Source organism: Trichomycterus rosablanca, chromosome 5, assembly GCF_030014385.1.
Source record: "Trichomycterus rosablanca isolate fTriRos1 chromosome 5, fTriRos1.hap1, whole genome shotgun sequence".
Taxonomy (NCBI): Eukaryota; Metazoa; Chordata; class Actinopteri; order Siluriformes; family Trichomycteridae; genus Trichomycterus; species Trichomycterus rosablanca.
Window position 1 is genome coordinate 52,305,946 of NC_085992.1, and position 288,358 is coordinate 52,594,303.

General features: G+C 42.0%; 7 protein-coding genes across 15 annotated transcripts in view; 5 read left to right on the top strand and 2 right to left on the bottom strand.

The window, feature by feature from the left end:
• Window positions 1–2,448, top strand: part of si:dkey-103j14.5 (isoaspartyl peptidase/L-asparaginase) — a 21,712-nt gene extending 19,264 nt beyond the window's left edge. For both annotated transcript variants that reach the window (XM_062996326.1, XM_062996327.1), the window contains exon 7: window positions 2,173–2,448. In XM_062996326.1, coding sequence (XP_062852396.1) covers window positions 2,173–2,378 — 206 coding nt within the window. In that variant the 3' untranslated portion in view covers window positions 2,379–2,448. The remainder of the gene's footprint in view (window positions 1–2,172) is intronic.
• A 73,287-nt stretch (window positions 2,449–75,735) lies between these two features.
• Window positions 75,736–162,570, bottom strand: LOC134315249 (sorbin and SH3 domain-containing protein 1). Of its 6 annotated transcripts, none has more exons than XM_062996331.1 (27): window positions 162,472–162,570; window positions 144,619–144,661; window positions 143,209–143,301; window positions 135,617–135,769; window positions 134,680–134,768; window positions 134,209–134,305; window positions 132,206–132,339; window positions 131,659–131,719; window positions 131,495–131,572; window positions 128,105–128,125; window positions 127,496–127,598; window positions 126,377–126,491; window positions 121,894–121,971; window positions 107,098–107,147; window positions 102,910–103,085; window positions 94,070–95,332; window positions 91,739–91,827; window positions 90,027–90,194; window positions 88,493–88,539; window positions 88,296–88,410; window positions 87,091–87,216; window positions 86,655–86,849; window positions 85,940–86,482; window positions 83,695–83,793; window positions 81,707–81,759; window positions 80,782–80,888; window positions 75,736–80,618 (listed from the first exon to the last, which is right to left on the bottom strand). In XM_062996331.1, exons 3-27 carry the CDS (start codon window positions 143,237–143,239, stop codon window positions 80,551–80,553), a joined length of 4,059 nt encoding a protein of 1,352 aa, XP_062852401.1. In that variant the 5' UTR covers window positions 143,240–143,301; window positions 144,619–144,661; window positions 162,472–162,570; the 3' UTR covers window positions 75,736–80,550. The 6 variants fall into 6 exon arrangements, with proteins under 6 accessions (XP_062852401.1, XP_062852398.1, XP_062852400.1 ...); XM_062996328.1 differs by having other exon boundaries at window positions 81,707–81,891; XM_062996330.1 differs by lacking the exon at window positions 131,495–131,572 and having other exon boundaries at window positions 81,707–81,891.
• A 783-nt stretch (window positions 162,571–163,353) lies between these two features.
• pik3ap1 (phosphoinositide-3-kinase adaptor protein 1) lies at window positions 163,354–187,494 on the bottom strand. 2 transcript variants are annotated; one of them, XM_062995373.1, is made up of 16 exons: window positions 187,080–187,494; window positions 182,224–182,474; window positions 181,465–181,606; window positions 179,129–179,271; window positions 177,022–177,154; window positions 176,709–176,905; window positions 175,834–176,002; window positions 175,332–175,403; window positions 173,413–173,664; window positions 173,185–173,238; window positions 172,900–173,102; window positions 171,775–171,847; window positions 171,354–171,521; window positions 170,658–170,728; window positions 170,459–170,562; window positions 163,354–164,817 (listed from the first exon to the last, which is right to left on the bottom strand). In XM_062995373.1, exons 1-16 carry the CDS (start codon window positions 187,483–187,485, stop codon window positions 164,703–164,705), a joined length of 2,553 nt encoding a protein of 850 aa, XP_062851443.1. In that variant the 5' UTR covers window positions 187,486–187,494; the 3' UTR covers window positions 163,354–164,702. The 2 variants fall into 2 exon arrangements, with proteins under 2 accessions (XP_062851443.1, XP_062851442.1); XM_062995372.1 differs by having other exon boundaries at window positions 172,900–173,105.
• Window positions 187,495–194,960: 7,466 nt separating this feature from the next.
• On the top strand, window positions 194,961–205,738 carry kifbp (kinesin family binding protein). The gene is made up of 7 exons (XM_062995375.1): window positions 194,961–195,385; window positions 195,775–195,873; window positions 196,011–196,090; window positions 197,417–197,600; window positions 202,630–202,723; window positions 203,318–203,430; window positions 204,450–205,738. The coding sequence occupies exons 1-7, from the start codon at window positions 194,984–194,986 to the stop codon at window positions 205,326–205,328; spliced, it is 1,851 nt and encodes a 616-aa protein (XP_062851445.1). The 5' UTR covers window positions 194,961–194,983; the 3' UTR covers window positions 205,329–205,738.
• A 33,920-nt stretch (window positions 205,739–239,658) lies between these two features.
• On the top strand, window positions 239,659–255,774 carry vps26a (VPS26, retromer complex component A). Its single transcript, XM_062996336.1, has 9 exons — window positions 239,659–239,734; window positions 241,731–241,880; window positions 242,054–242,129; window positions 244,935–245,091; window positions 245,170–245,334; window positions 251,549–251,655; window positions 251,741–251,809; window positions 252,741–252,883; window positions 255,070–255,774. Exons 1-9 carry the CDS (start codon window positions 239,732–239,734, stop codon window positions 255,181–255,183), a joined length of 984 nt encoding a protein of 327 aa, XP_062852406.1. The 5' UTR covers window positions 239,659–239,731; the 3' UTR covers window positions 255,184–255,774.
• Window positions 255,775–257,586: 1,812 nt separating this feature from the next.
• Window positions 257,587–272,778, top strand: supv3l1 (SUV3-like helicase). The gene is made up of 15 exons (XM_062996335.1): window positions 257,587–257,896; window positions 260,718–260,795; window positions 262,676–262,783; window positions 262,864–262,978; window positions 263,051–263,219; window positions 263,867–263,978; window positions 264,100–264,177; window positions 264,493–264,584; window positions 265,449–265,629; window positions 265,759–265,852; window positions 266,623–266,842; window positions 269,944–270,024; window positions 270,112–270,288; window positions 270,910–271,058; window positions 272,165–272,778. The coding sequence occupies exons 1-15, from the start codon at window positions 257,623–257,625 to the stop codon at window positions 272,541–272,543; spliced, it is 2,307 nt and encodes a 768-aa protein (XP_062852405.1). The 5' UTR covers window positions 257,587–257,622; the 3' UTR covers window positions 272,544–272,778.
• Window positions 272,779–274,323: 1,545 nt separating this feature from the next.
• The window catches only part of hkdc1 (hexokinase domain containing 1), a 22,043-nt gene continuing 8,008 nt past the window's right edge, over window positions 274,324–288,358 (top strand). Inside the window, exons 1-17 of one of the 2 annotated variants that reach the window (XM_062996337.1) lie at window positions 274,324–274,439; window positions 275,903–276,065; window positions 276,164–276,312; window positions 277,542–277,661; window positions 278,339–278,434; window positions 278,643–278,742; window positions 278,856–279,039; window positions 280,312–280,467; window positions 281,121–281,354; window positions 281,508–281,812; window positions 282,854–283,002; window positions 283,124–283,243; window positions 284,427–284,522; window positions 284,668–284,767; window positions 284,875–285,058; window positions 286,562–286,717; window positions 286,978–287,211. In XM_062996337.1, coding sequence (XP_062852407.1) covers window positions 274,377–274,439; window positions 275,903–276,065; window positions 276,164–276,312; window positions 277,542–277,661; window positions 278,339–278,434; window positions 278,643–278,742; window positions 278,856–279,039; window positions 280,312–280,467; window positions 281,121–281,354; window positions 281,508–281,812; window positions 282,854–283,002; window positions 283,124–283,243; window positions 284,427–284,522; window positions 284,668–284,767; window positions 284,875–285,058; window positions 286,562–286,717; window positions 286,978–287,211 — 2,609 coding nt within the window. In that variant the 5' untranslated portion in view covers window positions 274,324–274,376. Of the gene's footprint in view, window positions 274,440–275,902; window positions 276,066–276,163; window positions 276,313–277,541; window positions 277,662–278,338; window positions 278,435–278,642; window positions 278,743–278,855; window positions 279,040–279,714; window positions 279,801–280,311; window positions 280,468–281,120; window positions 281,355–281,507; window positions 281,813–282,853; window positions 283,003–283,123; window positions 283,244–284,426; window positions 284,523–284,667; window positions 284,768–284,874; window positions 285,059–286,561; window positions 286,718–286,977; window positions 287,212–288,358 lie in introns of those variants that run through there. The other variant, XM_062996338.1, reaches the window with a different exon arrangement.

Sequence of the window (288,358 nt, forward strand, 5' to 3'; positions counted from 1 at the left end):
GATGTATTCTGATATAAACTATATTAAGCCCCTGTACCACCTGTTTACAGTCCTCTCCTGCGTTTCCCCTCACCCCGTATCTTACGTTCTCATTGGCTGTTTGACACAGCACTCATTGCCAGTCGGGCGACTCAGATCCAGATATCTGACATACTAGAAATCTCGCTTCGGTTGCGAGAGCCACCGAGCAAACGCCGAGTTGCTCCCGAGCCGGCAAATCTAGCGCTGACCAGTCGCCGAGCGAAAATCAGGGCAAAAATTGTGTAGTGTGAACCAGGCACAAGCGGCACCGCCACACTCCATAGGAAAAACTATTTGCCACGTATCATGTGAACGATCCTAATGCTGGTGTCTCCTCACAAAAATCCTCTTAAATGTGAGAGGTCTCAACGTTAGCTTACAGTGTTCTGCCGCTCTGCTGTGCCAGTTTCCGTTTAAACAGAACTGAAGACTCAGACCCGCTGACACTGAGCGGGATGGTTCAGGCTCAGACTAGAATCTCAGAGCAAAACAACGTCTGAGTGACTGTTTTAAAGTCTTCTTACTGAAGTCACAGAAGCAGCCGGTTCCGTCTCACAGCGCTCTGAATCAGACGGATGAGCTGCGCTGCCATGCAGAGGCCGGATACCCACGTATGCCCATCATTACTGCAAAAATCGCTGGCAAACACAATCCATGCCCGCTTCTCCTCATTATCCTCGTCCAACAGAGGCGTCCTGTACACCCACCCACCCCTCACGCACCAATTAAAATAACTCTAACTATCAGAAACGGTGCCAGATCCTCACGTCACTCACACTAATAGAGCCGGATGGTGCAGAAGCTCGTTAGGATGGAGAGTTTTAGCAGACGAACCACATTAGTGCCAAAATGTGCAAAACTAATTAAAATATGAAGACTGCAGTACCATGGTGTGCATGGCAATGCCAATGTCATAACAGTTGTGTATGTACAGTGGTGGATCATTGTGTTTAGGCTCAAATTTACTCAACACGACACCAATCTCCATCAGATCCAGGGTTACAGCTCCACATGTATCTGTGTTTATCTGGATTCTCCTCCCTGTTTCACTTTTAAACTTGTGTTACAGCTCCAGCTTCTGAGAAATGGTGAGAATCAGAATCAGCTTCTCCCAGAGTCTAAAACGCTTCTGGTTCAGAATAAAGCTTAACGTGGTTTAATGTAGTAAAAGAAGGAGACAGGAGCACTAAACTTCTCTTCATTATTACTGCTCATAAGTTCCTCCACTAATCACATTCCTCACTCGCTGTTTTACTACAGTAAGTCACGCTGAGTCCTGAAGTCCCTGAAAGCATTCAGAGATTATCATGTTTACACACAAGGACCGCCACACGTAGCTCTTTCCCACCAAAATAACTCTGAAACCTGAACTGGTTCTGTTCAGGCTACTTAGAACTGTGGTGCTATTTAGAGAACCGGCCCACATTCACACCAGTTCCTATTGGAACCAAGGATGCCAACGGATCCTCAACAGAGGCTCTTTCCTCTAGAACCCGACACGGCCACGGAGGCCATCACGCTTCGTCTTTCTAGCTGGGATCGAACTGGAACCTGTCCTCTGTTTTTGGTGAAAATTTGCCAAACGGTTCAAAATTAGATACCCGAACTGGAACGGAACCAGTTCCACATCGGCCGACGAGGGCTGTTAGAGGCTCTTCCCAAATCATCTGTACAAACAGTTGTCCCTAAGTACAGAGAACATGGAACAGTCGTCTCTTCACCACCCAAACCGTCACCTTTCATCCTTTCACTGAAACTAAACAGCAAAAAAACAAAAACAGTTCCTTATTAAATTAAAATCTGCTGGAAGAGTCACCTGAGCGTCACTATGTCAAGGGTTTAAAGGTTTAAAGTGGCAGTGATGCCCAGGGGGTGTCCGTACTTTTATGGCTTGAGATCTACTTCTTCCAGTGGATAAATCATCCTGATCCACCATTAAAAGTCGACCTTTGGCGCTTGGGACACCAGAGACATCCCTGCTTGTGAGTATGAAACTAGCCGGGCACCTATATGGGTATAATCACGACCTGATACCATCATCGCCCAGATTGATGCCATCTTACGTTAAACCCTGCAGACGCTGAGTTATTTTATAGTCCTGGTGACTGATGGTAAACTCTGACTGACCGAGGTTCTGTTTGTGTTCTGTAGGGAAGTCGGTGGATGAGGCGGCACGTTCCTCGCTGCGGTACATGGGCGAGCGGGTTCAGGGTGGCGGAGGAGCCGTCGTCGTGTCGCCCACCGGAGACTGGAGCGCCGCGTTCACCACCGAGCGCATGGCCTGGGCCGCCGTCCATGAGGAACATCTGTACTACGGTTTAAATCCTGATGAGAGATTTCAGGAGGATCTGCTGTGAGATGTTTGTCATATTCGTCACGTTTTTAATGTTGTTCTCACCTAAAAATAAAATCTAAATATTGTTTAAATTGCTCTCAGATCTTTATTCTTTTTATTTTTATTAAAGGCAATTCTCTCTCATGTTTTCTTCTATTTGATGGGATTATTTAAAAAGACGAAACCCTACAGTGTGTCTGACGGTAACAGGACTGATCTGTGACAGAAGGGTATGTACCAGAGTAAAAGGGAGAGTCTACATGACAGTAGTGAGGCCGCTATGCTGTACAGCTTGGAGGTAGAGAGGGAGCTGGAGGTGATGAGATGAAGATGCCGAGGTTCTGGTCAGGATCAGGACAGAGTTTATTAGAGGGCACTGTGAAAGTAAAAACGATTATTTAGGAACCAAACTGAACTGATGTTCAATTTATTCTTATAACTATTCTTATAAAAGCTCAGTATAAATCATAAACATTGATATATCCACGTCCCTATTCTGTCAGGTACCTCAGTAAAACTATGAGCTGAGCTCTGCTGCCATCTGGCGGTTGTACAGTGCAGTAACACTAATGTTTATATCAGAAAGTGTAACTGAACTCTCTAACGCAAACGTTTATAAGCGCTTATAACTCCTCACTCATGACTGATCCTGATACTATACAGAGCTGCATTTCAAACAGAGACTTCCTAAGTACTTCCAACAAAAACTAAAGGTGAAATGTGAGGGTAGCATCATTAAACAGTGTATAATACAGTATAATACAGATTCTACAGTGCACTACATGTGCTGCCTCCAGAGTAGAGCTTATACAAGGGGCCCAAACTCAACTCCGAGGAAGGAAACCCGTCTATTACGACAGTAGCCTGCTGTTCCCCAGACGCGCCAGGAGAAGGGACGGGATTTAGGAGGACAAGGAGAAGTGGAGCTCCGGAGACAGGCAGAAACTTCTGAACCCCACCAGCACACCAAACACACCTGCTGCAGACTCTGCTGAGTTCATTCCTTGCTTCCTTTATTCCTTCCCCTTTGTACCTGTGTAAATTTCAGAGTGGCTAATCCACCTACTGACATGTTTCTCCAGATTCAGCTTTAAACTGGAGGAGAGTTGGGGGCTAAGGTGGACCTGCTGATGGCAACCTGAGCAGCATCCAGAACAGAGAAGAACAGAAGGAGAAGAGATGAGCAGAAGAACATCGGAGGAGAAGACGCTTCTGAAGAACATCAGTCCAAACTTAATAAAGCTCTGCAGCTCACTGATGTGTTTTTATAGTCTTGTTTATATGGGCACATATAACATCATCCAAGTTACTGTCCACATATTTTTTATGTGGCAGATTTTTAGAGAAGCTACAATAGAAGAGAACTGAAACACCAAGTGTAGGAGCTTTGATATGGACAGGAGTTGCATGGGTACTCTGACTGGCACAGAAGGGTTCGGAGTGTTCTCACCTGTTCACCTCATCACCGGGATAAAAAAAAAAATTAATAATAAAATAATAATAATAAACTAATAATATTAATAATAATAATACAATAATACTACTACTACTAATAATAATATTAATAATGATAATAATAAAATAATAATATAAAATTATAATAATAATAATTTAAACAATAATAATAAAATTAAATAATAATAATAATAATAAAATAATAATAATAAAATACTACTACTACTATTACTACTACTAATAATAAAATAATAATATTAATATAATAAAATAATAATAATAATATAATAAAATAATAATAATAATACAATAATAAAATAATAATAATAATACTTATAATAATAATAATAATAATAACACCAGAGCAAAAGCCAGAAAAATAATAAGCACGGCTAAAGATAGAGCTGGAACTTTATAAATAACATTAACACAAACACACTCTGTAACAATTACTTTGACTTTTTATCAGTGTTAGTGGTTATATTTACTGTTCGAGACACTGCAGTACCCGATGATTTCTGACAAACATATATACATACACCAATAAAAAAATAGACAGTCCTTTTACCCTGTCAACCAATTACATGATGTATCTGAAAACAATATCTGATATAATTCCATACATACATTTTTACATTAATCCTCTCAAACCCGCTTGTTCCTCCCAGCTCATGGTCAGATTTCCTTGTAAAATTGGAGGCTTTTGGACATTGATCCATAGAGTAACACAACCCCAAAACACCCCAAACTTTTCAATTCCTTCTTCCCGCCATTTTGTCTCTCTAACAGGATATGCCCTTCTGCACCCTCTCTAGGAGCTCCGCCCCCAGCCTTCTTAAAGGAACACTTCTATGCTGGTTCCACAGCTTCATTTTGGTCCCCTTTTTACGGTGGCCGAGAAGTGCAAAACAAATTTACATTTCAGAAAACAAAATTACAAAAAAACAAAAACAAATTTACAACAAAAGCAAAAACAAATTTACAAGTGCTCGGGTACCCAGTGTTTGTAAATTTGTTTTGGCATATGTAATTTTGTTTTCTAAAATGTATATTTGTTTTGCACTTCTCGGCCGCACATTTCTGACGGAAAAGGTAGGGACAATAAACCGGAAGTGCGTGTTGCTGACCAGCTGTCAATCAAACTGTTTCTCAGCGATAAAGTGAACGGAGTTTGTGATGGTGACGATAAACAAGGTTTTGTCTAGTTTGTGGAAATCATTTTATCCAGTTGACCCGCTATTGTTTTTCTTGTGGAAAGTTTTGTGCGGACGTTTAGACGTGGCGTGTGCATCTCTATTTACCGTCTGCTCTTCTAACCATCTAAGGAATTCCCACAAGAACAACAAAAGCGAAATAATGAAAATAATTAACACAAAATGGACAAAACATTGTTTATTAGGGACGGAACATTTGATACCGAGGCTTTAAAGCTTGTTTCACTTTTGTAACACTGGACTCAGTGTATCGGAGCTTATATTAAAGCAGCATGTGCGGGACTGATGAAGCTTTGGTGCTGTGTTTTATCTCACTCACTATATAAGAGACAATCAAACCAGGGTTACCCACCGTCCTGTAACATACACAATCCTTCTTTATCTGGAGACTAAACACCGCGTTCAGTACTGAACTGATACAGGACGCTTTGTTCCGTATTTTTATCAATGGGAGACTGTGGGAATTATATTAAGTAATGTTCACTTTTATTCTTAGTAACGGTGTGTGTGCGCTGGTTATAGCAGCAGGGGGGGGCCTTACACAGTCATGAGAACAAAGGTTTTATTTATGGTGTTTAACATTTATTATTTTCATTCTTTATAATAATAAGTCAGAACCAGTGGCGGCTGGTCAATACGGGGCGCAGGGGCGCCGCCCCCCTTAAAATTATTAAGATGTTAAAACAAGCAAATTATTTACTGCCAAATAGTTATGAAATTAGTCTGTTTGTCTAATGGTCTAATTAACTGTTTGTCTAATGGTCATGATAGCATTTTTTTAATAAATAAATATTGGTATTTAATTGTTTACATTATGCACACGTCCCATGCGCGGGGCGCCGGTCTAATGAGTGTCTGTGTATGTACACAAACTTTTGGCAAGCACGTGGTCTGAGGCTGCTCTTTAATTGGTTGTTTTAAATTTTCCACCCACTCTTATTAGAAGTGTGTCACTATTGGCTTATTTTTTTTTAAACCTCGTGTGATTGGACAATCCCCGAGTCGACTCATTTACTGATTCATTCAGGTGCGGCTCGTCGGCTCGGTTCACGTTAAACAGTTAGTTGCAGATTGAAGCAGCATTTCTTCCAAAATGTTCAAATAGTGCTACTTTTAAAGGCTTGTTTTTTATTGTTTTGTTTGCGCCCCCCTCAAATTTTTTAGCACCAGCCGCCACTGGTCAGAACCATATTTTAGGCAAAACAACGCACTCTGCCCACTGTGCTACTCATACAGCGGTGTATTAAACAGGTTATGTCACGCACACACCGCGTTACTAAGAATAAAACTGAACACTACTTAATATAATGAATTAAGCAGCAGTTTCCTTCTGTTTTATACACCACACTGTCTCCCATTGATAAAAATACGGAACAAAGCGTCCTGTATCAGTTCAGTACTGAACGCGGTGTTTAGTCTCCAGATAAAGAAGGATTGTGTATGTTACAGGACGGTGGGTAACCCTGGTTTGATTGTCTCTTATATAGTGAGTGAGATAAAACACAGCACCAAAGCTTCATCAGTCCCGCACATGCTGCTTTAATATAAGCTCCGATACACTGAGTCCAGTGTTACAAAAGTGAAACAAGCTTTAAAGCCTCGGTATCAAATGTTCCGTCCCTAATAAACAATGTTTTGTCCATTTTGTGTTAATTATTTTCATTATTTTGCTTTTGTTGTTCTTGTGGGAATTCCTTAGATGGTTAGAAGAGCGGACGGTAAATAGAGATGCACACGCCACGTCTAAACGTCCGCACAAAACTTTCCACAAGAAAAACAATAGCGGGTCAACTGGATAAAATGATTTCCACAAACTAGACAAAACCTTGTTTATCGTCACCATCACAAACTCCGTTCACTTTATCGCTGAGAAACAGTTTGATTGACAGCTGGTCAGCAACACGCACTTCCGGTTTATTGTCCCTACCTTTTCTGTCAGAAATGTGCGGCCGAGAAGTGCAAAACAAATATACATTTTAGAAAACAAAATTACATATGCTGAAAACAAATTTACAAGTGCTGAAACACTTTTACATATGCCAAAACAAATTTACAAACACTGGGTACCCGAGCACTTGTAAATTTGTTTTTGCTTTTGTTGTAAATTTGTTTTTGTTTTTTTGTAATTTTGTTTTCTGAAATGTAAATTTGTTTTGCACTTCACGGCCACCATACCTTTTTCATCCTTGACAACCAAATGGCAAAACTCACATCATTTAAATATTAAAATGCACACAGAAAAGTTTACCATTGCAGGAAGTTATTTTTAAGTAGATTTTATGTGCTAAAATATAATTTCTAATAACAACTCTTTTTATGTGGCAATGTCACAAAGATGCAAGGTGTTAGGATTTTTGGAACATAACATATTATTAAACATCATTATTAAACATAAATTCAATATGGGAAGTTTTACGGCATTTTCCAAGTTTTACGACATTCATGCCGCATGGTCTTTTGTTCAAAATGGCGGCTGCCATGATCTCTTGGCAGAGGTCCTCTAGACCCCCACCTAGGGGGTGGGCGGAGCCCTGGGTTTTTTAGCACATTTCATTGGCTCCAACAGCAGCGGCGGAGGAGGAGCCTAGACTAGTTTAAAAGAAGGGCGCGCTCAGAGGCCGGCTCTCTTTCTTGGTGGTTGTGTTTCTAGACTGCAGGAGAAAGGAGCGCCGATTGGCTTAGCTCTGGCATATATTCACAGATCATTTTTACACTTAATAAAGTGTTTAAAAGAGTACTTTCTGGACTTCCGACTGCTTTCTTCAGGACCTCTCGACAAAAGATTCATCCTAACAAATGGTAGCAGAGGATGGTTGTAGAAACCTGAAGTAGCAGCAAAATTGATTCAGCTGATTGAGCTAAAGACCGAGATTCCGAGGATCTTTTGTACTCAGTACAAGGCGCGCCTATACAAGGTAAACAGATGTTCTCTGTATATATATTAGCTGCATTTATTATTTAGCGTATTGAGTGTGAAAGTGAATCTCGGAATCCGTAAGTGTCTGATTAAACAGGTAGATCATTAGATAGTTTAAAACTGTGAATATATGTTGGAGCTAAAATGTATGTTTCCTGATTGCTGAGTTCGAACCAAACCGGTTAAAATAAATGGTAAAGGGCGCCATGTGTTCGACAGGGCTGGGCCCGGGAACACCATTGGAATGCAAGGAGAATCCGTCTGTTTGAGCAACGGGATTCGCCTAATTAGATTGTTACACATCTTGAAAGAAAATTCTAAATTCGGTTCGAAAATAGTACATCAGGAGTTTGTTTGTCAGTGTTTCTGTGTGTATTTGTATGTAACCTTTTGTTTGTCCGCCATTTTGGTCTTGGGAACGCAGCGTGGTTTCCCGTCTATCCGCCATTTTTGTCTTGGGAACGCAGCGTGGTTTCCCGTCTATCCGCCATTTTTGTCTTGGGAACGCAGCGTGGTTTTCTGTCTATCCGCCATTTTGGCTCTGTCTGTCCACCATTTTGGCTCTGGGAGCGCTGCGCGTGTTTTCTGTCTGTCCACCATTTTGGCTCTGTCTGTCCACCATTTTGGCTCTGGGAGCGCTGCGCGTGTTTTCTGTCTGTCCGCCATTTTGGCTCTGTCTGTCCACCATTTTGGCTCTGGGAGAGCTGCGCGTGTTTTCTGTCTATCCGCCATTTTGGCTCTATGTGCGCAGCGTGTTATGTTTGTCCAACGGCCGTTTTGTCTTTGTATGCCTGGATTGGGTAAGTGCTGCAGTTAATTTTATAATTTAATTTAATTTTATAATCTTAAGATAACTGAGTTAAGATGAAGTATTTGATATGGTACCTTATTAAGTGTGTTTTAATGTGGGTGGCGTCTGAAAGAATCCAGTGAGTTTTGCGACGGGGAGTCGAGTCTTTTGTCTCGGTTCCTTTTGAAGAGCCGTGTATTTACATGGCGACTCCCGGAAGAGTCGGTTCCTTTGTTTCGGTTAGAAGAGCCGGTTCATAGATTCGAATCATTTTACGACACATCGCTAGTGGTTATACAGTTTGAAAAAGTTTTATGTCATTTGAAATGACGCATTACACATCCCTAACTGTTTTAATTGTTGCATCAACATGTTTCTTCTATTGCATTTGAGTTAAGGACGTTTCTTCTATTGCATTTGAGTTAAGGACAACGTTTCTTCTATTGCATTTGAATTAAATACTACTGTTGTGAGGTTTGTATCCACTCCTGTTTACATTACACAGAGGTTGAGTGGATTTTCAGAGTAGTAACTTTACTCGTAATTAGGTGGAGATTCATTAAGGTAATAGTGCTTTTGCTTGAATACACTTTTTGGTACTCTTTCCACCTCTGATTAAGACATGTGTTGATATATTGGATTATATACTGTCAAAGCTTGTGTTTATTTGAGAGTGATGTCGTGTTTTTCTCTGTATACAAATGCTGAATACAAGTAAAAGGTAAAAGCTAATGTTACTGTTTCTAAAATATTGTGTAGTTGTAAAGAGTGAGATTTCATAGACTGTTGCAGGGTTCAGAAGTTTACAGGATACAAAGTCAACAAAGCCAAACTGCAGATATGCCGACCTGTCGTGACATTTCTAGGATGGAGGGTTTCCAGCAAGGGTCACTCCCTGACTGCTGACACCAGAGGTTGCATCCTGAATCACCCGAAGCCAACTACCGTGAGTCACCTTCTGTCTTTTCTTGGCTTGACAGGTTATTCCAGGAACTACATCCCTAATTACTCAGGCTTGGTTGCACCTTTGAGGGCTGAAATTACCAGGTTAGGTCAAAGAAACCTAACAACCTAAGTAGAGTGGGCCAAGCCCCTTGAGGCTGCTTTTATTGAATTAAAACAGCAACTGACCTTAGCCAGTGACCTACAACAACCGAAATACTCTGACCCTTTCTATTTGGATGTTTCTGAAAAGAATGGCATTATAAATGCAGTTCTTTTTCAGAAAAGGGGGGAGTGGAGTCATGTACCCTTGTACCATAGCTCAAACAGCACATTTGGTCATGTCATCCTCTTATTGTCAATACAAGTCATGGTGTGACTGCATTTTTGATTTCCACAGCCTTTACCCTGTCAAGAGCGAGAAAAGACAGAATCAATAGTATTCTCACTCAACCATATCTCATACACTACAGGGAAGATGGTGAACATCATGACTGTATTACTCTATCTATTTTTTTTCTGGGCCTGATAGGAATCCTGAATTGGAAATGTTTGTGAAAGGATTTGCATCCAGAGATGCTGCAACAGACAGGAAACAAGTGGGCTTAGTTAAAATTTTAGCAAATGATACTTTGTGTCATTGTCCCTCCTATTCAATTTATTGGCTTAAACTGTTGAACTACATGCTTTAATAACAGCCTCTAGACTGGCTGAAAGCAAAACTGCTTACATGTTTATGAACTAAACTCTCACATATGGAATCGAACAATTGGTTGTATTTGGTGGGAGAGGGTCTTGTTTTGACTAATTTAAATTTGGAAATCGCACCACCATACCTTGTTGCACAACTTGTGGATACAATTCTGCTGCCCAAACAGAGAGCCATTTTGTAAATTGTGCATATTCTAAAGTTTTGTTCCAATTTTACAGGACAATGCCAGAGGTGACACTGCCGACAAAGCTGTTACACACCTTCCACTGCTCACTAACGACATTATTTGTTTACAGGTCCAGCTAACACCAGACTTTGATTGAACTAACTTTAAAATTCTGTGCTTTCCAACAGGATAAACACATTTAGAAGGTTCTGATTGTGTGTCTCCTGATGTTTGGAGATGTCCAGTGGGCAAACCATGTCTTACTAAAATACTATACCATACCAAATTGACCCATGAGTAGAACCATGTGTCAAACAGGGGGAACCTTCTTGCTGTGACAGTGTGCGACGGTACTACCCACTGAGCCACCGTGTCGCCCAACTAATAAGGTTAAATACAAAAGGAATAGGAAAAATGCATTGAAAAAATCAAAGCTCGGGTCTCAGGAGATTAAATATAATTGCTTACACGGACTCCGGTAAGATTCAATTTAATTGGTAATATTTTTTGGAAATTGTTAATTGGCAATTGTTAATATTTGATGCTTGTGTTGTATCCGATGAATCTTTTCTAGCTAATTGATCAGGTCAACTCACTCATTTTATATTATATAGTTTATTGAAGAAGTTAGATTGGTTTAATGTGGTGCAGTAAACCTTGTGGCAATACTATGCATGATCATAGATGAGTGCAGTTTAAAGATTGAGGGAACAGTGAAGAAAATAACTTGGTAGGTGAGAAGTATCGAATAGTCTAGTAGACAGTTAACTAAGTGGAACTATTTAAGTAGAGTTTAATGTGATTCAAGAAAGCCAAAGTGGATCAAAGCGCTGGTGATGATGAGCATGAGGGATTGGCTGACTAGGAGCAGGAGATGGTCATGTGAGAGTCTGTTGGATTGTGGGAAAATGGAGTCTGTATTGTTAGAAGCAGGAGGTGTGTTAGTACCAGTGACAAAGTTGGGGTAAAAATCTGAATGAATAAATAATATAAGTCAGGGGTTTGTAGGACTGATGGAAGTTGATATAGCAGAGCTGTTGTTGTTTTAAGTATGGCAGAGTAAATAATAAATAGTGGTTGGTGATTTTGTATTGGGAAAAATGTGATTTAGAAAATTTGAAGGCTCTCTAGCATGCGGCGATGATGAAGTAGAATAAGTGTAGAAAATGTAATGTGTATGCACCTTCTGCTCTGATCAGTTTGAACTGTTTGAAGTGGAATTTTATATAGCAGGAAGGGTTAATGCAGTATGAGAGACAAATAATGAAGTATATGTCTGTTTCCATAGGGCCATTGTCGGTCGCTGTGAAGTAATTGTTTGTTTCCAGGGGATCACTGTCGATTGCCCTGAAGTATATGTTTGTTTCCATAGGACCATTGTCGGTCGCTGTGAAGTAATTGTTTGTTTCCAGGGGATCACTGTCGATTGCCCTGAAGCATATGTTTGTTTCCATAGGACCATTGTCGGTCGCTGTGAAGTGACTGTTTGTTTCCAGGGGATCACTGTCGATTGCCCTGAAGTATATGTTTGTTTCCATAGGGCCATTGTCGGTCGCTGTGAAGTAATTGTTTGTTTCCAGTAGACACTGTTGTTGTACTGAGGTTTACGTTCTTTTGTCTGAGTTGTGTTTGGACAACCGAGTGAGTTGTGCCAGTGAATGTTAAAAGAATACTCGTATTCTTCGACTAGGCAGGAATCTTCTGTTCTAGGGTGTGTCTCGTTAAAACCTATCAGTTTGTCTTTTTCTTAATACGTGTTACAGATTTTGCTCGAAAGGTTGTTTAAAGCGGTCTAAAATGTCTAATTTAACACATAGAGAATTGAAACAAGTAGTTGTTAAGCGACTGGTGGAAACCTCCTCTGTCAAAGAGAAGGCGAAAACAGGTGCAAAAGTTGAGGAACTGAGTTGGACAGAGGTTGGTCTCTATCCACTGGAAACTAAAGCCCCACCTGGTTCTGAACAACGTATTAAAAATTTTCTAAATTTATCTAAAACATAAAGTTGACAAATGTAAAAGGTAATTGGAAGGTGCCCCTGCAGTAAAGAAATTGAGCGTGGAAAATCCCTTAGCGAAAGTCGTATGCGCAGCTGCAAAACCTAATTTGGCCACACATCCAGTAATTTCAGGAAATTGGACATGCCTACTCTCATTGTTCAATGAGATGGAGCCAGTAGGGTGTGAGAACTTATCCAGGTCCCACCCATTAACTCAGGAACCAACCCCAACCAACATCAAAGCCTATAAAGGCAATTACACCTGTTTCAGGAGCAACAAACCAGGACCGATAAACAGGGGACATTTTTCAGAAGGTTGGTGTAAGGAAACCATTATCCTGGATAGTGATGGGAATTATACAGGCAGCCAGCTGAATGCACAAAAATTCAGTAGGGCGGATTTAGTATGGTTGTGTGGAGATATGAGAATCCGGCGAAGATTGCATGGGAATTGGTCTGGGGAGTGTGCGTTGGTCTTTCTGATTATGCCTTTCAGAATTTACAAGCAGCACGGAGTGGAGGATGCCGGGGACGTCCTGACCAATCACCACAGCCATCGAAGAGACACCCGAGAGGTCAAACCTGGCGGATCCTTCGACAAGACCGTGTGGATTGATGGTATAGGGGTCCCAAGGGGGGTCCCAGATGAATTTAAGGCTAGGAACCAGATTGCTGCAGGGTTTGAAAGTGCACTCTTTTGGTGGGTAACTATCAATAAGAATGTAGACTGGATAAACTATCTCTATTACAATCAGCAGAGATTTGTTAATTTCAGTGTTCAGGCCATTGAGGGACTGAGAGACCAGCTAGACCAGACTTCACTTATGACCATACAGAATAGAATGGCATTAGACATGTTGTTAGCAGAGAAAGGTGGAGTTTGCCAGATTGTGGGTTCATCGTGTTGCACCTTCATCCCCAATAATACTGCACCTGATGGTAGTGTGACACGAGCTTTGGAAGGATTGAGGGCTTTGTCACGAGAATGGAAGGAAAATTCAGGGATAGACAATGGATGGGTCAAGTGGCTAGAAGGGATATTTGGACCATGGGAGGGAGTTATTGCGAGTTTGGTGATGTCAGCATGCGTGGGAACGGCAATTTTAGTGGTATGTGGTTGTTGTGTCCCGTGTATCAGGGTGTTAATGGGAAGATTTGTAATAGATATAGTGAGTAGAGGAAGCAGAGGGGGGCAGGATCCACCAGTTATCCAGATGATGTTGGCTGATTTGTCTAGATATCATGTAGATGATGATGAGGAGGATACCCTTGAAGGTGGGCCGGAAGACCCACTTCGAGCAGTATAAGTGCTACTAACTCTGCTTAATTAAAGGTAAAACCGACCAGACAAGACGAGGAGAGAGGACCAGCACTACTGATCACACACCGTGATGAAGGAAGGAGACTTGGAAGGACTGGCAGAGGCAGACACTGAGGGGACTGGAAGACCCACTCCAAGGGACAGAAGTGCCACTAACTGGACCTGCCTACAGGGAACTAAACACAGCAGAAAGCCCGACAAAACCGACTATGTGGAAGAAGAGTCCAGCGGAATCAACGGAACGGAACAAGAAGAGGGGGGAGAATTTAGTTAGACTAGGAGAGAAAAACATAAACATATAGTTCGCAGACACATAGACCATCTTTGAAAACACTAGTTAAGTGCAACACACATAGTTTAGCTACAAAACGCAAGGGATTAGTTCAGGATTGTTTACGATGTATGTATGTTTTGATACTCTGCTATTTTTAGGAGGGATATTCTCTGTGTTTCATCGTTTAAATGTTTGTGCTGCTGCGGAAACAGGTAAGACCGACAGGGGAGAATCCATGAGACAGTAGAAGCTATGCAGAGAAACAGGAGCTATGGGCCCCTTCTGAATATCTGCAGCTCCGTCTGGTGGAGGACAACCTGAACGGACTTCCTGTAGAAGCCACGCACCCATTGTTTTTATTTTATTTTTCTCGTTTTTGATTTCCTATTTTAAATTGCTTTATTTTGGTTTCCTGTTCTTATTTTATTTTCTATTTTTTGTTTGTTTGTTTGGTTTAAGGGTAGGAGCTGTTGCGATAGGTACGATTCCTTTAGTTTAACTGGTAGCCTTTTATTTTTTAGATACCTTTTATTGTAATAATTCAGCCCAGTGGCCATGTAGTCAGAAGGGGTTAAATTGGGGGTTGCTGACAGCTATCCTTTCTCCTGGAATCTAGAAACACCTAACCTATAGTTAAAAGTTAATGTGAAAGCATTAAGATGCTTTCAAGGAAGGATTGTTAGGCTTTTCGGAACATAAAAACGTACATTTAATATGGGAAGTGTTCCGGCATTCACCCACGTGCTCCCTTTGTTCCAAATGGCACCGGCCATGCTCCCTTCCTGACTCCTACCGAGGGGGGGGAGGCGGAGCCCTGGGCTTTTTAGCACATTTCATTGGCTCCAACAGCAGCGGCGGAGAAGGAGCCTAGACTAGTTTAAAAGAACGGCGCGCTCAGACGCCGGGGCTCTTTCTTTGGTGGTTGTGTTTCTAGACTGCAGGAGAAGGGAGCGCCGATCGGCTTAGCTCTGACATATATTCACAGATCATTTTTACACTTAATAAAGTGTTTTTGAAGAGTACTTTCTGGATTCTCTGACTGCTTTCTTCAGGACCTCTCGACAAAAGATTCGTCCTAACACCCGACTTGAATTATGCCACCAGTATGCTTCTGAATAAAAATAGGTTTTCCTTACAGTGGAAATGCAGCCTGAAAGAATGAATTGAAAAAATATTTTACAAAGTAAATATTTTAATTATATTTGAATCACATTTTTACATTGACAACATCACGATGAGAATCAGCCAAAAAAAATATGTTTTTAGTTGATTTATGTCGGTAAAATATAAAGTGTGCAGCAAATGTCCATGGCGAACGCCCCCTTTATGAATAAGGAACCAACTTCAGCCGCTAAATAAGAAGCAGCAAATAAGTAACCAAACGAATCGGAAGCCGCGAATAAGTAACTAACTTCAGCCTCGTGACAAGGTGCAGGTGTTTGCATAGAAAATATAGTACATCCACCCTGCCCCTCCTCTGCACTTACACTGAGCTCCTCCAGAAGTGCTCACTGCAAAGGATGTTGTTAAAAGAAAAGTATGGAGGTAAATATGTAGCAAAAGTTTTGCACCTGTGAAAACGAAATCTGTAAAATTTGTATATGTAAAAAATAAATTTGTAACTGTGAAAAAAATCTGTAAAATTTGTATCTGTGAAAAATAAATTTGTAACTGTAAAAAATAAATGTGTACTTTTATTTTTGCCACGAGTTTTGCAACAAATATCTCAATCAGCGTGTAAAACTGATCTGTACCTGTAGCTGCAGGGGCGGGGCTTAGGGGCGCAGGGGGCGGGACTACTGGGGAGATAGACGTAATTACCGACCAATCAAAAGAGCTGGTTGTTAGTAAGCAAGAAGCGTGTCAATCACAAAGTTTCAGTGTAGTTCATCAGAACATCATAACTCACGTTATAACTTCCTTATTAGTGTTGCTGTGGGTTTTATGGTGGATGTTGCTGCGTGTTATCTGCTAGTTAATGTGTTAATGCGTTTAACCCTGCTAGTTTTATACTGGACATACTGGACACTCGGCCTGACATTCCAGTTTCTTTCATCTCGTTCTCGACTAATAAACATTCAAAAGCGACTAAACCTGCACGAACTGACTCTGCAGTAAACAAAGCACAAACTGCAATCTAATATGTTTTTAAAAGTCTTTCTGTTTATTTTTATTTAACGCTATTTCGTGATTGTGAGCTTTATCTGCCTTGAAAAGCCAAGGGAGCCTCTCAAAAGTGCATAAAACCCGGTTATAGTTCTGTATTACCTAGTGACATGTACCATTCACCACAACTGTATTAAGTCCTACAGTACAGGTACAGTCAAATACATATCGTGTAAAAGAAATCTAAACGTACATTTTAATGTAATAAGCAATGTAGTGACATGCACCACCTACTACCCCTAAATTACAGAAAAAAAGCTCTAGTGTGGGTATAGTAATAAAGAATAAAATATAAACGTAGAAATATAACATAGAAACGTACTTTTTTATACAAAAAAGGTTGTAGTAGTTACCATGTCACTTGCACTACTCACTATTTTACATAATAGTCTTACAGCAGTGATAAATCATACAAAGTCCTACAGCATGAGTATAATAATAAAGAATGAAATATAGAAATTTTTCATTGCAATTTACATTGCTTATTACATTAAAATGTACGTTTAGATTTCTTTTACACGATATGTATTTGACTGTACCTGTACTGTAGGACTTAATACAGTTGTGGTGAATGGTACATGTCACTAGGTAATACAGAACTATAACCGGGCTTTATGCACTTTTGAGAGGCTCCCTTGGCTTTTCAAGGCAGATAAAGCTCACAATCACGAAATAGCGTTAAATAAAAATAAGCAGAAAGACTTTTAAAATCATATTAGATTGTAGTTTGTGCTTTGTTTACTGCAGAGTCAGTTCGTGCAGGTTTATTCGCTTTTGAAAGTTTATTAGCCGAGAACGAGATGAAAGAAACTGGAATGTCAGGCCGAGTGTCCAGTATGTCCAGTATAAAACTAGCAGGGTTAAACGCATTAACACATTAACTAGCAGATAACACGCAGCAACATCCACCATAAAACCCACAGCAACACTAATAAGGAAGTTATAACGTGAGTTATGATGTTCTGATGAACTACACTGAAACTTTGTGATTGACACGCTTCTTGCTTACTAACAACCAGCTCTTTTGATTGGTCGGTAATTAAAAAATCTCCCCAGTAGTCCCGCCCCCTACACCCCTAAGCCCCGCCCCTGCAGCTACAGGTACAGATCAGTTTTACACCTGACTGAGATATTTGTTGCAAAACTCGTGGCGTGCAGATTTGAAACTGTGCTGCAATGTTTTTATTCTCACATCGAAAATAAAAGTACACATTTATTTTTTACAGGTACAAATTTTACAGATTTTGTTTTCACAGGTGCAAAACTTTTGCTACATATTTACCTCCATAGAAAAACACCATGGGTGTAAGTGTTCAGAGGAAACAGCGAAAAGCCAACAGTAAAATCTTCAAACTTCCATGACAATTTGAGCTTCGGATCCTCACTGTGTTTTTCTGCTGCTGTGTTTCCTTATATATTCTCTTCATGTATTACAGCTACTGAGTCACTGAACTGGTTTAACTGGTGTTATTGTTTAAGAGGGGTGGGTGGATCTGGTTTACACAAAGCTGAAATACACCAGCATATACTGTACATGTATAAAGTTCACATGCACCTGTCAGGGAAATCCCAGTCATCAAGCTGTTTTGAATTTCAATTAATACGCAGTTGCTCTTGTACCAAATAATTACTAAAAACTCAATTTTACTTTCAAACCGAATTCTAAATAAGTTGGGACAGGAGTTCAATGCAAATAAAATATTTTATTTCACCTATTTTTAAAAAACATAAAACACAGTTTGCACAAAATAAATATAAACTCTATTTCCAGACTTTAATATAAACCCACATTTAGTCATTTACAATTCCATATACATTTCTCTTCAGGTGAGACATGTACTATTAAACCAGTTACTCCCTCTGGTTTACTCCTTTCCTGGGTGGTTTATTCAGCAGATCAGACAGCAGTTTATCTCCTGATTTCTATAGTGTGTTGGTGTGTAACACCCAATAAGAGATTGCAGAGATGATCTGACAGGGGTAAGTAAGGAAGGCACAAATGATTCACTCTTTAGGTTCCCTGAACTGAAAATCTTTGCTAATCAGGATTTCTCTCTTGCTGGCACCTCTGTTGGCAACCTGCTCTTCTCTCGAAACCATGATGTCAGACTCGGCCCAGTTACGCATAATATAAACTTCGTTCATGTTCAGATCTTCCTGTAGAATGATTTGAAATGGGCTGTTCGTGCAAGAAACCCCTCAGAAATCACACAGCTGAAAGAATTCTGCATGGAGGACTGGGAAAGTTGATGTGATCAGTTGATGTTCCGGTTCATACCAGAGCTGTTGAGTGGGGCTGAGCTCAGGGCTCTGTGCAGGACACTGGACTTTCTCTGGAGCCACCATGTACATCCAGAAGTTCAGGGACATCAATGTTGGTGTAACGTCCGTAATGTTTTTGGATTTTTTTTTGGAAAATTGTAGTTTATTCACCCCTGACTGTGTAGTGCACTACATGTGCTGCACTATTTACCAAACCTGGAGGCTTTTTGGATTGACCATAGTAGAACTTCTACCAGGGGCCCCTACTCAACACAGAGGGGCCAAAGATCTGTCCTCCATTTAAGTGTAATTCTGGTTTCAATGAGCTTTATACATATTTAACCAATCAGAGCTTGTTTGCTGTTGGTTCTACAGCCTGGTGTAATGAACATGACACTCAGACTGTTAGGATTCGCTCAGCTCTTACCTTTTTACTTTCGTTTTCCCCGTTTTGGCGTTTTGTTTTCATCCGCGTTTATTTATTCCCCGTTAGTCCGGTCGGGTTTTTGTTCTTGTTAGTGTTTGCGTTTGTTTTTCCTGTTTGGCTCCCTTCTCCCCCTAGCGGCTTGGAGCGGTACTGTTCCCGGAGTTCGCTGCGGAAGCCAGCCAATAGATCGCTGGAGGGCGGACTCTACTCACCTGTGCCTCGTTTACCACCTCATCAACCACTGCATATAAACGCCGGCTTTTCCTCTGCTCTTCGCCAGATTGTCTGCTTGCCACCGCGGTACCGTGACGTCTGACTCCTGAACTACACATTACTCTGTGAGTTTAGTACCTTGTTGCTATTCAAGCCTTTAAACCTTGTTGTTTTTTCCCCTGCTGTCTGCAGCCCAGCGATCCCCACACCACCTGGCTTCCCGGCTTACCTATCGTCTCCTGGATTTTGGCTAATACGCTCCTTGTGTCCTGGTTCCACTCCTACCTGCCTCTTCGTGTTCCTCCAGACCCTGGACTGCTTGGGACACCTTCCCGCACACCTGGATGAACACCACGGCTCCCCCTGTTCACCTCTCAGACACCCTGCGCCTTCTACCATCAGTACCGCCCCAGCCGCTTCCCCAGTGTTCTCCGTTGTTTGGTTCATTTAGTATTATCTTTTGTTTTGTTAATTCCAATAAAAGCCCCATTACCTACTTGTGGTTCTGACCTTTTTATGCATCTATTGTTTGGGTTCCCCTCTGCTACGGGTTCACTTGAAACCCCCCTCATAACAGTACAATCTGGCCACTATGGAACCCTCAGATGCACAAACAGGTGAGGACCTTACAGTGGGAATGGTCCTGAGCCGCCACAATCAGATGTTAGAGACACTCAACCAGCGGCTCGCGGACCTGACCCAACAGGTTGCCCGTCTAAACCCTCCCAATCCAGTTCCTTCCATTGACCCTCAGGCCCTCATGGGACCGTCCGCGGCTTCGACGGACCCCGCGATCCCTGAGGTCCCTTTGGAGACACCTATCCCTAATCCTGAGCCTTTTCATGGGGACCTGGATAGGTGCCGAGGCTTCCTGTTCCAGTGCCAGTCCATTTTCCGTCAGCGCCCCACCACATTCGCTACTGATGCCAGTAAGGTGGCTTTTATTATAGGTCACCTAAGGGGCAGAGCCCTCTCCTGGGCAGAGGCGGTTCAGTCGCAGGTGGACCCTCGGGCAGGGTCGTTCTCTGACTTCCTTGCCCGATTCAAAACTGTGTTTGACCACCCAGATCATTCGGGGAGCGCCTCCGCTCGTCTGTTTTCCCTGCGTCGGGGTTCCCGGTCCGTAGCTGAATACTCGATTGAGTTTTGGACCTTGGCTGCCGACTCTGGGTGGAACGAGGAGGCTCTTCGGGAGGCTTTCCAGAGGGGCCTCATCGATCCCCTGAGGGACGAGTTGGCGGTAAGGGAGGATAGTCCTGACCTTCACTCCCTGGTCGCTCTGGCGATCCGCCTGGACAACCGCCTCCGTGGCCGGCGCCGTGAAAAGACGACCAGACCCGGTCCTGTGTCTCATTTACCCCTTGTTTTGCCCAGTCCCCTGGAGCCCCCTGGTGGCTCTGTTTGTACCCCTTCATCCCTTACACCACAGCCTGAACCCATGCAGTTGGGGCGTGCCCGGCTAGCCCCCGAGGAGCGGGCTCATCGCTTCAGGACCGGGCAATGTCTTTATTGCGGTCAGGCGGGCCATATTCTGCGGACGTGCCCTGCTCGGCCAAAAGAGGTGGCCCGTCAGTAGCCGTGGGGGTACTAGCGGGCAACTTTCAGCAACCCCCACCACCCAGGCAACTCCACCTCCGCATTCAGGCCACCCTTTGTTGGCACGGTTGTTCGGTCCCTCTCCAGGCCTTAGTAGACTCGGGTGCTGAAGACAACCTGCTCGATGAGGGGCTGGCGGCCCAGACAGGGTGCACCCTACAACCCCTGGATCCCCCAGTCACCGCGTGCACCTGGATGGGCAAATCATTGCCCGGGTTACCCACCGCACTACGCCTTTAACCCTTGTCCTCTCGGGAAACCACCGGGAGACTCTCTCTTTTGCTGTTATCAAGGCCCCCCAGACCCCCCTAGTCCTGGGCTACCCTTGGTTGGCGCGCCACAATCCCCATATCGACTGGGCCCTAGGACGAGTGGTGGTTTGGAGCGATTTCTGTCATGCCAACTGTTTGGTCTCAGCCATTCCACAGCCTGGGGACAAGGCTCGCGCCATTCCTCCTGCACTGACCTATCCAACGTGCCCCTGGAGTACCATTACCTCCGTGAGGTTTTCCGGAAAGACCGTGCCCAGTCCCTACCCCCTCACCGACCCTATGATTGCGCCATTGATTTGCTGGCTGGCACCCCACTGCCTACCAGTCGGCTGTACAACCTCTCTCGTGCCGAAAGGAGTGCGATGGAGAGCTACATTTCCGAGTCCCTCGCCGCCGGGATCATCCGCCCATCGTCCTCCCCCTGGGGGCGGGGTTCTTCTTCGTGGAGAAAAAGGACAAGACCCTGCGGCCTTGTATTGATTATAGGGGTCTTAATCAAATCACCATTAAGAACCGTTACCCTCTGCCCCTGATTTCCTCTGCTTTTGAACCCCTGCAGGGGGCCACAGTGTTCACCAAGCTCGATCTACGCAACGCTTATCATCTGGTGCGGATCCGGGAGGGCGATGAGTGGAAGACAGCATTCAACACCCCTTTGGGCCACTTCGAGTACCTTGTGATGCCATTTGGGTTGTGCAATGCTCCTGGGGTATTTCAAGCGCTGGTGAACGACGTGCTCAGGGACTACCTCAACCGGTTTGTGTTTGTGTACATAGATGACATTCTAATCTTTTCCAGGTCTCAGGAAGAACACGGAGCACATGTCCGCCAAGTCCTCTCGCGGCTCTTGGAGAATAGACTATTCGTGAAGACGGAGAAGTGTGAGTTTCACGCTGACACTGTGGAATTCCTGGGGGTGATTCTCGAGAGTGGCCGGGTCAGGGCCGACCCCCACAAGATTTGTGCGGTGACCGAGTGGCCAACTCCCACCTCGCGCAAGGAGCTCCAACGTTTCCTCGGGTTCGCCAACTTCTATAGGCGGTTTATCCGCAATTACAGCCAGGTCGCGGCACCCATCACTCGCCTTACCTCCACCAAGATCCCCTTTACCTGGCCCCCAGAGGCCGAAGAAGCCTTCTCTCGGCTCAAGGCACTGTTTACATCTGCCCCCATTCTCATTCAACCGGACCCCGACGGGCAGTTTATTGTGGAGGTTGATGCGTCTGATACTGGGATAGGGGCAGTCCTATCCCAGCGGGCGGGGCCCGATAACCGTTTGCACCCCTGTGCCTTCTTCTCCCGTCGCCTATCCCCAGCCGAGACCAACTATGACGTCGGCGACCGTGAGCTGCTGGCTGTGAAACTGGCCTTGGAGGAGTGGAGGCACTGGCTGGAGGGGGCCGCTCAGCCCTTTGTTGTCTGGACGGATCATAAGAATCTGTCTTACGTCCAGGCGGCAAAGAGGCTGAACTCTCGGCAGGCTAGATGGGCTCTTTTCTTTGGCCGGTTTGACTTCACGATGACCTACCGGCCTGGGTCGCGTAATGTCAAACCGGACGCTCTCTCTCGCCAGTTCTCCACAGAAGAAGCCCCAACCTGCCCTGGAACTATCCTTCCGCCCAGCCGAGTCGTTGGGTTACTCACGTGGGACATTCGCCGGGTCGTCACCGAGGCCCAGGCACAGGAGCCAGATCCCAGGACGGGACCCCAAACCCGTCTCTTCGTCCCAGCCACAGCTCGCTCCCCCGTCCTACAATGGGCCCATGGATCTCGCATCGCCTGCCATCCTGGAAGTGGTCGCACACTGTCGCTCTTAAAAAGACATTATTGGTGGCCATCCATGGAGACGGACGTTAAGGAGTTTGTGGCTGCCTGTACCACCTGTGCACGTAATAAGGCCTCCCACCAACCTCCTGCGGGGCTTCTACACCCACTTCCGGTCCCAAGTCGCCCATGGTCACACATAGCCCTGAATTTCGTCACTGGTCTACCGGAATCTAATGGGAATACGGTAATCTTAACCATGGTGGACCGGTTCTCCAAGGCTGTGCATTTTGCGGCCCTGCCCAAGCTTCCTACAGCCTTCCAAACGGCCGAGATGCTAGTCAATCTGGTGTTCCGTGTGCATGGGATCCCTGCAGACATCGTGTCAGACCGTGGACCCCAATTTACCTCCCAGGTGTGGAGGACTTTTTGCAAAGCCTTGGGAGCGACTGTCAGTCTCTCGTCCGGCTTCCACCCACAGTCCAATGGGCAGGCGGAGAGAGCAAATCAGGGCCTGGAGGCCGCCCTACGATGCATGGCCGCCCGCAACCCCAGGGGCTGGAGCGCTCACCTTGCCTGGGTCGAGTACGCCCACAATTCCCTGATTTCTTCCGCCACAGGCATATCTCCATTTGAGGCCTCCCTAGGTTATCAACCCCCACTATTCCCCGAGCAAGAGGCTGATGTGGCAGTTCCCTCGGTCGGGCACCATCTCCGTAGGTGCCGAAGGCTCTGGAAGACCACCCGGGCAGCCCTCCTCCGTACACGGGACATCAACCGGCGTTCGGCAGACCGCCATCGGAGACCTGGCCCCACCTATGCTCCTGGTCAGGCCGTGTGGCTGTCCACCACTAATATCCCCCTGCGCTCTGAATCCAAGAAACTCTCCCCCCGCTACATTGGTCCCTACATCATCGAGAACATCATAAACCCCACATCCGTGCGCTTGAAACTCCCTCGCCACATGCGCATCCACCCCACCTTCCACATCTCCCAGCTTAAACCAGTGGCTTTGTCCACATTGAAAATATGTCGTTATAACGAGAAAGGATGTCGTTTTAATGAGAAAAGGATGTCGTTTTAACGAGAAAATATGTCGTTATAACGAGAAAAGAATGTCGTTAAAACGAAAAAAGAATGTCGTTAAAACGAGAAAAGATGTCGTTAAAACGAGAAAAGTTCATTACCTTAAATGCTGCATAGCTGATGGAAGCGTATCTGCTGATGGAGAGACAGTTTGCACACATGCATGATGCTGTAACTTGTGTAACCTGCAGCTTGTCGTGCAGATCAAGATTCTCCTTTAGGAGCAACAATGTCTAAACTTTAATATTCAAAATTTGTCTGACATTCGGCATTCCGATCTAAATAAGTGCTTCAAAAAACACATAAGACCCACTTATTTTATGTTTTCTTACACGAATGAAAATAGTCAACATACTACAAAATCAATTTTATGTTAATTTTAAGATTACGTGTATTTATCTAGAACAGGGGTCGGCAACCCGCGGCTCATTCATCCTTATACTGCGGCTCCACGTGGCTTGGGAAAATAAATTATGATTGTAACACGGCTATCCCAGAAATAAAATTAACCGACAACGCCACCCCTTAGTTTAAACCTGGAGATAAGGGGAACTCCAGTCCAAACCAATAAATACACCGTCACAAAGAGAAATCAATATGACGTTCTTTATTATAACACTAAGTAGCAAAACGTACTAAAAACAATAAGATCGCCACTTGGATTAGTATTAATAATTTAGTGTATAAAAGCAACCCCAGTAGTCCACCTCTAGCCAGAACTATTAATGTGTGCTATACTATTACTAACCATATCGAGTACCCAAAATACACTCCAATCACAAAGTATTCCATTACACTTCAACCTTTAAGTCCAACACTGCAAGACCACTACACAATTGGACATTCAATGTAATTATAGTGAACAATTCCCACACGCTTTAAAACTAGTCTGGCTGGGGTAAGACTATTACTGGAGCCGCTTACTCCTCTGGAAGTGGCTTTACACTGGTACAATTTTAAAAGAACCACATTAAAAATATGGTTACCTACGTATAAAAATTACAAAATACAAAAGAAAACACACATAAAACAAAGAAAACAGGCAGAAAAGAACAGCGGCTGACGCTCTACATTCACTCCAGCACTCTACAATAAACAAACAAAGACACAAAACAATACTTTAGAGCCTAGCTAAACACGTTAAGAATATTTTATCGTTCATGCTCTATGCTCAAATACATTTTAATGTTATAACGCTACTACAAGCACATACCTTAATCGCTGTTTAAATGCCTTTAATGTTACAGTTCATTGGTGCACTAAAACAAACGAGTCCCAGTCGTATTCACTTCACTCCGAATTAACACGAGGCAATATGAAGTATATCCACTGCTAGTTGCGTCACGCACACACACTGTGAAAATACATATAACCCGTTTAATGGCTAATAACGTTCTCAACTATAAAATCACCAGCCAAAATCCCACAAATTACCTCTGTAGAAAACGTTCACCACAACTGGCCACCACATCCAAGTACCTACGAGGTAAATAATAATAACGCTTTGTTATCGCTCCACACGAACGGTAACAACAAGCGAATCTATTAAAACCAAATCAAATTTCCCGCCTACATACCTGGTACTCTCGGCGTCTCACCCACTACCCTCAACAGAGTGTGGTATACGCCATCACTTTTTGTTAGCTTTATACTCTCACCAGGACTCAACACTGCCCCCAACGACAGGGCCACTCGCTACATTCCACCCCCTCCAAATGCATCGTCGACCCGGCGATGAACTGACAATAAAAAAATAACTGTTATTAACTGGTACACGAGAGCACAATAAGACATCAAATCAATATCCGGCCTTCAATTTTCCCTTTGCTGGGCTATAGATCGTGGAAGCCTATACGGGTTTGCATGTTGACCAGCTGTTGCTCGAGTTGTCCACCTGAGCCCTGGCTCAATCTCTTCTAACAACAGGCTTTCGCCTCCAGTAGGTACCATCTCGGTCTCCGATTCACCTCCTTGTGGTCCCTGCCCTGCCAGTCCCACAATATTCACTGGGTCACTAGGGGCTACACTTCTTCAGACTCATTGTGCGAACATGGTTCACCCTCTTGATCGCCATGATCAACCAGCTCCTCCAGTTCCACGTTACTTTGCAGAGCAGCACCGACTACAGGACGAATTTCGGATCTATGTACATGTCTAATGGGACCTTGTTGATGGGCAGGGGTGACTGAATATACTACCCCATTCCCTTGTGGTGCTTTTTCAATCCGATACACAACTGAATCCCAATAATCTTGGATTTTGTTCCGACCTTGAACATTACGCTTTCTAAGATACACCAACTGTCCCTCTCGTAGGTCTGGACCAACAGCATGGGCATTATATGCCAGATTACGTCGCTCAGCCTGTGCTTCCAATTGCTGACGTGCTTGCTGATAAGCAAGTCTCAAGCGCTGCTGGTGCTCATCCACCCACTCTTCTACTCCCCCTTCCATTACAGGATCCTGCGTCTGTCCCAACAAAAAGTCGGCTGGTAACTGTGGCTCTTTACCAAACATCAAATAATAAGGGCTCTTACCGGTAGACTGATGGACAGAGGTATTATAAGCAAAAAGGACTTGAGGCAAATACCTAGGTCAATATCGCTTCTGCTCGATAGGTAATGTCCGGAGCAAATCATGCAATGTTCTATTGAACCGTTCGCACTGCCCATTACCTTGGGGGTGGTATGGGGTAGTTCGGGTCTTTTTTATTCCATAGATCTTACAAAGCTGTTGAATAAGTAAGCTCTCAAAATTCCGGCCTTGATCAGAATGAATCCTTTGTGGCACACCAAACAAATAAAACCAGTGCTTCACCAAAACATCTGCTACAGTGGCAGCACGCTGGTCTTTAGTAGGGATGGCTTGAGTATATTTAGAAAACACATCGGTCAGAATCAAAACATTCTCTCTACCATCACTTGCTGGCTCAATTACCGTAAAGTCTATTGCCAAGATCTCATGTGGCTGTGACGCCAACAAATTTCCCCTAAAGGCATGCACCTTAGGCTGAACAGCTTTGGCTACCACACACCGCTCACACTCTTTACACCACTGCTCCACGTCTCTCGTCATACCTGGCCAATAACACCTCGCTCGCAAGAGTTGAAGGGTCCGTTCTACCCCCTGGTGGCCTTGGGCGTCATGAAGACTACAAAACATTTCTCTCTGTAACCTTAGTGGAAGAATTAACTGCAAAATCACTTTGCCCCCATCTGATGAATAGACCCGACGATAGACTGCACCCTCTTGCTCTACCAATCGATCCCACTGTCTTACCAGCTCCTGGCTTTCCCGAGACAACATACTTCTCTCTCTGTGCTCTGGCGGAACCCCACTTCTCCACAACTCCAAAACAGGGCCGATAACTAGGTCTTGAGCTTGCAATATGGCCAGATCCGCTCGGGAGCGCCCTGGAAGCCCTACAATTTCAACTTGAGTCGCCCCCTGATTTGGACATGATCCTACTGCAAAGGCCGTTTCCAATGTTGGGGCCTGTACTGGTGTCTCTGAATGCACATGATCCACCTGCTGGCGCGACAATGCGTCAGCATTTGTGTTGACTCTTCCAGGCCGGTACCGCACATCCAAATTAAAAGAGGCCAACTCAGAGGCCCAACGTTGTTCGACCGCTCCCAACTTAGCTGTCTGATAATAACTGAGTGGATTATTATCAGTATAAACCACACAAAAGTTTCCAAGCAAATATTCACGGAACTTTTCAGTAACTGCCCATTTCAATGCTACAAATTCCAACTTCATGGAGCTATAATTATTCATATTCCGTTCTGTGGGCTTAAGACTTCTGCTTGCAAAGGCAACTGGCCTACGTTGCCCCTCCTGCTCCTGTGAGAGCACTGCTCCAAGCCCACAATGACTGGCATCAATCTCAAGGATAAAGGGCTTCTGAAAATCAGCATATGCCAAAACCGGCGCTGAAATCAAAGCGGTCTTCAACCGCTCAAAGGCTTCTTCACATTCCAAGTCCCATCTATCTACGAGTGGAATATTAGGGGTTTTACCCTTTTTCCGGGTTTCAACCAACTGGCTAACAAGGCGGTGCAGGGGTGCTGCCATGTTAGCAAACCCATCCACAAATCTACGATAATAACTGGCAAACCCAAGGAATGAACGCAGTTCCGCCAAACAAGTAGGTCTTCTCCAATCTTGCACAGCTGCCACTTTGTCTGGGTCTGTTGATACACCCTGCCCAGAAACCACATGCCCCAGATATTTCACTTCTCTCTGAAAGAAACAGCACTTTTCTAACTTCACTTTAAGGCCCTGTTGTTTAAAACGAGAGAATACAGTCTCAAGCCTCTCAAGATGTTGCTGAACATTACTGGAGAAGACAATAACGTCATCTAAATAAAGTAGTACAGATTTATATCGTTCATCCCCAAACATCCGCTCCATTAACCGCTGGAATGTGCCAGGTGCATTACAAAGCCCAAAGGGCATCCGATTAAATTCGAACAACCCAAATGGGGTACAAAAGGCAGTCTTCGCCCGATCCCCCTCTGCCACAGGCACTTGGTTATACCCACTAGCTAAATCTAAAGTTGAAAACCACTTAGCCCCTGTGAGTGCATCCAAAGATTCTTCAATCCAGGGTAAGGGATAAGCATCTTTACGAGTTTTTGCATTAAGCTGGCGGTAATCAACACACATCCGAATACTTCCATCTTTCTTTTGAACTAACACAATAGGAGAGGCATAAGGACTACTGCTTTCTCTTATGACTTGACTATCAAGGAGCTGCTTAATATGGGCTTTAACAGCCTCATACTGCGAAGGCGGTATGCGTCGATAAGGTTGGCGAACTGGAATGTTATCCAGCAACGGAATCTCATGACTTATCAAACTGGTACAGCCAAGGTCACCTTCGTCTTTAGCAAAAACCATGTGGTACTTATTCAGTAATGCCTCTGCTTGTGCAGCTTCTCCTGGAGACAAGTACTCAAATGATGGAAGCTTTAGCGAGTTAGAATCTACGCATGCAGGCACCACATTATGAGCAAGCACTGAAGCTACACAGAACCTACCATCTGCTCCTAATGGGACATCTACAGGAGCGTGGTCCCTTACAAGGTCAACTAACTGCATAGTACCAAGAACACGACGAGGAACCAGCCACACATCACTACGTCCCACATTAAAAACTGGAACATAGGCTGTACCTCTCTCAAAGTGCACCAGAGATGGGGAAACTAAAATACCATCAGGTAAACTACCTTCCTGTGGATTCAAAGGCTCTAACAAAAACTGCATACTAGCAACACAGTAAAGCTGGGGGCATGTAACAGGAGTCAAAACCATCGTACCTGCTGGAATGCGAAACAGATTCTTGCTCTGCACTCGCAGTTTTCCGACACATTGGAACCAACAACATCCCTGTCAGTACGAGACTGTGGCGGTACTCTAGCAGGCCGACAATGTCTGGCTATATGACCTGGCTGGTTACACTTAAGACAGATGGGTCTTCCATCAGATGTACGGGGAAGTAACACACGCCCTGCTCTGGGTTCACTTGGAGGTCCTCCGGAGGGCCTGAGAGACTGGACTATCAGATCTAACTGAGCCTGCTGTTTCAAAACCAGGTCTCTTAACTCTGAAAGCTTGGTTTGAGTGGTATGAACACCTTCACATGTAGCAGAGGCTGAAGCTTCACACACACGTGGGGGACCACGCACAACTGGGGCTCTAAACGGTCCCTCCTCTACCCAACGAATGGCCTCTTGGCGTACTTTTAACATGGACAAAGACGGATCACCACGTATTAAGCGTTTCAACTCTCTACGCAACATAAGATCACGTACATTTTCACAAAACTGATCTCTTAAGACAACCTGATAATCCGCCACAGCCCTAGAGTTAGCTTTCTGTACCTTGTCTAGCAAAGCCATGAGAGCATGGGAAAATTCATACAAGGACTCACCCTCTTTCTGTCTTCTATCAAAAAATTGCTGTTGAAGAACCACATAAGACTGTGAACATCCATAAACTTCTAGAAGGACCTCTAAAAAATTTTCTGCATTATTTCTAACTTCTTCTGACCTATACTTCATTTCTGTACGAGCTTCACCTTCCAAATGATCATATTTTTCAGTCTGTAACTGCAACACTTGTTGCCGTAGTCGTTCCATCTCTTCCTCCATTGGGTCCCCTATTCGTCAACCTAGGGCTGGACGATATGGCTAAAATTTATATCACGATATAACTCCTAATTTCGGTCGATACGATATAATTCCGATATCGATATGAATAACACAACTGTCAGAAAAACTGCCAAACACCAAAATTGGATGGCTGTACCTGCAAACCCCTTTTATGGTTTCTGGCAAGAAATACAAGCTGAATACACGACTGAATTAGTCCTTCCTCTCTCATCAGCTATTTCATCTGCTTCTTTTTCAACTGTGGACAGTGGCGGAGCCAGACAATTTTCATAGGGGTGGCCAGACTGAGACCATTGCTCACACAGGGGCGGCACAGAAACTGTCTGATACCTTATTTTTGTATGTGGCAAGTTGCTGTTGATCTAGTAGTGTTTTGGTCACTCACTCGTTTACCTATACAGGCAGTGAGTGTCATGTAGAATTACATCAAGCCCAGCATAATAAGCTTTTTATTTTTTCTCATTTTCCCTGTGAAAAACTAAAATATAGCCTATAACCTTAACAGAATTTCAAAGATATTCCTTTGCAATACTTGATCATTTGATTGCAAACTTGTGTGCAAACTCATTTGAACCCCAGAACATGCCAGTGTGAATGCATGGAAAACAAATTTTAATTTTCTTTCAAGAATATGATACAGACTGACCAACACTATTAAGCCAAATCAGCATTGAAAATTGACTTTACTTTAAACAGCCTTCTACAATGCTGGGGCTTCTTAAAACTGAATATTCTCTTTTCAATAGAAGTGTTATTTAAATGCTATTAAATCGTTTTTGAAAAAAAAAAACCGCCCAATTAGCAGGAAAAAAGCCCAATCTGGCAACAGTGGAACGCGAATATCCCGTTGGTGCCTTTATTCATAGCACGCCACAACTAATAAGAAGTAGTATTAATAACTGGTATTAGTACTCAGTACTAGTACTTTTTCTGTATTTGTGTTGGTGGTTGACGTTTATGTTGAGTGTGTAACTGCACTGTTTACTCAGTTTGAGGTGCGCTGTTGAATTGCGTCCCTGTGGGAACACGTGCGAGCAGAAATGCTTCCGCAAAAAAGTAACACGGGCAAAGCGCACTGACGTAATGCATATCGATCGAATTTGTTTAAAAATCATATCACCGTTATTGAAACATTTTCTATCGCGATATATATCGATATCGAATTATTGTCCAGCACTATGTCAACCACTGTTCTTTTCTGCCAAACAAAATATACACAACCTTAAAAATAAAACTTAGCCACTTCCAAAAAGAAAACAACAAAATAAATAACTAACATCAAACAAGGAAGAAAAAATATTAGCGCGCACGTAATCCTGCCGACAAACGCCAGATTGTAGCACGGCTATCCCAGAAATAAAATTAACCGACAACGCCACCCCTTAGTTTAAACCTGGAGATAAGGGGAACTCCAGTCCAAACCAATAAATACACCGTCACAAAGAGAAATCAATATGACGTTCTTTATTATAACACTAAGTAGCAAAACGTACTAAAAACAATAAGATCGCCACTTGGATTAGTATTAATAATTTAGTGTATAAAAGCAACCCCAGTAGTCCACCTCTAGCCAGAACTATTAATGTGTGCTATACTATTACTAACCATATCGAGTACCCAAAATACACTCCAATCACAAAGTATTCCATTACACTTCAACCTTTAAGTCCAACACTGCAAGACCACTACACAATTGGACATTCAATGTAATTATAGTGAACAATTCCCACACGCTTTAAAACTAGTCTGGCTGGGGTAAGACTATTACTGGAGCCGCTTACTCCTCTGGAAGTGGCTTTACACTGGTACAATTTTAAAAGAACCACATTAAAAATGTGGTTACCTACGTATAAAAATTACAAAATACAAAAGAAAACACACATAAAACAAAGAAAACAGGCAGAAAAGAACAGCGGCTGACGCTCTACATTCACTCCAGCACTCTACAATAAACAAACAAAGACACAAAACAATACTTTAGAGCCTAGCTAAACACGTTAAGAATATTTTATCGTTCATGCTCTATGCTCAAATACATTTTAATGTTATAACGCTACTACAAGCACATACCTTAATCGCTGTTTAAATGCCTTTAATGTTACAGTTCATTGGTGCACTAAAACAAACGAGTCCCAGTCGTATTCACTTCACTCCGAATTAACACGAGGCAATATGAAGTATATCCACTGCTAGTTGCGTCACGCACACACACTGTGAAAATACATATAACCCGTTTAACGGCTAATAACGTTCTCAACTATAAAATCACCAGCCAAAATCCCACAAATTACCTCTGTAGAAAACGTTCACCACAACTGGCCACCACATCCAAGTACCTACGAGGTAAATAATAATAACGCTTTGTTATCGCTCCACACGAACGGTAACAACAAGCGAATCTATTAAAACCAAATCAAATTTCCCGCCTACATACCTGGTACTCTCGGCGTCTCACCCACTACCCTCAACAGAGTGTGGTATACGCCATCACTTTTTGTTAGCTTTATACTCTCACCAGGACTCAACACTGCCCCCAACGACAGGGCCACTCGCTACATTCCACCCCCTCCAAATGCATCGTCGACCCGGCGATGAACTGACAATAAAAAAATAACTGTTATTAACTGGTACACGAGAGCACAATAAGACATCAAATCAATATCCGGCCTTCAATTTTCCCTTTGCTGGGCTATAGATCGTGGAAGCCTATACGGGTTTGCATGTTGACCAGCTGTTGCTCGAGTTGTCCGCCTGAGCCCTGGCTCAATCTCTTCTAACAACAGGCTTTCGCCTCCAGTAGGTACCATCTCGGTCTCCGATTCACCTCCTTGTGGTCCCTGCCCTGCCAGTCCCACAATATTCACTGGGTCACTAGGGGCTACACTCTGTGCCCCAACAGCCTGAAGAACCCACTCCTCTTCTTCAGACTCATTGTGCGAACATGGTTCACCCTCTTAATCGCCATGATCAACCAGCTCCTCCAGTTCCACGTTACTTTGCAGAGCAGCACCGACTACAGGACGAATTTCTGATCTATGTACATGTCTAATGGGACCTTGTTGATGGGCAGGGGTGACTGAATATACTACCCCATTCCCTTGTGGTGCTTTTTCAATCCGATACACAACTGAATCCCAATAATCTTGGATTTTGTTCCGACCTTGAACATTACGCTTTCTAAGATACACCAACTGTCCCTCTCGTAGGTCTGGACCAACAGCATGGGCATTATATGCCAGATTACGTCGCTCAGCCTGTGCTTCCAATTGCTGACGTGCTTGCTGATAAGCAAGTCTCAAGCGCTGCTGGTGCTCATCCACCCACTCTTCTACTCCCCCTTCCATTACAGGATCCTGCGTCTGTCCCAACAAAAAGTCGGCTGGTAACTGTGGCTCTTTACCAAACATCAAATAATAAGGGCTCTTACCGGTAGACTAATGGACAGAGGTATTATAAGCAAAAAGGACTTGAGGCAAATACCTAGGCCAATATCGCTTCTGCTCGATAGGTAATGTCCGGAGCAAATCATGCAATGTTCTATTAAATCGTTCGCACTGCCCATTACCTTGGGGGTGGTATGGGGTAGTTCGGGTCTTTTTTATTCCATAGATCTTACAAAGCTGTTGAATAAGTAAGCTCTCAAAATTCCGGCCTTGATCAGAATGAATCCTTTGTGGCACACCAAACAAATAAAACCAGTGCTTCACCAAAACATCTGCTACAGTGGCAGCACGCTGGTCTTTAGTAGGGATGGCTTGAGTATATTTAGAAAACACATCGGTCAGAATCAAAACATTCTCTCTACCATCACTTGCTGGCTCAATCACCGTAAAGTCTATTGCCAAGATCTCATGTGGCTGTGACGCCAACAAATTTCCCCTAAAGGCATGCACCTTAGGCTGAACAGCTTTGGCTACCACACACCGCTCACACTCTTTACACCACTGCTCCACGTCTCTCGTCATACCTGGCCAATAACACCTCGCTCGCAAGAGTTGAAGGGTCCGTTCTACCCCCTGGTGGCCTTGGGCATCATGAAGACTACAAAACATTTCTCTCTGTAACCTTAGTGGAAGAATTAACTGCAAAATCACTTTGCCCCCATCTGATGAATAGACCCGACGATAGACTGCACCCTCTTGCTCTACCAATCGATCCCACTGTCTTACCAGCTCCTGGCTTTCCCGAGACAACATACTTCTCTCTCTGTGCTCTGGCGGAACCCCACTTCTCCACAACTCCAAAACAGGGCCGATAACTAGGTCTTGAGCTTGCAATATGGCCAGATCCGCCCGGGAGCGCCCTGGAAGCGCTACAATTTCAACTTGAGTCGCCCCCTGATTTGGACATGATCCTACTGCAAAGGCCGTTTCCAATGTTGGGGCCTGTACTGGTGTCTCTGAATGCACATGATCCACCTGCTGGCGCGACAATGCGTCAGCATTTGTGTTGACTCTTCCAGGCCGGTACCGCACATCCAAATTAAAAGAGGCCAACTCAGAGGCCCAACGTTGTTCGACCGCTCCCAACTTAGCTGTCTGATAATAACTGAGTGGATTATTATCGGTATAAACCACACAAAAGTTTCCAAGCAAATATTCACGGAACTTTTCAGTAACTGCCCATTTCAATGCTACAAATTCCAACTTCATGGAGCTATAATTATTCATATTCCGTTCTGTGGGCTTAAGACTTCTGCTTGCAAAGGCAACTGGCCTACGTTGCCCCTCCTGCTCCTGTGAGAGCACTGCTCCAAGCCCACAATGACTGGCATCAATCTCAAGGATAAAGGGCTTCTGAAAATCAGCATATGCCAAAACCGGCGCTGAAATCAAAGCGGTCTTCAACCGCTCAAAGGCTTCTTCACATTCCAAGTCCCATCTATCTACGAGTGGAATATTAGGGGTTTTACCCTTTTTCCGGGTTTCAACCAACTGGCTAACAAGGCGGTGCAGGGGTGCTGCCATGTTAGCAAACCCATCCACAAATCTACGATAATAACTGGCAAACCCAAGGAATGAACGCAATTCCACCAAACAAGTAGGTCTTCTCCAATCTTGCACAGCTGCCACTTTGTCTGGGTCTGTTGATACACCCTGCCCAGAAACCACATGCCCCAGATATTTCACTTCTCTCTGAAAGAAACAGCACTTTTCTAACTTCACTTTAAGGCCCTGTTGTTTAAAACGAGAGAATACAGTCTCAAGCCTCTCAAGATGTTGCTGAACATTACTGGAGAAGACAATAACGTCATCTAAATAAAGTAGTACAGATTGATATCGTTCATCCCCAAACATCCGCTCCATTAACCGCTGGAATGTGCCAGGTGCATTACAAAGCCCAAAGGGCATCCGATTAAATTCGAACAACCCAAATGGGGTACAAAAGGCAGTCTTCGCCCGATCCCCCTCTGCCACAGGCACTTGGTTATACCCACTAGCTAAATCTAAAGTTGAAAACCACTTAGCCCCTGTGAGTGCATCCAAGGGATAAGCATCTTTACGAGTTTTAGCATTAAGCTGGCGGTAATCAACACACATCCGAATACTTCCATCTTTCTTTTGAACTAACACAATAGGAGAGGCATAAGGACTACTGCTTTCTCTTATGACTTGACTATCAAGGAGCTGCTTAATATGGGCTTTAACAGCCTCATACTGCGAAGGCGGTATGCGTCGATAAGGTTGGCGAACTGGAATGTTATCCAGCAACGGAATCTCATGACTTATCAAACTGGTACAGCCAAGGTCACCTTCGTCTTTAGCAAAAACCATGTGGTACTTATTCAGTAATGCCTCTGCTTGTGCAGCTTCTCCTGGAGACCAGTACTCAAATGATGGAAGCTTTAGCGAGTTAGAATCTACGCATGCAGGCACCACATTATGAGCAAGCACTGAAGCTACACAGAACCTACCATCTGCTCCTAATGGGACATCTACAGGAGCGTGGTCCCTTACAAGGTCAACTAACTGCATAGTACAAAGAACACGACGAGGAACCAGCCACACATCACTACGTCCCACATTAAAAACCGGAACATAGGCTGTACCTCTCTCAAAGTGCACCAGAGATGGGGAAACTAAAATACCATCAGGTAAACTACCTTCCTGTGGATTCAAAGGCTCTAACAAAAACTGCATACTAGTAACACAGTAAAGCTGGGGGCATGTAACAGGAGTCAAAACCATCGTACCTGCTGGAATGCGAAACAGATTCTTGCTCTGCACTCGCACCTTATTCGGGCCATCAGCTTGTACTATAGCCTCCATTTGCTGGCAATGGCGCAGTGCACGCTGGAGTGCCGGGGCCGCCGACTGCACTGGGGGAGTCTGAAACAAAGCTGTACCATGTTCTTTAAACAATTCTCTATAACACTCCCCAATGACATTCATTCCCAAAACCCCAGGGATCATGCTCTTTTTGCACTGAACATCAGGACTGGCTGGATCATCAACAATCAATATACCCCGATTTGGAATATATTTCCCCATAACTTCTACATCAAGTTCCAAGTAACCACTATACAGAATATCGAGCCCATTAGCAGCCTTTAACCCAAGCCATTCACACTTACGAAGTTTCTCCTTCTCTGCCATAGCAAAACGTTCATGAAAAAACTTATTTGTTAATGTTGTCACCATAGAACCAGTGTCAACTAAGCAGGGAACTTTAACACCCCCCACTAGAATATCTACTGTAGGACAAGAACCTACTAGACGCTGGTAAATGTCTATGCTAGAGTCGCCACCAACCCCTCCCACCGCGTGACTCTGCACGGTGGGGGGTGTCAGTTTTCCGACACATTGGAACCAACAACATCCCTGTCAGTACGAGACTGTGGCGGTACTCTAGCAGGCCGACAATGTCTGGCTATATGACCTGGCTGGTTACACTTAAGACAGATGGGTCTTCCATCAGATGTACGGGGAAGTAACACACGCCCTGCTCTGGGTTCACTTGGAGGTCCTCCGGAGGGCCTGAGAGACTGGACTATCAGATCTAACTGAGCCTGCTGTTTCAAAACCAGGTCTCTTAACTCTGAAAGCTTGGTTTGAGTGGTATGAACACCTTCACATGTAGCAGAGGCTGAAGCTTCACACACACGTGGGGGACCACGCACAACTGGGGCCCTAAACGGTCCCTCCTCTACCCAACGAATGGCCTCTTGGCGTACTTTTAACATGGACAAAGACGGATCACCACGTATTAAGCGTTTCAACTCTCTACGCAACATAAGATCACGTACATTTTCACAAAACTGATCTCTTAAGACAACCTGATAATCCGCCACAGCCCTAGAGTTAGCTTTCTGTACCTTGTCTAGCAAAGCCATGAGAGCATGGGAAAATTCATACAAGGACTCACCCTCTTTCTGTCTTCTATCAAAAAATTGCTGTTGAAGAACCACATAAGACTGTGAACATCCATAAACTTCTAAAAGGACCTCTAAAAAATTTTCTGCATTATTTCTAACTTCTTCTGACCTATACTTCATTTCTGTACGAGCTTCACCTTCCAAATGATCATAAATAAAAATAGCACTTTCACCTGATGTATCTGGAGGTTTTATATGAAATATTTTATTCAGTAAACTCTTTTAGAACATATTGAGTTCGTGAGTACAATTTGTTTCTCCTCAACTGGTAGTTCTGTTGAGGTTATTTTGCTAAGGGGCCAATGTCCCCTTGGGGCATTCTCACATCTGGGTTGCATTATTTGTGAGGCCTTGCTGGCGCCATGGGTAATGATGAAGACTGTGTCACATCTATAGGAGATGGTTGATTAATGTATACAATCCTGGTGACCCCTGGTAAGATCAGATTTCCGTTGGAACTTGGGAGCCTCAGCACTTTTTCTTTGTGTTTGAATGCTATTGAAAACAGATGTGCTGTATGTAAATCGCTGGGGTATTTAAACCTTAGGTTGGCGTAAGGAAGGCAGAGAGGGAATCGGCTGCCTTACTCCGAGCATGATCGCGAAATGCTTGTATGACACTATCTTGATATGAATAAACTTCTTAATTGAACATAAAGTAGTGTCAGCGGAGTCGTCATTTCATCGTCAACGCACCAAGACACCTCAAAAGATGGCGTCACGAACAGGATACTGATGTAGCTGCTACACTGTCATAACGACATCAGGTGAGCGTTCTATTTTTTATGATGATAGGGCGTGAGCCTGTGTGTTGTAATCTGTGGTGTTTGGCTGCACTGAAAGATCTGGTGTGTGAGCTATGAGGTGTGGACGGTGGAATGATGCTCCGTCTAAATTTGAGGTTTATTGCATAGTAAACTTTGCAATAAAGGGGGGTAATAGAATTAATAAGGATAGAAAAGGAAAAAGTTTAAGTAGAAGTAAGAGAAGAAAAAAAGGTGTGTACAATAGCCTTAATTAGTAACGGTTACAGTGTGTTAATACGCCATGCGAGATTATGGAGTTTTGGGCCCAATAGACTTTATGAGCGGTAAGACGTGGATGTTAACCATTGCGTGAACATTGGCTAGATATACAGTAGTTGTGTTGTGAAAATAAGAGGAGAAAAATGAAGCTCTGAGCATGGGGACATAGGACTAAGAGATGAAGTTAAGGATTAAGAGTAATTGTGGTGAAAAGGGACAAGAGAAGAAATGGAGGAATAGTTCAGTAATAGGAAAAGAGGTTAAAATGTTTAAAGGCATAGACGAATAGCGCTAAAAGGGATAAACAGAGTTAAAAAGATTAAGAGAATAATAGGAAAAGCATGCTTGTGTTAAAAAAAAATAGGAAAAAGGGTTAACTCATTATTTAAAATGGAGTGAGTGAGAGAGAGAGAGACAGGGTGTGTCTTTCTGGGTTATGTGTGTGCGTAGGTCCTTCATGTATGTGTGTGTAAGAGCTTTAGGTCTATGTGTGTGCGTTTGTGTGTGTGTGAACCCCCTTGTGTGATAAGAAGAAGGAGGGGTGTTATGTGTGTGTGGTGTGTAAGAGCATGAAGTTGATTTGTGTGCATTTGTGTAATGTGTGGCGCCTGTCTTAAGTGTTAGTGTGTAATTATTTTAATAGATTACATTGGTGGATAGTAGGAGATATAGTGAGTTTAGATGTAGTATTTATTTACAGATAATGAGCCCTTGAAGAAAATTTGTTTTATTAAGTAATAAGTAATTTTAATAAGCTTCTTCAAGAAGGACAGTTAATGTTAATTAATTAATGATAATTAATGAGCTTTCTTGGGAGGTTAAATAAGTTAAATAACTCATGAGCCTCAGAGATGAGAGGACATTGTGTAGTTAAAATGCATAAACTCCCAGAGAGACATAGTGTTTTTAAGAATGGAGAGATATTATTAGAGTGGACACTAGATGTTTTATGGATGAAGTATAGTGTGAAATTATGGTTTAGTGCTTAAATGTGGACAACATTAATTGTAGATGAGGTGTTGTTCGGTAGAGGTATATAATTAAATATTATTGTAATTATTATGTGTTATAAGAGCTTATGAATTCCTGTCTTTCTTATCCTGTGTGTGGGTGAGAAGGAGTAGAATAGTGGGGGCTAAATTGCTTTCTCCCTGTGCTGCCCAGCTAGGGGGCTGCATAGGCTGACGTCAGAGGTGCAGCTTTTGTGTGTGTGTGAGAAAAGAGATGGTACCACATGGCTAAGAATAAGGAAATCAAGTGGTATGGAGAGCTGTCAATCATAGCGATTGGAGGGAGTCATCTAGTGTGAGGTTGTGTGTAATGTGAGTAATGATGGAAACCAGATGATGCGAAGTGTGGAAAGAGAGGCTTATGACTAAGAGAAAAAAAAAAAGACCCCTAAGTGTTAGGGTTCCCGCAACAACTAGTGAACCTATGTGCACTTCCCAGCGTCAGCGGTGTTACAGAACTCCAACAAAGAAACCCTTAAGTACCAAACGCCCTAATTAGTGCTGACAGTCTACAGCTGACTCTGTCCTATTTAAGCAGAGCTAGGGGAGCTGCAAGCTGTCGCACCTTTTGTTGCTTTACCGTGTTATTGGTTAATGTCTTACCTTTTTAGGGCCAGAAGGTACCCTGGTGTCGTTAGGACATTCGGGAATGTAAAGTCGCAAGACTGAGGTAGCAAGGCTTTATTTTCTGTGAGGGAAAGATTGGTGTGATTGCTACGCAGCCCTCGCGCTGCCTTTATTTTACTGGCTCTGGTTTCCTCCCGCACTGTTAGCAGGAGGCTAACCGCTAGCTGGGGCTGTAACGCTGGGCAGCTTCGTAAGCCATTAATGCCGGCGTGTTTGTTAAGTCTATATAGGACGGTGCTTATAGCGTTCGCTCTTGTACTGGGCGATCCGGGTTCGAATCCTCTCCAGCGATCGCTCTTTAACTCTTCTGTTTTGATTTTACAGATCAGCTGATTGAATTCGCGGTGAGCCTAGGTTCCGCCTTATCTGCGCTCAGTCAGCTTTTCTGTGCAGCTGCTATTTGGCGCAGCGGAAGCTTTGTGTACCTGCGAAGTCAGCGACCTCGGTTCGAGACTCGCACTTCAATTATTGTTTTTCTTTATTTTTGAGTTTATGCCACTCGGCGCCTGATCGGAACGTCTCCGATCCTTTTTGTTTCTTGTTTTCTCTTTGTTTATTTTGTTTTTGTGTCACCTTTTTATTAATAAATATAGTTGCTTGCGCAACCTAAATCTGCTCTTGGGTCCGACTCCTTTCACCTTAACAGAAAGGTGCGACCATAAAACATGGATCCAGCGGATTCCCCACCAGTAACCGATGTGTTACGCCACCAGGGGATAACTTTAGGGAGACATGAACTGGCGCTTAATGAATTGGCTCAACGCCTGGCCGATTTGTCGTATGCCATATCACCACCTAACACCAGTGGTGATAACCCAGTCCAATCTCCAGTTCTCCCCGGACCGTCCCAAGTAGGGGAGCCTCCCATTCCGTCCCCTGAACGCTTTGCAGGAGATGCCAAGCGCTGTCGAGGCTTTCTCCTGCAGTGTTCTCTGGTATTTGAGCAGCAGCCTTCTCGATTTCCTACGGAGCGCTCGAAGGTGGCTTTTATCATCTCTCTCCTTACGGGTAAAGCCCTGGAGTGGGCCACCGCTCTTTGGGAGAAAGACTCAAGCGAGTGCTCCTCAGAGCGCACCTTTGTTTCAGCTCTGAAGGAGACGTTCTTTAATCCACAGGGGGGGAGAGAGGCTGGACCCCGTCTGCTCGAATTAACCCAGGGAGGACGATCCGTGGCGGACTATGTTATTGAGTTTCAAACCTTGGCGGCCGAATGTGGGTGGGACGAGTACGCCCTTATGGCCATTTTCCATCGCGGACTTGGGGAGAGAATAAAGGACGAGCTGGCCACTCGTGATCTCCCCTCTTCGCTCGGGTCTTTCTACCAATTAGCCACTCGCCTTGACACCCGGCTCAGGCAGCGGGCTCGGGAGCGAGGAGCCCGCCCTCCTTGGAATAAAACCAACTATCCAGTGAGGACCGAGAACCAGGCTCTACTCGATCCCGACTCTGAACCCATGCAGTTGGGAGGGGCTCAGGCAGCTGCTCGACAGACACCGGGTCCTTCTAGCAAACCTAGGTGGTCGTTAAACAACTAGGCCGCTCGCGGGGCAGGGAGCCGAGAGCAGGCCAAGCAATCATCCCTGATAGGGGTCTATTTTTGCTGGCCCAGTTGTGCTGGGGAACTGGAACCACCAAGCTAAAACTCTGCATTGACTCAGGAGCAGTCGAAAGTTTTATCGACCTGGCCCTGGCTCAGCGGCTCGGCATCGTCCTCCAGCCGCTAGCGGTCCCCATTTCCGTATTCGCTGTAGATGGCCGGGCAGTAGCGGGAGGTCCCATTACCCATCAAACACAACCCCTTACTCTTCTCCTCAATAATCACACGGAAAAGATCACATTTCTGGTTACTCGTATCCCCCATCTTCAGTTGGTCCTGGGCTTCTCCTGGTTAAATAAGCACAATCCTCGGATTGATTGGGCCACTGGGTCAATCTTTGGGTGGGGGACACTGTGCCAGGACTCTTGCTTGTTACAGGCTAGCCCACGACCAGAGTCTAAGGCACCCCCCATAGCACCAGAGGATCTAGCTAAGATACCCTCCGTTTATCATGACCTCCAAGAGGTCTTTAGTAAGTCCCGGGCTCAGGACTTACCACCTCATAGGCCGTTTGATTGTGCTATTAACCTTCTGTCTGGTACTTCACCTCCCAGGGGACGTCTGTTTTCTTTGTCTGCTCCAGAAAGAACAGCCATGGAGGAATACGTTCGGGAGGCGCTCCAGCAAGGTTTTATTCGTCCCTCTTCCTCACCAGCAGGCGCCGGATTCTTCTTTGTCGGTAAGAAGGACGGTTCACTACGCCCGTGCATTGACTATCGTGGCCTTAATGCTATCACCATTAAGGACCGATATCCGCTGCCCCTAATGGCAACGGCCTTTGAAGCAATCCAGCGGGCAGTCGTCTTCACTAAGCTTGATTTGCGTAGCGCATACAATCTTATACGGGTTCGACGGGGGGACGAATGGAAGACGGCATTTATCACACCCACAGGCCATTATGAGTATCTTGTAATGCCCTTTGGCTTGATGAATGCTCCAGCCACCTTCCAGCGCTTCATTAACGAGGCCCTACGAGAGGCCCTCGACAGGTATGTCTACGTCTACTTAGACGACATCCTGATTTTCAGCCGGAACCTTGACGAGCATATAAGCCATGTTAGACGGGTGCTCCAACTTCTATTAAAACACCAGTTATTTGTCAAATTAGAAAAATCAGTTTTTCATTCCTCTACCATCTCCTTTTTGGGCTTCATTGTTTCCCAGGGGAGGCTCCGTATGGACCCAACCAGGACTAAGGCTGTGGAGGATTGGCCAACCCCCAACTCGGTACGCCAAGTTCAGAGGTTCCTGGGATTCGCCAACTTTTTTAGGCGGTTTATACGCAACTTCAGTACAGTTGCAGTTCCCCTAACAACCCTCACTGGTAAGGGGCCGTTCCGATGGTCGGAGCAGGCTCAGGAGGCCTTTGTAAAACTCAAGGCTCTCCTTACCACTGCCCCTATCCTCCAATTGCCAGACCCTAATGAGCCCTTTGTAGTTGAGGTTGACGCCTCAGAGATCGGGGTAGGGGCAGTTTTGTCCCAGAGGGTAGGGCCCGAGAAGAAGTTGCACCCTTGTGCCTTCTTCTCACACCGCCTGACCCCTGCCGAGCGCAATTACCCAGTAGGGGACCGGGAGTTGTTAGCCATCAAGCTAGCTTTGGATGAATGGCGGCACTGGCTCGAGGGTGCTAAACATCCCTTTCTTGTTTGGACCGACCATAAAAACCTGTCATTTATCCAACAAGCAAAGCGGATGAACTCTCGACAAGCTCGCTGGTCATTATTCTTTGGGCGGTTTCAGTTCACCCTTTCCTACCGACCAGGGTCCAAGAATTGCAAACCTGATGCCCTCTCCCGCCAGTGGGAGCTTAATAGACCAGAGACAGAGCCTGAACCCATTCTTCCACCGTCCCAGATCATGGCCCCAGTAACCTGGGGCATTTCGAAAGTTATCCAGGATGCTCAGGTAAGGGAACCGGACCCGGGAGGAGCTCCCCCAAACCGGATTTTTGTGCCCTCCAGCGTCCGCCGCCAGGTATGCCAGTGGGCCCACGGCTCCCAGTTTGCAGCCCATCCAGGGGTCACTAAGACCCTGGAACTCCTTCGTAGGCGATTCTGGTGGCCAGGTATGGAGAGCCTGGTAAGAGATTTTATCCGCTCCTGTGCTACGTGTGCCTCTAACAAGAGCACCCGGGAGCGTCCCTTAGGGCTACTTCACCCCCTGCCAGTGCCATCAAGACCCTGGTCACACCTCGCCCTAGACTTTGTTACGGGTCTACCTAAATCCAGGGGATTTACAGTGGTCCTAGTCATAGTGGACAGGTTCACCAAATCCTGTATATTTGTTCCCCTGCCCGGACTCCCATCTGCCATGGGTACGGCTCAGGCGGTTCTGCAGCATGTGGTTAGGGCACATGGCATACCGGCAGACATCGTATCTGACCGAGGCCCACAGTTCATCAGCCAGTGCTGGCGGGCTTTTTGACGGCTCATAGGGGCCACGGCCAGCCTGTCCTCCGGATACCACCCGGAGTCCAATGGGCAATCTGAGCGAATTATACAGGATTTGGGGAAAATGCTCAGGTGTCTTACGGCAGGCAATCCGGCCACATGGGCAGACAAACTTATATGGGCCGAATTTGCCCATAACACCCTCCACCACTCCGCCCTAGGGATGTCTCCATTCGAGGCGCAGTATGGGTACCCACCTCCACTGTTCCCTGAACAGGAACGCGAGGTGGCTGTTCCTTCCATTCAGCGACATGTTCGTCGCTGCCATGCCATTTGGCGTAAGGCCAGACGGGCCCTCCTAACTGCTAGGTGCTCCATGAAGCGCAGCGCAGATCGCAGACGACTACCGGCCCCTTCTTTCCGTCCGGGTCAACGGGTACTCCTCTCGACCCGAGATCTCCCCATTAGAGGTGCCCCCCACAAACTAGCGCCTAGGTTTATCGGCCCATTTAAAATAATTCGGCGAATAAACCCTGTGACATACAGGTTGGAGTTACCAGCTCGAATGAAGACCCATCCAACCTTTCACGTCTCACAGTTGCGCCCATATGCTTGTCAAGGTTCCTCCCTTCCCACCCAACCTCCTGCCCCACGCATTATCCAGGGTGCTCCCGCATTTACAGTCCGTCGCCTCCTTGACACTAGGAAAGTGCAGGGTAGCACCCAATATCTGGTTGACTGGGAGGGATATGGCCCAGAGGAGCGTTCTTGGGTTCCTGCTCGCTACATCTTGGATCCTGAACTTATCCGGGAGTTTCGCAGGAACCGGGCAGCTGGCCTTGGGACCTCAGGAGCGCTCCCTAGAGGGGAGGGTACTGTTAGGGTTCCCGCAACAACTAGTGAACCTATGTGCACTTCCCAGCGTCAGCGGTGTTACAGAACTCCAACAAAGAAACCCTTAAGTACCAAACGCCCTAATTAGTGCTGACAGTCTACAGCTGACTCTGTCCTATTTAAGCAGAGCTAGGGGAGCTGCAAGCTGTCGCACCTTTTGTTGCTTTACCGTGTTATTGGTTAATGTCTTACCTTTTTAGGGCCAGAAGGTACCCTGGTGTCGTTAGGACATTCGGGAATGTAAAGTCGCAAGACTGAGGTAGCAAGGCTTTATTTTCTGTGAGGGAAAGATTGGTGTGATTGCTACGCAGCCCTCGCGCTGCCTTTATTTTACTGGCTCTGGTTTCCTCCCGCACTGTTAGCAGGAGGCTAACCGCTAGCTGGGGCTGTAACGCTGGGCAGCTTCGTAAGCCATTAATGCCGGCGTGTTTGTTAAGTCTATATAGGACGGTGCTTATAGCGTTCGCTCTTGTACTGGGCGATCCGGGTTCGAATCCTCTCCAGCGATCGCCCTTTAACTCTTCTGTTTTGATTTTACAGATCAGCTGATTGAATTCGCGGTGAGCCTAGGTTCCGCCTTATCTGCGCTCAGTCAGCTTTTCTGTGCAGCTGCTATTTGGCGCAGCGGAAGCTTTGTGTACCTGCGAAGTCAGCGACCTCGGTTCGAGACTCGCACTTCAATTATTGTTTTTCTTTATTTTTGAGTTTATGCCACTCGGCGCCTGATCGGAACGTCTCCGATCCTTTTTGTTTCTTGTTTTCTCTTTGTTTATTTTGTTTTTGTGTCACCTTTTTATTAATAAATATAGTTGCTTGCGCAACCTAAATCTGCTCTTGGGTCCGACTCCTTTCACCTTAACACTAAGTCCACCTTTATGAAGAATTAGGATAAGTAAACCAATAAATTGTAAAGGTATGTGTGAGAGTGTGTAATATGCCATGAATCTATATGATTATTGCTGCCGCTGGCTGTGGTTTGGTTTTAAGATAAAGTATGTTTGAAGTTGAGTTTTTGACACCACATAAATTGGAAAGAGGTTTAAAGGATGAGGAGCAGATAGCAAAAGTTAAGATAGCAGAAGAATAGAATGCATGTAATTGAGACTTGTAGTTCAAGGAGTAAAATTAATTGTAAAAGAGTTTAAGATGACCTAATTAAGCAGGAGTTAATTTAAGAAAAAACTAAAGAAGGTGTGTAACTGCAATGCTTAGCTGTTGTGTATGTAAAGGTAACTCGAATGCAAATGCTCGAGTGTGTAAAAGTTTATTGAAGGGAAAAAAAAACCTGAGCAAAGTTGTGAATTAATAGAGTGCTGTTTAGTAAAAGACTTTATAAACTTTGCCCTGTCTTCTGATTCCTGTGTGTTCATATGAGACGACTACAAAGTGGGTTTCTGTGAGCAGAGGAGAAGGAGGGGTGATTCTCCCCTTGTGTGTGCTGACGCAAAGTGGAGGTGCTGTTGTTCAATAAGGACTGAAGTGTGCGGACATCTAAATCAGGCCAGTGTTCCTGTTTATTATCACAAACCTGCTATCCAATACCTGCATTCTAAGTGTATTTTATGATTATTATTCATCTATTTGTGTATACAAGAGTATATGTATTTGTTTATACTAAATAATTAGAGAGCAAAGGCTTGGCAACAGACTGATCGTTCATAGGAATATACTAAACTTTGATTGCTAATGTGAGTTTTACTGTCTGTGCATGATTTCTGATCTGAGCTGTGTTGGGGTTTGATGTTGAGACTATTTGTTGGTTTAAGGTGAATGAATATGCGAATTGGAATATATTTGATGATAGTTGGTCCCTTGTGGGAGTGTGTGAGTTTGTGTTTCATATGGGATAGGACTTTCTTTTATTTGGGGGATTAATTGAGTGAGCTTTTGCTTACAATTTGATAGATTCTTTAAGTGTTTGGTTATTATAATAGGAGATACTTAGTGTTGTGGATGGTTGTCACCTTTGGAGTTGGCAAATTCATTTTAGGTTTTATTGATTGTGTCAAATCAGTTGCTTATGAAATAAAGGAGTGGTAATTGAAATAGTTTTAAGTAGTTATAGTGATTAGTCTCATTTTTTGCAATAAGGGTACATAAGGAAGTCATTACAATGTCGGAGAAGGACGCTAAAATTGCAAAGGTTATTACTCCTGTTGATGTGATACAGAAGAATAACTCTTTAGTTAAAGGCATCCCAAAGATGATGGAGAAGTGGAATAAGCGTTGGCCTGAGATTAACCAACCTTGGCCATTGGAGGGAACGTTTAATCCAGATGTAATTAATACAATGCAGGTGCTTGTGTCTACATATAAAGCTGATCAAAAGAAGGGTAAAAAAGGCGAAAAACGTAAAGAAAAAAGACAAGAGGAGCTTGGCATTCTCCAGTTGTTTGAGAATGAAGGGCAGAAGCGGATGAGAGCTGCAAAAGAGAAGAGAGACAGAGGTGCAGAAGAAATAGAAAAACGAATGGCGGAAATCAATGTGCCTTTTTCACATGTGGACTCAGTAAAGAAGCCCCCTCCCTATCAGACGAATGTGAAATTTGAGGAGGTTTATCCCCAGCTCCCAGTGATCAGTCAGGAGGGCAATTATCAAATCAGAAATGAGGATGATCGAATAATAGAAATGGGACAAGCGGAAACAACCATAAAGATGTACCCAAGTTCTAAAAGTAAGAAGAAGACGACATCTTTGAAAACTAAGGGTGAGCTGAGGACCAGGAGGATGGAATTTGAAGATGATGAAGATCGAAGTGATCTGGAGGAGGTCATGGGAGGATATGACCCTGCAGTCAGGAAGATATTGGCTAAAGCGGAAAAGAGAGGAGATAAAACAAGGAGGAGAGAAGACTCAGGAGATGAAAGCTCTAAGGAGAGTGGAGATGGAGATAGCGATAGTGATTCAGACGGTCCTATGTATTCAAGAGGGTTTTTTCCTGCAACATCCAGCACCAGAATTGAGAACAAACAGAAGGCTTTAAGAAAGGTGGGAAAAAGTGTAGATCAATGTCTTTCACGCCTGGAAGAATCCACTAATCCGGAAGGCCGGAAAGAGCTGGAGGAGCAATTAAGGGAATTGCAGATACAGAAGAAAGAGTTGCAGAAAGAAGACTCCAAACAAGTGGACAGAAAGTATGTGTTGCGTTCAAGAAAAGGGAAGTCACTGGAGAAGATGTGTCCAGTGGTCATCCGAGGACAGAGTTTGGAGTACAAGCCTTGGCAGAATACAGATATGTCAGATATACTTGAGAAGCTGCCTACTCTTCAGGATGGAGCACATCCTTGGATTTCAAAGCTGGAAGAGATTATGGTGGGGACACAATCGGCTATAGGAGATATTAAGAGACTTTTAGCTAATCTCCTTGGGGTTCCAGCCATGGAGGAGCTTCTACAGAAAGCAGGGCTTAATCGATATGTGGGGACTGCTGTGAATGACCCGGAGCTGTTTTCTGCGAATAGAGGTCGAGTGTGGAGAGCGCTAAGAGATACGTTTCCGACAAATGTGCATCCAGATAATATTCTCATTGAGCCATTGGGCCAGGAAGAAAACCCGAGGGCATATGTCTCGAGAGCCCATCAAGTGTGGAGAAATGTCACAGGAAATGATCCGGACTTGAATCGAATGGAGCAGTCAATTTTGCGAGCTAAAATACAGAAGGGGCTGCCTTTGCCGGTGAGGAGTAAGCTAGCAGAGGTGGTTGGTCTTGGAAGCATGGAAAAGGGTGTCTATGCAGATCATATAGCCCACCAGGTGGAGCTATATAGGAAGAAGGAGTATGATCAAAAAGAGCAGGACCAAGAAACCCTTAAAAAACTTAACCAAATACAATTGGTGGATAATAAGAAGAAGGAGAAGAAGCAGGCTGTGGTTATACAGAGTCAGTCTCAGCAAAATCCACCATTGCCACAAGCCAGGCTCAGCCTCAACCATCTCAGTCATCATCAGTGGTTCCAGTTGTTTCTTACCCACAGCCATCGTTTGGTCAAGTGCAGACCTGGAGAGGAAGAGGTCGTGGAAACCTAGGAAGAGGAGGAAGATTTAATCCATATTTCCAACAGTCTTCGGAAGTGTGCTTTAATTGTGGACAGTTTGGTCATTTTGCCAGGGAGTGCAACAGGCCAGGAGGAAATTTCAGAGGAGGAATTTTCAGAGGAAGAAATTTCCGAAGAGGAGGATTTAGGGGCCAACCGAGGTCTTTTGAGGGACCTGTGAACCCTTACAGGGGCCCGGAGCAAGGATTTTAGAGGTGCCCAGAGGACCCAAAAGGGGGGTGTCAGCTGGTAGCATCAGGGTCGGAGAAAGATCCGACAATAGAGGTGAAAGTAAATAATAGACCTTTGGAAATGATGGCAGATAGTGGAGCGGCTTTCACCTGTATTCGACCTGAAGATGCTATACATCTCCCTATGTGTAATCAATGGATTAGGACAATTGGGTTTGAGGGAATAAAACAGCTGATACCTCTCACAAAACCGATTGAGCTTTGTTATAAAAATCTGAAGACTACAATACCTATATTGGTATCAGAACATACACCTATTGCACTTTTGGGAAGAGATGCTTTGTGTAGATTGAACTGTACGATAAAGTGTACACCTGACGGCTGTCTGGTGGAAGTGCCAAATGATGTGGTGCACCAATTGTTGATGTCAGTGGAGACTGAGGTCTCTTCAGTATTCTGGATTGGAAATCTTGGTGCAGAATTTTTGGAGCCCGCCAAGTTGTGGGAGAAGTTTATTGTAGCAAACATGCCTGATGCGAAGCTCCCGGAGTATCCATATCACTGTACGCTTAAGTATTTCAAGGATGCTGCCCAATCGAATTCAGAGGAATGGTTGAAACGTCAACCGAAGCAAGTTCAACTTCGTTCGTGCTGCATAGTTTTGGGACCACAAGGGGCAGCTATGAAGATAGATAGAGATGATTATTTGTCCAAGGAGTTTGATATTGGAAAGAGTGTCCCACATGTGACTTTGTTGGTGTTTGAAGATTATGAGCAGAAGCATATAGGAGAAATGATGGTGCAAGCAGAGGAAGCTGTTTTTCTACCGATGAAGGAGAATCTTGCAATTTGGAGAAGTGAGGACCAGCGATTTATTAAGATTATGATTTCTGCTCAAGGGCAGGGACAGCCACAAACTGTGCGAATGACGCATGAGTCCATTTGCAGTGCTAAGTTGGATGGAAACTCTATGAGAGAAGAGATGTTGCAACAAGTTCCAGGATGTTTATGGTCTCAGCATAGTACTGATATTGGACTGGTGAAGTCAGCTCAACCAGTGAAAGTTGAACTACGACCAGGAGTCAAACTTCCTTGGAAGAACCAATATCCATTAAAAGAAGAGGCAATTAGGGGGATTGGACCACAAATTGAAGGACTTTTGAAAGCAGATGTTTTGAAGATAACGCAGAATCCTCAGAGTAATACGCCTTTGTTGCCTGTAAAAAAGCCAGACGATTCTTATCGCTTGGTACATGATTTAAGAGCAGTGAATGAAGTAGTGGCAGATTTTCCAGCAGAAGTGCCGGATCCGCATACTTTGTTAGCCCAAATGCCCCCAGATGCGACACATTTTACAGTGATAGATTTATGTGGTGCGTTTTTTAGTGTTCCACTTGGTATAGAAAGTAGGGGTTTATTTGGATTCACATACAGAGGTCAGTTCTATGAGTATAAGAGGTTGCCGCAAGGATTTAAACATAGTCCTCATATATTCAATAAAGTGTTAAAGGATGATTTGGCAGGAATAGATCACATGCTAAAAAGCACGGTTATTCAGTATGTGGATGACATTATTATTTGTTCATTAGATGAGCAAACATGTCATAAGGACTCAGTTAGGTTGTTACAGATACTGGCAGAGAAGGGGCATAAGGTCTCTCTGAAAAAGCTGCAGTATTGTCAGGAGAGAGTGGTTTATTTGGGTCAAACAATAACGCAGGGACATAGAAGTATTGCTGATAGTCAGTTGGAAGCTATTCGCAAGGCTCCAAAGCCTAGAACGGTCAGAGAAATGATGACATTTCTGGGTATTGCTGGCTATTCTTCAGCATGGGTAGAGGATTATGCTAGTTTAACGGGGCCTTTGAGAGCTATGATTAAAGATACAGGGAATGCGCAATTGCATTGTAATCTTTCGTGGACACAGGATGGCCTTTTGGCTTTTGAGACGATCAAAGGGAGGTTACAGGAGGTTCCAGCGCTAGCGCTTCCAGACTATTCTAGGAATTTTCTGTTGTATGTGTCTACGTCTATTGGGGGTAAATATGCATGTGCAGTTCTTTGTCAGCCAACAGGAACAGGAACAAGCCCTCAACCTGTTTCTTATTATTCTACTGCGTATTCAGAAGTAGAATTGGGGTTACCCCTGTGCTACAGAGCAATGGTGGGAGTTTCTTTGATGTATGATAAAGCATCATCTGTTACGATGGGATATCCAGTAACAATTCTTACCCATCATAGCCTTAGAAATCTTTTGAATTATGGCAAGTATACCTTGACTATGCCTAGGCTTAGGGATTATCATAGACTCTTAGAGCAGGAAGATGTCACTTTAGTGAGGTGTGTTACAGTGAACCCAGCTGAGACTTTGCCAACTCCTGAGGATGGTGAACCACATGATTGTGTTAAGGAAGCAGAGAGGTATATGAAACTTAGGTCAGATTTGCAAGCTCTCCCACTGCATGAAGCAGATGTAGAATATTGGACTGATGGTTCTTGTTATCGTGTGGGAGATAAGTTGAGTGCTGGTTATGCAGTAGTGAAAGCCCAAGGAGCTGGATTTGTTATTGAGAAGGCTGAAATAATACTGCAGCCTGCATCTGCGCAGCTTGCTGAACTTGTGGGGCTAACTGAAGCATGTTTGTTGGCGGAAGGTAAGCGAGTGACAATATATACTGATTCCGCCTATGCGCACAATGTGTGTCATTTGTTTGGATCAGTGTGGAAGAACAGAGGGTTTAAGAAAACTGATGGTTCCCCAATACAGCATCATGCTCAAATAATGAAACTGTTGTATGCTATGATGAAGCCCAAGGAAATAGCAATAGCTAAATGTGCAGCACATAAAAAGGATATGTCAAGGGTCACACAAGGAAATAAAGCAGCTGATGAAGCTGCAAAGGCAGTTACAGGAGCAGACAAAGTGGGTGAAGTGTTTCTGGTTACGCATGAAGTGAATTTGGAAGAGAAAATTACACTTAAGGATGTGATTTTACTTCAGGAAGCTGTTCCTGATGTGGATAAACAGTTGTGGCTAGACCGTGGTGCCACCAAGGATTCTACAGGTCTTTGGAGAAATCATGAGGGATTGATAGTAGCACCTCCAGACCTGTTAGGTCTAATGATTCAGGAAGCACATGGGTTGGCTCATGTTGCAAGAGGGGAAGTTAAACGTAAGATTACAAAGGAGTATGGTTTTTGGGCACCATGTCTGCTTGAGCAGATTGATTATGTTATAGGTAGATGTACTATCTGTCTGAAAAATAATGTTCGAAGGGGGGTGATGGTTCCTCCTGGTTATATTCCAACTCCGAGAGGTCCTATGCGTGAGTTGGTTGTGGACTTTGTGGATATGATAAAGCCAGTTGAAGGAAGGAGGTATATGTTGGTTGTTGTGGATAGATTTTCACGATGGCCTGAGGCTTGTCCAACCAAGCGAAAGGATGCCCAGTCTGTTGCTAAGTTTTTGTGTAGAGAGGTCATAAGCAGGTGGGGACTTCCAGATCGGATATCCTCAGATAATGGGAAAGAGTTTGTGGATAAAACAGTGAAATTGATTTTGCAAAAATTGGGAATTAAACAGCGTCTTGGTGCGGTCTATCATCCGCAAAGTCAAGGGATTTGTGAAAAGATGAATGGTGTTTTGAAAAATCGCATTGTGAAAATTTGCCAGCATACGGGGTTGAATTGGATAGCAGCACTTCCATTGGCGTTAATGGTGTGTCGCTCGAGTGAGCTGCGTGAGTTACATATGACACCTCATGAATTGGTTACAGGTAGATTGATGCCGATGCCTTGTTTGCGTACAAGTGGAAAGGGTCCAAGCTTAGCCCTTTTAGAGGATGAAATGAGAGCATATGTTGCGTATATGGCTAATCTGCATAAAAGAATATCCGCGTACGTTTCTGACAGGCAAAAGAAAGAGGAGGTGCAGGAGAGACTGGACGAACAAAGGAAGTGTTCAGTGCAACCTGGAGACAAGGTGTTTGTGAAGGTATTTAGAAGAAAGTGGTATAACGAACGTCGTGAAGGACCATTTGAAGTTGTTCGCAGTACGGGAACTGCGGTTCAGGTTAAGGGGTCTCCAACGTGGTACCATTTGTCGCATTGTGTTAAAGCGCCAAGTGAAGAGGTACTAGATTCACAGAGTCAGGAAGTTGAAGGTTCAAGAAAGTTAGAAGGGAATGTTGTGGAAGATAATGTGGAAGATGTTGATGGGAGTGTGCATGTGTCTGATGATGTCAGAGATGACTCTGCAGTTAGTGAGCAGGAAAGGAGATTTGGAGACGTTGATTTTCAACATGTCCCAGGAACAGCAGAGCCTGTTCCTGAGGAGTGTGAAGCGCCAGAGGTTACAAAGGGAAGTGATTCTGATGCAGGAGAATGCAGAGACACAGGTAGACAAAGGAGTCAAAGACCAGCTAGGAAAAGGGTTAGGCCAAAGCGTTATGACGACTAGAGTGGTAGGAACTTCAGGGAAGTGTAATCTTTCAGCACTGAATGATTCTGAAAGTATGAGTGTGTTATGTTTAACTACGGTAGCGCCTCAGATGGTGACAATGGTGTCAACTCTTAAGGAGAAGGTAGTTAGAGCCAAGTTAGGGGGAGCAGTTTATCTTCCCTGTAAATGCTCGAGGTTTAATGTTGGTGGTAGTAATCCTCCTGTGTGGAGGAATAGTCGTGATGAAGAGTTGTTAATGGGATCTGAGGTTGATACTGTGCCTCTTGATCAGAGGAAATATATTTTGCTGAATGATGTAAGGTGGTTGGCAGTCAGTGATGATTGTACACTTTTTGTGAGAAATATTACTAGAGAAGACCTAGGGGAGTATACATGTACTTATTATGAGCCGGAGTTTAAATTTATTCCCTTGGTAAATAGTTGGAGAGGAGGTTATATAACTCGTAAAGTGGTGGTTATGATAGTAGATTTGAGTCCTGTGGAGATGTTTACGGTTGCTAAGAGAATTGAGGAGCAAGCCACTACAGCGACTACTCTAGGGGTAAATAGAACACGGATGAGGAGTATTACTTTAGTTCCGGAAACAACTAAGAGTGTTAATACATCAGTGGAGATTACTACTGTAGCTGAGACTTTGAAGGGAATGGAAGCTACTACAGTGATGGTGAAAGCGTCTACTTTTGTCACTTCTGGAAATATTACAAGTAAGGTTGATATAAGGGCAACCTTTGTTAATAATTCGGTGACGACGATGTTGCCTAAGAATTTTGTAAGAGTGACTCAAACACCTGACATGACAACTTTGAACTTTAAGGAAGTGGTGAATATAACTCAGAAGCAAATGTTGAAGCTAGAGCTTAGTGTAAATAGTAGTAGTAAGATATCTAAATCTGGGAAGCAGATGGAAGAAGAGAAGGGTGTAAATTCATCTGTGACAACTCAGAGGACTGTTTTGGATGTTAAAGATCAGTTCTTAGATTTTGACTGGACATCAGAAGAAATGACTGACCAGTACCGTTCATTACAGAAGAGAGAAACTAAGTGGAAGGCATTTGGATTCGATTCTTCAGTGTTACAAATCTCAGACCCATGGGCAAGTAGGAATTTGTGGTTTCAGCAGTTAACTCATTCAGTAAGATCAGTTAGACGACTGAATGGTCCATGTATAGTGAAAGTTCCGACACCTGGGACATGGCCTTCAATTTTGGAAACGGAACCAGAGCCGTTGCTTTCTATATGTCAATACTATGTGCTGTCATGGTTATTATTTCAGCAGCAATCAGGAGGGGATAGATTGATGGCTTTGTCAGTGCATTTGTTTAGACCTAAGAATAATTGTTCTTGGTTGAGAGATTTACCATATGTGAATTTACTTGATCAACATGAGAATGTGTTGACAGCGGTTCCTGATGCAATAGAGGTAAGATCTGTTAGAGCTAAAGATTGTTTTTGTTCAAATGAAACTAGTAGAGGAACTAGAATGTTTATGGGAATATCAGATTGTGACAATTATATAATGGATTTGGGTGAGCGTAAGCAGAAGGCTAAGAGTGATTTGTTTAAGGTGACTTTTTATATGCCACACCTCAAAAGGAGTAGAACTTTGATGGTGCGGAATCAGATTTTGCCTGGAAATGTGACTATAGGAAATTTTAAAGATATTTGGTGGGTTTGTGGTGATAAAGCTTATATAGTTCTGCCATATGGATGGATAGGATGTTGTTACATGGCAACATTGAAGCTGCCGTATGAGGTTTTTACTGTTCAGAGAGGTGAAAGACCTGATGAGGGCCGATCTGAGGCTGTTTCTGGAAGTAGAAAGAAAAGGGACATGGCACAATTTCATAATCTAGAGGCCTACCATTGGAGAATAAGTATAGGAGAAAAGTGGGGTATAGGCTTATTTCCATGGTATGGTGTGACATTTTTAGCAGATCACATTGATAATATTACCTACACCCTACAGGGTTTTGCGAATGAAACTGTGAGAGGGTTTGAATACTTATCAAATACTCAGAAAAGTCACAGATTGACGTTACTGAAACATGATATGGCTCTTGATTACATTTTGGCCAAACAGGGTGGCCTATGTGTAGCTTTGAACTTGACAGGAGATGCCTGTTATACTCTGATTCCTGATAGTTCAGATAATATGACTAGTGTTATAGATGCATTGAAGAATATAAGGGATGCGTTTGGAGCGTCAGAAGGAGCTGGATGGTCTGCGAATGCTTGGTTGCAGCAGAAATTAGGACCGTTGGGAGCAGTGTTAGTTCAGATTTTGGTAGCGGTTCTTCTGTCATTATGTGTAATGTTTTGTTTTTGTACGTTATTATTGACCTTTGCAAAAGCTATGATAATGAGATGGGTAGGTGTTGTGATGCCTGGTGATAGGTTGCAGATGCCTTTATTACAAGGGCTTGACATGGCTGATGACGAAGAAGTAGTAATGGAAGGTGAACTGATGGAGACATATCCATTTTGAATATGTAATCTCATTATGGTCTCATTATGTGGATGTGGTCCCAGCATTTGTTTTATTTATTTTGTTTACTAGTTTTGTTGTTTGAATGATGTGTTTAGGGGGAATATGATAGTATGATAGTATCAGTTTTACATTTATGTATGATGTTTTAATTTTGCTTCTGATGTTTTTGCAAAAGATACTGGTTTGTTTGTTTTTTTCTTTCCTTTTAGTATGAAAGGGGGGAGACCACTTTTTGGGTGATTGATTAGTCGAGGACCCTGATGTGCTGAAGGGGTTCATACAGCTCACATGAGGACAATAAGAATGGACTGAAGGACTCTGAACAAGGACTCTGTGATGAATGTCAAGATTCAATACATCATCAAGACTGCATGGAGTCACATGGAGAGTCAGCGCTGCTGAGGAGCTGCAGTGTGATACATTCTTATGTCTTTCTTATGTTATACTATGCAAATAGATGTGTGCTGTTATAATTGTAGTATGTAATTATGAGTACTTAATGTGATATTATGTTGTTTTTGGGGGTATTAGTCGTTTGGTGAATGATTGAGTCATATTATTCAATTATTCAATAATTGCTGTTATGAGGTAGGTACATTTGGGGACCTCAGAGTTTTTTGTTCTTTTCTCGATGGATTAGGGACAGATTGATTGATAGGTAGGAGACAGGTCCTTATTGACGGTCCGATGGGTTGACCAGCCGGAATTTGGACATTATTGATTTTCTTTTCTGAGGTTTTCGAATGTATTTGCTAAAATCATAATCTTATCAAATATAATAGTTCCACTTTTAGTTTGGGGTACAATTGGACGTGATCCTTTCAAATATAATGGTTCCTCTTTTAGATTCTGGGGGAAAATTGGACTGGAATACAATATGTGGCCGCCTGGGGCAGAGGGGTCGCGAGTGAGTTTTTTCCTGTCTTGATTGATTGATTGATTGATGGATATTTCAGAAGGACAATACTGCCTGATAGGTTTTTTCACTCCCCCATTCCATAAAAGTCGCTAAATGCTACATTTAGGTTGGAGATTTATATATATATATAAGTGGAACAGGGATCATGTTATGTTTATAACCATTATTTACTATGTTATTCTTTTGGATTATTGAGACTAATTAGTCTCAAAGGGGGGAATATGATGTATCTGGAGGTTTTATATGAAATATTTTATTCAGTAAACTCTTTTAGAACATATTGAGTTCGTGAGTACAATTTGTTTCTCCTCAACTGGAAAATCTGTTGAGGTTATTTTGCTAAGGGGCCAATGTCCCCTTGGGGCATTCTCACATCTGGGTTGCATTATTTGTGAGGCCTTGCTGGCGCCATGGGTAATGATGAAGACTGTGTCACATCTATAGGAGATGGTTGATTAATGTATACAATCCTGGTGACCCCTGGTAAGATCAGATTTCCGTTGGAACTTGGGAGCCTCAGCACTTTTTCTTTGTGTTTGAATGCTATTGAAAACAGATGTGCTGTATGTAAATCGCTGGGGTATTTAAACCTTAGGTTGGCGTAAGGAAGGCAGAGAGGGAATCGGCTGCCTTACTCCGAGCATGATCGCGAAATGCTTGTATGACACTATCTTGATATGAATAAACTTCTTAATTGAACATAAAGTAGTGTCAGCGGAGTCGTCATTTCATCGTCAACGCACCAAGACACCTCACACCACTAGACATATTACGTGCAGAAATACAATGTCTAACTTCCCCAACCCAATCTTCGACCACTACAGGGCCCTTTCCAGAAAACATTGAACATTTACGTTCTCTAGTGATATACACAGTCTGTCCCACCGCTTCAGGTGATCGTTCAACTCGCTGTGAGGGTCCTGGCACAGGGTCTCTAGCGAGACGAGCATTTTCAGTCTGTAACTGCAACACTTGTTGCCGTAGTCGTTCCATCTCTTCCTCCATTGGGTCCCCTATTTGTCAACCACTGTTCTTTTCTGCCAAACAAAATATACACAACCTTAAAAATAAAACTTAGCCACTTCCAAAAAGAAAACAACAAAATAAATAACTAACATCAAACAAGGAAGAAAAAATATTAGCGCGCACGTAATCCTGCCGACAAACGCCAGATTGTAGCACGGCTATCCCAGAAATAAAATTAACCGACAACGCCACCCCTTAGTTTAAACCTGGAGATAAGGGGAACTCCAGTCCAAACCAATAAATACACCGTCACAAAGAGAAATCAATATGACGTTCTTTATTATAACACTAAGTAGCAAAACGTACTAAAAACAATAAGATCGCCACTTGGATTAGTATTAATAATTTAGTGTATAAAAGCAACCCCAGTAGTCCACCTCTAGCCAGAACTATTAATGTGTGCTATACTATTACTAACCATATCGAGTACCCAAAATACACTCCAATCACAAAGTATTCCATTACACTTCAACCTTTAAGTCCAACACTGCAAGACCACTACACAATTGGACATTCAATGTAATTATAGTGAACAATTCCCACACGCTTTAAAACTAGTCTGGCTGGGGTAAGACTATTACTGGAGCCGCTTACTCCTCTGGAAGTGGCTTTACACTGGTACAATTTTAAAAGAACCACATTAAAAATGTGGTTACCTACGTATAAAAATTACAAAATACAAAAGAAAACACACATAAAACAAAGAAAACAGGCAGAAAAGAACAGCGGCTGACGCTCTACATTCACTCCAGCACTCTACAATAAACAAACAAAGACACAAAACAATACTTTAGAGCCTAGCTAAACACGTTAAGAATATTTTATCGTTCATGCTCTATGCTCAAATACATTTTAATGTTATAATGCTACTACAAGCACATACCTTAATCGCTGTTTAAATGCCTTTAATGTTACAGTTCATTGGTGCACTAAAACAAACGAGTCCCAGTCGTATTCACTTCACTCCGAATTAACACGAGGCAATATGAAGTATATCCACTGCTAGTTGCGTCACGCACACACACTGTGAAAATACATATAACCCGTTTAACGGCTAATAACGTTCTCAACTATAAAATCACCAGCCAAAATCCCACAAATTACCTCTGTAGAAAACGTTCACCACAACTGGCCACCACATCCAAGTACCTACGAGGTAAATAATAATAACGCTTTGTTATCGCTCCACACGAACGGTAACAACAAGCGAATCTATTAAAACCAAATCAAATTTCCCGCCTACATACCTGGTACTCTCGGCGTCTCACCCACTACCCTCAACAGAGCGTGGTATACGCCATCACTTTTTACTCGTTAGCTTTATACTCTCACCAGGACTCAACACTGCCCCCAACGACAGGGCCACTCGCTACATAAGTACAGTAGAACTTCGGATCCACATACGTATGTGAGCAGCTATTCTCCACCATGAACAATGTTAAAAACAAACACCGCTCACGCCTTACAGACGGCAGCTTACAGTCCTGTGTAAAGATGAAAGTGACTTCGTACAGCCCTGATCTGCAGACGCTGTGCGCAGAGGTTCAGGCTCCGCTACACGCTCCGAAAGCCCAAAGGCGATGTAAGGATGACGGCTCACGGCATTTTTTGTTTGCTACATGGATATTTAAAGTTCAGCTTTTTAATTCATTTGAAAGAGACCTTCAACTGGGCGTGTTTTTTATTAGTTCAAAATGTGTTCATTAAATAAATTAAATTAAATTTTCTCTGTAGCACTTCATGGATTTCATAACATTTTACATTTACATTTTCAGCATTTAGCAGACGCTCTTATCCAGAGCGATTTACAGAAGTGCTTCTATAGTGAACATTTCATTTCTCAAGTTTAGGTAAACATCAGTCAAAGAACACAAATCTGCTAAAACCTGTTAAGGCACTTTTGGTGTGTGTGTGTGTGTGTTTTTTTTTATTTTTTTTATTTTTTTTTTTTTTAATGGAAAAGAATGGAACACAAGGTTAGTAAATAAGTACAAGTCAGCCTAAGGGTTTAGTAAAAAGGTGGGTTTTTAATCGTTTTTTAAAGACAGCAAGAGACTCAGATGTTCGGACAGACAGAGGAAGTTCATTCCACCACTTCGGCGCTAGAACAGAGAACAGCCTTGATGCTTGTCTTCCTTTAGTCCTGGATGGGGGCTCAAGTCGAGCTAGACTAGAGGCTCGGAGGTTGCGTGGTACAGAGCGGGGTTTGATTAGACCACGAAGGTAGCTTGGGGCTGCTCCATTTTTGGCTTTGTAGGCGAGCGTCAGTGTTTTAAACTGAATGCGTGCAGCTACAGGAAGTCAGTGAAGAGAACGTAGCAGTGGGGTGATGTGGCAGTGTTTGGGTTGGTTAAAAACCAGACGTGCAGCTGCATTCTGAATGAGCTGTAAGGGTTTAATCGTGGACATGGGCGCTCCAGCCAGAAGGGAGTTGCAGTAGTCCAACCGTGAGATTACAAGTGATTGCACCAGAATCTGGGTAGCTTCCCTGTAGAGAAATGGCCGAATCTTCCTGATGTTGTACAGGAGGAACCGACACGCTCTGGTCATGTTGGCTATATAAGGAAAGAAGGTCAGCTGGTTATCAAGGACAACACCAAGACTTCTTACCTTATCAGATGGTCTGATCTGGGAGTCATCCAGAGAAATTACTAGGTCCTGGGTTGGAGACTGATCTCCAGGAATGAGCAACATCTCTGTCTTGCTGGGATTAAGTTTTAGATGATGAGCCGACATCCATTGTGAGATATCTCGCAGACATGCTGAGATGCGAGCTGAGACTTGCGTGTCTGAAGGAGGAAATGACAGAACGAGCTGAGTGTCATCTGCATAGGAGTTGTAGGAGAAGCCATGGGAGGCTATGACCTTGCCCAGAGAGCGGGTGTAGATAGAGAAAAGAAGTGGGCCAAGTACAGAGCCCTGAGGAACACCGGTTGAGAGAGTGCATGGGGGAGATATGGATCCCCTCCATGACACTTGGTAGGAGCGCCCTTCCAGGTAGGAGGCCATCCATTGCCATGCTGAACCTGTTACTCCAAGGTTGGAGAGAGTGGACAAGAGAATGCTGTGATTCACTGTGTCGAAGGCTGCAGAGAGGTCAAGAAGAATGAGGACCGATGACAGTTTGGCTGCTTTGGCTGCATGAAGCTTCTCAGTAACCGCTACAAGAGCTGTTTCCGTAGAATGCGCTGCCTTGAAGCCAGACTGGTACGGATCGTGGAGGTCATTCTGAGTGAGAAAGGCAGATAGTTGGTTATAGACAGCACGTTCAAGAATTTTGGATAGAAAAGAGAGGAGTGAGACAGGTCTGTAGTTGTTGATGTCTGTAGTGTCTAGTGTAGGTTTCTTAAGAAGGGGAATGACCTGAGCCTTCTTAAAAGCAGTAGGGACAACACCTGATGTCAGGGAGTTGTTGATGATGGGTGTGATGAAGGGGATCAGGTCCTGTGAGATGTCTTTGAGGATGGTGGATGGTATAGGGTCAAGTGCGCATGTAGTGGGATTGCTGGATGAGAGGAGCTGTGTAACCTCATCCATGGTGAGTTGGGTGAAGCTGGTGAGTGTGTTGGTGGGTTGAGGGTCAGTTGAGAGTGGGTCGGTCGGAGAGAAGGATTGATTGATTTTGTCGATCTTGTCCTGAAAGAATGTTGCAAAGTCAGTAGCAGTGAGAGAGGCAGAAGGGGGAGGAGGAGGAGGGTTTAGAAGAGAGAGAAAGATAGCATGAAGCTTACGTGGGTCAGCAGCAGATTGTTCAAGCTTGGCTTTGTAAAAAGATGTTTTTGCAGCAGTCACATCAGATGAGAACCTGGACAGCAGATCGTGGTAGGAGTGGAGATCAACACCGAGCTTAGATTTCCTCCACTTTCTCTCAGCTGCCCTTAATTCTCTTCTGTTGCTGCGCAGTGCATCTGAAAGCCAAGGAGCAGGGTGAGAAGGTTTTCCTCGTTTGAGGGTAGGAGGACAGAGCTGATCGAGGGATGTTGAAAGAGATGAGAGTAGAGTATTAGTTGCGGAGTTGAGTGGAAGGGTAGCAAGCATGTCAGGGTTAGGTAGTGAAGTTAGGATGTTGGAGATCAGCAGGGAGGAAGATAAAGAGTGAAGATTGGGGCGTGTTGTAAGGGTGAAAGTGTGGTTGGAGGTAGGAAGAGTTGGGAGACAGAGAGAGAAGGATACAAAGTGATGGTCAGAGAGGTGGAGTGGGGTGACAGTGAGGTCCAGAACAGAAGCTGGACGGCTGAAGACCAGGTCCAGAAGATTGCCTCCTTTGTGTGTCGGAGGGCTGTGGTTAAAGAGGAGGTTGAAAGATGAAAGAAGAGGAAGAAGACAGGAGGACTGAAATGTAGGGAGATTAAAGTCACCAAGAAGAGTCAGAGGAGTTCCATCTGAAGGGAAGAAACTCAGAAGAACATCCAGCTCTTCTATGAAGTCTCCCAGTGCGCCAGGTGGTCTGTAGATGACAATGATATGAAGAGTAATCGGAAAAGTAACAGTAATAGCATGAAATTCAAAAGATGAAATGTTAAGGTGAGAAACATTCACAGGAGTGAATTGCCATTTTTTGGTCAGGAGCAAACCTGTACCACCACCCCTACCAGATCCTCTCGGTGTATGAGAGAAGGTGTAGGCAGAGGATAAGGCTGCTGGTGTTGCTGAGTTCTCGGTGGTGATCCATGTCTCAGTCAGTGCCAGGAAGTCAAGGCTGTGAGAAAGTGCAAAAGCTGAGATGAAGTCAGCTTTCTGGACGGCTGATTGACAGTTCCAGACCCCACCTACCACCACTGTTTGAGACTGTTGCAACAGTTGGGGGTAGATGAGGTTGCTGGCGTTGCTGTTCCTATAATGTGCCCTCTGATGTCTGCAAGGTCTGTGAGATATAAGCACAGGAATAATTGAGTAGCACATGCTGAGAAAAAAGTTTGATAGATTGAACAATGTCAGAGACTGATAGTACTTACCCAAGTTAGTTTAGATTAGTAGAAAAAATCTAGTGATAGAGAAGACCAGCCGAGATTTAATTTTATACTAAGCTTAGCCCTGCCCCTCAATTCACACCTAGGCCTCTAACAAAAGGCACCTGAAGCCACTTTAACCAATCAGCAAAACACAGATTAAATGCTACTTCAATTCTAGCAATGTTAATAATCAAAGTTACAAAGATAGAGTCTAGAACAAGTTACAGCAAAAATATACACTTTAACCAGAAGCTTACCTTACCCAGGAGTACAAATGAACACTATAAAAGTTACAAGCACTCATAAGCAACACTATACAGTGGTACCTCGGTATACGTCCTTAATCCGTTCCAGATCCTTGGATTTATACCAAACAGGACGTATACCAAACGAAAATCCTATTGTTATTGGCATATTATACGTTGATGTGTTTGTATAAAATCTAGGGATGCATCGATACCATTTTTTCCCAACCGAGTACGAGTACAAGTACATGTATTTTTGTACTCGCCGATACCGATACTTATTTAAAATGATGCAATCTGGAGCATTATGGAATAGTGTAGTTTTTAGTGTAAAATAGTGCAGTGGAACAGTTGCTTGGGTTGCCATCACTAATTGTAAAAAAAAAAAAAACACCGCACAGACATAATTGAGAAAGCTTCTGACAAGCTAACGTAAATGTTCATTAATAAACGCACGTAATTAACGTTGTGCACATCATACATGCGATGCGATTCTGCTGATTGAAATATTTACTTTAAAAAGATAATACAGTCCGATCCCATCTGAGCCGATTCTATCAGCACGTTCGTGGTTCACCTCGGTAAATCGTAAACGACTCTGAGTCGGCTCCCGCACTGTGGTAATAACCAGTATAATTAAGCCTGAGCTTTATAATGTAAGCGAGTCACACAGAATGTTCTGTAGTAGTTGGTGTTTATTTACAACCGCATCATTTATTATAACAGTAAACACAGAGAGATGACTGAGAAAAGAAACTTACGCTGCGCTTACAATGAGTCGACTCCTGAATCACTTGTATCGACACTGTGAACAGAGGATTGAACACAAACACAGCGGTCGCTGCTTTTGTAACCGGTTATCTTCACTGTGAGCTCTATTTTTAAGGTTTTTTTCAAACGGAACTGAATAACATTAAACGTGTATGTGAGCGTGGTCAGTGAGAATAATTCAATATGTCTCCCGTGGGTGAAAAATGAATTGCTTTAGTTTTAGAAGTGAAAAAATCTCGTAATGTCGCGCCCCACAGGTTGAAAATCCCTGCGTTAACGCAGCAACGTGCACTAGGCACAAGGTATCGGATGTTTAGTATCGGAGCCTCGTTTGCGAGTACGAGTACGAGTTAATGAGCGCGGTATCGGGCTAATACCAGATACTAGTATCGGTACTCATGCATCTCTAATAAAATAATTTATAAAACGGATAGTTCCGGTCCTAAAATCTGATTGGCTGAGCTGCGTTCAAAGCCGCTGTTAAATCCCCGATATAAACGCACCTGTGACCACCTCACATCAGCCCCGGTTCTGGACCGCTTTGCTTGGGGGTGCAGTAGAATCCAGGTGCGTCGCAGTGGTGGGCAAAGTGGGACAGAGTCACCAGGTCCCCAAATCGGGGGAGGGCACCAGAGGGCACAATGAGAAAAGAAAATTAGAAATAGAGCACCCGATGTGGAACGCCAGTCCGGCAAACGCGCCCGATTCATGCAACCGAGCACAGGCTCACCAAGGGGAGGGGGGCGTGGCAAACGCGACCGAGCTGGTTCACCAAGAGCGGCCGCGGTTCGAAGGGGGCCCACGGTCACTTCTTGTGCATAAGGCCCAGAATTCGGTGCTACGCCCCTGCTTGGGGGGGCAAAGACACAATTTGGGGGGGCAATGCCCCCCTCAGCTTCCCCCCCTAGCGCCGGCCCTGCCTCACATCATTCCATATTAATACACCACTGAAAAGTAAAAGTACAAACTTGGCTGAACACTATTTTAAGTGATGTACTATACATGGAAATGTCCAGATTAATATAAACAGTAATACTAATCATTAAGCGGGTGTTTCCCCCAAGAAATAGTGTAATAGTTTGCGAATGTTATGTTCGCCCTCATGTTGAGTAGCAACACGGCGCACCGTTACCGGGACTACAGTACCTGATCACACAGAGTTATAGCTATAGATTATAGCTCGGGTTGTTCACTGAATGGTAAATTTTTCACGTCCAAACAGGACGTATACCAAGTTGGACTTATTCCAAAGCAGACGTATACCGAGGTTCCACTGTACTTGTTTATACAAAGCGTAAAGGTAAAAAAAAACAATATATACAGTGTTATCTTCATTTTAGATGTCAAAAAGTATTTGCGGCTCCCAGTGTTTTCTTTTCCGTGGAAACCGGGTCCAAATGGCTCTTTGGGTGATAAAGGTTGCCGACCCCTGTTCTAGAGGAAGGTTATAATGAAACAGTTTATCAAGCTCCCACTTCATCTAATGAGTTAGGGACCGTCATAAAACTAACTGAGAAACGTAAGAGACATTTACTCTGCACTTATCCAGACTAACAAATCTATTTAACTCTTGTATGGTTTTTATTTTTGGAAATATAATTTGTATATTTGAAATATAAATTTATTACAAATTTATTGATCTTTATTTAAATGTAATGTAAAAGAAATACTATGTTATTTCAAAAAATAAGGTGTGTGTAGTAGGTGAGAAACATTGATGTGTTTGTGTAAAAATTGTTTGACATTAATTCATCAAGATTTAAATGGATTTATTAGTCTGGATAAGTGCAGAGTTAATGTCTCCTACGTTTCTCAGTTAGTTTTATGACGGTCCCTATCTCATTAGATGAAGTGGTTGTTTGATAAACGATTTCATTATAACCTTTCTTTAGATAAATAGACGTAATCTTAAAATTAACATAAAATTGATTTTGTAGTATGTTGACTTTTTTCATTCGTGTAAGAAAACATAAAATAAGTGGGTCTTATGTGTTTTTTGAAGCACTTATTTAGATCGGAATGCCGAATGTCAGACAAATGTTGAATAATAAACTAAGTTTAGACATTGTTGCTCCTAAAGGAGAATCTTGATCTGCACGACAAGCTGCAGGTTACACAAGTTACAGCATCATGCATGTGTGCAAACTGTCTCTCCATCAGCAGATACGCTTCCATCAGCTATGCAGCATTTGAGGTAATGAACTTTTCTCGTTTTAATGACATCCTTTTCTCGTTTTAACGACATCCTTTCTCGTTATAACGACATATTTTCTCGTTAAAACGACATCCTTTCTCGTTAAAACGACATCCTTTTCTCGTTATAACGACATATTTTCTCATTAAAACGACATCCTTTTCTCGTTATAACGACATACTGAAGGTATCTGTGTGGCAGCAATACGCTTCCGTATTAAACTGTGGTAGGAACTGTTGTATTAGCAAAGTTGTAGCACTGCTTATAGGTGTTTATATGTGCTGAAAGGTGCTTATAGGTGTTTATATGTGCTGAAAGGTGCTTATAGGTGTTTATATGTGCTGAAAGGTGCTTATAGGTGTGTATGTGCTTATAGGTGTTTGTAGGTGCTTATACAGTGCCATCAGAAAGTATTCACACCCCATCACTTTTCCACATTTTGTTACGTTACAGACATATTTGAAATCTGATTTGAGTATAGTTTACTTTTAAATAATCTACACGAAATAGCCCATAATGACAAAGTGAAAACATGTTTTCAGACATTTTTGTAAATCTTTTAAAAATGTAAACATTTAAACATAATTGGTACATAAATATTAACATCCTTTGCTATGACGCTCAAAATTTAGCTCAGGTGCATCCAGTTTACACTGATCATCCTCGAGATGCTTCTACAACTTGATTGGAGACCACCTGTGGTAAATTCAGTTGATTGAACATAATTTGGAATGGCACACACTTGTCTATAAAAGGTCTCACAGTTGACAATGCATATCAGAGCAGAAACCAAGCAATGAAGTCAAAGGAATTGTCTTTAGACCTTTGAGACCGGATTGTGTCAAGGCACAAATCTGGGGAAGGATACAAAAAAATTTCGGCAGCATTGAAGGTCCCGAAAAGCACTGTGGTCTCCATTATTCGGAAATGGAAGAAGTTTGGAACCACCAGAACCCTCCCTAGATCTGGCCGCCCGACCAAACTGAGTAATCAGGGAAGAAGGGCCTTGGTTAGAGAGGTGACCTGGAGAAAAACAGTCACTGCTCATCGCCTGGCTAACACCATCCCTACTGTCAAGCATGGTGGTGGCAGCATCATGCTGAGGGGATGTTTTTCTGCAGCAGGAACTGAGCAACTAGTCCGCATAGAGGGTAAGATGACAGCAGCCAAATATAGAGAGATTCTTCAAGAAAACCTGCTCCAGAGTGCTCTGGAACTCAGATTCATCTTCCAACACGACAATGACCCAAAGCACACAGCCAAGATAACAAAGGAGTGGCTTCAGGAGCAGTCTGTGAATGTCCTGGAGTGGCCCAGCCAGAGCCCGGACCTGAATCCAATTGAACATCTCTGGAAAGACCTAAAAATGGCCGTCTACAGACGCTGCCCATCCAACCTGACTGAGCTTGAGAGGATCTGCAGAGAAGAATGGGAAAAAATGCCCAAAAAAGGTGTGCCAAGCTTGTACAGACACACCCAAGAAGACTTGAGGCTGTGATTGCTGCCAAAGGTGCTTCAACAAAATATTAAGCCATGGGTGTGAATACTTATGTACCTATTATGTTTAAATGTTTACATTTGTAATAAATTTACAAAAATGTCTGAAAACATGTTTTCACTTTGTCATTATGGGCTATTTCGTGTAGATTATTTAAAAGTAAACTATACTCAAATCAGATTTCAAATATGTCTGTAACGTAACAAAATGTGGAAAAGTGACGGGGTGTGAATACTTTCTGATGGCACTGTATGTGCTTATAAGTGTTTGTAGGGGTTTATATGTGTTTGTAGGTGTTTATATGTGCTTATAAGTGTTTATAGGTGTTTATATGTGCTTATAAGTGTTTGTAGGTGTTTATATATGCTTATAAGTGTTTGTAGGTGTTTATATGTGTTTATAAGTGTTTGTAGGTGTTTATATTTGCTTATAGATGTTTGTAGGTGCTTACATTTGCTTATAGATGTTTATATGTGCTTATAAGTGTTTGTAGGTGTTTATATGTGTTTATAAGTGTTTGTAGGTGTTTATATTTGCTTATAGATGTTTGTAGGTGCTTACATTTGCTTATAGATGTTTATATGTGCTTATAAGTGTTTGTAGGTGTTTACATTTGCTTATAGATGTTTGTAGGTGTTTATATTTGCTTATAGATGTTTGTAGGTGCTTATATTTGCTTATAGATGTTTATATGTGCTTATAAGTGTTTGTAGGTGTTTACATTTGCTTATAGATGTTTGTAGGTGTTTATATTTGCTTATAGATGTTTGTAGGTGCTTATAGATGTTTATATGTGCTTATAAGTGTTTGTAGGTGTTTATATGTGGTTATAAGTGTTTGTAGGTGTTTATATGTGTTTATAAGTGTTTGTAGGTGTTTATATTTGCTTATAGATGTTTGTAGGTGCTTATATTTGCTTATAGATGTTTTTATGTGCTTATAAGTGTTTGTAGGTGTTTACATTTGCTTATAGATGTTTGTAGGTGTTTATATTTGCTTATAGATGTTTGTAGGTGCTTATATTTGCTTATAGATGTTTATATGTGCTTATAAGTCCTTGATGCTCGCTCTGGCTGCACGCTTTCTGTCTGCTCTCCGCTTGCTTTTAGTTTTTAGTTATTTTAGTTACTTTTTATCTTTTATTTCTAAAATATAGAGCTCAATCAGCAGACACTGACAATAGATCGACAAAAAAGGCACAGAATTACAGAACTACATTAAACTAGACGCTTAGTTAACAGAGTTTTCCACTAGCCGTCAGACTGAACTCGGGCACAGTTATCAGGACTACCATGGCTCCTATCACTACAGCGGGTTCTTCGTGCTGCTCCAACTGCTACAGACTCCTACGGAAAATCGCTGTACTGGAGACAAAAATGCTCACAATCCTACCTGGAATGGATAGGAGAAATGGTTCCAGATCACTCGAGGGTGAGTCAAAATCTAATACAGAACAACCAGCTAAGCTAAGACTAGAAAGCTTAACAGATTTCCCGAAGCTTGACAGAATTCAGTCAAAACAGGGGAACAGAAATGAGCCATGTGAGAGAACAAGTCGGTGGCACAAACTTGAAGCAAAACCAAAACAAAAAGCACAAAAGCAGCAGGTGGCTGTTTTAATGTCTTCCACACCAGACTGTTCATCATGGGCTCGGAAAGCTAAGATTACTCCAAAAGCTAGCAAAATTGCACCCCGTGGGAAAATAGCAGAGTCGCAACAAAAACCGATCCCTTTGCTGAATCGTTTTGAACCACTCAGAAATTTCATCGAGGTTACCCCTAGTGGTAATGGTAATGAAACAAAACCAGTGAAGATGACTTTAAAAGGGGACTCAAAGCGGGCTAGCAAAAACAGGAGGCTGAACAAGCAGAGGCCCTCGCCTGATGCAGAGACCACTACGAAAACCCTGATCGTCGGTGACTCGGCCATCAAGAATATGGGCAGCAGATCAATCCTAACATGCTGTCTCCCGAACGTGACTGTCTCAGAATTAAATGAGGAACTTCCCAACATTCTCTCCCAGCATGGAGTGATCGACCGAATTATTCTGCATGTGGGCAGAAATGACATTCGCAAAGAGGAGTCAGAAATCTTAAAGAACAACTTCACTGAACTGTTCAATACACTTGAGAAGCTGAATGCTCAGAAGTTCATCAGTGGGCCTCTCTCAGCCCGAGGATCTAATATGTTTTCTCGGCTACTCAACCTCAACACATGGCTAAGCAGAACCTGCTGTTTGAAAGGTATGGGTTATATTGACAATTTTAATCTATTCTGGGGGCGCAGAGAATTCTTTTACCCAGATGGCACCCACCTAAGCAGGACTGGAGTAAAGGCACTAAAGGACAACCTCCATTTTGCTCTTCGACACCCATCTGCTCCTTGGACTGACTCGGTACAATACGTACCTCCTCAACCTCCCTCACCTGCTTTGAACCATGAAGGACCATCAAACATACAATCCCCATCACTAGAAAACACAGCTCAGGCTGAGTTTCTGACTCTTGATGAAAGCTATTACGACCTTCATCATCAGACAGTGACACAGCAGTCAGCAGCAGCGACATCACAGTCATCCTCCAACTTCTCTATCTCATCAACATCACCCCCACATATGGATTTCACAGAGAAAATGGAGAAACTGGTGTGTGCTGGGACTAAATTCTCACACTCCATCTCAGCCAGTCCACAGGTTTCACCCAAAAAATCCAGGGCACCCCCTCCCCCCATTCCCCCCCGCGCGCTGAGGCCACTTCAACACCGTCAGCAGCAGCCTTGTACTTCATCTACTCTGGCTGTACAGAGTTCAGAATGTTCAGCGAGTGCTACTGATAGCGGCTGCAGAATACAAAACAATGATAACACGTTGTGATGTGTTCAGGGTCCTTGCTATAGCAGATATACTGACAACAGTTTGGAGAGCAAGCTTGGACCCAGTATGTCTGAAATGTTTTCTATTCCTGTGTTGATTAGAAATAGAAAGAATAGAACGCATTCAGCATATCAAGTCAACCAGTCTAACCTCTTACCTGTACCACGACAACCTCGGGCTGCCCCAGGGGCTCCTGTTGTTCCTTTAAAGCTAGCTCTGCTTAATATTAGATCTCTAGCCAACAAATCATTTTTAGTGAATGACATAATTCTATCCTATGGTTTAGATTTTCTGTTTCTAACTGAAACATGGTTAGCAGAAGGCAGCAGTGCTACTGTTCTTAATGAAACTGCACCAGCAAACTTCAGTTCTATGAATGTGTGTGGAAGTGGTAGGAAAGGTGGAGGAGTAGCTGCCTTATTTAAAGATGTATTCCAGTGCAAAAAGACTGTACTTGGCAATTTTATGTCGTTTGAATACCTCTGTTTTATTTTGAAGGGTACTCCCAAAATTTTATTTTTAACCATTTATAAACCTCCAAGATACTCTGCACATTTTATAGATGAACTTGCTGAACTACTGTCAGTTATCTCCACTGAGTACAGCTTTTTCATCATAACTGGGGATTTTAACATCCACTTAGATAATAACAAGGACAATAACACCAAAGAACTTTTTGGACTTTTTGACACATTTGGTCTATTGCAACATGTGAAAGGGCCTACACATACTCGAGGGCACACTCTGGATCTAGTTATTTCTAAAGGTCTTAACATTTCCTCTGTTTTGGTCAAGGACTTGGCCCTCTCTGATCATTTTTGTGTCTTCTTTGAAATGCTGATCACTCCAGATGCTCAAACTAGCTCTGTTTCTGTTAAGAAAAGGAATATAAATGAAAGTACTAGTTCTCAGTTTATGGAGGCCATAGCTATATCACCAACTTTAATTGCAGAGTCAGTTGATGAACTCCTGGATAACTTTAATGTGAAAATATTGACTGTCATGGATGTGGTTGCCCCGGTAAAAGTCATGAAAACGTTGAGCAAACAGAAAGCACCATGGCGTAACACAATGATGGTAATAGCTCTGAAAAAAGAATGCAGGAGAGCTGAACGTAAGTGGAGGAAAACTAAACTTCAAATCCACTATGATCTCTATAAGCAAAGCCTTTGTAGTTTTAACTCAGAGTTAGGCAGGGCTAGACAGCTGCACTTCTCTAAGATCATTAACAGGAACATCAACAACACCCGCACTCTATTCAACGTGGTCGACAAGCTTACAAATCCTTCAAAACAGATCACGCCAGAACTTCTGTCCACAGAGAAATGTAATGAGTTTGCTCATTTCTTCTGTGAAAAAATCAAAACTATTAGACTGACCATCAACGCCACTCAGTCAAACGATGAAACCATGCTGCCCCTACAGACACCTAAAAATAACATGACTATTATGTCACAATTTAATACAATAGACCAAAAAAACTCTGGAGAAAACAGTTCAGCATCTTAAATCATCGACATGTTGTCTCGACATGCTGCCATCTGAATTTTTTTAAACTATTTTTAACTCTGTAAAAACTGATTTGCAACAAATAGTTAATGGCTCACTATCATCAGGCGTTTTCCCAAAGTCACTGAAAACAGCTGCCATTAAGCCACTCCTAAAAAAGAGAACTCTGGATGCGTCTGTGTTAAACAACTACAGGCCGATCTCAAATCTTCCTTTCACAGCTAAGATCATTGAGAAAGTTGTTTACAATCAAGTCAGCAGTTTTTTGAATTCCAGTGGTTCTTTTGACAAATTTCAGTCAGGCTTTCGACCTCACCACAGCACTGAAACGGCTCTCATAAAAGTGGTAAATGGTCTACGGCTGAATACTGACTCAGGTAAAATATCGGTTCTGGTTTTACTGGATCTTAGTGCTGCCTTCGACACTGTAGATCACAGAATACTGCTGGATAGGTTGGAAAACTGGGTTGGACTTTCCGGAACAGTCCTTAATTGGTTCAGGTCTTACTTAAAAGACCGCAGTTACTTTGTCACTATTGGCAGCTATGAATCTGACAGAGTGGCTATGACATGTGGAATCCCCCAGGGATCAGTTCTCGGACCTCTCCTGTTCAATCTTTATATGCTGCCATTAGGCCAAATGCTACAGGCTAACAACATTGATTTCCATAGTTATGCAGATGACACACAGATATATCTGGCTCTCTCACCAGATGATTACAGCCCAATAGATTCACTGTGTCAGTGTTTAGAGGACATCAATAAATGGATGAGCCAGAATTTTTTACAGTTAAATAAGGACAAAACAGAGATTGTCGTGTTTGGCAACAAAGAAAAGAGGTCTAGTGTCATTGAACACCTCAGTTCCCGGGCTCTAAAAACCAAAGACCAAGTCCGAAATCTGGTCTATAAATCACTGAATGGGTTCGGCCCAGAATACATCTCAGAAATGTTCAGAGAATATAAACCCAGTAGATCTCTTAGATCCATGGACTCAGGTCAGCTAGTAGAGCCCAGAGTCCAAACTAAACTTGGTGAAGCAGCATTTAGTTGTTGGGCTGCATATAACTGGAACAGACTGCCAGGAGATATTAGATGTTCCTCAAACATAGAAATCTTTAAATCCAGGTTAAAAACTTTTCTTTTTTCTTGTGCCTATGATTGAGCTCGATATTTTTACTATTACCCTCATTTTACCATATTTCTTTTAGTCTTGTTTTAATTCCATATTCTCTAAGTTGTAAGGTATATTTTACTATATTTTCTTTTAGTTTTTATGTTTTATTTGCTTATTTCTCTTGTTTTAATTTCGTATTTACCAAATTGTAGGGTATATTTTACAATATTTTCTTTTAATTTTTCAAGTTCTTAATTTTTATCTCTCTTGTTTGAATTTCATGTTTTTAATTGTAACTAAATGTTTGCAAGAAGTCTTTCTGAGGTTCTAGATCTCAGGAATGTTTTGAATGTTTTAATGCTTTTAATTTTTCCTTATGTAAAGCACTTTGAATTGCCACTGTGTATGAAAGGTGCTATACAAATAAACTTGCCTTGCCTTGCCTTGCCTATAAGTGTTTGTAGGTGTTTACATTTGCTTATAGATGTTTGTAGGTGTTTATATTTGCTTATAGATGTTTGTAGGTGCTTATATTTGCTTATAGATTTTTATATGTGCTTATAAGTGTTTGTAGGTGTTTACATTTGCTTATAGATGTTTGTAGGTGTTTATATTTGCTTATAGATGTTTGTAGGTGCTTATATTTGCTTATAGATGTTTATATGTGCTTATAAGTGTTTGTAGGTGTTTATATGTGTTTATAAGTGTTTGTAGGTGTTTATAAGTGTTTGTAGGTGTTTATATTTGCTTATAGATGTTTGTAGGTGCTTATAATTGCTTATAGATGTTTATATGTGCTTATAAGTGTTTGTAGGTGCTTTTATGTTTTTATAGAAAGTCTAGGTCGTTATTTAAAGGGTTTATTTGACTTAAGTCTTGAATCCTGAATGAATTAACAATGTTTGGTTGTGTGAGGGTGTTTCTGTACTTTATAAATAAATAATTAAAGTCTCTTTAAGTTCCTGCTGACACACAGAGCTGAATAAAGTCATCTCACTTTACTGTCCATTTATGTCCAAATACAAAAGCATAATCATGTGGAACCTTTTCCTCTAATATAAACCCATCCTTCACCAGCTAGTAATACTAATTAGTAACCTAGTTTAGTTAGGTTAGATAAAGTTCAGTCACAGCAGCTAAATCTTCAAACTCACAATCAAGCTCCTTTATGTGTTTGTGTGTGACGTCCTTCAAAATTCAGCCAATGAGATTCACTGAAGCAACAAGTGACGTTACAAGAGCATCTCAGTGGCCAATCAGATTTCATACTGCCAGCGCTGCCTTCAAGTGCTCCCCCGAAATTCCACTGTGCTGATTCAAAATAGTAAATGTCGTCGTGTAATCATAGAAATTGGTGCTTTAATGTTTTAGAAATTCCAGATTGTGATGTTTGTGGCTCAGGCCAATGTGTGCCTATTAAACATTTGTGTACATTTACACATACACCGATCAGCCATAACATTAAAACCACCTCCTTGTTTCTACACTCACTGTCCATTTTATCAGCTCCACTTACCATATAGAAGCACTTTGTAGTTCTACAATTACTGACTGTAGTCCATCTGTTTCTCTGCATGCTTTGAGCAGGTATTATTTAGGTGGTGGATGATCTCAGCACTGCAGTGACACTGACATGGTGGTGGTGTGTTAGTGTGTGTTGTGCTGGTATGAGTGGATCAGACACAGCAGCGCTGCTGGAGTTTTTAAACACCTCACTGTCACTGCTGGACCGAGAATCTCCAACAACCAAAAATATCCAGCCGACAGCGCCCCGTGGGCAGCATCCTGTGACCACTGATGAAGGTCTAGAAGATGAGCGACTCAAACAGCAGCAATAGATGAGCGATCGTCTCTGACTTTACATCTACAAGGTGGACCGACTAGGTAGGAGTGTCTAATAGAGTGGACAGTGAGTGGACACGGTATTTAAAAACTCCAGCAGCACTGCTGTGTCTGATCCACTCATACCAGCACAACACACACTAACACACCACCACCATGTCAGTGTCACTGCAGTGCTGAGAATCATCCACCACCTAAATAATACCTGCTCTGTGGGGGTCCTGACCATTGAAGAAGAGCATGAAAGGGGGTAACAAAGCATGTAGAGAAACAGATGGACTACAGTCAGTAATTGTAGAACTACAAAGTGCTTCTATATGGTAAGTGGAGCTGATAAAATGGACAGTGAGTGTAGAAACAAGGAGGTGGTTTTAATGTTATGGTTGATCGGTGTAAATTCACTAAGGCCGGGCTCCTATACGATCGATGGTGGTGCACAGAGACTATATGAATCTCTATATGAACCCGTCTGGTAGTCGGTACTGCACACGTGTAAAGGTGAAATACCACTGGGGAATTGGATACGACTAGATTGGGAGGAACATTAGGGGGTAATGCAGAAGGAAATAATGACATCAGACCATGGATCAGCCAAAAGCTGTAATAGAGTTTATTAAATATGACATAATAATGAAATCACAGCAGTAAATAGTGTTGAAATCCCACATTCTAACTGCAAATGCACCGCAAAGAGAGAAAAGAAAAACAGCAACAGCAACGTGAGTCTGCGCATATAAAAGATCACATGGAAGATGCGTCCTCGTTATGCACTAAAGTAAATCATCTCACACGCTTTATTAACGACTCTGCTGGTTACGCTCAGGATTCACCTCATCGTCTCCTGACGTACACTCGTGCTGAGCAGTTTATAAACGAAAGCAAAATGAGGCAGTTAAACAAAGCTGTGAGACGAAAGGCATCTGGATCCTAACACAGTGTCAGATAACCCTCATTCATTCATTCATTCATTCATTTAGTCTAGAGCGCCTGTGCAGAGCAGCTCACTGTGCTTTCCTAAAACCTCTCCTGTATTCATACAGAAGCCGTGATTCAAACACTCGCTCAATATACTTTACATATTTACAGTTTCAGTACGATTCTAATCTTCACTCAGGTCCAAAGCGCTGGATTCTCAACACACTGGGTTTAGAAATGTTAAGATGGTGCATGATATCACATGCCAATGGAATTAAAGCCATGTTAGATGTATATAATGTGATACGGTCTGGTTATATAGTAGGGCTGTCATGATTATGATCTGAATGAATCACAATAACCACACAAGTACTTACTAAGATCACCTCTAATGTATAAGATAAGGTGCGGCCATTCTTGTGTTCCTGTGCTACCATTGGCTACTGGTTTTACCAACTGGATAGACAAGATGAAGTCCCTCACATTATTATAGCTGCTAGGGAATGACGACTGTGGGTCACCGAATCACGAATGCAATAAAATGAGCCTTTGGTAACGATGTCAGGACGTTTATGTGAACAAATGACATTAAGGCTTTCAATCAAAACACAGAAGCACTGATTGTCCAAGCTTCCACCAGATGTGTGTACATTGTGATCACATAGTCATGAACTATTGGGAACTGTGGTGCTACGGTGGCCACTTTTAAATCGTAATGGAATATTTAAGAAAAGCGACTGTTTGAGCCAGTAGGAAACACTTCTAGGTGCAACTTTATAGAAGTGATGTAGCTTAGGATGAACGTGAACGTCTACTTCAGTCACATCTTGCTAAAGAAGCTTGAGCTGAAACGGAACTCCTACGGTCCTATTTACACCTAGTTTTTGTATTGTTTCATATTCTGGTCAGTGTGTAAATGTGTTTATGTTCCATCTGAAATAGCTGAGAGTCAATATTTACATCTGCAGCATTCAGCAGTTACTTTTATCCAAAGCGACTTATACTTATACACTTGCTAAAAACAAGTCAAGCAATTGAAGGTTAAGGGCCTTGCTCAGGGGTGACGGTGGGGCTTGTACCTGCAATCTTATGATTACTAGTCCAGTTCCTTATGCCAAGTTCACACTACACGACTTTCCGAGTCATCAGGTCACTGTACAGTTCTCACTACACGACTGGATCTCTTGTAATCGGGAGTCTTTCAGGTCGGTGTGTATTTCACACAACACGACTGATGGGTGATGGGGGGTCACACACTACACCATCTATCACCAACTGGAATCGCAGGCGAGCTTCTCTGCTCTCCCAAACTACGTTGTGTCATGAAAACAAACATGAGAAGTGACGAGGGGTTTAATGACACCACGTCCAAAAATACACGTCAACAAGCAGCGAGTGATCAAAGTTTGTGTGCTGATGTGCAGCGTAAAATCAAGGAGGAAAAATAAATGAATCTGAGTGGATTTGGCAACGCGAACAGCAGGTGGCGTCTGTAGTGAGTTGGAGGTTAATAAATATTGCTTGCAATGCAGCGTGGGTGTTATGTAGAGAACGATAAGGTCAGAAATGCTGTAAAACTTGAGTGTGTGTGCTGATGTATTCTGATATAAACTATATTACACCCCTGTACCACCTGTTTACACTTCTGTTCGACATCCTGTACACTGTTCGACACAGCAGCACTCATTGCCAGTCGGGCAACTCAGATCCAGATATCTGACATGCTAGAAATCTGTCTTCTGCTTGGATCGAGTTGTTATGTAGTTGTAGTACACACGTAGAGATTGAGAGCCGAGTTTCGATCGCCGAGCGAACGCTGAGTTGCTCCCGAGCCGGTAAATCTAGCGCTGACCAGTCGCCGAGCAAAAATCAGGACAAAAATCATGTAGTGTGAACCAGGCATAAACCGCTGAGATATCACTGACCAATATAAACAGTTTGCTTGTTCTGTAGTAGCCTATTTTGTTTTGATCACAATTTAAACAGTCAAACGTGGTGATAATAAAGACATTTAATGTGAATAATTATGAGAATATAATGGATCATCTTCTCACAAGCAGAATTATGGTCACTGAGACACAGCCCTACTATATAAATGCTCTTGGATTGTGTTTAAATGTTTATTATTGTTTAAAAAAGCCAGAAATTAATACATTTTAGTCGGTTCTCTAATGCACGTGTGCAGCACATGATTGTATGTATGATCAGCAGAAGTGGTCGATCTTTACCAGCTTAATTTAACACGCCGTCGTTTTCAAGGTGCGACACTGCAGAGATTCATGCATCGTACTCTAAACGTCTTCAGTTCTAGTTTATCCATCACTTCTCTACCTATTTCATCTAAATCACAGCAGAAATGCAACAGTTAGAGCAGATAGAACGTCATTATTATATCTTATATCTGAATTATTATTAATATCTGGTTTGTTTAGTGTCCACATGATACTGTGGAGAACAGCAACAATCTAAATGTAGCTTATTCATATAAATATCACTTCAGAGATTTTTCAACACAACTAACACGTGTTTTAGGTTTGATATAGCCGGTACTGATCATGATTAATATTCCTTGTTAGATAAACACAAGCATGTTTCAGGGTGATCGGCAGAAGTGCAGTGAGGAGATCTGATCACTGTTCCTAATGCTAGAATTATGACATCACAAAATAAAGGTAAAATATTACAAGAATATAGACGACATGACCTTCCTATTTATTTATGGCTGTTCTAAAATAGTCATTTAATTCTGTATTTCTGTTCAAATGATACTACCTATCGACGCAGACGGAGATGTGAGATCTATAAGATCTATAAACCTTCAGGAACCCCAGCAGCACGTTTACAGCCGCTTATCAGGATCTACGTGATACAAATGCACGCTATTTAGCTTTGAGACTTTTGAGACATTTCCTAGCTGCACAAATAAAGCGCAACATCAGATCCATGACGAAGTGCTTCTCTAATCTTCCATTACTGTGCTGATCTACTAAGAAAGTAAAAGAATTTGTATCTGTGTAACGTGACCCAGTCATTAACAAAACATTGACACGGTTCTTATATCTCACTAGATATTCACTTAAAATAGATGGTGAGGGCAGGAACAGCCTGGGTGTGGCACATAAACGATAATCCGCCTCGTTTTAACTCTTCTAACATTCGGCTGATGTTGATAATTCGGCAGAATTTGGAAAGTCTGACCAGGTCATATAGATCAGTTTAAATAGATATTAATAAAACTGCACAGCAGGACACAGATCTGTTTAAAACATTCTAATTCTAACATTTAGCATTTGACAAAACGTGCTTGTGCCATCGATTTCTTATCAACACGCGATAATAAAAGCTTCACTCGGCTTCTGAACACCAACAATTCTGAGGGAACCAACAGGAGATGACGCTCAGTCAGAAAAATGACTGTGTTATTTAATACTGGTGTGGTACCATGAGTCCCTCGGACCTGGGTTGGATTCTCACCTCCGGTCTGTCAGGGTAACACGGCTTGTGAATGGACGAGTGTGTCGCCCTCTGGTGGACAGGTGCCCTTTGCAGGGTGTGAATTAATGAACAAATAAATAAATAAATGTCTGAGATTTAAGGCACCGATTGTTCTAGTCACACGATAAACTACAGAGGACACGCAGGGTCACGCAAAGACATTCATGTATGTTAATAACACCTAAAGGGAAGGTGCCAGGACATCTCAGAGTTGTGAGTTCGAATCTCAGCTCTGCTACCAGCCGGTCGGGCGACTGTACGGACAACGATCGACTCGTCTGATGGAGGAAAAGCCAGAGAAGATTCCTCATCACTGCTGTAGTTATACAGAGACGGGGGATAATGGAGATCAGTGCGATACAGCTCCTCATATGAAACCGTCTGGTGCAGGTGAAAAGAAGCGGTTTTCCCAACTTTTATTCTCTGAATAAAATATGAGGTGCTTAGTACAACAGCAATGCTGTTAGGGTTGACAGATGCCAAAAATAGCATGGGGTGCATTTTTGTAAAAAAAAAAAGAAAACCCTTATATGCTTTTGTTTTTATGCAAATCTGTGTTAATTTTCCCCCTTAAAATGCTATTAAACCCCGTAAGTGCCCTTTAGCTACTCTACACTCTGACCCTGTACACCCCGCTGCACAGCCGCCGTACATTCAAAGCCCGGGTTTGAGGCTGGTTTCATGTACGGTGTGTGATTCAGTAAATACTGTTCTGCTACGTCTGTGATGAACATTAAGAAGTATTTAAGGTAAACAAAATAAAGCTTTAAAGTCTTAACATGAGGCAAAATTCTAGTAAAGTAGTAAAATTACTACATAATTCCCGCCGACATGCTGCGAACCTGACTGATCACATACCTGCACGTTCACCTGGGTGAGATACAATACTGACAGATTACAAAAATACCATCAAACACTCCAGCTTATTAGTAACGGTGTCCCACACAGGCCACTATAAGCATCGTGTCCCAATCTGTACGTTTGCAGACGTTACAGATTAACGGCTTTGACGTAGTTCCCTGGGAAGGTCCCGAACTGTTTCGTCCTCTTCGAGGTACCTGCACGGGAACAAACACACAGATAAACAGTGATGAGTCCAGGCGGCGAGGGAACCGATCCGGTAACGTGTTGCCATGCTGAAGCCTGAGCGGACAGACCGATTTAGCAACGCGTAACGCTATCAGATCAGTAAGCTAGCCGCTACCGTGACTAATGACGTACCGACAAACCAGCCGTCATCGCATTTCTCCATGACGTTCACCAGGTCCCCCTCCTGCAGCTCCAGCTCGTCGTCATTCTGTGGAACGTAGCTGTACAGAGCCTGGAATCTGCAGCACATCAAACACACGCCACAGCACCCAGCGTCCGGTTACACGCCTTATATAGCGTCACACTAACATACAGCTAGCTGCACCGTCAGTCTAAATTAGCCTGAAGGGTCTGTCTGAAAACCTAGCGATCTCTCTACATACAGAGTTCTATTCAAATAGTTTGTGAATTGGGGCGTCAGGGACCGTTTAAGTGTTTTCATGACACGGAGGGAGCGATTTGAACATCCTGAGGCTAACTGTGTTAGCTTAGTAAGCTAAAACTGTGATGACGTACAAGAGGAGCGTCTAAATAATCTGATTATGAGCTCCAGGTCTTATTAGAATCCTCTCTACTGAGGAGCAGAGATGTTCACAAGTCACAAAATACGAGCCTGAGTCGAGTCACGAGCCTTTAGGCTAGAGTCCGAGTCAAGTCACGAGTCAATATAATCTACACAAAACATAGAAATAAAGAAATAATCTGTAAATTCAGACAGACCCTTTATGTGTATAAATATATAAAGACATATGCACTTGAAGTATGTATAAAAATATACATTATACATAATATACGTCATACATCACTTTATTTTTACTTATTTAGGTTTATTTATAAATTCGATAGTGTGAACGCTTAGCAAACCCACTTCTTGTTTGGTTCGTCCAAAGGAACCAAACTAAACGTATAAACACACCCTAGTAAAGAACCCTCCCCCAATTTCCCTCCCAATTTAGTCATACCCAATTCCCAGATGGCATTTCATCCAATCACAGGCTCAGGTCGAGTCAGAACACGGTGAGACTAGACTAGGAAGAAGAACGTAGGTGGTACTCACATGCCGCAGCTGAGGCGTCCAGGTTCGGGGCTGCTGCTTTGGGACTGGGGTTGCTGGGAAATGATGAGAGAGTGTTTACTGAGGTGAGGCATCAACCTGTGGGCGGAGTCTAAGGGGCGCGACAAAGTGCTGCAGTACCTCACTGAGGTCTCTGCGATATTCATGATCTCATTACACACCGCCTCCTGACGGAGGACGGACGGGGCGACGCCCACACGGCGGGAGGAAAGGTCAGTCGGTCAGACGGAGGAGGAGGACGAGCGGGTTAGAGGAGGAAATGGAGGACCGGTGAGTAAAAGGGAGGGAAAGAAGGAGTGTCCAGTAAAGCCCGGAAAGCCAGGAGTGGTGAGAAGATCCAGAAAAGACGCATGGAAGACAACAGAGTGAGTTCACGTGAGTATTAGAGTCACAGAGGACGAGCAAAGAAACATTAGATGTTTGATCAGGGTTAGATTTTACATCATGCTCACTGATAATATTTATAAATTTTTTATCCGATTCCCTGACAGCGTCCCCCCCTACAGGTACAGACGTCCACTCCTGACCGAGGAGGGTCGCCACTAAATCTAAAGGTCCCTGCTTTCATCCTGGGTTGTTTACAGGACAGTGGAAGCCTAGTGGGTGGAGCTTTGGGCTATCAATCAGAAGATTGTCGTTCAAATCCAACCACTGTTGGGTCCTTACAACATCTCCTTGTTTCTACACTCATTGTCCATTTTATCAGCTCCACTTACCATATAGAAGCACTTTGTAGTTCTACAATTACTGACTGTAGTCCATCTGTTTCTCTACATGCTTTGTTAGCTTCTTTCATGCTGTTCTTCAATGATCAGGACCCCCACAGAGCAGGTATTATTTAGGTGTTGGATGATTCTCAGCACTGCAGTGACACTGACATGGTGGTGGTGTGTTAGTGTGTGTTGTGCTGGTATGAGTGGATCAGACACAGCAGCGCTGCTGGAGGTCTTAAACACCGTGTCCACTCACTGTCCACTCTATTAGACACTCCTACCTAGTCGGTCCACCTTGTAGATGTAAAGTCAGAGACGATCGCTCATCTATTGCTGCTGTTTGAGTCGCTCATCTTCTAGACCTTCATCAGTGGTCACAGGACGCTGCCCACGGGGCGCTGTTGGCTAGATATTTTTGGTCGGTGGACTATTCTCAGTCCAGCAGTGACAGTGAGGTGTTTAAAAACTCCAGCAGCGCTGCTGTGTCTGATCTACTCATACCAGCACAACACACACTAACACACCACCACCATGTCAGTGTCACTGCAGTGCTGAGAATCATCCACCACCTAAATAATACCTGCTCTGTGGGGGTCCTGACCATTGAAGAACAGCATGAAAGGGGGTAACAAAACATGTAGAGAAACAGATGGACTACAGTCAGTAATTGTAGAACTACAAAGTGCTTCTATATAGTAAGTGGAGCTGATAACATGGACAGTGAGTGTGATCAGTGTAGATGCCCAGGCTGTTGGTAGCAGAGCTGAGATTTGACCTTGTCTTGAGATGCCAGCTTTGGTGGGCTACTTTACTGTTGCGCCACCTGAGCACCTGCTGTCACTAATGGGGGAATCTGGATCTGGCAGACACCATAAGAACAGAACACTACAACTGGCTGAGACTGTTTATTCTAAATAATTGTGGGATTTTATCTGTTTGGCAAGCAGTTGGGAAGATGGGCTTCATGTGTAAACATGAAAATGTCCTGTTTATAAACCAAGAGGTTTAACCAAGCAGCACGACTAAACTAGGCAGTCGTGTCACAAATAAAGTGGAAAGTCTCACAAAAGAGTGAAGGCTGTTATAGAACCGATGGGGGTGACAAACTTCAACTACACGCCAATCGTTTTATAAATGCTATTTTGAGTGTCCAAACTTTATACCTTTTTATGTATATTTTCTTCACATGCAGCACATTTCAGTACATAAACACAATCATGCAGGTTGGGGGACGTGGTTACTTTGATAAATAAGTACCGTGAATGAGTTGGCGTTCATGTTGTTATCCTGGATGTCGAACAGCATGACCGGACTTCTGGAGGATCTCCCGTGGTAATCGCTTTCACTCTTCAGTGGCTGAAAATCAGAACGACATCAGTTCAGATTCGATAAGTAACTGGAATTCTGTCGGATTCTCCGTGTCCTACAGGAGCTTCAGGTTCGAGCGCTGGGAATAAAACCTTTCACACCGACGTTCCACACACAGGCAAAGCAAACAGGAGGAAGTAGTGAAGTACGTTTGTGACGATGTTAGTGATATCTCTGTAAACCAGGGCTGTCCAAACTGTTTTTAAATACAGAATCATATAAAATTACTGCTATTGATGTTTTTCTATCAATATAAACAGAATAACACAAACAGAATCAGAACTGCACGAAAAATAGCTGTTCACAAGAAGTGGGACTCCGTCTCTGCTGTCTCTGGTAGGTGCAAACAAGTGGTCAGCACATGTCGAAGGTACACTATATTACCAAAAGTATTCGCTCCTCTGCCCTCACACTCATATGAACTTAAGTGACTCCCATTCTTAATCCATAGGGTTTAATATGATGTCAGCCCACCCACTCTTCTGGGAAGGCTTTCCACAAGGTTTAGGAGTGTGTTTATGGGAATTTCTGACCATTCTTCCAGAAGCGCATCTGTGAGGTCAGACACTGATGTTGGACGAGAAGGCCTGGCTCACAGTCTCCACTCTAATTCATCCCAAAGGTGTTCTATCTATCGGGTTGAGGTCAGGACTCTGTGCAGGCCAGTCGAGTTCTTCCACACCAAACTGGCTCATATACGTCTTTATGGAGCTTGTGCTTTGTGCACTGGTGCGCAGTCATGTTGGAACAGGAAGGGGCCATCCCCAAACTGTTCCCACAAAGTCGGGAGCATGAAATTGTCCAAAATCCCTTGGTACGCTGAAGCATTAAGAGTTCCTTTCACTGGAACTAAGGGGCCGCGCCCAACTCCTGAAAAACACCCCCACACCATAATCCCCCCCTCCACCACACTTTACACTCGGCACTATACAGTCAGACAGGTACCGTCTCTTGGCAACCGCCAAACCCAGACTCGTCCATCAGATCACCAGACGGAGAAGCGTGATTCGTCATTCCAGAGAACACGTCTCCACTGCTCTAGAGTCCAGTGGCGGCGTGCTTTACACCACTGCTCGGTGATGTGAGGCTTGGATGCAGCTGCTCGGCCATGGAAACCCGTTCCATGAAGCTCTACACACCGTTCTTCAGCTCATCTGAAGCCCACATGAAGTTTGGAGGTCTGTAGTGATGGACTCTGCAGAAAGTTGGTGACCTCTGTGCACTATGTTCCTCAGCATCCGCTGACCCGCCCTGTCATTTTACGTGGTAACACTTGGTGCTGAGCTGCTGTCGTTCCCAATCGCTTCCACTTTGTTATAACAGCACTGACAGTCGACTGTGGAATATTTAGTAGTGAGGAAATTTCACCACTGGACTTGTTGCACAGGTGGCATCACGGTACCACGCTGGAATTCACTGAGCTCCTGAGAGCGACCCGTTGTTTCACTAATGTGTGTAGAAGCAGTCTGCATCCCGAGGTGCTCGGTTTTATACACCTGTGGCCATGGAAGTGATTGGAACACCTGAATTTAATAATCTGGATGGGGAGTGAATACTTTTGGCAATATAGTGTAGCGCTAAATAGTCAATGGATTTCCTTATTCAGGGCGGAGGTCTCCAGCAGTGGGGAAAGTTACAAATTAGGAACTGTGTCAGAAGAATAGACAAACGCATTATAAATTTACAAAACTAATAACAAACACCAGTGAGATTTTGCTGTATTAGGGTTTTATGACCCCCCAGGTGGTCTTTTCCATCTTTAAACATCTTCACAATCTTCTAATTTTGCCGTTTAGCGCATAAATATTATAAAAAATTGATTCATTGGCCAGATAAATACCCTGATGTTTTTCAACAGCCCTAGTGTACCAGTCCACTGCATAAAAAAGTAACTTCAATACTGTTAAATCAAACGTATAATAAAATATGTGTAGAATTTGATCAGAACATATTAAACAAGGCGTACATTCCTATAAAAGATCACCCAAACACCCAAAAGCACTCAGAAGTCATCATGCATGAAATCAGTGTTCACACCCTTCACCACAAGCACCCGGTAGGTCGTGGCACTGCTCGTTACACCACTGTTTAAGCCGACAGTGCACTGGAAGTACTGCACACCATGCATAGGTACCTTTGCTGGACTACTGCGCCAGTCGCCCGGCGCCTTGCGGGTGCCGCTGACCCTGTCTAGCTCTGCCCCGTCACCCTCTTGTAGCTCGACATCCAGCCTTCCTCCTCCACTCAACCATCCTTCCAAACCGGCCCCACCGCACGGACTCAGGCTGCGCGACAGCCGGGGCGAAGGAGGGAAGAGCAGGAAGTCCTCCCCTTGCGGAGGGGTGAAGGTGAGGAACGGAGTGGCAGAGCTGGGTCGGGGCGGGTGTGGAGGAGGCAGGGGCGAGGAGGACGGCGAGGCCATGGGGGAGACGCAGTACGGGCTGCCGCTGATCAGGGGTACGGGGCTGGCAGAGTGGGACGGCGGCAGGTACTCGCCCAAACGATAGCCGGCACTGGGCAAAGGAGGCAGAGGAGGGGTAGGCGCCGCCGGAGGGCTGGAGCTCAAACCGCCCACCGTGAGGGAAATCCACTCGTTTGACACGGCGTGGACCTCAGGGGAGACAGAGCGGCACGGTGAGCGTGGCAGAGGAAGAGGGGCAGTTCTGAGACGGACCGGCTTTATGAGGGGTAACAGGAGGAGCAGAGATGTGAGGAAGAGGAAAGAAGGAAGGAAATGAATTAAACATGGAAAAAACAAGAATAAAACTTAAAATAAATGTGGAAAAATAGGTGATACAGGTGGTATAGTTGGCATCGATGGTGGTATAGGTGGTGTAAATGGTACTCACCAGCGGGGAGGCGTTTGTGCTGCGGTGTGGTGAATGGCTGACGGGAGGATCAGGATAATCCACCCCGTTCTTCACGCGGGGTTTCCTATGAACCTCCACATAAGTGACGGGGAAGATCCCCTGCCGGTTGGTGCCAGAAATTTTGCCCTCATACCAGTTTTCATCCACACGTCGAATTAATGTGATGCGCTCCCCCTGCGGGAGAGATACGAGCACAACATCAGGGATAAATCAATAATATAAAGAACACGATATGCTTCCAACTTCACAGAGCAGATCCTGTCCTGTTCCAGCATGATCGAGCTCTATAAAGACGTGAAGAAGCTCCAGTGTCCTGAACAGAGCCCTGACTGAGCTGGCTGAGGTTTTACCGGATATACCTCAGCACCCCTGTGTGTCCATACAGGTTAGACTTGATTGTTCTTGTGTTTTTTACCTTTCTGAATGACATTTCGACTGCGGTGTCTCCATTAAAATTGAAGCGTGCCATGGCCTCTCCATACTCCAGCACCTGAACCGGGGCGCTCTTCTTCGGCTGGGCTTTTTCTGTAGGTGGTAGGAGCTGAAGAAGCAGATACAAGGATTAGAACAGGACCAGCACAATATGGCAAAACCACAACTCGTACATCAACGTTTCCAGAGCTGGCCATGTTTACGTACTGTAGGTACTTATAGTATAGCTACTGGACAGGGTTCAAGTCTCAGATAGACACAACTGGCAGTGTCTATGAGAAAACCATGTTGGTGGAGAGATACCTCCAGCTCCCTCTCCCACCTCCAAGCTGTATAACATAGCAGCCTCACTACTGTCATGTAGACTCCCGCTTTTACTCTGGCAGATACCCTTTTTCACCACAAATCAGTCCCGCCACTCTACGGCACCCAATCTACCCTGCCTGCACTCACTTCTTCACCTCTCTACCCTCTTAATATCTGGAAACATCATATCCCATGGAGACTCCTGTCTAACCTTAACCTAAAACCTAACCTAAACCCTAACCCTAACTTAAACCTGAACCCTAACCTAAACCCTAACCTAAACCCTAACCCCGTCCATCCTTAAATGACTCAGAACAGACCCTTGAAGATTCCTACTGCACATCTCACCACTGTCACACTCTCCTCATACATATCTTGCACCACCCTCTTTGCCACTCCCGATTTTCTCATACAATACCAATGCTCCTCTTTCGCCACCCCATCATAAGCTCTCTCTAGATCCACAAACACACAATGCAACTCCTTCAGGCATTCCCTATACTACTACATCAACATTCTCAAACCAAAACTTACATCTGTAGTGCACTTTGCTGGTATGAAACCATACTGCTGCTCACTAGCTTCCACTACTCACTACTGATCAACTTTATGCCTCTAGTTGCTGAAGCTCTTTACATCGCCCTTATTCCTAAACATCAGAACCATCACGCTTCTTCTCCACTCAGGCATCCTCTCACATTCCTAGATTTTGTTAAATAATGTAGTAAAAACCTCCATATTCCAGTGGTATGTCAACTGGGCCGACTGCCTTTCCACTCTTCATTCTCTGTATAGCTGCCCTCACTCGTTCCTTGCTAATCTGGGGCACTCTCCTGGCTTCGCATTTTAGACAGCAAAGCCCAGACGAGCAGACACGCCTACCTCAACGTAGTTCCGAGGGAAAATGCCGACTCTTCCATGATGCTCTCCTTCGTACCAGTTCTGGTCCACCTGACGAAGGATGTACACGATGTCTCCTTTTTGAAAGGGCAGCTCCCTGGTAACGAGAGGTGGGTTTTAGTTAGATGGTCAGTGTGAGCTCCTCTTACTTCTGTCAGGTTAAAAATATGGACACTCACTTTAGAGACTCTGCTTTGAAGTTGAACAGGGCCAGAGCAGGAGTCCTCTGTAAAGAACACACACAGATCATACACACACTTACAAACCCAAATATAGACATACTTGGATGTTTGAATGGATAAATGAATGAATGGTTGGATGGAGGTTTGGATGGTTGAACAGAGGTTTGGAATGATGGATGGATGGTTGAATAGATGAATAAATGGACGAATTGGTGAAGAGTTGGATAGAAGGATGAAAGGATGAATGGTTGGTTGAATAGATGGATGGCTGGTTGGATGGATCGTTGATGAACAATAGATGGTTAGATAGACAAAAGGTTGGATGGTTGGATGAAAGGTTGGATGGATGGATGCATGGTTGAATAGGTGGACGAATGGACAGATGGGTGAAGGGTTAACCTGATGGCTGAATGGTTGGTTGAATAGATGGATGGTTGATTGTGTGGGTGGATGGTTGGTTGAATGGATAGATGAATGGATGGATGGTTGGATGGAGGTTTGGATGGTTGGAAGGTGGTGTGGAATGATGGATTGTTGAATAGATGGATAAATGGACAGATGAGTACGTTTTGTAAATGGATAGAGGGTTAAATGGATGAATGGTTGGTTGAATAGATAGATGAATGAATGGATGGTTATATAGACAGGGGGTTGGATGAAGAGCTGGATGGAGGGTTGGATGGATGGATGAAAGGTTGGATGGATGGATAGATGGACAGATGGGTGGGCAGTGGTAGCTCAGCGGTTGAGGTACTAGTAATTAGAAGGTTGCTGGTTCAACCTCCACCTCCGCCAAGTTGCCACTGTTAGGTACTGTTGGGCCCCTGAACAAGGCCCTTAACCCTCAATTACTCAAAATGTATTCAGTCATAAATGTAGGTTGCTTAATGCCACAAATGTAAATGGTTGGTTAATTGGGTAAAAGGAGTTCCTTTATTGTCACTGCAAATTAAACGCGATCCCAACAATGTTCACACATAATGGACATCAATTTAAATAGAAATATTGATCTAATGAAGAGTTTAAAATCTAGAATATAAAATATAGAGAATGTACAGCAGCTAAGTAAAATATAAACCTGAAGCGCTGAGTAATTCCACATATTCCTGAATGTTAAAAGGTGCTGGTCGTATAGAAAAAGTAATGAAAGCCATACATAAAATAATCTATAAAAATAAGTAAAAACTAAATGTATGTACATATATGAGTTAAAAATCCCCCCCCCCCCCCACACACACACAGTACGTGTTGTTCTGTAAGGTGAGGAGAATATATGATTAAGGTGCCGCTGGTATGGAAACCATGTAAACCGAAATAACCAGCATCAGCGCGGTGATCTAAAAGTGTTGTGCGGTGCGTGACTGCACGCGGGTCCCGAGCTCTCAGTGTGGGGGTTTGGAACCCAGTACATCAGTGCTATCAATAACCACACGTGCTGTATATCATGACGGTCGAGTTGCTAATCCTGAACCCTACTGAGAAACGTTTCGGCTCTGTGCTAGCGGTGCTAACGACGGCGGAGATGGGTCACCTCTGGGCCGGACTTCCTCTTGTCCGAGTCGTTGATGGTGAGCAGGTCTCCGAAGCGATCGTTGGTGATGAATTGTTGGTGAGATAGCACGAGGCCGGCGTGCCTGCGTGACGCGATGTCCGCCTCCTCCTGCTCCCGCTTCAGACGCCGCTGCTCCTCCAGGATTTTCTGAAGTTAAAGAAGAGAAATATTATGTGGACAGAAGTATTGGGAGTCAGCTTAACCTCGACGGCTACGCTACCGCTTCACTACTATCTATCGTTCCAGTTCCACAAACTATCATCCACCATCCAAACAGTGTCAGATCGATGCTAATTCGATCGGTGCTTCTTATTATAGATAGATGGGGTAGAGGGGGGTGGAAAATCAATTCCAAACTAAACAACACGTCAAGGTCTTACTTGTTGTACGTAAAACCTCTAATACTGGCTGGATGGTTGAATAGATGGATGAATGGCCGGATGGGTGAAGAGTTGGATAGAGGGTTGAATGGATAGATGGTTGGTTGAATAGATGGATGAATGGATGGATGGATGATGGCTGGATGGTTGAATAAATGGATGGATGGTTGGTTAGTTAAATAGATGGATGGATGGTTGGCTTGTTGAATGGTTGATTGGATAGATGAATGAATTGTTGGTTTGTTAAATAGTTGGTTGAATGGATGGATGAATAGTTGGATGGATGGTTAGCTTGTTGGTTTAATGGATAGATGGATGAATGGCCAAATGGGTGAAGAGTTGGATAGAGGGTTGAATGGATGGATAGATGGTTGGTTAGTTGAATAGATGGATGGATGGTTGGTTAGTTAAATAGATGGATGGTTGGTTAGATGGTTGGTTAGTTGAATAGATGGATGGATGGTTGGTTAGTTGAATAGATGAATGGATATATGGATGTTTGGTTGGTTGGTTAGTTAGTTGAATAGATGGATGGGTGGGTGGGTGAATAGATGGTTGGTGGGTTGGATGGATGGTTGAATGGATGGATGATTGGTTAGTTGAATAGTTAGTTAAATGGATGGATGGATAGATGAATGGATGGATAGATAATGGGTTAGTTGAATAGTAAGTTGGATGGCTGGTTGAATAGTTGGATGGATTGTTGGTTGGTTGAATAGATAGATGGATGGATGGTTGGTTAGTTGAATAGATGGATGGATATATGGATGTTTGGTTGGTTGGTTAGTTGAATAGATGGATGGATGGATGGATGGGTGGGTGGATGGATAGTGGGTTAGTTGAATAGTTAGTTGGATGGATGGTTGAATGGATTGATGGATTGTTGGTTGGTTAAATAGATAGATGGATGGATGGGTAAGTGGGTGAATAGATGGTTGGTTGGTTGGATGGATGGAGGATTGAATAGATGTATGGATAGATTAGTGGGCAGTGGTAGCTCAGTGGTTAAGGTACTGGATCAGAAGGTTGCTGGTTCAAGCCCCACCACCACAAAGTTGCCACTGTTGAGACACTGTTGGGCCCCTGAGCACGGCCGTCAACCCTTAATTGCTCAAACTGTATTCAGTCATATTTGTAGGTCACTTTAATTCGATTAGCACTTCTTTTTATAGACAGATGAGGTAGAGAGAGGCAAATCAAGTCCAACCTTCACAACAACACACAACACTCTCAGGTCTTATTTGTCGTCCGAAAATATCCAACCTCAGTGACTCAGAAACAGAAAACCCAAACAAACAGAAGAAGCGGTACCTCTTTATCTCCATAGCGTCTGCGGGTTACGTCTTCTGGATTCCCATCGAGATCCGCATGGCTGAGGCTCGGCAGTGAGAGTTCAGAATCTGTTTGAGACAGAGCGAAAATCACTTTCTGTTTTCCGGTCAGTCCAAACCGAACCGAACAGACGCAGAATCAAGAGAATCATGGAGTACGTCACCACACGTGCTAACACCATCACCACGCGCTAACAAAAATAATAAATACAAAGATGTCAAAGATAAAGTGACTGACATGGACGATGCAGTTTGGAAAATGAACCACTAAACCATGAACACATAAATGATGCTCTGCATGCTCGAGTCACTGTCGCAACCGTCAGATTACGACTAACAGACAACACGCTGTATAAAAGCATCATAAATGTATAATCATAAACATTACAGATGGTTATTACACTGATCAGCCATAACATTATGACCACCTCCTTGTTTCTACACCCACTGTCCATTTTATCAGCTCCACTTACCATATAGAAGCACTTTGTAGTTCTACAATTACTGACTGTAGTCCATCTGATTCTCTACATGCTTTGTTACCCCCTTTCATGCTGTTCTTCAATGGTCAGGACCCCCACAGAGCAGGTATTATTTAGGTGGTGGATGATTCTCAGCACTGCAGTGACACTGACGCCAACAGCGCCCCGTGGGCAGCGTCCTGTGACCACTGATGAAGGTCTAGAAGATGAGCGACTCAAACAGCAGCAATAGATGAGCGATTGTCTCTGACTTTACATCTACTTTACATCGCTCATCTACTGCTGCTGTTTGAGTCGCTCATCTTCTAGACCTTCATCAGTGGTCACAGGACGCTGCCCACAGGGCGCTGTCGGCTGGATATTTTTGGTTGGTGGACTATTCTCAGTCCAGCAGTGACAGTGAGGTGTTTAAAATCTCCAGCAGCGCTGCTGTGTCTGATCCACTCATACCAGCACAACACACACTAACACACCACCACCATGTCAGTGTAACTGCAGTGCTGAGAATCATCCACCACCTAAATAATACCTGCTCTGTGGTGGTCCTGTGGGGGTCCTGACCATTGAAGAACAGGGTGAAAGGAGCTAACAAAGCATGTAGAGAAACAGATGGACTACAGTCAGTAATTGTAGAACTACAAAGTGCTTCTATATGGAAAGTGGAGCTGATAAAATGGACAGGTGGTTTTAATGTTATGGCTGATCGGTGTATGTGTTAGTAAGCCGTAAAGCGTGAGATAAACGAGCAAATGAAGCTAACATGACGCTACATGAGGAAAGTTATTCACACGTTAATCTGCAGCACAATTATACTAATAAATGGTAAAATTATAGGATGGAATTAACACAAATTAATGGTTTTTATTCACTAATCATAAAAACTGAGTCTGATATAAACCGTACAGTTCAACAACTTTGCTTAATAAGATTAAAGAATACATTTATTATAAACAAATATTAATAACCACTTTTAATTTGGTAAATCCTGCAGTGCAGCTGTCCGGTTTACGTTTACAAACAACGTCTTATTACTTGGTTCTTATGATTTTATATTTATGTAAATAAAGGGTATATAACATTACATTTAAAGCAACTTACAGTGACAGTATACAGTCTAAGCAATTAAGGGTTAACAGTGGTAACCTGGTAGTGGTGGGGCTTGAACCAGCGACCTTTCGATTACTAGTCCAGTACCTTAATCACTGGGATACAACTGCCATTTATGGCCAAAATTTTGTGGACACGTATATGTTTACACCTCGATCAGTCCGAGGGTGCTGTTGGGATTTTACGCCCTCTGCTGGCTGATCGATGGTGCTGCACTGCACAGAGACGGGGGATAATGGAGATCAGTGCGTGACTCTCTGTGCACCATACAGATCTCCCGTATGAAGCTGCCTGGTGCAGGGTTCATATGGAGGGTAATTTTGCCATAAACAAACATTACTCTGTTTTACACAGTTAGAAAGACGTCGTTTGTGCACGTTTGTGGATTTATGCACTAGTATAAACGGTAAGTGGTTAAATACTTATTTCCCTTTACTGTGAATTAAAAAACACTGATGTAAAATCACCTTTAGAGAAAACACAAATAAAACTGAGATGAATTCACTACCACACCACGCCCACACCAAAGAAATGTAAAATATCATGATGTTCTACCACAAGATCACACCAGGCTGCCACACACTGCACACCAGTGAGATGGAGAAAAGAAAAGTCGGTGAGGAACCAGAGCAAACGGGAGAGTGAAATCAGAACTCAGATGAGTGACGACAAACAGCCATGGCTAAACGTGAGCGTGAGGAGAGCACAGCTAGCACGGCCACCTCCACAGTGGTTCCTATTGTCGTCCGAGCATTCGGCATCTTCGACGGTCCCCTCGCCGTTCCCCAGCCTTTCCAGCACCTCCAGAGAGGACAGGCGCTGGGGGATGACGGGCCTCGGCCTGGACGACACCGCTCGACCCTCTGCCACGTCTCGTGCCAAACCCTTAGAAGCCGAGAGAGTCTTTTTGGCCTGGAGGGTGTGCAGGGTTTTCTGTAAGGAGAACGGCGCCGGACCCATCAGGAGCAGGTTTGCAGGAGGTCCTGATCTTCTCTCTGGAATGGAAGTGCTGGCTTGCTGGCGCTCGTGCCTGAGGATGGTGGTGAAGCGGGTGTAAGAGGCGGGGCAGGAACCTTTACATTTACTGGGTTTAAGGTGGAACTGGTGGAAGGGGAGATGTTCATGATGGTGGTGGTGGTGGTCATGATGATGTCTTGTTGTTGGTGTTCTGGTAACCGTGATGAGATTCTGCACACAGTCTGTCTGTTCTGTTCTCGAGGAACGGTTTTGGTTCTGCACATCTGGATCTGCACATCGTTCTGCTTCTGAAAATGAACCCCCATCTTTAGGAGCTCGGTCCTCTCCATGCAGTGGACAGTTCACCGAATGTGCCGTCCCCGGGGCCACCAGAGACTCCGCCGACAGAGCCGACTGGAGCAGACAGGCACCGGCGGTAGGGCTATGAGGGGCGCTACTGTGAAGAGTGGGCATGGAAGCGGAGCGTCTCGGGGCGGTGCTGGAGTGCTGGATGATGCGCTCGAACTCCATCACCCGACAGCTCACGGCGTGCCGCGGGACATCCACCCCTCTATCAGCGGCGATGCCATCGCCCGGCTTCTGAAAGGCCGACGCCAGGCTGCGCACGCTAGCGTTAGGACTGAAGCCCAGCGATCTGGGCCTCTCGATATGGTGCATGTTCCTGTACAGGGCGGTAAATTCGGACGTACTCCTTGCGGCCCCGTTAACCCCTCCGTTTTTAATCTCCGTCACTTGCTCGTCGTTCCCGTCTGTGAAATCTCCGTTTTCCGAGACGCCAGGATCCTCACCGCTGTGAGCCTTGGGCCGTGCCGCGGCCTCGGTCCTGCCCTCCTGGCCCTCATCGGCGGCGGGGCAGAGCTTGAACTTGGAGGGAAGGATCTGGGGAATGCAGGCTTTGGCGGCGGTCAGGGAGTTTTTCGACTTGTTCTGAGTACCTAGTGTGTTAGTGGTGAGACCTGAGCGAGCGTTTACAGAGGAGCATGCTGAAATCACACAGCCGTTCCCACCTTTATAATCCAGCGGCAGGCATGCAGGGTAACAGAACAAACAGCAGGTTAGATCGCGCCACATAAAACACACACACACATATATGCAATGCTATAACTATAAAATTATTATAAATGTATTAGGCTCAGTGCTAAGCACGCTACAGAATGTTTTGCTAAGTGTGTTATTAAGCGTTAACAACTACATACAGAATGAAAAGGCAAATAAAATCTTATACATGTGAATACATGTTAAATTTAAATTAACAACAAACAGCCGCTTTGTTCGGTGCTCGACTTAATCAGTAAACCCTCATCAGCGTGTGAATCTGATCTGAATCTGCATCAGTGTGGAATAAGGTGCAGATCCAGGGTTACAGCTCCACATGTATCTGTGTTTATCTGGATTCTTCTCCCTGTTTCACTTTTAAACTTGTGTTACAGCTCCAGCTTCTGAGAAATGGTGAGAATCAGAATCAGCTTCTCCCAGAGTCTAAAACGATTCTGGTTCAAAAGCTAACGTGCCTTTTCTCATGTGAATGCGCCGGTGCTAAAGGGAATACGGTATTCCAACATCGAGCATCTCCAGCATTAAGAAGCGTCAGGAAACAATAAAGAAGTAAAACTAAAGTGCAGCTTTTATTGTATTTTTATTGATGTGATGTGTAACTGTTAGTAATTGTATTTCAGTGTGTTTATATTATATTTGTGTTATTTTCAGTGTTTTCAAAACAACCTCATTATTTTACATGAGACTAAAATATCTGCAGCTCCACGGGACCATGGACGCATTAACAGGTTCTCCAAACATCCTTATGAGGATCCTTATTGGTTGTCGCCAAGTTGCCACTGTTGGACCCTTTTTTTAATTATTAAGGACTGAAGCTAAAATTCTGTTTCACTTTTAGATCCTTGGTTTGATTTTACCGAGTTTGAGTTGGTAAGGTAACAATATGCCTAATAAAAAATTATAATCCTATTCAACCATTTTATTAACATTAACACTACTTACTGACGTAAAGAGACTGGGAAAATATATTTCAGTGTATTAAAAACAAAACACAGAATAAAGAGAGACGGTTTAGAGGTTAAGACTTTAGAAATGTGCTGTATTAACAAAACAACACAAAAGAAGTGTGAACTGTTTTTAAATGTGCTCGTGAACATATAAAATCACCATTTTACAGAAGTACATGATATTTTTAGCACAATTTATTACCACCTTTCTCCAGACTTAATCTGTTTCTCAGACTGTATTAATAAAAACCTGGACGCAATAATGTTATAAGAATAAAATGATTTCCATATGAGGCACCTATTAAATATGAAATAATAAATCAGGAGCAGTAACAGCTCCGTCACAGTAGTGCTGGAATCTTAAATACGATAAAGAGCCAAACGTTTCGCTGCTATAAATTCCCAGTCTCTCCTGAGAGAAGTGAAAAATCCAGACGCTGAGGAAATCACATGAATTTCAGGGTGTTTCCAAACTAAACATGCAGCACAAATAAAATTAAGAAACATCGATTTCCTCTTTAACCCTTATTCACATCCACTATTCACATCCACGTCTCAGTGTTCCACAGTCAGAACCAGAAGATCAGAGTCAGAAATGGAGGAACCTGGTCATTTTAAATGAGAAACACACTTAAATAGAAATACACAGCTTGTCTAGAGTTCCACAGTGCTCTATTAACTCAAAGTATAGATTATACAATTCAAAGTGCTTCACAGATTCTACTTTTCAAAAACCAGATTAAGTAAAATACAGTATGTGCTTCTGTTTCTCTTTTGTGTGATAAATATAAAACTCTAGCTCACCTGTTTTGGTGTTGTCCTGTACTCTACAGCTTTTGGACCAATATTTTCTCACTGTTGTCAGATGCATTTAATGTTCATATTTATCCCAATGTCACCCTGGCACTCTCTGGATACTCTGACTCAATGAACACTCTTTCACAAGCACAACAGCAGGTTCTTATGACCGGCAACTTTTTCTTCTGAACTGGAAATCCTCTCAGGCTCCATTCAGGCTTATTTTTTTAATGCATTATTTATGTCTAGTGTGGGATTTTTTGTTAATGTTCTTTGTTGTTCCTGTTTGAAAACTTAAATTAAAAAAAGAAAAAAAAGAAAAATATATATATATATAGAAATAAACTTCTGCCAAATGTAGAAATCAAATGATTTTATAACTGTAACTTGGCCAAAAAGTGACGAGTTCCACAAACAGAATAGACGTGAGTGTTTCTTATTTTAATGTGGATGTAAAACACTAAATAAAGTTAGCATTAATAATACTAGATGGATTCCGGCTCTAAAATCCTCTCAGGATTAACAGGCAGTGAAACGAGATTATAAATAATAATAAATTATTTAAATTACATTTTTTTTCAAACAAATCAGAATGACTGTGTTGTTCCATTAGGAATAAAATACAGCATTAAGTAAATGTGAATAAATCCAAACTTTAAAAACTCTACATCAAAACGAGATTCAAATCGTTCTCGACACGAATGATTCTGTTCAAATGAATCATTCTCTGTTCAAACGAATCATTCTCGACATGAACGACTCTGTTTAAACGAATCATACTTGACATGAATGACTCTGTTTAAACGAATCATTCTCTGTTCAAACGAATCATTCTCGACATGAACGACTCTGTTCAAACGAATCATTCTCAAATAATTCTTTTTTTGTATAAATTTGGTCTCATTTTGAAGAACAGAAGTTAAGGTGAAAGTGATTTACCACTCCCTAATGTTCACCTTAGCTTCTGTGTTTTAAACTTACCCAAGATACAGCTCAGTGATTCGATTCTAAAGAATGATTCATTTGTACAGTCATTCACGTCAAGAATGATTTGTTTAAACAAAATAATTCATGTTGTTTTGTCATGCAGTTTTTAGGTTTAAAATAATGGATTTTATTCCTAATAAAATGGAACAAGAATATTAATTGAGTTTGGATCACTTTAAAGAACTGAACCTAAACTGAGCATGATTAGTTAATGTTAGTTAATGTAAACAAATGCAGGTTTTCTACCCTCATCAGGTCACAAGCTGCACTAGAAAAAGATGGAGCTACACTTGCTTATAAATGTCATTTAAAAAGCTTATTATTATTATTATTATTAATACTGTGAGGATTTTAACAGAGAATCCATCTAATATTTTTAATGCTAACTTCATCTAGTGTTTTACGACTACTTTAAAGCCTCTTGTACCTGGAGCTGACCCGGGTTTTGCTGACACAGTTACGTAACTGCGGTCTGAAACGCTTCTTTATGTCTCTGGGGCTTTAAGGAATTTTAAATCAGATTAAAGTGCTTTTATTAAAAGCTGCTACACTTACAGCAAATCAGTCAACAATCACTACATGTACAGTTTCTATACGGTTCTATAACAATCACTACACGTACAGTTTCTATATGGTTCTATAACACAGTATATACACACCGGTACACTCACTGTCCACTTTATTTAGAACATCAAACTAAAACTGGGGTGTAAAGTGTTTAAAATCTTTGACATGTTGGTCACTGTTGACATGACGTTACATACGACGTTGTCTTGTTTGTTTAACGCCGCGTTCACACACGTTTTATATTTTACTACTGCAGGGGTGTCCAAACTTTTGTTTTTTGGGTCAGATGGAGTAAAAATCCTCAACCACGGGGCCACAGAGTCTTTAGTAATAACAGAACTCCTGATTACTAACAATTCCACTTCCTGTTTATCTGAGTGATTAATGATCTATCGTTTTCAGTGTCGTGATTTCACTCACTGGTTTATAATCCTAACAGGAAGATTATTATACTTCTTTATATTAAACATACCCACTTCCCTCTGAAATCTTCTGCGTTTGGCGTCTAGTTTTGGTTTCTCTGGAGCCGCCGCGTTTATCCAGAAACTGGGGAACGTTAATGTAGGCATGACGTTAATCTTCTGAGTCGGGGGAAAGTTTGGAACTAGAATCTTGGTGGGAACGCTGATGTTTGTTATGGCCCCAGCATTAAATTCCAAAGTTACTAGAGTCAGTGGTGCATGATTCTTGCCAGCGAGTCTTTTTACGGCCACAATGCTGTCGTAAGCTCTTGTAGTCACAGTACACGCCTGAAATGGTCTTGACCTCTAAAATGCCATGACCCATGTCACAAGCTTCAACTATTAAACCTTGTTAAAAATCAGGTAAATCGTGATAACTTGCCATTCTCACGTTGGAAGCAGCTGTAGAGGTTTCCATAGACATCTATCGCTTTATTTATGCACTGCCAGATTTATGTGTTTTGCGTAGGCTCGTCTGTACCAGCTTACTGTACCAGTTTACTATATTAATAATAAATTTAAGGACTGTTTTGGTATCATCCTGATTGAGAGTCTCTTGTTGTTTCAGGCATATTTAATCTTTGTGTTTCTTTGTGGATGTGGTTTATAGTGACGGGTCTCTGACAGGCTTGTTTTGACTTTGTGACCTGGTTCATTATGCTGAAGCTGGCAATTCTAAGATGGCAAACATACTCAGGTACGCTGTGTCTTTTAAACAATATTCGATTAAACAGCCAATCGTGTCGACAGATAGCAGAGCTGTGATTCGAACTCGAGAGCTCATGATCTCAGCACTGGTGGTTTTATCGCTGCACCACCCAGTTTACATCAGGATACAGCGGTACCTTGTAACTCGACGTGACCTAAACTCTAAATCTTTTAAACTCGACGCCCTTCTTGGATAAATTTGTACCTTTAAACTCGGCGTGTTCAGCCTTTTTAAAAAAACAACGAAGAGCTGCTTTGTTCAGCTCTCGGCTTGAGCAGTTAAACCTCATCAGCGTGTGAATCTGATCTGAATCTGCATCAGTGTGGAATAAGCGTCAGATCCAGGGTTACAGCTCCACATGTATCTGTGTTTATCTGGATTCTCCTCCCTGTTTCACTTTTAAACTTGTGTTACAGCTCCAGCTTCTGAGAAATGGTGAGAATCAGAATCAGCTTCTCCCAGAGTCTAAAACGCTTCTGGTTGAAAATAAAGCTTAACGTGGTTTAATGTAGTAAAAGAAGGAGACAGGAGCACTAAACTTCTCTTCATTATTACTGCTCATAAGTTCCTCCACTAATCACATTCCTCACTCGCTGTTTTACTACAATAAGTCACGCTAAGTTTTGTTCATAGACACACACACTCAACAGCACAAAGGCAGTTTTGTCTCTTCTCATGTGAATGCGCCGGTGCTGAAAGGAATACGGTATTCCGAGATCGAGCATCTCCAGCATTAAGAAGCGTCAGGAAACAATAAAGAAGTAAAACTAAAGTGCAGCTTTTATTGTATTTTTATTGATGTTTAACTGTTAGTAATTGTATTTCAGTGTGTTTATATTATATTTGTGTTATTTTCAGTGTTTAAGTGTCAAAAACAACCTCATTATTTTACATGAGACTAAATCTGCAGCTCCACGGGACCATGGACGCATTAACAGGTTTCACAAACATCCTTATGGGGAGAAATACCTCAAAACTCAACATCTTTAAAACTCAACACCACTCCCAGAACCGACTGACGTCCAGTTTTAAGGTACCAGTGTACTTATCAAACATAACGTGCTACACAACTGGTGTCACACCACAGATGCTTGATGTAATCTAAATTAATTACTTGCTGCTTATTATTATTAACAGTAATACGTCGTTACTAACCGTTCACACACCAGAACACATCATGACGGACTCCGTTAATAAACTCTGAGCTCTGAAGAGCCTGGAGACGGAGAGCAGCAGCACTAAATTAGCTCTGTGTTAACTATTAGAGGAAACAGTTCTCATTCCCCCCAGCGTGCACCCAATTCCCACCCACCACCCCCCTCCCAGGGTCACGTGCTGCTCAAATTCCATCCTCTGACCTCAGTCTGACAGCTGACTTCCTTATGCCCCCGTGCCCCGGCATACTCGGCATAGCCGTCCCACCCCCTGCGGCTTCGGTCGCAAACACCGGACCCCCTACGTTCATCTACAGCGGCTCAGGGGTCAGAAATAATAATAATACAGGAAATGTTACGACCTGCTGGTGTTTTGGGATATAAAATGAAGGATATAACAGTTTAATCTGCTATTCAGCAGTGTGATTTGGGACACAGCCCATTTTCCTTTGCAGGAAGTCAGGACTTGTTTATTTAAATCCTCTGTCTTCAATTTACCTGAAGTACAACCCTGAACCTGAGGTATTTCATCTTTTATCTGCTCAGCTTCATTCCATTTATTAATAAACATCCATTCCTGCATTTCAGACCTGCAACACGTTCCAAAAAAAGTTGGGACAGTAAAGCATTTACCGCTCTGTAATAGACGTTTCGGCACAGAGGACGCCGAGCGATGACGTGTTTCCGTTATTTTGTCCCGTTCTTCCTGCAAACACGTCTTAAGGTGTGAAACAGTTTGGGGACAGATCAGGACTGCAGGCAGACCGCTCCAGCACCCGTACTCTCTACTATAATAAGTGCAGCAGGTGGATTTGTATCGTCTTGTTGAAAAATGCTGGACGTCCCTGGAGCACAGACGTGGGAACGACCTTCACCAAGGTCACCAAGACCCCCCTCTCATACCATGACAGATTCTGGTTTATGGACTTGTCTGATGACAGTCTGGATACCTCATTACTTGCCCTAAATTGCCCGATTGGGACAAAATAACAGAAACACGTTGTCGCAAAAGTTACAAAGTGGTTAATGCTTTACTGTCCCAACTTTTTTTGAAAAGTGTTGCAGGCCTAAAATGCAGAAATGGATGTTTATTAATGAATGAAATGAAGTTCAGACAGAAGATGAAACATCTCGTCGCTTCTCCTGTCTGCTATCACGTCAACATCATAAGAAATAAAAATGTCATTTGTATTTTCCGTACTGTCCCAACTTTTTCTGATTCTGGGTCGTATAAGTGGAGGACGTGTAAGTCTGTGTAAAAATAAATCAATATATTGCCCATTTATTAGAGGGCACAAAAATGTGATCGTTCATAAGAGACAGGAGGAAAGTAAAGTACCTGAAGTGAGGACCAACAGACCCACGTCCCAGCCTGACCCGACTCACAGGTTTTACCACGTTATAAATTGGTGGTGCTTTGAAAGATCGATGGCAAACTGGGTCGCCATGTTAAGGCAGTGCAGCGCCAACCGCACTACAGTGGCGCCACATCGTCTGCAGGCATGACAGCGGCGGTGTGACATCAGTGTCTATATGTAGTGTAGCATAGCGTTACATAAGAATTCCAGCTAAACGCCGTATCCATAAGCGCTCCGTGTCTGGGGGGGGGGGGGGGGACCACAGGTCAGCTCAGACATCTGCTTGGTGTCAGGGGTGAAGAACCCCGCCCGCTCTGAGGGACCGCGGGAAGACGGATGAGCAGCGCCGGCCGCTGACGTGGTGGACGGAGGAATGCGATGACGATAAGATGAGCACTAGCGCTAACGTACACACGGCTAATAACAGGACCGCCAGAAATACACACACTCGACACGTACGGTCCAGTTCCTGCCAGATTTAGCATTAGCATTAGCATTACCAAGGACGTGGCCGGACAGCGGCGGGCGCCAGGCCCCGGGCTCCTACCTTTAGAGGAGGTGCTGGGATGGCGTTTGTTCAGCGCTCGCAGGCCCTGCAGCGGGATGTCTCCGCCCTCCAGGACGCTCTTGTAAATGTGCCGGTCGCACTCCGGGGACGGGTGCTCGGCGCCGACCGAGCCGGGGTCCTTCCCCGCCGCGCTGGGGCTCGGTTTACATCCCGAACTGTCAACACACAGACAGACAGACAGACAGACAGACGTGATCAGACCTTCTCTGATTAGCAACAGCAGAACAGCAACAGCAAACCCTAACAACCGAAACACCACACAGTCCAGCCAGCTACAGATCAAGGGTCTCGCTCAGGTGTCCAACGGTGCATCTTTTGGGTGGTGTTGGGGCTTGATCCCCTTTGTATAAGCTACACCAAACTTATACAAACACTAAACAGCCAAAAGTATGTAGACACATGAGCGGGGACTCATCACCCCCAACGTTACGTGGCTACACCAGCCTCCACTTTTGGGAACTGGAAAATGATCCCAATCAAACGGCACTGTGGGATTAAATTCTGACTCTGCCATGCAGCCACTGTTGGACTCTTGAGCAAGGCCCTTAACCCTCTCTGCTCCAGGGGCGCCATACAATGACTGACCCTGTGCTCTGACCTCAGCTTCCAAACAAGCTGGAATACACAAATATATGATACATATATGATATACACCGATCAGCCATAACATTAAAACCACCTCCTTGTTTCTACACTCACTGTCCATGTTATCAGCTCCACTTACCATATAGAAGCACTTTGTAGTTCTACAATTACTGACTGTAGTCCATCTGTTTCTCTACATGCTTTGTTGCCCCCTTTCATGCTGTTCTTCAATGGTCAGGACCCCCACAGGACCCCCACAGAGCAGGTATTATTTAGGTGGTGGATGATTCTCAGCACTGCAGTGACACTGACATGGTGGTGGTGTGTTAGTGTGTGTTAGGCTGGTATGAGTGGATCAGACACAGCAGCGCTGCTGGAGTCTTTAAACACCTCACTGTCACTGCTGGACTGAAAATCGTCCATCAAACAAAAATATCCAGCCAACAGCGCCCCGTTGGCAGCGTCCTGTGACCACTGATGAAGGTCTAGAAGATGAGCGACTCAAACAGCAGCAATAGATGAGCGATCGTCTCTGACTTTACATCTACAAGGTGGACCGACTAGGTAGGAGTGTCTAATAGAGTGGACAGTAAGTGGACACGGTGTTTAAAAACTCCAGCAGCGCTGCTGTGTCTGATCCACTCATACCAGCACAGCACACACTAACACACCAGCACCATGTCAGTGTCACTGCAGTGCTGAGAATCATCCACCACCTAAATAATACCTGCTCTGTGGTGGTCCTGTGGGGGTCCTGACCATTGAAGAACAGCATGAAAGGGGGTAACAAAGCATGTAGAAAACAGATGGACCACAGTCAGTAATTGTAGAACTACAAAGTGCTTCTATATGGTAAGTGGAGCTGATAAAATGGACAGTGAGTGTAAAAACAAGGAGGTGGTTTTAATGTTATGGCTGATCGGTGTATATATGATAAAGTTGGTGGTGCACAACTTTCACAACAGGGTTCGTTTTCAGACTCGTGACTCCTGTACAGAGTGCAGCGCCCAGACCCGAGACCGCGCCCCCTAAATGCACCCTTCATTCACCGCTAAACGCCTGCTAAAATAAGCGCAAAATGTTTTCCGTGCTGAATTCCTCCGGGCTAACACTCAGCAAAAGCATCAGCGCGTTCACGACTGATAAGATCTGTCTGTTTACCAGAGCCCATAAATAGAATGTGTCGAGCGTCCAGGGATTCGGCTAAACACGGATCGCGTTACACGAGATAGCAAACAAATCGCTTTCAATTAGGACGCACGTATGAGGACACGGCTACGTAAAAATGATTAGCGCCGCGGACATTTCCGTCGTTTCGTTTTGAGGATTGTGCAAATGTGCATGAATTATACATGGGGTCACAATGTCAAATCAATTTCATTTATGGACTGGAAATGGAGGCTTTTCTCTCTTCTGAAGTTCTGTCTGAACTTCATTTCTGCTTTTCAGACCTGCAACACCTTTCAAAAAAAGTTGGGACGGGGGCAACTTAGAACTAAAAAACTAAATAATTATGTGATTTTAATCAGGTGATTGTGATCATGATATGGAACAAAAGCAGCATCCAGGAAAGGATCAGAGGATCTCCAGTTTGTCCACAAATGTGAGAGAACATTAGAAGGGATTTGCATGTTTCTCCCTCTACAGTGCATAATATTATGAAACGATTCGGGGCATCCGGAGGAATTTCAGCTCTAAAACTCATCGCTGAATGTTTGGTAAAGACGCTGCACATATCAGACAAATCTGTGTCTGTTTCTTTGTTGTTTTTAGTCATATCCAGTTCCTCTTCCTCTGCTGGAGACCCCGACTGTGTACGAGGAGGGTATATCCTCCTGACACGCCCTCCCTCCAACGATGATCCCTTCTTATCCACCCGTACTTCGGTGGATCGGTGCGTGAGGTCAGTCTAGCACATGTAGAGTCACATGCTGATCTCTACGTTCCTCCAAGGGTCCTTACACAGAGTCCAAGACCCCGCCCACTTTTTAATCCCGTCTTTTCCCACCCGGCAGACTAGTGGACAATTGTGTCTGCACCAGGCACTAGGGGGCGCCCAGCTGACCGGTAACAGTGCTGAGATTAGAACTTGGGTAGTTTCAGAAAAATTCCAGAGCTGGTGTGATAGAGGAATATCCTTCTGCTTCCTCCACATGTAGGAGTCGTTCACCCGCCGGCTGATTGTAAAGAGACGTTCCAGATGTAAGTAAGCCTTAAATCTCGCCCCCCACCTCCCCAGGCGGACGAAGGTTCAGCCAGATCTGGACAGAAATACTGCTCCGTTCCTTAAAAGGAGTCCATGCAAAAAAAGAAGTGTGTTTTTTGGGTTAGAAATGCCGGCCCATTTCAGGAAGAGCACATGGGAGCAGCTCGCCCTCCTCCTCACCCTCCTCCTCGCCCTCCTCCCGCTCGCTCGCTTCGGAACAGGAAAGCTGGGTTAGATCATGTGGCTTCGGTTGAGAACAATAAACCCTTTAAAAGCGCTAAACGTCCTCCAGACATCTGAAGGAACGTGAAGAACCGACGTTACGGATGGAAGTGGTGCTCAGAAGGACTCTCGGAGCGCTGGCTCGGAGCGCCACGCCTCTTCCAAACGTAATCAACTACGGCGAGGGGGGGTCCAAAACCAAACGTTTCAGCTTGGTGGTTATTTTACTCCACCGACCTGGTCCCATGTTTTATTGGACTGGACTGGAATGGAATGTTCTCTCAGAGCCGCTGTGAGAAGTTTATAGAGCCGCCTACCTCGCATCAGGCCAACGTAAGCTAGCGAGCGATTCCTTAAACTCGGTCCCAACGTCAGCAAACATAAGAGCCGGCGTACACACAGAGTGCCAAAAAGTATGTGGACGCTACCTGATCTCATCTTCTTTCCAATTCCCCTTTACTGCTGCAGACCTCCACTCCTGACCGAGGAGGGTCGTGACTAACACAGAGTGGACCGCTTCTTTTCACCTGCACGGAGACGGCGGATAGCGGAGATCAATGCGTGACTCTCCGTGCACGATACGGATCTCCGTGGATCTCCGTATGAACCCGGTGCAGGTGAGAAGAAGCGGTCTGTACTGCACACGTGTCGGAGGGGGCGTGTCTTAGTCATGACAGGAGTGGAGGTCTGCAGCAGTAAACCGACAAATTGGATATGACTAAACTGGGAAAGAATGCAAACAAAACAGGGACAAAAATAGAAACCTGTCCCATTTTTAAACCGCATTCGAACCTGGAATTCTCAGCCGCCCCGTCCGGATAACGTTCAGTAAACAAAACAAAATGGAAAACAATTCTGAGCCTGATCAGAACCCGAAAACCGAAGGGAGGTACCGACTGTTCCATCAGGGTTTGAGGAAATTCTGTCGGAGGCATGGAACAAATCACACACACACACACACTCCTGACAGGCTGGACTGGTTACACTGGGAGGCGCTCAGGAAACAAGAAGGGGAAAATAAGGGGGCGGACAGGGGGGGGAACAGGGGATGTCGCCCCTCTCCCGCTGAGAACGGACGTCTGTTCCCCGACCCCGGAGCTGAAAATAAAAGAGCATGCAGAATAAAAGCAGAGAGGAGCGAAGAGCGTACTTACTACTGCTGCAGGTCGGACGCTGTCTCCAAGGGGCTGAAAGAGGGGGTGCTCTGCAACAGACCAAACAAAGAAGTCATTGATAGGTCCACGGGCTCAACTCTCTCGCTTCGGTCAGAGGAGAACAGGGCGCGCCCAATCGCTCGAACCCCGGGTCGCCTCCCAAATGCCGAGAGCTCGGAGAGGAGCTGCGTGAGGTCCTGCGGACGAGGTGCAGCTCGCGGAGGCCAGCGAGTGTTCTGACCCGCACGCCAGTCAAAGGGGCAAAACAAGCGACTGGGAGCGAGGGGCGGGGCCGGCGTGGGCCGGAGTGGGAGGGGACCTTCGGCGGCTCAGCCAATCGGCTCCCGTCTCCGGCTGTCGTCTGCTCTCGGCTCGGTTACGGAGCGTCCAGAGCGGCGGACAATTAAAGCAGCTGGTGTGGAGAGCGGGCCAAATCACACACACACACACACACACACACACACTCACATTTTCCGAATAGCAGGCATAGCGTACAGCGTACAGCCATACCTCACATCCTGCACATACGCACACGGTGTGACATTAATAGCGGGCGAGAGGAAGTTTTCCCCTGGCAGCGCCGGCTGGCACACGTGCCCGGCCGGTAACACGGAGTGGTCGGTGTCGCCGCACGCAGGGTTAAGTGCCGCTAATTTTAGGACGCTGTTTCTGTCGCTCTCCCTCCACCGGACGTCACGGGGTTTAAAAATAGCGCGGCGCAGGATAAAAGCACGGCGGCTGTTTGCAAATACGGGCGCTCGGTGGCAGGACGCCGATTTTCCTTCGGAACAAGTTCGGTTAGGAACGCAAACACACACACACACACACACACACACACACACGGTAACACATCATGTTCCGTCTTTAATCGGTCGATGCCGCGCCTTGGAAAAGTATCCTGCTTCCACCGTAATCACACAAATAAGCTGTTTTATTTTAATTTAAGGGCAGTGATAGCTCAGTGGTTAAGGTACTGGACTAGTAATCAAAAGGTTGCTGGTTCAAGCCCCACCACCGCCGAGTTGCCACTGTTGGGCCCCTGAGCAAGGCCCTTAACCCTCAATTGCTCAAAAATTGTGTTCAGTCATAACTGTAAGTCGCTTTGGATAAAAGCGTCTGCTAAATGCTGAAAATGTAAATGTAATTTAAGTTGAATATTGACAAACCGCATTTCCAGTAAAAGTTGGGACGCTCTGTGATTTGTTTCATTCTCTTCAATCTTTATTTGATTTCTAATGTTTCACTGATCAACTTCATTCTAGTTTGTAAATAAAAACACGTTTAAATCTGATTCCTGTAAAAAAACACTCCAAATAAGTTTTGGGAAGGGGCGAGGGCGTGTTCCCCCCAGTGTTCCCCCTGTGTTCCATCAGTGTTCCCCCCAGTGTTCCCCCTGTGTTCCATCAGCGTTCCTATTCATTCCACTTTTTAATGCGTGTGGAACTGAGGACACTAATGGTTGCAGGTTTGCGAGTCTCGATACGAGACTTCAGCTGCTCAACAGTCCGTGCTCGCCCTCGCTTGATTCTCCTCTTCATGATGGACACAGATCTGGACTGCAGGCAGGCCGGCCAAGCACGTGCACTCCATGTCGTCTTATGCCAAGTTCACACTCCACGACTTTCGGAGTCGTCAGGTCGCTGTGCAGTTCACACTACACGACTGGTTCTCTTGCACTCGGGCGTCTTTTAAGTCACGACTGATCGGCGATAGGGGGTCACACACTTACACCATCCATCACCGGGACGAGTCTGTCTGGTTTCCCAAACTACATTTTGTTACGAAAAACACAAGTGAGAAGTGACGAGGGGTTTAATGACACCACGTCCAAAAATACACGGCAACAATAATCTAGAGATCTGAGTTGTTTGTGTGCTGATGTGCAGCGTAAAATCAACGAGGAAAAATAAATGAATCTGAGTGGATTTGGCAACACGGCCAGCAGCAGGGGGCGTCTGTTCAGTTCAGTTCTGTTCTGTTCTGTAGTGAGTCGGAGGTTAATAAATATTACATTTACATTTACAGCATTTAGCAGACCTTTACCCAAAGCGACTTACACAATGAGCTACTGAGGGTTAAGGGCCTTGCTCAGGGACCCAACAGTGGCAACTTGGTGGTGATGGGGCTTGAACAGGCAACCTTCTGTTTACTAGTCCAGTACCTTAACCACTGAGCTATCACTGCATTGTGGGTATTATGTTTTGGCATGGACGATAAGGTCAAGAATACTGTAAAGCTTGTGTGTGTGCTGATGTATTCTGATAATAACTATATTACACCCCTGTACCACGTTTTTACACGCCTCCCTCGGGTTTACAAACCCCGTATCTTGCGTTGTCATTGGCTGTTCAACACCGCACTCGCTGCCAGTCGCCCCAGCTGATCCAGATATTTAACATGCTGGATATTTTACTTCAGTCGGCAAGTGCTCGGCGAGCCGCTCGGATCGAGTTGGCGAACAGTTTACACACAGCGATCGAGAGCCGAGTTTCGATCGCCGAGAGAACGCCAAGTTGCTCCAGAGCCGGCAAATCTAACGGTGACCAGTCGGCGAGTGAATATCAGGGCAAAAATCGTGTAGTGTGAACTGCAATAATCATCTTTTCACTCTTATTTTCCTCTGTCCCAACATTATAGAGTCTGTTACAGCATCAAATTCTTTTTTTTATTGCATTTTCTCACCATTTTCCTCCCAATTTAGCGAATTAGAATTCAGCATTCTGCACAGGCGTCTCTTCCACCAATCAGGGTCCTTACACAGCGTATGAAGACCCACCCACCCACACATAGTCCGGCCCCCACCCTGCAGATACGGCGGCCAATTAGTATCTGCTGCAGGCACTGCCAATCATGTACGCTAGATGGCACCCAGCCAACCGGTGGCAACACCGAGTTTCGAACCCGAGGAGTTCAGCATCTCAGTGCTGGCGTGTAAGAGGAAACAGCATCAAATTCTAAACGTGTTTCTATTTACAAACTACAGAAGTTGATCAGTAATAAGCATCGTATGTTATTTACATTTTCAGCATTTAGCGGACACTTTTATCCAAAGTGATGTACAGTACTGTGACAGTATATCATCTAAGATATTGTGGGTTAAGGGCCTTGCTCAAGGGCCCAACAGGGGCAACCTGGTAGTGGTGGGGCTTAAACCAGCAACCTTTGGATTAATAGTCCAGTACTTTAACCACTAGGCTACACCTGCAATGCAACATGATCAATGTGATCAGTGGAACTAGATTCTCCTCCTGTGTGTGTATTTGTTCAGTGTAATAGACGGATGGCGGAGGCTCTCGGGCCCCCAGGGGACCAACTGGGCTTAGTGTGCAAGCTGCAAAAAAACCCAAAAACAAACCAAAAGCATGTGTGAGGGTGTCGCCTCGATGCTAACATTGCAAACATACTAACGGTGACCGAAGAGCTCAGAAGTAAAAGCCGGTACGTCACGGTGCTGTTATTGCTGTAAAGATAATTATTATAAACTTTATTTAAAGCAGCCTGAGCTCAAATAGATAATTCAATCCATAATACACATCTCTGATGTACAACCACGAATCAGTAAAAGTTGGGACGGTGTGGAAAATGCACTGACTTTGACTTTTATGAGATGTCAGACAGGATGAACCTGAGATATTTCATCTTCTGTCTGTTCGACTTCATTTCATTTATTAATAAACATCCATTCCTGCATTTCAGACCTGCAATACATTCCAAAAAAAGTTGGGACGGGGGCAATTTAGGGCGAGTAATGAGGTGTGAACATCAGGACGAAAAGAACCCTCCAGACTGTCATCAGTAACACGTCAGAACACCAGGGTGTGTCATGGTACAATCACTGCAGCCACTTACAGTCGTAGCTGAATACAACACAATCAACTGAGGGATAAGGGCCTTTCTCAAGGGCCCACCAGTGCCAGATTAGTGGTGCTGGAGCTTGAACCAGCGACCTTCTGATGCCTAGTTCCGATGATGCCATTTTCACTTGCAGCACCCCATGCTGGACATGACGAGGTTTACAACAGTCGATACTAGTGAACCAACCAGACGGAGAGTCGCTCTTGAACCTACTGGTGCAGTGTCTCAGCCAGACAGCAGGAGTCGCTGTTGCAGAGATCTTCAAGAGAAACCGTTTCCAACCCAACCTCCCCCAGACACGCCCTACTGTGCCCCTTTAGCACACAGCCAGGCCAGTAACTGGCTAGCAATTATTTAAAGATCTCTGTGATATTTTCAGCTAGAACAGCAGCCGCTCTTCTGAGAAGCTTCTCACAAGACCTTGATGTTTAAAGTGTGTCTGTGTGTGGGAATTTGTGCCCATTCATGTGTATAGCTGGGCGCTGCATATAATGTATTCCTATATTTCTTTTATAACAGATGAACTGAGGAGACGTTTCCACATACGTCTGGTCACACAGCGCACGTATTGAAGCTCAGAGAGTGTCCAGCAGTAAGCTAACCATGACTGGATGGATGATGAATCAGGCTCGGGCGTGTCCCCGGGGTGCTGAGCCAGACTCTTATCGTCCCCTCCCTCTACATGTCCGTGTGGAAACTACAGCTCAGCACGGCTCAGAGGGGCGGACGCAGAAACATCACGTCTCTGTACATGACGACAGATTATACAGAACACGAGACGCATGTTGTACAACGTGACGCCAACCACCGCCTGAAAAACTCATTTATTAAACATGATCGGCGCTATGGAGACAGCGGAAGCATCCAATATACCACCACAGTGCAGTGCTATATAATCCATCACTAACATGCACAGAACTCATGAGGACACCGCTGCAGTCGAGTCGATTATCCTAAAGATCACAGCACTGCTCTCCAGTTCATTATTAGAGGAGGGGAGAGGGGCGTCAGCGTCCATCTGCTTGTAATCAGAGTCATTATTATTATTATTATTACTATTATTACTATTATTATTACTATTAATATTATTTATATTATTATTATTACTATTATTATTATTATTACTATTATTATTACCATTATTATTATTACTATTATTATTATTATTTATATTATTATTATTATTTTATTTGTATTATTATTATTATTATTACTACTATAATTATTATTATAATTATTAGTATTATTATTGTTAATACTATTATTATTAATATTACTATTATTATTAATATTACTATTATTATTATTACTATTATTATTATTATTACTATTATTATTATTACTATTATTATTACTATTATTATTACTATTATTATTATTTTATTATTATTAATATTATTATTACTATTATTAATTATTTTTAATATTATTATTATTATTATTATTATTACTATTGTTATTATTATTACTATTATAATATTTTTAAAAATTAAAAAAGAATTTGCAAGTTTGAGAGGTCAGAGAGTGCTGCAGCAAGTTCATTATTCCTCCCTAAACTATTTGAGAGAAATAGCTGGATGACACTGGTGTCACTGCGTCTATATTAAGCAGAGCTACAGTCCAGGGTTATTAGCTGTTTATTTGTACAGCGCGGGTGGTTCAGGAACCTTTTCTGATATAAACAGCGGAACTGTGACGTTTCCGATAAAGTCATCCAATAATAATAAAGTCAGATATTGCTTAGCAACACGTCGTTCCACTCGCATTAGAGGCGACACGAGAGCTTAGCACCTACTTAACGTCGTCTCGGCGGCGTCCGGGGGGTCGATTCCTTCTCCGTGACTGTTAGAGCGAGTCAGTGGAACAGAGCGTTAACTCCGCCTGTTTCCTAACAGGTGTTGGATATGACTCAACAAAATGTTGTGGTGGTATAAATAACCCCTAATGTAAGGCAGAAGAGAGGTGGGAAGCGAACCTAAAATCCCACTTTCCTCCTGTTATTGTGGCCTGGGTGTAGCGGCGGGTTCAGGTGACGACTGAAACGGCTGAAAATAGAACCACAGCGCGAGCTAAAATAGACGTAAACATGCAGCACAAAGGAAAAGAGGTCGTAACGGGGAGGGTGCGGGGTGCGGCTTATGATAGTAAACATGACGACTAGCCTCGGGTTGCACACGGCGACTTTTGGGGGGGGGGTCGGTGTCAAGTGTGTTGTGCCACTCTTTGAGTCACTGATGAAGGTCAGTCTACAGCAGTCACCCCTCAAACACACTGTACAGGAACACCGTCGTGAAGCCGTCTGATATTAACACTGCCCGTCGTAAATAGAAACAGGTTTAGACTTTGATGCTGTAACAGACTCCAAAAGAGTTGGGACGGAGGCAGAATAAGAGTGAGACGTTGATGGAATGTTGAAGTTTCAGTGTTTGAAAGGTTCCACAGTGAGCAGGTGAGGGAATCATGAGCAGGTATAAAAGGATCCACCAAAGGATCACCACAGCTCACCACTGTGTTCCAAACTTCAGAAGACAACATTTCTCAATACAAGATCGCAAACATCTACTGTACATAATATTGTAGAAAGATTCAGGGACCCTGGAGAGATCTCAGTCCGTGTACGATAAAGACGTAAACCTCAGCTGAAGGTCCGTGGCCTCTCAGACCGCCATGCTAGTGTCATGTATATAAATACAGCCACATGGGCTTGGAGCGCTTCAGAAAAGCGTCGTCACTTAACACGGTCCGCCGCTGCATCAAGAAATGCGACCTGAGACTCTATTACACACAGAGAAACTCGGACATCAGTCCTACAGGATTCTAGAGAACATCTAAAAACCTACAACCTTCTGATAGCCCAAAAGCTCTTCCTACTAGACTACCACTGTCCCATTTTGTTCTGACAGTTCTCTGATGATGTTTGACACAATGTGGTGATTGTACAGACTGATCCTCTGATGGATCCTGGTACCAACTCACCTGCTCACTGTGGAACCTTTCAAAGTCTGGAACTTCAACATTCCATCAACTTTTTAATGTCTCAACTAAAGCTCCATGTTTGTGTCTGTTCCAACCCCAGGTTCCTCAGATCTGTGGGGTACAGGTGGAGTTACAGTAAGGACTGGGACTCAGTGCTGAGGTTCCCGATGACAGAGCGGTTTTAAATACCGAACATCTGAGCAGATAAGACATCGGCGCATCATGTTACTGAGGCAGCTAGGCTCCTCCGAGCTAATTTTGGGTGAACTTGTGGCCGCACTCGCTCTTTGGCGGTGGGGACGGGGGGCTCCCGGGTGGCGCGACAGTAAAACATTCCCCCTATCAACAGGGGGCGGAGAGTCTGATCCTCAAAGACGCCACAGCCATTAATGGACGGGTCCGGGTGAGGGTGATTAATCGTGCAGCGTGGGTGGAAGAAATCATCCCTCATCCTCCGGGATCTGTGGCTGCTGGGCAGCAGATTCAGATTAATGTGGACGCTGCCAGACTGATCATTCATGGACATAAACAAAATATCAACATAAAAGTCTAAAGGTCACCAAACCACTGAAGCATCTTCACTGGTCTTCAGTATTTATTCTACATACCACTACAACAGTACTGGGGGAATAGAGGACAGGTCTCAGAGAGCACTGTATAACATACTGGTCCTACATACTGTCTTACATACTGTCTAACATACTGTCTTACATACTGCTCCTACACTTAGATCATCAGTTGGGTTGAGATTTGGTAAGAACATGGGTCAGATACGAGGATCTTCAGAACGTGTATAATGTGGTTTGGTGAGGGTGGAGGAGGAGGAATCACTCGTGTCTGTTCTGTTTGGTTCTGTTCTGTAGTAATCGCTCGTGTCTGAGAGACTGAGAGACGCTTATAGTCCTGATTTAGCTCCATCTGATCTCCACCTGTTTGGAGGCTGAAAGAAACTTTAAGAGGAAGAAGATTTTAATGTGATGATGATGAGAAAGCACCGGCGCATCAGTGGCTACGAGCTCAACCAAACACATTAAAAAGTCGGTATGATGCTGGAAAGCGACGATGTAGAAAAGTGATGAAGTTTGTGTTTGATTCTTAATAAATAGAGTTAAAAAAAAGTGCAGAAATGTTTTGATGACCCTCGTAGTTTATCAGCGTCTGTACAGACTCCTGTTTCCACATACGGAACCATCAGGCTCTCAAACCAGTAGAAATGTGGCTCTGCTCTTAAAAGGTTTGATAGTTTGCAGGAACCGGCTCTGTTGATGGAAAAGTAAAAGATATCTGAATGTTTCTGGGTTAGAATAAACAGTGGACAGTGACTACAACATAAAAGTCACACTGAGTTCTGCACTTTTTTAACTATTTATGAAGAATTTCTAAATCAAACTCCGTCACTTTTCTACATCGTCGCCTTCCGGTGCATTTTTCCAGCATTGTACTGGTTTTTTAATGTGTTTGGCTGAGCTCATAGCAAACTGATGCGCCGGTGCTTTCACATCATCATCACATGAAAATCTTCTTCCCCTTAAAGCTTCTTTCAGCCTCCGAACAGGTGGAGATCAGATGGAGCTAAATCAGGACTATAAGCGTCTCTCAGTCTCTCAGACACGAGTGATTACTACAGAACAGAACAGAACTAAACAGAACAGAACCTAACAGAACAGAACTAAACAGAACAGAACCAAACAGAACAGAACCAAACAGAACAGAACCAAACAGAACAGAACCAAACAGAACAGAACCTAACAGAACAGAACTAAACAGAACAGAACCTAACAGAACAGAACTAAACAGAACAGAACCAAACAGAACAGAACCTAACAGAACAGAACCAAACAGAACAGAACCTAACAGAACAGAACCAAACAGAACAGAACCAAACAGAACAGAACTAAACAGAACTAAACAGAACAGAACCTAACAGAACAGAACTAAACAGAACAGAACCTAACAGAACAGAACCTAACAGAACAGAACTAAACAGAACAGAACAGAACCAAACAGAACAGAACCTAACAGAACAGAACCAAACAGAACAGAACCAAACAGAACAGAACCTAACAGAACAGAACCTAACAGAACAGAACAGAACCAAACAGAACAGAACCAAACAGAACAGAACCGATATGAATGATTCCTCCTCCTCCACCCTCACCGAGCAGAACCACAATATACACATGAGGAAACGTTCTGAAGATCCTCGTATTTTTGATGGACGACGCTCGGCTCTTCTTTCACTAATTTAGCTTCTTCGTTCTCTGAGGGCAGATCTAACCGTCCAGAATCGACTTTTTCAGCGTCTGTGTGGCATGTGTGGCCCACGTGAGGAACCGTTATCCACCACACCGCTAATAGATCTCTGCTCTTAGAAATACTTTATTTAAAGCTAAGTGTAAAAGCTCACGTTAAATACAAACTCTCTGTACAGTTCCATCTGCAGAAGATAAAGCTGCAGGATTATTCTGACCTGCGTGTTTAAATAGAAGGTCGTTGTGGAACTGTTGTGGAACTGTTGAGGAACGTGTTCTTGATGTGAAGTCAGAACCGCGGCACTATCAGCTCACAGGCGCCGAGTTGCTAACAACGCTAAACAGACACGCTGTCTCTGAAAGCATGGTGAGAACCTTCAGTCCTGCATCTAACGCCAGGCGTGCATTAGCAGGTCAGAATGTGATTCATTTAACAGTAGAGTGCTAGCTTTAGCATGTGCTAATCAGAAGTCGCTTCCTGTGTCCTGTATACTATCCTGGAGATGTTTACACCTCGTGAGCTTCGTTTGAGGGTGACGCCGGACCCGCAGTGACTGCAGTAATGAAGTGGTAAATTAAAATAACTACAGAAAACTGCTGTCACGGCAAAACTGCTAACTGCGCTATTTTCATCCACAGTCGTCGTTCCCACAGCTCCCCGCGAGCACAGCGACTTCACACACCGATGCTAACTGCAGGTTCCTGGACTGACAGAAGCTTTACACACCGATGTAGGATTCCAGCAGTCTGTTTGTACATCAGATGTGTTTTATTTTTAATTTTTAAAAATACGATCTTATTAACCAGCGCAGGACTGACTTTTCTGTCCCTCTTTTACACAAATTATAATAATACACGTCCATACATTCAAACATACACGATATGCAGTTGTAGCCTAGCGGTTAAGGTACTGGACTAGTGATCCAATGGTCGCTGGTTCAAGCCCCATCACTGCCAGGTTGCCACTCTTGGGCCCTTGAGCGAGGCCCTTAATCCTCAATTGCTTAGACTGTATACTGGTACAGTACTGTAAGTCACTTTGGATAAAAGCGTCCGCTAAATGCAGAAAATGTCAAATATGCACAAAAGTGTCGGGACACACCTTCTAATTTTTAAATCATGTAATTACAAACAACAACAGTTACTACCAGGTGTAATAAATCAATAATATGAAGGAAATCACTGGCTTCCAACTTTGCAGCAACAGTTTAGGGAAGGCCCGAGCTCTGTTTAAAGAACATGCAGAGAGCCCTGAACTCAACTGATCTGGGATGAACCGGAACACCGACTGAGGCTTTCTTGACTAACGTTAGTCTTGTGAAAAGATCACACAGACGTGGCTCTACTTTAATACCATTTGTTTTTGTAATGGGACGTCTGACAAGCTCACAGCCAGGTGTCCAAATACTTTTGGTCTTATACTGTAAATGTAAAAAAAAACCACAAGGCACATGGACACGTGTAACTGATTACAAATAAAGATAAAAATATATAAAGTATAGATTAGTAACCGGACATATAACTGCACCGTCTCCACAGTCCAATCTATACTGGACTACATCCAAACACAGTCCAATCTATACTGGACTACATCCAAACACAGTCCAAACACAGTCTAATCTATACTGCAATACATCCAAACACAGTCCAAACACAGTCCAATATATACTGGACTACATCCAAACACAGTCCAATCTATACTGGACTACATCCAAACACAGTCCAAACACAGTCTAATCTATACTGCAATACATCCAAACACAGTCCAATCTATACTGGACTACATCCAAACACAGTCCAAACACAGTCTAATCTATACTGCAATACATCCAAACACAGTCCAAACACAGTCCAATATATACTGGACTACATCCAAACACAGTCCAATCTATACTGGACTACATCCAAACACAGTCCAATCTATACTGGACTACATCCAAACACAGTCCAAACACAGTCTAATCTATACTGCAATACATCCAAACACAGTCTAATCTATACTGCAATACATCCAAACACAGTCCAATATATACTGGACTACATCCAAACACAGTCCAAACACAGTCTAATCTATACTGCAATACATCCAAACACAGTCCAATATATACTGGACTACATCCAAACACAGTCCAAACACAGTCCAATATATACTGGACTACATCCAAACACAGTCCAATCTATACTGGACTACATCCAAACACAGTCCAATCTATACTGGACTACATCCAAACACAGTCCAAACACAGTCTAATCTATACTGCAATACATCCAAACACAGTCTAATCTATACTGCAATACATCCAAACACAGTCCAAACACAGTCCAATATATACTGGACTACATCCAAACACAGTCCAATCTATACTGCAATACATCCAAACACAGTCCAAACACAGTCCAATATATACTGGACTACATCCAAACACAGTCCAATCTATACTGCAATACATCCAAACACAGTCCAAACACAGTCTAATCTATACTGGACTACATCCAAGCACAGTCCAATATATACTGGACTACATCCAAACACAGTCCAGGCCGGTTTGCACCTTGGCATTCTGAACCTTCTACTGGAGCATGAAGCACATCAGATGGTCAGTCACTTTTCATGCATGGTCCGAACCGATCGCCGGACCGTTCATAAACAAACTGAGGAGACTTATCCTGATCTTTCTATTTTACTTCATAATAAGTCGTAATATAATTGTAGACATCTGATATTGAATTAATAGCTGGATCATGGACAGACGCTTCCATACAACTCAAGGGTTAGGGTTAGTCCAGTATAGATTGGACAGTCGAGTTGGTATTTCGTGTAGTCAAAATATAATAAGATATATTTTAATTCACTTCTATGTTTAGTCATAAATGAATAGCAGAAGTCATATACAGTTTTAAACGTCTGTTAATCGACATAAGGACAGTGACGTCACAACATCTGAACGCGCTGAAGGCCAGAAACGAATAAAAACAGATTCGTTTTGTACAAATGAACACACACAATTAACGCACATATTTCATATAATATATAATAATAACTTATATTTTTTGGGTTTTGTTCCTTATAATCTGTCGTTGTGTGTAGGAATTAACGGTTACCGTCGCATAGCAACAACTCATTGTTGTGGAACTACTTTCTGGCGGAAGGTTACTGTCAGAAAGTGAATTCTGTATAAAATTCTGTTCTTTTGCCATTTATTTATTTCAAATTTTAGTAAAAACTGTTGAATTAAAGCAGTAGAACACTCGCGGTCGTGTTTTATCGCGAATTACAGTACATCTACTACGGTGCCCACCGTTCGAGCGACATTCTGAAGGGTTTATTTTTTCAGCTTGCTTGGCAACCTGGGTTGCCAGGTCCTGCAATATATCCTGCAAAACATCCGCCCTTCAGAAGCTGAAACTAGCTTAAAATCTGAGGTGTCCACAGACGTTTAATTAAAAACAAAAACTCTATAAATGGCACAAGAACTACCAATTTACTCTTATTATTATTATTAGTAGTATTGTTATTTTAGCATTGCAATATTAACATTATTATTATCCCAGTCAGGAACACTGAACAGTAACACAATTAACACTAAAGGTCCGACTTGTACTTACTGGTTTCTGTTCTTTCCTCTCATCTCTTCTCCTCTCTGATCCTCTTTCTCTATTAACAGTTTTAACTTTTAATTCCTTCTGATTTCTGAATCAGAATGTCAAGTTATATGGGAAGCTACACCAATCAGCCATAACATTAAAACCACCTCCTTGTTTCTACACTCACTGTCCATTTTATCAGCTCCACTTACCATATAGAAGCATATAGGCGTGTCTAATAGAGTGGACAGTGAGTCGACACGGTGTTTAAAAACTCCAGCAGCACTGCTGTGTCTGATCCACTCATACCAGCACAACACACACTAACACACCACACTAACACAGTGCTGAGAATCATCCACCACCTAAATAATACCTGCTCTGTGGGGGTCCTGACCATTGAAGAACAGCATGAAAGGGGGTAACAAAGCATGTAGAGAAACAGGTGGACTACAGTCAGTAATTGTAGAACTACAAAGTGCTTCTATATGGTAAGTGAAGCTGATAAAATGGACAGTGAGTGTAGAAACGAGGAGGTGGTTTTAATGTTATGGCTGATCATGTATATTTAAACCTTTAGACGGTCCTTTTTTCTATCAGGACTTCTTTCCAGACTCGTTGTTTTACTGCCTTGCTGTGCAGCTTTGATTTAAGAACTATTTACACTCTTAGAGCTTAATTTTTCCTTTTAAACATTTGTACTCTCAAGTTCTTAGTAGATATTCATTTTCATTTTATACTGTTTGTACTGAAAGCTGAGGTTCATTCTAAAAGTAGCCCCAAAAATCACACCCCACAATCTTTGGATGTTAACCTTCCACTGCATTTTTAAACAAGCCTTATTTGGTGGGAGGACACAATGCCAAAGCTAATCAAAGCTCTCTAAGGCTGCCTGGTAGAACCATAACAACGTTCTAGCTGCTACAGCTTCTGCTTTTACCTCAAAACATGAGGATCAAAACTCCTCATGAGCTTTCCAGGTGAACATTATATCATACACATACCTGACTAATTGGCTAATAAACACTATATGGACAAAAGTATTGGGACACCTACACATCACACCTACAGGAGCTTTTATGGCATCCCATTCCAAATCCATAAGCATTAATTTGAGTTGCCCCCCCCCCCTCTTTTGCAGCTTCCACTCTTCTGTGAGGGATTTCTACAAGGTTTTGGACTGTGTTTGTGGGAATTTTTGCCCATTCATCCAGAAGAGACCCACACAAAACATCCTGAGCCTTTTCAATCAGTCTGATACTTCATGACTGCAAATAAACAATAATTAGGGGTCCAAGCACCAAAACTATCGGAAGTCTGTTGTTTCAAGATTTTGGACTGTGTTTGTGGGAATTTTTGGACACTGATGTTGGACAAGGGGGCCTGGCTCACAATCTCCTTTCTAGTTCATCCCAGAGGTGTTGAATGGTTTGTAGTCAGAGGTCTGTGTGGACAAGTCAAGTTCTTCCACACCAAACAGACTCAACCTTTAACCTTTATACCTTATGGACCTTGCTGGAACAGAAAAGGGCCTTCCCTAAACTGTTCCTACGAAGTTGGAAGCATGCAATGCTCCAAAATGTCTTGGTATGGTGAAGCATTAAGATTTCAGACTCATCAGTCAGACTGCCAGATAGAGAAGCATGATTGGTCACTCAACAAAACATGTTTCCACTGCTCTAGAGTCCAGTAATGTGCTTTACACCTCTCCATCTGTCGCTCTGCATTGTGCTTGGTGATGTAAGGCTTGCATGTGGCTGCTGAGCCATGGAAACCAGTGCCATGAAGTTTTTGTGCTCATGTTGATGCCAAAGGAGTTCACAAGAGCACTGGCGACTTCATGGCCGAGCTGCTGAGGTATCTAAACGCTTACACTTTTAATAAAACCACTCACAGTTGATGGTGGAATTGATTATCTAGGAGGGAAGAAATTTGGGATAGGTGTGTCCCAATACTTTTGTCCATATAAAAATCTCAGTCTTGGGAATGAAAGGTAACATGGACACAGGACAGGACAGGACAGGGCTGGACACATGAAGCCATGACTGTTGAGTAGGTGAGGTCGAGGTTAGGGATGTTCACAGGAAATGAAATGACATGCATGCGCGGCGTAACTCAGACCACTTACCGTTCTGCCAAAGTCCATCTCAGAATAGAACTTATACCACGGTTCATTCTCTAAATCTACTTCCTCTGGGCTTACGTCCTTAGTTTACAAAGGAATGGGAACAAGGAATGGAGGACATAGAGAGAGAAAGAGAAAGAGGACAGTTGAAACACGACCATCATGAGACTGAGCCATGCACTGAACATGAAACACATGTGTGACCCTCCTGTCTCCCCACGCTGGCGGTTTTAGGATGACGAGACTCAAAGTTCCTGATCCTGTTCTCTGATATACGGCAGACAGACGGGGTAGCACTGTCGCCTCACAGCAAGAAGGTCCTGGGTTCGATTCCCAGGTGGGGGCAGTCCGGGTCCTATCTGTGTGGAGTTAGCATGTTCTCCCCGTGTCTGTGTGGGTTTCCTCCGGGAGCTCCGGTTTCCTCCCACGGTACAAAGGCGTGTAAGTGAGGTGAACTGGAGACGCTAAATAGTTCATAACTGTGTTTGATATTAAACCTGAACTGATGAATCTTGTGTAAGCAGTAACTACCTGTTAATCATAATAAACAAATAAACAAACAAACGGCAGACAGACAAACGTCAGGAAATAGAGAGTCGGTAGTAAATGATGGCCGTGCTTGTAGCATCTCAGCGTTCACTTTCTGTAAATCTAGGATAATTTTAAGTACAGTAAGTCCTCTAGATGCGAACCTTCAACTTGCAAACGTCCAAAGATGCAAACGTACATGTGGAACACATTAAAACTACAGTATATCTAAATGACTGCAAAATTAAAATTTGTGGTGTAATTTCAAATTGAGTTGCGGTGCGGTAAGTTAGTTTGTATTTCTGGTGCTCGGTGGCAGCAAGCAGATCATCGTTATCATTTATTCAATCCTCATTAACAGGCGGTCATATTAGCAATTGTTTACCTCTTTTTTGTAGGGCTGTCACGTGATTAAAATTTTAAAAATAACAAAAATAACTAAGCAAATTTTGAACAGTTATGCACATTTTTATTGCAAGAACATGTTTACCAATAAAAAAATGATAAAATGATAAAATGATTAAATCTAAATTACTTTTAGAAAGTCAGAAGTGCCTGTATAGAGTTGTTAACAGCTATTCATCATTCAGTTATTCAAAATGAGTCTGTTCACATTATCTGGTAAAAGTGAGAATCTTTACCTGTTCGTAACCCTGCCACTGAAAACTGAAAGCTAATATGAACCATTTCTAGATGCAACACGTATAACGTCATGTCGACCCACATCGTTAACGATGTTAAAGCGTTTATACAGTCCACTGTGATCTATTTAACAGCAGTGTTTGTAATGTTCCGTGTTCAGTTCATGAGCTTTCCATCCAAATTCATCTGAAATACAGTCAGACTGAGTCTGATCTCATTTAGTCTGTAACGTGTATCCTGCGCTCAGACACCCGATGAGACAAATCCGTGCTCTGACAAAATATGATATTAAAGCGTCAATTAATAACTGTCATTTTGTCTAGTGATGATTTCTCACACTTTTTAAAAACAAAAATGATTATTTAAAATACTCTACACAGTGGATCCTTGGGTTACGAACGGTTTAACATACGAACATTTCGGGTAAATATATATATATATATACAGTGAGCGAACATTCGGACAGCGGACGGTGTTTTTTCGGTGTTTTCTTTATATTTTGTACAATTCAATATTAAAATGTCCCCAAAGAATGTGCAGAGAAAGTGTAGTGATGAGAAAATATACAAATCTATCACTATTTGTTGTTGTATAATTACTCCTGCCAGTAGGTGTCACTGTGTATCAGACACACTACTGAAATAAAGAAGGGAGTAATAGAGAAATATGAGAGAAGGAAATGTATTATGGTGTATGGTGCAGCACACCTCCTGTACTGAAATGTGATGTGTGTGTATGTACAGTACTACTGTGTATTGTTGTTTATTATTATTTATTACAGTATTATCTATTCTATAATTTAAGATTTAAGGGAGAATATACGTGTATTTATAACAAAAAAGAGCATTTAAGACATTAGAGAGGTTAGGGGTAAGGGGGGGTTTGGAAGGTCTGGCACGGATTAATTTTGTTTACATTATTTTTTATGGTAACAATAGGTTTAACTAACGAACATTTTGACTTAAGAACAGCCCTTCAGAAACAATTACATTCCTAAGTCAAGGGTCGACTGTATTTCGCAATATGTAGCAGCAGCGGCTCGAGTAATTTATAACTCATGACCGCAAACTGGATAAAGATCCGTGTTATCTCTACAGTATAAACACAATGTTACTGTGTTAAAGCAGCGCTAATTACCACAGAGACGTATGTTTAAAGTGGCACAAACATAAAGCAATAAAATTCGTTTTATTAACAGCCCTACTGTTTTGTGTTATTATTGCGCCTTTTTAATTTTAAACCCTGGACGTCCGGTATTAAGCGCAGACGCAGTGACGATCTCGCTTGTGATGCTAAGACGTGGTGAGCGCTAACAATGGACGCTAACATGAAAATATTATAAATAGTAGAACGAGGCAAAAACATTCAAATGTAAAAAATGAGTTTAATGGTTATTTTAATGATTGTTTTGTTTCGGTACTGATGTGACCGTTCTACAACCCACACAGACACAGTAAGAACATGCACACAGAAAGGGTATAGAACCCAAGCCCTGCTTGCACACAGACGCATTTCCATCATGCTACACTCCCGAGAAGAGGGCGTGTCTAAATCCTTATCTCCCTTAAAATGCTCCTACTGAGGTTCTTAATTCTGAGTGATGATCCGACTGAATAACGAGGGAGCGTCCGACACCTCCTCAGCACTGAAGATCAATCCCAGCATTCAGTGCGGCACGACTTTTCTCACCAAAAAACTACAAACATGGCGGACGAATCAATGCGGAGCAACCAACAGAGTTCTTATCACATGTAAATAAATTCTGGTTGATGTGTAATGTGTATAAAAGTGTAATTATACCAGTGGGTTTATTTGTAAATTGGGGCGTCAGGGAGAGTTTAAGAGTTTGGGTACACGGAGGGAGACGTTAGCCGGCATGCTAGCACTAACTGTTTTAGCTTAGTAAGCTAAAACTGCAGTGACGTAAAAGTAGAGCGTCTAAATAATCTGATTATGACTCCAGGTCTGATTAGAATCCTCTCTACTGAGGAGCTGATCAGGTTTTTTATTAATAATAAGACTAGACGACGACTGTTAATGTCTGGCAACCTCAACCATCTCACATCATCTACAGGTCTGTGCTCCATTATTAACTGGTGATGAACTGGTTATAAATACTTCCTAAATACACCGATCAGCCATAACATTAAAACCACCTCCTTGTTTCTACACTCACTGTCCATGTTATCAGCTCCACTTACCATATAGAAGCACTTTGTAGTTCTACAATTACTGACTGTAGTCCACCTGTTTCTCTACATGCTTTGTTACCCCCCTTTCATGCTGTTCTTCAATGGTCAGGACCCCCACAGGACCCCCACAGAGCAGGTATTATTTAGGTGGTGGATGATTCTCAGCACTGCAGTGACACTGACATGGTGGTGGTGTGTTAGTGTGTGTTGTGCTGGTATGAGTGGATCAGATACAGCAGCGCTGCTGGAGTTTTTAAACACCTCACTGTCACTGCTGGACTGAGAATCGTCCACCGACCAAAAATATCCAGCCGACAGCGCCCCGTGGGCAGCGTCCTGTGCCCACTGATGAAGGTCTAGAAGATGAGCGACTCAAACAGCAGCAATAGATGAGCGATCGTCTCTGACTTTACATCTACAAGGTGGACCGACTAGGTAGGAGTGTCTAATAGAGTGGACGGTGAGTGGACACGGTGTTTAAAAACTCAACCAGCACAACACACACTAACACACCACCACCATGTCAGTGTCACTGCAGTGCTGAGAATCATCCACCACCTAAATAATACCTGCTCTGTGGGGGTCCTGACCATTGAAGAACAGCATGAAAGGGGGTAACAAAGCATGTAGAGAAACAGATGGACTACAGTCAGTAATTGTAGAACTACAAAGTGCTTCTATATGGTAAGTGGAGCTGATAACATGGACAGGTGGTTTTAATGTTATGGCTGATCGGTGTATGTAGAATGAAACCATGAGTGCACTTCTGTGTCGACTCACACGCCAAGAACATGCTAAAAACACACATGACCCCAGTCAGCTGGAACAGGGATGGGGGAGGGTGTTTATCCCCCCCCCCCCCCCCAATATTACCGAGGGGTACAAACCCTGAACCCTGCGAGCCACTGATGATTTAAAGACACGACGTAGGATGAGCTAGGACCTAAACATGATTAGCTGGAGGAGAACGGCGTCAAGCAGGAGATGAAATCATCAGTTACTGCGTCACACACACACACACACACACACGGCACGAGCACACACACACACACACACACGGCACGGCACGAGCACACACACACACACACACACACACACACGGCACGAGCACACACACACCGTACCGGCCTCTCTGTCCTCAGCACCGACGACTTCCCCGGCTCGTACTCGAAGATGCTCCTGGGCTCGGCCCGGTACTTCCTGGTGTCCACCTTCTTGTCCGGGGGCTCCCACTCGTTCCTGCAGGGTAACGCCACAAAAAGAGAGACGGCCAATCAGGCGTGAGGAGGTGGGGTTGCCATGGTGACCAACCTGGCGCGTTCTGCCTGAGCATCATGTGACGTGTTTGTGTGATCACCACGTCCTAGAGTGCACCATGTGATCAAAAATATTGGCACGCCCCTTCTAATGACAGTGACTAACAGGTGTAATAAATCAACAGTTTAGGGAAGGTCCTTTCCTGTTCCAGCATGAGAGAGCTCTATAAAGACGTGGAAAAGCTCCAACGTCCTGCACAGAGCCCTGAGCTCAGCTCCACCCAGCAGCTCTGGGATGAACATCGACTGAGAAAAATCAACGTACACATACATACACATGCTGTCAAAAATATAGAATGTTTTTAAAAGTAACAATCTAGAAACATTAATTGTTCTAATGTTTCTAGATTCTTACTTTTAAAAACATTCTATATTTTTTATATCTATATATTTTTAAACTATTTTGTAGTTTTTGTAATTACTGTGGCGGAGCAGTCACCAAAGCATTTCACTGCCAGTTGTACTGTGTTTTGACCATGTATGTGACAAATAAACCTTGATTTGATTTGTCATGTTTTGGACAAATTCCCACACACAGACACATTTTAAAGTCTTGTGAGAAGCTTCTGAGAAGAGCGGCTGTTGTTTTGGCTGAAAAGGTGAAATGGGACGTCCAACAAGCTCACAGTCAGGCGTCCAAATACTTTTGGCTATCTAATATATTCATTAAAGACCTCCACTCCTGGCCGAGGAGGGTCGTGACTAACACACGCCCCCTCCGACACGTGTGCAGCACCAACCGCTTCTTTTCACCTGCACCAGGGTTCATATGGAGATCCGTATCGCACACGGAAAGTCACGCACTGATCTCCATTATCCCCCGTCTCTGTGCAGCACCATTGATCACCAGCAGAGGGCGTAACTGCACAGTTATAATGAATTCCCGTCCAGCGTTCCCACTTATGTAGAAAGAACACGAGTTCTAACCGTTCAGGTCGTAGAGACGACGTCCGGGCTGGAACCGAAACCCTTCGTCTCGACTGTGAGCTGCTCATGTCCACCGCACTTTTAGACCTGGGAACGGTTTGTCCTAAACGAGAAGATTCAACGAAGAACAAGCATTCAGAATAAATACACAATAAAACAATAAACTATAATATACAATTAAAATTAAATACAAAAAATAATGAGGCTGGATTTGTCTGTTTTTAAATCATTAAACAATATTTATTTTATAATTTCTTAATTTATTTAATTATTTTATTATTTATTTATTATTTATTTATCTATTTTACTATTTATTCATTTACTTAATTATTTAAGTATTTATTTTATTATTTATTCATTATTTATTAATTTTATTATATAATTATTTTTTTATTTTATTATCTTCTATTAATTATTTATTTATTTAATTATTTGTTTATTTATTTAATTATTTATATATTTAATTATTTATTAATTTCATTAATTATTTAATTATTTACTTATTTTATTATTTATTTTGTTTTTATTCATATATATTTATTTCATTTATTTTATTATTTATTTACTTATTTAATTTGTTTTTATTTATGTGAAAAAATCCACACTCACCATAATCACTCCGCCAGTCATCTGAAACAATAAAGAGAGCAGAAACAAATCAATACTAGTTTAGGTGCTCTGTATGACCAAAAGTATGTGGACGCCTGAACAGAATCCCATTCTAACAGCGCTTATTAAATAGAATTAAATGAATAGAACTAAATCAAACACCTTTATTTATTATATATACGTCTACTCAAGTTCAGTGCAGTAACGTTATTTATTCGTGTTTCCCAGTTTGTTTGGAAGTCGGGGTCGGAGCCCAGGGTCACCCACTGCACAGCACTCCTGGAGAAGAGAGGGTTAAGGGCCTTTCTCAAGGGCCCAACAGTGGCAGTGTGGTAGAGCTAAGATTCAAACCCTCAACCTTTCGATTGATATGAAAGCTCTTGAGTGTTCAGTTTATACATAAAGGCACTGTAAACTGGAACAGTAAGGACCTTCCCCAACCTGTATGATGTATTCTGTAGAGTGGGGCTATATGTGTACATTTGTGTGTGGTACAGTGGTGCAGTAGATGGTGCTGTTTGCTCACAGCATAAAGGTTCTGGGTTCGATTCCTCCCTGTGTGGAGTTTGCATGTTCTCCCCGTGTCTGTGTGGGTTTCCTCCAGGCGCCCCGGTTTCCTCCCACAGTCCAAAAACATGCGGTCACATTATTTAGAGCTACTAGAAGTTACCCTGAGTGTGACCTTTATCCCAGTGTACTGGACCCACTGTGATCCTGACCAGGATGCAGCGGTGGTAAAACAGACAGTGAATGAATAAATGAAATGAACTCATAAATTAGTAGGGACGTCCACATACTTATTGTCCTAGGTTCGACTAAAGAAAGCACCTGGTGAAAGGAACCTGGTGCACCCGACATGGGAATCAAACCCATGTCCTTAAGGATGAGAAGCAAAGTCCATTAAGACACAGTTTAACTGTAGTGTGGAGGAACTATGGCTGATAGTCCTGACCTCGACTCTACTTTAGGGTAACAGTAGCTCAGCATTTTAAAGTACTGGACTAGTAATCAGAAGGCTGCTGGTTCAAGCCCCATCACCACCAACTTGCCAATGTTGGGCCCCTGAGCAAGGCCCTTAACCCCCAATTGCTTATATTGTACACTGTCACAATTGTAAGTCGCTTTGGATGAAAGCGTCTCCTAAATACCAAAAATCTAAATGTAAAACCGGATCTTCTGTCCCCACAGACACACTCCGAAATCTTAGGGGGGAATCTGCAGATGTAGGGAATCGTTTTAGGTCGCTATCAGGTGGTTATCAGGTCGATAGCACCTACAGGACCTGCTGCTTATATTCCAGCTCCTCTATAGCCACTAGGTGGCGACATTCTACACTCACTGATCAGCTCCGGACTCTCAGGGTTCGAACCTGAACCAGTGGGTGACAGGACAGTACCAGGACAGACTGACCAGATCTGAGTTTGTTCAGTTCTCTCGATGTTCTTGTGAAGGAAGCAGCAGGTACTTCAACACTGCCCCCCCCCCCCCCACACACACACATTATCTCCATCCTGATGGTATTAATAATTGATCAGAGCTTCTCTAAAAGCATCAGAGATCAAAACACTCGACCCCATAATCAATCACCTCCTATTAAACACACCGGGATCCTTCACAGCATCACTGCAGGTCTGTAACCGAGCATCACCTCCACAGATAATGGACGGACTGAAGCCTGGAGCAGAACTTTATTGCCACTGAGTGTATTATTATTACTATTTACAGCTGAATCAGATGGAGCCCAAAATGATCCATCAGGTTCTACAGACACCCCCACACACAACCCAACACCCCCCATGTGACCTCATGGTACACAAACTTCACATTATAATGCACCACGACTGTTTCCTTTCACCATTATAAAAAATCAAACGTGCAAAGGTTACATTTAGTTTTATTAAGTTTTTTTCTTATATATTGAATTTTGGAAAATAAATAGAATTTGTGCTCTACAGTTAGTAGAACTGGATCTATGAATTAAACAGATAATTCATTTAATCTAATTCAGAAATATAAAAAACTAAATATCAACAAAACTACTAAAATATCTATTACATACAAAATAAACAATAATAATAATAAAGTACTGTGTATATTTTGTTATAAAACTAATATACACAGTAATAAAATAATAAACTAATAAAATATTTGTTTAGAACAAAGTAATTTAACCTACTGTATTAATATTAGTAGAGAAATAATAATAATAATTATTATTATTATTTTGAATAATAATTTTAGTATCCTTTTATTGTTATATCTTATTATTATCTTAATAGTATTATACATTGTGTAATATTAAAATAATTAATACAGCTATTATTAATTATTTTATTATTATTATTACTATTATTACTATTATTATTATTATTCATTATAATTATCATTAATATTATTATTATAATTTTCATTAATATTATTATTATTATAATCATTATTATTATTATTATTATTACTTTTATTATTATTATTAATAATTATTATTACTTGTATTATTATTATTACTATAATTATCATTAATATTATTACTATTATTATTATCATCATTAATATTACTATAATTATTATCATTATTATTACTATAATAATAATTATTATTATTATCATTATTATCATTATTATTACTATAATTATTATTATTATTATCAATCATTGTTATTATTATTATTACTATTATTATCATTATTATTACTATAATAATAATTATTATTATTATCATTATTATTGTCATTATTATTACTATAATTATTAAGATTATTATTATTATTATTATTACTATAATTACTATTTTATTATTTTTATTATAATTATCTTTATTATTACTACAATTATTAATATTATTGTTATTATAATAATAATAATAATAATAATTATTATTATTATTATTATTATTATTGTTATTATTATTATTATTATTATTGTTATTATCCTTAATTTCCTTCGGGATTAATAAAGTATCTATCTATTATTATTATTATTATTACTATAATTATTAATATTATTATTATTAATACTATCTGATCAGTTAGGCTGTGTTTGTGTGTGGGGGGGGGTATAACCTGGACCCACAATAACAGTCAGTACCAGGATCCCTGATGGTTCTGGTACTGATATATTTACTGATCAGGTAACAGGAAATAGAAATACAGTGGTGGTTTGGCAGGGATTTGGGTTTAATAGCAGCAGAAGCTGTTAGTGAGTGAAACACAGAGACGCCGTTTTAATTCATTCAGTAAAACAGATGAAACGTGTTAGTGTGGGATTTTCTATACGGTGTGATAATGTAGTAACTAGATGAAGCTGGAGGTGAGACGATGAGAGGTGATGATAAATACACAAAAGATAATGACCAAACAGAATGTGATGAATTTGGAATGAACCTACTGGTACCTCTGCTGCTTTTGCATGGTAAATCACTGCTCTCAGGGAAAATGTAGGTGGGGCGGTATGGGTTCTCTTCAACAGGCTCTAAATAATGTGGATGAGAAATAAAACACACTGATGAGGATGTACACACTCTCACACACACACACACACACACACAGCGATCGTACCTGGGACTCTGTGGATCTGTCTGAACATGGATCTGTACCAGTCCTTGGACTTTTCTGTGTTCTGTAAGATTTCAGACAGCGAGAGAAACATTTATAGGGTTAAATTTATTTATATTTATTATTTCTACAGCACGTTTCACTCTGAGCACTTATTTACAGCGCATTACAAACAAGAAAATACAGAGAAAATAATTGATTAACGTAATAGATTTATAAGAGGAAATATTAACAACAATTTATAAAAATCATGAGCAGGTTTTCTTAGTTGGTTGCTAAGGTATAGCTAGTCAGTTGCTATGCTAACAGGTTATTTGCTAAGGGGTTGCTAAGCTGCTGCTAGGTGGTTGGTACAGTGTTCCTAGGAAGTTGCCAAGGTGTACTGGCTGGTTGCTAAGCCGTTACTAAGTGGTTCCTAAGGTGGGTAGGTGGATGTAGGTGATGGTTGCTAGGGTGTTGCTTAGGTGTAGCTATTCCAAAACTTGCTAAATGACGAAGTAGATGAAGACGAGGTAAAAATGAGGGGTTATGAGCTCTACTTCATTCGTACCCGTACAGGGACTCTGGGCTTCTCCAGGTGAACAGGTGAAGCTGGGTGGACTGTGATCATCAGGTTTCTACCTTCCATCTGTGGAGCGGGAGGAGAATGGAACCCACACGAGCTGTCCCACGTCTCTACTGAGTCTGAAAATCAACACCACGTGATGTTAGCACACACAGGGCTGGAGACATGATCTATATATCAGTTATACAAGCTATATACTCAGGTACATGATCTATATATCAGTTATAATAATAATATATATCAGTTATACAATCTATATACTCCGGTACATGATCTATATATCAGTTATACAAGCTATATACTCAGGTACATGATCTACAGTATATATCAGTTATACAATCTATATACTCCGGTACATGATCAGTTATAATAATAATATATATCAGTTATACAATCTATATAATCAGGTACATGATCTACATATCAGTTATACAAGCTATATAATCAGGTACATGATCTACATATCAGTTATACAAGCTATATACTCAGGTACATGATCTATATATCAGTTATAATAATAATATACAGTATATCAGTTATACAATCTACAGTGGGGGAAATAAGTATTTGATCTCCTGCTGATTTTGTAAGTTTACCCCCTTACAAAGACTTGAACAGTCTATAATGGAAGGTATAATTTTATGGAAGGTTTATTTTAACAGAGAGAGACAGAATATCAACAAAAAATCCAGAAAAAAAACATTAAATAAAAGTTATAAATTAATTTGTATTTAATTAAGGGAAATAAGTAATTTATCCCCTACCAACCAGCAAGAATTCTGACCCCCACAGACCGGTTATGTGCACATGAGGCTACAAATTAGTCCTGTCCCTGTATAAAAGACTCCTGTCACAGAATCAGTTTCTTCCATTCAAATCTCTCCACCACCATGGGCAAGACCAAAGAGCTATCAAAGGACGTCAGGGACAAGATTGTAGACCTGCACAAGGCTGGAATGGGCTACAAGACCATCAGCAAGAAGCTTGGTGAGAAAGAGACCACTGTTGGTGCGATCATTCGAAAATGGAAGAAATACAAGATCACAGTCAATCACCCTCACTCTGGAGCTCCATGCAAGATCTCACCTGGTGGGGTAAGAATGATTCTGAGAAAGAATCCAGAATTACACGGGAGGAGCTTGTGACCTAAATTATGACCTATATGAGAGGTACATGATCTATATATCATATGATTACATGCTCTATACAATCAGGTTAATGATCTATAGATCAGGTATATCATTTCTATATTAGGTTTATGATTTACATATCACATATTTGATTAAATGATCTATATATCAGGTATTCATTCTATATAACAGGTATATGATCTATACATATCAAGTATACGCTCTATATATCAGGTATATAAGATGGATGCACGACTTTGATATGATCACAGACAAGATGAACCTGAGATATTTCAACTTCATTTAATTTATTGCAACACGTTCCAAAAACAGTTGGGACGGGGGAGATTTAGGGCGAGTAATGAGGTGTCAACATTTAGTCCAACATTTGGACAAAAAGAACCATCCAGACTGTCATCAGTAACACACCCAAAAGCCAGAATGTGTCATGGTATGAGGGGTGGGAGTGTGTTGTCAGTACCAGGGTCTGTCATGGTATGATGGTATGAAGGTATGATGACGTCTCTTCCAGGGACGTCCAGCATTTTCCAGCAAGACAATACAAAACCACAAGAAGAGAGTACGGGTGCTGGATCAGCCTGCCTGCAGTCCTGACCTGTCCCAGATAGAGGACGTGAGGAGAATTTCGAACCCTGAACTGTTTCACACCTTAAGATGTGTTTGCAGGAAAAACGGGACAAAGTAAATGCTTTACCGTCCCAACTTTATTTGAAATGTATTGCAGGCCTGAAATGCAGGAACGGATGTTTATTAATAAATGAAATGTTCAGACAGAAGATGAAACATCTCAGGTTCATCAGGTTCTGTAGATACGTAATATCTGATAGGTGTGAGTACCTGTGCTAGGCTGCTGCGGTTCACTGGGTGGGCACAAGGTGGGCGCGCTGGCAGATAACGGGCCATCATCGGGACTGGCGCCTTCAGGAACCTCGACCTGACCAAACACAACAATCAATTATATTCATATTAATAATCATACGCTAGTGGGTCAGAAATATGTGGACACCTAGGCATTCATCTGGGGAATCACCGTTCTGGGGAGGTTTTTCCCTTGGTGACTGTGGGAATTTGTGCCATTTGAACAGTAATTCACCAAAGTTTAACAAGACAGCCTGGCTCACAATCCACCAAACTTGCTGAACCCCATGAACTCAATATTTAGAAGGTGTGTCCACATATTTTTGACCATAAAGTGGATCTGTACATAAATCAATACCCGATAATAAATATTAACGAGCATTGAGTGTCGCTCGGGATTCAAACCCATGAAGCATTTAACCAAAAAGTCGTGATGTTTTGACGACTTACCCGCGTCGGATCTTCCTTTAAATCGTTTCCGTTCTCGGTCGGACGGGTCTCTGTGGCGCCTCCGTTGACGGCCGTGAGGAGGAATTCATCTGAGAGCGACAGCAAGAGTTTAGAGCCCGAATAAAAAAAAACCATAAATCTGCCAGGAAGCTTTTTAAATCTAACCGAGCGTGAACGCCAAACGTCTCCGACACCGAATCTGTTTTGTTTTCTATTCTAATCACGGGGAAAAAAATAAATAAATAAAAACATCGCCGGACTGAGCCGTTAATCCTCCGTCTGTGTGAGTTAAAGGTCTTCAGATGCTAATGTGCTACCGCCGGGGAACAAGGGAAGCATTGACGCTTCTGTGAGACGTGTTTGTTTCAATGCCCTTTTCATTTCAGCACAACAATAAAAGCGTCTCGCCCGCGTCGGGAAAACACGCGGCGTCGTTTCTAACGCTCACCACGCCGGTTCCAGAACCCTGTGTGTGGGAGATCTGAACAAAACCCCCTTTGATTCACCCCGGTACGGATAAAGCCTCAGTGAAAGTCATTTATGCTGCTGAGCAACCGAACTGGAGCTCAGAGTTTATTTGTTGTGGGTTTGTTCCGTTCTGTTCTAAACGATTGGATGTTTTAGAGCAGCTAACACACCTTCTGCATGTTTGGAATAGAACAGAACGCCTTTATTTGGCAGATATATGGCCAGGCGAGGGTCTCTGTGCAGCGCCGGTGGAGGGGATTCCTCACAACTGCAGCAATGTCGCCCTCTGCTGGCTGATCAACAGCGCTGCACAGAGACGGGGGATGACGGACTCTCTGTGCGTGATACGGATCTCCGTATGAATAGCAATACGGGTGAAATACCATCAGGGAATCGGATACGACTAATCAGATGTACTCCTCAACTGGTCTCCACTGTTATAATAAATAAAAACATCAAACCCATTTACAGGAAGTGTTGAAGCTCCCAGAGTGTTTACTCTCACTCTGGGCTCGGTTCTCCTCGGGCTCCTGAGGGCCTCGATCTTCATCCTCACTGTGCATTAACGTGGTGCTTAGGGTCACGACGCCCTTCCCCTTACAGACACGGTCCGGGTCCGACTCTGCCCGGGTTCAGATCCACAGAACAACAAGAGGAGATAAAAAAGTGAAATATTTAATAAAGACAACATAGGAACAGTTAATTAAACACCTTTATATATATTTATTTATTTATTATTTCAGCATTTTCTTCCTTTTTCTCCCAGTTTATCATAGCCAGTTCCTCTCCTCGAGACAGATTTTGTCTGCTGTACTGTCTGCACTGCTGATCGTTCCCACTAGAGGGCGACTGAGAGCAGAGCTGATATTTTTAAAAGTAGAATTATAAATAAATTAAAACCACCTCCTTGTTTCTACACTCACTGTCCATTTTATCAGCTCCACTTACCATATAGAAGCACTTTGTAGTTCTACAATTACTGACTGTAGTCCATCTGTTTCTCTACATGCTTTGTTACCCCCTTTCACCCTGTTCTTCAATGGTCAGGACCCCCACAGGACCCCCACAGAGCAGGTATTATTTAGGTGGTGGATGATTCTCAGCACTGCAGTGACACTGACATGGTGGTGGTGTGTTAGTGTGTGTTGTGCTGGTACGAGTGGATCAGACACAGCAGTGCTGCTGGAGTTTTTAAACACCTCACTGTCACTGCTGGACTGAGAATCGTCCACCAACCAAAAATATCCAGTCGACAGCGCCCCGTGGGCGGCGTCCTGTGACCACTGATGAAGGTCTAGAAGATGAGCGACTCAAACAGCAGCAATAGATGAGCGATCGTCTCTGACTTTACATCTACAAGGTGGACCGACTAGGTAGGAGTGTCTAATAGAGTGGACAGTGAGTGGACACGGTGTTTAAAACCTCCAGCAGCGCTGCTGTGTCTGATCCACTCATACCAGCACAACACACACTAACACACCACCACCATGTCAGTGTCACTGCAGTGCTGAGAATCATCCACCACCTGTAATGAATGAAGGCGTAGGACCCAAAGATGCGGAGCAAAAAATGATATTTATTAACAATAAATATATATATACAGATGAACAAAGGAAAGGAGTTAAACAAAAACAATTCGGGAAATCCCGAACGACGCCTTTCTCGTCACTGGCAACTGAAAAGGAAACACAAAAACAGAAAATAGAAAAGCAGCCAACGCGAGGCGCGAACCCGGGTCGCTCACTCGCGGCAATTATAATCACCCCGCTACGCTACGGCGTTGCTGAGGTTACACACTCGCCTTCTGAATATGAGGCTGAAATGAGAGAACGGATCTCAGTAAATAATCCGTAGAAAGGGGCAAAACTTGTAAAGATAATTGTGAGGGGAATAATGGATCGGTTGTGTCACCAGTTTAAAAGACTGGGAAGAAACCGATGACTGAGTTTGGAAAAAGGGTTCAGGCGAGTGGATTCGAACCGGGGATTCACGCATGGAGGAGCGGCGACTTACCGCTCAACCAAACAGCAGTGAATAACCCTGACAAAAGTTCACGCCTTTAAAGGACTGCGGAAGGTGGCAATTAGCCTGATGCTAACCCGCTGCTAGCTTTGCAAGCGGGGACCATATGTGGCAACGCCAAAACAACCACAGCTCGAGGGCTGTAAGGAATCGCACCAGCTCTCCCTATTAAATGAAACAAAGACCCTAAGTTACCTCAGTCTTACGACTTACACACCCAACCGCGCTACCAGGCGCCTGGGGATACCAAACTAGCCCTGCAAAAGGAATGGCTGCAGCAGTGCAGCCAGTCGAAAACAAAGAACAAAGGTGCGACGCCTGCAGACTGGCGACGCCCCCTTAAGTAGGAAGCTGACAGCTGCAGGTCGTTGCCCTAATCAGCTGGCCTCCTATTTGAGGCCACGCTGCTCTTTGTTCTGTAACGCCTGCAACGCTGTGAATTGGTGGTACGTTCGCCAGACGTTGCAGGCACCCTAACAGGACCCCCCCCTCTAGGGACAGCTCCCGAGGTCCCAAGACCCGCAGACCGGTGCCTTCGGTACTCACGAATCAGTTCAGGGTCCAGGATGCGTCGAGCCGGTACCCATGAACGTTCCTCGGGGCCGTAACCTTCCCAATCCACCAGGTATTGAGTGCTACCCTGCACTTTCCTGCTATCCAGGAGACGGCGGACCGTAAATGCAGGGGCACCCTGGATGATACGAGGGGCGGGAGGTTGTGGGGGGGGTAAAGCTCCCCTACCCGCGAACGGGCGAAGTTGGGAGACATGAAAGGTCGGATGCGCCTTCATCCTGGGGGGCAACTCCAACCTATATGTCACCGGGTTAATCCGTCGGACTACCTTGAACGGGCCAATGTACCTCGGTGCCAGCTTGTGAGTGGTACCTTTGACGGGGAGATCCCTCGTCGATAGGAGGACACGTTGGCCCGGACGGAACGTAAGAGCCGGCTGTCGCCTACGGTCAGCATTGCGCTTCATGGAGCGCTGAGAGGCCAAAAGGGCCTGTCTTGCTTTCCGCCAGGCGGCGCGGCAGCGACGGATATGTTGCTGCACAGTCGGCACCGCAACCTCTTGTTCCTGATCAGGAAACAGCGGAGGGGGATAGCCGAACTGTGCCTCAAATGGTGACATACCCAGAGCGGCATGGTGCAGGGTATTGTGAGCAAATTCAGCCCACAACAGCTTATCCGCCCAAGTGGCTGGATTACCTGCAGTCAAGCACCGAAGCATCTTGCCTAGATCTTGAATGACCCGCTCCGATTGCCCGTTGGACTCGGGATGATATCCCGAGGATAAGCTGGCCGTCGCGCCGAGAAGTTGGCAAAATGCTCGCCAGCACTGGCTAATGAACTGTGGACCCCGATCCGACACAATGTCGGACGGGACCCCATGTGCTCTCACCACATGTTGCAGAACAGCCTGTGCGGTAGCCATGGCGGACGGGAGCTTGGGCATCGGAATGAAAAGGCAAGATTTGGTGAACCGGTCTACAATCACCAGTACCACCGTGAATCCCCTGGATATTGGCAAACCCGTGACGAAATCCAGTGCCAGGTGGGACCACGGTCTAGAGGGTACTGGTAATGGATGGAGGAGTCCACGAGGACGCTCTCTTGTGCTTTTATTAGTCGCACAGATAGCGCAGGTACGGACAAGGTCCTTGACCTGACTCTCCATCCCTGGCCACCAGAACCTTCGGCGCAAGAACACCAGGGTCTTAGAGACTCCTGGATGAGCCGCAAACGAGGACGCGTGAGCCCATTCAAACACCTGACGGCGGACTGTTGATGGTACAAACATCCGGTCAGGTGGACCTCCACCTGGGTCGGGCTCAACAACTTGAGCGTCTCTCACTGTTTTAAATATGCCCCACGTTACTGGGGCAGCAATTTGACTAGGGGGGATGATAGGATCAGGGTCGGTTTCGGGTCTGGTCGATTCCCACTGTCTAGACAGCGAGTCAGGCTTAACATTTTTCGACCCTGGTCTGTAAGAAAGGGTGAAATGAAACCGACCAAAAAAAAGTGACCACCGAGCCTGACGGGAATTCATCCGCTTCGCTTGCTGGATAAATGACAGATTCTTATGGTCTGTCCAGACAAGGAAGGGATGTTTTGCCCCCTCTAGCCAATGTCGCCACTCATCTAGCGCCAGCTTGATGGCCAAAAGCTCCTTATCTCCTACCGGGTAGTTACGCTCAGCAGGAGTTAGACGGTGCGAAAAGAAAGCGCATGGGTGGAGCTTCTTTTCCGGACCCCCTCTCTGGGACAAAACCGCCCCAACCCCAACATCAGAGGCATCCACTTCCACTATGAAAGATTCCTCTGGGTCGGGCAACTGCAATACAGGAGCAGTTGTCAAGAGAGACTTGAGCCTATTGAAGGCTTGTTGGGCCTGCACCGTCCATTTAAACGGACCCTTCCCTGTGAGAGCCGTCAAAGGAGCGGCGACCGAACTGAAGTTCCGAATGAATCGCCGGAAAAAGTTGGCAAAGCCCAGAAATCTTTGCACATGGCGTACGGAACTAGGAGTTGGCCAATCCTCCACAGATTTGATCTTAACCGGATCCATTCGCAGGACACTTTGTGAAACTATAAACCCCAAAAAAGACACTGATGGGGTATGGAAAACGGATTTCTCCAGCTTGACGAACAAGTGATGGTCGAGCAAAAGCTGGAGAACCCGACGAACGTGCCTGACATGTTCTTCGATGGATCGGCTAAAGATTAAGATATCGTCCAGATAGACATAGACGTATCTGTCAAGGGCCTCCCGCAAAGCCTCATTGATAAAGCGTTGAAAGACCGCGGGGGCATTCATTAACCCAAAGGGCATCACTAGATATTCATAGTGTCCCGTGGGCGTAATGAACGCAGTCTTCCATTCGTCCCCTCGCCGGATACGAATCAAGTTATACGCGCTGCGAAGATCTAGCTTCGTAAAAATTGAAGCTCGCTGAAGAGCTTCAAAAGCTGTGGCCATCAGCGGCAGCGGATAACGATCCTTAACCGTTATAGCGTTCAGACCTCGATAATCGATACAGGGGCGCAAAGTTCCATCCTTCTTTCCCACAAAGAAAAATCCTGCCCCAGCTGGGGAGGACGATGGTCGGATGAACCCCTGATCGAGCGCCTCCTTGACATATTCCTCCATGGCGATCCTCTCCGGTCCCGACAGGGAGAAGAGGCGCCCCCTAGGAGGAGAAGTGCCAGGAAGCAAATTAATAGCACAATCGAAAGGTCTGTGTGGGGGCAAGTCCCGCGCCCGGGATTTGCTAAACACCTCCTGTAGGTCATGGTACACGGGAGGTACCCGGGTCAAATCAGGGGTCATCGCAACAGGCGATTGTGGTGCCGATGACATGCTTGCTGGCAACAGGCAAGCATCCTGGCACCGTGTTCCCCAGGCGAAGATTGACCCGGTTTGCCAATCAATTTGAGGATTGTGCCTCTTCAGCCACGAGTGCCCCAGGACCACTTGGAGTTGAGGAACCTGGGTCACCAAAAATGTGACCCGCTCCTCGTGCCTCCCCAAACGCATCGTGAGAGGAGGCGTTTGATGCGTGATCGGGCTCCCGGCCACCGCCCGGTCGTCCACAGCGTGAACCACTATGGGGACTCGTAGCGGCTGAAGATCAATCCCCAACCCGTGCACCAGATGGCGATCAATAAAATTTTCCACCGCGCCTGAATCGACACAGACCTGGAGATCAGTGGTCCCAGAGTCCCAATGCAACGATGCGCTAAGGAAAAGACCCTGTTCAGGGATGATGGTATGGCTCGCCCTCGACTCCCTACCCCGAGAGTGGCCTACTCGTTTAACCGAGGTCGGACTCTCGAGGCGGGGTCGGATGGTCGTGGGGCGGCTCCCCGAGTCGATCCCAGTTGCATGGGTTCTGGGTCCTGATCTCCCGAAACGGGCCGGGGCTGGCCCTGAGGCCGATAAAAGGGTGGGTGAGGCCCTCGCTCCCGGTTACGTTGTCGGAGTCGGGTGTCGATCGAGGTGGCTAGGAGATAGAAGGCCTTGAGAGAAGTGGGAAGGTCTCGAGTGGCCAGCTCATCTTTAATTCTCTCTCCTAGACCACGATGGAAAATGGCGACTAATGCCCCCTCGTCCCAACCGCACTCAGCCGCCAGAGTACGAAACTCAATGACGTAGTCGGCGACTGAGCGCCCCCCTTGGGACAGCTCGAGCAAACGCGGACCCGCCTCCCTTCCCCCCGTGGGATGAAAGAAAGTATCCCTCAGAGCCTCCGTGAACAAGGACTCTGAAGAACACTCCGGAGCGTTCTGTTCCCACAGGGCAGTAGCCCACTCCAAGGCTTTGCCTGTCAGCAAAGATATTATAAACGCGACCTTGGAGCGCTCAGAAGGGAAGCGGGACGGCTGAAGCTCGAATGTGAGGGAGCATTGTAGGAGGAAGCCTCGACATTTCTTCGCCTCCCCTGAAAAACGCTCGGGGGGCGGAATGGGGGTTTCAACTCCTACTGGAACCGCTGCGGGGGCGGGAGGATGGTTGGGGGAACCCGAACCGGCACCCAGAGATGGCAGCAGCTGGGCAATTTCAGTTACCCGCTGAGCCAGCTCTGAAAGCGCCAGCTCGTGTCGACCTAAAGCAACCCCCTGGTGACGAAGCACGTCAATCACAGGGGGAGTCTCCGCTGGGTCCATAACTGGTCGCACCTTTCTGTAATGAATGAAGGCGTAGGACCCAAAGATGCGGAGCAAAAAATGATATTTATTAACAATAAATATATATATACAGATGAACAAAGGAAAGGAGTTAAACAAAAACAATTCGGGAAATCCCGAACGACGCCTTTCTCGTCACTGGCAACTGAAAAGGAAACACAAAAACAGAAAATAGAAAAGCAGCCAACGCGAGGCGCGAACCCGGGTCGCTCACTCGCGGCAATTATAATCACCCCGCTACGCTACGGCGTTGCTGAGGTTACACACTCGCCTTCTGAATATGAGGCTGAAATGAGAGAACGGATCTCAGTAAATAATCCGTAGAAAGGGGCAAAACTTGTAAAGATAATTGTGAGGGGAATAATGGATCGGTTGTGTCACCAGTTTAAAAGACTGGGAAGAAACCGATGACTGAGTTTGGAAAAAGGGTTCAGGCGAGTGGATTCGAACCGGGGATTCACGCATGGAGGAGCGGCGACTTACCGCTCAACCAAACAGCAGTGAATAACCCTGACAAAAGTTCACGCCTTTAAAGGACTGCGGAAGGTGGCAATTAGCCTGATGCTAACCCGCTGCTAGCTTTGCAAGCGGGGACCATATGTGGCAACGCCAAAACAACCACAGCTCGAGGGCTGTAAGGAATCGCACCAGCTCTCCCTATTAAATGAAACAAAGACCCTAAGTTACCTCAGTCTTACGACTTACACACCCAACCGCGCTACCAGGCGCCTGGGGATACCAAACTAGCCCTGCAAAAGGAATGGCTGCAGCAGTGCAGCCAGTCGAAAACAAAGAACAAAGGTGCGACGCCTGCAGACTGGCGACGCCCCCTTAAGTAGGAAGCTGACAGCTGCAGGTCGTTGCCCTAATCAGCTGGCCTCCTATTTGAGGCCACGCTGCTCTTTGTTCTGTAACGCCTGCAACGCTGTGAATTGGTGGTACGTTCGCCAGACGTTGCAGGCACCCTAACACCACCTAAATAATACCTGCTCTGTGGGGGTCCTGACCATTGAAGAACAGCATGAAAGGAGCTAACAAAGCATGTAGAGAAACAGATGGACTACAGTCAGTAATTGTAGAACTACAAAGTGCTTCTATATGGTAAGTGGAGCTGATAAAATGGACAGTGAGAGTAGAAACAAGGAGGTGGTTCTAATGTTATGGCTGATCAGTGTATTTATATGAACCTGTAAGGTATTTATATTAAGAGGATCTGTGGATCTGTAATGAATCTCGGCTCTGTTTGAGGATTTAGATTTAATCCCAGAAGAACTGATCTGACGGGCGTGAGCGTTTACTCACGTACCCGCTGATTGTGGTGGGTAAAGTCGTGCCAGCTTCACTCACCCGTGGGCACCAGGTCTGGGGAGCTCTTCATGTTCCTCAGAGGCGTGATCCTCACCTCAGAGACGCTGCGAGGACAGACGATGAGCGGCCGCGCTGCCCAATCCAAACCAGCACGAGAGAAAGAGAGAGAACGAGGAGACGTAAACATAAACATTTACATTTTCAGCATTCAGCAGACGTTTTTATCCAGAGTAACTTACAGTACTGTGACAGTATATTATCTAACCGATTGAGGATTAAGGGCCTTGCTCAAGGGCCCAACAGTGGCAACATGGCAGTGGTGGGGCTTGAACCAACAACCTTCTGCTTACTAGTCCAGTACCTTAACCACTAGGCTACACCTACCCTACCCTAAACATAAACATATATCAGTCACACAGCAGACGATGAGCCGGCGGTTATTTACTACACACCAATCAGGACGACTACACGTGTTTTATTTGGGTTTTATTTATTTCCAAAAATATTGCAAATATAAATCAGCCGGTGCTCGGGTGGTGCGGAGGTCTGTTGTACTCTTCCACCACTTCTGAGATCTTGGTTCGAATCTCAGACATGACTGGTTATGTTTGGGGAGGGGCATGGATGAAGCTCTGCGCTGGACTGACTGATGTTGTCCATGCACCCACTGTTTCCCTGACCAGCATAAAGCAACTGATGAAAATAAAATGAATAAAATACAGAGAGTCATTTGCAGTATTTAATTTATAGATTTATACACAGATGCAGTTCGTGGTGTCGGTACTCGACTGACCCAAAATTCAGACCCCACTTTCATTCATAGTTAAATAAAAATCATTTCCTTTTCAGATCATTAAATCTTAATAAAGTGGAAGTTAAGTATAAATAAATCAACATAAATACATAAGTTAATGCACTGATTAAGTGATGAATGAATGTTTTGGATATAAGTCTCACCAGAAGCTGCCGCTCAGGTGGTGCAGCGGTAAAAAGACGCGCTGCAACCAGAGCTGGATTCTGAGTACGTGGTATCGAATCCAGCTCTGCTTCACCGGTTCGAGGCTGGGCGGCTGTATGAGCAACGATTGGCCGGTTGCTCAGTAGGGGGGCAGGACAAAGAACCGGATGTGGGTCTCTCTCTGTCAGAATGCGATTGCGACCTCTGCCGGCTGATTAGAGGCGCCTGCACAGGAGATGAGGAAGAGTGCACTCAGGGTGTGTCTCTCCGCATGCAACGCTAGGTGGCGCCAAACTCATCAATGTGTGGGTGGCAAAAATGCATCCGGCTGCTGCTCATGTTTCGGAGGGGATATGTGTTAGCTTCGATCTCCTCGGTCAGGGCGGGGTTCCGCATAGACTGAGAGGAAGCACGATGCAAATTGAACAATTGGATGCGCTACAGGGGGAAAATATAAAAAAAATACAAAAAATAAATAAAAAAAGTCTCACCAGAAGCTGCATCAGATCTCACTGCGCCCCCTGCTGGAGAATCCTGAGAACAGACAACACAGAGATCAAACCTGGAACTGCACCTCATACACCTGATACCAGAGATGTTCACAAGTAACAAAATACGAGTCGAGTCACGAGTCAATATAATCTACACAAAACATATATTATAAATGTAGCGTAGAAATAAAGAAATAATCTGTAAGTTCAGATAAAAACAACAACAGATTAGCGAGTGTATTTAGCCGTTTTACTTCGTGTCTTTACTTTCCTCCTCATTGTGTAAATGAATGTAATTTCTGTAACAAGAAGGTTCCAGTTAAAAGCTTCAACTGATACGTTTTGTTTTCATTACAGAACAAAAAGCGCTCGATAAATCACGGCACAGCGGCCAAAATCCCAAACACAGCAAAAACAATCATAACCGCTGCTTACCTTAGCTTCTGTTCTTCCAGACGCTATTACATTTATAAGCGTGCGTCCCATTAGGAACAGAATCCGTTATTTTGTAAATGTGCTTATAATTAAAAACCTCCAAACTTTTCCCGGTGGTGAAGTAAAACAGGAAGTGGTTAGAAAGCCGATCGAGCGTTTCATTACCACGTCATCTGTGTGACGCAAACCGAATAAATACAAATAACAGCATTTCTTACTAACAATTACAATCAGAAGCTCTGATTGGTTCAGAAAGCGTCTTTCAACCATCAGCACCGATTCTGTAGGAGCGTTCCATTCACCCCGGTCGTTCCTGTGAAGTGCACTACGTAGGGTATTCCACCATTTTAAGTGAGATTCTGATCCAAAGGTAACGAGAATGTTCAAATGAAGTGAACTTCAGACTGTGTAGGGAGTAGGGAGCGACGCTTCATCACTACACCGGAAGCTGCTGGAACATTTACACATTGTGTGTGTTGTGGGTTAAGACGGCCGGAGCGTTATTATTATTATCGTTATTAGAGAGCAGAAAATGACACGATCAGAATGATATTGGATCATATATATATATACTGTATATATACCTGTATATATATATAATCATCACATGTAACTACTGATTCTGACTCTGGTTGTTTACGAGTCATTTTATGCGAGTCCGAGTCGAGTCTGAAGTCGCTGTGTGTGCTCGAGTCTTCATCTCTGCTCTGATACAGCTTTTGCACAAAAAATAAAAGCTTTTTATTGCAGACAAAAGTATAACCAAGTGATGTAAGGCAAGTTATATTATATTAAAATGTTCTTTTAGTAATGAATGTTTAAACTTCTGCTCCTTTAATAAATCAACATAAAGTGTCAGTAAGATCATTATTAAAAAATTTTCTGTCATCATGTAGGTTGTGTACAAACCATGACTCCCAAATCCCTGCCCTCTAACCTCTCCTACCTCACTGTGTTTCTATAACAGTGCTCCCCAACCTATTTGCACCACAGACCGGTTTCATATAAGATATCATATCACGGGCCGGCAGGGGCGGGGGGGTTTAGAGAGCAGCTTTAGACTCCGCCCACTAATTATTACAGCAGAACTAAAAGGGAGAGCGAGCAGGTAACAAGATCATGAAGCTTCCACAGGGCATCAGCGCCCACCTCCCCACCGTCATCAAACCTGAGTAATCGGATAAGAGAGGCAGAACGACAGCAACCCAACATCCCTGATCACCACAAGTTTCTATCACCTACAACCTCCAAGCTCTGCTCTACTGTAAAAAATGTAAAATTCTTATTCTTTAAAATAGAACAACAATCCTACTTACAAATGATGGAAAATCAGTGGAACCCTGAGCTTTTTTCACTGCAACGAGTCGCTTCCACCTAGTGGTGATAGGAGACAACAACACCCGAAGTGTGTTGGAAAATGGAAGCGGTGTTCTCATTGCTCTTGTAGCGTCTCTAATTATTCATTCTTTCTGTGCGGCCCGGTAATAAATGACCCCCAGCTCGGTACCGGTCTGCAGCCCAGTGGTTGGGGACCACTGATCTATAAGATGAGAATTTATATCCGTGTGTTTTGTTCTATCAAGAATATAAAGAAACAAGAATGAAGACGAATGTTCAGCCCTAGAAATGGAACCTTGTGCACTTTAGAGCAATATAAAGACATGATGGTCACGCCCACACGGCTCTGCAGACTGATATTATTGTAGCTGGTACGGCGGGCGGAACTTGTCATAAAGTCAGCAATAACAAAGCCCTAACTAACCCTGACTGTCATTTACAACTGGTCTCTCATTAAATTCCTCTCACTCAACCCTCTAAAAATCTAAAGCTGGACCACCAATCACAGCCTGATGTTCTTTCTAGCAACAGTAGAGGGCGACAAAAAGGCATCTTTAATTTAACCCTTCACATTTGCATTTGTTTAAACGTTGATTTCGAATGTCAAATTATGAGTAGATAAGATATGACCTAAATAGAATTAGAACTGAACCCTTACTATATTATACTGTTATATACGTATTTTTATTGTTTTTATAAAATCTTAAACCCTCACAAATGCATGCAGAAGATGAAGATTAATTCCTCCACACTGCCCACAGGTGTAAGTGAGTCTTTGAATTGACCTATTACATTTTTCTTCATTAATATTAAATACATTTTTGTCCTATATGCACTTTGATATTTTGGGGGGAGTTGCTAGTGATATAGTAGTTGCTAAGTATTAATAGAGATAGTAATGAGGTGAGTATACTCTATATAAAGCACAACATAAGTGAGGTGGAGTTTTTGTTGCTGGATTTTAGAGCAAGTTTGAGTTCTAATAAACGCATCACAGTTACGATATGTATCGGCTATTAAATATCTCTGATAATCAGCGCTTATGTGAGTTTTCCAGCACAAAATGTGGCAACTAACAGAGTACACAGTAGCTGAAAAACTACTTAACAGTTTCACATGTTTATTATTGAGCTGTTAAACGTTCGGGCGCCTGGACAGGCATGAATCGGCTTGAAAAGATTCCGTAATCCTGGAACAACAGCGGCCTCTGCAGGCAGGTGGAAGACACTGCACAGAGATGGTGAATAATGGATAGCAGTGTGTGACTCTCTGTACGCTGCACCTCTCTGGCAGGTGAAAAGAAGCGGTTGGTAGCCGCACACATGACAGAGGGGGGTATTAAGGGTCAGGGCCGGGGTAAGACGCATAATTCAATGTTTTTAACGAGTGTGGTGAGCATTTTAAATCACATGCAGCTGACTGCGATGGTGCTGCACCACTGGGTGTGCACCACGTACCCTGAGCTAATATATATATAATATATACTGTATAGGCGCTTCATTATGAAGTAAAGCTGTAGCAGCTACAGCGATGAACGCGTCTCATCAGGTGATCTAAGGGGCATCGGTACGACCCAGCAGTCATTTAACTAGTTTTTATCTCGGTCATAGTGCAAACACATGAGTCTGGAAACGTATGCCATCCTAGCCTGGCGTCCCAGTTTGTTTTGAATTGTGCCAGTGTTGTAAAGAATAAACCTCTGTACATTTACATTTACGAGACACTTTTATCCAAAGCAACTTGAGGGCCTTGCTCAGGGGCCCAACAGTGGCAACTTAGCTGTGGTGGGGCTTGAACCGGCAACCTTCTGATTACTAGTCCAGTACTTTAACCACTGAGCTATAATCTGCATTTAGAATGCCTTTATTGGTCATATATACAGAGCGCAGGGTCAGACATCGTACAGCGCCCCTGGAGCAGAGAGGGTTAAGGGCCTTGCTCAAGGGCCCAACAGTGGCAGCATGGCTGAGCCAGGATTTGAACTCCCAACCTTTCGATTGATAGCACAAAACTCCACCCACTAGGCTACCGCTGTCCCTGTGGACTTTCATCCAAAACAGGTTAGTTACAGTATACAGTCCAAGCAATCAAGGGTTAAGGGCCTTGCTCAAGGGCCCAACAGTTGCAACCTGGCAGTGGTGGGGCTTGAACCAACAACCTTCTGATTACTAATCCAGTACCTTAACCACTAGGCTACACCTGCCCTATTGTAACACATTTTGGGTTCAGATCTCAGATTAATCACTCATTTTCTTAACCATGTATCCAATCAGGGTTGTAGGGGGGTGCTGGAACCTATCCCAGCTTTTCAATGGGCGCAAGGCACACAGTAACACCCTGGACGGGGCGCCAGTCCATCACAAGGCACACACACACACACACACACACACACATACACACACCTATAGGGTAATTTAGTATCTCCAGTTAACCTGACTGCATGTTTTTGTACTGAGGGAGGAAACCGGAGCTCCCAGAGGAAACCCACACAGACACGGGGAGAACATGCCAACTCCACACAGAAAGGACCCGGACCGTTCCACCTGGGAATCAAACCCAGGACCTTCTTGCTTCTTGCTTGGTGCTACCCACCGAGATTAAGTCCACGTTCTAAACGTGATCGAGGTCCATCAGACCATCGGCGTGACGTCTGGAGACGGGATTAGCATCTCTGGCGAGCGGCTGAAGTCGTGCTGGAACCTCGTCCTCATAATCAGCTTCGACAAGCACTTGAGATATATTAGCATGCAGGGTCGCGGCTAGCAGCACAGAGCCAACGGATCGAAATCCTCCGTTAAAAAAAAGCAACGTTTTAAAGCTACAAGTCCAAGAAACAATCTCCTAAATGATCAGGACGTTCCTCCTCAGATTTAAATAAATAAAACATATTATTTTATCGTCGTGTAATTAATGGAGCTAACGCTTGACTTACCAGCGTGCGGGGAGCGATTCCTGACGCCGCGAGCATCCTACAGAACGACGAGGCTCCACTTGAAACCCTCCCTACAGCGGGCTGCAGATGAGGGACTGTTTACGCCACCCACGCCTCCTCACAGACCTCGACCTCGCTCAGGAGGGTTCGGTTTCAACAGCGCGACTGTCAGGACGGAGCTGTCAGCACGTAACCGGCCGGGAATCCGGCACCTACTTAACATTCTCACGCCCCACTAAAACATCCCGCCGCCTCCGAGATACTCTGAGATAAACCACGTCTCACAAACGGCCGGTGGAGGAGAATCTGGAGTGCAGAACTGGGATCCGAGTTTGGGAGGGCGGGGCGGGGCAGGATTAGGGGGGTTCGGTTTTGGTAATCGGTGTTACACTCAGCACCAGCTCGAAAACAATTCCCCGTTATCACAGGCGCCCGATAACGGCACCGAGGGCGAGTCTGTCATATTTCTCACCTGCTTATTAAAGACACGTGGTCCCATTTCGGTCCCACGGGGGCCCGACACATTCCAGACGAGAACCAGAACTTCACTGTAGCTCAGAAATAGAAACAGGTTCAGAATCTGATCCCTGTATAAAAACATGCTTCAGAAAAGTTTTGGGTGTCCCCCCCCCCCCCCGTGTTCCCCCCTGTGTTCCATCAGCGTTCCTATTCATCCCACTTTTCAGCTTTCATGATGGAGACAGATCTGGACTGCAGGCAGGTCGCTCGAGCACACGCGCTCCGTGTCTACGTGTCTTACATCCCCTTGACGGCTGCATGTGTCTCTAAAATCCCAAAATATCATCTTTCACTGATAACAGTCCGGATGGTCCTTGTTTTTTTTGGCACAACGAGCTGAACCGTGGACTCATCTGACCACAGCACACGTGTCCACTGTGTTTCGGTCCATCTGAGATGAGCTCGGGCTCAGAGAACTCTTAGGTGTTTCTGTATAGAATTGATGTACGACTCTCTCTGTGTGTAATTTACATTTATTTACATTTCCGGCATTTAGGAGACGCTTTTATCCAAAGTGACTTACAGTACAGTGACAGTACACTGTCTAAGCAATTGAGGGTTGAGGGCCTTGTTTAAGTGCCCAACAGTGGCAACCTGGTAGTGGTGGGGCTTGAACCAGCGACCTTTGGATTGCTAGTCCAGTATTTTAACCACTAGGCTACAACCTCCCTCAATATAGAGTTGCAGGTTGTGATTCTTGATGCAGCGGCGGCCTGTGTTAAATAACAACGTTTTTCTGAAGCTATATTTATTGTCTTTTCACAATATTATGTGCAGTAGATGGTAAACAACCTAAATTATTAATAGTCATGCAGTGATTGATTCTGTCCTGAAGTTTGGAACACAGTAGTGAGCTGAGGTTGTATAGGTTGGCTCCTGGTACTTTAGTTACCTCCCGCTTCCAAATAAACAACACAGAAGGTGAATCCACTACCTGGCGCTTTGTGTACCCAGTGCGTATTTCTGGCTAGCACCCGAATGTGGCGCCAGACCCACTGTGACCTTGACCAGGATGGTGGTGGGTAAATAAGGTGTTATAAGGCGGAATAAACAAGCGGAATAAACAGACACTGTTAAAGCTCTAAAGCTCCCGGACGAGCTGAAAGATGCCGGAACATTCCAGCCGGGAATTTCTCCACATGACGAAAACAACAGCAGAGGACCGGGGGGGCACCATGGCAGGGTGGGGGGGTGTTGGTGAGGGTAAGTGGGTTACGTAACACAGCTTGACTTGTGCCAGGCTGGGGGGTGGGTGTGGGGGGCAGTGATGGATCCCGGCTGTTCCGGACGGTTGCGCTCAGGTCCAAACAAGGCCGGGAGCGAGCGCAGCAGCTGATCCTGTTAGCTCGAGGACGCCGACCCCCCCCCCCCCCGTTAGCAGACACGCTGGCACGGCGCCTGGACTGACAGCGCCCGGCCCTCGTGCGCTCGCTTCCCATTTTCCGAGCCGCTAGTTTAAACAACTGCGGCGTAAAAGGAAATGTATGCTAGCCCGGATCTGTGTGTGATTTATTTTAGAGTGGTGGACGACCACGCAATCTGAGGTTCGGTACCAAAGCGGGTAATCCTCTAACCTCAAACATGTAAGAACATATATCATCTTTATACTTATACTCATTTAGTCATTGTTTTACCACCATTTTATCCTGGTCAGTGTCGCACCTTCTTGACTACCCACCCACTGCATCACAACATGTATAACTGAGTGCTGCCTACTTTTAATACCAGCGCTGAGTCTCCTCCTCTTCAGCTTTACTCCACAGTTTATTGCTTTTATTTCTCTGTATTTAGTCGTACCCGGTTCCTCTCCCTCTGCTGGAGACCCTGATGGTGTACGAGGAGGGTATATTTACATTAACATTTACATTTTCGGCATTTAGCAGACGCTCTTATCCAAAGCGACTTACAGTTATGACTGGACAAAATTTTGAGCAATCGAGGGTTTAAGGGCCTTGCTCAAGGGCCCAACAGTGGCAACTTGGCGGTGGTGGGGCTCAAACCGGCAACCTTTTGATTACTAGTCCAGCACCTTAACCACTGAGAAATCACTGGTATATTCTCCTGACACGCCTGCGCTCCACTGACCCCTCCCGTACTTCAGTGGATCGGTGCGTGAGGTCGGTCTCGCGCATGGAGAGTCACGCGCTGATCTCCACGTTCCTCCACCTACTATTTTGGGTCCTTACACAGCCTCGAAGACCCCGCCCACTTTTATTATTTTAGTCCCGTCTTTTCCCACCCAGCAGACTAGCGTCTGATTCTGTCTGCACTGCTGATCGTGCTCACTAGGGGGCGCCCAGCCGACCGGTATCAGAGCTGAGATTCATACATGGACATTAGAATGTTCTTTTATTTTACCAAGTGCGTCCACACGTTCTATAATCTACAACTCATGACGTGATGACCAGGTCGAAGACGCCCGTGTCGACACGCTGCCCAATCACAACAAATCAGAACACAACAGAGTCCAGAACGAAGAAGCTAAACAGCACTAAATATTTATATATAATTATTATCATATTATTTATTTGTTCTACCTGTTACCCAGTAAACCCAGTCGCTGATGCAACTCTTACCCGGGACACAGAGCTCACTGTGTGTGGACAGTGAACAGAAGTACAGAGTCAATAGTTCCTGTCATGGAGCTGGGCACCGCACAAAACTGACACTGTACTGACCCCACAAACGACCGGACAGTCGTCCCGCACTGCATGCTGGGATTGCCTTGGCGGCTGAGGAAACACACGGAGCTCCTCGTTATCGGGTCAGAACATCACTCAGAACGAGGAGTCTCAGTAGGAGCATTTTGTTTAGTCGTGTTTTGGTGACGGTGAGAGACTCCGCCCTCACGCCCTCTCACCCGTCTTCATGCCAACTGCACCGCAAGCATAAAAATGTGCCAGCACAAAGCAAACTGAGCTATAAATCACTGCCGCTGTGCTTACCTTCATTCATTAGCATTCTGCTTTGTGCACGTAAAGCTCGTAAGCAAACACACAAACACACACCAACACACACCAACACACACACACACGGTGTGTGATGCAAATGAATGTATTTATAGAACGATGTACACACACGATTATCAAAACATTCCAGGGTCTTTAACTGTATAACAACAAGAAAATTGTTCAATAATTAACATCCAGTCATTTAATAAAGATCTTTTTAATGGCACCTAAACACTGTGGAAAAAAACACCCCATAAAGAGGAGAACACCTCATCAGTGTGCTTTGTGTTAATTAAGATGGTAATAACGGTGACGGGGTGTTTCTGGCTGAAGGTTCGAACTAAACTGTGTTTATTTAGCTGTACAAAACAAACGGGGCAGAATTAAAATCAGGAAAGAGTGACAGTACAGTGATCGTGTCAGAATTAAGAGGAAGAGGAACAGGTACCTTAAAATCTGGACGTCAGTCGGTTCTGGGAGTGGTGTTGAGTTTTAAAGATTTTGAGTTTCGAGGTATTTTTCCCCCATAAGGATGTTTGTGAAACCTGTTAATGCGTCCATGGTCCCGTGCAGCTGCAGATATTTTAGTCTCATGTAAAATAATGAGGTTGTTTTTGACACTTAAACACTGAAAATAACACAAATATAATATAAACACACTGAAATACAATTACTAACAGTTACACATCAATAACAATACAATAAAAGCTGCACTTTAGTTTTACAAGTTTGTTTCCTGACGCTTCTTAATGCAGGAGATGCTCGATGTTGGAATACCGTATTCCCTTCAGCACCGGCGCATTCACATGAGAAGTGACAAAACCGCTTTTGCGCCGCTGTGCCGTTATTTCCTATGAAGTGTGACGGCGGTGCCACTTCACTAAGCAGCACACACCGCACACTTTTGCTGAGTTGGGTTCGCAATTTTTGCTGAAGGGCGTCGAGTTTCAAAGATTTCGAGTTTAGGGGACGTTGAGTTACAAGGTACCAGTGTACTACAAAAATAGTGTGTGTGTGTGTGTGTGTAGTGGCGTCTCCGGCTCAGAAACCTTGGCGTCCCATCAGCAGCATCCAACTGGTCAGTGAAACTACACACAAACCTCCTCGCTCAGGGAATCCAAACACAAACGCGTCTCATAAACGACGTCACCAACACTCGCGTGAACATAAAGAATTAACGTTAGCAGGAGTGGAGAGAGGAATATAAGCGACAAATAAAATATAAAATATATAAAATAAAATAACAAACACGCCTGTAATCGTGTAAGTAAAGTCGCACCACCATCTTTCATCTGGACAAAACGTCCAGCAATCCATCAATGGATTAATTTTAAATGAGCAGCTGGAATGAACTGACCTGATTCATGAGGTTGTTTTACTGTTAGTGCTGGTAACAGAACTGAGATGCCGATACCATGAACCATGTTTACTAAACGTCCTGACGTAAGCCGTGTGTGAAGCTGTTTATTAGCTGCTCTCAGCCCCACAGATCATTACTGAGAGTGTTTTTAACTCCTCACTTGGTCAGATGAACACTGAGGGCCCCATGCTCACCAAACAATCACTGTCATATGTAATAAAGGCACAACAGTATTAGTTATGAAGAACAAAAACACCACCACTGTATCCTGGTCAGGGTCACTGTGGCTCTGATTCACTGAGCGAAAGGTAGGAAACACCCCGGACAGGCTGTCAGTCTATCACAGGGCAAACACACACACACACCAGTTGTCCTGACTGCACACACACACACACACAAGGAGAACATGCAAATCTCCACACAGAAAGGACCCGGACCGCTCCACTTGGGAATCAAACTCAGGACCTTCTCGCTGTGAGACATCAGTGCTACCCATGGATATATATACAGTGTATCACAAAAGTGAGTACACCCCTCACATTTCTGCAAATATTTTATTATATCTTTTCATGGGACAACACTATAGAAATAAAACTTGGATATAACTTAGAGTAGTCAGTGTACAGCTTGTATAGCAGTGTAGATTTACTGTCTTCTGAAAATAACTCAACACACAGCCATTAATGTCTAAATAGCTGCAACATAAGTGAGTACACCCCACAGTGAACATGTCCAAATTGTGCCCAAAGTGTCAATAATTTGTGTGACCACCATTATTATCCAGCACTGCCTTAACCCTCCTGGGCACAGGTTGCTACTGGAATCCTCTTCCACTCCTCCATGATGACATCACGGAGCTGGTGGATGTTAGACACCTTGAACTCCTCCACCTTCCACTTGAGGATGCGCCACAGGTGCTCAATTGGGTTTAGTCCATCACCTTTACCTTCAGCTTCCTCAGCAAGGCAGTTGTCATCTTGGAGGTTGTGTTTGGGGTCGTTATCCTGTTGGAAAACTGCCATGAGGCCCAGTTTTCGAAGGGAGGGGATCATGCTCTGTTTCAGAATGTCACAGTACATGTTGGAATTCATGTTTCCCTCAATGAACTGCAGCTCCCCAGTGCCAGCAACACTCATGCAGCCCAAGACCATGATGCTACCACCACCATGCTTGACTGTAGGCAAGAGACAATTGTCTTGGTACTTCTCACCAGGGCGCCGCCACACATGCTGGACACCATCTGAGCCAAACAAGTTTATCTTGGTCTCGTCAGACCACAGGACATTCCAGTAATCCATGTTCTTGGACTGCTTGTCTTCAGCAAACTGTTTGCGGGCTTTCTTGTGCGTCAGCTTCCTTCTGGGATGACGACCATGCAGACCGAGTTGATGCAGTGTGCGGCGTATGGTCTGAGCACTGACAGGCTGACCTCCCACGTCTTCAACCTCTGCAGCGATGCTGGCAGCACTCATGTGTCTATTTTTTAAAGCCAACCTCTGGATATGACGCCGAAAACGTGGACTCGACTTCTTTGGTCGACCCTGGCGAAGCCTGTTCCGAGTGGAACCTGTCCTGGAAAACCGCTGTATGACCTTGGCCACCATGCTGTAGCTCAGTTTCAGGGTGTTAACAATCTTCTTATAGCCCAGGCCATCTTTGTGGAGAGCAACAATTCTATTTCTCACATCCTCAGAGAGTTCTTTGCCATGAGGTGCCATGTTGAATATCCAGTGGCCAGTATGAGAGAATTGTACCCAAAACACCAAATTTAACAGCCCTGCTCCCCATTTACACCTGGGACCTTGACACATGACACCAGGGAGGGACAACGACACATTTGGGCACAATTTGGACATGTTCACTGTGGGGTGTACTTACTTATGTTGCCAGCTATTTAGACATTAATGGCTGTGTGTTGAGTTATTTTCAGAAGACAGTAAATCTACACTGCTATACAAGCTGTACACTGACTACTCTAAGTTATATCCAAGTTTCATGTCTATAGTGTTGTCCCATGAAAAGATATAATGAAATATTTGCAGAAATGTGAGGGGTGTACTCACTTTTGTGATACACTGTATATATACAGGGGTTGGACAATGAAACTGAAACACCTGGTTTTAGACCACAATAATTTATTAGTATGGTGTAGGGCCTCCTTTTGCGGCCAATACAGCGTCAATTGGTCTTGGAAATGACATATACAAGTCCTGCACAGTGGTCAGAGGGATTTTAAGCCATTCTTCTTGCAGGATAGTGGCCAGGTCACTACGTGATGCTGGTGGAGGAAAACGTTTCCTGACTCGCTTCTCCAAAACACCCCAAAGTGGCTCAATAATATTTAGATCTGGTGACTGTGCAGGCCATGGGAGATGTTCAACTTCACTTTCATGTTCATCAAACCAATCTTTCACCAGTCTTGCTGTGTGTATTGGTGCATTGTCATCCTGATACACGGCACCGCCTTCAGGATACAATGTTTGAACCATTGGATGCACATGGTCCTCCAGAATGGTTCGGTAGTCCTTGGCAGTGACGCGCCCATCTAGCACAAGTATTGGGCCAAGGGAATGCCATGATATGGCAGCCCAAACCATCACTGATCCACCCCCATGCTTCACTCTGGGCATGCAACAGTCTGGGTGGTACGCTTCTTTGGGGCTTCTCCACACCGTAACTCTCACTTTATGTTTTTTGGATACAATCCGGGTTAGCACCCGAACATCCCTTTCAGACAGCTTCCTCTTGCGTCCACAGTTAATCCTGTTGGATGTGGTTTGTCCTTCTTGGTGGTATGCTGACATTACCCTGGATACCGTGGCTCTTGATACATCACAAATACTTGCTGTCTTGGTCACAGATGCGCCAGCAAGACGTGCACCAACAATTTGTCCTCTTTTGAACTCTGGTATGTCACCCATAATGTTGTGTGCATTGCAATATTTTGAGCAAAACTGTGCTCTTACCCTGCTAATTGAACCTTCACACTCTGCTCTTACTGGTGCAATGTGTAATTAATGAAGATTGGCCACCAGACTGGTCCAATTTAGCCATGAAACCTCCCACACTAAAATGACAGGTGTTTCAGTTTCATTGTCCAACCCCTGTATATATATATATATATATATATATATATATATATATATATAAATACATATATACATTACAAGATACAATGTTCATGTGAAAGAATTTTGAAAATGGTGTGTGTACATTGGATAACTATATTGGATTCTACAGTGGATTATTATTATTATTGTTGTTGTTATTATTATAATAATTAATGTTAATATTATTATCATTATAATGATTAATTGTATTATTATTATTATAATTTTAATATTATTATTGTTGTTATTATTATTATTATTTTAAGTAATTTTAATATTATTATTATTATTAATTTTAATATTATTATTATTGTTGTTATAATTATTATTATTAATATTAATAGTATTATTGTTTTTGTTATTATTATTGTTATAATTAATTTTAATATTATTATTATCATTAATTTTAATATTATTATTTTTACTATTATAATTATTATAATGAATATTATTATTATTATTATTTTTATTATTGTTGCTGTTATTATTATTATTATTATTATTATTATTATTATCATTATCATTATTATTATTATTACTATTATTATTATTATTATTACTATTATTATTATTAATATTGCTGCTATTTTATTATTATTATTATTGTTATTATTATTATTATTATTATGAGTTATACATTGACTGGAGAGTTTTTACATATTAATAGGTTTTCTTTGCAGTGTTGGTTGTTGATTATCCTTGTACATTTACAGTTCTGGTACTTTTTAGTTGTTTGTTGATGTTAAATCGTTACTGTTCCATCTTACTGAGCTCTTCATTTCCTTCAGGATCTATACATTATTGATATATCCATCTTTTCATTAGAAACCAACATAACTGAGAACCTTGATCAAATATCAAATACCACACCTCTTATTTCTACGTTTACTGTCGTACATACACACTCTTCTATAGAACATAAACGGGGTCGTAAACGTGTGGACGGTAGAAACGTGTGCTGGTGTGTTCGCTGTGTATCACTGAGGCCGAGCGCTCAGTGTGCTGAATAACAGGTAACACGATTCTACCCCAACGCTCATCAAATATTAACCAGCTCACACAAATTATTCATCCCCGTCCAGATAGGACCCGCATTTCACCCAAACCATTCCACCTCAGCTTCCCAGGACCACTCCGAGTTCATAAAGCAATAAATAAAAACACTTAGGTTTGGGGTTATTCAAGTTTAATGACTTTTAATTATAAAATTAATCAAAATACACCAACTACTGAATACCAAACCATCCAAATCCAACACAACAATAAAGGATGCACCAGATCTGAGCAGCGTAAGTGCTGAGTAGTTCAGACTGGATGAATAAGCAGTAGAGAGTTTCCTGAGTTCATTATCGGAAGAACGAACCAACTCATAGTAAAAAGCACAAAAGTAAAAGACAGCTAGACAATCTAATCTAATGCTAGGTTCTCCGTTAGCTCACACGTTCTCAGTGTTTTTACAGCCGCTCCTTTAAAGAGTAAAACAGTGGTCTTTCATTTGTGGGTCGAAGTTTAACGGTGTTTCTGAAGTAATCTAACGCCGCTCCTGAGAGATCACCCACCCACCCCTGCAGTTCTGTTAGCGTCTCTGTGACCATACAAGGTGAAGATCAGACCTCGTTCAGTTCACTGCCGTAAAGCAGAAGAGCACATCAGACTGGCTTTTCTTTCCTTTTATATTTATATACATTTATACATATTTATTTTAATTAGCTTAACACGGGATCTCATTAATTACCAGTTCAGTTATTCCAGGGTCACGGAGGCGCTCGTTTTATTCTGCAGTTATTTACACGGCTGCGTTTATTAACTGTTATGTAACTGTGGTGTAATAACCTCAATCAAGACACTGTCTGTAGTGTTACTACATCTCATGGTGATACAGTATATGATACCACTCTTATACATCTAACTGTACATTCTGTAGGTACCTTGTAACTCGTCGTCCCCTAAACGTACCCGACGTACCCTTAAACTTAAGGTGTTCATGTGTTTGATCAGTAAAACCTCATCAGCAGGGTTACAGCTCCACATGTATCTGTGTTTATCTGGATTATCCTCCCTGTTTCACTTTTAAACTTGTGTTACAGCTCGAGCTTCTGAGAAATGGTGAGAATCAGAATCAGCTTCTCCCAGAGTCTAAAACGCTTCTGGTTCAGAATAAAGCTTAACGTGGTTTAATGTAGTAAAAGAAGGAGACAGGAGCACTAAACTTCTCTTCATTATTACTGCTCATAAGTTCCTCCACTAATCACATTCCTCACTCGCTGTTTTACTACAATAAGTCACGGTAAGTTTTGTGCACCGCCGTCACACTTTATAGGAAATAACGGCACAGCAGAAAAAGCTAAATCGGTTTTGTCGCTTCTCGTGTGAATGCGCCGGTGCTGAAGGGAATACGGTATTCCAACATCAAGCATCTCCAGCATTAAGAAGCGTCAGGAAACAATAAAGAAGTAAAACTAAAGTGCAGCTTTTATTGTATTGTTATTGATGTGTAACTGTTAGTAATTGTATTTCAGTGTGTTTATATTATATTTGTGTTATTTTCAGTGTTTAAGTGTCAAAAACAACCTCATTATTTTACATGAGACTAAAATATCTGCAGCTCCACGGGACCATGGACGCATTAACAGGTTCTCCAAACATCCTTATGGGAAAAAATACCTCGAAACTCTAAAACTCAACAGAACCGACAGCGGTCCAGTTTTAAGGTAGCGCTGTATTACTGTATTGTTTGTATGTAGTTTTGTGACTGGTGCACCAGTTGATGCAGACGTATTTGTAATTTTAAACTAGCGTTAATATTAATTGGTGTTTTTTTCTCTCTGTATCTCACAATAGAAGCACATAATAAAACCTTCAGTAATCTGTAAATAAAAGTAGAGATTTATTAATATATTGGAACACATTAGCCTCCGTGTCTCTGTTACTCCGTGCTGGACTGAAATGAAATCCCACCTGAGGACGTGTTAAACCTGCTAACATGATTTATTAATCGTGTGGGTAATAAGGCGCATTGTTATTGATTAAGGAGAGCGCCAACGCTGCCACGTTCATTCATATTTCAGATCAGGATTTACACGTGTTATAACTGGGCACAGCAGCTCGGGGTTGGTCCAACAGGTTCATCCTAAAGCTTGTCCTGCTTTTAAACACACAGTTTATCTCTCATTCAGCTCTAAAACACAAACACACACATTCCAGAGTGATTGTGAACGCAGCCCCGAGGTTTTATAACCGTACTGGTAAAACTCAACAGCGTTTGGGTCGTTTTCTTTCAGTACACTGTGTACAGTGGAGCTCGTTAGTAAATGTGCTTCTACTTAGCATTTTACATCATTTTTTATTAAAAATCATATAAACAATATAACAATTCCAAATAGCTGTCTGTGGTGTTACTAAAAGGTATAGTAATAACTGAGATCTGTCTGTGGTGTTACTAAAAGGTATAGTAATAACTGAGATCCCTCTGCAGCATGACTACATAAACGGTGACATCCAGGTTCTGCCTGTAATGTTGCAAACTCTTGTCCTTGGTGTTGCTAGATCTTATATAGCTTATATATATAATAAATATATGATACTACTGTTGTACATCTAACTGTCTGTGGTGTTACTAAAATGTATAGTATTATCTAATAGCTGTGAATAGCATTACTACATCTAATAGGAATATCCAATAAGTGTCTGTAGTGTTACTTCACCTTACAGTAATATCCATAAAACTATCTGTGGTGTTACTACATCTACCAATAATACCCAAAAACTATCTATATATAGTGTTACTAACTACCATGGTAATATCTGAGAACTGTCTGTGGTGTTACTAAAATGTATGGCAATATCTGCGATCTGTCTGCAGCATGACTACATGCACGGTAACATCCAGGTTCTGCCTGAAACGTTACAAACTCTTGTCCTTGGTGTTACTAGGTCTTATAAAAAATATATGATACTACTGTTGTACATCTAACTGTCTGTGGTGTTACAACGTCACTGTAATATCCAAAAATGTGTAATTTGTATTCCAAATAGCTGTCATTGGTGTTAATACATCTCATGTTGACATCCAGGTACTGTCTGTTAAGTTACAATCTCTTGTTTTTGGTGTTCCTACATCCTATAGTAATATACTGTATAATACTGCTGTTGTACATCTAACTTTCTGTGGTGATAATTCATGTCACAGTAATATCCAAGAATGTGTATGTAGTATTAAAACCCATTTTTATTCCAAGTAGCGGTCAGTGGTGTTACTACATCTCATTATAATATCCAAGAATTGTCTATAATGTAACTACATCTGAGGGTGATATCCAGGAGCTGTCAGTAATGTTACCTTCTCTTGTCTTTGGTGTTACTACATCCTATAGTAATATATAACTATTACTACTATACTACTGGTGTACATCTAACTGTCTGTGGTGTTACTATCTTTGGTGTTACTACACCTCATTGTGACATCCAGGTACTGACATCCAGTTACAACCCCTTATCTTTGGTGTAACTACATCCTATAGTAATATATGATACTACAGTTGTACATCTTCGTAAGTGGCTGTGGTGTTACTGCCTGTTACAATAATATCCAACACCAATTTTTATTCCAAGCAGCTGTCAGTGGTGTTACTACTCATGTTGACATCCAGGACCTGTCAGTAACGTTACAACCTGTTATTTATGGTGTTACTACATCTCACTGTAATATTCAATAACTAATTGTTATAGTAATATTTAAGAATGTGCCCGTGGTGTTACTATAATCAACTGTTATTCCAAAAATGTACTAAAATGTACAGTAATATCTGAGATCTGTCAAAGTGGTTTGTTGTAAACCAGCCAAGTTACTCTGTCCAGTTCAGTGGCGTTTAACCCACCATCCAGTTCAGCTTCTACCTACGACCAATCCTACTGATTCTGCCAACTCACCTACCGGCATGCACGCACACACACACCTACAGCTCCACTTTAACCCACTGTAACATCTGTACACGTGACAGGACCGGTGATATAATGTGATGTATTCCGCACTATCTGCTGTGCATGTGTTTTATGGCAGCTCTGTGCAGTGTAGTGCCGCAGCGGACCCACCAGCTCAGGTTCGATCCTAATGACAGAACTATATAGTGCACTGATGTTCCTGCCTGCAGCACCTGTACACAGCATGCGCGGTGTGTGTGTGACGCAATAACACTGAGAAGCTCCTACCTTCACACTAAAGCACTCCAGCCTTCCGTGGTCCCGCTGCGGTGAGTCCGGGAGCTCTGATCCGCTCTCATCCACCAAACACCGTCCTCCCCAAAGCTCTCCCCCTGTCCCTCTGCCCCCCTCCGTCTCTGTACGAGTCCCTGGGTGGGTGGGCGGGGCTGAAGGGGGCGGAGACTGGCGCAAAAACCGGACACGTGGATCCTCCCGCAGCCCCACGCACCGTGCTGACGGAACGCCTGCAGTTCTGTTACAGCAGCACCGGGATATTGATCAGTTCAGCACTGCACACACGAGGGAGGGCGGGCGGGCGGGGGGGGGGGGGGTGTTCTGTTCTGTTTGGTTCTGTTCTGTAGTAATCACTCATGTCTGAGAGACGCTTATAGTCCGGATTTAGCTCCATCTGATTTCCACCTTTTTAGTTCTGTTCTGTTCTGTTTGGTTCTGTTGTGTTTGGTTCTGTTCTGTAGTAATCACTCGTGTCTGAGAGACTGAGAGACGCTTATAGTCCTGATTTAGCTCCATCTGATTTCCACCTGTTTGGAGGCTGAAAGAAGCTTTAAGGGGAAGAAGATTTTCATGTGATGATGTAAAAGCACCGGCGCATCAGTGGCTACGAGCTCAACCAAACACATTAAAAAGTCGGTACGACGCTAGAAAAATGCATCAGAAGGGACGATGTAGAAAAGTGACGGAGTTTGTGTTTATAATTCGTAATAAATAATATAATTATTCTAATGTTTTTTATTTACTCTGTGCTGGAGCTGCTGTAACACTCGAACGTTTGGGTCGACATTAAACACTGATGGATTTAGTGATGAGTTAATATCTGGATCATTATCACACACAGTCCCACAAAAAATACTTGGACTCGTCCTGATTCATCTCATTTATTTACATCTTTAAACAGAATCTTATATAAGACGAGGCCGATATGATGAGACACCAATACAGCTTTAATGATCAGTTTATTTATGTAACACCAAGTCATGACTCTATTAACACTTAACTGCTCATGGGACTCAACCACATGCTCTGGATAATCATGGACCTTCACTCCTTAAATGTGGACCCACTTTTCCATAAAGAATAGTTTTAATTCAGCCACGTCTGAGGGTCTTCATACATGATCTCTTCATTTAAGGTCCTTCTGTAGCGTCCCAACGATGTTAAAACCTTTAGATCGATTTGCTCTCGTGCTCTGGATGGTCGTCAGTTTGTAAGATGAATGAATGAATTTCCACACAGGACCAGTCGTTGTTGGATGTTGTTGGTTTTTCTTTTAATCGATGAAATGATCATTTAAAAAAATATTTTTTCTCCCAATTTAGTCAAAGCCAATTCCCGGATGGTATTTCCCCTTTACTGCTGCAGACCTCCACTCCTGACTTTCACCTGAAGATCCGTATCACACACGGAGAGACACACTGATCTCCATTATCCCCCATCTCTGTGCAACACCGTAGATCAGCCAGCAGAGGGCATAACTGCAGTTATAATAAATCCCCTGTGGCATTTCACCCTCGTTGTCCGTATAGGTGCCCGGCTTGCCGTAACCCTCAGTATCTTTGGCACTTTACCCTCAGTAGCATTATTTTTAGTATGAAGTGTAAGTAGTTTTGGATAAAAGCGTCTGCTAGGTGCCCAGGTGGCTCAGCGGGATATTCCACTTGCACACCAGCTCCGAGATTCTAAACTCCTCGGTTCGAAACTCAGTGTTGCCACCGGTCAACTGGGCGCCATCTGGTGGCCACAATTGGCAGTGCCTGCAGCAGATACTAATTGGCCACCGTATCTGCAGGGTGGGGGCCAGACTATGTGTGGGTGGGTGGGTGGGTGGGATGTTCATACACTGTGTAAGGACCCTGATTGGCGGAAGAGACGCCTGTGCAGAATATGCATGGACGAGAAGAGGCGTGTACAGCGACGTGCTCTCCTCGGATGCAGTCGGGTATCAATCAGCAGCGGAAGACAAAACTGAGTCGCTAAATCAGGAGAAAATGTGGAGAAAATACAATAACAATAAATCTTCTGCTAAATGCTGTAAATGTAAATGTTTGCTGTAGCTCCTTCAGGTGGTTATTGAACCTCACAGCCACCAGAGGGCAGAATTAGTTTCGTTATCATTTCTAACAGACGCTGCAGGTTTAACTTCCTCAAGCTTGATGAGTGACACTGAAGCAGGCAGGAAGTGAGGAAGCGACGAGAATAAAACACACACACATGAGAGGCGATCATCGCTGGCGTCGGGTGGTTTGTGGAGGAGGGCCGGGTCGGTGAAGAGGAACCTGGGCGAGGGTTCGAGCCGGAGCTGATATGTAGCGCTCATGTAGCACGCTCTCGGGAATCCTGGGGGGTCAAATCAAAGTAAAATATTAATAATCATAAAGAATGATGATCAGTTACATGCAAACTCCACACAGGAAAGACTATTAGATGACTGAGATGACAGCTCTACCCACTGTGCCTCCGTGCCCCCGTGCCGCCCCTCCCTTGATTCATTTTCATTATTACTTTCTTTTTTTACACATTACAGACTCACTAAGCGGAACTCTGAGGCGTCACACCACAACGTTCCACTAGTTCCACTAAAAACGAAAAAGAAAAAACAAACGATTCTGATGTGCGTGAGTGTTTATACGCCACATGATTAGTAATAAACACACCCGGGCTCAGAATGAGAACTGCAGGCCTCTCTTGCTTTCGGCGTGGTCAAAGTTAATAATCTCACTAATGTAACGAGAGATTACCCAAACAGCAAAAACGCTGCATTTAAAAACAATACATTTTAAAAAACGATGCATTTTTAAAAAACCCTAACCCAACTGACCCCTACCAACCCCAACAACCCAAGCGACCAACCCCAGTTGACCCCAACCAAATCCAACCGACCCTGACCGACCCCAGTTGACCCCAACCAAACCCAACAACCCAACCGACCAACCCCAGTCAAGCCCAACCTAACCCAATAACCCAACTTTCCGACCCCATTTGACCCCAACCAAACCCAACCGACCCTGACCAACCCCAGTCGACCCTGGCCAACCCCAACTGACACCAGTCTACCCCATCTAAACCCAACTAATCCCGACTGACCCCAGTCAACCCCAACTGACCCCAACCAACCCCAGTCTCCAAATTCAACCAACCCCAACCAAACCCATCAACTCAACGATGCATTTTACGATGCATTTCAAAAACGATGCATTTTTAAAACAATGAATTTTACGATGCCTTTTAAAAAAGGATGCATTTAAAAAAAGCAGCAGATTTAAGTCATGAAACAAGGCACAGATCCTAAAAGAGTCTGGACTTGTTAAGGTCTGAACTTGAACCCCACTGCAATGCAGCTGCAAAACTCCTTCTTGTTGGTGTCAGAAAGTGTTTGAGATGAAATGAACGATTGATTCAGAGCTGCTGTGCGGTATTTAATGTTACCGTGTAAATGATGAGGATGTGAAACCGTGTGGTGGGAAATTCATGTAAAAATAAAGCAAATCAGAGGAGGATGAATCATTTTTATTTCACAGCACCATCCCAAAACCATCTGAACCATGTCAGAACAAGCTGGTACTGGTTAAACCGGTACAGTTAATATAAACCGAGCTCACTTCCCGGGACCGTCAGTATCGGCCTCGTTCTATTTCTGTCGCTCTCACTTTTGTGTTGTGTTTTGATCAGTCTGGTTTGTGGTTTGGTTTCAGCACTTCCTGACTGTACATCACTGATGGTGTAGCTCACACACTTATCAGAGGAGAGAAAACATCTCAGCCTGGAGAACTTACTTCATATCTGAGAGTTAAACGCTGGTTTAGTTACAGGTGGTGAGACGAGCTTTACCCGCTGCTTAGCTAAGAGTTTACTAAAGAATACGAGTCGTTTCTTTTGACGTGTTCATAAGCCAACGACAAATTAATTATGATCATTACAAGCGTTCGGTTCACCTCCAAAAAAGGATGAATACGTGTCTGTACCAGAGATGGGGACACACAGCGACAGCGCATATACAGTGTATCACAAAAGTGAGTACACCCCTCACATTTCTGCAAATATTTCATTATATCTTTTCATGGGACGACACTATAGACATGAAACTTGGATATAACTTAGAGTAGTCAGTGTACAGCTTGTATAGCAGTGTAGATTTACTGTCTTCTGAAAATAACTCAACACACAGCCATTAATGTCTAAATGGCTGGCAACATAAGTGAGTACACCCCACAGTGAACATGTCCAAATTGTGCCCAAAGTGTCAATATTTTGTGTGACCACCATTATTATCCAGCACTGCCTTAACCCTCCTGGGCATGGAATTCACCAGAGCTGCACAGGTTGCTACTGGAATCCTCTTCCACTCCTCCATGATGACATCACGGAGCTGGTGGATGTTAGACACCTTGAACTCCTCCACCTTCCACTTGAGGATGCGCCACAGGTGCTCAATTGGGTTTAGTCCATCACCTTTACCTTCAGCTTCCTCAGCAAGGCAGTTGTCATCTTGGAGGTTGTGTTTGGGGTCGTTATCCTGTTGGAAAACTGCCATGAGGCCCAGTTTTCGAAGGGAGGGGATCATGCTCTGTTTCAGAATGTCACAGTACATATTGGAATTCATGTTTCCCTCAATGAACCGCAGCTCCCCAGGGCCAGCAACACTCATGCAGCCCAAGACCATGATGCTACCACCACCATGCTTGACTGTAGGCAAGATACAGTTGTCTTGGTACTTCTCACCAGGGCGCCGCCACACATGCTGGACACCATCTGAGCCAAACAAGTTTATCTTGGTCTCGTCAGACCACAGGGCATTCCAGTAATCCATGTTCTTGGACTGCTTGTCTTCAGCAAACTGTTTGCTGGCTTTCTTGTGCGTCAGCTTCCTTCTGGGATGACGACCATGCAGACCGAGTTGATGCAGTGTGCGGCGTATGGTCTGAGCACTGACAGGCTGACCTCCCACGTCTTCAACCTCTGCAGCAATGCTGGCAGCACTCATGTGTCTATTTTTTAAAGCCAACCTCTGGATATGACGCCAAACACGTGGACTCAACTTCTTTGGTCGACCCTGGCGAAGCCTGTTCCGAGTGGAACCTGTCCTGGAAAACTGCTGTATGACCTTGGCCACCATGCTGTAGCTCAGTTTCAGGGTGTTAGCAATCTTCTTAAAGCCCAGGCCATCTTTGTGGAAAGCAACAATTCTATTTCTCACATCCTCAGAGAGTTCTTAGCCATGAGGTGCCATGTTGAATATCCAGTGGCCAGTGTGAGAGAATTGTACCCAAAACACCAAATTTAACAGCCCTGCTCCCCATTTACACCTGGGATTTTGACACATGACACCAGGGAGGGACAACGACACATTTGGGCACAATTTGGACATGTTCACTGTGGGGTGTACTCACTTATGTTGCCAGCCATTTAGACATTAATGGCTGTGTGTTGAGTTATTTTCAGAAGACAGTAAATCTACACTGCTATACAAGCTGTACACTGACTACTCTAAATTATATCCAAGTTTCATGTCTATAGTGTTGTCCCATGAAAAGATATAATGAAATATTTGCAGAAATGTGAGGGGTGTACTCACTTTTGTGATACACTGTATATATATATATGATCTGACATCATTCTGATTGTGTCATTTCTGCTTTCTAATAATAATAATAATAACGCTCCGGCCGTCTTAACCAATGGGTGTGTTGGAGAAGCTAGCTCTCTCTCTACATAGACGCATTTGACGTCGTCCTGTGCTGCGCTCCTGAGAAGGAGGCTGTTCCAAATCCTAGATGCCGTAATATCCTCACTACTGAGGCATCTTAATATTTCAGTGTTATTTTGACTCAAGAACGAGGGAGCATCCGACGCTGCCTTAGTGATCCCAGCATTCATTGCGGGTCGGGTGCTTCTCTCTCACAGAAAAATAAACATGGCTGATGGTGCGGACAAACGAATGTTATTTTCAAACGTAAATAAAATATTACTGATTTTTAACTTGTATAAACTTGTACCGAGTGTTTTTATTTGCAAGTTCGGGCTTGTCAGGAAATGAGATATATAGAGCTTTATATAAAGAGCTAAGAGTAAAAAGATGGTGCAGGTGAATTAAGGGAGACAGTCCAGCCTCTTTGTGGGATAAGCCAACGCCCCCTCTTTTCTGAGTGGTCAATGAAGATAATGATCCACAGCTGCTCCCTTAAATACCCTGAGCATTACACCTGGAACGAAGAGCAGCTGTGGATCATCAGCTTCATTGTAAATAATTCAGTGGCGGTGATTTTGACTTTGGTTGTGGGTGATATTCGAATAGTCGTGGTTTGATTGCTCTTGTTCATGCTCTGGAATCTTGTTTAAAAGTCTTGTTTAGTGTTATTGTCTCGTTCATGTATTGTGTTAGCTTAGCTTAGGGTTTAGGTTGCAGCATTATGTGCAACACAACCAAGTCATGCAGTTTTATAAAGTCGTTCAGCTTTTTATCTGTTCTTTTAAATCTAGATTTATTCACTTTTTTCTTCAGCCAAATGCTTTAATGCAACCCTGTTAGGATACGATTAAACTGCATTTGGAACGACTACCAACCTAAACCCAAAGTTCTGTACTGATATTAATTACATATTTATATTTTATATCAAAAACCTTCACTTCACCTGTTAGGTTGTAATTAGATCAGATTATGTACAGACGGCAGCTGTGCAGGACAGTTTGGATAGATAAGAACGTGTAAATATATAAACTGTAGACGCGTTTTTCATGATTAATGAGGGACACAAGCTCAGCTAACTAACAAGTCAAGACAGACGAGGCAAATATTAAGCTTTGTGTACACACAGGTACGGTGGCCCGCTGAGTCACATCACAACAACATTAAGGAAAATGGAAATACATTCGCAGGAATTCAACATTAAAAACGCTGCATTAAATTAATATTTCCAAAACGCTGCATTCATGGGTTGTTCACTAGGGGCACTTTATAATTTTAGCTGTTTACATTGCAACAAAACCACTTAAGTAAATGCAGCGTTTTTGAAATGCAGTGTTTTTAAAATGCAACGTTTTTGAAATGCAGCATTTTTGAAATGCAGCGTTTTTAAAATGCAGTGTTTTAGTAAATGCAACCCTTCAATAAATTCAGCGTTTTTAAAATGCAGTGTTTTTGAAATGCAGTGTTTTAGTAAATGCAGCGATTTTGAAATGCAGTGTTTTAGTAAATGCAGCATTTTAAAAATGCAGCGTTTTTTAAATGCAGCGTTTTTGAAATGCAGTGTTTCAGTAAATGCAGCATTTTTGAAATGCAGTGTTTCAGTAAATGCAGTGTTTTTAAAATGCAGTGTTTTTGAAATGCAGCATTTTTGAAATGCAGCGTTTCAGTAAATGCAACCTTCCAATAAATGCAGTGTTTTTGAAATGCAGTGTTTTTGAAATGCAGTGTTTCAGTAAATGCAGTGTTTTTAAAATGCAGTGTTTTTGAAATGCAGTGTTTTTGAAATGCAGTGTTTCAGTAAATGCAGTGTTTTTAAAATGCAGTGTTTTTGAAATGCAGTGTTTTTGAAATGCAGCATTTTTGAAATGCAGCGTTTCAGTAAATGCAACCTTCCAATAAATGCAGTGTTTTTGAAATGCAGTGTTTTTGAAATGCAGCGTTTTTGAAATGCAGTGTTTCAGTAAATGCAGCATTTCAATAAATGCAGTGTTTTTGAAATGCACCGTTTTTGAAATGCAGCGTTTAAGTAAATGCAGCGTTTTTGAAATGCAGCGTTTTTTAAATGCAGCATTTTTAAAATGTTTTTGATATTTGTAATGAGTTTTTTTGTTTTTATTTATTTAATGCAGCGTTTTTAATGCTGAATTCCTGTAGATGTGTTTGCGTTGTCGTTTTTTCAGTGTTTGTTTGCTTTATGAATGTTGTTCAATTGCATGTATGAAGCTGGTAAGACCTGAATGACTAATCCGAGTATTATCCGTGTTCTGTGTAGATAAAATATTAATCTGCTCTCACCGGTCAGGTAGACGAGGTGGAATTCTGGGAGGAGGGAGGGACGGCGGTGTTTCGACTGCCGGACGAGGAGGGCGAGGAGGAGGAGGAGGATAATCTGGAGGTTCCTTCATAAAGTAAAAAAAGATAAACATTTAATTTATACACACGTTCACGTCAGTAAACATTTATTATTAGATTATGAATCTTTGTAGGACTGAACCTCCATGTCTCCGTCAGCGCCGCTGCTGTAGCTGATGTTACTCAGGGTGCTGAGCCTGTTACTGCCGCTGCCTGATCACATCACACATCACATCACACCAGAGAACAATTATAATTTACATTTATTAATAACCTACAATTAATGTTAGCAAATCAAATCAAACACACAAATAACTGTCAGAAAAAATAATCAATAACCGCTCCAGCAGCGCAACACAATGAGCACGGTTTATTCTTCATCTTCTTATAAAAAACAAACATATTTTTTATGCATCCCCCCCCCAATTTAGTCATATTCAACTCCCTGATGTTATTCTACGCCTGTAGTATTAATCGCTTCTTTTCACCTGCACCAGGCAGGTTCTGATGGAGATTTGTAACACGCACTGATCCCTGTTATCCCCCGTCTCTGTACAGCAGAGGGCGTAATTCCCACCTCAGATGAGCCGATTGTTGTCCATATTATAGGTGCCTGTCCTCTATGAGGGACCGGCACTGTCAGTCATCTGAGTCTCTGTGCCCCTGCTGGCCTGTAATGGCAAGGCAGGTGGGCATTATATTGCATTGTAAAACTCCATATTAATGAGGATGGATTTGGATCAGACTCTTGGTTTTGTGTCCACATACTTCTGTTCATCTTTGCTTATGGGCCTCAAACCCAGACTGTCCTCCCCGCCCCCCCCCAGGTTTTACTCACTAGAGGTGCTGGAGGTGCTTCCGGTGTGCCAGGTTCCTCTCTGCAGGGGTCTGTTAGCAGGGGGGGGCAGGGTGGCGGCGCGAGGACTCTGTTCGTATACAGAACACTCCATGTTGGTTTGAAAGGGTCGGCACAGGTCCCTCTGTATGGGCGGGGTGATGTCCAGGTCTGATTCCAAAACACAAGAACCGTTAATACTGATCCAGTTCTAAATACTGATAATGTTCTAGAGTATCACCGTGTGTGTATTCTGGAGAACACATCAGATAAATAATATTATACAGGTCAGCTGTTACAAGTAATGGACAACATGCGTAACGGCATCCCTGAGATTTCACTGGTTTTGCTGTTCAGGATTCATTTACAGGAATATCTGATACTACATCAAAAATATGAGTACATTTATGAGAGAGACCCTGACCTGCCGTCCTGCCGCTCCTTCCTTTCTCCTTCTGACGTCTGATGATGCTGTCTCGTAACTTCTGTAAATTCTCCTGATGAACACACACACACACACACACACATTAACACGTACAAATTACATTTAAATACATTTAAGAGATAAAAACCTAAAATAAATAAAGGGCAAAGTATAACAGGTACAAGTGCTTCTAACCACGTAACAATAATAATAATAATAATAATGATTAATATAATAGTTATAATAATAATAATAATAATAATAATAATAATACAAATAATAATATAATATATATATAATGAGAATAATAATAATAAATATAATAGTTATAATGATAATAATAATAATAAATATAACAATAATTAATAATAATAATAATAATAAATATAATAATAATAATAAATATAATAGTTATAATGATAATAATAATAAATATAATAATAATAATAATAATACATATACTACTACTAATAATAATAATAATAAATATAACTATAATAATAATAATAATAATAATAATAATAATAGTTATTATAATAATAATAATAATAATACATTTTTCAAAAGTGCTTTACAAATGACAGCAATAAAATAATTTAGTTTAAAAATTATCAATTAAAAGAATCATTTTAAAAGTTCAGGTGTTAAAATGAAAAAAAAAAACGCTAATAAATTAAAATCTTATCTAAAAAGGTGGGTGTTAATTCTCCTCTTAAGTCTGCAGAGGTCATCCGGAGCCCTCAGCTCATCAGGAGGGGAGTTTTAGAATGGGTAAAGCTCGCCCCTTCACTTGTGGAGTGACCGGTACTGTCAGCATGTTCCTGATGGGACCTAAGAACCATGTCACTGAGTCTCTTCTAGTGTGATAACTGCACACATCACTGTGATGAGGGGTCACTAAATGGTCATGAGTATGAGAATGATAGAGATGATAGGACATGGTCACCAGATCTTATAAATAAAAACCTAATGGAGGATTTTAGACTCTCTTATCGGCAGCTTGAAGTTGCTCAACATCTCACAGTGACCAGTTATTTTATATTGTTAGTATTTGTTTTTATTTGTTTATATTTATATTTCCCCTTATAGCGTTTATTTTGTACTGGATCTCCTTCCCGTCCGTACCTGCTGAAACCGGACGGAGTGAGAGCGCTTGTCCTGATCGAACTGCCAGGCTTTAAACTCCTGCACGGCCTCCTCCACCGTGATGGCCCCGACCTTTACCCTCTCCTGCAGGGAGATCAGCTGCCTCTGACCCGGGGTCTTCATGCCAGCGTAGGGGTCGTAGGTGCTGCTGAGCATCCGCTCGGGCACCGGTCGCACCGGCACTGCTGAGGGCATGAGGGAGGACGACGTTAGATCATGCTTTATAAACACGTGTAGGGATTCACTTCATTTATAAACTCGTACCATCAGAAGCTCTGCGGTTACTCTCTGTGTATAAGCAGTTTTTAGTGGAGAACACTGCAAAAGTAGAGGTCAAAGGTCAGAAATCATCATATATGCACAGTTTAATATCTAATTATATTAAACACACAGATCAAATGTAATATACATAAAGATTGTTGATTAAAAATGATATTTAGACCACATTAGAGAATAAAAAGCAGAATTGTGTGTTAGGCGTCCCGGTGCTACCTGTGGAGATGTAGGTTTTACATTCCTCGGGCTCCAGGGTGGAGGGTCGGGGGACAGGGGCCGGGGGCCGGTTCATAACCACAGATGTGAATTTCTCATCCTCCTCTATGGTGTCGTAGATTTCCTCAGGGAAGCACATCTTATACGGGTCCTCCTCCTCCTCCTCGTAGTTCTGCTCGTGGTCAGCGTGCGATGCGGCGTACTCGTCGTATATAACATCCTCCACGCTCTCACAACACGGATCTGCTTTAGCTGTAGATGTAGAACAGTCCCGTAAATATCAGAGCTGGTTCAGTACACAAATCAGTCAGTCTAACAGAGACATGGATCAAAGTTCAGCTTTCTAATTTCTTCACGTTCTACATGTAAAAGCTCTAAATAGTATATAGTATAATATAAGTATAGTGCAGTATAGTACAGTAATGTATAGTATAAATATTGTATAGTACAGCAAAGTATAGCATACATGTGGTATAGTAAGGTATGGGTATGGTATAGTGTAGTGTAGTATAGTATAATACGAGTATAGTACATTTATAGTATAGTACAAGTATGACATAGTACTAGTATGGTATAATGTAGTAGGGTATAATATAAGTGTGGTACAGTATAGTACAGTAACATATAGTTTATAGTGTATAGCAAAGTATAGTATAAATATTGTAAAGTATGCGACAATATAGCATAAATGTGGAATAGTAAGGCATGAGTATGCTAGTGTAGTATGAGTATAGTACAAGTATTTTAAATATAGTACAGTACAAATGTAATATAGTACAGTATAGTATGGGACAGTAGTACAAGTATGAGCATGGTATAGTGTGAGTATAGTACAGTACAGTGCAGTCACGTATATAGTATCAATATTGTATAGTATAGCAATGTATAGCATAGTACGGGACAATATAGCATAAATGTGACATAGTAAGGTATGGTGTAGTGTAAAGTAGTATAGTATAGTAAAGTATAAATATTAAAAAGTATAGTGCAATATCATGTAGTAAAAATATGGCACAGTATAGTATAGTGTAAATAGTACAGTACAGTATAGTATAGTATGGGGCAATATAACTAAATGTGGTATAGAAAGGTATAGTATGAGTATGGTAAAGTATAGTATAGTATTATTATTATATATAGAGCAGGTATTATTTAGGTGGTGGATCATTCTCAGCACTGCAGTGACACTGACATGGTGGTGGTGTGTTAGTGTGTGTTGTGCTGGTATGAGTGGATCAGACACAGCAGCGCTGCTGGAGTTTTTAAACCGTGTCCACTCACTGTCCACTCTATTAGACACTCCTACCTAGTCGGTCCACCTTGTAGATGTAAAGTCAGAGACGATCGCTCATCTATTGCTGCTGTTTGAGTCGCTCATCTTCTAGACCTTCATCAGTGGTCACAGGACGCTGCCCACGGGGCGCTGTTGTGCTGGATGTTTTTGGTTTGTGCACGATTCTCAGTCCAGCAGTGACAGTGAGGTGTTTAAAAACTCCAGCAGCGCTGCTGTGTCTGATCCACTCATACCAGCACAACACACACTAACACACCACCACCATGTCAGTGTCACTGCAGTGCTGAGAATCATCCACCACCTAAATAATACCTGCTCTGTGGGGGTCCTGTGGGGGTCCTGACCATTGAAGAACAGGGTGAAAGGGGGTAACAAAGCATGTAGAGAAACAGATGGACTACAGTCAGTAATTGTAGAACTACAAAGTGCTTCTATATGGTAAGTGGAGTGGTTTTAATGTTATGGCTGATCGGTGTATAGTACAGTATAGTATGGGACAATAGCACAAATATGGTATAGTATAGTAGGGTATAGTGTGAGTATGGTACAGTATAGTAGAGTATAGTAGAATGTAAACAGCACTGAGTAGTTTTTTCAGTAAAACTTCGTTCACACTTTCTTTTACCTTGGAAGAATTTTCTCAGCATGGCGTCTTCTGGATTCACCGACTCATTAAAACTCCCATTCAGCTCATCTTCTATTAATTAAATAGAATAAATCGATTAAATAAATACATAAACTAATTAATTAAATTAATTAATTCAATAAATACATTAAATAAATTAAATAGAATAAAAAAATTATTTAAATAAATCAATTAAATAAATTAAATAGAATAACCCTAAACCCTAACCCTAAATTAATTAATTAAATTAAAAAATTAATTAAATTAAATAAATAAATTAAATAGAATAAATAAATTATTAAATTAAATTAATTATTTAATTAATTTAATAAAAATCTGTTTCGACAAAATGTATAAAATAATTAACTGATTTTACAATCCCCTTTTACCCCGGTGTTCCAGTGTTTCATGTTATTTTATTTGTAGAGAATGTTTATTAATAATCACAGTTATGACTGATGGCCCCGCCCGTTTGAACCAGTACGATTATAAAGCTACTCACGGAACTCCAGGTCTGGATTGAGCTGCATCATGGATTCATAAATGTCCTCTTCAACAGGAAACTCAGCACTAAAGCGGTGTGATGCGTTGGCCATGGGCTCGTAGATGTCTTCATTATCTTCAGTCATCAGAGACTCCTCCATGTGGGACTCGACCAGATCTACCGTCTCCTGAAAACACACACAACACGGAACACGCGTGAACCTCGACCCCTGAAATCAGTTTGATCATCTACACGTGGTTTACAGCCTCGTTATAGATACAGGCTCTGGAAAATATCCAACAAGTACTACATAATAACATACTCAAGATTAGAATATACAATAGAATTATAGAAATAAAAACGTATAACATCTAAAACACCCAGATATTGCACATGGATTCAGTCCTAAACTGTATAGAATTATAGATACATATTCAGTTATAAAACTGTAGAATTGTAGTTATTTCAGATATTTCACATGTTCTCCTGTATTCAAGAGTTGAATGGTTAAAATTTTAGAATCTAAAATTTCTGGGGGGTAAATCAGGCTGTGTGGGGGGTTATTGGGGGTAAATATTGTGTAAATTAATTACATGACATTCTATACATACTATGTCCTAATAATACATCTAAACACAGAGTCTTTAGGGTGTGAGTTCGAATCTCAGCTCTGCTACAGGCAGGCCAGGCGCCTATATGAACAACGATCGGCTCATCTGTCGGGTTGGATGTTGGAGGTGAACACATGAAATCCACCACAGGAACCAACGTCCAGTTACGGGAACCATCACAGGTAACACGATCAGATCTAAAGTTTAGCGACATTTGCACCTTTATATGGATGGAAAACTGAAACCATTTTAAAAATATAGTGGACAAACGTGTGAACTCACGACGTAATGATCCATCAGCTGTCTGAGATCAGAGAATCCACTTTTCTCGGCCAGTGTGTTGGGATAATCCCCGTTTTTATTCACTATGCTGTACGCCTGTAAAGCTCCCGGACATCGAAGCAACTCGCTGGTCAGCTTTTTCAAACCGAACTTTGCTGAGAAGTGAAGTAACGTTGGCAGTTCCATGTCCCTCTCATCTGCAGAGAGCACATTTATATAAACTTACAATTAATTCAACAATTTATTTACTTGTGTTTGATGTTATAGACTGAACTGTGGCGTAACATTAAAATAGGATGTAAAGAAATCCTACTTGCTGATGCGTTCCCCTCCTCAAGCTGATTCACTCCAAATACCTGCAGCCCGTTTAGAGGTGTCCGTTTTGTTAGTGACTCTGTAAGCAGGTCGTCCACGTCCTCCATTATGTTAGATGTGATATTAAAAGCCTGCAAAATGTCATTAAACATCAGTATAAATTCAATTCAATTCAATTCAATTAAACTTTATTGTCATTATACAATACAGGGTTGTACAGTATAACGAAACACTGTCAGGCTACATCTCCAGTGCAGACAACGAAAGACAATAGTGCAAAGACAATGGGGGAGGGGATGGGGGAGGTTACCAAAAATTTCCATACATAAGGTGCATAGACAAGGTGCAAAGACGATACAAGGTGCAAGAACAAAACAAGGTGCAAGAGCAGTACAAGTTGCATAGACAAGTTGCATAGATTTGAGGTAGTGGATTTAGCAGCTAGGTTTAGGTAAACAAAATTTGAGGTAGTGGATTTAGCAGCAAAAGTCCAGTAAAAGTGTGAGTGCAATGAGTTTATTGTGCAGGGTTGGGTAGTGACAGTCATAAAGGTAAGTTATGTCCTGGTAGTTGTTGTAGGAGTGACCAGTTTAACCGCTCGTGGGTAGAAACTGTTCTTAAGTCTGGTGGTTCTGGCTCGAATGGTCCGGTACCTCTTCCCAGATGGTAATGCACACATTACTCTGTTTTTGCTAAATATATAAATATATATAAATCTGGTGCAGTGGTGAAAAAACACGCTAGCACACCAGAGCTGGGATTTAGAACTCGTTGGTTCGAATCTCAGCTCTGCCATCTGCCAGGCTGGGCGGCTATATGAACATTCAGGGTGGGGAATAAAGCCAGATCAGGGTTCCTTATAACTGATGCAATTACGACCTCTGCTGACTGATCGATGATGCTGCACAGAGTATGTACGTACACAAGGCTGATCCGCATATGAACTCGCCTCAGGTGCAGGTGAAAAGATGCAGCCGGTGCTGCACACGTGTCGGAGGGGGCGTGTGTCAGGTCGCTCTCCTCAGTCAGCAGTGAGAGGGGAAGTGTAACGCAACCAGGGTGATTGGATATGACTAAATTAGGGAATAAAAATTGGGGGGAAAATGCAATATATATATAACTTTTGGAACACAGACTGGTTTGACTGCATACTGACATAGACTGCATTATCAGGTGACATTGGAGAAACCCACTGGAGACCCAACTGTGCAGCCAACCATCACAAAGTCATGATGGTGCAGAGACATGACAAGAATCAAGAAATCATGTAACAAGGTAAAATAATACAATATAGAACTGTTTACACCACCAAATTAATCTTCTATATTGCTCTTTTATTATTATTATTATTACTTTTATTATTATTACTTTTATTCATAATAATAATGATAGTAATAATTATTACTATTAATTATAATAATTGTGATTATATATTATTTGTTATTATTTTTATTTTTACTATTTATTATTATTATTATTATTATTATTATCAATAAATTATTATTATTACTATAATTATTAATATCATTAATATTATTATTATTGTTACTATTATTATTATTATAATAATAACAATAGTAATAATTATTACTATTAATTATAATAATTGTGATTATTATTTGTTATTATTTTTATTATTACTATTATTTCTATTACTATTATTATTACTGCTAATAATTATGCTTATTTTTTATCATTATTTTTATTATTATTATTATTTTATTATTATTATAATTATTATTATTTTATTATTATTTTAATTATTTGTACTGTTTTTTATTATTTTATTATTATTATTATTATTATTATTATTATTATTATTATAATCTTGCCATATTTCATTTTATGTGTATGTAAACTTTTGATAGTTACTGTGGACAGTTTCAGGTCGTTCCTGTACCAGCATCTCTTAGTTTTACTGTTTTTATTGTTATAAATGTGAACAATGGATGTTTTTATAAACTAAATTCAGAAGTAAAACCAACACAGATCCACCAGTACGATCAGACTAAATAAATAAATATGAATTAAAACAGTAAAATAACACTGATATAAACTAAAGCTAACAGCAGACGGCGTGTACAGTAGAAATGTGTGATTATTACCTGACACATGAACTGTACGGGATCCAGAACCTCCTCAAGATAACGGCTGATCTCCTCCATCTTGGTGTAATACGTCACAACTGATGAACAAACAACCGACTCGCCGCAGTAAAGTCGTACTGAAACCTCACCGGCGGGCATCTCTGAAACCATAACGTCTATTAAAATCACTCTACAGTATCAACAGTACTGATCTGAACAGTAATAACAGGTCAGAATGAGTTTTATAAACACAGAAGAGGCTGTAAAAGTCACCTGCAACACATTCCAAAAAGTTGGGACAGTAACGCGTTTATCACTTTGTAACGTTCTTTCTCACGACACTTAAAAGACGTTTCGGCACCGAGGACGCCGAGCGATGACGTGTTTCTGTTGTTTTGTCCCGTTCTTTCTACACAGAATTATCTCCAAATTCCCTGAATGGTTTAATGATATTCTGCACTGTAGAGAGAGAACATGCAAATCCCTTCCAATCGTTTTATGAGGAACGTCGTTCTAAACATTTCAATAATTTTCTCACACATTTGTGGACAAACTGGATCCTCTGATCATCTTTACTCATCAGAGACTCTCAGCCTTTCCTGGATGCTGCTTTTGTACCAAACCATGATCACAATCACCTGTTCACATCACCTGTTTAACATCACGTCATTATTTAGTGTTTCATCTCATTACTACTACATTCACCCCCGTCCCAACTTTTTTTGGAATGTGTTGCAGGCCTGAAATGCAGGAATGGATGATTATTAATAAATGAAATGAAGTTCAGACGTGAGATCACGTAACAAGTTACGGAATATGATATAAACCAAATTAACCATCTATATTGCTGTATTATTATTAATAATAATTATTGGCTATTATTACTATTACGAATTTTTATTATTTATGTATTATTTGTTATTATTTTTAGTTTTACTATTATTTATTATTATTAGTAGTAGTACAGTACTAATATTATTAATTGTTATTATTATTACTATTATTTTATTACAATTATTAATTATTATTATTAACAAGAATTATTATTACTATTATTATGAATCAATGCTAATAATAATTATTTATTTTTCTATATTATTTTTATTTTTACTATTATTTATTATTATTATTTATTTGTATTATTACTGTTAGAAGTATTATTTATTATTATTACTACTATTAGTAGTATTATGTCACATTGGGAGCCTTTGTGTGCTTCAGTGTGCCTATGTGCCACACCCCTCTCTCACTGGGAGCACACCTGTCCTCTGCCACGCCCCAACTCATGATTGGTTCTCCTGGACTAATTAGCTCCAGCTGCTCCTGATTTAAGGAGGCAGCTTCTCCACAGACTCTGGGAACTATTTGGCTTGACTTTGACTTTTGTTTGACTACTATTGTGGCTCTGTATGGATTCTGGTTCCTAGCTCCAGGTTGTTTCTAGCTCTTGTTACTAGCTCTTGTTACTAGCCATGTTCCTAGCTTTAGGTGTTAGTCTTAGTTAGCTGTGTTTTACTTTAGTTTCACCTTGTTTGTTCTGTCTTGTCTTTTGTTAATAATAAATATACTTTGTTTTGTTACATCTCTGCGTGTGTCCTCCCCTTTGTCTTGTCCTTAGCCCCCACCTGACAATTATCATTAGTAGTACAGTAATAATATTATTTCTTATTGTTATTTATTTCTTATTTGTTATTTTATTTGTACTATTATTTCTTATTATTATTACTATTATTTATTTTTATTATTATTTCTATTACAATCATTAATTATTATTAACAATTATTATTACTATTTTTAAATAATGCTAATTTATTTTTCTTTAATATTTTTATTATTACTATTATTTATTATTATTATTATTATTGCTAATAATTATGCTCATTTATTATTATTATTTATTATTACTATTAATTATTTTTATTATTTTTACTATTATTTATTAGTATTATCATTAGTAGTACAGTGCTATTATTATTAATTATTATTATTGTTTATTTTTATTACTGTTATTATTATTATTATTGATAGTATTGATGCTTATTATTATTTATTATCCATGATCATTATTATTATGATGATGATGATTATTAATATTATGTATATTTATGAAATCTTTATTATTAAACCTTAATTAATAATTTAATGTAATTTTTTAACCCTGCGTATTCTATCAGCCACAAATGATGAGTTTTGATTGGATTTTTAAGTGACTGTATGTAAATCTTGACTCTCCTGTTAATCCCCTGAGCTCTAGATCAGAGTTTTTACCAGAACTGAGATGCAAATTTCACCAAAAGTGAAAAAAGTTTCTTTGAGGAACTAAAACGAAGTTCCGCTTTAGGACCGAAACCCACCGGGTGACGGAACTTTAACAATAAATTCATTCACTGCAGTTCCTGACACTCGTTCTGCTGAAGCTGCACAATTAAATTCTACTTCCATCCTGTCTGGGGCGGGCAGCCTGTTCTCCATGATGATATAAACGTCCACCTGAGTCTGAAAACACAGAGAAGATTCTGTCATTACTCTTTACATTTTTAACCACAGGAAATGTTGCCAAGCAGAATTTAAATAAACGATAAAAATAAATACTAGAAAGAACCAGGATTAGGCAACACTGACACTGACAACGATTCCACATAAGTGATCGATGGTACTGCACAGAGACGGGGGATAACGGAGATCAGTGCGTGACTCTCTGTGTGTGATACAGATCTTTGTATGAACCCTGGTGCAGGTGAAAAGAAGCGGTTGGTGCTGCACACGTCAGAGGTCTGCAGCAGTAGAAGGGAATTGGATACGACTAAATTAGGAGGGGATTAATGCATTTAAAAAAAAATTGTCTGGCCACATGTGTCTTTGCAGCAGCAGATCTTACTTACATTTAAGTGACTTACAGTACTGTGACGGTATATAGGCTAAGCAATTGAGGGTTAAGGACCTTGCTCAAGGGCCCAACAGAGGCAACCTGGCAGTGGTAGGGCTTGAACCAGCGACCTTTTGATTACTAGTTCAGTATCTTAACCACTAAGCTACAACTGCAAGTGTCTGAGACAGTGAAGCCAAAGTGACTGGCACTAGTACCGTGCTAGTTAAATGTACTTGGTACTTACTCCACACAGGATCCGGTCCGGCTGGACGGTCAGACACGCCCTCTCCTCTGGTACTGGTTCAGATCTGGTGTTTATTTCCTGAGGTGAGTTTTCATCCGGCACTCCGAGATCCTCCTCAGGTGGTGGAGGAGGAAACTGGTCCGGTAGAGGAAACTCCTCAGGATCGTCTAGAGTAAACTGGTCCATGTTTTGTTCCAATGGAGGTAAAATATCCTCAATCATCAGCTGATCCTCAGAGGTGCTCATGTTCCCTTCAAAATATTACACATCCATAAATACCACATCAGGACACGCCCATGATTTAATGTATACATGATCAGCCATAACATTAAAACCACCTCCTTGTTTCTACACTCACTGTCCATGTTATCAGCTCCACTTACCATATAGAAGCACTTTGTAGTTCTACAATTACTGACTGTAGTCCATTTGTTTCTCTACATGCAGGTCCTGATGAGGTCCTGTTTAGACCTGATGGGATCTTAGACCACGTTTTGTTTCCACCACAACTCGTTTAGAACTCAGAGCCCAGCTAACAGTGGGTCAGGTACCCGGGACCAGGACTCCAGGGGTGGTGGGAGCATAGTGCTTAGTGGGTAGAGCTTTGGAATCAGCCACTGTTGGGCTCTTGAGCAAGGCCCTTAACCCTGACTGCCACAGGAGTGCTGTACAATGACTGACCCTACATTCTGACCTCTGGGACACCCGGTAAAAGCATTTCATTGTTTTGTACACGTACATATGTATTTATGATGAGTAAAGACATTCTATTCTAATTTATTTAACTCATTCAGATCTCAGTCCACAGCTAACAGTGAATTATGGGTAATAAGTTCCAAATGGCCACTTGTCAGAAAAGTACACTGAGAGCAACATGTGCTGCCTTCAAGACGTCATCTTTTCCAAGGACGTCCAGCATTTTTCACCAAGACGACGCAAATCCACCTGCTGCACACATTACAAAGGCGTGGCTGCAGAAGAAGGGGGTACGGGTACTGGACCGGCCTGCCTGCAGTCCTGACCTGTCCCCAATAGAGAACGTGAGGAGGATTCTGAAACGACGACGACCCCCCGTACTGCTGCACATCTTAAGACGTGTTTGCAGGAAGAACGAGACAAAATAAAAGCTGAAACACTAAATTACTCGCTCTCCTCGGTGCCAAAACCTCTTTTAAGTGGTGAAAAGGAACGACGACGTTACAAAGTGGTAAATGCTTTACTGTCCCAACTTTTTTGGAATGTGTTGCAGGTCTGAAATGCAGGAATGGATGTTTATTAATAAATGAAGTTGAGCAGATAAAAGCTTCATCCTGTCTGACATCTAATTAATGTCAAAGTTAGTGTAAGGAAGTGTTTATATTATTATTTACATTTTCCACGCTGAAAAATCATATATAAATAAGTGTTTACGACACTGTACGCATCATAAAACTAAAGTGTAAAAACGTAAACAATATCCGGTATGAATATAAGCATGTATTAATGTTTGAAGTGACGGGTGTGAGTTCACACAGCTGAAACCAACAGCAGCTTCAGTTCACACGGCTCGAAAAAGTCGATGGTTTTTCTGAGCTGCTGGTTACTGTAACTCAGTCCAGCTAAAAATACAAGAATTCTATAAGTAAACCCACATGTTCTAATGTAGCTACGACCTACATCTGTTGCACAGTTCATCCTTCTGTTTATTATAAATAAATGTGTGAATAAACTGTAATTTGGCGACGTATTAAAAAAGAAACGTACAAAATCAAACTCCGCTTTTACCCTGAGTATTAAATTAAATCCACAACCACGAGTCTTCAGTAATTAAAGAAATAAAACTACACCGATCAGCCATAACATTAAAACCACCTCCTTGTTTCTACACTCACTGTCCATTTTATCAGCTCCACTTACCATATAAAAGCACTTTGTAGTTCTACAATTACTGACTGTAGTCCATCTGTTTCTCTGCATGCTTTGTTAGCTCCTTTCACCCTGTTTTTCAATGGTCAGGACCCCCACAGGACCCCCACAGAGCAGGTATTATTTAGGTGGTGGATCATTCTCAGCACTGCAGTGACACTGACATGGTGGTGGTGTGTTAGTGTGTGTTGTGCTGGTATGAGTGGATCAGACACAGCAGCGCTGCTGGAGTTTTTAAACACCGTGTCCACTCACTGTCCACTCTATTAGACACTCCTACCTAGTCGGTCCACCTTGTAGATGTAAAGTCAGAGACGATCGCTCATCTATTGCTGCTGTTTGAGTCGCTCATCTTCTAGACCTTCATCAGTGGTCACAGGACGCTGCCCACGGGGCGCTGTCGGCTGGATATTTTTGGTCGGTGGACGATTCTCAGTCCAGCAGTGACAGTGAGGTGTTTAAAAATTCCAGCAGCGCTGCTGTGTCTGATCCACTCATACCAGCACAACACACACTAACACACCACCACCATGTCAGTGTCACTGCAGTGCTGAGAATCATCCACCACCTAAATAATACCTGCTCTGTGGGGGTCCTGTGGTGGTCCTGACCATTGAAGAACAGCATGAAAGGGGGTAACAAAGCATGTAGAGAAACAGATGGACTACAGTCAGTAATTGTAGAACTACAAAGTGCTTCTATATGGTAAGTGGAGCTGATAACATGGACAGTGAGTGTAGAAACAAGGAGGTGGTTTTAACAGAGCTCCTGATTACTAACAATCCACTTCCTGTTTATCTGAGTGATCCACAGATTTAAATTAGACATACCCACTTCCCTCCGAATATTAATTTTCATTCTCAGCACAGCTAAAATCTCGCTCAGTCATCTCGTTCATTTGTATTAAATATCTGCACATGGGTTCAATTTCCATTCTTATAAGTGTGTAGGATTCGGTCCTGGGTATGATCCCCGGGTGGGGCTTTCTGTGTGAAGTTTGCATGTTCTCCCCGTGTCCGCGTGGGTTTCCTCCGGGAGCTCCGGTTTCCTCCCATGCCAAAAACATGCCACCAGGCTAATTGGAGACACTGAATTGTCCTATAGATACCCGGCCGCAAGATGCACAAACCAGTGCACTGTAGTGCCGGTCCCAAGCCCGGATAAATAGGGAGGGTCGTGTCAGCTTGTTTTAAGCTGGGGTGAGAGCACAGGGTCAGTTAATGTACGACACCCCTGGAGCCGAGAGGGTTAAGGGCCTTGTTCAAGGGCCAACAGTGGATGCATGGCAGAGCTGGGATTCGAACTCTCAACCTTTCAGTTGATAGTCTAAAGCACCACCTACTAGGCTACTGCTGTCTCTACCATCATACCTTGTGGATTTTTATATAATGATATTCACCGAGCAGGTATAACATCATGAGCACTGAGAGGTGAGGTGAACAACACTGATTATCTCTTCATCACGGCTCCTGTTAGTGGGGGGGGGGGGGGTATATTATATTACGCAGCAAGTGAACATTTTATCCTCAAAGTTGAAGTTAGAAGCAGCAAAAATGGGCGAGCGTGAGGATCTGAGGGAAAAATTGTGATGGCTAGACGACCGGGTCAGAGCATCTCCAAATCTGAAGAAGTTCATGCTGGTTCTGATAGAAAGGAGTCAGAATACACAGAGCAGCACAGTTTGTTGTGTATGGAGCTGCAGAGCTGCAGACCAGTCAGGGTGCCCATGCTGACCCCTGTCCACAGCCGAAAGCACCAACAATGTGTACGTGAGCATCGGGAACTGGACCACGGAGCGATGGAAGAAGGAGCACACTGGGGAACACACGGCACCAGGATGCATTATGGGAAGAAGGCGAGGCGGCGGAGGCGGTGTGATGCTCTGGGCGACGTTCTGCTGGGAAACCTCGGGTCCTGCCATCCATGTAGATGTTACTCTGACACGGAGCTCCTACCTGAGCATCGTTACAGACCATGTTCACCCTCTCATGGAGACGCTTCCCTGATGGCAGGATGAAGCTCCCTGCCACAAAGCTAAAATGCTTCAGGAACGGTTTGAGGAGCACAACGACCAGTTGGCCTCCAAATTCCCCAGATCTCAATCTAATTGAGCATCAATCAAAAAATCTTGGTGCCAGATACCACAGCACACGTTTAGGGGTCTAGTGGAGTCCATGCCTCGACGGGTCAGGGCTGATTCGGCAGCAAAAGGGGGACCAAGACAATATTAGGAACGTGGTCATAATGTTATGCCTGATCGGTGTATATTATATAATGATAAATGTTACTTTACACTAGAGGCAGTGTAGATATGCTTAGGGCACGATTACCAGTAGTCATATTCCAAAATTCTAAGAATCTTGCTACAGTACAATGGATGTGTACATGGTGTACGTGACAAGAAGTGCGTCAAGTGCATTATAACACCCAAAACCCAGTCCTAGCTGATTTAGACCAGTTCCTGTTGTAGTTTACCAGTATATAAAAGTGATTTTATATTATCACATGTGTGAGACTGTGTAGGTGTGATTCTTCCCTGCAGACACGATTAAAACTCGATTAATCTACTCATAATCCTCATAATTTAGCCTCTGACCCATTTCATGATGGTTTTTCCACCACAACATGATATAACTTCATCAAACTAGAACAAAAGCAGGTAATTTGGATATATTGATTCCTTGGGCGGGTCTGACCCTCATCTGGGCTCTACATCAGGGTCCAGAGTCCATCCATCGATCTCCTGCACTACTTTATTTATAACATAAGCAGCGTTTCTCAGTCCTGGTTCTTGACCACCCATGTATTTAACATTTAGGACATCTGAGCATTGTTTTAAGCTCTGATCCACCCAGTTTAACCCAGTTCTGAACTGGGACCTGCAATATGGGGGTCCATCATTGAGCACCTCTTATTAAGTGAAGCTGTTAGAGTAAATATAGAACACGTACCGTTAGCGATGACGTCTAGAACGGTGGAGACGTACAGCGCCGGTTCGTCCTCAGAATCCAGCTTCACCCAGTTATCCCAGTTCTCAAAACACTCCAGCAGTTCATCCCTCTCAGACACGCCGCACAAGAACGCCACCACTTTACTGGCGGGGTATAAAAGCGTCTCCAGGCTGTTCCGCACCCTGGGCTCGTTTTGAATATCTATTAACGCCTCAGAGAGCAGAAGCAGGGTGCATTTACTGGAGCTGAACCGTGAAGCATCCTGGTCTTCTTCTGAACCTTCTCCATCCACCAAATAAAACCTGATGGATCCTTTAGGGAAGTGATGAGACACCTCCAGGACCTGCTGCAGATACGTGGCCCAGTCCTGAGCCTCGCTGGTGTGAACGATCACCACCGAATCCATGCTGGAGCACCCGGGGAGGCCTGCCATCAATCAGAATATAAACACGTTAGTCTGTAAAATATCACCCTCCTACAGCCTACAGTCAGTCCGGGTTCAAATCCCACCAAGCTTCTAATGGAGGGAAACTAAACCTGAGGAGAGAATTTAACCTCCGACCCCAACATGAAGAGACTCTTTCTTCTCCTCAACCTAATAAGTTACCAGAGTAAATAATCAGCACCCAGCGCTGCACCCAACTGTACCGTGGTTTTACCTTCTACTGTCTACTTCTGACACCAATCCATTTATTTCACCAGCAACACCTGACCTGGGACGCTGTCAAATTAGCAATGTACCTCTGTAAAACTGTAAAACTTAAAGAGTACATGAGTAAAATTAGAGAGTACCACTGTAAAACTGCAAAATTAATAGAGTACCTCTGTAAAACTGTCAAATTAATAGAGTACTTCTGTAAATCTGTAAAACTTAGAGAGTACATGAGTAAAACTAGAGCGTACCACTGTAAAATTAATAAACAAAGAGAGTATATCTGTAAAACTTAAAGTACCTTAGTCAAATTTAAACCTCTGTAAAACTGTAAAATTAAGAGAGTACATCTGTAACATTGTAAAATTGAGAGTACCTCTGTAAAATTAATAAATTAAGAGAGTACCTGTGTAAAATTGTAAAATTAAGTCTGTACCTGTGTAAAACTGTAAAATTTAGAGAGCACCTAAAATTGTAAAATTGAAAGTACCTTTGTAAAATTAAGAGCACCACTGTAAATTAAAAGAGCACCTCAGTAAAATTTATCAATTAAGAGAGTACCTCTCTAAAACTGTAAAATTAAGATTGTACCTCTGTCAAATTAAAAGAGTACCTCTGTAAAACTGTAAAATTGAGAGTACTTTTGTAAAACTAAGACAATACCTGTGTAAGCTAATAAATTACTTGTAAAACTGTAAAATGAAGACAGTACCTCTCTCAATCCTCTCTGTATACAAATAAAAGTATAACAAATGAGTAAAAAAGGATTTGGCTTCAACCTTTAACATAAGTATGTTAATATTACAGTAAAATACAGTAAAATAAGTGACAGTTCAGTAAAATAAAGCTTTTGTTTACTAAGATAAGAGAGGTAAGAGACTTTATTGATCCTGAAGGAATTTGCAGTAAAGGCTGAACTGATTTGAGATTATTGAAATGTCACCAAGTCTGTGTAATTTACCCCCCACTGTAGGACTGAAGGTGTAATTCTGGTACCTGTCCTGATGAAAAGCACCAAGCTTCAGGTTAATCGATCCACTCCTCCAATCATCTGTTTGGCCATGAAATAAACTTCAGCTTCACTTCTAAAACACATGAAATGTATTTCTGCATTTCCTGCTGCTGTGTGACGGCGTCACTTCCTTAAACACTTTCTGAAACACACACACTTCCTAAAACGTCTCTGTGGCCGAGGGGTTCAGAGTAAAACTGTCATCTATACCTACAGAACCTTTAACACACTGCAGCGCGGTTTCCCTACAGCGCTCCGTGTACAGGCTGTGTTCAGGGTCATGCAGCAAACTGTATGTTCTTCTAAATGTTCTTTATCTTCTGTTTAAATAAATAAAACGTAAATGTATTCAGGATTTATTTAGAATGAATTTTTATTTTATTTTTAAACGGCTTGTGTGACACACTCAGATCTCAGAGATTCTTAATGAACCCCAGTTACACCAGTTCACGCTCCCCTGCTCATAACAGTGCATTTACGGGTGTGTTTTGCCTCCTCTGGAGCAATTCGCTCTCCTGGGCGTTTCCCTCATGAGGCCAAACATATCGCAACAGCGGGGTGAGGAATCAACAGAATCCTGACCATCATCATCAGTGGAATACCGAATCAGACCGGACTGAGTGCAAATGCAAGTGTACAAACCAAGGAGCTGCGAAGAAAATGGAGAGAGGCTGTGATATATAGAAGCGACTTTGACACATGCTGGCCAAACTAGGCAGTGCAGAGGGATGCAAAGGTTACTGTCAACTGAGAGAGGTTGCTAGATCAGCATTACGTCCACAGTTCCTCCTAACTACCACTTCTAAATGACATATTTGACAGAAATTGGAACTTGTATGCTGGATGTTCCCTTTTTTATATCTGCACAGTGGTTTATGGATTTTATTTAGCTTTATTTTACTTATACACTCAGTAAACTGCTGACTGTAGCTTGTTAGTTGTTATGTGTTAGCACAGGGATTAATTATTCTTCGTAATTGTCATTAGTTGTTCATTCCTAAAACAAGTCTTAACAATAAAATTAGTTCAGTTCAGTAATCCATAAAGTTCCACCCATTCTAAATAAAAATCCACCTTCCCTGACCACGGAGCTTGAAGTACAGTGATTTAAAGTATAAGTTGTGGCCACTTTCTTTTAGTGACTCCCATTAGGGGGCGCCACAGCGGATCATTAATCTCCACCTCACCCTGTCCTGAACCTCCTTCTGTGTCCCCCTAAACTACCTGCAGATCCTCCCTCATCCTCCTCAGCACCTTCTCGGTCCCCCTAAACTACCTGCAGATCCACACCCATAAACCTCATCCTCCTCAGCACCTTCTCCCTATAGAACTCTCATCCCTCCTCTGCACATGCTCAGATCGTCTCTGCTCCGTCCCTCTAATAAACTCCGTCCTGATCCCGACCAGAATCTCAGCATCTTCATCTCATCACCTCCACTCTGGTACATACCCTTCTATCACAGAACACCACCCACTCCACCCTCCGCACTCTCGTCTTCATCTCTCTACCACACTTTCCGTTACTCTGTACACTCTCATCACCTCGGCTCTTTGCACCTTCACCCTTCCGCCTCCCGTCCTCTCATTTCACACACGCTCAGTTTCTTTCCACCACTATACGGCCTGAAATTATTCGAGTCATCCACACTTCTCAGTCCAGCGGTGATACAGATGTTTTTTAGTGTTTGCTGCTGGTACTGAACCTCAGTGTGTCAGCTGGGTCCGTCAACCACGGATATTAAAGCACCAGCATCTCATGGTCAGTAACTAATTACTTCAACATGAAAAAGATCTGCTTAAAATCTTTATTACTAGATTAATATAGACATAAACGAGTAGCTGTAAGTCCTGCAATCACGTTAGGTGCTCACAGTGGTCACCATAAACATCCGTTTACGAGGAAGGACGTTTAACATGTTTGCTGCGTGACGCCTCGCAGATCTTTGCTTGTACACATCACACACGGTTCGACAGTCTTCAAACAATCATGAATGTGTGTGGTGTTCAGCTGTGTTGGTGGTTCTGTTCCAGAAGTTCTGTTCTAGTTTTATTGTCATTCATACATTTGTGAGCAGCAATCGTTCGTTGAAATGTGTGTTGAGAGGCTCTGGAACTGTGCTGGAGAAACCTGTAATGAAATAGCTCAGAGACTGGACTGTAAGTAGGAAAGCTTTATTCTTGTCTGTAGAGAAGGATCACACCGACCAAGAAACTCGGAGAGTGTGATGAAGAAGTTTTATTTAAGTGTTATCCCTGATGTACCCTCAGTCTGCACCCTAGCAAGTTCTAGAATGGCCAGATAACTCCGCTACATCCATGAAAGTTTGAAAAACAGGAGTATAACTATGAGGAGTTAATGCACAAGTGATTAAAATTATAATCAGAAGGCTATAATATACATTTACATAAATATACTCAGAACAACTGTGCAAAACCAAATAAGAAAATAGAAAAATCGAAAGTGATAAGATTAGGAATAGGGTCATTTAATCGCAATAAAATTAGAAAATAAAATAAAAATGCTGCCGTAATTTAATTTGGATTTTTATAAGGGTGTAAACTATACAGACTGCTGTATAAACACCAATGAGGCATAACATTATGACCACCTCGTGACCCTGTCGCCGGTTTACCACTGTTCCTGATAGATACTGACCACTGCAGACCGGGACACACCCCACAAGAGCTGCAGATTTGGAGATGCTCAGACCCAGTCGTCTAGCCATCACAGTTTGGCCCTCATCAGACTCGCTCAGATCCTCACGCTCGCCCATTTTTCCTGCTTCTAACATCAACTCTGAGGATAAAATGTTCACTTGCTGCCTAATATATCCCCCCCACTAACAGGAGCCGTGATGAAGAGATAATCAGTGTTATTCACTCCACCTCTCAGTGGTTATAATGTTATGCCTGCTCGGAATACATTAGTTCTTTAACTGAATACCTGAAATGTATAATAATGTTAATTTATTCATTTTTAACAGCAACATTTTGCTCGTCCTGCTGCTTAAACCTGCGTAACACACTCTTACATGGCATCGTTATGTTTGGGTCACTTTTGTTCTAAGAATGGTCCACTACCCAAATACAATCAGATCAGTCGTGGTTCTGTGATGGACCAGGAATTTGGAAGGGCGGGGATCTTTACAGTTAGAGATCTGCGTACCTAATAAATTGGCAACAGAGCAAATAGATATAGTTTTTAATCTCAAGGTTCAGTTTTTAGTTTAGTTCATGTGGGTTTATGTGGTTTGTTAGTTTTCTTTAAGACTTTAACCTTTTTCTACAGTTTGGTTTTAGTTTCAGTATTTCAGTAAAAGTTTCTCTTTATTTATGAAGCTGTTGATCCGGTGATCTGTTGATCTGTTTATATTAAATCCTCCTGCCGTTTATTAAACCGTGTTGTAGTATTTTTAGAGTCGTGGTTTCCTCTGTGGTTACCTGTTATGATAAGCACTTTTTCTTTGAACCTCCTTTTCTACATTTGTTAACTCTTTACTAAACTGATGAAAGTCGAATTATTAAAGCATCTGTTTATGATGGTTTCTAGTCTTTTACCTTTTTCTCTTACTTAACTTATTGGGTAGCAGGGCGGCACGGTGGCTTTGTGGGTAGCACTGTCGCCTCACAGCAAGAAGGTCCTGGGTTCGAACCCCAGGTGGGGCGGTCCGGGTCCTTTCTGTGTGGAGTTTGCATGTTCTCCCCGTGTCTGCGTGGGTTTACTCTGGGTGCTCCGGTTTCCTCCCACAGTCCAAAGACATGCAAGTGAGGTGAATTGAAGATACTAAATTGTCCATGACTGTGCTTGATATAAACTTGTGAACTGATAAACCTTGTGTAATGAATAACTACCGTCCTGTCATGAATGTAACCACAGTGTAAAAACATGACGTTAAAATCCTAATAAACAAACAAACAAACATATTGGGTAGCACCTCAGCAAGAAGGTCCTGGGTTCAATTCCCAGGTGGAGTGGTCCGGGTCCTTTCTGTTTGGAGTTTGCATGTTCTCCCTGTGTCTGCAATCAGGTTGATCTGAGATACTAAAGTCCCCCTGGGTATGAGTGTTTATGTGTGTATCTGTGATGGACTGGCGACCTGTCCGGGGTGTCTCCTACCTTTCGCCCAATGAATCAGACCCACCGCGACCCTGACCAGGATGAAGCGATGGTAAAACAGAGAGTGAATGAATGAATAAATATTGCAAAGCTTTATAAGCATAATTATGTGTTTTTCTTTACATCTTAAGTCACCTACATGTTGTTGTTTACTAACTGTCAGAACAAGGTTGATTTCAAGTGATGATAAAATAAATTATTGATTATTTTTAATAAGGGCAGTTGTAGCCTAGCAGTTAAGTAATCATAAGGTCGAATGAAGGTTCAAGCCCCATCACTGCTCAGTTGCTCAACTGCTCAGCCCTTAATTGCTTAGACAGTATACAGTCACAGTACTGTAGGTCGCTTTAATTAAGTGTCTGCTAAATACTTAAATGTAAATGTGATAACAACTTGAGCTTGCTAGTGGGTCAGCTGAAATTAGATAGATAGACAGACAGACAGAAAAATGAATAGACAAACAGACAGATAGGTTGATAGTTTATTTATCTCGAGGGAAATTATTGGCCTCCAGTAGTTGAACAAGCAAAATAAGAAGAGCTAATACAAATACAAATAAAGTAAGTAGGGTGTAGCGAATGTACAACGTGCATTTATACATTATACAATATACGGTATGCAAAAAAGTATGTTCAAATTGTGCATCTGGCCTAATAATAGGAGCAGTAGTGTATGTATTCTTATGAACAATATATACAGTACAGATATATAAGTATAAATATAGAAATATAGATAAAGATATCGTTATAGGTATTAATAAATACAATCAGGTCAGTATCTATCAAAAGTGCTCCAAGGAAGGAACAGTGGTAAACCAGCGACAGGGTCATGGGCGGCCGAGGCTCATTGATGCACGTGTGGAGCGAAGGCTGGTCCGTATGGTCCGATCCAACAGACGAGCACCTGTAGCTCAGACTGCTGAAGAAGTTCATGCTGGTTCTGATAGAAAGGTGTCAGAATACACAGAGCAGCACAGTTTGTTGTGTATGGAGCTGCAGACCAGTCAGGGTGCCCATGCTGACCCCTGTCCACCACCGAAAGCACCAACAATGGGCACGTGAGCATCAGAACTGGACCACGGAGCGATGGAAGAAGGAGCACACTGGGGAACACACGGCACCAGGATGCATTATGGGAAGAAGGCGAGCGGGCGGGGGCGGTGTGATGCTTTTGGTGACGTTCTGCTGGGAAACCTCGGGTCCTGCCATCCATGTGGACGTTACTCTGACACGTAGCTCCTACCTGAGCATCGTTACAGACCATGTTCATCCTCTCATGGAGACGCTTCCCTGATGGCAGGATGAAGCTCCCTGCCACAAAGCTAAAATGCTTCAGGAACGGTTTGAGGAGCACAACGACCAGTTTGAGGTGTCGACTCGGCCTCCAAATTCTTCAGATCTCAATCCAGTCGAGCATCTGTGGGACGTGCTGGACAAAACATCTTGGTGCCAGATACCACAGCACACCTTCAGGGGTCTAGTGGAGTCCATGCCTCGACACCTCTACCAACACAATATTAGGAAGGTGGTCATAATGATATGCCTGATCGGTGTATAGGTGTATATAGGGGTAAATGTTAATTTTAATATCAGATATAGGTATGAATGAGTATAATAGTGGTAATATACAGAATAGTAATATACAAATAAGATAGATAGATAAAAAGAAGTATTGTATTAGATATATTGTATTAGATAATAATAACATATAGATGATAATAATAATAATAATAATAATAATAATAATATAAAGTATAACTGATACATACATATAGGTATAAATATAAGAATGTTTAATATTAAAGATAAATATGTAAGTTTAGATTTAGTTTAGCGTCTCCACCATCATGTGGTGTTAAACAGTCTGACTGCCTGGGGAACGAAAGACAAAGTAGAATAAGTTCAAGTCACCTTGGCATATGTCGAATATACTGTTATATTTTGTATTTTAAGTTATTTATTATTAAATATTATATTAACATTTGCATTTTCGGTGTTTAGTTAGCTACAGAGGTGGCTAACACTACAGTATAGACTCGTTAGTATATGAATAGTATGTGACTCGTTACTGCCCTCTGGTGTTCATTCCGCGCTGGTGCACTCATCAGTAAATACAGACACAACATGGCTACCAGCGGCAGCAGGGAGTGGAGATCCGTGTGTGAGAAATTCCGGCTCTCTCAGGATCTCTCCGATATAGAGTCTCGAAAAGATCCCGAAAACGATCCGTTCCGCTCTAAATACAAAGCCAGGGATCTGCTGAAGGAGATCTACTGCACGGTAAAGAGCGTGAACAGTGACGGTGAGGAGGGGGATGTGGACGGTGTGGCTGCTACAGCGGTGGATGGAGATTCTGCAGCCGGGCTGAGGGCCGCCAAACTCGGCGTGATCGATTATTATCTCGGCGTCAATCATATAGAGACGGAGGAGCTGTCTGCTGGAGAGGAATACCTCATGAACTGTATGAAATTACTGGAGCAGTGTTCAGTAACCCGGGAGAACGTTTCTCTCTTCATACAAGTCCGGGTAAATAAATAACATCCATTAATATTCATATTATACTTTCGTACTAAATAGTATTCCAGGGTAGGAAGGTCAGGAAGGCTGGTGTACTAGTTCTACATACTATACAGTACACTAGTATGCATACTAGGCTATTCTGTTCCATATATACAGCCTGGTATCTAGTGCTACTAATTCAAGCCCTACTACATCAGGTAACCGCTTTTGGACCCCTGAGCAAGGCCCTTAACCACCTACTGTTCCCAGTGTTTATCCCCAAGCTTCACTAAAATGAAAACAAGTGCACTGTATAGTGAATAGGGTTAACAGGGTAAACAGGGTGTGGTTCTGGACACCATGCAGTGCTACCACCAGCAGACTTCTTTTCTGACCTGACTCTTTTCGATTGGCAGAACCAGCTCGGCATCTTGTGGGCAGGACGGGACGAGACGGAGAAAGCTCAAGGCTTTTTAGAGACGGCCGAGTCCATTTACGTTCGCTACGTGAAAGAGGTAAGAGGCTTGTGTACGTACCTCCCGCTAGTCACAGTACAGAACCCCAAAATTCCTTCACCCCACCACAGTCTCTGCTACTCACAAATACAAACATGACGGATTCCGAAAATGACGTGAGTCGCTTTACGTTTTAGGACGGGCAGCCCCCGCTGGATCTGGTGGATTTCTTTGTGCCGGAGGAAGACGCACCGTCCCAGCAGGAGAGGACGAGGAGGTAACGCCATCCTCTTCTTATTTATTTATGTATTTTTAATGTATTTATTTATTTATTTATTTATTTATGTATTTATTAATGGATTTATTTATATATTTATTTATGGATTTATTGATTTATTTATATATTTATTTATGGATTTATTAATTAATTTATTTATATATTTATTTATGGATTTATGTATTTATTTATATATTGATTTATGTATTTATTGATTTATTTATATATTTATTTATTTATTTATTGATTTATGGATTTATTTGAAAATGTATTTATGGATTTATTTATGGATTTATTGATTTATTTATATATTTATTTATGGATTTATTTATATATTTATTTATATATTTATTTATGTATTTTTTTTATTTACTTTTGTATTTATTTATGTATTTATTTATATATTTATTTATGGATATATTGATTTATTTATGTATTTATTTATATATTTATTTATGGATTTATTTATTTATTTATATATTTATTTATGGATTTATTAATTTATTTATGTATTTATTAATGGATTTATTTATATATTTATTCATGGATTTATTGATTTATTTATATATTTATTTATGTATTTATTAATTTATTTATTTATGTATTTATTGATTGATTTATATATTTATTTATTTATTTATGTATTTATTTATTTATTTAAAAATGTATTTATGGATTTATTTATGGATTTATTTATTTATTTATATATTTATTTATGTATTTTTTGTATTTATTTTTGTATTTATTTATGTATTTATTCATGTATTTATTTATATATTTATTTATGAATTTATTTATATATTTATTTATATATTTATTTACGGATTTATTGATTTATTTATATATTTATTTATGTATTTATTGATTTATTTATATATTTATTTATGGATTTTTGTGATTTATGGATTTATTTATATATTTATTTATGGATTTATTTATATATGTTTTTATGGATTTATTTATGTGTTTATGGATTTATTTATATATTTATTTATGGATTTATTTATATATGTTTTTATGGATTTATTTATGTGTTTATGGATTTATTTATATATTTATTTATGGATTTATTTATATATGTTTTTATGGATTTATTTATGTGTTTATGGATTTATTTATATTTTATTTATGGATTTATTTATATATGTTTTTATGGTTTTATTTATATTTTATTTATGGATTTATTTATATATGTTTTTATGGTTTTATTTATGTATTTTTATATATGTTTTTATGGATTTATTTATATTTTATTTATGGATTTATTTACATATTAATTGATTGATTGATTGATTGATTTATGTATTGATTGTCTCTGTGTTACAGGTTTGAGATGGCGTACACACACACACTGTATTACCTGGCTCAGGTGTATAAGAACCTGGAGCAGTTCGAGCGAGCCGGGCGCTACTGCCACAGCACGCTGCAGCGCCAGCTCCAGTTCAACCAGTTCACGCCACTGGAGTGGGCCATCAACGCTGCCACGCTCTCACAGTACTACATCACCAAGGTAACGAGGAGCGGGATGTAAACCTTAATTCCATGAAGTATGTGGACGCTTCTCCTGAATATTGACGTCAGGTGTTCTAAAGTCAGTTCTGTTTTGTGGAAACAGTATGGGGAAGGTCCTGTGCTGTTCTTACATGACTGTACCCTTTTTTACTAAAGCAAGAAAGCCTTTTTTAACATTTATATCATTTAAACCGTGAACGTCTGACCTGTTATTCATTAACTGATTTAATATTCAGTTTAAAGTCTGACCGCATGTAAATCTGCATGTAACATATCCAATTCCCCTCTACTGCTGCAGACCCCCACTTTGGCCCATATGGGTCCGTACAGAGATCCGTATCGTGCACGGAGAGTCACACACCGACCTTCATTATCCTCCCTGGTGCAGCACCATGGATCAGCCAGCAGAGGGCGGAACTGCAGCAGTTATGATTCATCTTGGTTTCAGCTCCGTGTCTGTGTTTAGCAGGAGCTGCTCAGTGTGTTTATCATCATCGTCCTGCTCTCAGTCACTTCCCTACGGAGCCCCTTAGGGGTCACTAAGGAAAAATATATATATGAAGAGCGTAATCCGTACCCTCGGTTTAGAAATCCGTACCCTCGGTTTAGTAAACCGTACCCTCGGTTTAGTAATCCGTACCCTCGGTTTAGTAATCCGTACCCTCGGTTTAGTAATCCGTACCCTCGGTTTAGTAAACCGTACCCTCGGTTTACGGTTTAGTAATCCGTACCCTCGGTTTAGTAATCCGTACCCTCGGTTTAGTAAACCGTACCCTCGGTTTAGTAATCCGTACCCTCGGTTTAGTAATCCGTACCCTCGGTTTAGTAAACCGTACGCACGGTTTAGTAATCCGTACCCTCGGTTTAGTAATCCGTACCCTCGGTTTAGTAATCCGTACCCTCGGTTTAGTAATCCGTACCCTCGGTTTAGTAATCCGTACCCTCGGTTTAGTAATCCGTACCCTCGGTTTAGTAAACCGTACGCACGGTTTAGTAAACCGTACCCTCGGTTTAGTAATCCGTACCCTCGGTTTAGTAATCCGTACCCTCGGTTTAGTAATCCGTACCCTCGGTTTAGTAATCCGTACCCTCGGTTTAGTAAACCGTACCCTCGGTTTAGTAATCCGTACCCTCGGTTTAGTAATCCGTACCCTCGGTTTAGTAATCCGTACCCTCGGTTTAGTAATCCGTACCCTCGGTTTAGTAAACCGTACCCTCGGTTTAGTAATCCGTACCCTCGGTTTAGTAATCCGTACCCTCGGTTTAGTAATCCGTACCCTCGGTTTAGTAATCCGTACCCTCGGTTTAGTAATCCGTACCCTCGGTTTAGTAATCCGTACCCTCGGTTTAGTAAACCGTACCCTCGGTTTAGTAATCCGTACCCTCGGTTTAGTAATCCGTACCCTCGGTTTAGTAAACCGTACCCTCGGTTTAGTAATCCGTACCCTCGGTTTAGTAATCCGTACCCTCGGTTTAGTAATCCGTACCCTCGGTTTAGTAATCCGTACCCTCGGTTTAGTAATCCGTACCCTCGGTTTAGTAATCCGTACGCTCGGTTTAGTAAACCGTACCCTCAGTTTAGTAAACCGTACGCACAGATTGTCTGCGCTACAAGTTTTACTGTGCGCCCACACCCCGTTTTACGGTAATACAGTTGCGAAGCATTGAAGAGGATAAAGCATCTTTTTACAGCTGGGGTGATGGGATAGCAAACTTATTAAAAAGTCAAATCAAAATCTTATCAAATGCCACCCCACAATCATAAATAACACGAGTACTTAGCTTGTGATTTGAGAGTATTCTACCTTAGGAATTTAAAATAATAGGATTGCAAACTAACGTAAAGTGAAATGTACAGTGTAAATGTCTGAGACTCATAAAGTCAGTAAGTAGAAGTAGAAGTATTCTTTAAGAGTCTGATGGGGTGATTTGATAATAATTTGATTTGCATTTTACTTTACGTTGGTTTGCAATCCTATTATTCTAAATTTCTAGGGTAAAATAGTCTCAAAATCACAAGATGAGTACTAGTGTTATTTATTTATTTATTTATTTATTGTTTATTTATTGTTATTGATTTGACTTTTTAATAAGCTTGCTATCCCATCACCCCAGATTACCACAGTAAAGATGTATGAAATGTATTCCATTAATAAAAGAGTTAATGCTCTTAAAGAAAAAAGTGGAGTGCTGATAATAATTTGATTTGCTTATTTTAGACCTTTCAAATTGGTCTGTAACAATTCCACTTGTTTTAATGGAATTTTAAAATTTTACATTTGAATAATTTTACCATGGTATGTCTTTTGTTGCCTCTATATATATATATATATACAGTATATGTGTGTGTGTGTGAGTGTGTGTGTGTTATTATATCTAATATATAGTATATTAAGCTGCAAAAAGATGCTTTATCCTCTTCAATGCTTCGCAACTGTATTACCGTAAAACGGGGTGTGGGCGCACAGTAAAACTTGTAGCGCAGACAATCCGTGCGTACGGTTTACTAAACTGAGGGTACGGTTTACTAAACCGAGGGTACGGATTACTAAACCGAGGGTACGGATTACTAAACCGAGGGTACGGATTACTAAACCGAGGGTACGGATTACTAAACCGAGGGTACGGATTACTAAACCGAGGGTACGGATTTTGTCTTCACATATTTTTTTTCCTTAGTGACCCCTAAGGGGCTCCGTACTTCCCACCATGTTCTGTTTTTATTTGTTTATTTATTTATTTATTAGGATTGTAAGATGGTGTCTGTTTTCCGCTGTGGTCCTGTTTATGACAGGGAGGGTAGTTCCAGGCTACCCACGATTCATCAGTTCAGGTTCAATATCAAACACCGTCACAACTGACACACGCGGACATGAGGAGAACATGCCAAACTCCGTACAGAAACCTGGGAATTTAACCCAGGGAACATCTCACTATGAGGTGACGGTGCTACCCACTGGAATAATGATATGGACCTTTTCGTTTTGTTGGTTGTTTCGAGGTGGTTCGTCACTGGTTAAGCGTTAAATAATGATAATTAATAATTAGTTCTAATTTCAATCACTCTCACCTGGGGCGCTGTTGCAGATATCATTGCTGGGTCATTCCTACAATTCGGTGCTTTGTGTGTTCCCAGTACTGATGATTGTATTTATTTAGTACATTTTAAACAATACAATTTCTTACAAGTACAGTGGTACCTCTAGATACCAGCTGCTCCACATACGAGCTTATCGAGATCCGAGCCGAGGCTCGGACAAAATTTGTGCTCTAGATACGAGCCCAGATCCAAGATACGAGCCGGGCTGGAGCTTCGGGGACGCTACCGCTAGTTTGCGCGTCGGCGCAAGGGAGCCGTTTCAAAGGAATTTCCCAACTACTACTACTACTACTACTACTACTACTACTACTACTACTACTACTACTAGTACAGTACTCGCTCCCACAATCCTCGCTCCCACAATCCTCTAGCATCCCCTCATCCCGTTCTTCTCATGGGTCCCAAGAAAGTAAGTGCAAGTGACAATGGTGAGAAGAAGAAGAGGATGATGTCGATTGAGTTAAAGCAAGAGATAATAGAAAAGCATGAGCAAGGCGTGCTTCTTATAATAATACTGATTATTACGTATTTATACATTTTCTTACTGTTTTTTATACATTTTTATTTATTTATTTTGTTATGTTTATACTTGTGTTTTTCTTAATTAAAAACGTGTATTTTTTCATAATTTACGATATTTTGGGGACTTGTCAGAGGGCTGGAACGGATTAATTCTATTTCCTTTATTTTAAATGGGGAAAATTAGTTCGAGATACGAGCTGCTCTACTTACGAGCTCGGCTCTGGAACGAATTAAACTCGTATCTAGAGGTACCACTGTACTAAACACGATGTTTTCTACCCCCCCCCCCCCCCCCAAAATAAAACTACTGTATACACACTGTTTTTATCTGTTAGATTCCCCACGTCCCCAGTGCTGTACCTTCTGATTTAGTGATGATATATGAGGTTCATTACTGTTTAAAGGCTTGAAGTCCCTCTAAACCCTGGATTTTATTGCTGATGATGAGGGTTTTCCACTCGTCCCTCAGGTTGCCGTCCACCCTGTTATCTCTTACTACTGTTTCTTAAAATGAAGAGCTGTTTTACATCCTGACATCATTTCCTGGAGGGAAAACAACTGTGGAAGATGAGCGGCTTATTAAACTCCTCATTTTAATGTTGTTTTTTACACATTTTATCCTAAAAGTCTTATATGGTCAATAACATGTCCACCCTGTTACAGGATATATGAGAGAAAGCAAAACGATTTATTCATTTAAAAAATAATCACAATAAAAAGCAGAGAATTCTGTGTCTGAACTCACTTTTATGCTAGCATGGTTTTGCTCACTCGCTAGCTAATGGCTAATGTTATGTCAGAATGTCCACCCTGTTATGGTCCACCCTGTTACAACCTAATACGTAACAGGCTGGACGTCACAGTGTGTATGAGGTGCATGTGTGATTTAGCTTGACCAGTATTAGTTTGGAAAATATAACACGTCCTTTTATAATAAAACATGAAAAACAAATAAAAACAGTTTCATTTTCAAACAGTTTTAAGGTCCAAAAGGCACCGAATCCCAGGAACGACCCTGCAGTGATTTACAGTACACGCCTTTCACAGGCGCCCTGATAATGAGTACAGTGCTGTCTGAACTGAACTGGACGGTTAGAGCTTTCTCTGTGGTGGTTTGTTTTTTTGAGCTGGTATTTAATCCCTGCAGTCGCTCATGGAGGAAAATTCTACTGTACCTGTTGAATTATTTGCTGGCACTATTTTTGGCAGCGTGCCGTGTTCAGTAATCAGTGATTTCTAACTGAAGCTGTCGGCCTGAGAGACGAGAGCGGCGAGACGTAAATGTAGTCGAGATGATCTGCAGGACGGATGCCTGCTCTCACGTCTCGTGTTTTTCTGCTTTGTTTACTCACCGATTCTCTGATCACCGCTCTTCTGTTCCGATGTTTCTGTCGTGTTCCGTTAGACGCGGTACACGGAGGCGCGACACTGTCTGGCTGCCGCGAGCGTCATCGCTGGACTCGCCGGAGACGTTCCATCAGAGGCTGCAGCCAAAGAAAGTACGTCTGACCACGAATTTACAACCCAGACAGGAAGAAGCCCAGATGTTTCATCTCCTGTCTGAACTTCATTTCATTTGTTAATTCCAAAAAAAGCTGGGACGGTAAAGCATTTACCACTCCGACACCGAGGACGCAGAGCGATGACGTGTTTCTGTTATTTTGTCCCGTTCCTCTTGCCAACACAGGTTAGGACTGCAGGCAGGCTGGTCCAGCACCTATACCCTGTTCTAGTGGTTTTGCATCCACTAGAAGACACCCCCCCCCAGTCTGGATGGTTATTTTGGGTTCGTTCGGTATTTGGGATTCCTCGTAAACAGTGTTTACAACCCAAATTTACCACACACACACACACACACACACACACACACACACACACACACACACACTCCAACATATTATTATTATGATGACTGAGTCTCTGTACTACAGACCTCACTGTAAATAACACCATGTTTACCTGAGCGGTGTGTTTAGTAACAGAGCCGCAGCTAAATATATCTATAATACACTTCCTCCAGGTGTTATGTGTATGGTATCATTTTCTTGATCTGTAAATAAATAAATCAACTTTTTTATCGTTCTGGTTCTCAGGTGAAGCCGAGTGTGAGAAACGTGAACAGCTTCGTCAGAAAAGAGCTGAGATCGCTCGATGTTGGATCAAGTACTGCCTCAATCTCCTACAGGACGCCAAAAAGCTCCTGGAGGTAAATCGGCTCTAACAGATCAGCACGAGTCTTTATAAACCTCGTTTCCAGAAAAGTTGGGTCAATTAAGAGTAAAAGCTTGTGGGTAACTGGTGAGGGAATCATAAGTGGGTATAAAAGGAGGATCCACCAAAGGATCAGTTGAAAAAGAACGTCTCAACACAAGACCGTCTACTGTACATGATATTGTGAAAAGGTTCAGTGAATCTGGAGAGAATCTCAGTCCATGTAGAACAAAGACAGAAACCGCTGCTGAATGTCTGTTTATTTCTGCATTTTCTACCATTTTCCTCAGATTTAGTGCAGTACATTTTGTCCTCCTGTGCTGGGGGTCCCTGATTGCAGTCGAGGAGGGTAAATTTCCTTAGCGGACCCCTTCTTTTCACCCCTGCACTCTGCACAGGCGCCTCTGTCTGCCAATCGTGGTCCTTGCACAGCGTTTGATGTTAGTATCTGCTGCAGGCACCGCCAATTATACCCTCTAGATGGCGCCCAGCCGACCGTTGGCGGAGCTGAGATTCGAACCGAGGAGTTCAGAATCTCGGCGCTGGTGTGCTAGCGGAATATCCCGGTGTGTTCGTTACCTTTGATCCTGATTTGAGTCACGATACTGTGATAAATATAATCACACAGGCTTGGTAGTGCGTCAGAAAATTGTTGTTACGTGACACAGTCTGCCGCTGCATCGAGAAACACAACCTGAAACTCTATTACACGAGCTTTCTGGGCCTGAGCTCATCTCGGATGGACCGAAAGACAGTGGACACGGTGCTGTGGTTCAGCTCGGTTTCTGGAAGAACAGACGTCCAGCTTGCCATGCTGAAGAGGGATGGCACAGAGGGGCTTTGGTCACTCACCCTCACCCTTTCACACACAGTCAATCCTGTCTGTCTGTATGTACTGTAGGTGCCCGACTGGCCGATAGCACGACAACGATTCAGACCCAGCAGAATTGATCGTTCCTCGATCTCGTGGAGATTAAAACGGTTCCATCTAATAGTTCTTTCTGATCTTTTTAGGACAACATCGGAGAGCTGGACCTGGACCGTCAGGAGGAGCTTCAGCGCGCGCGCCGCGACGAGGAGGAGGAGAAGGAGCGAGGAAGAAAGGCCGCCGTGCTCTTCGACTCCGCCGACACGTTCGACCTGATCTGCAGCCATGAGGAGAAGGTGAGCTCCTCGTACCCGCTGAGCTTCCACGAGGCCCGGGCCGTGTTCCTGGCCGGGCAGGGCTACGTGGCGCAGGCCAAAGAGTACTTCGAGATGGACGGTCACGTGACCGATCACATCGAGATCCTGCAGGATCACAGCGCCCTCTTCAGAGCGCTGGCGTTCTTCGAGGAGGACCTGGAGCGGCGCTGCAAGATGCACAAGCGCCGCGTGGACATGCTGGAGCCCGTGTGCCGCGACCTGAACGCCCAGTACTACCTGCTGATCTGCCGCCAGATGCAGTTCGAGCTGGCCGAGACCTTCTACGAGATGATGGACCTGAAGCTGGCCGTGGCCGAGAAGCAGGACCAGCTGGACGCCCACACCGTCAAGAAGTTCAACCACCTGTGCTCCTCGTCCATCAAGTACTACCGGGCGTTCGTGGACTCGGTGCGCTCGCCCGAGGGGAAGTTCCCCGACCGGCTGGAGGACGACCTGCTGAGGCCGGCGCTGGTGGCCGAGTTCCGGATCGCCCGTCTGCAGAGCAAGCTCATCACCGCCGACCCGGCCGCCCAGCTGGAGAACCTGAACCGCTCGCTGGAGTCCTACAGCTTCGTGGTGCGCTACTGTGAGGAGAACCCGGACGCCAAGACGGCCGTGGAGACCGAGCTGGAGCTGAGCGAGGAGATGGTGTCGCTGCTGCCCATAAAGATCAACAGGATCAAGGGGAAGTTGGCGTCGTCCAACTAGCAGGCGGGTTCATACGGAGATCTGTCTCTGTGCTGCGCCGTCGATCAGCCAGCAGAGGGCGTCAATGCTGCAGTTATGAGGAATCCCCTCCGGCGGAGTTATACCCTCCTCATAACTGCAGCATTGACGCCCTCTGCTGGCTGATCGACGGCGCTGCACAGAGACCGTCGGACGAGCCGGGTTGTAATTCCTAACTATAAATGTCTTGTACCGCGTTCTGCTGCTGCTACTTGGACGATTAATCACAGTCAGCACGATAAATCACTACCACATAGAGCAAAATAAAATAACTGCTTTACTGCATGATTCAGTCGTCGCTAATTTATTAAACTGTTTGCTGGTGTCTCTAATATTTACATTAAACACTAAATAATCACCTGCATTTACTCTCAATAAATAATATAAACACTGAGATTAGTGTGTGTGTTTAATTCCAGTTAGTTTGTTCCGTTTTGTTCGGCGCTCGGCTTGAGCGGTAAACTTTCATCAGCGTGTGCAGCAATTTTAATAATTTGTCTTAAAAGCAAAGAACGTTTCACTTGAGTCTTTTTTCCTTGAGTGAAAGTCGTCAATAAACAATAAATCTGGAAACTGGTGCTGAATGTGTGTGTAGAAATTCATTGACTGCAACTGGTGTTTTTTGTGTTTGCACTCATGGAACATTCACACATCAAGTACGTGGAACAGTGGCTTGATTTCTTGCTCCATATACTGAGAGGAAATATATCCACGAACCACCCAAAAAGCTCTGCAGTGAATTAGAATCGGCTAAAATATGAACAAATGAAGTCCCCAAACTGTCCTTAAATCCACTACATGCACTATACAGGTGTCTAAACCTATTATTATTATTATTATTATTATTATTGCAATACAATCAAAATAAAAAACAATAATGTAAATTTATCATAAAATAACATTAATAATAATAATAACTACAATAATATTTAACAGTATTAATAATAATAATAACAATATTATTAATATAAAAAATAATAATAATACTAACAATAAAAATAATAACAAGTACAACAATAATAATAACAACAACAATAATAACAACAACAATAATATTAATATTAAAAAAATAATAATAATAACTAATTATATTACAAATAATAAACATATTAATAATAACAATAATAATATTAATGATAACAATAATAATAATGTTAAAAATAATAATGATAACAATAATAATAATAATAATATTATTAATATAAAAAAAAATTATTATTCAAAATAATAATAACAATAATAATAATATAAAAAATAATAATAATAATAATATTACAAATAACAATAATATAAAAAAAAAAATAATAATAATAATAACAACCTTCAGCTTCACCTGTTTATGAGGTTTGTATGAAGAAAGCTGGTAAATTATAGTGGTGTTTATTTAATTACTGGTTCCTTCTTGGTGAGACTGTGGTACTGGTGTTATACTGGTGTTATACTAGGATGATGAGTAATGGTGGAGCTCTGTGGCTCAGTTCAGATCTGTTGTTGACGGGAGATGATAAACAACGTGTTTATTACTGTATAACGTCTCTGTCCTCAGAACAGACGTGTACTAACATGTCCCATTTATTAAGGTCATGATGAGGAGTTCCTTATTACAGCAACAACAGAAACGGCGGCGACTGTAGTTGGGAAGTACCGGAAAGATCCGGTGATGGTGAGTGACCTGAGACAGAAAGGGAGAGAAAAATAAGGAACAAATGGCGCTCTCCAAAAAAGAAACATGTACAGCGAAAATACAGCATTTAATCCGTGATGGAGTTTGTTTTGTTTGTTTTATTAGGATTTTAACGTCATGTTTTACACTGTGGTTACATCATGACAGAAACGGTTACTCATCACTTCTCAAGGTTATATCGAACACAGTCGTGGACAATTTAGTGTCTCCAATTCACCTCACTTGCATGTCTTTGGACTGTGGGAGGAAACCGGAGCACCCGGAGGAAACCCACCCGGACACGGGGAGAACATGCAAACTCCACACAGAAAGGACCCGGACCGCCCCACCTGGGGATCGAACCCAGGACCTTCTTGCTGTGAGGCGACAGTGCTACCCACTAAGTCATCGTGCCGCCCCCGTGATGGAGAGACAAATTTCTGTTCTTACTCCCCACTGGAGCACAATTCATTTTTATTTTCTCTTAATTTGATAAGAGAAAGGTTTGATAAGGTGGGGCGGTCCGGGTCCTCTCTGTGTGGAGTTTGCATGTTCTCCCCGTGTCTGTGTGGGTTTTCTCCGGTGCTCCGGTTTCCTCCCACGGTACAAAGACGTGCAAGTGAGGTGAACTGGAGACACTAAATTGTCCATGATTGTGTTTGATATAAACTTGTGACCTGATGAGTCTTGTGTAATGAGTAACGACCGTTCCTGTCATGATGTAACCAAAGTGTAAAACATGACGTTAAAAACCCTAATAAATAAACAGACATTTGATTCTCATTTTGTCTCTCATAGTTGAAGTGTAGCTATGATGAAAATTACAGACCTCTCTCATCTTTCTAAGTAGGAGAACCTGCACAATCAGTGGCTGACTAAATACTTTTTGACCCCACTGTATATATATATTTAAACATTCCAGACCTTTGTTTCAAGAAATTTTAAAGAAACTTTAAATTTTAGTTGAATACCCCTGTCGTAGAACGTCGACCACGCCCGAGTGTTTAGCTTTACCAGAATTGTGACTCACACCGCTGATGATGACCTCTTATAAACTCCCAAAACTGCAGTGTCAGATCCTTACAGAGTTCTTAGTTTCATAGTCTTTAGAACTGCAGGTTTAAGCTGCACCATCACCAAGTTTCCACTGTTGGGCCCCTGAGCAAAGGCCCTTAACCCTCATTTGCTCAAACTGAAGGTTTGGATAAGTCTGAGTTAAATGTTTTAAATGTGAACATCTTAATGATGCTCCTGGTTTTGCAATGTGCAGTCCAGCAAGCCTTTGTATGTTCAGGTGTCCATGTATTTTTGATCATATAGTTCATCAATCTGGAATGTTTTTCAGAACTTCAGATTCCAGAACAACATCTAAGGGTGACAAATTTCTCTAGCAGTGAGCTAACATTCTAAACAAGATAAAATCTAAAGACTCAATTGAGTTTTACAGTATGTTTGAGGGGGTTTGATCAAAGCTCTCCTGTATTGGTGCCCACATGAAGTTTGTCCAGAGTATTTCTGCCCTGTGCCCAGTGTTTCCTAATGAGACGATGACCAGGATGTTGATAAAAATAGAAAAAAAAAAACATTATACCTTATAAAAAAAGCACAGAAAGAATTAATTCATAAAAACATTAAATCTGTAGAAAATTTAATAATAATAATTAAGAACTATAACAACAATAATAATACAATAATTATAATAATAATAAACAAATATAACTATACTATAAATAATAATATTAATAATGTTATTAATAATAATAATAAACATAATAATAGTGTACATTTATTAACAGTATTAAAAATAATTATTACTATTTTGTGATAATAGTAATATAATAACAACAACAATAATATTAATATTAAAAATAATAATAACAACAATAATAATAATAACAATAATATTAAAAATAATAATAATAACAATAATAACAATAATAATTATAACAATAATATTTAAAAAAAATAATAACAATAATACTAAAAATAATAAAAATAATATTAGAAATAATAATAACAATAATAATAATAACCAATCATAATAATAATCATCCAAAATAATAATAAATAATAATAATAATAACAATAATAATAATAATATAAACAGTAAGTTCAGTACCAGAATAAATAAAAATAGAAATAAATAAGTAAATAAAATAGATCTTTTATATTATGTTTAGTAAATGCATAATAATAAATGATTATAAATAATTATCATTTTATATTAAGATTAATAACCATTATTTATTATTTTAGCTGTTGGGATGTGAGTTTATTTACATGTACATTTACATTGTCAGCATTTAGCGGACGCTTTTATCCAAAGTGACTTACATTACAGTTACAGTATATTATCTAAGCAATTGAGGGTTAAGGGCCTTGCTCAAGGGCCCAACAGTGACAACCTGGCAGTGGTGGGGCTTGAACCAGCGACCTTTCCAGTACTCGTAACCACTAGGCTACAGCTGCCCTGATTTATTTAGTTTATTTAGGTTTATAATTTGTGTTTGAAATCTGTGGAAGCTGCAGGTCATCATTTTTAAAGATCCGTGATGATGAGCTGTGTGAGTGTGAATGATGGAGCAGGAAATGATGTTTAGTTCCGACAGACTCGACATGATGATTAACACCGCCGTCCACAAACTCCTCCATCAGAGGAAACTCATCAAGCTTCATGTTCCACACCATCATCACCCAAACACACGCGATACCCACTCTGTAATGATGTAATGATACCCATCTGATGAACCTGGACTCTCATTATTGTGTTTACAGTGTGTGTGTGTTGTGTGTGTTGTGTGTGTGTGTGTGTGTGTGTGGTTGAGTGTCGGACGTGTTTTACAAAACAAACACAACGTTTCTCACCACTATAGTACCTCCACCATTAAACCCACCCACACAGTGTGTTGAAGCTGCTGTGTGGGAAGCGCCAACACCCTTCTTAGGTGTCCGTGTGGTTTCTCGGCAGTTCCGTTTACTCTGCTGACCGGTACGTTGGGAAACCAAATTCCCCGAATTGCAGAGTCGGGTTTGAACCCTTGAGCAAGAGTCACAAACTCAGAGGAAGTTTATTAACATGAGAAATAAGGACGTTCACACTGCCAAAGCTCAGATACAGAGAAAATAACAATAGGAAAAGACAAATATATACAGAACAGTTACAGATGTATCATTTATTTATTTATTTATTTGTTTATTAGGATTATAACAAGATGTTTTACACTTTGGTTCCACGACAGGACAGGTAGTTACTGCTTACACAACATTCATCAATTCAATGTCATGAACAATTTAGTGTCTGCAAAAACCTCCCAGAGGAAACCCACACGGACACGGGGAGAACATGCAAAACTCCACACAGAAAGGACCCAGTCCGCTCCACCTGGGGATCGAAGCCAGGACCTCACTGTGAGGCGACAGTGCTACCCACCCTCACACAGTGTTGTGCCAGTTCACAGCTTTTCTGAACTAGTTCAAGTTCAGTTCATACATGCTCAAAGTGAACAGTTCATGTTCAAAGTTCACAATTTTAATTCTGAACTAGTTCAAAGTTCAGTTCATTTTACTTTTTTCGTGAGATATTCAAATAAATACTTTTTTTCACACTACAAGCTAGAAATCACTATACGTTCTTTGAAACTGCTCATTGTAGACATTTGCTCATGACACTGCAATTGTGGGTTTCTTACCAGGTGATGAAACTTGCAGCAGTACAGACAAGGTAGACCAGTTCTATACTTAGTGCAATGAAATCTACCAGCATTTAATTAAAAAAAGAATATATAATATGAAATATGTATATATTATTTGATATACAGTGTATCACAAAAGTGAGTACACCCCTCACATTTCTGCAAATATTTTATTATATCTTTTCATGGGACAACACTATAGAAATAAAACTTGGATATAAGTTAGAGTAGTCAGTGTACAACTTGTATAGCAGTGTAGATTTACTGTCTTCTGAAAATAACTCAACACATAGCCATTAATGTCTAAATGGCTGGCAACATAAGTGAGTACACCCAACAGTGAACATGTCCAAATTGTGCCCAAAGTGTCAATATTTTGTGTGACCACCATTATTATCCAGCACTGCCTTAACCCTCCTGGGCATGGAATTCACCAGAGCTGCACAGGTTGCTACTGGAATCCTCTTCCACTCCTCCATGATGACATCACGGAGCTGGTGGATGTTAGACACCTTGAACTCCTCCACCTTCCACTTGAGGATGCGCCACTGGTGCTCAATTGGGTTTAGTCCATCACCTTTACCTTCAGCTTCCTCAGCAAGGCAGTTGTCATCTTGGAGGTTGTGTTTGGGGTCGTTATCCTGTTGGAAAACTGCCATGAGGCCCAGTTTTCGAAGGGAGGGGATCATGCTCTGTTTCAGAATGTCACAGTACATGTTGGAATTCATGTTTCCCTCAATAAACTGCAGCTCCCCAGTGCCAGCAACACTCATGCAGCCCAAGACCATGATGCTACCACCACCATGCTTGACTGTAGGCAAGATACAGTTGTCTTGGTACTTCTCACCAGGGCGCCGCCACACATGCTGGACGCCATCTGAGCCAAACAAGTTTATCTTGGTCTCGTCAGACCACAGGGCATTCCAGTAATCCATGTTCTTGGACTGCTTGTCTTCAGCAAACTGTTTGCGGGCTTTCTTGTGCGTCAGCTTCCATCTGGGATGACGACCATGCAGACCGAGTTGATGCAGTGTGCGGCGTATGGTCTGAGCACTGACAGGCTGACCTCCCACGTCTTCAACCTCTGCAGCAATGCTGGCAGCACTCATGTGTCTATTTTTTAAAGCCAACCTCTGGATATGACGCCGAACACGTGGACTCGACTTCTTTGGTCGACCCTGGCGAAGCCTGTTCCGAGTGGAACCTGTCCTGGAAAACCGCTGTATGACCTTGGCCACCATGCTGTAGCTCAGTTTCAGGGTGTTAGCAATCTTCTTATAGCCCAGGCCATCTTTGTGGAGAGCAACAATTCTATTTCTCACATCCTCAGAGAGTTCTTTGCCATGAGGTGCCATGTTGAATATCCAGTGGCCAGTATGAGAGAATTGTACCCAAAACACCAAATTTAACAGCCCTGCTCCCCATTTACACCTGGGACCTTGACACATGACACCAGGGAGGGACAACGACACATTTGGGCACAATTTGGACATGTTCACTGTGGGGTGTACTCACTTATGTTGCCAGCTATTTAGACATTAATGGCTGTGTGTTGAGTTATTTTCAGAAGACAGTAAATCTACACTGCTATACAAGCTGTACACTGACTACTCTAAGTTATATCCAAGTTTCATGTCTATAGTGTTGTCCCATGAAAAGATATAATAAAATATTTGCAGAAATGTGAGGGGTGTACTCACTTTTGTGATACACTGTATATGATATTATATATACATATGTGTGTGTATGAAATGAAACTATTGAATGAAGGTAATGAAGGCAAAACTCAAAGGCACAAAAAACTTTATTTTTAAGGAAACTGCGATGCATTGCGCACACAATGTCAAAACCATTTCTGTCTGGTGATACATGATTTAAGCGGCACCAGCGAGAATACAGGAGGGAGGAACTTTCTCTCGTTGCGTTTCAAAAGAGAAAACAGATGTCACTCAGTTTTCAATGGAAAACAAATTCCAACGTTCATTTACAGTGATGTCTGCCGTTCATGACACATAATGTGAACTAATTCACGTTCAAGTTCTTTATTAAAAATGTGTTGCGTTCAGTTCAACGTTCACGAAAAAATGAGCGTGTTCAATGAACGCGTTCTTTTGAACTCGTTCACGCACAACACTGCCCTCACAGATGTATTTCATATCACAAAATGCCTGATGATGACTACATCTGGTGGGAGGGTACACCAAGAGAACAGTACAAGTGACAAAGATAACCAATCTTAACCAAATGAAACTGACCTGAATTGAACCCGGTGTGTTAATGGCACTTTATACCACCGTTAACCAACCCGTCTTCCAGTGTAATGTACATAATGTATGTTTGTGCTTTTGTATGGCTGGGTGCTGATCGATCAGTTGATGTTCCGGTTCATCCCTGAGCTGCTGATTGGGCTGAGCTTTTGTTCATGCTGGGGCAGGAAAGGTCCTTCCCTAAACTGTTGCTGCAAAGTTGGACACATATGATTTCCTATTATTAATATAATTAATTTATTACACGTGTTAGTGACTGTTGTGGCTGAAACACATGAATTAGTCATTAGAAGTGGCGTCCCAATACTTTTGTCCATTTAGTGCATGTACATGTAGATATAAAGAAGTGATTCTGACTCCTGTTTGGATCTTCTTGTTAGTCCAGCTCTTGTTTTTATTTGGGTTTTTTGGTTGTTTTGGGGTTTTTCACACCGATCGATCATATTTTCACTTTCAGTTTACATTTTCTGACTGCGGAACAGTTGTACTGGGTGAGAAGCGTCTCATAAGTGGAGGAAAGTCCCGACTACTGAAGTGTTAAACGAGGAGATTTTAGGACGTGTGTTTATGACAGAACTGTTTCCTGAAGGGCTTCAGTCCAGTCAGAGATAAATGTGTTCATTCTTATAACAGACCAAAATAAGTTCACGAGGGGTCGAGGATCAGCTGATGAGTGGATTTAGGTTTGATAAATAGTTCAGGAGAGGATTTATTATCAATTTTGCTCTTGAAGGCAGCACATGTTGCTCTAAGATCTCAATGTACTTTCCTGCATTAACCTTTACCAAGGGCACTGACACGCCCCCATACCATGACACACCCTGGCTTTTGGACTTTTGGACTAACAGTCTGGATGGTAATTTTTGTCTTTGGTCCGGAGCAAATGCTGATTCATGTGAAGTATGATTAGTGCAGTAACTCTGTATTGTAGAGCTGATAAAGGTTTGATAAACTAATCCCTCACCCATGTGGTTATATCAGCTAGTGTTGAGTGGAGGTTCTTGATGCGTCTGAGGGATGGAAGATCACGAGCGTTCAGATTAAGCTGCACCCTCCACCTTTACACACTGAAATTCCTCCTGATTCCTTGAATGGTTTAATGATGTTCTGCACTGTAGAGGGAGAACAGGCAAATCCCTTCCGATCTTTCTTTGAGGTTCATTGTTTTTAAACATTTCAATCATTTTCTCACACATTTGTGGACAAACTGGATCCTCTGATCATCTTTACTCATCAGAGACTCTCAGCCTTTCCTGGATGCTGCTTTTGTACCAAACCATGATCACAATCACCTGTTCACATCACCTGTTTAACATCACGTCATTATTTAGTGTTTTCACCTCATTACTAGCACTAAATTGCCCTTGTCCCAACTTTATTTGGAATGTGTTGCAGGTCTGAAATGCAGGAATGGATGATTATTAATAAATGAAATGAAGTTGAGCAGATAAAAGATGAAATATCTCAGCTTCATCCTGTCTGACATCAAATAAAAGTCAATGTAAGAAACTCTGTAACGTTGCAAATTTCCCCCAGTGGGATAATAAAGGCTGAATGATCTTATCTTAAGAATGTAAGTAATAATAGAGTCACTGAGTAGTCGGATGTGACTGTCATGATGTTCTGGACTGAAATAATTTGTGTTTAAAACTAAAAGTAATAATATAGAAACGTTATAGACTTTTTACGTCTGTGTTTGTGTGGTCGACTCTTCATCTCCAGGCCTCTAGAATAAACTGCTTTGCCATTTCCTGTGTCTAGATTAGAGTAAAACCACTTCCTGGGTTCATGACAGATCAGTATGATATAAAACACTCTCAGCGCAGGCCACATTCTCTGATTAGCTGATTAGCATGGGTGCGTTTCCTCTGTCTGTATGAGTGCAGCTATCGGTGGATTTGCTGGATTTGCTGGAAGTCGGTTCTCAGAGGAGCAGTAATCGGTTCAATCGTGGTGTTGTAACGGTGGTGATGTGGAAAGTGCCCACCTCCTCCTTGACCTCCTGTTCCTCCACCACATGCACTTATATCACACCACCGTATAGAGCCGTGAAGCGCCGACCACACGGCGAGAAGAGCGCTAATACTGAACGACATGTCGTTATGCTCAACACACGGTGATCCGGCCTTCTACTGAAAACAAGAGGGCGGCACGGTGGCTCACAGCGAGAAGGTCCTGGGTTCGATTCCCAGGTGGGGCGGTCCGGGTCCCTTCTGTGTGGAGTTTGCATGTTCTCCCCGTATCTCTCCGGTTTCCTCCCACAGTCATTGAGTCAGAATAACTGGAGACACTAAATAGTTCATGACCTCATAAACCTGAACTGATGAATTATGGGTAAACAGTAACTACCTGTCCTGTCATGAATGGAACCAAAGTGTAAAACATCACGTTATAATCATAATAAATGAATAAATACTTAAAACTAAAAATGTAGAGTAGTAGGACTATGACGGGGGGGGGGGGGGTGACTTGTTCACAGCAACTATGTTTCTTCATAGCTCAGGAGTCCAGGTTTAGTGTTTCTTACATTCATTTCTGGACGTCCTGATGTAAGAGGAGCTGTAAACAAAACCCTTCATTCATGGCACAGACAGACTACAGAAGTTCAACAGCGCTTTTCCACTGAAAGAACTCTGGTTCTGGTTCTTGAACCGGTTCTGTTCAGATGTTTTTTAGAGAACCAACCCGCGTTTCCACCAGTTTTTGGGAACCAATCCTTTGTCATCAATGATGGGCATTACACAATGGAAGTAAAGAGTAACATGATGGAGGAGCGTGTAGATTAACTGTGGGGATTTGTGCTGCTGTTACAGATGTTTGCTTATATGTAAAAAACATCGATCAGCTATCGGTAATAAGAAGATGTAGACGGCGACTCTGTTCCTCGTTTTTGTTGCCATTGTTTTTTTTTTTTATATTTATTTTTATTTAAGGTTTAAAACTGTCAGATGGAAGCTTCAAATAACATGGCTTATGGCTAAAATTATGTGGACAGCCTTTAGAATTATTAAGTGTCCCAGTATCACCAGTTACTAACAGGGCTGCAGAATTAATCATTTGAAATATATTCGATGCTTCAGCTTTGTGGTAACAGTTTGGAAGGCAGTTTCAAGTTTGGTGTGAAGGAACTCCAGCAGGCTGCACGTAACCTCCACCTCGAACCCACAACATCAGTTGTGAAACAGGATTTCTTGCCCAACGTCTTGACTGAATAGGCATTAGAAACACTCCAAAACATTGTGGACCCACCCAGAAAGGGAGATACGTGGGAGATACTCAGCTGTTCAGCCACCCTAAACCCTAATCTTAACCCTAAACTTTAGGTCAAGTCAACTTTATTTATATAGCGCTTTTTACAATAGACATTGTCTCAAAGCAACTTTACAAAATCCAGGACCAACAGATACAAAACCCCCTGTTGAGCAAGCCGAGGGCGACTGTGGCAAGGAAAAACTACCTGAAAATTACAGGAAGAAACCTTGAGAGGAACCAGACTCAGCAGGTCCTTCTTGGGTGGCCTGGAGGAAACTTTAAATAAATAGGATTTACACAAATCATACAAACACAGAATTAAATGAACTAAGAAACACTCCAAAACATTGTGGACCCACCCAGAAAGGGGAATATGTGTTAAGAGAGCAAATCCATATTAATGCAACAGTGTTAGCTATCATTTAAAATGTTGTGGGTTTGAATCCTGGCTCAGCTGTCCAGCCATCTTAAACCCTTACCTTAACCCTAAACCTAAACCCTTAGCCGTAATTTAACCCTAGCATTTACCGTAACCCCTAAACCCTTACCTTAACCCTAATCCTTACCTTAATCCTAAACCTAAAGCCTTACCCTAACCCAAAACCCTTACTTTAATCCTAACCCTAAACCCTTACCTTAATCCTAACCCTAATTTCAACCCTAACCTTTACCGTAACCCCTAAACCCTTACCTGAACTCTAAACCTAAACCTTTACCTTAACCCTAATTCTAAACTCTTACCTTACCCTAATTTTAACCCTAACCTTTACTGTAACCCCAAATGCTAGCCCTTACTCTAAACCTAAACCCTTACCTTAACCCTAAACCTAAACCCTTAACTTAACCCTTAACCTAAACCCTTACCTTAACCCTAAACCCTTACCTTAACCCTAAACCTAAACCCTTAACTTAACCCTAAACCTAAACCCTTATCTTAAACCTAAACCCTTACCTTAACCCTAAACCTAAACCCTTAATTTAATCCTAAACCCTTATCTTAACCCTAAACCCTTAACTTAACCCTAAACCCTTAATTTAACCCTTAACCTAAACCCTTACCTTAACCCTAAACCTAAACCCTTAACTTAATCCCAAACCCTTACCTTAACCCTAAACCTAAATCCTTACCTTAACCCTAAACCCTTACCTTAACCCTAAACCCTTAACTTAATCCTAAACCCTTATCTTAACCCTAAACCCTTAACTTAACCCTTAACCTAAACCCTTAACTTAACCCTAAACCCTTAACCTAAACCCTTATTTTAACCCTAACCCCTTGCCTTAACCTAAACCCTTACCTTAACCCTAAACCCTTAACTTAACCCTTAACCTAAACCCTTAACTTAACCCTTAACCTAAACCCTTAACTTAACCCTTAACCTAAACCCTTAACGTAATCCTAAACCCTTATCTTAACCCTAAACCCTTAACTTAACCCTTAGCCTAAACCCTTAACTTAATCCTAAACCCTTATCTTAACCCTAACCCCTTACCTAAACCCTTACCTTAACCCTAAACCTAACCCCTTACCTTAACCTAAACCCTTACCTTAACCCTAAACCTAAACCCTTATCTTAACCCTTAACCTAAACCCTTAACATAATCCTAAACCCTTATCTTAACCCTAAACCCTTAACTTAACCCTTAACCTAAACCCTTACCTTAACCCTTACCTTACCCTTATTTTAACCCTAACCCTAACCATAACCCCTAAACGCTAACCCTTACCCTAACCCTAAACCCTTACCTTTACACTAACCCTAAACCCTTAACCCCTGAACGCTAGCCCTAACTTTAACCCTAAACCTTACCTTACTCTAACTGTACCTTACCCTAACCCTGGGCCCTCCAGGGGTGCTGGGATATGTTGAAAAAGAATAAAGATGCTTTTCTTTGCTTTTGGAATAGGAATATGTCCAACATTGTCGGGTGTCCACATACTTTTGGTTATATAGTGTTAACTCACACAAGCTTAAATATTGAATGTATATCATTTTCTGTTTAAACAATTAAACCCTCAACATTCCTGGTCTCCATGGTGTTCCACAGGAATGTGTCCTTGGTTCCCCACTATTGATCTTTTACAAGGTCTTGTTTGGTATTCAGGGTCTCAGACTCACATTATATTTTATGCATTATTATTATTATTATTATTCATCTCACTGTTTGCCAGAAATAAACAGTCTGAGCTGTACGAGTTATTAGAGGAGCTTTTAGTTTCTGGATTAAATGGTGTCACTATTTTCACTTCTTTCTTTTTAGCTTTGTGTGAACTCCACTCCAAACTGAACTGCTGTTGCTCAAGTCATGACCCAACGGTTCCGTTTTTACATAAACTTCTGGTCCACTTCAGTTCTGTTGTAATATCGCTGAGGAAGATTTTGTAGTAACTGTCAGTACAGTCAGCAGAAAGCACTTCCTGTTTACATAACTGCAGCGCTATGACAAATAACCGTCCTTCTGATTCTCTCTGTTAATTTCTTATTAATAATGATTCAATAATTATATTATTATAAATAAAGTCCTATTTATTACACATACTAGATCTCACCTGATCCTCCCTCGACCCCAGGATTACAAACATTACACCACCACAACCCTGTAACTCCCTAAAGTGTTTGTTAGATCTGTGGGACCCTATTCTGTCTGTCTGATTTATTTTACTTAAATAAACACAGTTCTGTATATAGAAGCCAAAATGTACAAGGTTTTAATGTGCATTGTAAGTAAGACACCATGTCCCCAACTGGAATGGTTTTGGATTCACCATGCCAGGTATTCATCTAAAGATAAAAGTGTGTAAACATAACTGACTGGTTATTTTTTTATATAATATTAGTCTTTATTCTTTATTTTATTTTATGTCTCCCTGTAATAAAAAAAAAGTGTGATGTTGAGTGGAACACTCATGTTTCAGTCAGCGTCCTATTTAATTCTAATACAGTCTCTTAACACAGATAGTTTCCAGACACAGAGATCGAACCTCGGTCACTGGAGCTGTGCAGCACCGCTGTACTGCTCTGTTATTGTGTATTTGTCCTTTGCTTAGCATTGTACATTCATGCAACCCTATCACTTAACCTTAAACCTAATTCTAACCCTAATTCCAATTCTTAACCCTATTCCTAAACCTTAACCCTAACCCTGACCCTTACTTTAACTCTAACTCCTGAACCCTAATTCTAACCCTAAACCCTTGTCCTATCCATCAACCCTAATCCTAACCCTAAACCCCAACCCTAATCAACTCTTAACCCTAACCTTTACCTTAACCCTATTTCTTTTTTATATTTTGTTTATGTATTTTCTCCCATTTTCTCCCTTTCAGCTTGTCCAATTGCCTGATTGCATCACGCTTCCTCTCCACCAATGCCGATCCCCGCTTTGATTGAGGAGAACGAAGCTAACCCACGCCCCCTCCGACACGTGGGCAGCAGCCGTACGCATCTTATCACCTACACTGTGACGAGTGCAGTGCAGCTCAGCGTTGTGTACGGAGAGACACACCCTGAGAGCACTCTTTTCTCATCTCTGTGCAGGCGCCATCAATCAGCCAGCAGAGGTCGTAATTGCACCAGTCATGGGAGAGAGACCCCATCCGGCTTAGTCCCGCCCATAGCTGAACGACAGGCCAATCGTTGTTTATGCTGCTGCTCAGCCCAGCCGGCAGGCAGAACCGAGACTCTATACGATGTATTCGAGATCCAGCTCTGGTTCCAGCGTGTGTTTTTACCGCTGCGCCACCTGAGCGGCTTCTTAACCCTAATTCTAGCCCTAACCCTAGCCCTATCCCTTACCTTAACCCTAGTCCTAGCCCTAACCCTAACCCTATCTCTAAGCCTTACCTTTACTCTAGTCCTAGCCCTAACCCTAAATCGTAACCCTGAACCCTAACCTGAATCCTTTCCATTATCCTAACACTAACCCTTGTCCTAATCCTTAGCTTTACCCTAGTCCTAGCCCTAACCCTATCCCTTACCTTAACCCTAACCCTAAGCCTTACCTTTACTCTAGTCCTAGCCCTAACCCTAAAACCTAAATCCTGACCCTAAACCCTAACCTGAATCCTTTCCATTACCCTAACCCTAACCCTTGTCCTAAGCCTTACCTTAACCCTAGTCCTAGCCCTAACCCTATCCCTAAGCCTTACCTTTACTCTAGTCCTAGCCCTAACCCTAACCCTAAATCCTAACCCTGAACCCTAACCTGAATCCTTTCCATTACCCTAACCCTTGTCCTAATCCTTACCTTTACCCTAGTCCTAGCCCTAACCCTAACCCTTACCTTAACCCTAACTCTAGTCCTAACCCTGACCCATAACCTTAATCCTTACCCTACATTTGTGTTATCCACCACCTCACATCCAGAAACATTAAAACAAGATGGGAATAAACTCAATCCAGTGAAAATCATCACACACACACACACACACACACACACACACACACACACACACACACACACACACTGCTACTCAGGTAACATAAAGCAGCCTGTTACCCCTCCTCATGCTTTTAAAATGTGGAAGATGCTGAAGGACCAGAGTGAAACCTACCTGGAGAAAAACAACACATTTATATAATTATTAAATTGATTATTATTTTATTATCAATTTAGTTCTTTATGAAACTGAATGGGAAGAACGTGTGACAAAAGCCTTCATGATCCGGGTGTTTTCCTCTGATTGTGTCTAAAGCACTAAATACAGTTCTCCTGCCTGAGATCTTAAGTTTTAAGTGTTTATCTTGAAATTATTTGTTCTCACAGAGTCAAAACTTTATATTAAAGATAAATTAAATGCAGAAGCTCGTTCAGAATGGTTTAGAGAGCAATGTACCTGATTACTAAAGTTCAGATGATTACACAACCAAAAGCCGTGAACCAATTTCCTGTTTCTACACAAACCGCGCTGGGTTACAAATTCAGTGTTGTTGTGTTAGAGCAACGTTTTAATAAAGTTTATATTCACTTCTTACACTGTCAGCAGGGTAACACTCACTTATATATATACTTATATATTTGTCTTTTGTAACGGCATCATCCTGGACAGGATCACAGTGGGTCCTGAGTCTACCCTGGTAACACTGTGCGCAAGGCAAGAACACACTCATGACTGAACACCATTCCACTGCAGGTCATTACACACTTATCCATTCACCCTGACCTGAGGGTATTGTTGAGCAGCGAGTACATCTAAATTTAGGACATGGGAGGAAACCAAAGAACACAAGAACACAAAGAACCCCCTCCCCCCACCACCACACACACTCACACACACACTCACACACACACACACACACACACACTCGCACAGGAAGTACATGAAATGGCATAAATTAAAGCTGTACTAAAGTACTGAAGGCCTGTGAGTCTAACAGTCAACCTGAGTCTGAATTTAGAAAAGGACCAGGTTATATCCTGGACAGGATCACAGTGGGTCCCGAGCCTAGAACACTGGATGCAAGGCAAGAACACACTCATGAAAGGCCACCATTCCAGGCTACAACTAGGACCAGGATATCAAGAGTCAAGAGAGGCTTGACTCTTGATATCCTGGTCCTGGCAGTTGTAGCCTAGTGGTTATAGTACTGGAGTAACCAAAAAGGTCACAGGTTCAAGACCCACCACAGCCAGGTAGCCACTGTTGGGCCCTTGAGCAAGGCCCTTAACCCTCAATTGATTAGATAATATACTATCATAGTACTGTAAGTCACTCTGGATAAAAGCGTCTGTTAAATGCTGAAAATGTACACGTGCTTGTGTTTGCACTACTTGAAGTTTGCATATCGATCACATGATGGGTGGATTTCAGTGAGACGACGCCACGCCTCATTCTGTACGTAATCATAGACACAGAGTGCGTGTGCTTGAGCGGCCTGCCTGCAGTCCAGATCTGTCTCCTATACTAAATGTATGGCGCATCATGAAGAGGAGAATCTGGGAATTAACCCTTAACCCTTTTCATAACCCTAACCCTTACCTTAACCCCAACCCTTAACCTAAACGCTTACTGTAATTCCTAAACGCTACAATAACTTCTAACCCTAAACCCTAATCCTAACCCTAACTCCTTGTCCTAACCCTCAACCCTTATTCTAACCCTAAACCCTAATCAACCCTAAACCCTAACCTTTACCCTAATTCTAACCCTAAACCCTACCCTACCCTAACTCTAGTCCTAACCCATACCTTAACCCTAAACCCTTGTCCTTACCCTCAACCCTAATCCTAACCCTAAACCCCAACTTTAAGTCCTAACCTTTACCTTAACCCTAATTCTAACCTTAAACCCTAACTTTAACCCTAAACCCTAACCCCAACTTAAACCCTAACCCTAAATCCTAACCCTTACCCGAACTCTAAACCCTAACCCTAAACTCTAACCATAAATCCTAACCCTAACCCTAAATATAAACCATAACCCTTACTTTAAACCCTAACCCTAGCCCTAACCCATTCCCTAACCCTAGCCCTAACCCATACCTTAACCCTAACCCTAAACCCTTGTCCTAACCCTAATCCTAACCCCTAACCCCCAACCCTAATCAACCCTAAACCCTAACCTTTACCTTAACCCTAATTCTAGCCCTAACTCCTAACCTTTACCCTAACTCTAACTTTAACCCTAAAGCTAACTTTAGTATCTAGGAATTAAGAATTAAGCAAGAATGGAGAAAAATCCCACTCGCAAACCTGCAACCATTAGTGCCCTCAGTTCCTCACACACTGAAATCAAGTGTGTGAGGAAAGATCAAGTGTACCATGCTAGAACCTGGTCCAGAAGATGTAGCAGTTAAACTGCTCAGGTTTGGTGGAGAGGTGACTCTGAACCAGATGCATAAGGTCTGCAGGAATGTGTGGTCAGAAGAATGGACCTGATCAGTCTTCATTCCACTGCTGAAGTTAGGTGACTTGCTCCAGTGAAGCAACTGCAGGACCACTGCACTGGTCTCACATGATAGCAAGATCCTGCTTTGAGTAATTCTCAAACGAATGCAAATTAAGTTTGGAAAGAAGATCGTCCAAGAACAAGCTGGATATAGGACTCACCCGTTCCTGTAGTTCTTCTGGTGATGTGACCAATAATGCAAGGCCATCAGTACTGAGATTGCTAACAGTCTTTCCACCAATCCTGAATCCTCCAGGAAATCCTTGTAGCTTCTTTATCATCACTGCTTCTCCAAGGATAGATAGATAGATAGATAGATAGATAGATAGATAGATAGATAGATAGATAGATAGATAGATAGATAGATAGATAGATAGATAGATAGATAGATAGATAGATGATAGATATATAATAGATGGATGGACGGACGGACAGACGGACAGACGGACAGACGGACAGACAGACAGACAGACAGACAGACAGACAGATAGATAGATAGATAGATAGATAGATAGATAGATAGATAGATAGATAGATAGATAGATAGATAACTGTTAAACAGTCATGGTGAGATGTTACATCCTTGCTGGACTTACCCTGAACCATGCTGACAGAAGCATGTTGTTGGCCCATCTGAAGCATGGTTACCAATAACTGGTCACGCTGTACCATGGTGAATACCTTATCAATGAAACATAAATATAGTGCCTGGTTCTTCTCTCTTGCTTTCTTCATGACGATCTGGAGGTTTGTCATCTGATCCCTGGTGCCTCTCCTTGATCTAAATCCAGCTTGTTCTTGGACGATCTCCTTTCCAAGCTTGACTTGCATTTGTTGGAGCTGTAGTTGCTTCATTGGAGCAAGTCACCTAACTTTGGCAGTGGAATGAAGACTGATCAGATCCATTCTTCTGACTAGATCCCAGACTCCCAGAGTTTCCTGCAGACCTTATGCAGCTTGTTCAGAGACATCTCTCCACCAAACCTGAGCAGTTTAACTGCTACATCTTCTGGACCAGGTTCTAGCATGATCTCTTGATCTCTTCCTTCAGTTGTGGTGGTTCCTTTTCATGAACATCAATCTGTATGTCCTCTCCTAGTTCTCCTAGTCTTTCCATCTTTGACACACCTTCTTTGAAAGCTGTTGTTTGAGACTGGGATGGTTTGATGAGCTTCTTCATTGGAACACAGGTCTGGAACACAGGTCTGGTACTTCTACTGTTGCCTTTCTTTGCATGTTCTCCCATGTTCTCAGCTTAGTTTATCACTGATGAGCATCTTCTGCACCTTCTTCATCAAAGTTGTATGTATTAATTAGAGAACTTTGTCTTTGCTTCATGTTTTTCTTATCCACTCAACTGGGTCACTGGAAATCCAGTTCTTGCATTGATTTGGTGTGTCTGGTCCCTTAAGTATTTCTAGCTCCTTGAATACGTTGGTAACCTCCACTTGGTGTTGCTGGTTGAACTGGTAATTTCTGGGTTTTTAATGTCCAGCAGCAGTGGCTTCCTGATTCACTTCCCTTTAAATCTGAGCTTCAGCGTCAGCATCACAAGATTGTGATCAGAGTCACCATCTGCACTGAGGCATGAATGTGCATTAATAACCAAGTGTTTCCTCTCCTGACTGATCAGGATGTACAGTCAAGCCAGAAAGTCCACACACCCGTTTCACCTTCTCCACGTTTTATTACGTTACAGACTCTATAATAGATCTAAATTCAGTTCAATTTTTGTCATAAAAGTTTACACAAAATCGCCCACAATGACGAAGTGAAGCAGCTTTTTTAGACATTTGTGCTCATTTATTAAAAATCTAAATGTAAAATATTATCTGTACATAAGTGTACACACCCTCTGATCTGACACCCAAAAGTGAACTGAGGTGCATTTTGTTTTCACTGATACTGCTTGGGATGTTTCTACAGTTTAGTTGGAGTCCACATGTGGTCAATTCAGTTGATTGGACATGACTGGGGATCGCCAACAACTGCCTATATAAGGTCCCACAGTCGACAGTGCATATCAGAGCAAACTCCAAGCCATGGGGTCAACGGAATCATCTGCAGACCTCAGAAACAGGATTGTATCGAGGCACAGGTCTGGAGAAGGTACAGAAACATCTCTGCAGCTTTTCAGGTCCCAAGGAGCACAGTGGCCACCATCATTCATAAATGGAAGAAGTTTGGAACCACCAGGACTCTTTCTAGACCTGAGCGTTCGGGGAAGACGGGCCTTGGCCAGGGAGGTGAGCAGGAACCCGAGGGTCACTCTGACAGAGCTCCAGTGTATCCTTGTGGAGATGGGAGAACCAGAGAACCTTTATGGTAGAGTGGCCAGACGGAAGCCAGTCCTCAGTTTAAGGCACATGGCGGCCTGTCTGGACTCATGTCTGGAGTATCATGTCTGGAGTAAACCAGGCACCGCTCATCACCTGGCTAATACCATCCCTACAGTGAAGCATGGTGGTGGTAGCATCATAATGTGGGGATGTTCTTCAGCAGCTGGATCGGGACGACTAGTCCTGATAGAGGGAAAGATAAATGCAGCTCAGTACACCCAGATCCTTGATGATAACCTGCTCCAGAGCGCTCTGGACCTCAGACTGGGGTGAAGGTTTACCTTGCAACATGACAACAACCTGAAGCACACAGCCAAGAGGACAAGGGCGTGGCTTCAGCCCAGCCAGAGCCCAGACCTGAATCCAATACAACATCTGAGGAAGGAGCTAAAAATGGGCGTGTACCAATGCTCCCAATCCAACCTGACAGAGCTGAAAGGATATGCCAAGAGGAATGGGCACAAATGTCCAGAAACAAGTGTGCCAAGCTCAGAGCTTCTTTCCCAAAACGGCTTAAAGCTGCAATTGCTGCCAAAGGTGCATCAACCAGGTATTAGGCTCATGATGTGTACATCTGTAACCCCTAAATAAACCATTTTTATCAGTAAAATAAAAGTGTATATGTTCTAAACCCTGTTTTCACCTTGTAATTATTGGTGATTGTGTTTAGAAAAAAAAAGAACTCAACCTATTATAGGATGAGTCTGTAACCTCATAAAATGTGGAGAAGGTGACAGGGGTGTCCAGACTCTCTCAGAGTTTTGATCTCTTGGTTTGGACTCTTCCAAGTGTGTCTGTGCCTGTGGTGTACGTGAAACAGTGGTTTCTGTTCAGCACTATCGTGACTACAATGAATATATTTCCCAAAGAATCTTGCATTGAAATCACTGGTGATCACAAGCAGGTTTTGCTTGGAAGTCACTGCAGGTAAACGCCTAATCTCTCTGTAGAGTTGATCAATCTCTCCATCTTGGTTGTCAGCAGTTGCTGCGGAACTCTTGGTAATAGTCGCATCTCTGGGCTTTGTGGCAAATGTGGCTGATATGATTCTGCTACTCAGTGACAACATTTCAGTGAACCCTGACAGTCACACCAGGATGTTTGGAGCCCTTTTAGCCTGAGAACAGCACCTATTAAACACATCACTCCAAATCACTACCAAGTACTAATAACTTGCCAAATAAATTAAGAACTCTCTCTGGGTCTTTACTGTGACTTCTCTCTGTTACAAACGCTGTTGCAACAGTAGTACATTTTTCGATACTCACCCTGTCTCATGGTGGGTACCACAGACCTTTTTTTATCCTGGGCTACATACGAGCCACAGTTCTAGTTCCCCATGGCTCGGGTTGTGATTGCTCTTTGTCTGGAAGCTCCTCTTTGACCTTAATGTCAAGGTTGATCCGGGCGTTATCAATCCTAGGTTCATATGTGCACTCACGATTCAGGTAGCACATTCAACAAATATAAAAACACACCAACAAACTTAAAAACACACCAGCATATAGACAGACAGACAGATAGATAGACAGACAGACAGACAGACATACCGATAGACAGACAGACAGATAGACTGACTGACTGACTGACTGACAGACAGATAGACAAACAGATTGATTAAGAGACAGACAGATAGATAGACAGATAGATAAACAGATGGACGGACAGACAGACAGACAGACAGATCGATAGATCAGTATAGAATATCAGATAGTATAGAATAAGCTAGCACTTCTCATTAGCTTCACACCATTGTTTGGAGTAGAAAGGGGGTTAAAGACTGACCCCGGGGGTATTTGGAGGGTATTTAACCTGTCCACAGATCTGTGAGTCCTGGTGTGTTTGACTTGGCGTGGGATCGCAGGCCGTAGTAAAAATGCCTCCTCAGTGTCCATGCCAACGGGATCTTTCCTACAGAATGTGAGGAACAAAGAACTCTGGGAGAGTACAGCAGATTTACAGCGTTTTACTTCAGTCTAAACCTCTTACTGTAGCATTAGCTTAGCTGCTCTCATGTACACCTACTGATTTTAGGCAAGTAACCGCTAACAGGCTATTAGCAAGACTTAGGAAAATGTTTTTTACTAATGTTAAACTGTTAATCAAACATGAACAAACTGGTTATAAGTTAATTTAAGCTGGTACAGCGGGTACTGTGGGTACCGTGTTTGGTGTTTACTACATGTATAGTTTATATACTATACTGAGAAGTGTTTATATATTATGTAGTGTTTCTAAAATATGTAATGTCTATATATTATATGGTATCTATACACTATGTAGAGTTCATATACTGTGTAGTGTTTACATACAGTATTATGTTTTGTTTATATACTGTGTAGTGTTTCTATAATATTAAATGTTTCTATATTATGTGTTGTTTATATATTATTTAGTGTTTCTATACTATGTGGTGTTTATATACTATGTGGTGTTTATATACATTATGTGGTAATCATATATTATTTAGTGTTTACATACTATGTGGTGTTTATATACTGTGTAGTGTTTATATATTATTTAGTGTTAATATACTGTGTAGTGCGCTAGTGTTATTTATTTGTTTGTGTAATGTTTATATATTATGTAGTGGTTCTATACATTATTATTTAGTGTTTATATATTATACAGTGTGCTGGTGTTTGTTAGTATTTAGTGTTTATATACAGTATTGTGTAGTGTTTATATATTATTTAGTGTTTATATACTGTACAATGCGCTGGTGTTTATATATTATTTAGTGTTATATACTATGGTGGTGTTTGTTAGTATTCAGTGTTTATATACAGTATTATGTGGTATTTAGGTATTATTTAGTATTGTATACTGTGTAGTGCGCTGGTGTTTGTTAGTATTCAGTGTTTATATACAGTATGATGTGGTGTTTATATATAATTTAGTGTTATACTATACTGGTGTTAGTATTCAGTGTTTATATACAGTATGATGTGGTGTTTATATATAATTTAGTGTTATACTATACTGATGTTAGTATTCAGTGTTTATATACAGTATTATGTAGTATTTATGTATAATTTAGTGTTATATTCTAGACTGGTGTTAGGATTTAGTGTTATATACAGTATTATGTGGTATTTATATATAATTTAGTGTTATATACTATACTGATGTTAGTATTTAGTGTTATACACATTATTATGTAGTATTTATATATAATTTAGTGATTAAACACTATGTAATGCACCGGTGTTTGTTAGTACTCAGTGTTATATACAGTATTATGAGGTATTTATATACTATTTAGTGTTATATACTATACTGGTGTTAGTACTCAGTGTTATATACAGTATTATGTGGTATTTATATATAATTTAGTGTTATATACTATGCTGGTGTTTGTTAGTATTCAGTGTTATATACAGTATTATGTGGTATTTATATATAATTTAGTGTTATATAGTACAGTATATTGGTGTTTGTTAGTATTCAGTGTTTATATACAGTATTGTATAGTGTTTATATATAATTTAGTGTTCATATACAGTATTATGTAGTGTGTTTATAATTTAGTGATTAAACACTATATAATGCACCGGTGTTTGTTAGTACTCAGTGTTTATATACAGTATTATATGGTACTTATATATTATTTAGTGTTATATACTATACTGGTGTTAGTATTTAGTGTTTATATACAGTATTATGTGGTATTTATGTATAATTTAGTGTTATATAGTATACTGGTGTTAGTATTCAGTGTTTATATACAGTATTATGTGGTATTTATATATTATTTAGTGTTATTTAGTATACTGGTGTTAGTATTCAGTGTTTATATACAGTATTATGTGGTATTTATATATTATTTAGTGTTATATAGTATACTGGTGTTAGTATTCAGTGTTTATATACAGTATTATGTGGTATTTATGTATTATTTAGTGTTATATAGTATACTGGTGTTAGTATTCAGTGTTTATATACAGTAGTATGTGGTATTTATGTATATTTTAGTGTTATATAGTATACTGGTGTTAGTATTCAGTGTTTATATACAGTATTATGTGGTATTTATATATTATTTAGTGTTATATAGTATACTGGTGTTAGTATTCAGTGTTTATTTACAGTATTATGTGGTATTTATATATTATTTAGTGTTATATAGTATACTAGTGTTAGTATTCAGTGTTTATATACAGTATTATGTGGTATTTATGTATTATTTAGTGTTATATAGTATACTGGTGTTAGTATTCAGTGTTTATATACAGTAGTATGTGGTATTTATGTATATTTTAGTGTTATATAGTATACTGGTGTTAGTATTCAGTGTTTATATACAGTATTATGTGGTATTTATATATTATTTAGTGTTATATAGTATACTGGTGTTAGTATTCAGTGTTTATATACAGTATTATGTGGTATTTATATATTATTTAGTGTTATATAGTATACTGGTGTTAGTATTCAGTGTTTATATACAGTATTATGTGGTATTTATATATTATTTAGTGTTATATAGTATACTGGTGTTAGTATTTATTGTTTATATACAGTATTATGTGGTATTTATGTATAATTTAGTGTTATTTACTATACTGGTGTTAGTATTCATTGTTTATATACAGTATTATGCGGTATTTATGTATAATTTAGTGTTATATAGTATACTGGTGTTAGTATTCAGTGTTTATATACAGTATTATGTGGTATTTATATATTATTTAGTGTTATATACTTTACTGGTGTTAGTATTCAGTTTTTATATACAGTATTATGTGGTATTTATATATTACTTAGTGTTATATAGTATACTGGTGTTAGTATTTATTGTTTATATACAATATGATGTGGTACTTATATATTATTTAGTGTTATTTACTATACTGGTGTTAGTATTCAGTGTTTATATACAGTATTATGTGGTATTTATGTATAATTTAGTGTTATTTACTATACTGGTGTTAGTATTCAGCTCGTCACTCCGGTGATGGAAAGTAACTGAGACACATCAGCTGGAGGAGATACGTTGATGACGCAGATGTGGGCGGAGCGTCGTGTGAGTATAAAAGGCGGAGGAGCCCGCCCACCCCTCAGTGTATGAGCTGTGTAATAACGGTCCCGCATCACAATGAGATTTTACCTCAGATCCAGTCTGTTAGCACTAACCCTTATTTACCTGTTAGCACACGGTGCACTCGGTAAGTTCTGCTCTTTTATTTTACTTTATACTGATAAATATTATATTCTTACATCCTGGGGGGTTATTCCGACGCTGTAGTGCAGTAACACAGAATAAAGATAAGTGAAATAACGTCGCTCCTATAAATACACCTTCATACAGCTGCTTATTCACTTTTATTATTATTGTTTTATTAACTTGAGTGTTTTTCTCCTCTTCTGGAGAAGAGAAATAAGCAGTTTGCTTTCGTTTGAACATGTAAGGACGAGCTCGATATATTTAATAATTAATGTAATTATACTGTCAGGATGTACGGTACACTGTTACCTCAGGAAAATAAATTAATCTGGATTCTAGAGGTAATAAAGTTTCAAATGTTAAATAATAAAGTAAATCTCACTTTTATATAAAACATAAAGATTGTTTAGCACTTAAATAACATACATATACAGGTTCACTGGTGTTTATGTTTTATTCAGTGTTTGTATACTGTGTAGTGCACTGGTGTTTATGTATTATTTAGTATAGAGTATATATATATTACACTGTTTATATATCATATTATATCATATTATAGTGTATTTATATAGCAGATATAAATATATATTTATATATACAATGTATATATCATAATCATTTTATAATCATAGTATAATCATTTCAGAACTTCTTTCCACTTTTGTTTACTATAATCTTGTATAATTTAATTAAAAAACCAACTTGATTAACTGATTGATTTATTTTTTGGTGTTATGGCCCAAAACAAGGCAACATAATGCAGTTCACATCTACCAGAAGTGCTAATAATAGCATTCTGCAAATATATATATATATATATGTACAATTCAGTTAATAAACAAAATAATTTATATTCATATAAGCAAATGTAAATAAGAGTAGCTCGGCATGTATCATATATAATAATAATGTAATAACATATATATATATATATATAAAATAAATAAGTATATGCAGGGTAGTGGGTATAAAGTGTGCGTATAAATACAGAGCGGAAAATAAAAAACTAAAATAATTGTGGGCGTGGCTGTGATCAGAATGAACCAATCGTATTGTGGCTGATGTTAGTACAGTACCTGATATCAGTGAGAGTTCAGCTTGTTAAATAAACTCTTATAACTGTTCTGGTTTGAGGGAGGTTCACCAGTGCACCGGGTGAGAGGGGGGTTGTGAGCATGGTTCTAATTATGGGGGGTGGATTGGTGGGTCAGACCCTCATAATTAAATCTTGGACCCTCCCCCAACAAGAGGTATAACCAGCAGTTTGGGGGGGGGGTCGTTAGTTAGCTAATATTGGAGTTGTAGTTTCAGCGACGTCCACAACTAAAGGATTGGAGCGTCCACTGTTGGGTTGAAAAGGCCGTCCCCTAACTTTATTTTGCGACATCTCTGTGCCCATATAAATAGGGCTGATTCGACTGCACCCGCTGCTTATATACAGAAACAAGTCGTCACCTCATGCTGAGTGGAAACTTGTTCAGGTGGTCGGAGTCATTCGGGAAACCACTGAAAAATGGAGCGTGGGTGGCACGCTGTTCACGGTCGAGCGGGCTTTACGTCACCACAGGCTCACGGACCGATCTGTGCTAGAATCGGGTGAGCCGTCCTGATTTTGGATGGAAATGATGGTTCAGGGTACTTTCTAAACCAGGACGTGTTATACGGGCACAGAGAAATGACGAGCGTGATCTAAATGCTGGTGCCTACGTACAGACCTGGGGATCCAAGGAAACTGTAACCACCGCAACCCTGGTCAGGATAAAACTGTGGTAAAGAGGCTTTGTGGTTATTCGGGCCAAACCGCCGGGGGGAATAAATAACAATACTAACACGGTGTTGTGTAGCTTAACCACTGCAAACACTATAAACAAGGTCAAAAGTATGTGGACAGCGCTCTAATTATAATGTTTATCACAGTAACCTGTTATAATGTTATTATTATTATTAAATCATATAGTAATATATATTTACTGGTATTATGATTTAATTTAGGGGCACCGGACAGAGGCAGAACCCAAGAGGATCCCACTCAGATCAGGTGAGTGTTCTGTTAGTATTAAATCTTATATACGGGCGACGATCGGGTCGTCCCAGGGTCTCTGTGCAGCAGTTGCTGCAATCACGCCCTCTGCTGGCTGATCGACGGCGCTGCACAGAGACGGGGGATAGTGTATAGTGTGTATTTGCTCTTAAACGCTACGTACCGGGGCCTTCCGTGACTGGAAACGGCTACAGGAAGTTAAACCCACCCTAATAGGTCATTTCCTTCTTACTGGTTTTCACACACACACACACACACACACATATTGAGTCTGAGGTGTTTAACCTCTCTGTAGTGTTCGTACAGGACGTCTGTCTCATGTTTCTGTGCTAAACCCTTAAATATAACCCAAAAAATATCAAGTATTAACTGTTATATATTTTATTTATATATTTCTAAACCCATGTGACTCGCTGCCTTAAAGTCTGAACATCCCTAAACTAAAACCTATCAATAAAAACAGTTCATATATAAACACCAGGAGCTACACATGAAACATTTTCAGTTCATTAGGTCAGGGGTGTCAAACTAATTTTCACCAAGGGCCACATCTGCATCATGGTGGCCCTCAAAGGCCCTCAATTCGCTTCCCAGCTGTGTGATACGCTGTGAGCATCAGAATGGAGTAAAATACAAACAATAAAAACAATAAAACGTCATACAGTACAGACACACAGCTGTAGCTAAGTGTTACATCTAGTACAATATGAGATTTAACCAGATCTATCGAGTTAGCATTGTGTGTAAGAGTACTGATTGCTATAGTAACGGTAACGACCGTATTTAATTACCGAATTACAGTGAATTCGTAACTGAAGCGCCGTAACGTACTCGCTAAACATTTACACACGACTGAGAACATAAACGTCTACGACTTACACACGACGCTTCTGTATCGGTTTACGAGAGAATTAACGTCCATTTATTACTGTTTACGCTACTGGCGCTAAAACGTAAACGTGACATGGCTTCTTAGCGAAGTTCAAAGTTAGTTGCCATGACTGCGATGTCAACGGTTGCCGCTTAAATGCGCCGGTGTCCCATTAAATCGGAAGTGCGTCTCTGTAACGACTCCAACGATCGCACGACTTCTGAGCTCTCGCCGGCCGGGCGTATTTAGAGTTTGACACGCGTGCATTATTAATTTAGCTCCACGTCATCAAAACAAATGATGTTTAGCACCTTGTGTACATTTAAGTAAAAGTTTAAATGTATTTATTAGTGAAGAAATCTCCTAACAGTGCATTAGTCTTACATTTAAAAAATGGCAAAGTCATGGAGATGAGCAGTGTGGTTCGGTTACAGACACATATGGCCAGCAGAGGGGGCGCGGAGGCGCAGATGATTGGTCTGTCAATTCCTCCTGACCACTTCTCATTTTCCTTTACCTTTACCAGTCCAGGATGTTTCCTGCCTTGTGTTCCGTGTTTCCCAGTGGAACCAGGCCCCCGCAGCGATCCTGACCAGGATAAAATCGATTGATAAAAATTGAGATTTATTACACTGACCAAGAATTAATTTATCCCACAATAACCTTCCATTGCCAACAATGACCCACAAAACAGAACCACAGACATTCACATTTTCGGCATTTAGTGACAGTATATTGTCTAAGCTATTATGGATTAAGGGCCTTGCTCAAGGGCCCAACAGTGGCTGCATGGCAGAGCCAGGATTCAAACCCACAACCTTTTGATTGACCGCTCTACACACTCGGCCCCCACCGTTCCAATAGACAGAAACACGACACCCAAACAGGGATTGAACCCTGAACCTTTCGATGAAAAGTCCAGTGCTAGCCCGGCAGTGGTAACCCGGCAGTGGTTGACTAACACACGCCCCCTCCGACATGTGTGCGGTACGGAGATCTGTATCGTGCACAGAGAGTCACGCACCCATCTCCGTTATCACCCGTCTCTGTGCAGCACCTTGATCAGCCAGCAGAGGGCGTCACTGCATTCAATTTCATTGTTCTTTAATATATGAATTTATTATTAAGTTAATTTATTATTAAGTTATTTTTACTGAAGCTCCTCTATTTGACCGGAGGTATAAAGTGTCGTGAAGGGCGTGGCTGACCTGCCTCTGTGCCTCTGTTTGTATCTCCAGCGATGCAGTGAGGAGCAGCGAGGAGAGCTCCGAGACGGAGGAACAGTCTGGAGAAGGATCCGGAATGCTGTTCCCCCTGCACTTCCCAGATGGAGCTCAGAGAGAGAACCAGGTTCCACAGGAAGACCTTGTGGAGGAGGAGAACCAGGCTGAGATGGGGAACGATATCCTCCCTGATCCTAAACCCAGGCTGTCCACGGAGGAGCTGAAGATAGATAACGTCATCCAGTAGGACCCGGCGTGACCCCGACGTGACCCCAGCGTGATGTTTTTATGATGTATTTTCTATAAGGCAGCGCTCACAGCGCTTTATTATTATTATTATTATTATAATTATTATTATTATTACTGATCCAGTGACTCAGGAGCTTTTTACTCCACATACTGTAAAGAATTCCACACGCCACAGAATAGCAGCCAAATAAAACAGATCCAGATTTTATTACTTCAGTTTCTTTATTATTTATTTACATTTACATTAAAGCTCATATTCCAGCTACAATCACGACTGAATACAGTTCAAGCTATTTAGATTTAAGGGCCACGCTCAGGGGCCCAACCGTGCAAGCTTGGCAGTAGTGGGACATGAACCAGCAACCTTTCAGTTATTAGTTTAGTAGCTTAATCACTGAGCTACAGATTCAGAATCAGCAGGTTTTTTGGCCGATTTTCACACACCAGGAAAACAGAACAAAGAAGGAAAATATAAATATATAATATACAGAATTATATATAAATATAAAGATATAAATATAGTACAGAAATGTATTTAAAGCAGAGTAATGAAGGTAAATTTTACCCTGATTGAAGAGCTCGTGTGTAAAGCATCAGCACATAACTGGAGCTTTAAATAAAATTATATATATACAGTATATACATTTTATTAGCACTCACCATCCTCCTGGGATTTCAGCTGAGGATTCACTTTAATTCTTTAATTCTATTTCTGATTTTAAAATAAATGAACATTAAGAGCCGTCACGTTTATTCACAATAATGTTCCATAAAGAATTGATTTTAAATCTATCAGAGTAATATAAGGTACCACTTTTAATGCTGTGTAAAATGTTTGTAATATACGACACACAGATATAAATGTACATACAGATTTTATTTTTATCAGTTTTTCCCTTTAATTTTATATAATTTTTGATGAACGTTGTTGTTCTGTCACTTATTCATGAACCCAAACATTAAAGTATTAAACGTGACACGATCTTCTCTCTGCTGCAGCTCTGTAATCAGCTGCTTTAATTCTACTAATAAAATACTTTCTTTTATTCCTGATGATCAGGTCTGATTTATTTCTTATAATTACAGCTCAGTCGTATCACTGTTATAATAAACACCACGGTCATTATTACAGCTTATATTTCTCTTACTCTCTATAACTCTGTTTTATACTTTACCACACAGATAAAAGGAGTTTTAGATTTAATCATGTGTGTATGAAACATAAAATCTTTATTCACTTTTCAAACTTGTTGGTTTTAATGTTTAATTGGTGGAAAATAAACTTAATATGTTTATAGAAGTGATGAAAAAAGTGACGATTACAAAATTCAGCTGCACATAAACATCAGCTAATAAACACTTTAATATGTGAGAATAAAAAAACAAAAATGAAAACCAATAAATATATAAAACAAAAGAAATATAAAACCAATAAATATATACAATAAATAATAAAAACAAACACAATATAAAAATAAAATAAAACAAACAATCAAATATAAAACAAAAATTTAAACAAACACAAATATAAAAAACAAAAATAAAAAACAATAAAATATAAAACAAAAATAAAAACAATAATATAAAACAATCAAAGAAATATAAAACGATAAAATATTTGTAAAAAAACAATATTAAAAAAACCATTTTTAAATATATATAATTATAAAACACATACACAAACTTCTACTGTCGGCTGTTCCTGTTACAGGTCGCCTCAGCGGATCATTCGTCTCCATCTCGTCCTGTCCTGAACCTCCTCCTCTGTTACCTCTGTCACTCCCTCATTACACCCATAAACCTCCTCATCCTCAGCACCTTCTCCCTACAGAACTCTCATCCCTCTTCTGCACATGCTCAGATCATCTACATCACCAGGATGTAGAATCTGGAATCCGTATAAAACCCAAAATCAGGAAAAGTTGGGACAGTGCGGAGGATGCACATTACTTTTGGTTTGGTTTTGATGTTGATGTGATTACAGACAGCTGAGATATTTCATCTTCTGTCTCAACTTTATTTCATTTATTAATAAACATCCAATGTTTGATGAAATGTTTAAAAATAATGAACCTCAAAGAAAGATTGGAAGGGATTTGCATGTTCTCCCTCTACAGTGCAGAACATCATTAAACCATTCAAGGAATCAGGAGGAATTTCAGTGTGTAAAGGTGGAGGGTGCAGCTTAATCTGAACGCTCGTGATCTTCCATCCCTCAGACGCCATCAAGAACCTCCACTCAACACTAGCTGATATAACCACATGGGTGAGGGATTAGTTTATCAAACCTTTATCAGCTCTACAATACAGAGTTACTGCACTAATCATACTTAACACTTTACTGTGCAAAAAAGAAGCTTCATACACATTACAAAGGCATGGCTGCAGAAGAAGAGGGTACGGGTACTGGACCGACCTGCCTGCAGTCCTGACCCGTCCCTAATAGAGAACGTGAGGAGGATTCTGAAACGACGACGACCCCCCGTACTGCTGCACATCTTAAGACGTGTTTGCAGGAAGAACGAGACAAAATAAAAGCTGAAACACTAAATCACTCGCTCTCCTCCGCGACATTACAAAGTGGTAAATGCTTTACTGTCCCAACTGTTTTTGGAATGTGTTGCAGGCCTGAAATGCAGGAATGGATGATTATTAATAAATGAAATGAAGTTGAGCAGCTTCATCCTGTCTGACATCTTATAAACGTCAAAGTCAGTGTAAGAAACTCTGTGTTTATATTATTATTTACATTTTCCATGCTGTCCCAACTTTTTCTGATTTGTGGTTGTGAGTGGGTGTCACACAGTAACCCAAGCTCAGAAAAACGAGGATCATCAGGTTCTTATTTCTGGTCTCTGTGTCTGCATGGGTTTTCCACTGAGCGCGCCGGTTTCTTCCCACTTCTCAAAAACATGCAGAAGGTGGATTGGTTGCTTTACATTTCATCTGGGTGTGTGTGTAAGGTATGTCTGCCCTGTTTTTTTGGGTTTGTACTTTAAAATGTAAACTTGTATGAGCCACTAATAATAATGTTTAATTATTTTACTGATAATTAAATCATTCTGTGTTTCTTCCACTGTTTTATTTCTAGCAGGTGAATCTAAAAATGTCATTTTAACACACAATTTTTATATAAATATGAATAATTTTTAAGTAAAGTGTTGTTGGGAAGAGAAAGTCCTTTACTGGTGATACTGGAGTTTGTGTGGAGTTGATTTAAACACTTTCTGCTTGTTGTTTTTTTAGGTTTCCTGTTTTGGTGTTATCACACATTCAGACCGAGTTTCTTCAGCCCGTTTCCTCTGACACGAGTTTCTCATGACCTGCTTCCTCACACCCACAGCACTGAAACATTCTGCTGCTGGTTTAGTTTCAGGAAACGAGAACAAACGCTGATAATAAAATAAAATTACACAATCAGCTAAATGTGTATTATTCTGTACATATTTATCCTCAAGTTCACTTATCATGCTCAGTCCTGCACTTTCATTATAATAAATGTAAATAATCTTTATTAGATGCTGCTGCATTTATTGGTTCTGTATTTATAATCTTGAACACTACTGAACTGTTAATGCTCGGGACACTTGTACATCTAAAAGTACCTATTTAATTTATATTATAGCACACAACGTTGCATACACAGGAATTTCACATTCACTTCTATTTCTTATTTATATATTTTTCTATAGTTTTTATCTTGCACAAAACTGCACTCTGCTTTTTAAACCCACAATGTGAATTGCACATGCTAATGTTTACAATGTTTACAGGCATGAATGTGTGTGTTAAAGAGAGAGTGAGCTGTGTGTATAAGAATGTCTTGAGTAACCCAAAACAAATTCCTTGTATGTGTGAGCAAACTTGGCCAATAAAGCCTGATTCTGATTCTGATCTACACAAAGACAATAACGTTTAAGCTAATCGAATTTAAAACCTTTAGGGTTTTTATGTATAATAAAGTTGCATTTACTTGTATATTGTGTGTTGTATACCACATATTGTATGCATGCACATTGTACATTTGTATGAGTTCTTCTTTCTTTTGTTCTTGTTCAGTTACTGGGGACCAATAATTTGATAAATAAAGATAAATAAAGTATAATACTATAATTAAACTCTAATTATTGTGTTCCAATCTAGATTAGCAACAAGCTTTATGAATCCCTAACATTCCTAATTCAGTAACTTTGTACTAGAGCAGTGGTTCACAAACTTTTCCCCTGAAGCCCCCAGCACACACACACACACACACACACACACACACACACACACACACACACACACACACACACCAAAAGAATCCATAAAAATTCACATCAATTATAGTTTTATTTTCTTGGGTTATTTTATAGTTTTTTTTCCTTTGCAGTTTTGTTCCTTGTCTCTTTTCAAGACATCTAAATGTTTAGTTAAAAATCAAACATCAGCTGGACATCATCTTTAAACAACCCAACAATGCTGAATTTTATATAGATTTTCTATCCAGTGAGTGTTTTTCTTCTTATTTTATTTAACATGTATAAATTACTGCTCTAACAGTGCTGTAACTGTACATGGGATGTGAATAATACATGAGAAATACAGAACAAAAGCCCGTGTGAGGATGAGAAACTGGGGCTTTTATTTTGGAATGTGTAATTCTGTCAGTGCTGCTTGGTTTCCACGTTCACTGCTGGACCAGGACTGAAGCTCTTACTGGTTCTGGACTGGGTTTAACTGACCTGCTGAAATGGTGAGTTATTATTAATAAAAACTGATGAGCTGTAACATTCACTCAACACATTAATGCATCAATAAAATAATAAATATACTGTTTATAACTCAGTCAATAATAAACTAGATCTGTGTTCCGTTTAGCCTGCAGGAGAGAGACGTGAAGTGGCCAAAACAAGGCCGGTCAACAAACTAAAGTCTTATAATTCATCTCTTTATTCATTACTTTAGTAAATAAAATTTAATTTATTATTATTATTATTATTATTATTATTATTATTATTGTTAAGTATTTGTACCCTGTGTAACATATCACATATAAACACTGTTTATTTAAACCGCAGTCAGGTCAGATTCAGCCGTTAGTCTGAATGGGTGTGGATGGATCCGGGAGCTGTTCATAGATTCTTAATAAACCTCCAATTCTGATTTTTATTTACATATAAAATTATTTAATTCACTTATTTTTGCAGGATTATAGATGTAGCATATGTGCTAAACTACACTTTAGCTTAGCATAATATGCTACACTGCTGAACTAATCGACAGTTACTGAGGTAACATTAAAATTCCGTTATAGTTTTAAGTTAGCTTAAAAGTTAACAGATTAAACAATATTAAATCAATATTTACAGTCATATTTAAATGTAATATTAAATGTAAATAAATATATCAGGATGGTTGGAAATCTGTGATCGCTGATCTGTGAGTTTTTCTATCAGCTGATTCTGTGCCTGAGGTAAAATTTTTACATTTTTAAGGTTTACTGGTAAATGATCAGAATTATTTATTATATTTAGTGGCTCTGCACTAAACTTGTCTGAAGAATGAGGATATTTTAATTATTTAACAGGAAAAATACAAGCTTAGCATAATCAGCTACTTTTCTGACCGCGTCAGGTGATTCTGTGACTAAAATATTCTGTGGTAAAATTTTTTACATTTTTAAGGTTTACAAATTGATATCAGAATTATTTATTATATTAAGTGGCGCTGCACTCAATTGTGTGCAGATTTAGGTTATTTTTAAATTATTTAACAGGAAAAAGAGGTATAAAGTTTCAGGTGAAAATACAAGCTTAGCATAATGAGCTACTGTGCTAAACTAATCGACACTTACTGAGGTAACATTATATTCCGTTATAATTTATAAGTTATGATTTATACACTTGCAGTCAGATTAAACAATAATAAATTAATATTTACAGTCATATATTTATATGTGGTTGGTTGAAACCCTGTAATTGTAGTTTTTCTGTCAGCTGATTCTGTGACTGAAATATTCTGAGGTAAAATATTTACATTTTTAAGGTTTAAAAATATATATCAGAATTATTGTTTATATTAAGTTGCACTGCACTAAATTTTATGAAGATTTAGGTTATTTTTTATTTATTTAACAGGAAAAAGAGGTATTAAGGTTTCAGGTGAAAGCACAAGTTAGCATAATGAGCTACTTTGCTAAACTAATCAACTAATCAAAAAAATGATCGAAGTTATAGATTTTAAATCAAATAAAAACATTAAAAGTTATTATCTTACTAAAGGCAAATATATAAACCTTATAATTGTTTTATAATTAGAGTTTTTCTGTCAGCTGATTCTGTGACTGAAATACATCTGAGGTTTTGACCTTTTTGTAAGGTTAAAGTATCATAAATATATATAGATATAAATATAGATATATCATAAATATAGTGACACTAGACTAAATTTGTGTAAATAATGAAGTTATTTCAGAAGTATTTAACACAAAAACAGTGGTAGTACAACGACACGTGTGCAGCACCGACCGCTTCTTTTCACCTGCACCAGGTGGGTTCATACGGAGATCCGTATCGTGCACTGATCTCCGCTATCCCCCGTCTCTGTACAGCGCATCGATGGTGCTGCACAGAGACCCCTCGGACGAGCCGATCTTCTGAGATTCGACCTCACAAGCTATTTATACAGTGAATAGAGAGTGAGTTTGTGTTCCTGTAGTAGTAATAATAATAAGTGTTTTTTTCCGGCAGAGTTTCCTGGGTGGTCTGTTCGGTCCCATTTGTGAGATCGACGTCGTTCTCAACGATGCCGAGAGCAGAAAAACGGCGGAGCTGAAGACGGAGGAGGGTAAAGTGGAGAAACATTATTTATTCTACGATGGAGAGTCCGTTTCTGGAAAGGTGAGTCGGTCACAGCCTGCTGGGTAACACGATCCAGTGATTTATTTAATTAAAGTATTAAATTATTCTACAACCCCAAATCAGAAAAAGTTGGGACAGTGAAGTCAATGTAAGTCCATAAAAATGTGTAAGATCGTTAGTAACGAACTGTTTTATTGTTGTTTGATCTGAAGGTGAACATCAACGTAAGACAAACCGGGAAGCGACTCGAACACCAGGGAATCCGAATCGAGTTTGTCGGACAGATCGGTGAGTGTGTGTGAACGCGTCTCTGTGGGGTTTTTGGTTCCTTAATAAGAACAGAAGCAGTAATTGTTGTGCTACAGTTCAGGCTTTTGTAATCCACATTAGATCCCTGAAGCGTGGGGCTGAAGGAAGCACGTGCTGGTCACATGAACCCTGCGGCCCCACAGGGTGGATTAATCAGCCGGTTTTTTACAGCCTGGTCAAAAGAACTGTTAGAGATGGAGATATACTGTATATGTGGACGATGATCGGCTGGTCCAAGGGTCTCTGTGCAGCACCATCAATCAGCCAGCAGAGGGTGTGATGTTCCTCCTATTATGGGGTCTGATGTTCCTCCTTTTTGGCGTCTGATGTTCCTCCTTTTTGGGGTTTGATATTCCTTCTGTTTTGGGGTCCGATGTTCCTCCTTTTTGGCGTCTGATGTTCCTCCTTTTTGGGGTCTGATGTTCCTCCTATTATGGGGTCTGATGTTTCTCCTTTTTGGCGTCTGATGTTCCTCCTTTTTGGGGTTTGATATTCCTTCTGTTTTGGGGTCTGATGTTCTTCATTATGGGGTCTGATGTTCCTTCTGTTTTGGGGTCCGATGTTCCTCCTTTTTGGCGTCTGATGTTCCTCCTTTTTGGGGTCTGATGTTCCTCCTATTATGGGGTCTGATGTTCCTCCTTTTTGGCGTCTGATGTTCCTCCTTTTTGGGGTTTGATATTCCTTCTGTTTTGGGGTCTGATGTTCTTCATTATGGGGTCTGATGTTCCTTCTGTTTTGGGGTCCGATGTTCCTCCTTTTTGGCGTCTGATGTTCCTCCTTTTTGGGGTCTGATGTTCCTCCTATTTGGGGTCTGATGTTCCTCCTTTTTGGCGTCTGATGTTCCTCCTTTTTGGGGTTTGATATTCCTTCTGTTTTGGGGTCTGATGTTCTTCATTATGGGGTCTGATGTTCCTTCTGTTTTGGGGTCCGATGTTCCTCCTTTTTGGCGTCTGATGTTCCTCCTTTTTGGGGTCTGATGTTCCTCCTATTTGGGGTCTGATGTTCCTCCTTTTTGGCGTCTGATGTTCCTCCTTTTTGGGGTTTGATATTCCTTCTGTTTTGGGGTCTGATGTTCTTCATTATGGGGTCTGATGTTCCTTCTGTTTTGGGGTCCGATGTTCCTCCTTTTTGGCGTCTGATGTTCCTCCTTTTTGGGGTCTGATGTTCCTCCTATTATGGGGTCTGATGTTCCTCCTTTTTGGCGTCTGATGTTCCTCCTTTTTGGGGTTTGATATTCCTTCTGTTTTGGGGTCTGATGTTCTTCATTATGGGGTCTGATGTTCCTTCTGTTTTGGGGTCCGATGTTCCTCCTTTTTGGCGTCTGATGTTCCTCCTTTTTGGGGTCTGATGTTCCTCCTATTTGGGGTCTGATGTTCCTCCTTTTTGGGGTTTGATGTTCCTCCTTTTTGGGGTCTGATGTTCCTCCTATTTGGGGTCTGATGTTCCTCCTTTTGGGGTCTGATGTTCCTCCTATTTGGGGTTTGATGTTCCTCCTTTTTGGGGTTTGATGTTCCTCCTTTTTAAGGTCTGATGTTCCTCCTATTTGGGGTCTGATGTTCCTCCTTTTGGGGTCTGATGTTCCTCCTTTTTGGGGTTTGATGTTCCTCCTTTTTGGGGTCTGATGTTCCTCCTATTTGGGGTCTGATGTTCCTCCTTTTGGGGTCTGATGTTCCTCCTATTTGGGGTCTGATATTCCTTCTGTTTTGGGGTCTGATGTTCTTCATTATGGGGTCTGATGTTCCTTCTGTTTTGGGGTCTGATGTTCCTCCTATTTGGGGTCTGATGTCCTTCATTGTGGGGTCTGATGTTCCTCCTTTTTGGGGTCTGATGTTCTTCATTATGGGGTCTGATGTTCCTCCTATTTGGGGTCTGATGTCCTTCATTATGGGGTCTGATGTTCCTCCTATTTGGGGTCTGATGTCCTTCATTTTGGGGTCTGATGTTCCTCCTATTTGGGGTCTGATGTCCTTCATTGTGGGGTCTGATGTTCCTCCTTTTTGGGGTCTGATGTTCTTCATTATGGGGTCTGATGTTCCTCCTATTTGGGGTCTGATGTCCTTCATTGTGGGGTCTGATGTTCCTCCTTTCGGGGTCTGATGTCCTTCATTATGGGGTCTGATGTTCCTCCTTTTTGGGGTCTGATGTCCCTACTTTTTGGGGTCTGATGTTCTTCATTATGGGGTCTGATGTTCCTCCTTTTTGAGGTCTGATGTTTCTCCTTTTTGGGGTCTGATGTTCCTCCTTTTTGGGGTCTGATGTTCCTCCTATTTGGGGTCTGATGTTCCTCCTTTTTGAGGTCTGATGTTTCTCCTTTTTGGGGTCTGATGTTCCTCCTATTTGGGGTCTGATGTCCTTCATTATGGGGTCTGATGTTCCTCCTTTTTGGGGTCTGATGTTCCTACTTTTTGGGGTCTGATGTTCTTCATTATGGGGTCTGATGTTCCTCCTTTTTGAGGTCTGATGTTTCTCCTTTTTGGGGTCTGATGTTCCTCCTTTTTGGGGTCTGATGTTCCTCCTTTTTGGGGTCTGATGTCCTTCATTGTGGGGTCTGATGTTCCTCCTTTTTGGGGTCTGATGTCCTTCATTATGGGGTCTGATGTTCCTCCTATTTGGGGTCTGATACCACCCCCCCTTTATGAGATCTGATTCCTCACCTGCTGCAGTGACGCCCTCCGCTGGCTGATGGATGGCGCTGCACAGAGACGGGGCATGATGGAGATCAGTGCGTGAGGTTGCAGCCTGGTTGTTTAGTAATAATCACGTGTGGTGTGTGTTACGCTACAGAGCTGTTCAGCGATAAGAGCAACACACACGAGTTCGTGAACCTGGTGAAGGAGCTGGCGCTGCCCGGCGAGCTCAACCAGAACCGCAGCTACGACTTCGAGTTCATGCAGGTGGAGAAGCCGTACGAGTCCTACACCGGGGCCAACGTACGCCTGAGGTCAGTGCCGTCATCACCCGTCGTCCTACGCTCCCCCGAGAGGAGGGCGTGTCTAAGCCGAGCGTCTTCATTTCACAGGTACTTCCTGAAAGTGACCATCGTGAGGAGGCTCTCCGACCTGGTGAAGGAGTACGACCTCATAGTCCATCAGCTCGCCACCTACCCGGACGTCAACAACTCCATCAAGATGGAGGTGGGCATCGAGGACTGCCTGCACATCGAGTTCGAGTACAACAAGTCCAAGTAAGTGTTGAAGTGATTCAGGGAGACTGGGCCCTCGCTCGCCCCCCCCCCCCCCCCCCCCCCCCGTGGATCAAGAACCTCCGTCAGACATCCAGAAACCCTGATGAACCTGTGATATATATATAAATATAGCCACGTGAGTTCTTCAGAAAACTGTTCGTTACTGAACACAGGCCGCCGCTGCATCGAGAAACACGACCTGCAGCTCCGTTACACACAGAGAGAGTCAGACATCAATTCTATACATCAGTTCTATACATCAATTCTATACATCAGTTCTATACATCAATTCTATACATCAGTTCTATACATCAGTTCTATACATCAATTCTATACATCAATTCTATACATCAGTTCTATACATCAGTTCTATACATCAGTTCTATACATCAGTTCTATACATCAATTCTATACATCAGTTCTATACATCAGTTCTATACATCAGTTCGATACATCAGTTCTATACATCAATTCTATACATCAGTTCTATACATCAGTTCTATACATCAATTCTATACATCAGTTCTATACATCAGTTCTATACATCAATTCTATACATCAGTTCTATACATCAATTCTATACATCAGTTGTATACATCGATTCTATACATCAGTTCTATACATCAGTTCTATACATCAATTCTATACATCAGTTCTATACATCAGTTGTATACATCAATTGTATACATCAGTTCTATACATCAGTTCTATACATCAGTTGTATACATCAATTCTATACATCAGTTGTATACATCAATTCTATACATCAGTTCTATACATCAATTCTATACATCAGTTCTATACATCAATTCTATACATCAGTTCTATACATCAGTTCTATACATCAGTTCTATACATCAATTCTATACATCAGTTCTATACATCAGTTCTATACATCAGTTCTATACATCAGTTCTATACATCAATTCTATACATCAGTTCTATACATCAATTCTATACATCAATTCTATACATCAGTTCTATACATCAGTTCTATACATCAGTTCTATACATCAGTTCTATACATCAATTCTATACATCAGTTCTATACATCAGTTCTATACATCAGTTCGATACATCAGTTCTATACATCAATTCTATACATCAGTTCTATACATCAGTTGTATACATCAATTGTATACATCAATTGTATACATCAGTTCTATACATCAGTTCTATACATCAGTTGTATACATCAATTCTATACATCAATTCTATACATCAGTTCTATACATCAATTCTATACATCAGTTCTATACATCAGTTCTATACATCAGTTCTATACATCAGTTCTATACATCAGTTCTATACATCAGTTCTATACATCAATTCTATACATCAGTTCTATACATCAGTTGTATACATCAATTGTATACATCAATTGTATACATCAATTCTATACATCGATTCTATACATCAGTTCTATACATCAGTTCTATACATCAATTCTATACATCAGTTCTATACATCAGTTGTATACATCAATTGTATACATCAGTTCTATACATCAGTTCTATACATCAGTTGTATACATCAATTGTATACATCAATTGTATACATCAGTTCTATACATCATTTCTATACATCAGTTCTATACATCAATTCTATACATCAGTTCTATACATCAATTCTATACATCAATTCTATACATAAATTCTATACATCAGTTCTATACATCAGTTGTATACATCGATTCTATACATCAGTTCTATACATCAGTTCTATACATCAGTTCTATACATCAATTCTATACATCAATTCTATACATCAGTTCTATACATCAGTTCTATACATCAGTTCTATACATCAGTTGTATACATCAGTTCTATACATCAGTTCTATACATCAATTCTATACATCAGTTCTATACATCAGTTCTATACATCAGTTCTATACATCAATTCTATACATCAGTTCTATACATCAGTTGTATACATCAGTTGTATACATCAGTTGTATACATCAGTTGTATACATCAGTTGTATACATCAGTTGTATACATCAATTCTATACATCAGTTCTATACATCAGTTGTATACATCAATTCTATACATCAGTTCTATACATCAATTCTATACATCAGTTCTATACATCAATTCTATACATCAGTTCTATACATCAATTCTATACATCAGTTCTATACATCAGTTCTATACATCAGTTCTATACATCAATTCTATACATCAGTTCTATACATCAATTCTATACATCAGTTCTATACATCAGTTCTATACATCAGTTCTATACATCAATTCTATACATCAGTTCTATACATCAATTCTATACATCAGTTCTATACATCAGTTCTATACATCAGTTCTATACATCAGTTCTATACATCAATTCTATACATCAGTTCTATACATCAATTCTATACATCAATTCTATACATCAGTTCTATACATCAGTTCTATACATCAGTTCTATACATCAGTTCTATACATCAGTTCTATACATCAGTTCTATACATCAGTTCTATACATCAATTCTATACATCAGTTCTATACATCAGTTGTATACATCAATTGTATACATCAATTGTATACATCAATTCTATACATCGATTCTATACATCAGTTCTATACATCAGTTCTATACATCAATTCTATACATCAGTTCTATACATCAGTTGTATACATCAATTGTATACATCAGTTCTATACATCAGTTCTATACATCAGTTGTATACATCAATTGTATACATCAATTGTATACATCAGTTCTATACATCATTTCTATACATCAGTTCTATACATCAATTCTATACATCAGTTCTATACATCAATTCTATACATCAGTTCTATACATCAATTCTATACATCAGTTCTATACATCAATTCTATACATCAGTTCTATACATCAATTCTATACATCAGTTCTATACATCAATTCTATACATCAATTCTATACATCAGTTCTATACATCAGTTCTATACATCAATTCTATACATCAATTCTATACATAAATTCTATACATCAGTTCTATACATCAGTTCTATACATCAGTTGTATACATCGATTCTATACATCAGTTCTATACATCAGTTCTATACATCAGTTCTATACATCAATTCTATACATCAATTCTATACATCAGTTGTATACATCAATTGTATACATCAGTTCTATACATCAGTTCTATCCACGATTTTCCTGGCAACACAATGGGGGCTGCCATGACACCTCCCTATTTCCGTTTGCCGGTTTTTCGTTTCCGGTCGCGTTAGATTTGCTGTAGTACTAACTACAACATTATTAAACTACTTTTGGTAAGGACTGCATGGTTTAAATATGAGCTCGGGCTCGACGTGTGCCGCTCTCGGGTGCCACAACAACTCAAAGAAATTGAAGCTGTTATTGGAAAGTACGAGCTTTTAACAGCAGCGGATTTGTAAACATTGTCGGTGCGCTGCGCCTTACGCGTTACATTCCATAATAATATAATAATAATCATATTAATTATATCAATAATATAATATTTATTAATTAAATAATAATAAAACATTTATAATATCGTATAATGCAGTTTCACTTTGTATAGTCCAAAATATAGAGAGCGTTGCAGAAATTGGACAAATAACATTTAAATCCGGACACCCAGACAGACACGGCTTGTGCAAGTGAATACTGAACGGGTGTAAATACCCTGTTTGTTGTTCCCAGTTCATTGTTTTAGTAAATTAAACAACGCAACGCGTTTTATTCTGTCCCTTCAGCTCCCCTTTCCTGCTTTACATCCACTCATGAACCAAGTACAGTATACACTGTTGTAGAAGTAAAAACAATCAACAAATCAGTCGTGATACATTGTTTATTATTGCCAGTGTTTCACAGCAGTTAGAATGTTCCTCGGTTCATCCATACCTTCCACAACTTCCCTTACCCTGCAATGCACGAGTAACCCACCGTCTCCACTACTCCACTTTCCCTCAGCGTTACCCACGCCTGATGTTTACCTTCAGCAATTCCTACGCATGTAAGCCTCTGTGCTTTTATAGTTCTGTAGCTCCTCACCGTCTACAGCTTCGGAAAAGACGAAATGGTTCACTTACGTACATCAATATAGCTAACCTCATATCATCTACCCACTCTGTAAGCGTGGAAGGGTGGGGCACTGTCAGAACACGGTCATCACAGCTTCTTAAAATGTCCTTACTGTCAAGTGCTAGGAATTAAGAAAGGACTCAGTTTTAACTAAAAGAAAACTGCTTTATTGTTCGGAGCATCAGCTTGCAGAGACACGGAACATGCGAGTGAGCAGAGTGCGCTCCAACAACACACCGAGAGGAGGGAATAAGGGTACAACAGTGCACTCGTCTAACAAAATGCATACATAGACAGTCGCTCTACACTTACTATTCAACCACCGAGCGTTTTTGGCCATGTTTGTTAAAAAAAACCAGTTACGAATGACCACTACTTCTGTCGTTCAGAACGTAAACACTGTAACCGGAAGTCAAAAACCGGCTTCCGCTACGAATCACGGGAAAGGTCAAAGTTCAGGAATATCGTGGATACATCAGTTCTATACATCAATTCTATACATCAGTTGTATACATCAGTTCTATACATCAGTTCTATACATCAGTTCTATACATCAGTTGTATACATCAGTTCTATACATCAGTTCTATACATCAATTCTATACATCAGTTCTATACATCAGTTCTATACATCAGTTCTATACATCAATTCTATACATCAGTTCTATACATCAGTTGTATACATCAGTTGTATACATCAGTTGTATACATCAGTTGTATACATCAGTTCTATACATCAGTTGTATACATCAATTCTATACATCAGTTCTATACATCAGTTGTATACATCAATTCTATACATCAGTTCTATACATCAGTTCTATACATCAGTTGTATACATCAATTCTATACATCAGTTCTATACATCAGTTGTATACATCAATTCTATACATCAGTTGTATACATCAATTCTATACATCAGTTCTATACATCAGTTCTATACATCAGTTGTATACATCAATTCTATACATCAGTTGTATACATCAATTCTATACATCAGTTCTATACATCAGTTCTATACATCAGTTCTATACATCAGTTGTATACATCAATTCTATACATCAGTTCTATACATCAGTTGTATACATCAGTTCTATACATCAGTTCTATACATCAGTTGTATACATCAATTCTATACATCAGTTCTATACATCAGTTGTATACATCAATTCTATACATCAGTTCTATACATCAGTTGTATACATCAATTCTATACATCAGTTCTATACATCAGTTGTATACATCAATTCTATACATCAGTTCTATACATCAGTTCTATACATCAATTCATCTCAGATGTGGTGAGATGAGTCCCAGTTCGGCTCGGTTTAGGAAAACGAGCATCAGGTTCTCTGTGCCAGAGACCAAAAGGACCGTCGTCCAGACTGTTATCAGTGAAAGGTGCAAAAGCCAACTGGGGTGTGTCTCGGTATTGAGCACCTACCTGCACATGTGTGAAGGAACCACTGATACAGAGGCATATTTTGGGATTTTAGACACACGTGCAGCCATCAAGGGTGCTCGAGCGGCCTGCCTGCAGTCCAGTTCTGTCTCGGTCACGAAGAGGATCAGACGACAAACCGAGCAGCTGAAGTCTCGTATCGAGACTCACAAACCTGCGACCATCAGCGTCCTCGGTTCCTCACGCATTAAAAAGTAGAAATGAATAGGAACGCTGATGGTACACAGGGGGGGAACACGCCCCCCCCCCCCCCCCCCCCCCCCCGTCCTTTCCCAAAACGTATTTGGCGTGTCTTTATACAGGGATTAAACTCTAAACGTCTTTAAAATTGATCAGCGACTGACGAGAATGAAACACCGTCCCGGGCGGCACGGTGGCTAAGTGGGTCTCGCAGCGAGAAGGTCCTGGGTTCGATCCCCGGGCGGGGCGGTCCGGGTCCTTTCTGTGTGGGGTTTGCATGTTCTCCCCGTGTCTGTGTGGGTTTTCGTCCGGGAGCTCCGGTTTCCTCCCACGGTCCAAGGACGTGCAAGTGATGTGAATCGGAGACACTAAATTATCCACGACTGTGTCCGATATAAACTTGTGCATCGAATAATCGTGTGTAATGAGTAACGATATAATCTTGATAAACAAACAAAAACAAAACGTCCCGACTCTTCTGGAAATGCGTTTTGTAAGACATTATGTCCCTGTTGTTTTTGTTCCCTAGGTATCACCTGAAAGATGTAATTGTGGGTAAAATCTACTTCCTGCTGGTTCGGATCAAAATCCAACACATGGAGCTTCAGCTGATCAAGAAGGAAATGACGGGGATCGGTGAGCTCTGATTAATAACGATATTATAATATAATATTAATATCGTGACTTCTGCCTGATCAATCACGCGACGTTGCTTTAACAGGGCCGAGTACGACCACAGAGACGGAGACTGTGGCCAAGTATGAGATTATGGACGGAGCTCCGGTCAAAGGTTCGAATCACACCGTTCTAAACTCAACCTTCTTTCTCCCCATAAGCATGTTTGGGAGAACCTGTTAATGCGTCCATGGTCCCGTGGAGCTGCAGATATTTTAGTCTCGTGTAAAATAATGAGGTTGTTTTTGACACTTAAACACTGAAAATAACACAAATATAATATAAACACACTGAAATACAATTACTAACAGTTACACATCAATAACAATACAATAAAAGCTGCACTTTAGTTTTACTTCTTTATCGTTTCCTGACGCTTCTTAATGCTGGAGATGCTCGATCTCGGAATACCGTATTCCCTTCAGCACCGGCGCATTCACACGAGAACAGAACTCAGCGTGACTTACTGTAGTAAAACAGCGAGTGAGGAATGTGATTAGTGGACATTAGTGGACATTTCTCACTGTCAGATTGCAAATAATTTGAGCTATTTCACCATCTACTGTACTTAATAGTGGAAAGACTCGGGGAATGTGTGTGTAGAACAAGGAAGGAAACCACTGCATTAGAACTCGTCATGCTCCTGTGATAAATATAAATACAGGTAGTACTTCAGAAAAGCGTTGTTACTGAACACGGTCCGCCGCTGCATCAGGAAACACAACCTGAACCTCTACGTTTATATTATATACACACTTTTATCCACAGTGACTTGCATGCTGTCTAAGCAATTGAGGGTCCAACAGTGGCAGCCTGGCAGTGGTGGGGCTTGAACCAGCGACCTTTCGATTGCTAATCTAGTGCCGTAACCGCTAGAAACATGAATAATCATGTAAATAAGATAGATGTATTTTTATGTGTATTATTTAATCAGTATAAACGTATAGTGAGGTTTTCCTCTCCTGATGGAAGTCTGGTGTTAGATCTGCTTGTTATACAGCACATAACTTTATAAAGTATATATCTGTATTATATCTGTTCGCCAGGCGAGTCCATACCCATCCGCCTGTTCCTGGCTGGCTACGACCTCACGGCCACCATGAGGGACGTAAACAAGAAGTTCTCGGTGAGGTACTTCCTAAATCTGGTGCTGGTGGATGAGGAGGACCGGAGATACTTCAAACAGCAGGTACTGAGTCAAGTCAACTTTATTTATATAGCGCTTTTTACAATAGACATCGTCTCAAAGCAACTTTACAGAATCCAGGACCAACAGATACAAAAAACCCCTGTTGAGCAAGCCGAGGGCGACTGTGAAAATTACAGGAAGAAACCTTGAGAGGAACCAGACTCAGCAGGTCCTTCTTGGGTGGCCTGGAGGATACTTTAAATAAGTACACGATTTACACAGAGCATACGAACACAGAATTAAATGATCTAAAAGTCATAACTGGTAATAAATAGATAAATAAATAAATAATAATAGAGTTATTATTCAGTCTAGTCTTCAATAAAGTCTGTAGTGATTTCATGTCATTCTTGGTGCAATTACTCCAGACCCGTCACATCTGACAGGAGCAGCATCGTTGTCCCGGCAGTCTCGACTTTAATCCTTAACCTCGGTGGGTAAACATGTTTCCATCAGAATGCCCTCGGGGTAAAACAACAGAGAATGTAGTTAATAATGTACAATGCTAGTGGAGTAAAACAGTTTTACAGAGAGTTTTAGACTCCGGCAGCCCTAATTATTACAGCAGAACTAAAAGGGAGAGCGAGCAGGTAACAAGGTCATGAAGGCTTTCACAGGACATCAGCGCCCACCTCCCCACCGTCATCAAACCTGAGTGATCGGACAAGAGAGGCAGGACGACAGCAACCCAACATCCCTGATCACCACAAGTTTCTATGACCAAGAACCCCCAAGCTCTGCGCCTTTGTCTATACTAATCAAAAGCCTGAGAAAATAAATATGTTTTCAGTCTAGACTTAAACATTGAGACTGTGTCCGAATCCCGAATAGAGGCAGGAAGATTATTCCAGAGTTGTGGAGCTTTGTAAGAAAATGCTCTTCCACCAGCTTTGGTCTTTTTAATTTTAGGAACTATAAGTAACCCTGCATCTTGTGAACGAAGTGGACGCGCTGGGCTGTAGTGATTAATAAGTTCACTCAGATACTGTGGTACAGACCATGTAGCGCTTTATAGGTTAGTAAAAGTATTTTGTAATCAATGCGAAATTTAACTGGCAGCCAGTGTAGAGATGATAGAACAGGAGTAATATGGTCAAATTTTTTAGTTCTAGTTAGCACTCGAGCTGCTGCATTTTGAACTAACTGGAGTTTGTTTAAGGATCTACCAGAGCATCCAGTTAGAAGAGCATTACAATAATCTAACCGAGAAGTTATAAACGCATGGATCAGTTTTTCGGCGTCATTAACAGATAGTATATTTCTTATTTTAGAGATATTACGCAAATGATAGAAAGCAACTCTAGTAATATTATTAATGTGTGTATCAAATGAAAGATCTGAATCTATTGTGACACCTAAGTTTTTTACATCTGGGCTGGGAGTAACAGAGAACGTGTTTAAGTTTAGCACCAGGTTAGAGAACTCGTCCCTCACAGCTTTAGATCCAACAAGTAAAACCTCAGTTTTATCTGAATTAAGTAAAAGAAAATTACACGACATCCAGTTTTTTATGTCGTTTACACAATCTTCTATCTTACTGATTGTGTCAGTATCATTTGGTTTGGCTGATATATACAGCTGTGTGTCATCTGCATAGCAGTGAAAGTTTATGCCATGTTTATGAATAATTTCACCTAGTGGAAGCATATAGAGGGTAAATAATAGCGGTCCCAGTACCGACCCCTGTGGAACACCACACTTTACTTTTGTAGTTTCCGAGCATTTATTATTTACATGAACGAATTGCGAGCGGTCAGTCAGATATGATTTAAACCAAGAGAGTGCGAGTCCTTTAACACCTACTGTATTTTCTAGCCTCTCCAGTAAAATGTTATGATCGAGGTACTGAGAACACAGCTCAGCTGATTGGTGATAATGGGGGTCATTAACGTGCACGTTTAATCAATACCTCATTGTTCTAGGGAACTATGTGGTACAAATTTAGTGAAAGCGAAAGTATTTCTTATCCGATGACTCGATTAATCGCTGGAATAATCGATAGTTGCAGCCCTAGACTCTAACACGCCGTCGTAAAAGCCAGAGCACCAAGCACGTTTTATTTTTAACACTAGAGATCTCATCACTTAGCTTTTTCTGCCATCATTTCAATCCATTTCTGCTCACGTCCAAAAAAAATCATCTTACATTCCTAACTCTTGCCCCCCCCCCATCCTGCTGTGATCCAGGAGATCGTCCTGTGGCGAAAAGCCCCCGAGAAACTCCGCAAGCGTAACTTCCACCAGCGCTACGAGTCCCCGGAGCCGCGGCCGAGCCTCTCCGCCGAGCACCCGGAGATGTGAGCGGAGCCGCCGCCGCCGAGGGTCACGCTCCTGCGCCGGCCGACGGGAAGGAAGGAGATGCGACTCCCACCCGACACCACCGCCCGGCCGCGCCCATTCCACCCTCCGTCCTTCAGAAAGCACTGGAACACAGACCGCTCCGTTTAAACCCTGTAGTAGCGCTCGGGACTCGAACCCTCCTGCTAGATGAAGAAATGGTTTGAATGCACTTGGTTGTTTTCTTTATTGTTTTTCCTGAGCTGCAGGATGAGAGAGAGAGAGACAGAATTCTGCATGCTGGCTGGTTGGTTTAACTCGCTGGTTAATTGGTTAATTTCCAGGAACCGAAACACGTGTGTGTGCACCCAGAGCAGAGTGCCAAATGATCTCCAATAATCACTTTCATGTACAAAACAAATGTATTTAACTTATTTAGCGTTTAGCTCCGTATAGCGTTCATTCTCTTGTGTGTGTTATTATTATTATTATTATTATATTTGTTGTTAGAAAGAAGATATAAAACGTTATGATGCCTATAAAGGCTCTACATATGAAGCTTTTCAAATTTATATGCATTTTATTGTACAATAATGATAAATGTGCAGATTATAACGTGTCACTGGTGGCTTTAATTCATCAGAATTCTTTCCCTGTGCGACGGAGGCCGAGCAGCTTCGTTCACTCGCTTCTCAGTGCCCATAAGCTTGAAATATAATGGCGGTTTAACGTTCTGAGAACGACACATCGGCCCTCTACCGTTACTGGGCGTGGACTACTGGGATTGTCTGTCTGGGATTAATGTTTATATTTTATTCACCAGAGTAAAGAAGATCAAAATAAAATTCCATCCACTATATTCATTCCTGCATCCGGATCAGACACAGCAGCGCTGCTGGAGGTTTTAAACACCTCTCTGTCACTGCTGGACTGAGAATATACCAATAAACCAAATATATCCAGCCGACAGCGCCCCGTGAGCAGCGTCCTGTGCCCACTGATGAAGGTCTAGAAGATGAGCGACTCAAACAGCAGCAATAGATGAGCGATCGTCTCTGACTTTACATCTACAAGGTGGACCGACTAGGTAGGAGTGTCTAATAGAGTGGACAGTGAGTGGACACGGTGTTTAAAAACTCCAGCAGCGCTGCTGTGTCTGATCCACTCGTACCAGCACAACACACACTAACACACCACCACCATGTCAGTGTCACTGCAGTGCTGAGAATCATCCACCACCTAAATAATACCTGCTCTGTGGGGGTCCTGTGGGGGTCCTGACCATTGAAGAACAGCATGAAAGGGGGTAACAAAGCATGTAGAGAAACAGATGGACTACAGTCAGTAACTGTAGAACTACAAAGTGCTTCTAATATGGTAAGTGGAGCTGACCGAACCCATCAGCATGAGTGCAGGACATGAACGCGTGCACACAGCGTTCACCTGTCAGAAACCTTTATTTTTTATAAAGTTATAAAGCTGTTCATTCATTTTTCACACAGATCCGGGATTTTAACACATTTAAACCAGCACTGAGTGACGAGGTTTCAATAAGGATGCACAATTGTAGGATTTTAAATGGTCACGCTTCTTAATTAATATTCTCGGCTCGGTGGGTAGCACTGTCTCCTCACAGCAAGAAGGTCCTGGGTTCTATCCCCAGGCAGGGCGGTCCGGATCCCTTCTGTGCGGAGTTTGCATGTTCTCCCCGTGTCTGTGTGGGTTTCCTCCAGTAGCTCCGGTTTCCTCCTACAATACAAAAAAACATGGTCAGGTTAACTGGAGACACTGAATTGCCCTGTATGTGAATGTGTGTGTGTGTGTGCCCTGCGATGGTCTGGCAACCCGTCCAGGGTGTTACTGTGTACCTTGCGCCCATTGAAAAGCTGGGATAGGCTCCAGCACCTTCCGCGACCCTGATTGGATAAGCGGATAAGAAAGTGAACGAAGTACTGTATTATGTGAATAAGCTTGGAGGTTGTACTATCATGAAGCCACCAGGGGGCGCCACTAACCCCGCTCACTCAGCCCGGTCAAAAGCAACAAGCGCGGGTCGTTACAATGTAGTGCACTAAGTAGTGTGTAGGGAATAGGGAGCATGGTGCTATTTCCGACACTCCCTTTTATATAAAAGTCCTCTTTCGAGAACACTGAATAACGCCTTGCTATTATAATAAATAACTCTAGATGTTTTAAATTCACGAACACATATGTTGTTGGTGTATTTACTTTAAAACGTATTCATATAAAGTCGCTGTTTTGTCGACGTTGTGTTTGTAATCTCTATTTTAATAAACTATAATAATTAAGATCAGGCAGTGCTGTGGACACCTAACTGTTTGGGGTCTTTCTGCACGTTTCTTCCCGGTGTTGCTGACTGACCTTAACATGGCTGTGTGTGTGAGTGCTCTGTAGTGCTAGTGAGTGTTGAACAGGAATGGACATCGCTGTGAGGCGGTGATCATGTCGGTTAATCGGTGTGTGTACCTGCTGTCCCGCTCACGCTTACAGCGCGGATGTGCGGGACTCGTCTCACACCCTCCTGATGCTGCCGGGCTGAGGAGCTCCGGACTGTGGGGACACAGACCAGCTCTGATGAAATCTCCTGTCAGGTTGAGATCATCAGAAGGGCAGTGGAAGGCTCCGGACACGTCGCTGTTCGTACCGCTGGTGGTGAAGGGTGACCGAGCTGAAGATGGTGCGGTGGGAGCGGAGCTGACGCGGCCGCTGGATAAAAGTAAACCTGCATCACTCATACACTTATAATTCATTATAAATCCATCAAATAAATCATCAGCATCAGAGGTGGAGAAATAAATCATTAATACATCAGGCTGATCGATACATCCTTAATATGATATCACCAGGTGTTGGTGTTTATGAGGTGTTGGTGTTTATCACCAGGTGTTGGTGTTTATCACCAGGTGTTGGTGTTTATGAGGTGTTGGTGTTTATGAGGTGTTGGTGTTTATCACCAGGTGTTGGGGTTTGAGGTGTTGGTGTTTATGAGGTGTTGGTGTTTATTTTTACATTTACATTTTCAGCATTTAGCAGAGGCTCTTATCCAGAGCGACTTACAGAAGTGCTTCTATAGTGAACATTTCATTTCTCAAGTTTAGGAAAACAACAGTCAAAGAACACAACTCTGCTAAAACCTGTTAAAACCAAAGTGCTGCTTTTTTTTTTAAATGGAAAAGAATGGAACAAAATGTTAGTAAATAAGTACAAGTCAGCCTAAGTGTTTAGTAAAAAGGTGATGAAGGTTTTTAATCGTTTTTTAAAGACAGCGAGAGACTCAGATGTTCGGACAGACAGAGGAAGTTCGTTCCACCATTTGGGCGCTAGAACAGAGAAGAGCCTTGATGCTTGTCTTCCTTTAGTCCTGGGTGGAGGCTCAAGTCGAGCTAGACTAGAGGCTCGGAGGTTGCGTGGTACAGAGCGGGGTTTGATTAGGCCACGAAGGTAGCTTGGGGCTGGTCCATTTTTGGCTTTGTAGGCGAGCGTCAGTGTTTTAAACTGAATGCGTGCAGCTACAGGAAGCCAGTGAAGAGAACGCAGCAGTGGGGTGATGTGGCAGCAGTGGGGTGATGATGTGGCAGCAGTGGGGTGATGTGGCAGTGTTTGGGCTGGTTAAAAACCAGACGTGCAGCTGCATTTTGAATTAGCTGTAAGGGTTTAATCGTGGACATGGGAGCTCCAGCCAGAAGGGAGTTGCAGTAGTCCAACCGTGTGATTACAAGTGATTGCACCAGAATCTGGGTAGCTTCCCTGGAGAGAAATGGACGAATCTTCCTGATGTTGTACAAGAGGAACCGGCATGATCTTGTCATGTTGGCTATATAAGGAGAGAAGGTCAGCTGGTTATCAAGGACAACACCAAGACTTCTTGCCTTATCAGATGGTCTGATCTGGGAGTCATCCAGAGAAATGACTAGGTCCTGGGTTGGAGACTGATCTCCAGGAATGAGCAACATCTCTGTCTTACTGGGATTAAGTTTTAGATGATGAGCCGACATCCATTGTGAGATATCTTGCAGACATGCTGAGATGCGAGCTGAGACTTGTGTGTCTGAAGGAGGAAATGATAGAATGAGCTGAGTGTCATCTGCATAGGAGTGGTAGGAGAAGCCATGGGAGGCTATGACCTTGCCCAGAGAGCGGGTGTAGATAGAGAAAAGAAGTGGGCCAAGTACAGAGCCCTGAGGAACACCGGTTGAGAGAGTGCATGGTGGAGATATGGATCCCCTCCATGACACTTGGTAGGAGCGCCCTTCCAGGTAGGAGGCCATCCATTGCCATGCTGAACCTGTTACTCCAAGGTTGGAGAGAGTGGTCAGGAGAATGCTGTGATTCACTGTGTCGAAGGCTGCAGTGAGGTCAAGAAGAATAAGGACAGATGACAGTTTGGCTGCTTTGGCTGCACAAGTTTATCACCAGGTGTTGGGGTTTGAGGTGTTGGTGTTTATGAGGTGTTGGTGTTTATGAGGTGTTGGTGTTTATCACCAGGTGTTGGGGTTTGAGGTGTTGGTGTTTATGAGGTGTTGGTGTTTATGAGATGTTGGTGTTTATCACCAGGTGTTGGGGTTTGAGGTGTTGGTGTTTATGAGGTGTTGGTGTTTATCACCAGGTGTTGGTGTTTATCACCAGGTGTTGGGGTTTATGAGGTGTTGGGGTTTATGAGGTGTTGGTGTTTATCACCAGGTGTTGGGGTTTATGAGGTGTTGGTGTTTATCACCAGGTGTTGGTGTTTATCACCAGGTGTTGGGGTTTATGAGGTGTTGGTGTTTATCACCAGGTGTTGGTGTTTATGAGGTGTTGGTGTTTATCACCAGGTGTTGGTGTTTATCACCAGGTGTTGGGGTTTATGAGGTGTTGGTGTTTATCACCAGGTGTTGGTGTTTATCACCAGGTGTTGGTGTTTATCACCAGGTGTTGGGGTTTATGAGGTGTTGGGGTTTATCACCAGGTGTTGGTGTTTATCACCAGGTGTTGGTGTTTATGAGGTGTTGGTGTTTATCACCAGGTGTTGGTGTTTATGAGGTGTTGGTGAATTGAGGTGTTGGGGTTTCAGTATTGTGAGAACTGTCAGCTATCAGTGTTTGTATTATTGTGAGTATTAAGGTGTCAGTATATACTGTAAGTATTCAGTAGTTTATCAGTATTTAGTTCATGTTTGTAGGTCGATGGTGTTTAAATACCACAGTAACACCAAAACACCTGTTAATGTTTTATTTTACTATTATAAACCTTAACTGAAGCCTCATGTTGATTAAAGTCTTATTGTACAACTTTAAATGTAATGGGTTTAATTAAAAGGGTTAAGGTTAGTTAGGTTTAAGGTTTAGGCCTGGGTTATTGTTGGGTTAGAGTTAAGGTTGAAGAGAGAGGGTTTCGGGTTAGGTTTAAAGTTAGGATTAAGGTTAGAGTTAGATTAAGGTTGGGTTATTGGTGAGTTAGTAATAAGTAAGTAATAAGTTTGTAATAAATGAATTTTTCTTGATGTAAAATAGATCTGAGGTTTGGAGCTGCTTTATTTTATTCTGTTTGTTGTGTCTCAGGTGAACTTCTGAAGGTTCTGAACAGATTTTATAAGAGGAAGGAGATGCAGAAACTCGCTGCTGATCAGGGACTGGATGGTACGTCTCTAATTTACTTATTATAACTTTATAGTTACCAGGGTCTTTCAAAATCACCTTTTTATCTTTATTTATTAAGAATTATAAACACAAACTCTGTCACTTTTCTACATCGTCCCCTCTGATGCATTTTTCCAGCGTCATGTCGACTTTTTAACGCCATCAGTAATAAAAGTTTGTGGTTGAGCTCGTAGCCACTGATGCAACAGAACAGAATCAAACAGAACAGAATCAAACAGAACAGAATCAAACAGAACAGAATCAAACAGAATCAAACAGAACAGAATCAAACAGAATCAAATCGAACAGAACAGAATCAAACAGAACAGAACGGAATCAAACAGAACAGAATCAAACAGAATCAAACAGAATCAAACAGAACAGAATCAAACAGAACAGAACAGAATCAAACAGAACAGAATCAAACAGAACAGAATCAAACAGAATCAAACAGAACAGAACAGAATCAAACAGAACAGAATCAAACAGAATCAAACAGAACAGAACAGAATCAAACAGAACAGAACAGAATCAAACAGAACAGAACGGAATCAAACAGAACAGAATCAAACAGAACAGAACAGAATCAAACAGAACAGAACAGAATCAAACAGAACAGAACAGAATCAAACAGAACAGAACAGAATCGAACAGAACAGAATCAAACAGAACAGAACAGAATCAAACAGAACAGAATCGAACAGAATCAAATCGAACAGAACAGAATCAAACAGAACAGAACAGAATCAAACAGAACAGAATCAAACAGAACAGAACAGAATCAAACAGAACAGAACAGAATCGAACAGAACAGAATCAAACAGAACAGAACAGAATCGAACAGAACAGAATCAAACAGAATCAAATCGAACAGAACAGAATCAAACAGAACAGAACAGAATCAAACAGAACAGAATCAAACAGAACAGAACAGAATCAAACAGAACAGAATCGAACAGAACTGAGCCAATCAAGAAAGGTGGAGATCAGATGGAGCTAAATGAGGACAGAATTAAACAGAACAGAACAGAATCAAACAGAACAGAATCAAACAGAATCAGAACAGAATCAAACAGAACAGAATCAAACAGAATCAAACAGAATCAGAACAGAATCAAACAGAACAGAATCAAACAGAATCAAACAGAACAGAATCGAACAGAATCAAACAGAATCAGAACAGAACTGAACCAATCAAGAAAGGTGGAGATCAGATGGAGCTAAATGAGGACAGAATTAAACCGAACAGAACAGAACAGATACGAGTGATTCCTCCTCCTCCACCCTCAGCACTTATAACCACAATAACACGTGAGGAAACGTTCTGAAGATCCTCGTATCTGATCACACTCCCACTTTTACTGATAATATAGAAACAACTTTGAAAACGTCGTTCGACAGAATGTTTAAATCAAAACGTCTCGTTCTCGTGATGAACGTTCGTGTGAGTTATTATTTCCCCATGAGCTGGATGCTCGGGTGTCCACATTCTTTTGGCTGTGTGTGTTTGTGTGAGAACCACCGCTAGTGCTGTGTGTTGCTCTGCAGCAGATAAAATCAGTCGCTAGTCTGCCGGGTGGGAAAAGACGGGACTAAAAAGTGGGCGGGGTCTTCAAAGCTGTGTAAGGACCCTGGTTAGTAGGCCAAGTGGAGGAACGTGGAGATCAGTGCGTGACTCTCCATGAGCGAGACCGACGGTCGGTGGAGCACGCATGTGTCGGAGGGAGGGCGTGTCAGGAAAATACACCCTCCTCGAACACCATCAGGGTCTGCAGCAGAGGGAGAGGAACCGGCTACGACTAAACTAGGATAAAAAGCAGTAGTATAACAGTGAATAATGTAATGCTGATGTTTTTGTACACCCTTCCCCCCCCCCCCAGCTCGTCTGTTCCATCAGGCCTTCATCAGTTTCCGTAAGTGTGTTCTGGAGATGAACTCGGTCAGCGCTGACCTGCACATCATCCTGAACGATATCTGCTGTGGAGCCGGTCAGTGCTGGTCATTTATTTATTTATTCAGACGCCTGGACGTTCAGACCGACTGACCGCTGCTCTCCCGGTTCTTACAGGTCACATCGATGATATTTTTCCCTACTTCATGAGGCACGCCAAGCACATCTTCCCCATGCTGGACTGTATGGACGACCTGCGTAAGATCAGCGACCTGCGTGTTCCAGCTAACTGGTACGTCTGAGTTTGGGACGGTTTCCATCATCCTAACAGTAACGGTGAGATGATGGAGGGTTTCTGGTGCAGGTACCCGGAGGCCAGAGCCATTCAGAGGAAGATTATATTCCACGCCGGACCCACGAACAGCGGCAAGACGTATCACGCCATCCAGAGGTACCTGGAGGCCAAGTCGGGGGTTTACTGTGGTCCTCTCAAGCTGCTCGCCCATGAGATCTTCGAGAAGAGTAACGGAGCAGTAAGTGTCCATCAGATTTTAAGGAAATTAAAGTAAATCGGCATCAAATATTTAGGGAATTTTAGATGTTCATGTTCAAGCGACTTACAGTTGTAGCTCATTACAGTGTAAGCAGTTAAGGGCCTTGCTCTGGGGCCCAACAGGGGTGACTTGGAGGTGGTGGGGCTTGAACTGGCAACTTTCTGTTTACTAAGGAATAGTGGGAGTCTAATGAGTAGAGCTTTGTGCTGTCAATCAAAAGGTTGTGGGTTCAAGTTCCACTACGACAGCTGCTTTTTGGTCCGGGTGTTTTTGGCCGTCCCAACATCAGCCTGTAAGCACTTGTTTATGTAAAGCTCACTCGACTGTGGACAGCATCAACGTTCCGGCATTTTAAAGCACATCTGAACACTCGGACACGTTTCCTCTTTGTCTTTCTTACAGACCTTGGTATTGAGACCGCTGTTCCATGTGGTGTTTAGGAGCAGTGTATATGGGCACAGAGATTTCCTCAGCTGGAGATCATGTCAATAAAAACTAAACAGGTTGTTGTTTGGAACCGGGGCGCAGAGGCAGCCACTGTACTGTTCCCTCGGAGCTGAGAGGGTTAAGGGCCTCGCACAAGGGCCCTCGTTTGTGTGTGTGTTCTAATTTCCGGCTGTATTTAGGGCGTGGCGTGTGACCTGGTGACGGGGGAGGAGCGATCCTTCGTGGACCTGGAGGGTCGACAGTCGGATCACGTGGCGTGTACCATCGAGATGTGCAGCGTCACGACTCCCTGTGAGTGGTAGTGATGTTCATGCTTCCTATTCAGGTGGTGTGTTAAACATGAGTGTGTGACGTTTATCTCTGTGTGTGTGTGTGTGTGTGTGTGTGTGTGTGTGTGTGTGTGTGTGTTCAGATGAAGTAGCGGTGATAGATGAGATCCAGATGATCAGAGACCCCTCCCGAGGATGGGCCTGGACCAGAGCTCTGCTGGGTGAGTGAACACTCAGAACATCTCAAAGTCAGAGTGCAGATCATTTAGATCTTTCACCGTCTACTGTACAAGATAATGTGAAAAGATTCAGGGAATCTGGAGAGATCTTAAACTAATACGGTTACGGTTCGGTCACATGGGCTTGAGGGTGCCATAGAAAACCGTCGTTACTGAACCCAGGCCGCCGCTGTATTAAGAAACACGACCTGAAACTCTATTCTATACAGAAACGCCTCAGAGTTCTCTGGGCCTGAGCTCATCTCAGATGGACCTGTGTGCCGTTCTAACCCAGCTTATTGCTCTGTATGTGTTCAGGTCTGTGTGCTGAGGAGATCCATGTGTGTGGAGAACCTGCAGCCATCAACATGATCACTGAGCTGATGTTCACCACCGGTGAGGAGGTGGAGGTGAGTCTGAGGGGGGGGGGGGTTCCCTCTGTCACACAGTTTAGGTTCTAGTTTTAACATCAGCCATAACATTAAAACCACCTCCTCGTTTCTACACACTGTCCATGTTATCAGCTCCACTTTGTAGTTCTACAATTACTGACTGTAGTCCATCTGTTTCTCTGCATGCTTTGTTACCCCCTTTCATGCTGTTCTTCAATGGTCAGGACCCCCACAGGACCCCCACAGAGCAGGTATTATTTAGGTGGTGGATGATTCTCAGCACTGCAGTGACACTGACATGGTGCTGGTGTGTTAGTGTGTGTTGTGCTGGTATGAGTGGATCAGACACAGCAGCGCTGCTGGAGTTTTTAAACACCTCACTGTCACTGCTGGACTGAGAATAGTCCACTGACCACAAATATCCAGCACAACAGCGCCCCGTGGGCAGCGTCCTGTGACCACTGATGAAGGTCTAGAAGATGAGCGACTCAAACAGCAGCAATAGATGAGCGATCGTCTCTGACTTTACATCTACAAGGTGGACCGACTAGGTAGGAGTGTCTAATAGAGTGGACAGTGAGTGGACACGGTGTTTAAAACCTCCAGCAGCGCTGCTGTGTCTGATCCACTCATACCAGCACAACACACACTAACACACCACCACCATGTCAGTGTCACTGCAGTGCTGAGAATCAGAACTACATGAAACCCCCTACAGAACCCCCTACATGAAAGGGGGTAACAAAGCATGTAGAGAAACAGTCAGTAATTGTAGAACTACAAAGTGCTTCTATATGGACAGTGAGTGTAGAAACGAGGAGGTGGTTTTAATGTTATTGGCTGATTGGTGTATTTGTACATCTATTATTTTTCCTCTTTAAGGTGCGTAACTATCAGAGACTGACTCCGTTCAGCGTGTCGGACCACGCGGTGGAGAACCTGGACAACCTGAAGCCCGGTGACTGCATCGTGTGCTTCAGTAAGAACGACATCTACTCAGTGAGCCGACAGATCGAGATCCGGGGTCTGGAATGTGCCGTTATTTACGGCAGCCTCCCTCCTGGTGAGAGTCCCAGAGTCTTATAATCCTGTAACATTAGAGCTCAGATAAACACCGACAGATTCTCTATACATATAATTCTATTTTCTGTAGGTCAGACTGTATAACCGCGTGTTTTGTTTTATATGACAGGAACCAAACTCGCTCAGGCTAAGAAGTTTAACGACCCGGAGGAATCCTGTAAGATCCTGGTGGCTACAGACGCGATAGGAATGGGTTTGAACCTGTTAGTACGTTTACATTTTCACACATTACAGATTAGATGATTAAGTACAGTGACGCCCTCTGCTGGCTGATGGATGGCGCTGCACACAGACGGGGGATGATAAAGATCATGCGTGCCTCTCGGTGCGCTATACAGATCTCTATATGAACCCACCTGGTGCAGGTGAAAAGAAGCGGTCGGTGCTGCACACGTGTCGGAGGGGGCGTGTGTTAGTCAGGAGTGGAGGTCTGCAGCAGTAGAGGGGAATCGGATATGACCAAATTGGGAGAATTTATTCTCACTGGTACCATGGGTCTGGTCAGGTTCTCCACCAGTACAGTTAGCCCTGTTCAGATGGAACTAGACTTGATTAAAAGTTTCTGCTGCTTGAGCGCCACCTGCTGTCTAATCAAGGCGGCGACCGACACAAGTGGTGGAGAAATCCAGAGAGCACAGCGTGTCTCCTCTAAAGCTCTTCAGGCTTCGTGTTGTGAAAAGAAGTGGCTGGACACACAGCTCAGTAAACGTGTGCTAGCTTTGGGGTTGTGCACGCATCAGGGAATGGGATATATCTAAACTGGGGAGGTTAACAGGTGCTCTACAGTGAAGATCATGAGAAAGTGTTTATGATAACAGTATGAGATGTGTTTGAATCCCCTGACCCGGGCGTGTGGAAGCCTGACCTCTGTGATGCTCTCCAGGAGCATCAGGGAATTGGGTATATCTATATAATCTATCCCCTGACCCGGGCGTGTGGAACCCTGACCTCTGTGATGCTCCCTCTGATCCAGGAGCATCAGGAGGATCATCTTTAACTCCCTGCTGAAGCCCAGCGTGAACGAGAAGGGAGAGAAGGAGCTGGACACCATCTCCACCTCTCAGGCTCTGCAGATCTCCGGCCGGGCGGGGCGCTTCAGCTCCATGTTTAAGGAGGGCGTGGTGACCACCATGCACCGGGACGACCTGCCCGTCCTCAAGGAGATCCTCAACAGACCTGTGGATCCTGTGGAGGTGAGAGGGACCACGCCCACGCGCCGTTTACTGCTCACGCCTCTGTAACCTCTGTCGTGATCTATTACAGATTAATAATAATAAATATGCAATAATACATGTATAAATAATAATTAAATAATAACAGCAACAATACAGAGTAAAAATTATAATAATAGTTTAATAAATACATAAACAACAATAAAAATAAATATATTAAATATAAAAATAAACAATAAACCAAAAATAATCGTAATAATAATAAATACACAATAAAACATGTAACAATTTAATTATAAATAATATTGAAATAATAATAACAATACAAAGAGTAAACAATAATAATAGTTTAATAAATACAAAAACAATAAAAATATTAAATATAAATTAACAAAAAATAATTGTAATAATAATAATATGAAAAATAATAATAAATAATACTAAAATGTAACAATAATATAATAAAAGTTTAATAAAAACAACAACAAAATTATAATAATAAAAGTAAATATAATAATAATAATAATAATAATGAAAAAATAATGATTAAAAGTAAAAATAATAATATAAAAATGTAATAAATAAATCAGAATAACAAAAATAAAATAATAATAATAATAATACAAAGTACTGTATAATATTAATAAAATTCATAAAAATAAATGTTTAATAAAAAACAATAATGATAATAGAATAGTAACGATGATAATCAATAAACAATAAATGAAATAAAACAACGATAAAATATTAATAAAAGTAAATATAATAATAATAATAATGGAGAAATAATGATAAAATAAATTAAAAACAATAATAATAGTTTAATAAATACAAAAACAACAACATTAAAAATAATAATATTAAATATAATGATAACAATAATGATTAACAATAAACAAAAAAATAATAAATATTATTAATAAAAATGATGATAAATAACAGTAAAATAATAATAATAATTAATAATTAAGTATTATAAAAATAATACATATAAAAATAAAAATAAATAATATGGAATAAAAACAATAAAAATACTACTACTAATAAAATATAGCAATATTAATATTTGTAATAATAAATGTAATAATAAAATAAGCAATTTCAAAATAATAAATATTATTATTATAAAAATAATAATACAAATAGTAATAACTACAACCCCTGGCAAAAATTATGGAATCACCACTCTTGGAAGATGTTCTTTCAATTGTTTAATTTTGTAGAAAAAAAATAAATCACAGACATGCCACAAAACTATCATTTCTCAAACTGTCAACCCTCTGGCATTAAGAAACAATAAAAAAAGAAACAAATATAATAGTTGTGGTCAGTCACAATTGCTTTTTTTTTAGATCAAGTAGAGGAAAAAAATATGGAATCACTCAAATCTGAGGAAAAAATTATGGAATCATTAGAAAACACTGCACCATTATTACTTTGTTGCACCACCTCTGGCTTTTATAATGGTTTAAACTCTCTGAGGCATGGAGTTAACTAATGACAAACAGTATTCTTCATCAATCTGCCTTCAACTGTCTCTTATTGCTGTTGCCAGATCAGCTTTGCAGGTTGGAACCTTGTCATTGACCATTTTCTTCAATTTCCACCAGAGATTTTCAAATGGATTGAGATCCGGACTATTTGCAGGCCATGCCATTGACATTATATGTTTTCTTGAAGGAAAGTTTTCACGTCCTTTGCCCTATGGCAAGATGCATTATCATCTTGAAAAATGAAGTCATCATCACCAAACATCCTTTCAACTGATGGAATAAGAAAAGCGTCCAAAATTTCAATGTGGACTTTGGCATTTATTGAAGACCATCTCCCCTGTGCCTTTACCCGACATGCAGGCCCATATCATCAACAACTGTGGAAATTAACATGTTTTCTTTAGGCAGTTATCTTCATAAATTTCATTGGACAGACACCAAACGAAAGTTCCAGCATCATCACCTTGCCCAATGCAGATTCGCGATTCATCACTGAAGATCACTTTTATCCAGTCACCCACAGTCCACGATTGCTTTTCTTTAGCCTACTTTAACCTTGTTCTTTTCTTTTTAGGTGTTAATGATGGCTTTTGTTTGGCTTTTCTGTATGTAAATCCCATTTCTTTTAGGTGATTTCTTACAGTTCAGTCACAGACATGGACTCCACTTTCCGGCCACTTGTTTCTCATTTGTTTTGTTGTGCATTTTCTGTTTTCAAGACATATTGCTTTAAGTTTTCTATGTTGATGCTTTGATGTCTTACTTGGTCTACCAGTATGCTTCCCTTTTACAACCTTCCCATTTTGTTTGTACTTGGTCCAGATTTTAAACACAGCTTACTGGGAACAACCAACATCTTTTGCGACATTCCACAATGATTTATCTTCTTGAAGGAGTTTTATAATCCTCTCATTTGTTTCAACTGACATATCTTGTGTTGGAACCATGATTCATGACAATCTGCTTTGTGCAACAGCTCTTCGAGGTGTAAGCACTCTTTTTAAACTGAAGAATAATTAGCAAATCTAATCTGCTGCAGATGTTTTGTTTTTAAACTGCAAATTACAGAGTGATTCCATAATTTTTTCCTCAGATTTGAGTGATTCCATATTTTTTTCCTCTACTTGATCTAAAAAAAGCAATTGTGACTGACCACAACTATTATATTTGTTTCTTTTTTTTTATTGTTTCTTAATACCAGAAGGTTGACATTTTGAAAAATGATAGTTTTGTGGCATGTCTGTGATTTTTTTTTTTTTCTACAAAATTAAACAATTGACAGAACATCTTCCAAGAGTGCTGATTCCATAATTTTTGCCAGGGGTTGTATTATAGTTGAATAAAAACAGCAATAAATAATTTAATAATAATAATAAATATAGTAATAGTAATGATAAAAATAATAACAGCAATATAAATAACACTGATAAAAATGATAATAATAATAATAATAATAATAATAATAATGTATATTTATAAAGCACCCTTTATGCAGCAGCAGTTCAAAAAAGAAAATCACAAACACAATCATTCAAATAAAAGATGAGATAAAGACTTTTGGGTTTTGCTGTTAGATAATTAAATGTATATCATTAATTATTTTATAATAAACTGTCTCCATGGTTCCAGACGGCGGGTCTTCACCCCACGGCCGAGCAGATCGAGATGTTCGCGTATCACCTTCCTGAAGCTTCACTCTCCAACCTCATCGTACGTACCCGGGGGTGAGGGGGTGGGGTACCTGAGGGCCGGGCGTGGCGTTCCTCACCCTGACCTGTCTCTCTGTCTGTGGTACAGGATATATTCGTCAGTCTCTCTCAGGTGGACGGTCTTTACTTCGTCTGTAACATCGACGACTTTAAGTTCCTGGCCGATATGATCCAGCACATCCCGCTGAACCTGCGCGCTCGCTACGTCTTCTGTACCGCGCCCATCAACAAGAAGCAGCCCTTCGTCTGCACCTCCTTCCTCAAGGTATCGGCACGGAGGAGCACTACCGGGAGTCACAACCTCCTTTATCCTGCACGATCTTATACTTATATCTCACACTGAATCACCAAAAGTTTGTGGACACCCTCCTCATTACTGAGTTTAGATGTTTAAGCCACACTTATTGCTAATGATTTTATAAAATCTGTCGTCTGACCTCAGTTTGATCACCTTTGGGATGAATTTTGGATGAACGCTGATTGATCAACCAGCCTCACAGAAGCTCTAAAAGGGCACAAATTCCCACACACACACTCCAACATCTTGTGAAGGACTAGAAAGCTGAATTGGGATGTTGATCAGATGTCCACATACTTTTGATTATACAGTAAATACAGCCGAGTACACAGGGTGTGGCAGGGCAGCACGTACCATGTAACGTGTGTGTGTGTGTGTGTACGTGTGTGTGTGTGCACGTGTGTGTGTGTGTGTGTGCGCGCGTGTGTGTGTACGTGTGTGTGTACGTGTGCGTGTGTGTGTACGTGTGTGTGTGTGCGTGTGTGTGTGTGTGCGCGTGTGTGTGTGTACGTGTGTGTGTGTGTGTGTGTGTGTACGTGTGTGTGTGTGTGTGTGCGCGCATGTGTGTGTGTGTGTGTGTGTGTGCAGTTCGCCAGGCAGTTCAGCAGGGACGAGCCCCTGACGTTCGGGTGGGTGTGCAGACACGTCAGCTGGCCGCTCCTCCCCCCCAAAAACATCAAGGACCTGGTTCACCTGGAGGCGGTGCATGACGTGCTGGATCTCTACCTCTGGTTAAGGTCAGTCTGCTCAACTCACATAACCCAACCAAACATAAACGAACAACACAGCTCGGGTTAGCTTACAGCTGATTGGTTAACCAGTTTATGGTCTCGTAATGGTGTACTGGTGTCCATCTGTTCAACTGGTGCTTCACCCTGAACACGTGTTTGGTTGGTTGGTTGGCTGTTTCAGTGGTCAGTTGGGTTGGTTGGTTGGTTGGTTGGTTGGTTAGTTCTTTAGTTAATTGGTTGGTTGATTGGTTGTTAAGTTGGTTGGTTGGTAAGTTGGTTGGTAAGTTGGTTGGTTGGTTGTTTCAGTGGTCAGTTGATTTGGTTGGTTGGTTTGTTAGTTGGTTGTTTGGTTTGTTGGTAAGTTGGTTGGTTTGTTAGTTGGTTTGGTTGTTAAGTTCACTGTTTCAGTGGTCAGTTGGTTTAATTGGTTGGTTTGTGGGTAAGTTGGTTGTTTGGTTGGTGAGTAGGCTGTTTCAGTGGTCAGTTGGTTGGGTGTGTTTGTTAGTTGTTTGGTTGGTTAGTTGTTTAGTTAGTTGGTTGGTTGTTTCGATTGTAAATCTTCTAATCTTACAAAATCTTCTTCCACTGCTCTGATCTGTGTGACGACGTTTAGTTCATGATTCTCTCCACCTCGACTTAAACCTCAGTACCAGCTGAACAGACCCGAAGCACAATGCTGCCACCACCACGCTTCACTGTGGGTGTGGTGGTGTTCTCTTTTCTTTGTGCTCATCACTCTGTAACACGTTTCCTCGCAGGATTTTATGACCTGATGAAGGTTGTTGTAGGATGTAGCCGAGCTTGGATGTTTTTCTTGCCACCGACCCCACAGTCCAGACAGATGAAAAATACAAGATATTCTCACATGTAGTACAAGCAGAACTCGTCACAAATTCCTGCAGCTCCTGTAATGTTGCTGAAGGCCTCTGGAGAGCGCCCCGGACCAGATTTCTTCTGGTCTTCATCGGTTCTGTAGCGACGTTGTTTTTAGTAACGTCATTTTCCTATAAGTACTCTAAACTATTGAGTAAATCTATAACAATACATTACCAGGCAGATGAATCGTTGGCTGTTGAATTCAGTTTTGTTTCCCTCTGAACTTTCTCCTCCAGCTATCGTTTCATGGACATGTTCCCCGACGCTAACCTCATCCGTGACATCCAGCAGGAGCTGGACGGCATCATCCAGGTCGGAGTGAGGAACATCACGCGCCTCATCCGTGCCTCCGAGTCCCAGACGGCCGCTTCGGGTTCTGCCGTCGAGGTTAAATCCCCACAGTCACAGTCGCTGATCCTGAGAAAAACCCGAGGCTCCAAATCCCAGACTAACGCCAGACAGGACGTGCGGGGCGGAGTCGGTTCTCTGGGCTCTCGACTGGTTCAGGAGGGTCTGCTGACCCCGGAGCTCCTGCAGCAGCTCCAGAGAGAGTGGACCAAGGAGCAGAACCACCACAGCACAGAGACTGTGAACAGGAAGAAGAAGAAGAAGTGAGACGGCAGCGTCTGACGTTTTCTACGTTTATATCCGTTCTTATTTCACTAACACATCAGATGTGATTATAAATAATAATGTGATTATAGATCTATATAAATATACTGTGAGGTTCCTTCACCATCGCTGGACTGTAGTGTGTGATGATGATGATGATGATGATGATGTGAGTGTGTGTGAGTGTAGAAGTGCTCGACCACGCTAAAGGATTTCAATAAAACACTCATTTTTTAAACGGGTGTCCATTCTTACTGTGTAACACTGAACCTGCCGGAGGGGATTCATCATAACCGCTGCAGTTACGCCCTCTACTGGCTGATCCATGGTGCAGCACAATGGAGATCGGCGTGTGTCTCTCCGTGCGCTATACAGATCTCCGTATAGACACTGGTGCAGGTGAAAAGAAGCGGTGAGTACTGCACACGTGTCAGAGGGGGCGTGTGTTAGTCACTCCTCGATCAGGAGTGGAGGTCAGCAGCAGCAGATAAAATACCATCAGGGAATCGGATACGACACTATTGGGAGGAAAATTGGGACAACAAAAACACTGAGGTGATTCAGTTACAAAAGACTCGGGTGATTCAGTAACACTCAGGCGATTTACTTATAAAAGTGATTCCTGAGTGATTCCTGAATTACTGAGGTGATTCATTAGCAAACCACTCGGGTGATTCAGTAACAATGTGGTGATTCGGTAAAACTCAGGTGATTCAGTTACAAAAGACTGAAGTGATTCAGTAACACTCAAGTGATTTATTTACAAAAGACTCAAGTGACTCAAAAGACTCAGGTGATTCAGTAACAAAAGACTCAGGTGATTCAGTAACAAAAGACTCAGGTGATTTAGTTACAAAAGACTCAGGTGATTCAGTATCACTCAGGTGATTCAGTTATGGGTGATTCCGTTACAAAAGACTCAGGTGATGTAGTAACTAAACATTCAGGTGATTCAGTTACACTGAAGTGATTCTTTAACCAAACACTCAAGTGATTTAATAACATTGAAGTGATTCAGTAACTCAGGTGATTTAGTAACCAAACACTCAAGTGATTCATTTACATTTTTGGCATTCAGTATACAGTCTAAGCAATTGAAGGTTAAGGGCCTTGCTCAAGGGCCCAACAGTGGCAATCTGGCAGTGGTGGGGCTTGAATCAGTGACCTTTCGAAAACTAGTCCAGTACCTTAACCACTGGGCTACAAACACTCATGTGATTCAGTTTGTCGTGCTCTGTTACCTTTTACTGAACACTTTTCTGCTTCTGTAGGAACTTTCACATGAACGCTGATTATTAAAACGATTCCTTGGTGCTAATAAAACAAAATCTGAGAGAATTAAAGCTGAACGTGTGTCAGTAGAAGATTAAACTTCAGTGAGGTGATTAAAGTGTGGATCATTAATCAGTGGATTTAATTATCTGTAATGTAAATAATCACCAGAATGTAATCCTCTCCTCTCATCACTGATCACTCGTCCCTGATCTGAAAGCTGTTTGGGTTTGGGGGGTCGGGGGGGGGGGGGTGTTGTATGTGTTGAGGATGTTTGGATCTTCAGTTGAACCTCTCGTGCTCTCAGAGGAAGCAGGTCAGGAACCAAACCCACTGCCAGGAGCTGTGAGAGAGCGACGCCTGGACTATTAATGATTGAGCCTGGAGAGAGGAGGAGGGAGGAGATCAGAGAGAGGAGGAAGAGCTTCTACCTGAGACTGGGACCAACCCAAATAAACCCAGATCTGAAGAGGAGAACAGCGTCTGAGCCTCGGTGTAAGAGCTCGTGTTGAGGAACTGAAGCTCCTGTCTGATTGTTGTTCAGAGCCTCCAGAAAGTGTGAAGATGTTCGCCGTGCACTTACTGTCCTTTTACTTCACCAAGCTGCAGGAAGATCAAATCAAAAAGGTAAATTATGATCACTCAGTTCTTATTAACACTTGTAATAAGAATAAGAAGTATAGTGGTTAAGGTACTGGACTAGTAATCAGAAGATTGCTGGTTCAAGCCCTTGAGCAAGGCCTTTAACCCTCGACTGCTCAGACTGGTAATGTAACTACTGTAAAATGTAAATCTGATCATTTATATAAACTAGATTGTGTGTGATTATCAGATTTATATGGTTGGGGTGGGGGGGGAGTTTAATGCCCCCTTTTCCATTCCTGTTCTTTTATTTCATGGTTATAAGCGTGAGATTGGAACTCAGGCTGTTTTACTTTAATCCTGTCAGTAATTGAACCGCTGGAGCTCCTCTCCTGATGCCTGGTGACGGCGGGTTGCGTAGTGATTCAGGGAATCATTAACTCTCCTCTGTCTGATATGTGAGTGCTGTGGAAATACGGGGGGGTGAGGGGGTGTGGGGGTGAGGACATTGTCCTCTTGGTCAACTTATTCTGGGCGTAAATCTGCTCTAAATTTAGTCAAAATTTTTATACAGATTTTCTATTTTTATCCTCATTTATTCTGGAATAAGGGAACTGTTAGGTAAACATGACCTGTCTCTCTCTCTCTGTCTCTCTCTCTGTCTCTCTCTCTGGTAGTTAATATTACATGTCTAGAACTGGGTTATCTGTAGAATAAAAACACGCCCCTGTTATCTTTGCAGTGTCATAATAACAACCCACGTCTAAACTCGGACTTTTCTTACTGCTGCTCCTTCTGCAAGTGGCGTCATAAAACGTTCAAGGGGCGACAGTTCGGCCCAACATCAGGAAATGACTAAGTGGCTCGATGGGTAGCACTGTCACCTCACAGCGGGAAGGTCCTGAGTTCGATTCTCAGGTTTCTGTGTGGAGTTTGGCATGTTCTCCCTGTGTCTGGTTAAATTTGATGATGCAATCATTTCATTAAACCAATAATTAATCATCATTCAATGATTAACCAATAACTGACCAGCTTATAACGACTCACTCATTCAGTGTCTGTTTTACCAGCACTTTATCCTGGTCAGGGTCACGGTGGGTCCCATTCACAGGGACAGGTCACCAGTCCATCACAGGACACACACACACACTTTAGTAGCTCCAGTTAACCTGACTACACGTCTTTGTACTGACAGACGTGTCAGACACGGGGAGAACCCACACAGACACGGGGAGAACATGCAAACTAACCTGGGATTCGAACCCAGGACCTTCTCGCTGGGCAACCTGGCAGTGGTGGTGCTTGAACCAGTGACCTTTCCATCACTAGTCCAGGATCTTAACCACTAGGCTGCAACTCCCAGGTTTCTATAAATAAAAATATTAATGTAATCACTTTATTAATTGTTAAAATAAAAGAAATCGATCCGCTCTGGAACCATGTAAACGTGGTTAATCAGAGTAAACGTGGTGATCAGAATGTGGTAACCTGGTCTCTGCTCTGGACAGGTCGATCGTTTCCTGTATAAACTGCGTCTGTCGGATGAGCAGCTCTCGGACGTCGCGGCTCGTTTCCTGGTCGAGATGGAAAAAGGTCTTTCAAACGAGAGCAACGCCGCAGCTACCGTCAAAATGCTGCCCACACACGTCCGGTCCACGCCCGACGGTTCAGGTGGGTGCTTCTGTAGAGCTAGATTTGAAAGGAAGCCAGTGAGTGTAACTGTGGGAATTTAAACACGTCTGTATGTTTGGTTGTGTCGGATGTTGTAGAGAAGGGCGAGTTCCTGGCCCTAGATCTCGGAGGTTCCAGGTTTAAAGTGCTTCAGGTGAAGGTGTCTGAGAACGGGAAGAGGAACGTGCACATGGAGAGCGAGACCTTCCCGGTTCCTGATGAGGTTCTCAACGGGAGAGGAACTGATGTACGTGAGCGGTGATGATGATTCTCTGATGATCGGTTCTGTCAGGTGTCAGGTGTAGCAAATACTTCCTGAGAAAGAATCTAAATAAAAATATAACAGCAAGCAACGATTTTCAGGGTCCAAACACGAATCAGCCCAGTGTGGTTTAATACGTGAGTATGAAAGCACTTTGTAGTTCTACAATTACTGACTGTAGTCCATCTGTTTCTCTACATGCTTTGTTAGCTCCTTTCACCCTGTTCTTCAATGGTCAGGACCCCCACAGGACCCCCACAGAGCAGGTATAATTTAGGTGGTGGATGATTCTCAGCACTGCAGTGACACTGACATGGTGGTGGTGTGTTAGTGTGTGTTGTGCTGGTATGAGTGGATCAGACACAGCAGCGCTGCTGGAGTTTTTAAACACCGTGTCCACTCACTGTCCACTCTATTACACACTCCTATCTAGTCGGTCCACCTTGTAGATGTAAAGTCAGAGACGATCGCTCATCTATTGCTGCTGTTTGAGTCGCTCATCTTCTAGACCTTCATCAGTGGTCACAGGACGCTGCCCACGAGGCGGCTAGATATTTTTGATTGGTGGACGATTCTCAGTCCAGCAGTGACAGTGAGGTGTTTAAAGTCTCTGATCCACTCATACCAGCACAACACACACTAACACACCACCACCATGTCAGTGTCACTGCAGTGCTGAGAATCATCCACCACCTAAATAATACCTGCTCTGTGGGGGTCCTGACCATTGAAGAACAGCATGAAAGGGGGCAACAAAGCATGCAGAGAAACAGATGGACTACAGTCAGTAATTGTAGAACTACAAAGTGCTTCTATATGGTAAGTGGAGCTGATAACATGGACAGTGAGTGTAGAAACAAGGAGGTGGTTCTAATGTTATGGCTGATCAGTGTGTATGTGTGTGTGTGTGTGTGTGTGTGTGTGTGTACAATGATACCACGTTTATGTATATTATTCCAAGTAGCTGAAGATCTGAGCGTAGAAAGGGAATACCATAGAGGAATTGGATATGACTAAATTGGGAGGGAAATTCATAATAAAAACAATGGTTCTGAGTCTTTTATCAGAAGAGACTTGACTTCCATCACGACATCCTGTTCTTTATTAAATACTATAAATTAAGATCTATTTATAAAACATAATAAATATGATATAATGATGTTTCTCCTCACAGCGTGTTTAACCTCCCGTCCTGAACTCGTGTTGTTTTGCAGCTCTTCGATCACGTGGCCGAGTCTTTAAAATCCTTCATGCAGAAGAACAACATCAACCAGAAGAGAAGAGCTCTGGGCTTCACCTTCTCCTTCCCCTGTCTCCAGTCTAAACTGGACGAGGTACCAACACTGCAGGGAGCTACGACAATCTGATACCATAACCAAAACGTGACCGGCGTGGTGATTTTACACTGGTGAAGAAATCCGTAGCGATTCGCCGCTTTTCCACCACAAAATCAGCTTCTTTACTGGAAATACTGGTGTCACACTAGTGGTAATCTTACTGGTCTGGAACCGACAAACCTCTGATGGAAGCAGACGATTGGCGCACGGGGGGGGGGGGGGGGGGGGGGATTGTTCTATGGTCATCATAGTAACACTGTGTACCCGCCTTTCCACAATTTACAACCAAAAATAGGAAAACAAACAGCATCAGTTGTGGGTAGTTGCAGCCTAGAGGTTCAGGATTAGTAATCAAAAATCCCACCACTCCAACTGTTGGGCCCTTGAGCAAGGCCCTCAACCCTTATATGCTTAGACTGTACACTGTACACAGTGCTGTAAGTCACTTCGGATAACAGCGTCTACTAAATGCTGAAAATGTAAATGTAAACAAAACCTGATGGTTCTGATGGTTTGTTTGTGTTTTCTGGGTCGTGGTAAAAATCAGGTTTGAAAAACCCTCATCTAGATCAGAGGAACCGGCAGCAGTTCCGGCAGAGACCTTAATGTTATTATAACAGCCCAAAACAAAACTAAATAATCCCAGTTAAACCCTTTTGTCTGTATTATTTTAGGGTGTGTTGATTTCTTGGTCGAAGAACTACAAGGCGAGAGGCGTCCAGGGTGCCGACGTGGTGCAGCTGCTGAGGAAAGCCGTCAGAAAAGTCCAGGTATAAGAAATATCACTCAGATAAAGAAATGTAGTGGAGCTATTCAGAGTCCGAGGGTCTCTGTGCAGCGCCATCGATCAGCCAGCAGAGGGGGTAATTGCTGCAGTTATAAGGAATCCCCTCCACCGGAGGCACTGCACAGAGACGGGGGATAACGGAGATCAGTGCGTGACTCTCTGTGCTCTTTGTCTGGTGTTTTATAAAACAGGGGCTTGACGTGGACGTCCTTGCCCTCGTCAATGACACCGTGGGGACCATGATGACCTGTGGATACGACGACCACCACTGTGAAGTTGGAGTCATCATAGGTGAGAACGCACTGACCATCCCAATGATCTCCTCATAACTGCTGCAGTTACGCCCCCTGCTGGCTAATCGGGGGATAATAGAGAATTATGTTCCGATCCGTGTCCCCCCTCAGGTACGGGCACTAACGCCTGCTACATGGAGGAGCTGAGGCACATCGACCTGGTGGAAGGAGACGAGGGACGGATGTGCATCAACACCGAGTGGGGGGCGTTCGGGGACGACGGGGCGCTCGATGATTTCATTACAAGCTTCGATCGAGAAATCGATGCAGCCTCCAGCAATCCTGGAAAACAGCTGTGAGTTTTTATGAACTATTCAGGAACTCAGGTTTAGTCCCGGTGTCCACGTTTCTCATGGGTTTTCTGGTTCCTTTCCACATCCCAGCAGCTGAGTCACTGGGTGGTCACCGTTTCATATTAGTCGTGATATAAAGGTGTCTGAAAAGACAGCATTTTATACAAGACATTCTCTCAAAGCAACTTTATAGAATTTAGGACCGACAGACCCCCCGCTGAGGGAAACAGTGGCCGGAAAACTCACCTAAAATTACAGGAAGGAACCTTGAGAGGAACCAGACTCAACAGGAACCTCCGTCCAGCTTCTGTGGTCTAGAGTTAGAATGAGATTAAACAACTAGACTTATAAAATACATTTATTTCTAACTAAAGTTCTAATCAGTAAAAAGCATAAATTAAATCTGAGGTCTTTAATATTCAGTTCAGTCTGAGGTGGAATAAAGTCCAGCAGGGGCGTCACATCAGAACCATCAGGGTGAAAAACATGAAATAAACAGAATTATTAATAATAAGCAGGGATGTAACGATACAGTCTACCCACGATACTGGGCTCATGATATGATTTTTTCCCAATTTTTTAAACAAAATTTAATTGAAGACAAATTATATAAAGTTTCCTTTTATTATTTCTCTTAAATAGGTACAAACTACACAAACAATGCTGCAAGAAATGAAGAAAATAAAGCAAGTATCCTCACATAAATACATTTGGCTGGGAAATTCCGAACCTGGCAACCCTGTAGTGACGTCAACCAGGCGAGGTGAATAGTGCCAGCGCCCTCTGCTGTTTAAAGTGAATATGGATTCATTATACATGTAAACCCATTAGAATTGTTACACATGTGAATCGATTTTTAACTTAAAAGTCCTGTGGTGCATCGTTACATCCCTAATAATAAGTCGTCAGTAATGCGTCAGTCAAGCATGAGACTCCGCCCACTTATTATGACATCATAACTAAAAGTGAGAGCGAGCAGGTAGCACAGTCATGAGGGATTTAACAGGACATCAGCGCTCACCTCCCCACCGTCATGAGAGGCAGAACGACAGAAACCCAACATCCCTGATCACCACAAGGTTCTGATCCAGAACCCCCGAGTTCTGCTCCTCTGTCTATAATCGGGGTGAGCAGCTCCGGTCCGAGGGGTTAAAACCAGGCGCAGCCAAATAATCCAAATATTATAACCAAACCTGCTGTTTTTATTAGCTGCGTGACAGTAAAAGTCTGAGATCATCTCTCCACGTCTGTAAGTTCCTGTGTGTCTCCTGCAGGTTTGAGAAGATGGTCAGTGGGATGTACATGGGCGAGCTGGTGAGGCTCATCCTGCTGAAGATGGCTAAACGTGGTCTGCTGTTCCACGGCGGCGTCTCAGACGCTCTCCGTACCAAAGGAAGCTTTCAGACCAAACACGTCTGCATGATAGAAGAGTAAGTCCTCAAAGAGGTTTTCCTCAGTTCTCCGTCTAATTTAGTCGTATCCACTTCCCCTCTACTGCTGCAGACCTCCACTCCTGACCGAGGAGGGTCGTGACTAACACTCGCCCCCTCCGACGCGTGTGCAGTACTGGGTGGAAAAGAGAAAATACTAAAAACAAAAAAAAACAAAGAATCTGTTAGCTTTAAATTTTCTGATAAATTCAAATGTTTTTTTTTTATTTAAATATTTAAGAAAATTGTGATGATGTAATTATTTATTTATTTATTTTAAATAGGCTCTAAATCTTTAGAATTTTATTTATTTATTTATTTATTTTAAATAGGCTCTTATTAATATTCAGGCTCTAAATCTTTCTGATTTGATGTATTTATTTAATTATTTATTTATTAAGATTTAAAGGCTCTAAATCTTTAGAATTGTATTTATTTATTTATCTATCTATTTATTTTAGATAGGCTCTAAATCTTTTAGAATCTTTTAAATTATTTATTTATTTATTAAGATTTAAAGGCTTTAAATCTTTCTGAATTTGATGTATTTATTTAAATTAAATGTATTGTTCCATATTTAAATGTGTAAGAACATCGTGTCGAGTCCATCATGACTCTTTAGGGTCGGTATTAAAACCTCTTTCTGGCTGTAGGTACAGAGACGGGCTCAGTAACACCCGGGAGATTCTCTCTGGTCTGGGTCTCAGTCCCTCTGAGGAGGACTGCATCGCCGTCCAACACGTCTGCACCATCGTGTCCTTCAGGTCCGCCAACCTGTGTGCTGCCACCCTGGCCGCCATCCTGACCCGCATCCGGAACAACAAGAAGCTGAAAACGCTGAGGACGACCGTGGGAGTGGACGGGACCGTCTACAGAACTCATCCCCAGTACGTATGGTGGGAAATACACTAAACACCAAGTAACTCAGCTGTGCTACCAACCGACCGGGTGCCTATATGCACGTCCAAGGGTCTCTGAGACGGGGGATGATGGAGATCAGTGCGCTAATATCTGAACTGGGTTATGTTCGCGTCCCACAGGTACGCTAAGAGGCTCCATAAGGTGGTGCGCCGCCTGGTGCCCGAGTGCAGCGTCCGCTTCGTGCTGTCGGAGAGCGGGAGCGGGAAAGGTGCTGCCATGGTAACGGCGGTCGCCCAGCGGCTGGCGTCGCAGCGTAAGGAAATTGACGACACGCTAGCAGAGTTCACGCTCAGCTCCGCCCAGCTCCATCAGGTGAAGCAGAAGATGCGGGTGGAGCTGGAACGCGGTCTGAAGAAGGACCTTCATTCCTCCGCCTCCGTCAAAATGCTGCCCGCCTACGTGTACAGGACTCCAGACGGCACAGGTACCAGGGGGGCCACATTTATTTATTTATATTTACTTTCTTTCTTTATTTTTACTTGTTTTTAAAAATGCTCTAAATCTTTTAAATTAATTAATTAATTAATTTATCTATTTAGTTATTTATTTTATTGTATTTATTCATTTTTAAATAAGCTCTAAATCTTTCTGAAATGTATTAATTAATTAATTAATATATTTATTTATTTATTTAGTGTATTTATTTATTTTTGGACAGGCTCTGAATCATTCCCATTTATTTATTTATATTTTTTATGTATTTATTTTATTTATTTTTGAGATAGGCTCTGAATGTTTAATTTATTTATTTATTTATTTTACTTTAGGCTCAACATTTTCTAAAATTTATTAATTAATTAATTAATTTCGTTATTTTTATTCATTTTCTGATATGAAAGCTTTTAGATTAATTAATTGAATTTACTTTGTTTATTTGTTTCTTTATTTTTAAATATGCTCTGAATCTTTGTGATTTATTAATTTATTTATTTTACTAGGCTTTAAATCTTCCTGAAGTTTAATTATTTATTCTTTTATTTTTCTATTTTTACTCATTTTTTGACAGGCTCAAAATCTTTCTGGTTTATTTATTTATATTATATTATTTTATTGTATTTATTCATTTTTATATATGTTCTAAATGTTTCTGATTTATTTATTTGTTTATTTTACTAGGTTTTAAATCTTTCAGATTAATTTTGCATTAATTTATTTACTTATTTTTGATATGCTCTGAATCATTCCGGGTTTTTTTTTTTTTTTTTTTTTTTTTTTTTTAATTTGTAGATATGCTCTAAATGTTTTTGATGTATTTATTTATTTATTTTATTTATTTTTGGATATGCTTTAATTGTTCAGATTTATTTATTTTTGGATAGGTTCTGAATCTTTCCTGTTTATTAATTTATTTTTAATTTATTTTTTAATTCATTATTTTTTTTATAGGCTCTGTAATTTGTAATGATTAAATGAATACGGGTGTAAATAGTGAATGAATTGTTTGGTGTTTTTGATGGTGTTTAAGAGAGAGGTAAATTCCTGGCCCTGGATCTGGGTGGAACCAACTTCCGGGTTTTGGTGGTGAAGATCCAGAGTGGAATCCGTAAATCCGTCCGTATGTACAACAAGATCTACGCTATTCCACTGGAGATCATGCAGGGTACAGGAGAGGAGGTGCTAGTCTCTACAGTCTAATAATAATAATAATAATAATAACTCTGTTTACTCAGGGACGTTTTAAAGCTTATAAATATTATATAAATATTATATAGATAATAACTGTGTTACGTTTCAGCTCTTCGATCACATCGTTCAGTGTATCTCAGACTTCCTGGACTACATGGGAATGAAGAACACTCGTCTGCCGCTGGGATTCACCTTCTCCTTCCCCTGCAGACAGACCGGAATCGATAAGGTAACAGAGACGCTGCACCGCCTCGTCAGGAGCTTCATACAGAATTAACTTCAGCTTATAAAAAGTGTTTTCACAGTGGTGTACCACAAGGGTCTGTATTTGGCCCAGTTTTAGTCTCATTATACACTTTTGTTAGGGGCTGGGCGCCATCTAGCGGGCATAATATGGCCAGTGATAGCTCAGTGTTTAAGGTACTGGACTAGTAAACAGAAGGTTGCCAGTTCAAGCCCCACCACCACCAAGTTGCCACTGTTGGGTCCCTGAGCAAGGCCCTTAACCCTCAATTGCTCATTGTGTAAGTTGCTTTGGGTAAAAGCGTCTGCTAAATGCTGAAAATGTAAATGTAATGTAAATAATTGGCAGTGCCTGCAGCAGATACTAATCGGCCACCGTATCTGCAGGGTGGGGGCCGGACTATGTGTGGGTGGGTGGGATCTTCATACGCTGTGTAAGGACCCTGATTGGCAGAAGAGACGCCTGTGCAGAGGCGAGTACAGTGACGTGCTCTCCTCAGATGCAATCTGGTATCTCTCAGCAGCGGAAGATAAAATTGAGTTGCTAAATCAGGAGGAAAATGGGGAGAAAATGCAATAAAAATAAAAATAAATAAAAACAGCACTTGGTAAGTTTAGAAAAGTGCTAAATGTGCTAATGACTTCTGCATCATTTACTGCTGTTTAATAATGTCATTTATACCTTTCACACAGTAAAGTCTGCACCCAAATGTACTCAAACTGAACCACAGACCAGCGTTTTCAGATGATCCTGATACTGGTACCTCAGGGTGAATCTGACCAATCAACCAAACACACACACACACACACACAAACACACACACACACGCAAGCTTAAAATAACCCAAAAAGACCACAAATAATAAAATAATGCTTTATTGTAGGCATCTGTAGTCTAGTGGTTAAGGTACTGGACTAGGAATCGAAAGGTCACTAGTTCAAGCCCCACCACTGCCAGGTTGCCTCTGTTGGGCCCCTGAGCAAGGCCCTTTTCCATGAATTGCTTAGATTGTATACTGTCACAGTACTGTAAGTCGTTTTGGATAAAAACGTCTGCTAAATGCCGTAAATGTAAATAATTTATAATGTTATGCCTGAGAGGAAGAGTTTGTATTATTACACTTTTATAATGATTGTTTTCGTCTCTGTGGGGTCGTTTCCACATTTAGGGAAGTTTAGTAAACTGGACTAAAGGCTTTAAAGCTACAGACTGTGAGGGACACGACGTGGTGGACATGCTGAGAGAGGCCATCAAGAGACGAAACGTGAGAGAGCTGCACCAACCAGTTTTAACAACCACGTGTTCATAAATAAATATGATCTTATATCTCTGTAAATATCCGATAGATGTTTCAGTGTTGATTTATTTTTATATATCGACGTGTTTTGTGTTCATTTGTGTCTCGTTAGGAATTTGATCTTGATATAGTTGCTGTGGTGAATGATACGGTCGGTACCATGATGACCTGCGCTTATGAAGATCCCAAATGTGAAATCGGACTCATTGCTGGTAATTATTATGATACCATGTTTATGTGCATACAGTAAACACTACAGTGGTTATGGGTATGTAAGTAAATCCCTAAACTGATGAGCTCCGGTTATTCTGACGTGCAGGAACTGGCAGTAACGTGTGCTACATGGAAGAGGTGAAGAACATTGAAACGGTGGACGGGGACCAAGGACAGATGTGTGTGAACACTGAGTGGGGAGGTTTTGGGGACAACGACAACATCGAGGACATCCGGACCTGGTTTGATCGGGAGGTCGATAAAGGATCCCTGAATGTAGGAAAACAAAGGTGAAAGGTCATCGTGGTTTAATCTCAATTTATAGTGAGAATATAAAGACAAGCAGAGACAGACAGAGTGCAGAACTGATACTGATACTGATACTGATACTGAAACTGATACTGAGGTTATTTAGTCAAATTAATGATTAGAAACTTGAACAGACATAAAGATCAGAAGAGTAACAGAACTCTGAGGAATAATTCAGTCTTTGTCCACACGGTGGCGCTGTTTGCTGTTTCCGTTATTTATAATCTGAAAGTTTTTACGTTTTACTGAATGAATTTTGTTGATTTTTTAACTTTAATTCTTTAAATCTCTGATTATTTGTTGAATGTGACATAAGGAAAGAATAAAACAGTAAACATGACACACAATAAGAAATCAATTCTCTAAATAATGTTATTTTTCTGTCAGGTATAATTAGCATTAAGCTAAACCTCAGTATTAGCATGTTTAGTTTTAATTATTTGTCACTCTTTGACATTTTCAGGTTGTTTAAACTTTAATTAATGAGCTAAACTACTTTAATTCATGAATCTTAGGAGTTTATTCTGAAAATATCAAGATTTTATTCCTATATTATTATGATTTTATTTTTTGAAATAATGTGGTTTTATTCTGGGAATATTAAGATTTTATTCCTGAAATAAAATATAATTTTTTTAACAGTGGCCCTAAAACACACACATTATGGAAATATTATGATTTTATTCTTAAAAAATATAAATAATATATAAAGATATAAAATATAAATAATATAAAAATATATTTTAAAAAAATAAAGATTTTATTCCTGAAATATTAAGATTTAATTTTAAAATATTAAGATTTTATTATAAAAATATTATCATTTTATTATAGAAATATTATCATTTTATTATAGAAATATTATCATTTTATTATAGAAATATTAAGATTTTATTTCTGGAAATATTAAGATTTTATTATGGAAATATTAAGATTTTATTCCTGAAATATTAAGATTTTATTATGGAAATATTAAGATTTTATTATAGAAATATTAAGATTTTATTCCTGAAATATTAAGATTTTATTATAGAAATATTAAGATTTCATTATAGAAATATTAAGATTTTATTATAAAAATATTACGACTTTATTATGGAAATATTACGACCTTATTTTTTAAATAACATATAATTCTTTAACAGTGGCCCTAAAACACAGGTCACAGTGAACTAGGCTGTTTTTTTCAGACAGGATTTTATTCTTAAAAAATATTAAGATTTTATTCTGGAAATATTCTGACTTTATCCTCCAAACATTATGACATTATTTTTTAGGTGAAATGTAAATCTTTAATAGTAAACTAGGCTGGTGTTTTATATTCACACGAGGGTGTGGGGGTGGGGGGGGGTTTAGTAGTCCTGGTTTACTCTTGGCGTGAGGATGTGGAGTAACGTTTGCTCTATTAGTGCTGATATAAAATATAAATATATAATATAAAATAAACCAGGTGATAATGAAGTTTTGCTCTGCTGCTCCTGCAGGTTTGAGAAGATGACCAGTGGTATGTACCTGGGAGAAATCGTCCGTCAGATCCTCATTCATCTCACCCGCCGGGGTCTTCTGTTCCGCGGTCACATCACAGAGTGTCTGAAGACCAAAGGAATCTTCGAAACCAAGTTCCTCTCACAGATTGAAAGGTAACTGGTACAGATAACTCAACTGTACTTTCTCTGGACAACCACTGCATGATACCATCATTATTTTATTCTTTTAACTGTTTATTATATTACACAAATGAATGTGAGTATCTCGAGAGGTGTTGTTGTCCACTGTTTGTCCACTGTAATGTCCATTATGAGCTGACCAGTGCAAGATTCCTGCATGTGCCCGATGTGTTGATGTTAAACTCCCAGTAAAACCAGTCTGTTCTGCTCTCTGGTATGTTGTTCACCTCCAGTGACCGCTTGGCTCTGCTGCAAGTCAGGTCCATCCTGCAGCACTTGGGTCTGGACAGCACGTGTGATGACAGCATCATCGTTAAGGAAGTGTGCGGCGTGGTGTCGCGCCGGGCCGCTCAGATCTGCGGAGCCGGAATGGCCGCCGTGGTGGACAAGATCCGGGAGAACAGGGGCCTTGATCACCTGGAGATCACGGTGGGGGTGGACGGCACGCTCTACAAACTCCATCCACAGTGAGTACACACACACACACACACACACACACACACACACACTAACATACACACACACACACACACACACACACTAACATACACACACACACACACACACACACTAACATACACACACACACACCCTAACATACACACACACACACACATACACACTAACATACACACACACACACACACACACACACATATATATACTCTACAAACTCCATCCTATGAGAGGCCGTGTAGGCCATAATTCTGAGATGAAATCTCTCACACACACTATCATACTCTCTCACACACCATCATACTCTCTCACACACACTATCATACTCTCTCACACACACCATCATACTCTCTCACACACACTATCATACTCTCTCACACACCATCATACTCTCTCACACACACTATCATACTCTCTCACACACACCATCATACTCTCTCACACACACTATCATACTCTCTCACACACACCATCATACTCTCTCACACACACTATCATACTCTCACACACACCATCATACTCTCTCACACACACTATCATACTCTCTCACACACACCATCATACTCTCTCACACACACTATCATACTCTCTCACACACACCATCATACTCTCTCACACACACTATCATACTCTCTCACACACACCATCATACTCTCTCACACACACTATCATACTCTCTCACACACACTATCATACTCTCACACACACCATCATACTCTCTCACACACACTATCATACTCTCTCACACACACCATCATACTCTCTCACACACACTATCATACTCTCTCACACACACCATCATACTCTCTCACACACACTATCATACTCTCTCACACACACTATCATACTCTCTCACACACACTATCATACTCTCTCACACACACCATCATACTCTCTCACACACACCATCATACTCTCTCACACACACTATCATACTCTCTCACACACACTATCATACTCTCACACACACCATCATACTCTCTCACACACACTATCATACTCTCTCACACACACCATCATACTCTCTCACACACACTATCATACTCTCTCACACACACCATCATACTCTCTCACACACACCATCATACTCTCTCACACACACTATCATACTCTCTCACACACACCATCATACTCTCTCACACACACTATCATACTCTC

Bases quoted from the DNA above. Each gene is read 5' to 3' on its own strand.
- LOC134315249 (XM_062996328.1), bottom strand. From the start codon at position 143,239: ATGAAGAGCTCCCCAGACCTGGTGCCCACGG. The intron at 91,828-94,069 runs GTGGCCGTGCTA...TGTCTCAAACAG, and splicing joins CAATAGGAACCACTGTGGAG to ATTCTGAACTCTCACTGCCG. The intron at 80,619-80,781 runs GTACGTCATTAG...GTTCCCGTGCAG, and splicing joins CGATGACGGCTGGTTTGTCG to GTACCTCGAAGAGGACGAAA.
- pik3ap1 (XM_062995372.1), bottom strand. From the start codon at position 187,485: ATGGATTCGGTGGTGATCGTTCACACCAGCGAGGCTCAGGACTGGGCC. The intron at 182,475-187,079 runs GTACGTGTTCTA...AATATTTTGAAG, and splicing joins TCTAGACGTCATCGCTAACG to GGAACATGAGCACCTCTGAG. The intron at 173,106-173,184 runs GTACGAGTTTAT...TCATGCCCTCAG, and splicing joins TAACCGCAGAGCTTCTGATG to CAGTGCCGGTGCGACCGGTG.
- kifbp (XM_062995375.1), top strand. From the start codon at position 194,984: ATGGCTACCAGCGGCAGCAGGGAGTGGAGATCCGTGTGTGAGAAATTC. The intron at 196,091-197,416 runs GTAACGCCATCC...TCTGTGTTACAG, and splicing joins CAGCAGGAGAGGACGAGGAG to GTTTGAGATGGCGTACACAC. The intron at 197,601-202,629 runs GTAACGAGGAGC...GTGTTCCGTTAG, and splicing joins CACAGTACTACATCACCAAG to ACGCGGTACACGGAGGCGCG.
- vps26a (XM_062996336.1), top strand. The intron at 241,881-242,053 runs GTGAGTCGGTCA...TTTGATCTGAAG, and splicing joins GAGAGTCCGTTTCTGGAAAG to GTGAACATCAACGTAAGACA. The intron at 252,884-255,069 runs GTACTGAGTCAA...GCTGTGATCCAG, and splicing joins GGAGATACTTCAAACAGCAG to GAGATCGTCCTGTGGCGAAA.
- supv3l1 (XM_062996335.1), top strand. From the start codon at position 257,623: ATGTCGGTTAATCGGTGTGTGTACCTGCTGTCCCGCTCACGCTTACAG. The intron at 263,220-263,866 runs GTAAGTGTCCAT...GGCTGTATTTAG, and splicing joins TCGAGAAGAGTAACGGAGCA to GGCGTGGCGTGTGACCTGGT. The intron at 264,585-265,448 runs GTGAGTCTGAGG...TTCCTCTTTAAG, and splicing joins CCACCGGTGAGGAGGTGGAG to GTGCGTAACTATCAGAGACT.